Consider the following 270005-nt stretch of genomic DNA (forward strand, 5'->3'; position numbering starts at 1 on the left):
TCAACTCCACTTTTAGGGGAGGTGTCCACAGGGGGGCAGCTACGTCCAAAGCACCAGACAATACAAAAAATGGCGTGCGTACAAAGTACACATGTGAGAAGTGAAACATATTTGTGAAAACCAATTTTTAAATCTCGTTTATATTAATAATTATCCTAATCTGTTCTCTAAACCAATTGATTTTTATCAATATTAGAAATTATTTCTGTTTTACTAATTATTTATATTATTATATTTACTTCATAGCTGTACCGTCTGCTTCATGCGACTCATTCGAATTTTCTCACTCTATCTCAATCAGACTCAATCTCCCTCCCCTCTTCTTGGATAAAAACGTCCTTCATTTTCGTGACACTTTATTCCGTTCCATCCGTAAAAATTTTACCCTCATGCGGGCAAAGAAGTTTCACTTCATAAATGATCCCAAATTCGTTCTCTGCGCCCTCGAGAACCTCGGATACGATACCCATATTGTTGAAATCATCATTTTGTGCGCGACCATCTTGGATTTCGAAAATGATCCCAAAATCGTTCTCTGCACCCTCGATAACCTCGGATACGATACCATATTGCTGAAATCATAATTTTTCGCTGCGGCCATCTTGGATTAAAAAAAAATGCGATATTATTAATTAAACGGTAGATTGTCAATCGACTTTCTTACAATTTAATTTAGTGAGATTGTAATGTCACGGGTACACTACAGTGTGAAGTTAGCAGTGTGAGACATCGAGCGTTCTGATTGGTCAATTTTTTTAATACGCAGTTAGCAAATGGTAATAATAAAAATTTGAGATTTTATTCTGAAATTAATGACGAAAAGTTACTTGACCGGTATAAAGTACCAAGCATGGTTTGTAGGAGTTGTTAAATTATTATGAACTTTGACGTATTATGAATATTGACGTTCAATTAGTAATTTAAAATCCTATTTTAAATAATAATTAGATATTGGAATTGTAGAGTTGCAGAAAAAACAATTAAGTACAAATGTATTTTACAATTATATTAAATTTCAATATATTTCAAACGTATATATTTTTAAATTTATTTATTACATTATTATATATTATTCTTAGTACGTCACCAAATAATACTTCTATGAACATGCTTATTTTGTAGCTATATCAAAGAAGTAGTTTTATAAGGAAATTTGAGAAGTTTCCTTAATTCCTCTAAAATTCAAATTCAAATATTTTAATTCAAAATAGGATGTGACATCACTTATTGAAAGTCAAAAAACTACCACCCATTCCAAAATGAATGCCACAGGCCTGAGAAGAAAGGGCGCAACAAACTCAGCGGGCTTTTTTTTCATCAAAAAATATGTTTACAAAGTATCATTGTACAATTAATCTTATTATTTAATATACCGAGGGCAGTCGCTAAAATAAGTAACCTAGGATAAATTTCACATCGAATCTTAACTTTTGACATTTTTTTTAAATTTTATTTTATTATGAGTCAGCATTAAAAATACATACAACTTCAAATTTTTACACATCTACGATCAACAGTTACTTTTGTATCGCGATTTTATACTATATACTAGTATACTATATATATACTATATACATATATATATATATACATATATATATATATATATATATATATATATATATATATATATATATAGACAGATTAAGAACAAGAGGAGCAAAAAAATAAAAAAAAATATTATAAGACTAGAACTTTGACCAAAAATGTTATCTATGCCAAGTACAAATTTAGGTTTGGAACATCTCAATTCAAGTAAACCCGTCGCTATTAGGTAAATTGAGTGCCTGGTCATTGCGCAATGGTGCATGAAATTGGACGATTCTCTGAACGTAGCGAGATCAGGGCAAACTGGTCAACTAAATTGTCTCTACAGTCAACTATTTTGTATTCAAAGTAAATCGAATCTTCTATTGCTTGGGCAGATATTGTTGATTATAAATTTGAATTATTTACAGGTTAATTTATGTATGACACATATATCCTTGTAGGCCTGGCAAAGGTACGAAAATAATTATGGAATTAACAAAAGAATACGTCTCAATCTCCATTAGTCAAATAATTTGGTTAAATTTATAATTTGTACTTTTATTTCTTCTTTTCTTTTTATTTTTTGGTTTTAGCCATAGTACCTATTAGTTTTATTTTTCAAAAGCAAAAAGAAAGTTTTTTTTAAGTTCACCATGATTTTCAAACATTTTAGAATAACAAATTGTTACTTATGATGTAGAAAATTGTATTGTATATGATGTGGTGTCCTTTAATAAATAAATAAAAATAAATAAATTCGAATAATCTTCAGAATTACAAATAGGTGTTATGATTTTTGACACTTTTTTCGCTTCTACAAATAAGAAAAGTTACGAGCTTCAACTAGATACCAACTAAACTGTCCTTTACCAATAAAGATATCTAAAGTAAAATCTATATATAAAGATATATCAATGGACAAAAGCTACAAAAAAGGTATTATATGAGCCTTGGCTTTTTAGGCGTGTGTCACTCCGCAATTTAAGTACAAAAAAAAAAAAACGATCACAGATAGAATATAGTAGTAGTGCAGAAGTTTTACTCTAATCTTGAAAAAAATATATACTTTAGACAAAAAATTACATCTATTCATTTTGTTTTAAGGTAGATTTCTTACTTGCTTAGTAGTAATGTATTACACACATGGTAGGTAATCGGGACCTGGGTAATTAACTAGTAAAACTAAATCTTTTTCAGGCGCGACACCCCTAATTAGTGAAGAAGTACGCACGAGTAGTTTTGTTTCATCTAATCTACATCTAACGAACAAAAAGCTATTTAAAAAGCACCTTATAAGTGGGCGGCTAAAGTAGATATTTCTTTATAAGGTTTGGGTTAGTGAGACTTCTGTACTTGTACTATATTCTGTGGCTTTATGTCTGTTGAATGAATAATATAAACTATATATTAGTAAATAATGCACCCAGCCTTTTGTTATTATGCTACATATATATCAAATAACAGTTGATTACTTTATCTTGACTTGCTCTAGTAATAGATAGTAAAAAAAAAATTAACGAATCTATCATATATTATCCCGAACTTACGCATGTTATAAGGCCTGTATAACCATTTTATATATATACAAAGTCCTTGTCGACAATTAAATAAGGGAATTGTAATAATTTTAACAAAACTTTTTTAACTTTAGGGAATTTATACGTAACGGATTCATAATTAAAATGTAGATTAGTCCATCTGTGCAGCTGGCGTTTGGATAATGTTGTCGTAAATCGTTTCAACGAAATCATTCTAACAAAAACTTTTACATAGCTGAGCATCAAGGCTCAAATGTTATTTTACAAAGAGGAGTTCTTTTAATTGACGGGGCAATTTATATTAATTTAATAATGATAAGGGCGATGTTTTAATAGTCACAATGTGTGAATGTTTCTAGATTAAGAAATTCATGTATGTTATAGTAACCTTTACCACACAAACGTTTATTAACAATTATTTTGAATAACGTAATACTTTTGTTTTGAACATTTTCTGGGATCCTGTTGTAAAAGCATATACGTCGCCCCACAAAAGACTTACTAACTCGACTTAGCCGAGTAGTAAGCATAATAAGCTTATGTCTGTTGCTGGTATGAACATTATGGTTATGACAGTTTCTAGCAAATTCTCTTATGTGCCTATGAACATACATTTTTGTTTCTTCGTTTATGTGTCCCCCGTCGTCCGATATTTGTTTTGTATGGATATATTTTCTATGAGAGAATTTATTGACGCACGGTTTGACAGTTCTGCTGTAAAACAATTTCATTACAACAACAGGGAGCATATTTTACGAAATAATTCTTGATGTTATGATATATAATTGACAAATTAATAAAAAACATTATTTTATTTATTATATACAGAACAACGTCTGTCGGGTCAGCTAGTAGTCAATAAAGTTTTACAGATTTTTTTTTTATCATTGCTTACAATCAAATTTTTTCTAAAAAAAAAAACAAAATGTGTGTACGTTGTTTATATATCGTTGTTTAATGTATGGTTTGCTTCTCGTAATAACAGTAAAGAAACACGCCCTTAGCGTCTGTTACGACCTACAATGAATATTAACGAGTCTATGTGCCGCTCAAATTTAAATACGAATGCCTTTGCTTATCTTAATTATTATTGTTATGAGCATAATGCATGGACAACCATGGACTCTTAGATTAAGGATTGGTCGTCGCTGCGCTCCAACTAGATACCGCAGGCATAGTCGCAAAGTCGCGGCAACTAATACTACGCCCAATAGTGCGTACTCGAGCCAATCTCGGAGTAATAATACTACAAGAAATAAGAAAGACACTGGGATCACATATCATCAGTAATTATTTTGTATTGAAGTTATACTTCTTTAGGTGCGATTAAAAAAATGATGAGAGTGAATAACACAAAAGCAACAGGGTGAAGTTGGTTCCTAAAATTTTCTGACGTTTGCGACATTCGTTATTTTTTTTTTGGTTTCTTCGTCCATTATTACAATAGGCAAAGAGTTCAAGCCCATACAGCCGTATTCGTTATTTAATAATTAATTGTCAAAGCAATCGTTGCAAGGTCTTTACAAAATTGTTCTTTCTACAAACGTAGAATAGCACAAGGAATAAATAATTTTTCATTTCTCATACTCGGAAAGTAATGTTGTTTTGATCTGATTATTGGGTGGAAAATGCTGCTTCCCTCCATAGGGAGCGAAAAACTCATACAAATTACTTCCCACCTAATGGCCGGAATGAATTTTAAAAATAGAACTGCCGTCAGCTGTGAGGAGTTTTATGTAAAACAACTAATTAAAAAAATGCTGCGGCCATTTGACTAAACAGCCAGTGTGAACTTAGCGCAAAGTTCTTTGAGCGGAATAAGCCGCAACAATTACGCGGTGAGTTCCATTTTTATTTAAAAAGTCGACTTAAATTGTCCTAATTTGACAATTAATTTAAAATAGGTACTACTAATATTATTATATATATTATCAATAAATAGTTAAGATAAACAGCTAGTTTTATTTTCCTCATATTCGAAATGAAAAGTAGCGTGTTTAACACGGGTAAAAGAATCAATTCCTACTCGGACTATAGCCGCCCTTGCTGCGCTCGCGCGTCTAAATACCTCGGGAATTGATTCTTTCGACCCTAGGTTAACAATCTACTATTAAGGATTTTTGCTTTGTTAGGCCAAAGACGTGCGTGCGTTGTGTGCATGCATAAGTATACACACATTTTTTATTAATTTCACTGTAAAATAACACGAAGCGTATGTTATAAAATTTGAAAAATACCATTGAGTGTCAAGATGCCACGCATACAAAATAATAACTATATAGTTGCCGTAATAAAGACGCTATTGTTCATAGGTAGTGCAGTATGTAGTTGGAGTGCAGCGGAGACCAATCCTTAATCTAAGCGTGGACTAATGTTTTCTTCTGGTCAAAATATCAATACGTCTATTTCAAACCGACATCAAAACTCACCTTATCTTGAATTTAATATCAAAAAATACTTTCCAAATACTTTCCAAATACTTTTGATACAATAAGTTATACTGCCTTCTGAAACAATACGTTTGATAATGACGATATTTAGAACAAACTAATTGACTATTGTTAATTATTATGTAACTATTATTATGAAAGATAATTACAGAAAGTCCAATGATGTTGCAATCAAACTCAATTTTCATAATCATGCAAGAATTAAATTAGATATCATCAAAATAATAACGGGTGAAGTATGACAAGAAATAATTTTAAAATCGTGGTCATTTGTGCCGTTTGCGATGATATGTTATTAATAATATGATAATTGTTATTAGGGCCTATTTGAATGAACTTGAATTTACACGGTCTTGGTGCCTGGTGTGGTGCCTGGTCGGTCTTGTCTTCAGCAGATTTTTATTGAAGTGATAACTTCTTATGGGAGGGAAAGCCGCTTCGTAACGTAACGCGTTACGGCGCCAGTATGTCTGGCTTCCCTTTCTCTCACTAATACGGCAAGTTCATTCTCTCTCACTGTTACCAATTAATACTTTTATAATATTAAATAATTATACTATGTACTGAACTGATGGTAATTGATACGCCCTTCTCATTACAAAGCAGTGCCGCTCAGTATTTTCAAAAAACCTAAAAATTCAGCGGCACTATGATTGCGCTCGTCACCTTGAGACATAAGATGGGAAGTCCCATTTGCCCAGTAATTTCACTCGTTACGACGCCCTTCAGACCGAAACACAGTAATGTTTACACATTACTGCTTCACGGAAGAAATAGGCGCCGTTGTGGTACCCATAATCTAGCCGGCATCCTGTGCAAAGGAGCCTCCCATAGACCACCCATTCTAATGTACATTCGTACATTCAGGAATTGTAGCTAAGAATAAAATATATTTTATATTCAATAAAAGATTATATTAAATATATAATATATATAAAATAATAATTCAATACATTTAGGTAGTTAGGTACATTTCTTGTTCCACGAGCTTGGCACGAGCACTAAGTATATTTTTGTGAGTGTGCATATCGCCATAGTTGCCATAATTGTTGTATTTTTTCATTTTTCAACACATTTCATGTTTAATCTACACATACACACACACACATATATATATATATTTCTACCTTATGTATCAACTCATCACGATATCTATCGAACCATAAGGCGAAGAGACATATATATAAGCTAACTCCCAATATTTAATCAATTAAGTTCGCTGAAAACCAATTACTGACACAGTCCTTCACTGTAATACATTCCCCAGAATTAGAATCTAACCTTTGAAGCATTAAACAAAACACTGCACAATAGTGAATGTATGTATTAACGTTTGCCTGTATAAGGTTTGTGCCTTTGATCTAAGCTTAGTCCTAGTCTTAGATAATTTATACCTACGTATACATAAAGGCATAAAAGGCATTTATTTTCTCAAAATTGATTCCTTTAGAATTCTTTTTGATGTCATTTCTCACAACAAATGGCGCTCTGAGAGACAAGAAGCGGCGCAAGAAACTCTCCCAGCATTCTTTTACACAGTAGTAGTTAGTCACTTCTATCGCTATAAAATAATCACAATCTAGTCCCAGGCTGTCCGATCATTTAGATATTCAGCTGTGGAGTAATAGGATTTTTACGACAGACATTTTTTTATAAAACATTTAAATTTATTTATAGATAATGCCAGAACAGTGGTTGGGACTTTATTATAGAAGTGTATACATTTACCCTTAAAGCTATTATGTATCTTATGAAGCCTACGAGAATTAGTTACAAGCAATCCCTTATTTCTAGTGTTATAATAATGAAAATCACTATTAAGAGCAAAAATAAGACGATTTTTGTGAACGTATATTAAATTTTCATAAATGTATTGTCAATGAACAGTCGTAATATTCATTTCTTTAATATTCTATTCATAGAGTCTCTTGCTGTTAGAGAACCGATAAAAACAGGCCAGGAATATTAGCTTAGTGTGCGTGGCAAGCTTTCAAGTCTTACACTCGCGATTTTTATGACACTGTATGCGTGTGTGCGTCAATTGCTCAACATAGAGGTTAGTTCTAAATTAAATTTTTTTGGACGTTTTCACAGCTGTAACAGTTTATCTAGACTCTAGACGTATTACCGATCTAAGGTTTGAGTATACTTGAGCTCAGTAAAATCTACCCGGTGTAATATTTTTAAAAACAATCAAAAATATTGTGAGTTTCTATTGAAGATCGGCAAACATTAATTTATTACTGACTTTTAAAGGCATATTGCCAATCTTTCTACACCTGCAGCCTGTGGGTTGACAACACGCACAGGGTATACAGTGATTTTCGTGTACAATATAATAATGCACTCAGTGTACTGCTGGGGCTGCCGTGGCGTTGTAGTGCCTCAGGGATGTTCGCGGAGGCGTCCATTGATGGTTTCGCAGCCATAATACGAAAAAGATGCGCATCTCAGCTTGCTCGAGTCCGCGGCAGCACCAACACTATACTGAGTGTTTTTACAGATCAGTGGGAGTCCCCTCTTTTACAAAGGTGGATGATGGGTGGATATGGCTTCACACCGATATTAAATAATTTTGATTTAGGTACCTACTAACATTAGTTTTTAAGTAAAACTTTACTAACAGAGTATGGATCTGATCTGAAATAAATGTTTTGTTATTATAATTATTATTAAACAATCCATTAACATTAAACAACGTTGTGTCTATATATATCTATATACATATATCTTTTATGTTACTTTGAGCATTTATTTGATAAGTATTGAGTCGTAATAGTTTCGTAATGGTTTATCTATTTGATGGATATAATAATTAAATATATATTTAATAAACCAGTCAGCAAGATTTATAGTATTTCACGCAACAGTTGTATAAGAATGTCAAAGAGTGGTGTGGGTTCGCCAGCGGATCACATCGCAATGAATTAGGCCACGAGCGATTTTTGAACTACCAATACAACGTCGCATTCAATAATTTAGCTATGACTATTTTAATAGTTAAACTAAAACAAACAAATACTACAAGTTTTTAGCGTTATGGCCACTTAAATGGGCGGGAAATGTATTGTATACATAGTAACTTTTCTCAGGTGAGTGGTTTTATTTTTACTTCAAGAACTGGCAAAGGAACATCCATACAGCCAAAGCGGAAAATGTCATAATTACAGAATATACCTAGCAGCACCTTGGCAAATATAATTATTGAGTCTTATGATTGATCAAATGGTCACTGAATTGGCAATCGCTCGAGATTTCGAGACCCGGTATTCCGATACTAGGAGGCGAGGCTTTAAAGGAAGTGTTGTCGAAGAGCGCTAATACGGCAAATGGGGTTTTTTAGTGGTAAATGCGCAAACTTGAGTCTTCTCTCTTGGGGGTTAAATTGGATAAGGTTCAATTTACCCCATTCCGTGACCTTCCCAAGAGAGGGCTCGATAGAAGGCACAAGTTTTTCACGGCACTGGTCAACGATTTCCCGCGAGAGACCTGCACGGCCCGTGTATACGGCATCACCAGTGCTGTCGTGAATATATGTTGGACACCTCATAACATACATATTGCTATGCAGAAGAAACAGCGTGGGAGATAACACACAGCCTTGGGGCACTCCAGCGTTCACAGGCTTCGGGTTCGGGTAATAACCGTCGACAACGATCTGTATGCTGTGCCAAGTGAGGAAGCTAGAGGTTCACTTACATAAGCCCTCGGGAAGCCCAAGCGATGGAAGTTTTGAGAGGAGCGCCTTGTGCCATATACGATCAAACGCCTTCGCTATATTCAGGCTAACTGCCAGGCATATTCTGTTTACCTTTTAATTTTGATTTAAATAACTTTATTGAGTACTGACAATAGTTTATTTTTTATTCAATAATCAGTTCCTTATAAAACTGTAAGGCTGCGTACGCGCCGCCGAGACGCCGCCGCCGCCGTGGAATTGGTCATCGGCGCTCATATCTATTCGGTCTGAAGTGCGCCGTAGCTAGTGACATTACTGGGCAAATGAGACTTAACATCTTATGTCTCAAGGTGACGAGCGCAGTTCTGGTACTGTTAAGAATTTTTGGTGTTTTTCTAGATAACTGAGCAGCATTGCATTGTAATGGGCAGGGCGTATCAATTATAATCAGCTGAACATCCTGCTCGTCTAGTCCCTTATTTTTGATATATATATTATAATGAAAATCAATATTAAGAGCAAAAACCACCGCTCCTTTCGGGGACGATTAAAAGTGATATCAAGGGCGTCGGTGGCGCATTAGGCCGGGCCTACATTGGAAGCGGAATTCCTCCCAACTAGACAGTCTGGGCGAGTCTGGTCGGGACTGAACAAAGCAAACATTGACGCGCCGTGTCCCCTCCTACACTGGAGCCAGTGCTCGCTCCGGGGAGGGGTAACAAGTCTGAACTGGTCTGACAACAACCAAACAGGTTTGTTTTTCGTCTAGTCCAGACTCCTGTTTTTCTGCTGGCTCTATACAAGACCTGAAGTTGCTCCACTGTCGTAGGTCTACTTCTATGTGAGACAGAATTTAATCAAAAGTTTCGACGGTCATTCTATAATACCTTTTAAATTTATCAGGGTGATTCAGGGTTCATAAAATTTTATTTATGTATTTATCCTAGAAGTGAGGGTTATCACTTTAAAAACATAACAAATTGTTTAGATTTACAAGAGCGACATCTCAAGTCAATTTGCTAATATACAAATATTGGGGTTGAGCAGGTTATCAACTGTAAAGTAGATCCTGTAGATGAAGCCATAACCTGAGAGTTGAACAAAGCATACATGATTTTATAACGATGCGACACTCGAACGGTTAGCTCATATGGTTGGAGCACCAGCGAGGAACGCCGGAGGTCGTGGGTTCGAGTCCCGCATCGTTCATAAAATTTTGTTATTTTTCAAATTTTATTTGTGTATTAATCCTTGAAATGAGCATAACAATTTGATATCACTTTAAAAACAACAAATTGTTATGAAATCAATAAGTTCGCCGTCCATTTTTGAAGAGGTCAAAGGTATGTATAGAAACTCACAAAATTTGCACTTTCCACAATATAGACACCTTTAATCGTCGAGAGTTCACACAGTACTGACTCTGGATTCGGGCTGGTTCATCCGCTCCTGTCTAACTGCAGTGTAGGAGCGCCGAGTCTGGACTGGACTGGTCTGCCCGGGTCGGGTCTGCTGGTCAGACCAACTCCGCTTCCAATGTAGGACCGGCCTTAAGGCCTGGATTCACTTTGATTAGTGATTACTGCAGTGATTAGGAGAAAACAAGTATGGACAGCGACTCATTAGTGCAGGTGATTAGTTGGCTGCGCAGTAACGTGATTTGAAGCGTGTTCTATTTTTTGCGAGTGAAGTGCGAGTAGCCACATCCCGCGCGCCCTCTCTTCTCCCTCTCTCGCAGCGTGCTTGCCACTAAACAAGAGAACAAAGTAATATTCCATCGTATCTTCAGCAGCCAATTCCTTAAAGAGTTGGTAGCTTGCGCCATGAATGGGTCTTCTATCGTCTCTTTCGTCTTGCATGTTGAGCTTCCAAAAGTACTTCGATTTCAGATACCACCGCGTTTAATACTTCTTTAATTACTTCTTGCAATTGCAAGCGCGCTTACATAGACATGGATATGTTCGTCCATACTTGCTGATCGACACCTAACAACTGAATTTACTAAACGGAGCCACTAAACAAGAATTGGACACTACTTGCACTATACTAATCATCCTCAATAACTAATCACTTGCACTCGCACTAATCAAAGTGAATGAAGATCTTTAGACAGAACCGCGGGCATTCATATACGTACCAAGTTGTTGTTACATTTATTCAACGCCTCATAAGTTCGACATCTATTGTGACTCCACTGTTGTGGCAAGAGAGCTTGGGCCGCGGTGATTACGTACCAGCAGATGACCGTATGTATGCTTTTCCACAAAAACGTGAATAAGACTCAATTACCTATGTCAAAATGACACTTAGGTATGTCAAAGATTTTACCACCATTCCGGAAAAGTAGATTTTTATGAGAAGAAGTAGTACGAAACTTATCGCCACTCTTTCTAATCTATATTTACAGTTACAGCATTTTACATTGTTATGTGGCGTTCTATGGGCGCCATTTTACACAATATAAAATTAAAAAAAAAATACTCACTTGATTTCATCAAGAACAATATCTTATAATTTCCTCTTGATGAATAATCTTATTTCGCTTTACTTGGGTATAGCACTAACCCTGACCACATCTTCTTTATATTATGCTACTATAGTAAAATATTCATCCTCCGAAGTTTTAATTGCGAGAAATCTTTAAACTATCATTATAAAAAATATGGTCCTTTTCCTTTTATTTCATTATTTCTCTCTCATCCAGTGTCGACTTTCGCGTCCTCGAGTATGCGCTTTGGGTCTCCAATCAAAAACTCTTTTTGTCCAGCGATTCTAAGACGACACCCGATTAAAATATTTTTAATTTTGAGTTTCAGACGACTAAGGCAACAAAAGTTTTTTACTTTACGCTGTTTGGTTTTCTAAGGCCAGTGTCACCTTCTCTAAAATATTTAAAAGGATCTGTAATTTTTTTTATCTACACCCACGCTTTAAATCCTCTATTAAAGATTCTAAATCAGTTAGCTTATTGCCAACATTAAAACACCCAATGTCCTTATAAATACTCGTAAATCAATTTCATTTATTTCAAAGATTTCATATACATTTAAGTGGTTGAGACTTCCCAGCAAAACTATAACATATTAACATATTCATATATATATTTACATATTTCTACTAAACATTACACCAGCCAAACGAGTGTTGTAATGAAATTCAGTACAACATTATATCATCCGTTTCCATAATAACAATCCTTTGGATGATAATATTATGGCTACTAGGACTGGCTTTTTTAATGTTAGCAGTAAGCTAACTGTTTCAGAATCTTTTACAGATGACTCATATTCTGGGTGTAGATAAAGTCTTGTATGCAACTGTTTATAATTAGGTATTAAAACACTCATGTGATACTATTATCATACTCGGCTTCCTGTGGTAAGCCCATATTTGTGTTTTAATATTACATAACAGTTGCATAAATAACGAAAGATATATCTCTTCCACAGTTGTGTTTTGCATCATGAGGGTACTTCAGCTGTAGTTCTTGAAGTTTGTAGACTTTATCGTTAGACATGTCAACTACCAAAAGGTCAAAATAATATAACAAATAATAATTTATATATTTATTATTTACAAACCTAATCACATTTTCTTGCTTATCTAAATTAAGCTATATTTAAACAGTAAACATTTGAGATTTCCTAAAGTAAATGAACTAATTATATCGTTATACATTTACTATTTTTTTTTAATTATCACAAAATCTTCATCAAACCTAGAATTAATTACATCAAATCTCATTTCACTTTGTTTTTACACTACATTTCTGGTAACATTTTTTTTTAATTGTCGTTTCTGTTTTACGTACATACCATGTCCTTAAAATTCAAAAAGTACACGTCATTATACAGACTTCAAAGAAGTTAACATAAATTGTAATTGTAGAAACATTCTACAAATTTTAAACTACGAAATAATAAGAAATCCTCAATTGAAACCATCCCAAAATAGTATGAAAAGTGAATTTTGATTTCAAATAAATTGAATGAATATGACGATTTAACGTTGAATCTTTCGTGTTTTTGAAATTGTATTAGGTGTTACCGCGCGTGATTCATATTTTATAGTTCAGAGTGAACTGATTCGATCCACAAGTCGCGGAACCAGTTCTTCGGCTCTTGAAGACGCAAGCACAATTCATTCCGTATCAAACCTCCACGCACGGTTTACTATTTATTGTAGGTACATATTGTATTCAGTAATTTTGTCATAGTTATAATATATACATATTTAAAGTTCAAATCTTTTATTTATGTTCAAGTACTGAACATTAGGTAAGTAATGTGTAAAGACAATTCAGCAAACCAATTATATTGGAAGCGTTCACAGGGTCAACTTTTAATCACGATACTTTTATTTCCCATCTGCTTAGTGAGATACTAAGCTATCTAATTTCATAATCTAACTATATTCATACGTCATTTTTTAGTTAAAAAGTTGAGTATGCCACACTGAGTAGATGTGGCAATTAGAAGAGTGATCTCGAATCTAAAAACGATAAAGGGAGACTTTTTTATATAAAGTTTAAAATGTATAATAGTTCCGGGTCCTTACACAACCATAAGTGACAAGTACGTGATTAAAAAAAATTAAGAATGATGGATTATTTTCAGTCGACTACAACTAATGTAGATTTATTCACTAAAGAAATATTGTACACTAGCTGACCCGACAGACGTTGTTCTGTACATAATAAATAAAATACTGTTCTTCATGAATTTGTCAATAATATTTCATGACATCAAAAATTATTTCGTAAAATATGCTCCCTGTTGTTATAATTAAATCGTTTCACAGCGGCACTGTCAAACCGTGCGTCAATAAATTCTCTCATAGAAAATATGCCCATACAAAACAAATAATAGTAATAAAATTTATCCCATTTCTCAAGATGTACTAAACTGCACTCCATGAAGTAAACCCCATTAAAATCCGTTCATTAGTTTAGGAGTTCACTGGAAAAAACATCAGGACACTGGATTTATTAAGATGTAATATGATGATAGCTCTTATGCTACTATTGAGGGTTTCTTACTCATTGTACCGAGGCCCTATGGAATGTGATATATATTTACATTATAACATTTACAGGCCCTATAGGCACTACTCTAAAACTACTTAAACTGATCGAAGGCACGTTTTATTATATTTTAAAAATCCATTTTTAAAAATTACATCACCTAATATTAGACTTTCTTTACATTAAATACTAAAACACGTTCTCCTTTATTATTTCCACGGACTAGTAAAAACATAAGGACTCCGTGTCACCTTACATAACAGTGTAGCACCAAAATAAGCCGATTAACGTGTCAATACATAGCCCCACACACACACTTACACTTCTACAGGCCGATAGGCGACCAGTATGAGAATTGTCATCGTCTGTGACAGATCAGTTTGCGTCACAATATTTTTTTTTTTTAAAATGCCGTCGTGCGTCTTGAAAAAGTGTAAAAACAATAACATAGAAGTATTTGTGGATATATGATTATTTAAGGGAGAAAAAATTGTGTAACTGGTATACACACACTAGCATAAAGGTGCTTCACTTGCTAATATCACGGCGCGGAGTTTTTACTAGTCCGAGATTATTTCATGGTTTGTATGCGAAGAAATTCATTTAAAAAAATTGTCAAATAAACGCAAATATAATAGGTTCTTTGAAATGCTAATAAAAGTTTATTTAGAAAAAATAGTGTCAAAGTTACTAAGGTAATATTATCAAAAATTGTTTTATGCTGTATGTACATGATTGCACCCAAAAAGAAAATTAGCATTGACAATCGCATAATAACCTGAACACTGAACCTGGAATTGAGCTTAAATAATGAGATATATTTATGTATATAATACCCAAGGTTTTTTCGACCAATATCTACTACATCAGCGATTCCCATTTGCCTAGTTGCGACCCGATACCATAAAAAAAAAATATCGAGTCGGAACGCGTTTTATAATATTATCTACTATGATCGACGCATAGTAAGTATTCGTATGGTATATAAATAACGAAATAAAAAGCAGTGAGCTCACCGCTTTTTACTATTTATAACCTTTTTGCAATTAATAATTGTGTATTATTTTACCTAATGGAACCAGCTTGGGTTTAAAAGTATTATGTGGGCCACGGAGCACAGTGAAAATTACCGGGCAATATTATTAAAATAACTATACTTTGAAAACTTCTATTAAGTTGCGCTTTTAAAATAATATTTTAACGGATTCAATCACAGCTTATACATCGTTCATCAAATATTTTATTTATCTTCTGTTTTAGATTAAGGATTGGTCTCCACTGCGCTCCAGCTGGATACCGCACTACCTAAGAACTTTAGTTTTTTTATTACGGCAACTATTAGATGCTTGTGTGCGTGGCATCTTTCAAATTTAGTAACATACGCTTCGTGTTATTTTACGCTGAAATTAATAAAATACAAAATACTTACTGATGATATGTGATCGCAGTGTCTTTCTTATTTCTTGTAGCATTATTTTTACAAATTTTAACTACACAACCCGGTATTTTACTTTCAATTATTAGCAAAGTTTATCAGAACATGTGGCACATCTACGTCACACATTTTTCGAGACTGGCTCGAGTACGCCTGCGGTATCTAGTTGGAGCGCAGCAGAGACCAATCCGTAATCTTCTCTATTATCGATGACATTGGTACTTTAAGCTGAATTTTATGAAATTTTATTTATTTCAACTAATAATCAAATTTTACGCACTATAATTATAATATAACTATATAGTCAGAATTTACCCTGAATAAAAAATATAACATTGCAATAATAATGTAAATAATACGTTGCTTTATGGTAAATTGGATTTTCTAGTAATATTAATTATAAAACATCTGGCAATAAAAGTGGAAATATGGAAAGTTTACATTTATTACAATATCAATAGTGTCAGTAACATTTACCTGTTTCAGTAGTATTTCATATATAAACTATATCTTGTGATGTTTAAGCCGATTGGTGTGCTTGCCAAACCTTACGGGCGTTTTCACCGGGACACCATGGTGGCGTAACCAGTTGACGCTACCAACAAAATGAATACAGCTCTATAGATTTACACACCTGGTGTCCGTTTGGTTACGCAACCAATTTGGTGGCGCCACCAGCTCGGACGCGTCATGACTCTGCAATCGGTATGGTGTCCCGGCTTACATGCAGGGGCATGCATTGGTTTTCTAGAAGGAAGGCACTGTAGATATAACTGTACAGACAGTATTGGGTTTTGAGGTCAAATATTGAAGTTGTTTGTGTTTCGCATATAGTTTCCAGACCATTTGGTGAATCTTGTACTTTAGTTTTTTTTTTTAATAAAAAAAATGGACTACACGAGCAGGACGTTCAGCTGATTGATACGCGGTGTCCACTACAATGCAGTGCCGCTCAGGATTCGTGAAAAACCCAAAAATTCTGAACGGCACTACAATTGCGCTCGTCACCTGGAGACATAAGATGTTTAGTCTCATTTGCCCAGTAATTTCACTAGCTACGGCGCCCTTCAGACCAAATCACAGTAATGTTTACACATTACTGCTTCACAGCAGAAAAAGGCGCCGTTGTGGTATCCATAATCTAGCCGGCATCCTGTGCAAAGGAGCCTCCCACTGTTGAGTTTAATGAGTTACTATTGAATACAATACTGTTGTTATTAATTGAAGAAATCGAACCAAAATTATCAAAACCATTAAAAGAATATCGGAACCAAATTGAACTAAACAACTTTAACACTAGTCCTATATTAATTTAGGTTCTAACGAGGTAGGCACTGCCTTATAGCCTATAAGGTATAAAAGCCCCTGCTTGCATGTAGGTAGGTATATCCTTTGATTTTTCCTTGGAATGCGCGAATGCTTTTTTTCCTCCATGCTAATATAGGTATTTTAGCAACATTTTAGCATTCGTAAATATTGTTGAATTATAAAATGTAACATTTAAAAAAGTAACAGTTTTAACGCTCACATATAGGAATAATTTGACAAGCACATCAACAATAATTATTTAAAAGTTATTTCAGGTTTTCATCACACATTGCCGTAACTATTGACATGTTTTGCGTCGTTATATATGTCACAATTCATAGATTTAACTTTAAAAAGTCGTAAGAACGGTAAAAGTAAAAAATATGTGATTTTAATGTTCCAAAGCTTGATAGTTTTAAGAGTTATATCGACATTTGGTATGTAATCACCACACATCACATTGTTAACATCATCACCATCACCGTACACCGCTCAGTACTCCGGCGCCACCCGCGCCATGCGGAGCGGACTGCGGAATGGAGAGCGGTGGGCGTCCTGCTACTTGAGCCTCTTGAAGCCCGCTCCGTCATGACCCAGCTTCAACTCCTCGTACAACGTGGGCTCCACTTCCCTGGCTGGAACTGCTGTGCTGTTCTGTGTCTCCATCCTCCACGCTTGGCTGTTTGACACGCTGCCGTTGCCATTGCTATTATTAGCTGATCCATTTGGAATGTTGCCCTATTACATCAGAATACATTACATAGTCGTTCTTGTCAAATTCAAATTCAAATATTTATATTCAAAATATTACAGGATATCACTTATTCAAAGTCAAAAACTACCACCCATTCGAAAATGTATGCCTGAGAAGAAGGGGCGCAAGAAACTCAATGGGCTTCTTTTTTTTTATAAAAAATATGGTTGCAATGTTAGAATGGTACAATAAAACTTATTATTTAATAGCCTGAGGGCGGTCGCTCCACTTCCAATCTGTGGTATCATTAAGAAAGTCATTTGTGTTGTAGTAACTTTTACCACACAAATGTATTTTAAGCAATTCTTTTGAATTTCGTAATACATTTGTTTTGAACATTTTCTGGGATCTTGTTGTAAAAGCATATACATCGCCCCACAAAAGACTTACCAACTGTCATGTCTTTTAGATCGGCTTTGGAAAAAGTCGTTGATATTTGGGTTACTCTGTTACAAGTAAGACTATTGAGAGTTTAATGAATTATACAATTTTAATAATAAAAAGAGTAAGTATGATAAAAAAAATAATGGTTTTCTTACGTTCACGATAGTGTCAGTGGTCTGCTCTCTCAGATAACTGGGGTTTTCAAACGCGACTCCACCTTGAGCCTTCAGTCGAAGATTCTGTTACAGTCATTGTTGAATATAAATATAATTAAAGGATTTAATGATTTACATGAGATTTATATGAAACACTTTATAAATAATTCGGGCTATAACTAATTTATTTACTAAAATATACAGTCTTTTATATGTGATTGATATTCCGTTTGTCGTCAATTTCTGTTGATGGCAAGCGACAACGAGGAAGAAGAGTAGAAACGCACAGCCCCAGTAAATATATTTAAAACAGTAAATTTTGTCATTCTGTCCTGATGATTTGACGGACTGATGGCCCTTGGCACAGTCATATCCTCTAATGGCGACCACGAACCGAAAGACGCAGTGTTGGTAGGCCCCCACAAGATGGACCATCAATCTGGTCAAGATGGCCGGTATATGTTGGGTGAGGGTAGCGCAGGACCGATCGTCGTGGGAGGCCTTTGTCCAGCAGTGGACGTCTTCCGGCTGATGATGATGATGTCGTGAAATTTTGTCATTTGTCTTATGCTTAAGTGACAAATACTAGTCCTCTGTGATAGAACGGCGCCATTTTGGGCACGCGCAGCGGCCTGTCAATTTGTATTATTCTACGTTTATTAATAGATTGCTCATAATTATGATGACTTGAGTGAATTTATAAGAAAGCTATTGAAACAAGCTATAGCTTGGATCATTTCGCATGGTCTTATAAGACCATGCGAAATGATCCATCTTATAAACCAAATGATGGTCAGAACTTGGTCAGGGCGTAGCGTGCCGTACGGCACTTCCGATATTGGTGTATCTGAAAAATCTAGTGACATATGGAACTTCCTGATTTCGGAAGGTTCACACCATCCTTTTAACATCATTTCAATGGTGCAGTGTACTGCTCGGAACACTCTTCGGTGGTTTAATCATCATTGAAGAAACTGACGCTTTTAATATAAATAGTGTTGAATGACTTCGTAAATATGTACAGCGATTGTCGACGTGTTGAGAAAGTTTATTGAATTAGGCGTTCTTTTACGGAATCCATTATTATCCAAATGTTATGAGATTTTTTTAAATGTTTATTTTATTTGTCTTTCAACAATTCGAGTCTCGTTTCAGATTTCGGCGAGGCAAATATCAGCGGAATTAACACTCAACGAAAACTCATACGGTGTTAATACAAAAAAATAATTTAAACATGGCTTAGACACGTGTTTTGCTAGACAGTGACCTAACTATAACAACTTCAGTGACCTATCAATAAAGACGTCTAAAATGGAGTATATCTATCATAAAATAGTGTTTAGATTGTGTTAAACTAAAACGTCGTTAAGCACAACATAAACTGAAGAGTTTTAGAACAATTAAATGTAACGCAATTTTTGTCAGCTAGCTGTCATTTATGTGTCATCATATTATACCTTATCTAAATTTTCTATATGTATATGATCTATCTGTTAGACTCACATTAGACAAGCTTCGACTTGTGTTTAATATAAGCAATGTCTAAAGATTGTTGAACGCGAAATAACAGAAAGAAATTGATTTATAATTGAACTTTTTTTTAAACAATTGTTCAACACATGTTTAAATTTTTTGTGCAAACACAGTTAATGTTTGGATAAACTCAGAATACCTATGTATATATGCATGCTGAGATGGTTTGGCCATGTCGGGAGAATGAATGAATAACGATTGACGAAGAAAGTGTATAAGGCCAGTGTGAATGAAAGTGTTGGAAGGGGTAGACCTAGGCGGACGTTTCGAGATCAAATCTGGGACGTCTTGAAAAAAGGCCAGGTCAAGAGTACCCTAAACCGAAGGGCATGTATGAAAGGAATAATGAAAGTGGACGAAGCGAAACAAGTATGTAAGGATCGTAGCAAGTGGAAAGAAGTGGTCTCTGCCTACCCCTACGGGAAAGAGGCGTGATTATATGTATGTATGTACGTATGTTTGGATAATAGTTTGGTTCAGGCGTATAATTTATGATTACAACAGAGGTGCATTGATAAGTGTACTATTGTATTGGTCACTTTCAAGAGTGTATCACAAGAAAACAAAAGCCGCAGTTTCGTCCGAAACGAAAGAACGGCGAACTTCAAATTAAATCCTATTACCTAAGTACTTCGGATCCGAATAGTGTGGACGGATTTCGTTTCGGAACCACAGACATAACCATAAAAAGTGAAGTTGTAGTTACGACCTTATTAATCTCAAACAACGAAAAAGTAAATGTCAAGTGAATTTGGGAAGAAGGTAAACGAAAGACAAAATGTCTAATCACGAATTTCGTATCGATATTCGGATCCGAAACACTTTCGTAATACCAAAATGTACAATCCGTCAACCGAAACTTCGTATTTCTTATTATTATTATTTTATTTTGGAAATAGAGCTCCAGGGCTAATCCTTCTACGTATCAAGATATGTAAGTGCATTTCTCACCTTGCGATGTCTATAATATAGTCCAGCAGCCAATAAGATTGCAGCGACCAGGATGCAGGCGACAGCGACGCCGACGGCTGATGCTGAACCAGATCCGCTGACTGGAGCCGCCGCAGCTCCCGTCTCTTGTCCCGCCGTTGTAAACAATATTGGCTGACTAAGTGATGAAGTTCCTGGACAGACAATCATTTACTGTATATTTTTTTAATGAAAACCAGGGACGAGACGAGCAGGACCTTCAGACGATGGTAATTGATACGCCATGTCCATTGCAATGCAATGCCGCTCAGGATTCTTGAAAAACCCAAAAATTCTGAGCGGCACTACAATTTTGCTGGTCACCTAGAGACATAAGATGTTAAGTCTCATTTGCCCAGTAATTTCACTAGCTACGGCGCCTTTAAGACCGAAACAGTAATATTTACACATTACTGCTTCACGGCAGAAATAGGCGCCGTTGTGGTACCCATAATGTAGCCAGCATCCTGTGCAAAGGAGAATCCTGGTGAAAAATATGCAAAGAAATATGTTTCAATTAACTAACAAAGGTCTTATTGAATCGATAAAGATTGGAAAGGTCTAAACAATATCAGATTGGTAAAGAGCTATTATTGACATGTATGTGGGACATGAAGTGCCAACGGCGCGCTCCGGCTTCAGTTCAACCATGCCTGTACACTGTTCGAGAAGTTGACTGAAGGTGAATGAAGTGGAGCAACTTTGACTCGGTCTACAAGCCGAAAGCTTTTGTATATCGCCCGAACAGTGTAACCCGTTTTACAACAGTTACAGCATTAGGCATCTGCGCACGCTCAATTGTGTATCGGCGCGGGAGTCCCTAGCTCTGGAGCGGGTAAAGGCCGGGTAAAAGTCTTACCTGGCATCTTTTTTTTTGCAATCATTAGTTATTGCGCGTTTTCCTATTAAGTTCAGGTCCAGAATTATCTATTCTCAATATATACAATACATATGAACAGTAGTTGCCCAACTTACCGACGTCATTAGCAGCCTTGACAACACATTCGTATCTGACGTCATCTTGAAGCCCGGTGAGCACCACGCTCGTCTCACTGGTGTCTAGCTTCTCTGGAACCTTCGCGCCATACGCCCGCCAAAATACGCGGTAAAGGTATACTGTTTGAGGGTTCTTCATCGGAGCATCCCAACTAAATGTGAAAATTAATTTAAATTATAATACTGACTCGATATACTGTCCTGACTCATGCTCGAGCTTGACTTGGATAATGGCAATCGCTATCTACACATAAATATATGAAATTTTGAGGTTATATAATATGTTCTGTTATGCGACAAATCTAAGGTATCAATTTTGTCTTAAGATAATTAGCGCGCCCTCTAATCAGTGCAAATAAAAATCTAATTAGTGACCCATTCAGGTACCCACAAGATTTCACAGCCTCCACAGGACGACAATCATCCCATCAGCCTATCCACGCATCTCCATATGGAGACATTGCGTTTAGCGAGCGCCTGACGAACTGGGCGGATGACGATACATTGACGTTTTCGCTTACAGCTTCTATCGCTGCGATGATATCGCCAAAGCAATCTTTTCTAAGAGTATATAAAAATACGCGGCATATATACGAAGAAGAGTATATACGAAATATCACCTGCTCGGAGGTGGCGCCTCAGAAATATTTATCACTGAACTATCAATTAGGAGTATCTCAAGATAAAGTTCCGCAAAGTCTGATAGACTGGCGTTCAGACGACGACTTGCAGATGTAGGTAAAGTAAAGTAGGCAAAGGTACAAATTGTGAGGGTTCTTTATCGGAGCGTCCCAACTAAGTGTGAAAGGCAAAAAGGGATAGTCGAATAATAAACACGATAACAATCAAATACAAAAAAATATTTACATTAGAATTCTGTATTTACGTTATTAGTATCAATTTCTTATCCTTTAAAAGTAACAATTGGTTAGAGTGAGAGAGGAGGAGGCTGCCTATTGCTGCCGTATGCGTGAGAGAAAGGGAAGCGAGACAGACTGGCAACGTAACGCGTTACTTTACGAAGCGGTTTACCCTCCCATATGAAGTTATGACTTCAAAAAGGAACGTCTAACTGTTGCGAAAATGTTGTTAAAGAGTTATATATTACCTGAGTAAAACAGCATGCGGTGTTGGTGCTACATGAGCTTTCAAGTTACGAGGTGGTCCGGGGAGCTTCGCCCCCGAGTCCCGGAAGCAGGCGAGCGCACGTCTGGCGTGTTGGAGCGCGCATGTCTTGGAGACGGGTCCACCACGACACAGCTCCAAACAATTTCGGGGAACCCCCCATGAAGCACAACAGCCACGGTGATCTAGAACATTCAAATTTTCGGACTACTACTAATAATGAAAAAAATATAGTATTATGTAACGGAACCAGAAAACGTCACACCAGACTCATACTTCTTTTTTTTTAAATCGTCCATTATAGGCAGGCTAAAGTCGTTTGAACATACTGCCTAGCCAGACTCATATTAGTGACAATAATATTTTTTTTGTTTCTTGGTCCATTTTTAGAACAGGCAAAGGTTTCGAGCCCATACAGCAATGTTTTCGGCTTTCGTTTTGTTCTTTTTCTTGTAACGTCGTCGCAATATGTCAAGGCCGATATTTTTTTAAGGCCGAAACCTGTCTGTCTGTCATTAAAATATAATATATCCAAGACGTAACATATCACAATATCTACTAGATGTCGCCTTTTATGTGAGTGTGCAACTTTTGAAGTTGGAAGACAGGAAAGAATGAAAGCCATAATAATATACATTACAGAAATTAAATTTGTTAAAAAAAATTTATGAATGATGCGGGCCTCGAACCCGAACCTTTCGCGTTCACGTTAACAAACATCCAGGTAGAAGTAATAAGTAACATAATTGATAATCTTTAATATATAATCGCACAGCTGAGACATGAAAGCAGTACCTGATCCATCAGCAGCGCATTTCATGAGTTTCTCGAAGTCGTCCATACACTCGGGGCGATCCATTATGTTGTCCATATCAAGGTGGAAGCTGCACGCGTCAATACACGATGATGATACGTTCATCTGTGTAACAAATATAATCACGAATGAGCGGATGGACATACATGACCCATGAACCAAGATCATCAGACATGTGGGACCGACATATATAAACCCTTTAGCGAACTTATTTGAAATGTTAGTGGCCATATTTCATCATCATTTTTACTTGGCGAGCAAGTAATAGCTTCAACAATCTGTCAAGTAGTGATAATAATTTAGATCTCTTCTATTCAAGCGTAGACTCTGTAAGACGTGCCTTAGCCAACAAATTCTTTACTAATAAACCTACATCTTCTTAAGTTGTTACATTAACTTTAACTTTAATGATAATGTAAATTTTAATTTTCGAATTGTATATGCTCACGTTGTCAGTTAAATTTTTCTACTCTAGCACTAATTGTGGAAACCTATAATTGGCTCTCTGTAATTATTTTAAGTATCGTTTAAGTTTTTAAAGCTGTTGGTTTTCCAAATAAATAAAATAAAAATAAAATAAAATAAATAAAATCATCATCAACCGGAAGACGTCCACTGCTGGACAAAAACCTCCCCCAAAGATTTCCACGATGATAGGTCCTGCGCTGCCCTCATCCAACGTATTCCGGCGATCTTGACCAGATCGTAGGTCTATCTTGGGGCCTAACAACACTACGTCTTCTGGTACTTGGTTGCCATTCGAGGACCTTCCGTCGAACTATGTGCCCTGCCCACTGCTACTTCAGTTTCGCAATCATTTGGGCTATGCTGGTGACTTTGGTTCTCCTCCAGATCTCCTGATTTCTGATTCAATCTCGCAGGGAAACTCCGAGCATAGCCCTCCCTATTGCCCTCTGAGCGGCCATGAGCTTTCTCATAAGGCCACATAGTTAGCGACCACGTCTGCGTACTGTAAGTAATCACTGGCAACACACACTGGTTGAAAACCTTCGTCTTAAGTCACTGTGGTATTTGGGACGAGAAGATTTTACGGAGCTTCCCGAACGCGGCCCATCCGAGTTGGATTCGATGAGTGACCTCTTTCGCTAAATTCGACCTGCCTAACTGTATTGTTTGTCCGAGGTAGACGTACTCGTCGACAATTTCGAGAGTACATTTCCCAATTGTTATGCCATATTTACATCTTACTTATTTCTAGGCTTAGAAAGACTAGGATGGGAAGTACGATAGGCAACGCAAGTTACTATAAATTTTGTTATATAAAAATAACTTGTTAGAAAACTACTACCAATTGAATTGTGCCCAAGATTTTATCACCAATTGAGTTAGCAAATCTCAAATTTAATTAACAACAATCACAATACGCTGAAGCCGTTGACTTAAAACTTATCAAATTATCAAACATAATTGGATGGAAAACTTTCTTAACACAGCCGATTTGTGCAGCTTATTCAGAACAATACTTTAAGGTTTCATTGTACGAAACGGCTTGTTATTTACTTTGATACCTACTTTTGTTATCACTTCTTCAAAGTCCGAAAGTATAAAGAACTTCTTTGTTTAACTTTGCAGCAACATTTTCACATTGCGATGTAATCTCAAATATACCGTGGAATATTTGGAAGAATCATTTAAGAAAAATAAATCAAACACTCAATAGTTAATTTATAAAATATTGCTTCTTTTATATATATTATATATTTACTAGCTGTCCCAGCAAACGTTGTATTGCCGATATTAAAATCGCAATACAAAAGTAACTGTTGATCGTAGATGGGTGAAAATTTGAAGTTGTATGAATTTTTTAATGCTGACTCATAATCAAACAAATTTAAAAAAAATGTCAAAAAAATTAAAAAAAAATCCCTTTACATTCTCAGACCTACCCAATATGCACTCAAAACTTCATGAGAATCGGTCAAGCCGTTTCGGAGGAGTTCAATGTTTAACACCATGACACGAGAATTTTATATATTAGATATTTGTTTATTCTTAAAACTCTTTCATCTTTACGTCTCTTTCACATAAACCTACTGTCTGTATGTGCGTTGTTTATTTTAGAATCCAAGCAATAACAACTTCGTACCTACTCCTCTAGGATGCATTTACTAAACTTAAGTAGGTATCTAGACTTTCCTTAATATTTGTACCTAGTTCATCTGTTTGTAAATGGAATTCTAGTGTATATAAATTCCTTAATTAGTTTAAATTAAAAAAAAATCTTAATATTATTACCATAATTATTCACATCTATTTGTCCAAATATATATTTTCTCTGTCTTTTTCTTTTATAATATTACATTACCTAAAGCTAGTTTTAAAATCGCTATTATTGTTGTATTTGCATAGTTATTAATTTATGCTTAACATGCTGAGTACACACCCTCGCGGAGTTGCAGCCTATCTTGTATTTAGCTGATAGCTTTTTTTGTTTATTATGTATTTGTTGTAATTCTGTTGTACCTATTAAATAAATGGTTGTGGTTTATGTTGTGTAATAGGTATTATAAGTATGTAATAACTTGAACATGGTTTTTTTATAGAATAATATTTTTTTAGAAACGTAAGTTATTAAAATAACTTTCAATTAATGTATTTTATTGTTTTTCACTTCATTATACATGTTGAGTTAGCCTGTAAGTGCTCCGTGCGAGCGCTCTTCCAACTGAGCCAACTGTTCGAGTGACATATCGATGATAAAATCTTTGTATGCTTTATTCTACTCTCAGGTTGTGGCTTCATCTACAGTTGACAACCTGCGCAACCCCAATATTTGCATATTAGGAAATTGACTTGAGATGTCGCTCTTGTAAATCTAAACAATTTGTTATGTTTTTAAAGTGATAACCCTCACTTCTGGGATGAATTGCACAAATTAAATTTGAAAACATAATTTTATGATTGAGTTTTTATTTTCAAATTTTATTTGTGTAATTTAACCCAGAAGTGAGTGTTATTAAAATTTATTATTACTTATTAATTTAAAACATTATAAATGGCTTAAGAGTGTGCTTTAGAATAAGGATTATAAGGTATGCAACGTTGTTTTCCTAAACTAGTTGTATCTAGTTGGGATGGGTTTTTTATCGATAAGAAATTGAAGAGAATCGCAATGATAATATTTATGTGTCCTTCTATCGCCTATATATATATATAAGAGATTTCCACGTATATAGTCACTCATCACGATATCTCTGGAACCATTATAGCTAAAGACTTGAAATTTGGTAGGAATATTCCGTTCACCGAGTAGAGGTCAGCTGAGAACGGATTTTTACGAAATTCCACCCGCATTTTTTTTATTATAAACAGAACAACGTCTGTCGGGTCAGCTTGTAGGTATATATATGAAGACGAACTTATGAAATGCTGTTCGGTTAAGTAGTCAAATAGATATTTCGACATTAGGACTAACTGGTACATACTAATGGATGTATTCCCGCTTATGTGTTGTAATACCTTTAGTATCATTATTAATGAGTCTGTTGTAGAACATGTATCTTGTATGTGCCTAATCTAATAATCCTCTCTCATTGAACAACAAGACAATATTGAAGATGTTTATTAAATCAATTCCTATTAGGAGTATTTTGAAATGATTTGCATACTTATCGCAATTGAAGTTCCTAATTTATCTTTTGAATTCAATTTTGGACACAGTTTCAAGTGTTTTCCAATACCGTTCTGTAAATCTTTCTGTAAATGATATATGATCATTACGTGGAAGCGTACCAAGAATACTGGCAGCATTACCGCGTTGGATAGCAAGGCTGATCCGTTGACCGAAATAGCTGCCAGCGCTTGGGTTTCCAGTAGCCTTATTGAGGCGCGAAGATAGTATTTTGAACATTCTCCGCGCCTCTGGGCCCCACGGGCCAAGTGTCTCGACCCCAAACGGCACAAAGATGTATGACTCACTGAGACCAACATATTTGCGACGCTTGCTGTCTTCGGCAGTCGAAGCAGCAGCCCCAGCACCAACTGATATATGCTTTTGTAGTTCAATTTTAGTTTATTTAGGCACAATTCATTTTACCTGCGCACAGCACTCGGTGACGTTGTGGTGAGGAGTGCTGGACCGTAGTCTCACACTCACGGGTCGTAGAGTCTTGCCAAATGCGTTTTCGGCGTGGCAGAAATAGTCTCCCTCATCGGCCTCAGATATCTTCTTTATTGTTAGACGCATTGTGTATTTCGTTTGATCCTGTCGAAAAAAAAAATCAATTTTAAAACTAGGTTGCATCATATTAGGTAAGAGGTTTAAGTCAAATTTAACGTTAACAGTTACGCTGTAAAGACAGCCTATGTTAAAGAACATAGACTGCGGAATGTGTTGCACCATCGTATTCGTTGGCATAGTTAAAGTTAAAAAGTGAAATATCAAGTTAATATCGAAAATTTATTTGAGACTTTTGACAGGTCGCTATTTAGTTATTTATTTATTTATTTATTTTCATGTAATCTACAGCGTCACAATTTATATACAATATAATTACATTATTAAGTATAAAAATAAGGCCAAAAACTGATTACAGTATATAGGTATTAAACAAAAGAAGTAACATTTTATGATTTAAAGAAGCCAGAATAAGCTAACAAAATATTTACAATTACTATAATAAGCTACTTAGAAAATAAGCTTTACAAAATAAGGTTACAGGAGTGTGTGTGCGTGTATGTAAGGTTGTGTGTAGTGTATTTGAGGGTGTATGTAGTATGTGTGTGTGTTTGTGTGTGTTTGGATAATCATTGCAGTCGATGTATATTTCTTATTTCTTTTTTTAGCTGTACTTTGGACAAGCAAAACATATCTAAATTAAAATAAGCTTTATTGCAGGTTAGCTTTTGGTACAGCCAGAAAGTGCGTGTGAGGAGTTCTAAATGATGGGACGTTCAATGAAAAACTCGCTAATAAGGAGGGACAATCAATTTTACCATTTAGGATTGCTTGCAATAGCAGCATATCGTTTAGCTTTCTTCGATTCTCTAAAGTGTCAATTTCGTAGTGCTTACAAGCTTCTTCATAGCATGAAAAGTTTTTAAATTGCTTGAACGCTAGATACTTTAGGAATTGCTTTTGTATGGATTCAATCCTTTGTTTGTGTATGATGTAGTAAGGTGACCAGATGTTACTTGCATACTCAAATGCACTGCGAACATAACTGAAGTACAGATTTTTTATGCACTCTATGTTGCTGAAATTACTAGTTGCGCGTTTGATGAATCCCAGCTGTTTATATGCTTTATCTGCTACGATATTAACCTGGTCGTTCATAGAAAGCTTAGTATCAATTTTGACTCCCAAGTCTCTAACTGAGCTCACTTTAGATATTGATCCGCCGTTTATCTTGTAATCGAAAAGTATTGGTTTTACTTTACGTGTCAATGTTATGTAGTGGCATTTTTTAACGTTAACGACAATCCTATTATTACTATAATATTCAGACAAAGCATTCAGGTCTGTTTGCAATTTGTAACAGTCATCAATATCACGTATTTTGAGGAAGATTTTTTTGTCGTCTGCAAACATTAAATGTTGGCTGTGAGTAAAGCAAATTCCTATATCGAATAAATAGGCATTATACAAAAGCGGGCCAAGGATAGAGCCTTGTGGCACACCTGATGGTATTGACACGAAGTCGCTTCTGGCGCTACCCGTCACAACAGCCTGCATACGATTTGTGATATATGAGGTGAACCATCTGTGCAGATTCCCACAAATTCCGAGTGCATTTAACTTCTGTAGTGATATTATGTGATCCACACGGTCAAATGCTTTTTCAAAGTCTGTGTAGATCACATCTACCTGATACCTCTCATCCATGCACTTTAAAACGTAATCGGTGAATACCGCCAAGATAGTCACGGTGGAACGATCCTTCATAAAACCATGTTGTTCGAAGGGGATAGACCTAGCAATTGTTGGGGTAATCCGCTTGCAGATAACCGTCTCAAATAGTTTGCTTATCCCATTGAGGATTGATATTGGCCGGTAGTTCTCAATTTTAGTTTTTGATCCACTTTTATGAATGGGAACTATTAAAGCTTCTTTCCATTTATCTGGGAAGGCGCAGAAAACGTTAAGGGACAGATTAAAGATTATGGAAAGGGGCTTAGCCAAGGAAGAAGCACATTTATGTAGAAAAATTGAGGGAATGCCATCACTACCGGCTCCCTTATTTGTATCCAACGACTTTAGCAATTTGAGAGTTTCATCTTCTCGAATAATAATATTGCATATCAGTTCGTTGTGTGTAATGTTTGTGAAACTTGGCGCATCGTTTGAATTTGCTGGTTTTACGAATACGCTTTCAAAGTATTTACTAAAGCTATTGCATACTGTTATTTCATCGGAATATGTAGATTGTCCCAACGTGAGTTTTACAGGATACCCATTGTTTTTGTTTTTGAGTGATTTTATGTAGGAGTAAACGACTTTAGGATCTTTACGAATATAATCTTGCATGCGCTCTGTATAATCTGTAAAGCACTTCTTTTGAATATTTTTTTGCCTTGACCTGAGTATCACAAATTCATCATAGTCGCGAGGATTGTTAGTTTCCTTCCAATTTCTATGTTTTTTAAGCTTTTCCTTTACTATGTGAATCAGAGATTTAGAGTACCATACAGGGAATTTAGATTTGGACTTAACTTTAACTGGGATGTAGTTGTCTATAGATTCTTTTAAGCAAGCGTAAAAAATATCGGTAATGTCGTTAATTGAATCCGCTGATAGATTTTCGTCCCACTTAATTGAGGACAAAGTTTCATTTATTTTAGTGTAATCACCTTTAAAAAAATTTGGGCCTTTAGTAGGTTTACGCTGTGTATTACAAATTAGCAAGTTAGACAGATCGAATTCAAGGCATGGATGGTATTTATCTTCAGAGACAAGAGGCAAGGAGCTGTGGTTGACTTCAAAATCGATGTTACTAAACAAGAGGTCCAACGTATTTTGTTTGCAATTACAAATTGTATTCTGCTGTTTCAGGCCTGCCAAATTGCATATGTCGTGGAAATTCAGAAATGCATTTTGTAGTTCTACTGAACCTCTGCTCTGAATAGCTGGCCCGGACTCTCACCATGTAATGTTAGGCAGATTAAAATCACCAGTAAGGAGTATGTAGTCATTAGGATATAGATAAATTATTTCAGCAAGACGGGTTGAGATGGAATTGATGCGAGCAGGTAAGAGGTTGTCTGGTGGCGCATAAATTAAGCCAATGTGGACATTGCGTCTTCCTTGAATGTGAAGAGTTTCTGCTGGTATGGTCGCCCATACAGACTCGACGCCAGGGCAAACCCAATCTTGTTGATGTAAGATTTGCAAATTCTTAGAAGCACATAATAATACTCCACCACCTTGATGTCTTTTTGGAGGTTTCAGGATTTCGATCATGACGCAAGATATCGTATCTACTATCGCAAATTTCACGGTCATAGATACTACTAGTTAACCAAGACTCTGTGATAAGGATTAAACTAAAATTGAGGTTTTGAATATTAAGACGTACTTCTTCAGTTTTAGTACGTAAGCCACGCACATTCTGATATAATACACTTAAAGGATTAACGCCTGTGAGTTTAGAGAATGTACCAATATATCATAATAATAAAAAATTATAGGGATATGATGATTATTTAATGAGTAATGTGCGTGGTTTTGATTTATGAATGTTCCTAAGATGGTAATGTAATGTCTGGCGGTTATGTTAAGCTTGTGCGATGATAGTTGTTGTTGAAAGTGTAGTGAAACATGTTGTGTTTTCGTGTTTGTGTTTAATTTGGATGTAGCATGAGACATTTTGTAGAAGATCACTTTAACTTGATCAGATCGTTTTCCGTTCGTATGCTCAATGCCGGTGATTCTTCGTTTTTTCGTAAAAAAATGTTGCAGTTCCTAACCCAAACAAACTTGAATGCTTCTTTTTGTGCGAAACTTTTAGTTTTTTTAAGAAGCTGTTTGTTTTCTGGTGTTAGGTGCTCGTTCACGAAAAATTTTTTCTCCAGTCCACTGAACCCTATATCTTTTGTGCAAATACCCTTTTTTTCTTTTTAAACCCGACAGTATTTTATCTTTATACATTCGATCCCTCATTTTCACAACAATGGGCTTAGGCCTTCCTGCTGTGGGTCTCTGGGGTTGGATACGGTGCGCAAATTCGATGTCATCTGGCTTGAGTTCGACGCCGGTATACTCCGCTACTTTCAGCACTAGATCAGTGGGCGATTCGCTAGTCATCTGGGGCAGTCCTACGATTTCTAGATTATTAATTCTACCCTGTTGCTGTTGCCTACCGAACTGAGAGCGTAAGTCGGAAAGCTGATCCTCAGAAAAGGTGACACGAGCTTGCAACGTGCATAAATTGCTTTTTAGCTGGTCATTTTCTGACTGTAGATGATTTTGTGCAACCTGAAGTTGGGAGAGCTCTGAAGACAAAGAAACTATTTCATTTTTTAGTTCAGTAAAGACTGTCGATTTCAATTCTTCAACAATTTCATCCTTAATTGTTTTCAACTTAGCGTCTAAGATACTTTCGAAACGACCAATTAACATAGAATTGGCGGCTTTAACATTAACAGTAGCTTTAACTGGCGAAGATTGGACGGTTTTGGTTAACAGTTAAAGTTATGACGTCATCTAAAAATGGTCAAATTGTGCAAAACATTTTTTGCTTAACCGGTACCTTAAAATGTTTGCTATTGCTAAAGTTAGTTGTACGTCACTCGAACGGTTAGCTCAGTTGGTTAGAGCACTGGCACAAAACGCCAGAGGTCGTGGGTTTAAATTCCCGCATCCAGCCCCAGCCTAAGACTTCGGGTAGCTGACATTAAGCGCAATTAAAAGCATTTTGAAGACAGGAAAATAGATGTCTTTGCAACGAAAATCAACAATCAAACGGATTTGACAGTATAGTGGAGGATTTTGAATAACGAGCAGACCTGAGGAGGCCTATTTTTGTTTCGGAAGTGCCACAAACGAGCGTACGTATACCTACCGGTCACTTCATGGTATGTAATAAAACGGCCCATAGTCTCTTGTAGCACGAGAGGAATCACAAAAGCGTAGCCGACCTTACGAACGTATGAATGACAAATGGAGTAAGAAAGTGACAAGATGGTGTCCCAGGGAAGAGAAAAGGAAAAGTGGTAGACCCCAGAAAATGGGAGGACGATATCAGGGAAGTGGCAGGAGTAACTTGGAACAGAGTGGCTCAAGAAAGATACGAATGGAAACGTTTTGAGGAGGCCTTTGCCGATTGGCAAATAGATCCACAAAAAATAAAATAAAATACAAATACTAGAATAAGTTATTTTGTTTCTAATGTTTTATGTTTGTTTTAGAGTATTGTTAGTTATCTTTGTTAGTTAAGATCTGAATAAAGGCTTTATTATTATTATTATTATGAATGAGAAAACCAAAAAAACATCGGTACGTGACGGATGAGGATCCAACCAGGGGCTCAGATGTGAGAGTAAACACTTCTATTATCCTATAGCGTCACCGACTTATTTGTAAAACACTGCTAATATTTCTGGATATTATAAGGTGGATTCTGCGTCAACTTTTAGCGGTGGGAGCCTCCCAGGATGCCGACTAGATTATGGGAACTACAACAGCGTCTATTTCTGCCGTCAAGCAGTAATGTGTAAACATTATTGTTCGGTCTGAAGAGAGACCCAAAAATGAGCCTTAACATCTTATGTCTCAAGGTTACGAGCGCAATTGTATTGCCGCTCAGAATTTTTGGGTTTTCAAGAATTCTGAGCAGGCACTGCATTGTAATGGGCAGAGCGTATCAACTACCATCAACGGAACGTCCTGCTCGTTCCGTCCCCTATTTTCATATCCTTCTTTGAAGTCAGTTAAAATGAGATGAAAAATAGAAATAGATAACTTCAAAATGGCTGAATGTCAAAACCCGCGAAAGCAATTATTCGTGTCTAAATATTAACGTTTTTCATTGCTGTCACTTGTTTTGCTTCTATAATTAATATTGCCGAGATTCGATTACTCGCTGCTATAATTTATTCATGATGTTAATATACTTAATTATTAGCCATTTGCGGAATATTTTTAGCGCAGGAAACGATTTTATGAAGTTTGAACTAAAATATTAATTATGATGTACAAATGTTGAATATATATTTGAAATATTTTTAAAATGATAACCCTCACTTGAAGGATTAATACACAAATAAAATTTGAAAACAATTTTTTTTATGAACGAACGGTCTCGAACCCACGACATCTGGCGTCCCGTGCCAGTGCTCTGCCAACTGAGCTAACCGTAACAAAACATACAAGATTTTATGACGATACGCCACTCGAACGGTTAGCTCAGTTATATTTGAAAGTTGTAGAGCGAACAAACTTTCAGCATGCCAGACAGTTGTAGATCACAGTGATAGTAAGCAATACTTTCTAACAGAAATACATTATATTGTTATTGTATATAAAGTAAAGAGTCACTTTTAAACTTCGACTGCTATATCTATACATTGCCGCATTTACTCCAGTTGCTTAAAATATTCTTGGTCAATAAGCAGTAATGTATGCATTTATGCAGTTCAGGTTTGCTTTTTTGACAGTGACAGTCAACACGACTAAGGAGAAAAGTTAGCTTACATTACCTTTAAGCACACTTTTGCCGTTCGACTATCAGACTGCGAATAATATGTCCTCATATGTGTATAGAAAGAAGGCTAAAAGTGGTGAACAGTACAAGGTGCATGGTTACTGATATCTTTGATAGAAATATTCTGTACCTCTGTGTCTGGTACTAGCTGTATGCTGTAGTTGGGTCCATCAATGACAGGTGTCCTGCCGTTAGGGTCTCTCCAGAACGCTATGGTGGGTTTTGGAAGCGCTTCCACTCGGCATTCCAGGATAACAGAGTCGCCAGCAGCTGCCATGGTGATTCCTGATGCTTGGATTGATGGGACATCTGTTTTGAATGGTATGATTAATGGCTTCTTTTTCTTTTTAATTTACACCAGTAAGTCAAAACGTTAGAGTAATTTTCGTGCATCACTTTACATACATTGTATAAAATATAATGTAAAATGTTGTAACTATAAATATAGATTAGTGGAGAGATATTCTCAAAGCTTTCTAACGGCCGTTCCCAATATACTATCTACAGATAGAGATAAATTACTACCTTCTACTGTCAGTAATTAGCTGTCACTAATATGAAGCTGTCCCAATATACCCGATAAGTCATTCTTATCGTCTATATTTGGACGCATGTATTGCAATTTCCATACAAACTTCTATCGCTGGTAAGCTATACGTCGTCCCATTGACAGACAGCGGGTACGGATAAGGTGAGTTACCGTCGATAAGTTTATTTGGATAGAAAAGTCAACGATAGTTACGATTTTTATCTCAAGTAAGAGATAGACTGAATATTGGGAACGGCCGTTAGTGTTCCAAGTAATGTTATATCTATTTTGAGCAAACTTTTCATATAAATGTAAACGAAGTTTTGGGAGTGTTCAGTCATTACTTATTAGGATTTCTGGCATTTATTCCACCATAATACTGTCACTAGTAGACCGTATCCAACGTCAAACACAAAAGCTAACGTCAACCAAAAAAGCCAACGTCAAACACAACACGAAATTTAATGACCGTTTATTTATACAATTTGTTATGTTTTTAAAGTGATAACCCTCACTTCTTAATACACAATTAAAATTTGAAAACAATTTTATGAACGATGCGGGACTCAAACACGCGACCTCTCGCGTTCCCGCTTTTCCAACTGAGGTAACCTTTCGAGTGACGTATCCGCATGGCTCATAAAATTTTGTTTTCAAATTGTATTTGTGTTTATTTATATTTAAGACACACCAAGATCTTTTAAAATAAAATACAGTATTATGGTCATCTTGACACATAAGATGTAAAGTTTCAGTGGCTTATACTACTACTCGGTTGGGTCGAGTTAGTAAGTCTTTTGTTGGGCGATGTATATGCTTCTACAATATGATCCCAGAAAATGTACAAAACAAATGTGTTACGAAATTTAAAAGAATTGTTAAAAAACGTTTGTGTGGGAAAGGTTATTATAGCATAAACGATTTTCTTAATGACACCACGGACTGGGAATAAAGCGAACACCCTCAGGCTCTTTAATTATAAATGTTTATTGTACGATATTACATTGTAATCCATATTTTATATCAAAAAAAAAAGCCCGCTGAGTTTCTTGCGCCCATTCTTCTCAGGTCTGAGGCAGTCTCTTTTGAATGGGTGGTAGATTTTGACGTTCAATAAGTGATTTTAAATCCTATGTTGAATAAAAATATTTGAATTTGAATTTGAATTTATAGCTTACGTGATATGTTGATCTTGCGTGACGCCTGCATGGGCGTCCCGTAGCCGTTGTCACCGTAGCATGATATTTGGTCCATGTCCCGCGTCACGTTGTGTATCACCGTAACCATATGCCGGGTCACGTCCTGTCGCACTAAACGACCTGTCAACATATTTTGATAAATTAAAAACTATCTATATTTTGATACTACTTATTTTAAACGTGAAAAAAGGAAGTCAATTTTATCTGAAAATGCTTAAAACTTACTTATTTATAATAACTGATTGAACTTAAAGTATTGCCACAGAATATGAATAAGTAAGTAATGTTTTAATTTGACATTATTCATAATGGTCCGCTTACTTAAAACAGCTGCTACAGAGTGTTATTTCACATTCTGACTTAGGTCAATAGAAGAAGGCAGAGTGAGAATTAGCAATGCTTTAAGTTAGCAGACTATTATGAATAAGGGGGTTAATTAAGACATTCGGCATATAATTAACATTTATTTATTTATTTATAGGACAACCAGTAGTTGTTACATTCTAATACGCTTAAAATATATCAAATATTAACAAATAATGAGTTGAATGTACAACAAATTAAGGTGTCACAACATGCACAGTCTTTGCTTCCGTGACACCAAGAAAACAATTATATAAAATAAAACAAAAATTATAAAATCAAGATACGAATTTGAAAAGAAGGAAAAAAAAAGAAGAAGAAGAATATTGATCATATTTTGGCGCCTAACAATCTCGTAATATTTATTTCAACATTCAACATTAGATACGCGAATGAAGCCCTATCATTAGGACAGGAAAAACCTATGCGTATTAACTAGGATGTTAACTGGGTACTATCGCCTAAACAAGCACCTAAGTGTGGTCAGAATCAAAAACAATAAATCTTGTAGATTTTGTCTTGAGGCTGATGAAACGCCTCTTCATCTCATCTGACTCCACCATTATTGGTGACTACAACCTGCTCCCAGGTGTTGTTTGTATTACTCGCGTCAAGAAGATACAGCAGTTCTTAAAGGCGGCAGGGCTTGACCACGAGCTATAAGTATGACTGGCGAACACAATAGTTCAAAATTGGACGTGGTGTTACTAGGACTCACCAGGACTAGTCAAATAGCCACAATTGATACGCCCTGCCCATTACAATGCAGTGCCGGTCAAGATTATTGAAAAACCCAAAAAATTCTGAACAGCACTACAACTCATTTGCCCAGTAATTTCACTAGCTACGGTTCCCTTCAGATCAAAACACAGTAATGTTATGTTAATATTTTTGATTCACGGCAGAAATAGGCGCCGATGTGGTACCTACCCATAATCTAGCCGGCATCCGGTGCAAAGGAGCCTCCCCATGTCACCTTCATTTATATGAAGCAATCTGGACCTTAGAAAAAAAAGCAAACCGGAGTGACACAGACAATGATGACAGAAGAAGAAAACAGACGAGAACCTCTGTGACGTAAAATTGCTGCTTGCTTCTTCTTTTAAGAAGTCTTAAGACCGGTGGCCCTGCAGTGATTCATATGGAGTTGTGAGGGCGCACAGGCTACGGTTATCATCAGGCCATCTCTTATTAAAATAAAACCACACTCACCCGAAATATACAACGATATGGTTGGTGTTGGGGTCCCCATCGCGATGCAAAGGATAGTCATGCTGGAGCCTTCCACTACCAGGTTCACAGGGTTGATTGTCGGCGGCTGTTTCATAATAACACATAATATTTATATTTTATTAAAAATAATGCTAAGTGAGTTTGTTGCGCTGTTTCTTCTCTGTCAGAGCGTTATTTGAGTCAGTCGTTGAAAGTATGGATAAAAGTTGATATTTCTGAGAGATAAACTTTTCAATGTAGAGATTGTAATAGTTCTGAGGTGTTAAATTCATCAGGGGCAAATAGAACACCACAATTACTGCCTAACCTATAGAAATCAAAATAGGACGGATCCAAAGTGATATAGCTGCAATCAATATGTCGCCTGAAAGGTGACTTATGGCCGTTTTCAATAACCTATCTATCCTTAGATTAACCTACTAGAGGTACACAAATTTATCCTTTTACGCTTACTTACATTTCAATAATCTGTCTTTTTATTTCAATAAATGTGTAACACTCGCGTTAATTATAGAAAATACTAGAAAGAGAGAAAGTTCGCACATTTCCTTAAATAACCAATTATTCTAAAATGTACTTGCATTTGTCAATTAAGATTTTTTTATGAAAGAGTAGGTTCCATTACATTCTCTTGCAGCATCCGAGGAATCACAAGAGCGTTGCCGGCCTCTTAAAAAAGTGTACGCTTTTTTAAGGTACCTATGTCGTACGAGTATCGTCTTGGAATAACCGCACAAGAAAATTCATTCCACAGCTTGGTTGAACGTGAAAGAAAGTTCAATTAATTTATTAATTAATTAAGTACCGTTAATACTTTCCTGAACATCCTAATGGTGTCAATTAATTACTCCGTAGCGATAACGTTCGTATCGTTCCGTAGTGGCATAATGAGCTACGAAGTTCAAATGAAATAATTGCTCAGCGGAGCGTGTCAGCGGTTTTAAGATATTAACTTGAATGTTATAATTAATGAGTTATTACTCGCAGTGTTAATTCATACTGGTGCTATAAAAGAGTTAAATGAATAAGGCGAGTTATATTTAATGAAATATATGAGCTTAAGAATTGCTTGGGGGAGGTACTTTATCTATTGTGCTGCCGTGTTAGAACGTTTTCTGGCATTTTCAATTAGCATTTCACAAATTTAAAGTACAGTCATATTTGAAAATAAACAAGGCGGAATTTAGACGGTAAATATTATAAAGTTTGTGTTCCGCATGTAGTTCTTGGTTTATACGTACCGGTGTTTGCGGTTCATATCTAGTTTCTTGTTTATACCAATTTATGTACCGATGTTTGCTAGTTTCTTGTTTATACCAATGTATATACCGATGTTTGCAGTTCATCTCTAGTTTTTTTGTTAATACCAATTTACGTACCGATGTTTGCGGTTCATATCTAGTTTTTTTGTTAATACCAATTTACGTACCGGTGTTTGCGGTTCATATCTAGTTTCTTGTTTATACCAATTTATGTACCGATGTTTGCGGTTCATATCTAGTTTCTTGTTTATACCAATTTATGTACCGATGTTTGCAGTTCATATCTAGTTTTTTTGTTAATACCAATTTATGTACCGATATTTGCGGTTCATATCTAGTTTTTTGTTAATACCAATTTATGTACCGATATTTGCGGTTCATATCTAGTTTTTTTGTTAATACCAATTTACGTACCGGTGTTTGCGGTTCATATCTAGTTTTTTGTTAATACCAATTTACGTACCAATGTTTGCGGTTCATATCTAGTTTCTTGTTAATACCAATTTACGTGCCGATGTTTGCGGTTCATATCTAGTTTCTTGTTTATACCAATTCATGTACCAATGTTTGCGGGTCATATCTAGTTTTTTTGTTCATACCAATTTACGTGCCGATGTTTGCGGTTCATATCTAGTTTTTTTGTTTATACCAATTTACGTACCGATGTTTGCGGTTCATATCTAGTTTATTGTTAATACCAATTTACGTACCAATCTTTGCAGGTCATATCTAGTTTTTTTGTTTATACCAATTTATGTACCGATGTTTGCGGTTCATATCTAGTTTCTTGTTTAAACCAATTCATGAACCAATGATTGCGGTTCATATCTAGTGTGTATTTGAGATAAGTGACGAACCGAGCAACGATTATCTGGTTGTAAGTGATACGCAAGGCCCGTTACACTGCAGTGCGGCTAAGAAATATTGATTGAACATAATACCTCATGGTAGAAAAAGAAGGCGCTAATAATGCAATTAAGCAACGGTATTATTGTGGTAGAGTGGCTGTTTTAATTAACAATAAGCACATTCTGACCTGATAATACAAAAACTTATGTTTTAGACTTTTGCTATTGACGATGTAAATGATAAGCGATTTTAACATACCCAATGGGCTATTGGCACATTTGATTTCTATTTAAAACAATCGGCCAAGTGAGCGTCGACTAGCACGTTTAGGGATCCTCGTACAACAATAAAGCGATATAATTAGGACATTATCCCCTTCATCTGGATGTGTGGCGTCCCTTTACAGTGCGGTTTTCAAGGAACTTTCTTCCACGTTCAACCAAGATGTGGAATGAATTTCCACATCTTGGTTGTACGTGGAAGTAAGAAAATTTTTGAGATTTTCACCAATAATAGTTTGCTGATGATACTTATTTTTAAAGTGACGTGCAGATATTGATGACGAGGTAAACAATGCACTCTCAAAGATATTGCGTTGGTTTGAGACGAATAATCTGCACTTAAACAGTAAAAAAAACTAAGTGTTTACGGTTCATTACACCAAACACAGCGTAGGTACAAACCAACGTATAAACGGAAATTGGAACTTGTGGACACTATAATCTTATGCCTATTATGTCTATTAATAAACTTACTTCAACAAATGCTGGGTAAGCTGGGTCGGTCCACGCTAGCAGGGTTTCTGATGGTAGGGAGTCCCCTGCGGCGGCATGCGCTATCACCCAAACAACGTATTGGGTGTTAGGAGTCAACTTCTCCAGAGTATGACCAGGTACTGATGTCGTTATCTTCGTCAGGTTGCCTTGTCCTTGGATTGGCGATTTGTAGAATAATCTATGGAGTAATATTATTATATTGATTTCAAATTGCTGTCTTATCAAAAGTAATCTCCTTTTTTTTATTTTTTTTTAAGGAACATAAAGTATAATATAGTAAAATAGCACCTATAAACTTCTTGGGTTTGTGTGTCCGTACGTTCTATATTGCAACATACCAAAAAAATAATTAATACCATAAAAAATAAACTAAATAACCAAATATAAGCAACAGAAAGAAAATCCCTAACCATGACGTATTATTAAAATGAATTCAATTCTTGTTTGCAAACGAATTTTTGATTCGATCTCGCAGGGAAACTCCGAGCATAGCACTTATAAAAATATAAATAAAATAGTTATTGATTGATTAATTCGGCCATTTCCCGTCATATCACATACACACATTTTTTACGAGGTCAATATTAAATAGCTAATAATATGATTTTATGTTGTACTATCGATAGATACAACACTACATTCTCTGACGAAAACCATAGTGCTCTGAGAAATAAAATACTGTTAATGCTATATATACAGGATGGCGCTACAAATAATCATACAAAATATTTAAAACAGAAAATTAATAAATCTCCCAAAATAAAACAATTTTCAATTAAATCATTTCGGAGCAACCTGTAAGAAATCTAGTAGCCGCGCCCCAACGTAGGCACATCTACTTCGTGCCGTCATGCCACTGCGTTGGGTTGATTTTGTTTCTTAAATCTATAAATATCCGGACGACCGAGCCTTGCTCGGATTTTTAAGAATGTACAAAACTTGAACAAACAAAAAACTAATAGGACATCTGGATTCGAACCGGGGTCTTCTGCTTCCGGATCACCCAATCTCCCATCTGAGCTATAATAATCTTGTATATAGTGGCGAAATTTACCTTTGTATTCTAATGTTATTGTAGCTGTTTCTCATTCAAACATGGATAAAACCATTTTTTTTAAATTGAAACCTAGCTAGATCGATTTATCACCCCCGAAATCCCCTGCATACTTAATTTTATGAAAATCGTTGGAGCCGTTTCCGAGATTCAGATTATATATATATATATATACAAGAATTGCTCGTTTAAAGATATAAGATTTGTTTGCTTGAAAATTTCAAAATTAAATTATTTACTTTAAAATTTAGAATTATTTTTTTAATGACTAAAGTGAGATAGCTCTATCCATGTGTTCCAACGACGTTCTATACATAGAACGTCGTTGGTGTGTTTTTTTTTTTTTTTTAATTAAATTTTATTGAGAATTGTAGAGTTATTTGTAAAATATAAAGATATATAGAGCTAATAACTAAACTATTCATACAATTACGAGTGCCGTCAGTTTGCACTAGACACACGTCTCTACTCCAAGTCCCGCTGAGTCACACCAATTATTATGAAACTTCGATAATCTGTCGCGCTCTATGCAACTATAATAAACAATTTAACAGTACTAAACTTTTAAATAACAGTTAAGCCTTTTTTTATGATAATAAGAGACGAGACGAGTAGGACGTTCAGCTGATGGTAATTGGTATGCCCTGCCCATAGCAATACAGTGCCGCTCAGGATTCTTGAAAAACCCAAAAATCAGAATTTTCCGCTCAAAAGCGGCTCTACAACTGTACTAGTCACCTTGAGAGATAAGATGTTGAATCTCATTTGCCCAGTTATTTCACTAGCTACGGCGCACTTCAGACCAAAACACAATAATGCTTACATATTACTACCTTACGGCAGAAATAGGCACCGTTGTGGTACCCATAATCTAGCCAGCATCTTGTGCAAAGGAGCCTCCCACTGGTTTATCAGTAATTAATAAACATCTAAAGGAAAGTTTAAATTAAAAGTAATTCACAAACACACACAAATACCACATCCTATTATAAATATTTTAAATCCATTATTAGAAGTAAGTTCTACAATAATATAATTATAACCCAACTTACATTCTGCGGATTTTGTGATGTATTAAATAAATAATTTGAATAATTTGTTAACTTACGTATAAGTTATCTTTTCGTCTGGCTGTGAGAACAGCGGTGGTTGCCAGCTGAGTGACAACCAGGTCGCCGAATGAGACGCGACTGAAAGAGAGTGCGGCGGTGACGGAATACCAGATACCTCTTTGTTCTCTATATCTGTTGGAAAAATGCAAAAACTTAGTAATATTCATCAAGACATGTAAAAAAAATAAGTTAGACGACGTAAAGTTAGGTGGTCGTCACTATAAATGACTGAATCTACCATATGTTCAGACAAAGTAGAGCTCGTGAGAGGAACATACAAGAAACTCAACGGCCACTCTGTTAAAATATATCAATGAGTATATAACAAAAGCGGTAATTGATTTACAAATTAATTTATTCGCTGTCCAAAGAATTAAATCAAATTTTGCTTCGAATGCTTTCTTTCACCGCAGTTTGAAACTATACAATAACCAAATGTCTCACTTGGATCCATTTACAACTGATATAAGAATCTTTAAAAAATCATTAATTAACGATTTGTTTAAAACAATGTTTCATTTTTTCTCTTTATTGTTTTCTTTTTGTATTTGCGTTGTGTTATTGTTAATTTAAGTCTTTATTTATAAAGTATTAGAAACAGATTTTTTTTGTACATGGCTGTATGCAGCTAAAATAAAAATAAAAAAAATTAAATTATTTTGTAAGTTAGGTGCAGTACCTAACTTACAAAATTGCAATAAAATATGAATCATGTTCAAGGCTAAAAGCCGATTTAAGTATCATTTAATTAAAAAAAAAGTTTAAAAGTTATAAAAATAAACTGTTTAAATATAAATAATAGTATATTGGATGTATCGACCTGGTAAGCATTTAATTCATTGTTCATGTAAGGATAGTTCGTGAACATGATGACAGCGACAACCTGAGAGTTGAACAAGACATATACAAGATTTATCTATGATGCGTCACTCAAACGGTTCGCTTAGCGGAAGATCATTCATAAATCTTGTTTTCAAAATTAATTTGTGTACTTAATCCCAGAAGTGAGGGTCACTATAAAAAAAGTGTGTGTACTGATGTATGCACGCAAGAAGTTATACTTCTTTGGCCTATCGAAGCAATAATCCTTAAAATTATTTATTGCTCCTGCTATTCTACGTTTGTAGAAAGAACAATATTGTAAAAATATTGCAAAAATAGCTTAAATAACGAATACGGCTGTATGGGCTTGAACCCTTTGCCATTCGTTATAATGAACGAAGAAACCAAAAATAAATAACGAATGTCGCAAAAGTCAGAAAATTTTAGGAACCACCTTTAATGTCTTGTTACTTTTGTGTGTACAGTGATGCGCGCGCATCTTAAAATTTCACTCTCATCATTTTTTCATAACGCGCCTATAGAAGTATAACTTCAATAACAAATTGTTTATGATTGTCGAGGTTATTAAGCATACCTTCAGTAATATTGAGAAGTAGCATGCTGGACGGAAGTGACGTGCCGTGGTCGTTAGCTGCGAGTACGAACACGTGGTATGTGCTGTTCACTTCTAGATCTTCGATGCGGGCCATAGTCTGGGTCACGTTCATTTTCTAAACAAGATTAATAACAATATTAATGAATAGTTTTTGAAGTGAAACTTCTTTATCGACGTATGAGACAAATTTTATAGCGAATCGACACGATTTTCGGTTACGCGTCAGGTTGTTTCTGATTTAAGTGTCACAGTACTGACTGACAACGTCGAGAGGACCTACGAAAAATAAGACAGCATGTATGAAACTTTAACCAATAAGTGGGCTAACTCTATCATAAAAAAACTCAAGAACTAGACTGAACGAAATCGAATCTAATATATTCCCGTTACCGTTTGAGCGTTACCTCAATGTTCTGCCGTGAAGCAGTAATGTGTAAGCATTATTGTGTTTCAGTCTGAAGGGCGCCGTAGCTAGTTTAAATACTGGGCAAATGAGACTTAACATCTTACGTCTCAAGGTGACGAGCGCATTTGTAGTACCGCTTAGAATATTTTGGGATTTTTAAGAATCCTGAACATTATAATGGACAGGGTGTATCCTAATATATCCTGAATATTATAATAAAATATATAATCCTGAATATTAAATTACCAGGAGCAAAACGTCCTGCTCGTCTCGTCATATATTGTCATAAATGTCTCAAAATGAACTCAATCTTTATATAAGCTATATGTACAATCTATACACAATAGGATTTGAAGTTTCAGATAAAAGTCTGTCTGGCACTACGGCAGTTCCAATCCGTAACATTTAATACTGCACTGAAGCTTATTGTCCGTCGAGAAATAGATCAACCACAGACCGCTGATTAAACTAGAGACGTATTGGTTCTTTCAAGGTTTTTGTTATATTTTTAAAATTATTTTGGATTTTTTTGTTATAAATGGACATGACCTAATAACTGTTTGCAAATCCGTATAATTATTTAGTAGCTTTCATAAAGGATTGGTCTCCGCTACGCTCAACTAGATACCGCACTACCTAAAAACCATAGTTTTTTATAACGGCATCTATTAGATGCTTGTGTGTGGCATCTTGAGTCACAATGGCGTCCTTCAAATTTGTTAACATACGCTTCGTGTTAATTTACATTGAAATTAATAAAATACAAAATAGTTACTGATGATATGCGATCCCAGTGTCTTTCTTATTTCTTGTGGTCCGAAACAGAACATATGGCACGTCAACGTCACACATTGTTCAAAACTGGCTCGAGTATCTAATTATGCAAATATTACAGAGTTTAGAGCAAGTATGGCATAGACTATAGATACTATTTAAAGATTTATTTTTATTTTTGTTCAATAGATACTATTAAGTAACAAAGTTTTTATATATTTTTTAATTTAACCTTTTATATATTTATATAAATACATGCTATTTAGTATTAAAACTATAAGGTGTACATACCTTTGAGTTAAGTTTAAAATATTATAATATAAGAGAAATTGATAATATATTTTTAATATAATAGTATAAATAATATATCGTAGTGAGAATAATTTGTAACTACGATCGAAAAATAATAAAAATTACCAAATAATTAAAAAGAAAATTTCATATTAGAAATTATATTTTTTCGTAAGCTGGTTCATATTTATACTTGCTGAGCCAACAAACCGATTTAGTTGTATAAATATAAATGATTTTTAATCTAACTCTGTCAAAAATTAACCAAAAGTTACATTTTATTTAAACACTCCCCAATCCGGCCCTGGCTTTGGATTACTTCCTAAGCGTGTATGAAAAGATTGATTAAATTGGAGTTTCAAAAGAAGTTTCCTTTGTATAGTGAAGAAATAAACTTGTTTTTGTTTACAATACAAAACTTTTGTCCGCTCCTGTAGCTATGTACGTTGCTTTACTCTAATAATGAACACGAAAGAGGATACAAGGAACGTGTAATGTGGATGGGAATCATATATATGTCTGGCCATAAATACTGTTACAATTATTGAAAATAAACAAAATATTAGGTTTGAATTTGGAATCTGTGATTATTATATGAATGTTCATTGAGTTTTCTCATTATGACGCCAATAAGGCCCGCAAAGAGGATGTAATACTACGTAATAATAGGTGGGACTGCCTATGTAAAAATTTAGTTTAGTATGAAACGTGCAGTCATTTGACATAAGTTTGAAATAGTAGTAATAACAGTATCACGATTGGCCAGGAAGTATAATCCGACTAAGTTTGTTTAAGAAGAGGAGGAGATTTTGTTCAAGAGAGAGAGAGCGATTGACACTGATTGAGGAAGAGTAATTCTTACTCTCGGGCTTCCCTACTAGCCTTGTATCGTGCAGGTTTTTATTAAATCCAAGATGTCCGCCGCGCAAATAAATGATTTCAACAATATGGATATCGAATCCGATATTCTCGAGGGTGCAGAGAACGAAATTGGGATCACTTATGAAATCCAAGATGGCAGCCTCGCAAATTTAAGATTTCAACAATATGGATATCGAATTCGAGGTTCTCGAGGGTGCTGAGAACGAATTTGGGATCATTTTTAAAATTCAAAATCGCCACCGTGCAAATTTATGTTATCAACAATATGGATATCGAATCCGAGGTTTTCGAGGGTGTAGAGAACGAATTTGGGATCATTTTTAAAATTCAAAATGGCCACCGTGCAAATGTATGTTATCAACAATATGGATATCGAATCCGAGGTTTTCGAGGGTGTAGAGAACGAATTTGGGATAATTTTTTAAATCCGAGATGGCCACCACGCAATTTTTGATTTCAACAATATGAATATCGAATCCGAGGTTCTCGAGGGTGCAGAGAACGAATTTGGGATCATTTTTTAAATCCAGTGTCTATGTGCCAATCCAAAGTATCACGAAAATGTGGGACTTTTTATCCAAGAAGATGGAGATTGAGAGCGATAGAGATAGAGTGAGAAAGGGCGAACGTAACATGAAGCACATGGCACCGTTAGGAAATATAACAACTTCGCACAGGTTCAGCGTGTGGATGCGAAAAAGTTGAACATCTTCACTCCTAGCGTTGTATCGTGCTGGTTTAGCGCGTGGACAAAAAAAATTTTGGATTAGAGAACAGATTAGGATAATTGATATAAACGAGATTTAAAAATTAATTTTCTAAAGAAGTTTCACTTCTGACATGTGTACTTTGTACGCACGCAATTTCTTAGAGCTTGCTCCAAGCAAGGCAGATATAACGAAGAGCAAAAAAAATAGCAAAGGATGAAGTGTTCTTTATATCACAGCTATCTTATAACCTATAACCTGGCCTTAAATTATGGTCAGTAAGTTCAGGAGGTGCCTATTGCCATTTCATATCGAATAAAAGTATGAAAAATGCAGTTGACGCATAGTGTTAAGTCTGTACTAAGCAGTATATTAAAATAATTCACAATCGCTATAAATAAAATTTCGAGACATTTTATTTTCATAATTTTAAGCCACCACTTATTTATTACTGTAATTTGAGAAGGATGAACTCAAGTTTTCACTGGATTGTATATTATATTAAATTAGCTGACCCAGCAAACGTTGTATTGCTATAATATAAAGTAAAAAAAAAAATTTGGGGTGTAAAAAGTAGATGCAACCCGAAAGCAAAACATTCTCAGACCTACCAAATTTAGCGTACTACAATAATTATTGTACGTATTAATCCATTGTCATCTTGCAACACTATAGCGGATTTGTGGATAGAAAAGAATAATATTAAAGTCGCGATACAAAAATAGGGGTTGATCGTAGAGGGTTGAAAATATAGGATTGTATGTATTTTTTAATGCTGTATCACAGAAAAATAAAAACAAAAAATTAGGGGTTATGTTATGTGAAATGCTTAATGTTAAGGGTGGCTCTTAACATTTAGGGGGATGAAAAATAGATAGCAGCTGATTCTCAAACCTACTGAATAAGTTTATAAAATTTTGTAAAAATCAGTAAAGCCGTTTCGGAGGAGTAAGGTAACTAACATTGTGACACGAGAATTTTATATCTATACTAATATTATAAAGCTGCAGTGTTTGTTTGTTTGTTTGAACGCGCTAATCTCTGCTACTACTGGTCCGATTTGAATGATTCTTTCAGTGTTGGGTAGTCCATTTATCGAGGAAGGCTATAGGCTATGTTTTTTTTTCAAAATTAGGGATCCGTAATAAAATTGCTATTTTGTAACACAAGGTGTAAAATCAAAAACCTATTTTTGCGTGCGCTGCAAAAACTATTGACAATAGAACAAAATGATGTACAGGCTATAATATAGGCAATATTTTATTACTTATAAAACTATCGCGTGAATTATACTTTATATGGCAAAACAACGTTTGCCGGGTCAGCTAGTATAAGATAAAAATAAGTAGACTTTATTCCCGAGCCCTCGAAGCTCTCAAGTAATCTAGAAAATGTAATCTGCAGTTTCATACTGTTTGCTATAATTATGTAGGTAATTTAATTTATACGGTTATATCCTTTACTTACCGTCCCCAAGTTATTCACGGCCAGTAATGAACTTAAGTAATAAATGTATGCTTAATTACTTCAATGCAATCCCGGTAGGTACAAACATTAATATGATGAATATGGATGTTTGTTGCCGAGTCATGGATGTTTTCTATATATTTATGTATGGTTAAGTAAATATATTGTATTAAATATATTATTATCTTGTACACATAGTACATGCTTCCCCTAGTTTGGTGCAAGATAATTGGTGTATTAGTGTGTCAATATTTATTTATTTGTCCAGTAATTAACTTAAAAGGCGTACTCCCAAACTCATGGGGAGTTCTTATCCATCAGATACCCAAAAAAAGGCGACAGCTCCCACCTCACTAGATACAGAGGTATTGCTTTAACCTTTATGTTCTTAAAAATGACCGAGAACCGCACGGCCCCACAGGTCAAAAAGAGAGCAAAAAAAAAAAGAATGCTAGGAGAGTTGCTTCTTCTCTCTCAGAGCGCCATTTGTTTCCGAAGCGGTAGTAATATCCAGTATATTAGATATAACATCAAAAATTATTCTAAAGAAATCAATTTTGAGAAAATAAATGCTTTTTATGCCTTTATGTACTTTTATTACTTTATTAAATAATGTGTGTCAATATTATTATTATTGTAAATGCATTTTCAATAATAAAAACTGTGTTTTTTATAATTGTAGTGTTCTATTCCGTATAAACTTTATCTATGTCAAATCTCATACTTATAAGATATTTTAATATATCAGTACTTAAATGCATACTGCTGAAAAGGGCACTGCAGGCTTAGTCAAATTCCTATTTATAATCGCTTTAGAAAACTAAGAAATTGAATGAAACTGCAGATACCTCATTGCAGTACTAATTACAGGCAACATTCATATTTTATAAGATGTCCACAAGCCATAAATCAGATAGTCGTAAATCAGATACAGAGTCACCAAACGCGTTAAGAGATACATTGACGATGCGTTGGATGAGTGCTTGTTCTCTTGAGTGCTAAATACCTAAATACTACAATCTCCATTCATTTTGTCTTCGTGTATTATATCTATATATTTTTTTTTATGTCATGTAATACTGCTTGTTTTCCTAAAAAAATAAAATAAATAAAATAAAATACTTCAAGTCACAAGTACTTTCAGTACGTCACTGTCACACATATCAAAGCTGCATATTTACAATCACACGCACACATAGCACCGCGCGCCAAGATGACTTGAAGTATCTGTACGTAGCTTTAACGTGATCAGAACTATCGAATTGTCAAATCGTAGCGAATAAAAACACATTATCAATAACAGTAACATTATCAATAGTAACAGGGGAGTAAGAGACGAATCAGGAAGCCATGCAACCCGAATAGCACCCAGCGCTGCACTGCGTCCAGGGCAGACAGTGTGAAATGTGCTTTCAGGGAAGGGTCAACGGCAGTAGGTCAAGAGGACGCTCCCCTATTTGCTGAACAGACCAGATCAAAGCCCTAACCAATACTCCCCTCAACACATGTGCCAGAGAAGCAACAGCCAGGGATAACTGGCGTAGAATCGTTCTTCGTTCGACGTGACAACGACTGCTCTGTCAAGAGTAATCCGACGAAGAAAAATCAATAATAGTAAGAGAACAGCAATGAAACGATTGTTACTTGATGATATGTTTTGTCGTTGATCTTAATTTGTGTTATTTCACTTACGTTATCCAACAGCAGAGTGTTGTAGTAGAACGGTTGAGAATTGTTGTCCACTCTCTGCCAATGCACGATGTATGACGTAGCGTTGGCGCCATCTTGCGGCGCCGACCAATCAAGGAACAGCTTGTCGTGGTTTACGACGGCGTGAAGCTCACGGGGAGGCCCCGGAAGAAGATCTGTCCCTGTTTACGCATGTCTTTACTTAAAACAAACTTTTTTTCAAATATATCAACTTCTTCTACGATTCATTTTAGTTAATCAAATATCACGTTAAAATTAGTATTTAGGTATCATTTAGCATACAAATAACTGGTTAAAACCGTTTAAATAAAAGATGGAAGCTTTGATATGGAGTTTACTGGCACTCGAAAGATCAAAAATAATTTGATTGACGTACCTAAGCATTACCAAAATTTGTCCACCAATATCTGCAGGGTGAGACAGAGACACAAACGTACTTGGATGGACTATTAAATAAACAGTCGGGTCAAATATGTAGCTTACCAGTGGGAGGCTCCTTTGCATAGGGTGCCGAATTGATTATGGGAACCACAACGGTGCCTATTTCTGCCGTGAAGCAGTAATTGTGTAAACATTACTGTGTTTTGGTCTGAAGGGCGCCGTAGCTATTACTTATACTACTACTATATAATTACTGGGCAAATGAGACTTAACATCTTATGTCTCAAGGTGACTAAGAATTTTTGGGCTTTTCAAGAATCTTGAGCGGCACGGCATTGTAATGGGCAGGGCGTATCAATTACCATGAGCTAAATGTCCTGCTTGTCTTGTATTTTCATTTAAAAAAAACTTATTAAAAAATTAAATTCAAGATCATACTAAGCCGGTACTCACCTTCTTCAAAGCACTGTACAATGTTACCGATGTAGGAGACACAAGAGCTGATACTACCGCGGTATGCGCCGGCGCAGACTCCACTACAGGACGCTGGGACTCCGCGACGTGTGCAGCATGACTCGTGGTTACGACCTGCGATCAATTAAAACTTTATAATCCCGCTTGTAACCCAAGTCACTGACATAGCCCAAATGATTCCGAAATTGAAGTGGCAGTGTGCAGGGCACATAGCTCGACGGACAGATGGTCGTTGGGGCGGTAAGTTCCTTGAATGGCGACCACGTACCGGAAGACTTAGTGTTAGTAGGCCCCCCCACAAGATGGACCGACGATCTGGTCAAGTTGGATGTGGGCAGCGCAGGACCAATCGTCGTGGCGATATTTGGGGGAGGCCTTTGTCCAACAGTGGACGTCTTCCGGCTGAAATGATGATGATAATGATGATGAACTCCGTTTGACGTGAACCTTCGGTATCTATCTATTGAAACGATATAGTTTTTTCTATTTCAGTCACACGTAGTAGCTTTTATAAACTTAACAGTAGTCAGTATTTCTATAATTACTGCTATTGCTTAATTATTCTGGAGATTACACTACGCTACGCTAAGCTAAACGTCTGATGACGCATCATCCATATATCACCCCCATTTGAAATTTTTGAACTTTGGCATTTTATGGGCTGCAAAGAAGTCTGGTAGATGGAAACATAACTGGAGAGTTGACAAAACACTCCAAAATTATGGTCCTATCATATCCAAAAATTTTGGTACATATTAAATTTGTCTTTGTTACTGATTAAAACAATAAATAAAATACATTAAGTTTATGAGCTAGTAAAAACTACAGCTATTCCTTACTAGCAAATAGTAGGTTAGCCTTTCTTTACAGAAGGTAAAGAATTCAACAACAGGAAACATATGGGGCCATCTAATATTATGCAGCATCATTTGTCCTTACAACCCCAGCATATGTATTTTGTACATTTTCTGGTATCCTGTTCTAATAGCTGATTTGTGGCAGAAATAGGTTTAGTGTGAGCTACTGCCTTAGTAGAACAATGCATAAGCAATAAGTGATATTGTTCAAAATAGAAATGCCTTGAAAGAGACCAAACGTTCATCAAGATCATAGAAATTATTTACAAACCTCCAGCACCACATCGCAGTAGCTTGTGAAACTCCTGTGCACAAAGCGGGGCGAGCGTCCTCAAGTCGGACATCTTGGCATCGTAGGAACAGAGCGGCATGCAAACACTGGCAACTTGCACACGTTCACAGCATGACGTCACGTTGTACGCATTTGATACTTCCACTTCCTCCTCAATTGCCTTAATGAGATATAAGCATTATTACTATCCCAACAATAATGTAGCGGAAAGATAAATTTCAAAGATTTTAATTGAAGTTATCTACATTCGTGATGTATGATCAAAACTCGACCTCAATAGTCAATCGTCTTCTACAATACATAATTCTCAAATAGAAATTTAATGAATTTAAAAATGGGAACCAAAGAAAGATTGAAGATGTTGAGCTCGCTGATAATACAATCAAGGTTTAAATAAGTGCCAATCCTGACAGCTTTTTTAAAAGAATCATATCACTGGAACGGGTATCTCCAAGATCTAGTATTTCAGATGTCCATAAGAAGCAGTTCATTCACTTAGCTCAAAGGGAGTCTATCTCTTCAATTTTATTCATTTTAAAATTACTACAATTTACCTGGCTCTGAGTTCTGAAGATCAGTCTTGGTGAAGGGTTTCCAACACCATGTTCGTTAACGGCTTCCACGTAAATCTCATAATCAGTGTTCGATTCTAAATCTTCTAAGATGTAAGGAGATTGGACCTGAAATATATTAAGACTGTAGTACTCGTACTAGTGTATCGGTTTATTGTCATGTGATTTTGTAAACATAATAATTGCTGAGTGCCTTGCCAATTCTTCTCAACTAAAGCAAATTTACGAATCACGATGTAATTAAATACGGAATTAACCATTTCAAAGTATTGTAGAAGAAGATTATTTTAATTTGACTTTAAATTAGGGTGTTTGGGAGCTCTGTGTAAGTAATGGCTATTTCTTGTAACTTTCTCTGATAAATATGTTTTCTTTTTTCGCCATTATACCTTACAACTGCGATGGAGGGAATATTTAAGAGAGTATACAGCTTTTATAACATTTATCAATGCAATAAACTTAAATTTAGATTTGTGGAAATCAGGATTTATATCAGTTATGAATCGCTTCTTAATCTGCATTTGAATATGGCAATCTTAATATCTTAATTGATTACTGCCACAAACAAAAAAAAGCGCTTTACTCTCACAGTAACATAAATACCAATCTTAAAGTACCAATTCATCGTCCCATGGATCGTTTGAAAGATAAAATCACTGCAACAAACCATACATTGGTTATTGAAATGCTGCAAGAAGGAAGAAGAATGAAATAACAATCTTGGATCACCAAGGTATTATAGCAAAATATACAATAAATCTTATATTATATAAAATTTGCGGTGTTTGTTACCAAACTCCTCCGAAACGGAGTTGTTTGAAATTTGTGTGTACATCGGGTATGTCTGAGAATCGGCCAACATCTATTCTTCATACCCCTAAATGATAAGGGTCACCCACCCCTTACTATTTTTTTTGACAATTTTTTTATTTTTATTTTATTATAATTCAGCATTAAAAAATACACACAACTTCAAACTTTTACCCGTCTACGATCAATACCTATTTTTGTATCGCTATTTTAATGTTATTCTATTCCATTCCTCAATGAAATAATGTAAGACAAAACTTTGACTTAGCCAGAGTGTCATGACTTCCACTTTATCATATTGGAACTTACCTACTTACCAATAACATAGAAAACTTATTACATTTGACCTAAAACATCCTGGGCAAGTGCTGATCTAATACTTCCATAGCTTAAGCATTATTCGTGTGGAATGTATAAGCCTTGTAAAGGGTGTCCAGCGGGAATTTTTCAACTTTAAATAAACGTTACTCATTTGTTAGCGGGGTTAGGGCTGCGGAGGGGGTGACGTTAGAAGCGACGTTTCTGCGGATTTGTCAGTCGCCATGAGTCATTGGTCGGGCGCGCACCGCGCGTATGCGGTGGAACAATATTTGTTGAACGGCAATTCGCCTATTCGAGCGCGTCGTGCTTTTTGTTTGCATTACAACATTCGGCGATTAAGCGATGGTCCGAGTACGCAGCTTATCAGAACGTGGGTGCAAAGATTTCGAGAAGAAGGGACAATGATCAATAGGCCGCCACCAGGACCGTCTACGTCGGCAGCAACACCAGAACGAGTGGCACAGGTGCGTCAAGAAATTCTTAGAAATCCAAGGAAATCAGTAAGAAAGATTGCCGCCTCTACAGGCATTAAGAAGTCAACTGTGCATACGATTTTGAAAAAAAAACTAAAGCTTCATCCCTATAAAATGCAAATTGTCCAAAAATTGAATGAGAACGATTATGTTTCAAGAGAAAGGTACGCCAGAACGGCTTTGCAACGATTTCGAACCCCCAGAACACTTGGAAACATATTGTTCAGCGATGAGGCACATTTTCACATCGGGGGTTACGTAAACAAGCAAAATATGCGTTACTGGAATCCCAACAACCCAAGAGAACGTCATCAGAAAAGTTTGCACTGCCCGAAAACCACAGTATGGTGCGCCATCTCAGCTCAAGGAATAATCGGACCGTATTTTTTTAATCAGGGGGAAACTGTGGATACCTCTGTATACTGCCGCATGATTGATGAGTTTTTAGTGCCGCAATTGCAAGTTTTTCCAGGACGCAACAATAGGACACATTTCCAGCAAGATGGGGCAACCCCGCACACTTCCAGGGTGTCCATGTCGAAGTTAAGGGACATTTTCCCTGGAAAATTAATAAGCAAGTACGGAGACATAGCCTGGCCACCACGATCGCCTGACTTGACGCTCTGTGATTTTTTCTTGTGGGGATACCTCAAGTCCAAAGTTTACTGTAATAATCCCCGCACCATATCTGCCCTACAAGAAAATATCCGGCGTGAAATTGATGCAATCCCCCAAGCACTGTGTTCGCGCGTATTCGCCAATATGAGGGTTCGCTTACAAGAGTGTGTTACGCGAAATGGACGTCACTTGGAGGACATTATTTTTAAAAAATAAAATCCGCAGAAACGTGCTTTGTTTTAAAAATATAATAAATATTTTGAGTTTAATAATATGTTTTTTATTTAAGTTTAAAAAACAAAATTTTCCGCTGGACACCCTTTATAACTTCTCGGCAATCAGATATCACTCATCTCATAAGGTTCAATAAATATTTCATCGACAAAAGTCTTATTTTTAAAAATTTCATATCAAATTATATGAATCACATAATGCGGAATATTATTTACTAATCAAAAATTTAAGAAATAGCAAATAATTGATGACCCTCATTTAAAGTAGGACCTAGAATAATGCCCCGGGGGACACCAAAAGAAATCGGGAGGATTTCTTATAATAATGACACGGGAGTGGGTCAGGGATTGGAAATAATACTCCGCTTATAGGAACGAGTGTTTATTTGCGTTCACTTTTTCTGAACTTGCGCTTCGCCGGTCTGCCGCTGTCCCTCTTGTGGGCGGCGGTACCTTCAACGCGTCACACCGCACCGAACACTAAGTCTCTTCTATCTTCTTCTTCTAAGAACACTTCCACTTTTCACTGGTCTTTGCCGTATCGGAACAGTGCCTCCTGTGTCGATCTTGTGTTTCACCAAACCAGTTCTTCCGATATCCCCGTCGTTCTTTGAGAAAATCCCGGAGTAGCGTAGCAGGAAATTTCTCGCTTTTATTAACTGTAGCTTGGTAAGATTGTCCTTACAGCCATCCAGAAGTTTCTGTATGTTCACATCCTGGTTTGCAGCTTCGGTCTTCCTCCCTTCTTCACACTTTCTTAACCAAGCTATCTCCTCAAAAGCTCCGATCACTGTTCCCTTCCTAATGATTTGCTTGTCCTCATGAGGATTAAACACGGGAACCATCGCAATCTGGGAGTTACCCACAACAGTCCTGGCTGGGATCCATGTCGTGTTCGATATCTCTCTTTCTATTATAGCGCATTTACAAGGTCTTCCTCTGTCATCCCTTGGCAGGACTACCGGGACTAGGGTCTGCGATCTCGGATTTAAAGTAGTGTCTCTTAAGCACAACACTTTCCCAACAGTTCCGCCTTGTATTGGAATTTCTTCACCTCCATGCTTCAATACACCATGTTTCATGTCAATGGTACACTGATGATTTCGAAGAAAATCCAACCCAATGATGCAGTCATCTGTGATATCCGCGATTACCACTTTTTGCCAGTACAACGTATCCCCGATTTTCATGGCCACGACCTTCTCTCCCTGGACTGGTATGCGCTGGCCGGTAGCTGTTGTGAGTGTTAAGTTTACATTTTCTCGCATATGTCGTCTTCCGATGCTCTCTAGTCTTCTTTGGCTAACGACTGTACGTGAGGCTCCCGTATCCAAAGTGAAACGGCAAGATTTTCCATTTATCATTCCTTCTATAACTAAAGTGTTTCCGTCACATGTCTGCTTAACGAAGATCCTTGGGGCTTTGCTTCTACCGGCCAGCGCCCACCCCACTGCCCTGGCCTTTTCTAGTTTTCCTGCTGCTTCAGCGGTGATGTTGAGACCGCCACATCCTTCCTACGTTGCGTTATGCTCTCACGCCTGGGGCAAGTGCTCTAATGTGTCCTCGCTCCCCACAACCATAGCATACTGGGTTATATGCTTGCCTTCGGCTGGAATCTGCTGGTACAATTTTGCGGAGTCTCAACGCCCGAGAATCGTGGCGAACCGCTTCCACTTCCAACGCATGTGCCACCGCTTTCTTCAAGCTGGTATGATGACTCAATCGTACAGCTGCTCTAACTTCGGCGTCCCGTATTCCATCGATGAAAACTTGGAGCAACATTTCTTCTATTGCAGCTGGCGACGACTGATATGCTTTACGCACTAGTTTCTCGGCTTCCACGGACCACTGCTGTAGAGTTTCGCTGGCCCTTTGACTGCGGTCCTTAAGTTGCGCCCGGTACACATGTTCGAGGTGTTTATCACTATAGCGTGCCTCCAACGCGTCAATTAGGTCTGTGTAGGTCACTTCCTCCTTCCCAGCGCCGAGTGCTTCCAATACGGAGAGTGCTTCGTCACGGAGCGCTAGTGTGAGGGCAGAGTGCGCTTCTTGGTCACTCCAACCGCAGGCTCTTCTGACCGTCTCCAATTGTAGCTTAAAGGCAGCCCAGGAAGACTTGCCGTCGTAGGGAGGTACTTTTAAATTTCTGCTCGACGTGGTTCCGCAGGAAACTCCTGTGTTGGCTGAAGGACACACGACCCTTTCACTGAGCTGATTAATGGTAACTTCCATCTCTCCCATCTTCCGTTGAAAGTTCTCTTCAACTTTGTCCATCTTCTTTTCCACAGCAATACGGGTGGAGTTTTCTGCACAACGGATAAAATGTCTTTGGAGAGGCCTTCATGCAGGCCTCGCAGCTGCTCCTCCTGTCGGCGTGCTTGTTCCTCCTGTTGGCGCGCTTGCTCCTCTTTCAAGCCCCGCAACTGCTCCTCTTGTCGGCGCGCTTGCTCCTCCTGTCAGCGCGCTTGTTCCTCTTGCAAGGCCCGCAGCTGCTCCTCCTGTCGGCGCGCTTGTTCTTGCATCATGGCAGCCATCTGCTTCATGAGGGCGCTGATGTCTACGGCAGGAGCCTGCGGTGCTGACACGGTCGCACTTTGTCCAGAGCCGGATGTTTCTGACTCGTCCTCTGCCGCTGCAGCTGCACCCGCTCGCGTGGTCACTCCCTTCTCGTTCCTGGGCACTAATGGCATCTTTCCAATCCCACTTCTGACACCAATTGACACGGGAGTGGGTCAGGGATTGGAAATAATTCTCCGCTTATAGGAACGAGTCTTTATTTGCGTTCACTTTTTCTGAACTTGCGCTTCGCCGGTCTGCCGCTGTTCCTCTTGTGGGCGGCGGTACCTTCAAAGCGTCACACCGTACCGAACACTAAGTCTCTTCTATCTTCTTCTTCTTGGAACACTTCCACTTTTCACTGCTTCTTCTTTTCTTCTGCTTATTCTTCTTTATACTTTCGAGTCAGAACTAGAACTGCCGTAGGCCACGCTTAGTACGGCTTATATACCCCCGGATCCGTTCTATTTTCAAAATGATTCTCCCATTCCATCTTTAAATTTAAATTGTACTAGAAAATTCTTTTAACTATTTTTATCCTGCTTACACATTTTCCATCCCATTTTTTCTGTTCGATTTGATCCTGAAATTACTAGAAATTTCCTTTAACTTTACAAAACCCTTTACACTGGTAGGTGTATCGAACCCGGGTCTACAGCGTCTAAAGAAAACACTTTTCCGCTGAGCTACGAGTATTGCTGACGGAGCTGTTGAAATTAACAATGTCTTGAAGTTTGACAACTCGCGTCATATACTTCGAAGGGTTGCTACGCAACAATAATTTCGTTCAAGTTGTTGCCTGGTGATTTCTCACATAGACACAAATAACATTGAATATTTCTTACCTTATCTATAGCCCTATAGTCATCTTCATTAGCAAGAGGCTTGTAATGCAGATTATAATACTGGACCGTATCTGGCAGAGTGACTGGTGCTGCCCAGTGGACCACTGTATAGTCCGTATCGATATTGGTGAGGTGAAGTCGAGTCGGAGGGCCAGGGAGAACACCATAGCCTTGCAGCAGACAGTTGGTATAACCAGACATAAAGCGTAGACATCTGGAAAAATTACAGAAATAAGAAAAAGTTCCAAATAAATAAAATTTTCATCATAACTTTTTTTGAAGTGAAAACTTACAATAAAAAAAATTATACATATTTAGCTGGCATCATTTTCCCCTTCTACTCTTGCCTGAAGGACCTTTCCACTGGGTAACTCTTATGGTCCACCTTCTATCAGCCATTCTCGCTACATGTCCAGCCCATTGCCATTTCCGCTTTTGGGCGAAGGTCAAAGCGTTTGTAGCTTTGGTGATGCCTCTTATCACTACAATTCTGTGTATAAAATTTCAAAACGATGCGATGGTTAAGGACCTTAGGAGATTTGTGTTTTGAAGAAACGAAGATACACTTACTCGTTAAGTGAGACTTATTACATCGTTCTTAGGGCCATAAACCGAACTATAACACACGCGTGCATTAAAATATTTCACACTAGTGCATATTTTAACTATCCCTACAAAGTTAGGTTAGTACCTAACTGCAAATTAAGTAAGAGTGAACAGAGCATTTTCAATTTAATTGGGTAATACAGTTTTTTTTGTAACAACAAAGAGGTATTATGCCGCTGAAAATCCATTTACATTTTTAGAATAAATAAATGTGTCCATAATTAAGACGTAAAAATATTATTATCAAATTTTTATAATTCACAATAAAAACCAATGGGAGGCTCCTTTACACAGGATGCCGGCTAGTTATAAGTACCACAACGGCACCTATTTCTTACGTGAAGCAGTAATATGTAAACGTTACTATGTTTCGGCCTGAAGGGAGCCGTAGCAAGTGAATTTACTGGGCAAATGAGACTTAACATCTTATGTATCAAGGTGACGTTGCACTTGTGGTGCCACTTAGACTTTTAGTGTTTTTCAAGAATCCTGAGTGGCACTGCATTGTAGTGGGCAGGGCTTATAAATTACCATTAGCTTAACGTCCTGCTCGTCTCGTCCCTTATTTTCATTAAAAAAATGAGCAACTTAGCTCACTTGTATCCTTTACTACTATATTGTATCAATGTGAGTATTTATTATATTATTGTTATAGCTATTAAATGTTAGAACTCACTTAAAATGATTGAAGTCCAGCGAAGTAATGTTTCCACTGCAAAGTGGAAGGCACGACTCCGGTAATCCTCTGGAGCGACAGCAAGGGGTGTGGTCCATACCGTTAGCTAGACAACCGAAAGTGACGCCAGCCCAGGGCGCGCAAATCATCAGATCTGTCACCTGCAACTGGTGGTTACAATACGTTCTCTAGGTGATGAGTGCGTTAGTCACAAAGTGCATACGTGAAGGTGAAACACAAACACAAAATGAATATTATATGATGATTTTTGTCGTATACACAAAATGAAGTTTTAACATATACCCTTGTTTCAAATTTTACAATAAATCACAGCCTATGATCAGACCATATCTGAGAATAAAGAGGCCCTGGTATAAATTTTAATACCTGCTCACTCGTAGAGTATCTAAACCATACTTAATTTCCATAGCAAGCATACCTAAGAAAATCTCATTTTTTAATATTGTCTCTCAGAGAAGATTTTGTATTTTTGTATAATTTTTTGGTTGATCAACAGGAAAGATTTTTTTTGCAGGTTTTAATAAAAGGTTCTTACCGATTTTTAATTAAAAATGCATTCTTTTTATTTGTTTTTCCAAACAGTGTTTTTTTAAACTACTCTCATGGGATTTTTACACCATTTTTCTAGGCATCTTTGGGTCACAAGAATTACGCCATATGAAAACTGTTTTGATATTCAAAGATTTTTTCTCTACCAAGTAAAGGGCTAAGATAAGATTAGTATTATCTTTACCAACTTTACATGTAGGTTCTAAAAAAATAATAAGAAATAAATGGGTTTCTTGCACAGTTTCTTTAATGAAGGGGTGGTAGTTTAATCGACTTCAAAAAGATTTCGAATGCCTCGTCGCGAATTATGTCGGTCTCAGTCTTAGATCTTTGTGCTGTTTGGTCACAAGACATGGCTCGTGGGTCTCAGAGGCGCGGAGAACCAATAAAGTACTATATACTTCCCTCATACTATTAAAAAACTTAGCGCTGGGAGCTATTTCTGCCAACGGATCAGCCTTGCTATCCAACGCTGTGATAGTTTTTACTTCATTCTTTTCATAGACATTGTTTTGCTCTAAATAACATAAAAAATCTCTCACTGAATAATTTTTGACTTAATAAATGTCTGATTCCCAGAGATTTCGAATCTCCATTTGCCATCGTCCAAACAAACTTCCGTGGTCGCGTTTAGGTAAATTTTTATGTATGCAAAATCAATTCATGCAGGCTCTTGTTATTGTCTCCTTTTAAGAACATCCATGATCTGATCCTCTACGTAATCGTTGGCCACCATTTCCATATGAATTATCTCCATAAATTGGCGCATTTATAGTCAAATCACCCCACAAACAAAATAAAAGACAAGAGATACTTAATTATTTTACATCATACCTATGGACGATGCGCGATTCGAACCTATATTTCCGGTGATAACGCCTCCAGCTCTCTTAAGCCTAAAGGTGTTACGGCTACGCTAAAGAACCGATAGCGCAACCTTCACAAAAATGTTTTGTTCAACTTAGGAATTTCATCTGATATGTCGCACTTTCAATTCTAAATATTTTTTTGTTTTTGTAGTCGATTATGGGGATGTCGAAATCTATTTTTAAGTGTGAAGACGGCTTAATGACTGTATTCACTAAGTTCTTTAAGACTCACTACACTACTACTACGAGTGTCACCGATCCTTAGAACGAGCTGCCTCTAACAACTGAATAACTCTGCAATGGATCAAAGGACACAACGGTTCGTTGGGAACCATGCAGCGGATGAACTTGCAAGGCGGGGGTCGGAAACGCAAGTGGCTGGCCCAGGCCCAGTCCTGCTGCTACCCTTCAGCCAAATGCGGTCATGGATACGCTCTCTCACCAACAACCTACACAGAACCCGATGGACAAATGTCTCAGGCTGTTGACAGTCGAACGAGGCGATTCCTGCACTATCGCCCAAACTGACACGTCCACTTATTATCCTAAACAGACACGACATCCGAATTATGATCGGCACCCTAACGGGTTACACATCACTGAACAAGCACCTATTTACAATCGGCGTTTCGGACAGTCCCAGATGCAGGGGCTGTCTAACCGAAGATGAAACGGTCACTCATGTAATCCTGGAATGTGCTGGGGTAGCCAATCAACGGGCATAACCTTAGTAAATACAAGGTCGCTCCAGGAAGACTGCGAACACCCCAGGAGTGTTCAGAACTTCTCGAAGGAGCTGGGCTGGTTGGAATGACTGGCCAACACTGCACGCAAAATGGACCCAACTAAGCGGTCTAATTGCGGAAACAGGAGCCCTTTACCAATACCAATAACAAGACTCACTACAAAAAGGAAGCCTAATGGTTAATTACAAAAGTCAATTAGCAGTTACATACCTGGTGTCTATATTCGGCTGTAGTCCACCAGCAAAACATAGATCATAAATATACAAGAAATTTTTCAATTAAACAAAAATACGAGAGAATCCAATATAACTAATGGAGACTACAAGGCAAATTTAACAACAAAATTAATTCGTCGCGAGCTGGAAAATATGAAAAGGCATTTTACATTCGCCTGTCCATACCAGAGCCTTATTGTGATAAAAATAAAAATGAACAAGAACAATGCCATTGTTGGCGGGAATATTTTGAAACGAATTTTGCAGATTAAAAATATTTATTTCATATTTCATCCATCATATTAATAGTCAGACAAAGTTTTTGTTTTAATGTAACTTTTCCGGATCATGGATAAATCAATACGGCAGGTCTATGAAGCAAAATTACAAATTCAACTACGCTTCAACTTCAGACCTTGGCAATAATTGGCGATGCATTATTGCTTCAACGAGTACGCACTATCAATCCCCGACTTAAGGAATACTCGTCTTTTGTCTTTTAATAAGTGATCGCTGAAACCAATGTTCATCGACAACAGAGAATGGATTAGATTAGATTCAGCCTAGAATACTCCAGATGTCTCTGGGGTATTCTCAAAAGACTTAAGTATACATATTTATAATAATATACATCATTATCTCACAAAACAGTCTTCGAGGCAGAGTGTATGGTCATCAGAATGACTGCCCAAGCAATCGTCTCACGGAAAATCGGAAGGTCCCAATCTCATTCTTTCTGATAGCGGATCGGTCTTTTAATGCCTTTTTATCGATTGAAAAAAATGTTTTTTTTTTGTTTTATTATTACGTTATGATCTGAGACGTTTTAAAAATAGGTGTAATATGCTCTTGTAAAAATTGTAAAGTCACTTTGACTTACTGTAAACTTTATTCACGAATAAAATTTGAAAAACAAAATTTTATGAACGATGCGGGACTCGAACCCACGACCTCCGGCGTTCCGTACCGGTACCCTAACCAACTGAGCCAACTGTTCAAGTAACGTATCGTTATAAAACTTTATTCAATTAAGGCTTAAACAAAGCGCTTTTGAATTTTCACTATAAATATCTTATTTAGATTACTCAATCTACCATGTGTTCGTAAAAAGTAGAGCTGGTGAGATGTGGTTCAGCTTGTAAGGTGCTACATCCAATATATGTATCCTGTTCAATGTAAAAAGCTTTTTAAATATCAAATATTTCATAAAAAGTAATAAAGAATTATTATGAAAATAAGGGACGAGACGAGCAGGACGCTCAGCTGATGGTAATTGATGCGCCCCACCCAGTACAGTGCAGTGCCGCTCAGGATTCTTGAAAAACCCAAAAATTCTGAGCGGCACTACAATTGCGCTCGTCACTTTGAGACATAAGATGTTAAGTCTCATTTGCCCAGCAATTTCACTAGCTACGGCGCCCTTCAGACCGAAACACAGTAATGTCTACACATTACTGCTTCACGGCAGAAATAGGAGCCGTTGTGGTACCCATAATCTAGCCGGCTTCCTGCGCAAAGGAGCCTCCCACTGGTAATATATTGGATGCATCTATAGACCTTGAATTCATTGCTTGTGTAAAGATGCTTTGTGAACGATGATTGATCGTGATTATTGTAATAATAAGAAATCGTATCAAACAAATACAATAATGTATCAATTATAACAGGTAAATAATAAAAATTATAAAAAGAATTAAACATGGAAAAGCCACAATATATAATATATACACACAATACTATGTAAACATTAAGAACATTATAACCACAACCAGTGCTAACTGTGAATAAAATATTATTTAATGTTAGTCACAAACAATTACACCATAAACAAAATATATTTTTAAAAATGATTTTAAAATAGTAGATTTCTGATCTGGTTCGAGGGCTGATAGTAATTTCGAGAATAAAATGGTTTTGTGGACGAGTTATAAACTCTGCTTTTCATTTCGATTGCGAGGAAATAAAACAGTAGTATAATATAGACATTTTTAACAATTTTAGCAAATTTGAAGAAATTAATAAACGCACGAAAAACAAGAGGTGTTTCCCGCCGCTTTTTTTTAAATCTTACGACATTGATATTAGGCTTGGGCTCCAGACCTATATAGCCTACTATTAAATTAATTTGTAATATATATATTTAATTAATTAAATAACCTACTGTATTTTAAAAAGAACGAATACGAATACGTATTCTTAGGAAATTAAGGTTGTACAATCAGGTTATTAAGTTTGATAGTAACAGTAGGAATTACATCTTGAAATTTTTTTGCCGTTTCAAAATCAACCTTACTGACATCGAGTAAGAAATAAATTAGTTAAAAATTATTTTGTTTAAGGAGACTTAAGAGAAGAACTCGAAATTTGAGTTTCGTTAAGAGTTAGAACTCGAAATGTGATATTCAATGTTTTATGTAATAAGCTCAAAAGCTCAATAAAAACGTTTGATTAACGGTTAATATTCGCTATCATTGGAATGCCACATTTATTGTAAAATCAAAAATCGTTGTGTAAAGTGTTATTTTTTCCGTTAAACTAAAAACTTAATATCCATTGAAGAGCACATATTTTTATATATCTTTCTAAATCATAATATCAAGAGTATAAAGAACACTATATTATGAGATTTTAAGGTTAAAGTTCTATGGGAAGACTTGAAAAATAAAGCCAATAGGGACTCTTGCTCTTACTGAAATCTGGGAGTGCCTTAAATAACTTTCTTGTGTGTACTATATATTTATATATTACACTTTGAACGTTTTGTTTTATGATGTAACGAGAAAAGTCAATACACCAAAGAATAACACAGACTTCTATAGCATTTTCAACAATTTTATAGTTTTAAATACGACAGCTAAATATAAAATATAACATATACCGTAATCTAGTGTAAGCCCAACAAATCGTTTCATTTCTTTTAAATTAAAATAATATTCTCCAATGTGTGTATCATTTAAATAACTTTTAATTTGTACTATTTGAATAACTTTTAATAGAAGTGGTAGAATAATATACCTACATTTAATAATTTAATTACTAGTGAATAATATTTAACCTATCATAAAATTTACACATTAAAGATAAAATAACAGTTGCAGATTGTAATTTATGTTACACACACTTGTATACCAAATACCCAACAACATTTAAATGTAAAATGATAATGATAAGCACCACAGATTACACATACCTAATGTTTCAAATGTTTCGCTTACCCCAATTTCATAGGTCTTAGTTGGATCGCAGAGCTTGTCTATGCATCCGTAGTGATCAATCCCTGATGATATACAGCATCCTCTTACATCAGGAAGCTTCGGGGCCTTCGCTACAGCCGTCGACTTCATCTTTCCAGGAGTTAGTGTTAATGACCTAATAAACAATAGTTAGGATTAGACTATATTAGAGTAAAAACTATAAAACTCTATAAGTGAAATAGAAATCAAGAAGTTGTGTCTATTACTCATGAACATCCTCGTATCGCATAACGTTTTAAAAATTCAATTCAACTAGTAAATCGGTTGCAAGCGTTGCGCAAAGGTGTACTTAGATTAGGTATCTTTTTATGAAAATAAGGGACGAGACGAGCAGGACGTTCAGCTCAGATGGTAATTGATACGCCCTACCCATAACAATGCAGTGCTACTCAGGATTCTTGAAAAAACCAAAAATTCTGTGTGGCAATACAATTGGGCTCGTCACCTTGAGACATAAGATGTTAAGTCTCATTTGCCCAGTAATTTCACTAGTTCCCGCGCCCTTGAGACCGAAACACAGTAATGTTTACACATAACTGCTTCACGGCAGAAATAGGCGCCGTTGTGGTACCCATAATCTAGCCGGCTTCCTGTGCAAAGAAGCCTCCCACTGGTATATCTATTGAGAAAATTAAATTATTAATCATGTTTCGTCCATTCTTATTATCTGGATGATATAAACAAAATAAGACCATAAAAAAGGGAACAAAGTCAGCTATTTTTGAAAGCCTTTAGGAAAAAGCAAGAAAATCAGCAAAATCCTTGAGAGGTATTCGAATCACTTACCTTAAACTATAACTAGGCAGACTAGATCCGTGAATATTGAACGACGTGACAGTAATCTCATACATTGTAAACGGAAGCAGATCATTTAACACCAAGAAGGTTTTATTCACTGGAACTCTGTACGTGACAGGCGCCATCTTTGCGCCCGATGAGTTTTTCATGGAACTTTCGGCGGGTTCTATCAGGTGTGCGTCGAAGGAGCGAAGCGTAGTTACGTTGACGATATACTCTGTGACTGTGTCCGAGTTCTCTACAGGTGGACTCCATGTTATGTTGAGCTGTTTCTCGCTAAGAGGTTCTACTTCAACATCTTCTGGTGGACTTGGTAGTAGTTCTGTTTGGATTAAAATTTCAAGTTTTAGTTAATAATGAGCATTTATTTTATATCATGGCTTGGAAGGCAGATGTCTGTCTCGTCATTCATCTGAGTACAACAATAGCCCTATTAAACATATCATTAAGTTTCAAAAAAAACTACAAAATGTTTGGTATAACAAAGAATAGTAAGATTAAGACTTCTTAATAGAAGTAATCACTTACTCTCAAAGTCCACAAAACCTCAAAGAATTTACGCTTCAAACTATACGAGTTTACATATAACGTTCTGATTTATACACAAACATAATATATTCATTAAATATATAAATGATTTGAGTTTTCTTTATTGATAATTCCGCCAACATTTGTCGTTAAACAATTCGACACGTGTTTCGCCTCTACACGAGGCATCCTCAGGACGTGTTGTCTCGCCAAAATCTAGCACGAGACTCAAGAAAACTCAAATCATTTATATAATTATGGATTTCCGCAAAGTAACGCCTACTTCAATAAATATTCATTAAATATTAAAGAATGACTTAAAAAACAACGAGCAGTGTTTTCAAAGTCAAAGAATAAACTTTATTCAATAAGACTTAAACTAAACGCCTTCGAATCGTCATTTTAAATATTTCCTTGAAATGCCTGAATATATATTCGGAAAAAGTAGAGCTCGTGAGAAAAACATACAAGAAACTTTACGGTCACACTTTTAAATCAAATAGAGTATTTTACAAAAGCTGTAATATACATAACAAGATAGTTTGTAAGGTGCTGCATCCAATACATTTTCTTTTATGAAAAAAGTAGGACAAAAGAGCGTACGGGTCACCTGGTGTTAAGTGATCACCGCCGCCATCATTCTCTTGCAACACCAGAGGAATCACACGAGCGTTGCGGGCCTTTAAGGAAGGTGTACGCGCTTTTTTTGAAGGTACCCATGTCGTATCGTCCCGGAAACACCGTGCAAGGAAGTTCATTCCACAGCTTTGTAGTCGAGGAAGAAAACTCCACGTACGTGTTCAAAGTTAAAAGTGTTTTAACTATCAAATGTTTCATAAAAAGAAAAATTATAAACTGTTTTAACATAAATTATTGCATATTGGATGCATTTATAGAGCTTGAATTCATTGTTTGTGTAAGGATGCTTCGTGAACATGATGGTCGTGATTACTGTTATAATTAGTAATTGCAGCCAACAAATAGAATGTTTTGTAAAATAACACCTCTAGTTGATTTCGCGCACTTCTGCCGAATGGCATCACAAACTTTTTTATGGACTTAACATGTTTAACTGTAAAATAAATTAGAACGTTTAGTGAAAGAAACTGTTTGGAAAATACCAATCATATTCAGATTTAAAAGATGTATTTTTAATTTAGAATTATTTTTAATTCTGATTTGAAAATGTTTTTTGATTTATTTGATTAAAAACCACATTAATGTCGAAATCATGTAATCTGATGTGGTATTTAAGTAACTACAGGTTTGTATAACATGACACGATTATTGAGAAGAAACGGGCAAGAGGGAAGGTTTAAGACCATATACGTCTAGATAGAACCTCTTACTTCTAGACAACCGATGAAAACAGGCCAAGTTTATTACTATAGTATATATACTGCGTGACAAGTTACGTCTTACACTCGTTATTTGTATGTCACTTTGTGTTAGTGTGCGTGCATTGCTCAAAATAGGTTAACCGGCAACCTTTATTTTTTTTTCGACGTTTTCACAGCTGTAACTGTAGATCGTAGCATCTAGACTGATCTAAGTGGGAAGATATTATTTCTTTCATTCTTACCAATTCCTTCGACAATGCAAGCTAAAGTCTTCTCCATGTACGCTGAGCAGGAGTAATGGGTTTTGATGTTATCTGTAACTGGAGTGAACTCTCCCCGACACACATCCTGGCAAATATCTGGCACATGTTCTTGTACACAACATGGCACGTGGTTTCTGCCATCTGCCATACATCTGAGAAAAATTTTTTTTTAATTAATTGTTGGTGCTGTGGCTGCTGCTTTGACTGCAGAAGACAGCAAACGTCGCAAATATATCGGTGTCAGTGATGTTTGTGCCGTTTGGTGTCGAGACACTTGGCTCGTGGGGCCCAGAGGCGCGGAGAATGTACAAAGTACTATCTTCTCGCCTCAATAGGACTACTTGAAACCCAAGCACTAGCAGCTATTTCGGTGAACGGATCAGCCTAGGTATCCACCGCGGAAATGCTGCCAGTATTCTTAATATGCTTCCCCGTAATGATAGTTTTAATTTATGGAATCATAGTATTGTAAATATAGAAATTGAAAGTTTTGTTTGAATAAAGATTGTTGAGTGAATATCTCAATGTCATCAATATGTCATACATAAAGTTTTTGTAGCTTTCTGTTTTAAATAAGCTTAGCATAAACACAACAATAGATTATTGTCTAATTGATTATTGTTACCTGACATTTGAAAATATTTTATAATAGCTTAGAATATTAACACTATGTATGTTCTTTGTTTGACGTAGGTATAATTTAATGATATTCAGAAAGGCCAGAGATTCACTCGATTGTATGAAACGTGCAGTCATTGATAGGTTGACAGATGACGACTATAATCTTGTATAAAACGGAGATAGCCAAAATCCACTACGTTTTAAGCAACTGTTCGCGTTCAAACTCAGCCGGATTACACTTCGTCGTCATATTATAATTACTCTTTCAAATTTATGTCAAATCTCCCTGCACTTTTCATACTAAACTAAATTTCAATTTTTAATTAGGCAGTGCCGCCTAAGTAATAGTATTTATTTACATCCTCTTTGATTCAAACTTATTATACTACCATACTTTGGGTTGCTTTGAAACATATTGTATTAGTAAAATTAATAATTGTGCTTGATATTGGAAAATTAAAATAAAATACAAACAAACGAGACTTAACATTTTATCTCGCAAAATGACGAGCGCAGTAGTGCCGCTAAGAATTTTTGAATTTTTCAAGAATCCTTACGGCACTGCATTGTAATCGGCAGGTCGTTTCAATTACCATCAGTTGAACGTCCTGCTCTTCTGGTCACTTATTGTCATTAAAAAAACCCAGGCTACAATAATAATTAAGTATCGCTTACAAAACGATACAGCCTACTGACAAAAAGACAGACAGGCAGACAGTGTCGTGCTACTTATAATAATACTGTAATAATAAACTAGGGACGTAAAGTAATATCATATTTCTATATCGGTGGGTATTAATATGATAATAACAATAATAATATAATATTGACACACTTTCTACACAAATTATCTTGCCTCAAGTTAAGCATATATAGCCTGTGTCATAACACAGGCTATATAACACAGGGTTACAAGACAATGATATATTTAATACAATATACTTACTTTAACATACATAAATTCATATAAGCATACATAAATACATTTAAACATCCATGACTCGGAAACAAACATCCATATTCATCATATAAATGCTTGCACCTACCGGGATTCGAACCCGGGACCTCTAGCTTAGTAGGTAGGATCGCTAACCACTTGGCTATACAGGTCGTCAAATCAATGATAAAAATACTGTTATTAACAATACTCACTTGACAATTGCTGGGAAGTCAGGCTGACATGATTCTGGTTCCTGGCCAGTTCCTTCCAGAATTGTCTGGATGCTGCAGAAGCCAAGACATCCCTTGGTGACGTTAGCACTTATACAGCAGTCGGTATAGTTATGAGACAAAGCTAGGGTTGACAGGGTTGGGTTATTTGCTGAATACGAGTCCGTTGTGTTTTGAGATTCTGGAGGTGTTAACCCTCGAGATATCACTAAAAAAGAAACAATAATTAAGAAAAAGTTATTAATGGCGAAATAAATAAAAAATGATGAAATTGACTGGAGCGTAATTTCGCCAATGCTTAGCAAAAAAAATTATCCATAAGCTAACCTAATATAGATAACACCATACTAATAAATAATATGGGAATTATTATTATATTATTATTATTAGCTTTGATAATGGAAAACACAAAAGTAGTATTGCACGTGAGCGATAATTAAAGGATGATTCGTTTTTATGAAACGAGAGGAATCGTTTTGTCCTCAAAGAAATCCTAAAGCCAATTTAAAAAAGTCATAGTGGACACGCACCTCCTCTTTATATGCGGAATGTAAACTAAGGGCTATTTGCATATTGCGTAGTGTGAACAAGCCAGGAAAAGGAGAAAAGGAAAACCGTAAAAAGCAAAGGCATTGTAAACAAGATCACCATGACGATCGGTCCTGCGCTGCCTTCATCCAATCTACTCCGGCAATCTTGACCAGATCGTCGGACCATCTTGTTATGGGGATAGGGGGGCCTACCAACAATACGCCTTCCGGTAGGTGGTCGCCATTCGAGGAATTTAGTGCCCCAACGGCCATCTGTCCGCTGAGCTGTATGCCCTGCCCACTGCCACTTGACTTTGGTTCTCCTACGGATCTCCTCATTTCTGATTCGATCTCGCAGGAAAACTCCGAGCATCCGCATCGAGTGAGCTTCCTCATCAGGCCCATAGTTAGCGACCACGTCTGAGGTCCGTGTGTCATCACTGGCAACACACATTGGATAAAAACCTTCGTCTTCAGACACTGTGGTATTTTGGACGATAAGATTTTTACGAGAGGATTTGCGGAAGGCCTTTGTCCAGCAGTGGATGATGATGTTTTTTAATAAAACATAAGTATAAGATTGCACTTTTAATGACAAGGCAGTTGGCCAATCTGCAGATACGTGGACAAAAGGTAGACCTGGATTAAAAACGAAATTTGGTAGGCCGGAAAAACGGCTTCCACATGATATCATCACAGTCATTGGTAATGGAAACAGCGGTGATTAGGGATATATCGAAGGGCATATAAGAGTATTGCACTCCAAAAAAATCCTTCGCTGTTATTTTTTTTATTTCAAAATGTTATAATCAACTGTAACGAGTTGCTGTAAAAATAGTATATAATTTAGCAATATTTCTAAAGTAATAATTTCTTATTTCCAAGACTGTCGTGGTGATGAGGAGGCTTGGAAAGAGAGCATTTTATGGAGTGCACATGATCGTACTTCCTAAATACGATATAAAATATTTTAATAGTCTTAAATATTTCATGAGATGTTCATACATAAGACAGTTACTCCAAACAATAACTTTCAGCAGTAAAACGTGCATAAAGTTTTGCTCACGTGCAATGCATAAACGCATAAAACTTTAATTCGGGATATAAAGTTTGTCTGTAGATTGAACAAAGAGCTAATGACGTGAGTAAAGTATATAACTACATCTATATACACTGGCCTTCAAAAGTAAGTATCACACTTTTAAAATTGGGATAACGTTTTAAGTTCACAAGATATACTTTCGAAATAAAAAGGACTCCAAAGAGAATTTAATTTTGTACATAAAAACTTTATAGTCGGTAACCTTCTTTTAAGAATTGGCTGAAAAAAAACTTCAAAAATAAAACAATTCCTTTTTCAAAGTGGACGTTTCCGAATTACAATTTTACCATTCACATTTTCCTTTTTGTTTTAAATTTTTTTCAAGATCGATGGGTCTTGTTTTTAAAATTTATGCTAAAAAGCACATAACATTTATTTATCATGCCTGTTTCAGTTGAAGAATGTGCTAGGATCATGGCTTTTCTGAAACTAGGCATCAGTATGCGTCGCACTGCAAGAATGGTGGGTGTGACGGTACGAACGGTCCAGAAGGTAAAGCGAAGGTACGAAGAGACTGGACACCATCTGAGGAGACCTTGTAATGGCAGACCCAGGTGTACCAGTGCCCGAGAAAATCGTTATATTATTTCCACTGTGTTAAGAAACCGCCACCAAAATGCAGTTGAAGTCCAGCAACAGCTACTTCAGACCCGGAGGGACTACATTAGTGACAGTACAATGAGAAGAAGACTTGCCGAAGCAAATTTGAAACCCCGAAGACCAGCGAGTGGCCCAAAACTTGAGAGACAGCATCGAGTAGCGAGACTGCGATACGCCCGTGATCACATGCAGTGGGATGAAGAAGAATGGTCAAGAATTTTGTTTGCAGATGAGTCTCGATTCTCCCTTTACACTTCTGATGGAAAGCGAAGTGTTTACAGGCGACCTGGTGAGCGATACCTTCAAGCCTGCATCTCAGAAAGAGTCCAATACGGTGGAGGCAATGTACATGTATGGGCTGGCATATCTTCAGAAGGTCGCACAGAGCTAGTAGCCATAGAAAATGGCACCCTCACTGGGCAAAGATATGCTCAAGATATTTTCAATGAGTATGCAGGGCCGTATTTAGCAAATATCGGTGATGGATCGATGCTGATGCATGATAATGCCCGGCAACACACGGCTCATATCGTACAAGAGTATATTCAGCCGGTCAGCATAAGGTCGGTATCAGCGTGATGGCTTGGCCATCAAGAAGTCCTGATCTCAACCCGATTGAACACGCCTGGGATGAGCTTGGGAGGCTAGTCAGAAATCGCAGACCACCACCTACTCAGGGCACTAAAGCAGGCCCTGGTAGAAGAATGGGAGAATATTCCCCAACATCGGCTCCGAAACCTAGTGTTAAACCGGCAACTATGCCAAACCGGCTCGAAGCTGTAATCAGAGCTCGAGGAGGCAATACCAGTTATTAAAAATTAAATAACATGTAATATATTTAGTTGAATTTTTTTACACTAAACTAAAAATGTCTATTTTCATTGTTTTATCTTTTTTAAGTTAAAAATGTTACTAATGTATGATTTTAGTTTCTAAGAATTAAAGCCTATAAAATTCGCAACAAAACGTTTTTAATCTTAAATCTCTACCTTCTATAGTTAAGAAAAAAAAATAATTCGAAAAGTGTGATACTTACTTTTGCAGGCCAGTGTATATCATGAAAATGGTATTTGTTTGAGGCTCAATCACGCCTAAACCACTGATTGTATCGACATGAAACTACCACCATTCGATGCGAAAATCCGAGATGGTTTATGGCTACTTGTTTTTTTATTGTATTTGTAATAAGATGAATAAAATTCATTTTATTTCCTTTTAAAATTGCAGACGGGAACGGTCAGGTATAATAATATATATCTACAGTTCACATTTTTTTATTATTATTATTTGATATAACATGGTTTGAAAACTGTCGATGTCCCCTGACGGCTGATTTCAAGTGAAAATATAGAATCATGTTGCATCTCTCAAAAAAACTAATAGGACATCTGGAATCGAACCGGGGTCTTCTGCTTTCCGGTTCACCCAAGGTCCCATCTGAGCTATTACAGTTTTGTATGTAGTGGCGAAATTTACCTTTGTATTCTAATGTTATTATTAGTAGCTGTTTCTTAATAAAACACAGACAACACTGCATTTTTCATATTAAATTTTATGAAAATCGTTGGAAAAGATACATGTATAATAAAGCTAGAAACAAAGATCAAACTCACCAGCTAATCTATGGAAGCTCCTTACTGGTGGTTCAGTGTTTAGCTCACAAACGTATAGGCCAGAGTCCGTAGGTTTTGCTGACTTAATAACTAGAGCCCAGACATCTCCACCCTTGGTTATACCCGGACCTTGTAGAGGTTCATCCGCTGAATTAAATAAATAAATAAATAAGATTATCAGATTTTTAATTACAACAACAAACCGATATAATAATAAGAAAACACATATCGAGTATTGCTGTCATCTCTGGTCTGGCGCACCCCAGTATCAGCTAGATCCATTTGACCGCGTACAACGCAGAGCAGCTCGAATAGTCGCCAGTAGACATCGCTTCATTGTGTCTACTACCGCATTTATAACGGGGAGTGTTTCGAAGAGCTGTTTCACCTGATTCCTGCCGACGAATTATACCTTCGCACGACACGCCACAAGTTAGGATATCATCCCCACCATTTGGATGGGTGGCGGTCCTCCACTGAGCGGTTTTCAAGAAGCTTTCTTCCACGTACTACAAAGCTGTGGAATGAACTTCCTTGTGCGATGTTTCCAGGACGATACGTCATGGGTACCTTTAAAAAGAAGCGCGTACACCGGCAACGCTCCTGTGATTCCTCTGGTAATACAAGAGAATGTGGGCGGCGGTGATCAGCTAACACCAGGTTACCCGTACGTTCGTTTGTCCTTCTTTTCAAAAATCAACTTATTGTAAACATACATTAAGACCAAAGGAAGTAGGCTCAGCTTAATTTGCTGCTTGAAATAATATTTCCATGCAGCGCTGGTTTTCAGCCATCCCCATCTCCCTAAGGTGGGATACATAGTAAAGAGAGGGCAAAAATAACTATTACAATGCAGATAAAGAAATTGAAACCTTTTTATTAAAAATGTATCAACCTTTGTATTTATGAGTGTATTTGTGAGCGTGAATGTGTGTGTGTGTTGTATATGAGTGTGTGACAATGTCTCAGTTTTAATGTAATATATTTCAAATTCAAATTCAAAACAGGATGTGACATCACTTATTGAAAGTCAAAAACTACCACCCATTCCAAAATGAATGCGAAATGTGCGTGTCTCTTTCGCACATTTTGTCGTCGATTTATTTTGTTTAAGCAATTTGTTTTAACCACTGAAATGTAATTATTTAGCAGAACTATTAAAAAGTCAAGACAGCTAACATATTCAAATTCAAATATTTTTATTCGAAATAGGATGTGACATCACTTATTGAAAGTCAAAAACTACCACCCATTCCAAAATGAATCCCTCAGACCTGAGAAGAACGGGTGCAACAAACTAAGCGGGCCTTTTTTCATCGAAAAAATATGTTTACAAAGTAATATTGTACAATTAAACTTATTATTTAATAGCCTGAGGGCGGTCACTCCATTCCCAATCTGTGGTATCATTAAGAAAGTCATTTATGTTATAGTAACCACACAAACGTTTTTTAACAATTCTTTTGAATAACGAGTTGCAAACGGTATGGTTTAATTATGAAAAATATTTATAGTATATTATATAGTATAGTTAGACTAAGAACACATCAATATGTTGCACATTTATTTGTAATAAAATATTAGAATACCGACTTAAAACAAGCTTGTGCTAAAAACATTGTAAAACAGAAAAAAAAATCCACTGGATCTGGTGTTGGTGATGCCAAAGCAAACATTAGACACAGAGTAGGGAGGGATACTATAGTAATTTTCATACGATGCACTCGGGTTTTCATTGGTAATATATTTTTTTTTAAGTATTATGCCATGGAGTAGTAGTTATAGAAACCTGTAGACCATATCGTTGACTATAACGTACCCGTGTCAATGTCACTGAAATCAGGCCGTAAAATTGTAAGAAATGAAGCCGAATGACAATCTACCGTTTTATTATAATATCACAGCTTTGACAATATAACTGCGACATATACATATTAATAAGACTTTTTATCTACACCCATGCTTTAAATCCTCTATTAAAGATTCTAAAACAGTTAGCTTATTGCCAACATTAAAACACCCAATGTCTAGCAATAGGACTAGCTTTTTTAATGTTAGCAGTAAGCTAACTCTTTCAGAATCTTTTATAGAGGATTCATATTATGGGTGTAGATAAAGTCTTGTATGCAACTATTGACAATTAGGAATTAAAATACTCATGTGATACTATTATCACTGTAAGAGTAAGGGGTATTAACCTACATTTGTTTTAATACCCCTTATTACACAACAGTTGCATAAATAACTATAACAATATAGTAAATGACGGACAGAATTATAATAGGAAAAGAGGAGAGCCGACAGCGCACAAAACACCTGAAGGCAAGGAGTCACGTCTCATATACGGAACCTTAATTTACTAGCCTTGACCTATCACACTATTAAATTCATATGATCAAAAAACTTACAATCATCATGTAGAATTTTTACTCTCTCATCTCGTGTAACCCTGACGGCACCAGCTGTGAGCAGCTGTGAGTCTCTGGCTCGCCTCCAGAGCACTGGTTTGCCTCTGGCTCCCAGTACTACGCAGGTTAGAAGAGCATCCTCGCCACTCCTAACAGCCACGGTTCCTGCAGGTGCGCGCATCCACGTCTCTTTGGGTGCCCCATCAGGACTTGAACTGGCTGATTCTTTGGTATCTGTGCAAAACAATTTAAGGGTCTGAGTCAAAACCGGCATCTTGAATGCATCATCTTAGGGTGAAGTTGACCAAATATTATATTTCTAGAGATCTATTCGATGCAGAGTCATCGCGAAAAAAAAAAGCAATTTTAGGTTTTTTTATATTGTACCGTTACGTGTCAGATTTGGAAATCTATAGACCGTACTAAGTCTTTGCTCAGACTTTACTTACGTAACACTTAGCCGAGTTTGATAAAAATCCGAACTTGACCTTTGCATTGGGCTGTCTTAGCTTAATCTCAGCATAATTTCAGCTGTCAAATGACTATAAAACGAAATCAAAGATTATACTTATAATATATTACTTAGCTTGAACTCAGCTAAGTTTTACGTGAGTTAAGTCTGAGCAAAGTCTAAGTACACTGTACAGATCTCAGCCTCATACATTTGAACAATAATATACTCGCAGTTTTATTGCACGCTTTATTACGAACGGCTAGTCAATAATTATACAAAAACGTACGCCTCGCGTTTTATTTATACCTCTAAGTTTCTCTAAGGATTATCCTCGAATAATGTTGCATGTTTAAGAAATAATAATTAACAGCCATGAGATTTTAAATAATCAAGATTAAATGACCAGTTTAATAAAAAAGCTACGCGGATAAAGCCGCGCTGTAGCTTGTGTACACATAAAAGTATCTTACGAAAACAACCCAATTCTATCTTAAAAATGAATACAGATATAGGAATACATTTTGCTGGTTAAATATTATTTGAATCGTTAAGCCCGAAAATATTATAAGATTAGTACGAATACCAACCTGAGCCATCTTTTATAAGGTCATCTGTACCCTTCGTGGCACCAATGCGAATATAAATTCGAATATTGTGGTGTGGTGCGACTGTTAACGATCGATGAATATGATGTGATTTTTTTATATTATGTGATTATTTTTTTTGGAACTTTAAAGGGTTTTTGCAACTGCTATTTGTGGTAGTAATATTATGATAAACATCCAAATGGACTTCTTTTGATGCTATTTATAGGATTATATAGTATAGGTATTTTAAAATCACGTACCTACGTCACTTTCATTCTTAAGCTTAGACTAGCAGCTTGTTAATTTCACTGATGCTGTAAAGCGATCCCTTACTAGGACGTGTCTAGCCAATTTATTCAATAGTTGACTAGTAACTAATAGGTGGCAAGACAACGTACACTTGAATGATTATCTATGATAAGAATAATTAAAAAGCCATAAATTTAAAGATTCAGATCTAGAAGTAAAGGTCTCTTCTTATTCCTATGCTCATGTCCTTGATGCATAAGAATTGATATTTAAACATTATTGGTACAATACTTATTCATTTATGTACAATATTAACACTTATTTTAAATTATCTTCTTCTTCTACCACCACTTAGTAAAATTTTATATAAAATAAAAATATTCAAAATATTCATAGAATTCTAGTAGATCATTAAGATTCAAAGTGATTTAGTAAACTCTTTTATCATGGGTGCCTTGTTATTTATATCTTTAATTTTTAGAAATCGTTGTAGAAAAATACAGAACTTTTTTAAAACGCTATAACAAAGACCACACCGTGAGGTCATTTGGATTCAATGCGCCACAATGCCCCCGGCCCCGGTGCGAGATAAAGAAATCAACTCAAATTGCTCAACCGTCTCCCCACATCTTCTTACAATGAATCAATCTCTATGATAACAGCTACAAGCCCTTTATCTCCACGATCAAGCAGTATTACACTCTATTGTAAAGTTACAGAGGTGAGTTTTCTTCGCTTGATTGACAGTGAATTTAATTCTGAGGTCGAATTTTGGTTGATTTTATTGTATTTCTGGTGTTTTGTATCGTGATAGTTGATTCTATTAGAAACCCTTATATGTATTGACTTACTCACTTTACACATTGAATAAAAATTAGTCATCACTCATCAAGATTATGCTCTTCAGCATAAACGATATATTTTTAGGTATATTGTCCTATCCTCCATATGATATTATGTAAATGTGTGTACCTATGTATGTCCCTTGTGGACTCCGAACACGACGACCGTATTTGTTGCAATATTTGAAGAATCTTCTATGATGTGATGACTTTGATAATCCCTTGGCGCCTATACCACTATGCTAGGGGCTTCGGGTTTGAATGGCAGTAGGAACCTATATGATTTTGTATGATATAAATATTTGTATCCATGTCTAGAATGTCTATATAATATGTGTGTTTAAGTATGTATATTGTAATAAATATATCATTGGGAACTTTAACTTTTTATTCACATCTGGCATATAGGCTATGCTAGATGTATTTCATAATTATGATTACGGTAAAGTATACGTCCAAAAAAACGATGTAATTGAAAAACTATGTATGTTTTTCTTTGAATATCGCAAACATTTAAAATAGAATTGAAAGAAACTTTTTTAACATGAGAGATAATGCAGCTGCCCAGGACTCTGGTTAACCCAATTAATATTGGGTTCATAATCTTAAGCCCAGTAATTGCACTAGCTATTCAAGTGCCATTGAAGGCGGAACAAATAATGCCTTTATCCTACTGATTTGTGTCTGGAATCAATAAAAAGAGTTTGATATTAACCATGCTTACGGCCAAAACAGTGAACTTCGAATTGTCAAGAAATAAAAGTCCTGGAAGTAGCATTAGCTTCTGTTTTCAAATTGAACGTAATTCCATAAAAACGTTCCCCACAATCATGTCGAAATTGAGTTAAGAACACAAAACTAGTCACGTGATTCATATTACCGGACTGACAAAAAATTGCAGTCATACTGTCACTCTATAAATGACATCATGGATTAGTAGCCCAACCCACATGTATGGAATACACTAATATTTATTAAACTTTAAACACTAATTCCTTAAAATGTGTTGTTTGTGGCTTGGAACGTTTTTCAGGAAATGAGACAATGTTAGCACTAGAGATTACTTCCTGACGCTTTTCGCATTTTTGTTCCTTTGCCCTGTTTGCCCAGTGTTAAGGCAACATATGACTTAATAATTATTTGTCTCTTCTATAGGAACTTTAAATTCAGTTTCACAGGTAAAAATTCCATAACAATCATTTTATTCGCGACCTATTTCAGACAGCGGTTTCAATGCAAGACCTTCGCAGTGATTTAGTTCACGCCCCGACCTTATTCTTTGATATCACGTCTCAAAATGCATCGTACAATGCATACTGGGACAATAGACAGCAAACTCTGGCTGAATCTTCATTATTGTGACACACGGCTCTGAACGAATGAAATCCATTAGATTATTTTGTTACAACAAAAATTATCATATATTTTGAAATTCATTCACGTTGTAGACTTATCTGTTATGGCGCGGACTGACTAGAATTGTAAATGCTACAACCAACCCTACAATATTTGTATTGAACAAATGGGCATTTATTTTACTGATATTCTTTTGTTTATTCAAAATTAACATATTAGATTGAAAACTTGTTTGGTATAAGTTTTAGAAAGGTACTAATTCTATTAAATACTTTATAAAAAGAATGTTGCTGCAGCATAAAAAGAATGTTGATATAATATGCTCGCCCGCAGGTTTGCACGAAGCACAAATAATGTTAAAGCGTTATTATTCAAAGCATTCTGCCAGTCTTTTTACTCAAGCGGCTTGTGGGTGTCATATTCGCGCGGGGCTTATAGCGTTCTACGTGTCACATATATAATAATGCGTTAAGGAGGCTGTTAGGGCTGCCGTGGCGTTGTAGCGCTTCTGGAATGTTTGCTGAGGCATGTGTGGACGGTTTCCATGCCATAATGCGCAAAAAAGCGGTCTCCATGTTGCAGCGTCTACGTGTAAGCAGTAACAGCATCCTAAAGATGATTGCTGCCAGAGCTAACTGTTCCTTCCAGAAACACTGGATACAGTTAGCTCTAGGTTTATAAATATATTTCACTTATAATACTAACGTAGTTCATAATAAATATTGTTGCTAATACATTTACTAATATTTATGGAGATGTTTATTTTTTGCGGAGCAACTTCTAAATTTTTTATTGGATATTTCAAATTATATATAAATATTCTATTGGGTTCTAAATTTTACTTTAAGTCCTTCTTTGTGCACTGTATTTTTTGCGTCGGAATATTTTCATTGCGTTATGTTATAATCGGCTCTCTAAGAAACCAATTTTTGTGGATATTGAGGTATGACCGCGCCTTAAATATTTTTTTAATCAGGAATTAAATTATCAATACTTCGCTTATCGATTCTACCGTTTATAATATAGCATGAGATAGTAATTTACAAGCCACGCTAACTATCTTCATTTCAAAATCCGATATACCTACCCGTGATACTCTTAAAATGCTGAATAGATTGCTGTTTATCAAAATATTTTTTTTTGTAGTTTAAACGTGGCACTATTCTTAGATTAAGGTTTGTTTTAAATTTTTCACGACGAAATTCTTATTCATATTTTTTTAATGTTGCACTTGTATTTATAAAAATTGCAAATTACTCATACTAATATTTCTATAAGAGCGTAAACTTCAAATTCTGAATACATATTGAGTATTTCTCTATTTCCTTCCAATCAGACGTTTTTTAATTTGGTCGAAGTCTTCTGTAGGCTTGACATTAATTTTATCCAATGACTAATAATCATCACAAGAAATACAGGTAACAATACCAGCAAAATTAAAAAAAAAAACAGTTAAGAAAATAGGAGAATACATACTATACTCTTTCTTAAAATTTCGATGCCGATAATTATAAAGACAACTTAGTTTTGTAGGAGAATTCAGGGAAATATGAAACGTCAATTTGGCTAAGTTTTTGTAGCTATAATTGGATTGAGAGGCAGTTATCCCTGTTATACTCTACGGGGAGATAAAAGATAAGGGCAGCTTATATGTGAATACGCAACGGCAATGGTTTTTTTATCAACACCTTCTAAATTTCATAACAGGCAGACTATTCAAAATATATAACTAACTATATTTAGTCAAGCATGTAGTTGTATTGTCTACTTGGCCGTGTGTATCCCCGTGAATATGCCACTTTGTAACAGGAGACCTTTTGAATACGTCGCATTTTTATTTTCACAAAGTATTTCAAATAAACTTGTTAGGCTGTAAAAATGACACCTGAAATTATTCCGTTTTAAAATAAATTTTAAATTTTCGAGGAAAATTCCACGGTATTTGTAGCACGCTTTTATCGAAAATAAATGAAATTTTACTAATGTTTAAAACGATATTATTTTTTACTGAACGGCGGGCCGTGTTTTTTCGCCTCGTAGATATATCATGTACATTTTTCAGATTGCCAAATCTGATAAGCGAATTTTGTTTGGAGTTACTCTCAACTTAAGGGCCGGCAACGCATCTCCCGATCCCTGGTGTTGGAGTGGTAAATGGGCGGCAATTTATGAGTATGATAATAAAAAAATTGCATTGGTTTTAAATTTTTCTGGTATCCTTAATTTGTTTTGTAAAATAAAACTAGTTTTAGTTTATGTGGGCGTCATTCAACAGTAAACAGCTCATAGTATTATTGTAAATGCTATTCACATATTTACTCAGGTTAAGCTACTCCCCACCATTTTATTTCTAAGTGTGATCAATGCACTAGATTTAAAAGGAAGAGATTGTGTGATGAATAGTGGCTTTTAGTGTTATCTACATTAGTTTACTTTTCTTTTAAATAAAATTTTCTTAAATTTTTGCAGTGAAGCGAAACTTCGCAAGCGCGCTGTGAAAAAAATCCAAAATAGGCTAACAAACTTTTTCGTGTGTATTGAATTAGACTGAGCCATCACACCTGAGTCGAATAAGGAAGACGTTTCTACCTTTGTTGTGTTGAGTAAGACACACGCCGTTTATTAATTTTTTTATTTTTTGATGCTGGTTATGAAAAACAAAAGAAACACCATTTGGCCAATTGTTCAGCAAATCTATTTAAACTTAAAAAAATTAATATACTTAACATTTAACTTCAATGATTGTTTATTTAATGATGTTTTTCGGAATGTTATGAGCTGATCAAGTTTTTTAAGTCTCAATATTTTGTATTTAAATAAAATTAATTAAGGTCAATAATTAAAGAAGTGGCACTTCATATAATGATATTTTGAATAAGCAGTGAAAAAACATTTGATTGGACATCGAGAAAAAATTGTGGGCACAAATTCCACAAATAAATATTTTTTAGATATAGAAATAGAAATAGAAACACTTTATTAACAGTAAAACACACACCTTCAATTTACAGTATAAATCTTAAAGTAATAAAAAATAAAAATCAAATGTAACAAAAATTATTAAAATATAAACTAAAACAAAATATTAAATAACTCTGCGGTGCGTGAATATGGCTTCTTTTAAATATGGAGTGATATTCTGCCTGGGCGGTATATTTCAACAGAATCGAGCGCACGCATTTTGCACTCGTTGGATGGAACATTTTGTTTTGTATAGTAATCTTGGCCCATACACCACGTCACAGTAATTGAGCTTTGATAGTACAAGTGTTTCACATAATCTAAGTCGAAGTTCTGTACTTAAATATTTTCGAATATAATATATTACTTTAAGTCTATAAATACAATTTGCTATTACTTGTCTTATATATTTTTCAAAGCGCATGTTTTCGTCAATTATAAGACTTAAGTTACGCGCCTCGTGGACCCGCTCAATGTCCGTGTTGTTGCTCGATTTTCATGTTTAAGGAATCTCCATTCCATGCCCGAGGTTTCTATTTCTTGTTTTCTTTACTTTTACAAATAATAAGTACATTATGCACGAAAATTTATTGAAGTAGGCGTTACTTTGCGGAAATCCATAATTATACAAATGATTTAAGTTTTCTTTAGTGTTAATTCCGCCAATATTTGTTTTTAAACAATTCGACACGCGTTTCGACTTAAAGTCTCGTGCCAGATTTTCGTGTCGAATTGTTTAAAAACAAATATTGGCGGAATTAACACTAAAGAAAACTTAAATCTTTTGTAACATTATGCACGGCCAGAATCAGGTAAATTTGGAGGAAAATAGCAGTTATTTGGAGGGTATTATGCTGAATTTGTTTCATAAAATTTGTGTTTTCTGCTTCACTAGAAACCTAAATACAATGCACAAGAAACCCATTAGTAAAATAACCTGTAACAACCTTAAAAACCCTTTTTTTAGGAAGGTGCGTTATAACGCCGTTATCACGTACAAGCGTTTGTATGAAAATATGAGGGGTTTGCCGCTCTTAGGACTCAATGGAAAACAAATAATTCAATATATATATTCTACATATATAAAAGATATGTTATTTTATACCAGTGGTATTCTTCTCTGCACAAGATGCCTGCTAGGTGGCAATCACAGCGGTGACTTTTGTAATGGGCAGGCAGGCCTTATCACCAAAAACACAAAGTGATTTTTTTTATGAAAATAAGGGAGGAGACGAGCAGGACGCTCAGCTGATGGTTATTGGTACGCCCTGTCCATTGCAATGCAGTGCCACTCAAAATTATTTAAAAACCCAAACATTCTGAGCGGCACTGCAACTGCGCTCGTTACCTTGAGACATAAGATGTCAAATCTCATTTGCCCAGTAATTTCACTAGCTACGGCGCCCTTCAGACTGAAACACAGTAATGCTTACACATTACTGCTTCACAGCAGAAATAGGCGCCGTTGTGGTGCCCATAATCTAGCCGGCATCCTGTGCAAACGAGTCTCCCACTGGTTATCCGCTCCTCGTCAATCTTTCTCAGAAAATAAATTTACATTAATGGATAATAAAATTATATTAATCCTAATATAATTTGGATCACGGATACCCGTGAGTAATCTTAACCCTTTCTGACTAAATTTCAGCAAGCTAATGCGTACCGCCAGTGGGTCAGTAAATCGGATTGAAGTGCTTTTATATTTCTGTAGGAGGCAAACCTTTTAAATATATGTTTTCGTTTATGATTGAAGAACATCCCTCCTACTCTGAAATAAGTTAATGTTTTATGAAGTACGTTGGCCGTTTTCCGAGTTACAATAATGTTCAGCGGTTTTATGAATATTAATAATTTAAGCCGGATGTGTTCGCGAATGAAAGTTGAGATTAAATTATCTGTGGCTGGTAGTTAAAATTTAATATTTTATGCATTTATTTTCAGGCACCTGTAGATAGTTTTTATTGTTTTTGTAATACGTTTTCACTTAAATATTATTGGACCTGTTTTTGTATGAAAAATTTTTTTTTTATTATGACTCCAACGCTCTCAAGGCAAAGTTTGTTATTGTTAAGTCAACCGCTCTGGAGGTGAATAGAATAGAATTAAAATTTATCAATAACAAACATTCTACCTTCGCACGACACGCCACAAGTTAGGATATCATCCCCACCATCTGGATGTGTGGCGGTCCTCCACAGTGCGGTTTTCAAGGAGCTCTCTTCCACGTACTACAAAGCTGTGGAATGAGCTTCCTTGTGCGGTGTTTCCGGGACGATACGATATGGGTACCTTCGAAACAAGCGCGTACACCTTCCTTAAAGGCCGGCAACGCTCTTGTGATTCCTCTGGTGTGGCAAGAGAATGTGGGCGGCGGTGATCACCTAACACCAGGTGACCCGTACGCTCGTTTGTCCTGCTATTCCATAAAAAAAAAAAACTAAAACCACACAATTTAACTAGTCTTGCCATAAATACTGAAACAGAAAAAAAACTTTTTATTGCAAATAACATTTAATACATTTACAGTGAAATATAAAACAATTTAAAATATAAAAAGCTTATTCGAAGTGTTCTCCATTGGCTGCAATACAGTCCTTTAAACGTTGAGGCCAGTTATCAATACAAGCACGCACTCTTTCCATGGGATAATTATTCACTGCCAATCATATCGATTGTTTTGGGACTCCAAATTATCATGGCGTTAAGATCAAAGCCGTACTCTCTAAAACTGACCATAGATCATAATGCAGCGGATTAAGATCGAGACTAGACGACTGTCAGTCTTCAGCTCTGATGTCCAAAACGTTTCCAACTAAGACTACGTAGACCAAGCTTTATGACCCGGCACCAAGTCTTGCTGGAAGGACCATTGGTTATTGAACATGGTGTTGTTAAAGGGCTTGACTACCTTCTTAAGAATGGTATCTTGATACACTTGTGCCGATGTTTTCATACTTTTTCATACCTTTTACACAAAAGTATGGCTCAGTCACTCCTTCATAGCTAATACCCCACTAAAGCACCACTTAAGTCGGATGGTGCCCACGTTGTCGACTTATTGGGAAGCTTCCTTAGAGCATTGAGCATTAATACGGTCATGTTGTTTGTTAAAATTTTACTCAATTGTAAAAAAAATGTCAGCTGGAAACAAAATTTATCTGTGACTTCCATTTGCGTACCGCTTCAGTAGTTGTTTCGATTTTAATACCCTATTCTTTTTTAAATTATCAGTTAGGAAAGGACCAGTAGGTCTCTTATAGGCTGCAAGTCCTAGGCCATCTTTTAAAATACGTGACGTGATTCTAGGTGCATTCTATCTTCATCTCCCGAGATTTTTTTTTGCTTTCGGACAGGATTTCTTTGAATTCCTTCGCTTACTGCTTTGACCACCTTTTTCGTACGAACACTACGTGGACGGCCAGATCTTTTTTTGTCACAAACCGAGGAGGTCTCATTGTAACTATTAATAGCCATATATACACAAACATTTTACTAATATCAAGCGTATGGAGAGTTTTAAAATTTAATCTGGCTTTATACCTACTTTGTGTAATGCAATCACAGAGATTCGGTTCTCTTTATTACCCTACTCCATTTTATCATCGCAAAATATTGTAAATTGTATTGGCGCTAAAATGAGAAAACTCAATGAACAATCATAAAAAAATTACAGATTCCAAATTCAAATGTAATATTTTGTTTATTTTTAATTATAACAGAAATTATGGCCAGACTAAATATATTCAGACCTACAAAAGAGCACAAAAATACGTTTTATAAAATTTATTTATTTTAAAATATATAAACTTCCAAAATGCAAAGTTCAGACACTCAGATGACTCAAGTAATAACTATTTCATGTTAATTAATCGCCGACATGCACACACTTGACATTATAGTCTAGGAGACAAATGCCTAACTATATATTATCTCATATATTGTAACACAAACAATTTGTTGTTACTTAAATTAAATAATGTCATTGCTGTTCTATAATTTTCTGTATTTTGAGAATTATTGAAACACGATTTGGAATGGAATAATATATAAGGATAGATATTAATTATATATTGGTGTTGTGAGTAATATTGGAGTCTATTATATAGCTATAAATTTATTATATTCTTACCTTTATAATATATGCTGCTTACAACTGGATAAGCAGTGGATATATTTATTTTCCATAACAATGAATTAACTATTTTATATCTTTAAACGTGCAATTCTTGTATATGCATAATCTGAATCTCGGAAACAGCTCCAACGATTTTCATAAAATTTAGTATGCAGGGGATTTCGGGGGCGATAAATCGATCTAGCTAGATTTCTACCAAAAAAATGTAGTTTTATCCGTGCCTAAATGAGTGTTTCTCATAACAATAACATTAGACGCTAAAATAACATTAGAATACAAAGGTAATTTTCGCTACTATATACAAGACAATAATAGCTCAGATGGGACATTGGGTAACCTGGAATGCAGAAGACCCCGGCTCAAATCCAGATGTCCTGTTAGTTATTTTGTTCAAGTGTAGTACATTCTTAAAAATCGAGCAAGACTGGGTCATCGGGATACTTATTATTAAAACGAGAATGAGATGTTCTTGATTGATTGTTATAATTTAAAAATAAAAATATACTTAAACACAAAACAACTGTGGCATAAAATATCAGAAGATATATAAGGACCTTACCACAATATCTCCTAAATATTAACTGTTATAAATTGTCATATTAAAACATAAATGATGTAGGTTTATTTTCGACGGTACGAAATAATTTGGGATCGTGCCACGTACTCGCTATTCATATCAAAACATCTCTTTCTTAATAACTTTCATTCCTCTTAGGTGTTCTAGGTTAAGGCTTGTTATCCATTTTTAATTATTTCATAGCACAAAATATAATTTTATGTTAGTTGCAGCCTAGCGAAACTCTCTAAGAAAAAAGCGGTTCACGCGATTGTGTGAACGCGCAGTCATTGATACATTGAAATAATATGACGCCTATGATCTTGTAAAAAATGGAGATAGCCGAAATCTACTACGTTTTATGCAACTTTTGGCTTTCAAACTAAGCCGGATTTTACTTCGTCGCTAATCGCCTTCCTTCAATTTTTACTTAGGCAGTCCCATCTCTTATTACGTAGTTACATCCTCTTTGGTTAGTGGTTTGAAAATATATCATTACACTTTTACTGTCCAAAAGTCAAAAGATCTCCAAAAGGAGTAAGCCCATGTTTTTATAAGAGACTACCCCGTCGAGTAATTAATAAAAACTTCATTTTATATTAAACCCATGTTTTTTTTTGACCTAAGACTTGACATATAATGGAAAATTCAAAACGTTCAAAATAATAAATTGTAAATAGTTAAATCATAAAAAAATAAAGAAGAGAATGAGAAGTTATTTCAATTCTAGCACACAGGTATTTTGTATGGGATCCAATTCAATCTCCATTTTTTTTTGTTTACTTATAACTTTTACTTAGTTTATTTATAATTCGTTTGTAAGCATACAAAAGCACACTTTTATTGAAAATACAGTACAATTAAAAAACATAATTTAAATTGTAGATATTATTACTTGAAAGTATGTATTTGTTAATAATAATAACCTGTTTGTGGTCACATTATAAGTTTTAAAGTAGGTTTATGATTTATAATTAAATAAAGTTATTTCAGTGTAGTATTACAATTAAATTACATTATACTTTAATTAATTATAAATATCATAAAAAAAATAAACTGTAAGAAAAGTCTGCTGGAAAATTATTGTTATCATAGTCATAAGTTCTAAAAAGCTGTTATGATTCCCGCGAAAGCTCACAAACAACTGGATGTCACCTTTATATCAAATTGTCCCATTTAATTATCCCAGTTAATTAATCGTAGCAAGCATCTCATAAATGAGTTTTCAACTCACGTACAAATCTAAACAGCTAAAATATGAATATTATTTTGTGTATGAATAAATTTAATGTGTTTTGTTAACGTATAACAATGTTTGTATATTTACTAATTTGATGATATTCTGGGCATAATTATTATTAATTTGATATTCAACTCTTGATTGAAAAGCTGTTACTGTAATTTCATTCTTTCGTGACCGATTTTCTATTTCAATATTATATATGTCGCGATAATGATTTACTTAATGTTTAGATTTTTTTTTAATATAAAATTCATTACCAATTTTTATTAATGGAATTAGATTCAACTTTTTTTATGACAATAAGTATGAAAATAGGACGAGACGAGCAGGACGTTCATCTGATGTTTATAATACGCCCTGCCCATTACAATGTAGTGCCGCTCACTGTTCATGATTCTTAAAAATCCTGAAAATTCTGATCGACACCACAATTGCGCTCGTCTCCTCAATGTCTCAAGACATAAGATGCTAATTCTCGTTTGCCCAGTAATTTCACAATAATGCTTACACATTACTACTTCACAGTAGAAATAAGGGCCGTTGTGGTACCCATAATCTAGCTGTCATACTGTGCAAAGGAGCCTCCCACTGGTCAATGTCTCTCTTTTTATTTAAAAAATGTCTATGTTATAATATTTATGTGCCTACTCGCTTTATATTTCTACTCTTAACTACTTTAACCCACGTGAAATCCTGTTAGTCATGTCCGGAAAACGAGGTGATTCTGTAGTTACAAAATATTCATCGTAGAAAAAAACTACAACGGTGAGAAGTAATTTAGAATACAATTTCCCGAAGGTAAGATTACATTATTATGTCTTCTATTAACACGATCAATAAGGAATTATTTACAAGATGTGAAACTAAACACTTTATGATTTACGATAAGACATGCTACACCTTAGAAATGGGGTCATATTGCCACCAAGCTATATAATTTATCTGAAGAGAAAACATTGTAAGTACTACTAAGTTTCATACGCCTACTCTTCTCGGCTCAGATGTTTCAAATGTATGGATGGACTCCAACCAATAGTGATTAATTGAAATAATCAATCATAAAAAAATATATATTCAAAGTTCGTTCAAATTAATTGAACAAACTTTGAGCATAGTTGTATTTTCTGCGTTATTTAAATAGCCGCTTACTTGTTGTGACAAAATTCATTTAGCAACCATCGATTTCCTTTGACAATCCATTATTATTGAGTTTGGTTTTACAAAAGTCAGGTACACAAATATTTTATTCATTCTTTGCCTGTATAGGCAATGCAAGCACCATTAAAAAAAAGTGTGTGTACGTATGTATGCTCGCAAGAAGTTATACTTCTTTGGCCTAATGCAAAAATCCTTAAAATTTTCTTCCTCGTGCTACGTTTGTAGAAAAAACAATATTGTAAAAATCTTGCAAAGATGGCTTTGTCAATAATTAATTGAATTTTAACGATTACGGCTTTATGGGCTTTAATACTTTGCATGTCCTAATAATGGACAAAAAAACAAAAATTACGAATGTCGCAAACGTCGCACGAATGTCTCTCATAATTTTTTCATGTCGTGCCTAAAGAAATATAACTTTAGTAACCGCAGCGTGGAGAACACACAAAAGCCCGGTAAAATTTTCGCCAGTCATAATCGACTTCAAGCTCCCGGCCTACAAGAGAGAGGTTCTAGTGAAGTGACACATCGAGTCGTCGAGCAAGTTTATGTGTTAAATAATGCTCACTAAATTACAACCAGCGCTCGTACTAGACGTGCAATGTCAACATTATTATATTATTAAATTGTAGCAAAATTCCTTGGTGAATTGTTTGTTTGTACTTACCATAGCTGTTAGCTTATATCACTGTTATACGGTTTGGATATTACTTTATGATTAAATTACCACAGAAGTTTTAAGGTGCCATACATGCCTACTGATCGTTTGGCCACTGTTAATGAAATCGAACAATTATGTGCCGTTACTATGAGTATTATATTTTAGAATTACAACGCAATTTTTGTTTTATCTACAATGAAAACATATATGGACATATCATTCGTAGTCTGATAGAGATTGGTGTGGTGATTGGTCGTCGCTGCTCTCCAACTAGACCACGCAGGCCTAGTCGCAAAGTACGGCAACTTAGACTCGTACTCGAGGAGCCAGTCTCGAAAAACGTATGACGTCAACGTGCCACATGTTTTGTTAATTTTTGCTAATAACTGAAACTAATTCAAAAGACACTGGGATCACATATTATCAGTAAGTATTTTGTATTGTATTAATTTCAATGTAATATAACTCGAAGTGTCAATAAGTTACATAATTTGAAAGATGCCATTGAGCGTCAAGATACCATGCAAGCATCTTTACAAATAGCCAATACACACTGCAATATAAAGTTGGCGTAATAAAAGCTTCGTTCGAAAATTTATTCCTCACACTTGTGATGAACAGGTACAAGAAACTGAGAAGGCTTCTTTCTTTAATAAAGTTTCATTCGATAAAATTCATTATTAAAAAGTCTGAGGGCCGTCCCTCCATTCCCAATCTGTGATATCATTACGAAAGTCATTTATTTTATATGAAATGAAATGAAATATATCTTTATTGCACACCACAAAATAATTAAACATAACAATAATCGAGACTACAAAAAGCAATAGGCGGCCTTATCGCTTAAGAGCGATTTCTACCAGGCAACCTGTAATGAATTTGTTTTAGTTGAAAAGATAACAGAAGGTGGTGTTATCGATATGCATATAATTTAAACATACAGTAAATAATTCCAAGAAAAGAACTAGTAATGAATTTGTCACAGTAATAAATAATAATTATGAAGCATTATTTTTAAAGATTGGAGAGTTTTAGCCTTTCTGATTTCAGAGGGAAGAGAATTCCATAGGTTAACAGCTTGCACAGCAAATGAATTGTTGAAGAAGTTATAGTTATATTTACAACAGAAACCTTTTTTCAACTATTATTTTTAATGTCGTAACACATTTGTTTTGAACATTTCTTGGATCATGTTATAAAAAATTGTAGGTACAGCGCCCATTAGAATACTTTTATTACGTTCTTGAACTCACTTCCAAGGTAGTAATTTACCTGTAAAAGTACCTAAATAGTCCAGTACTTTTACCCTTTAGGACTCGATTGTATTTATAGAGGGAGGGACGCATACTTTAGTATAATAAAAAAAATACCGACGAATTGAGAACGTCCTCCTTTTTTGAAGTCGGTTCATAAGTAAAACTAGTTATTACAGAACAACCTTATAATTACATCTTACAACATTGCTTTAAAATTAACTATCCTCATAATGAGAGCTTTAATCACTTTATCTGTTCTAACATCTAACATTCTGTCCCGGGTTCGAATCCCGGTAGGTGCAAGCATTTATATGATGAATATGGATGTTTGTTTCCGAGTCATGGATGTTTAAATGTATTTATGTATGTTTATATAAATATATGTATGTTTAAGTAAGTATATTGTATTAAATATATCTTTGTCTTGCAACCCATAACACAGGCTATATATGCTTAACTTGGGGCAAGATAATTTGTGTAAAAAGTGTGTCAATATTATTATATTATTATTATAACATAAGTAGACAAAAATGCTTTGTCATAAAGTCAGATAATTTTAAAATTACCAAGCAACGGAATCTATAAATTTTATTCTCGGATTTAAGGTCTGTTCAGATACTTCCATGAATATTTGAAGCATGCAAACATTGAAACTATAGATTATACAGAGGCGGATGGATTTTATGAAAGCATTAATGAAAACGGGAGCGTAATTTACATGCGGGGAGATGTAACAAATTAATGGATTACAACCTGGATCAGAATTTATACCTTCGTATCGTCGCCATCTTGTTTATTTTATGCGGGGGATTTAGTCTGCACCAATTTAATTTTGTTTTTAACACACTAAATTATCTAACCTCCAACTAAACATAAACCATCAACTATAGATATTAGACAACGTAATTTTAAATACTATATACATATTTAAACATATATGCATCACACATTGACATAAAGTAAACAACTAGACTCGCAATCACGCTCAAAAATTTTCTGAATCAAAACTCTTCCTACGTGTCTTTTAGGCAGAGTTTTACTTCAGTTGTGTTACGACCGCGCTTTGAATATAACGACACGCAATGACAAATAGTTCTGTCAAAAACAGTTCAAATAACAGCATGTCCAATCTTAAAAAGGGTGGAGTGTTTTATTTCAGGTAAGTGCTCCTTTAAATTAACAAAATTATGTAAGCTACCTTGACTTTTTAATAGTTCTGCTAAATAATTACATTTCAATGGTTAAAACGAATTGCTTAAACAAAATAAATCGACGACGAAATGTGCGAAAGAGACTCGCTCCATAATCAATGAGCGTATACAATAAACTTTGAACATTACTACAACGGAATAAGGTGTTCATTTTATTGAATGTTTTAATGTTATCTGTTATGTGTTATATACAGCGCCGCTCTGATATTTTTGACGACCTTTTATTAGGCGATTAGAAGTGTAGTTGATTATTACGCCAATAGTAGGCAATACACATATGTCACTCAAATACACCTATGACAAAAAATACTAATTTTAATAAGGTGGGAGAGAAAATATGCGACACGGCTGGAGCAGGTTGATAAAAAGGAGAGGGAATCTTGACCAATGAACTCTGCGTATTGTGAAAAACTTTAGGGGAGACCTTTACCAAAGAATCCTATTATATAATATTATAAATGTGAAAGTTTGTATGTCTGGATGTATGTTTGTACTTCTTTAACGCAAAAACTACTGAATGGATTTTGACGAAACTTTACAATAATATAGCTTACACACCAGAATAACACATAAGCTATTATTTATAAATCTATCGCGTGATTTAAACTTTATATGGCAAAACAACGTTTGCCGGGTCAGCTAGTAAACTAATAATAACGGTCGCTAGTGCTACGCAATTAAGCAGCTAAAAATGTTAAAAATTATAGTCAATAACAAAGCGTTATTTTGTTTCTAAATTACGTAGGAACAATTCAATGTGTAACAAATTCAATCAACTCAAAGTAACAAATGTGTAATACGAAACTAACGAGCTATTTCACTTGGTCGGGTTATATTTTAGCGATGTTAAGCGCTGTCGTCTAATGTTTAGTGGCACTGGAACGCGCCTGACTCCTGGAACGTAAGCATTTGGGGCGATATTTTATTTATTTATTTATTTTCATGTAATCTACAACGTCACAATTTATATACAATATAATTACATTATTAAGTATAAAAATAATTAATAATTTAATGAATGAATTTATTTTTTAATAGAAATATGCGACGGTACGATATATTAGTCTAAAGTATATTATCCAAATGATTTTAGTTTTCTTTAGTGTTAATTCCGCCAATATTCGTCTTTAAACAATTCGGCACGTGTTTCGCCTATACACGAGGTATCCTCAGGGCGTGTTGTCTCGCCATGAGTCTCGTGCCAGATTTTGGCGGAATTAACACCAAAGAAAACTCAAATCATTTGGATAACTATGGATTTCCGCAAAGTAACGCCTACTTCAATAAATTTTCTAAAGTATATTGTATTATTCTATTGTTATGGGGCAGTGCAGCCGATATTAATACCATCTTTGTGCTGCAGAAGAGGGCTATTCGCGCTATTTATAACCTAGGTCCTAAGAATGATCAAGACAAAAGTTTAAAGGATTAACCTTAAATTTAGTATTGGTTTCCGCTGCGCTCCAAATGATACCGTATTACCTAAGAACAACTTATATACGCGCGCGTTATTTTATATTGAAATTAATAAAATACAAAATACTTATGATATACGATCCAAGTGTCTTTCTTATTTCTAGTCGTATTATTTGTACAAAAAGTTTTACTAAGCAGCCCGGCATTTTAATTTCAATTATAAGCAAAGTTTAACAGAACATGTGGCACGTCAACGTCACACGTTGTTTGAGACTGGCTCGAGTACGCCCACTTGGGCGTGGTATTAGTTGCCGCAGTTTGCTGTGGTCTCTAGTTGAAGCGCAGCGGATACCAATCCTTAATTTAAGGGATAAATATCTCAATATAATCTTGATAATGTTCTGTATGTTCATAAGCACATGAAGGAATTTGCTAGAAACTGTGACAATCATAATGTTAACACAAGGAACAAACATAAACCTTCCACCTTCAACTCGGTTAACTCAAGTTAATAAGTCTTTTCAAAGTCGAAGTCAAAGTCAAAGTTTTTATTTGCATGAACATGTTAGATTGATGTTACATAAATATTATTAAGTACATGTTTGCCACATTTATGACATGCAAATTTTATAAAATACAGAAGAAGATAAAAGACGAATTGAGAACGTCCTCCTTTTTTGAAGTCGGTTAATAAGTAAAACTAGTTATTACAGAACAACCTTATAATTACATCTTACAACATTGCTTTAAAATTAACTATCCTCATAATGAGAGCTTTAATCACTTTATCTGTTCTAACATCTAACATTCTGTCCCGGGTTCGAATCCCGGTAGGTGCAAGCATTTATATGATGAATATGGATGTTTGTTTCCGAGTCATGGATGTTTAAATGTATTTATGTATGTTTATATAAATATATGTATGTTTAAGTAAGTATATTGTATTAAATATATCTTTGTCTTGCAACCCATAACACAGGCTATATATGCTTAACTTGGGGCAAGATAATTTGTGTAAAAAGTGTGTCAATATTATTATATTATTATTATAACATAAGTAGACAAAAATGCTTTGTCATAAAGTCAGATAATTTTAAAATTACCAAGCAACGGAATCTATAAATTTTATTCTCGGATTTAAGGTCTGTTCAGATACTTCCATGAATATTTGAAGCATGCAAACATTGAAACTATAGATTATACAGAGGCGGATGGATTTTATGAAAGCATTAATGAAAACGGGAGCGTAATTTACATGCGGGGAGATGTAACAAATTAATGGATTACAACCTGGATCAGAATTTATACCTTCGTATCGTCGCCATCTTGTTTATTTTATGCGGGGGATTTAGTCTGCACCAATTTAATTTTGTTTTTAACACACTAAATTATCTAACCTCCAACTAAACATAAACCATCAACTATAGATATTAGACAACGTAATTTTAAATACTATATACATATTTAAACATATATGCATCACACATTGACATAAAGTAAACAACTAGACTCGCAATCACGCTCAAAAATTTTCTGAATCAAAACTCTTCCTACGTGTCTTTTAGGCAGAGTTTTACTTCAGTTGTGTTACGACCGCGCTTTGAATATAACGACACGCAATGACAAATAGTTCTGTCAAAAACAGTTCAAATAACAGCATGTCCAATCTTAAAAAGGGTGGAGTGTTTTATTTCAGGTAAGTGCTCCTTTAAATTAACAAAATTATGTAAGCTACCTTGACTTTTTAATAGTTCTGCTAAATAATTACATTTCAATGGTTAAAACGAATTGCTTAAACAAAATAAATCGACGACACAACGTTTGCCGGGTCAGCTAGTAAACTAATAATAACGGTCGCTAGTGCTACGCAATTAAGCAGCTAAAAATGTTAAAAATTATAGTCAATAACAAAGCGTTATTTTGTTTCTAAATTACGTAGGAACAATTCAATGTGTAACAAATTCAATCAACTCAAAGTAACAAATGTGTAATACGAAACTAACGAGCTATTTCACTTGGTCGGGTTATATTTTAGCGATGTTAAGCGCTGTCGTCTAATGTTTAGTGGCACTGGAACGCGCCTGACTCCTGGAACGTAAGCATTTGGGGCGATATTTTATTTATTTATTTATTTTCATGTAATCTACAACGTCACAATTTATATACAATATAATTACATTATTAAGTATAAAAATAATTAATAATTTAATGAATGAATTTATTTTTTAATAGAAATATGCGACGGTACGATATATTAGTCTAAAGTATATTATCCAAATGATTTTAGTTTTCTTTAGTGTTAATTCCGCCAATATTCGTCTTTAAACAATTCGGCACGTGTTTCGCCTATACACGAGGTATCCTCAGGGCGTGTTGTCTCGCCATGAGTCTCGTGCCAGATTTTGGCGGAATTAACACCAAAGAAAACTCAAATCATTTGGATAACTATGGATTTCCGCAAAGTAACGCCTACTTCAATAAATTTTCTAAAGTATATTGTATTATTCTATTGTTATGGGGCAGTGCAGCCGATATTAATACCATCTTTGTGCTGCAGAAGAGGGCTATTCGCGCTATTTATAACCTAGGTCCTAAGAATGATCAAGACAAAAGTTTAAAGGATTAACCTTAAATTTAGTATTGGTTTCCGCTGCGCTCCAAATGATACCGTATTACCTAAGAACAACTTATATACGCGCGCGTTATTTTATATTGAAATTAATAAAATACAAAATACTTATGATATACGATCCAAGTGTCTTTCTTATTTCTAGTCGTATTATTTGTACAAAAAGTTTTACTAAGCAGCCCGGCATTTTAATTTCAATTATAAGCAAAGTTTAACAGAACATGTGGCACGTCAACGTCACACGTTGTTTGAGACTGGCTCGAGTACGCCCACTTGGGCGTGGTATTAGTTGCCGCAGTTTGCTGTGGTCTCTAGTTGAAGCGCAGCGGATACCAATCCTTAATTTAAGGGATAAATATCTCAATATAATCTTGATAATGTTCTGTATGTTCATAAGCACATGAAGGAATTTGCTAGAAACTGTGACAATCATAATGTTAACACAAGGAACAAACATAAACCTTCCACCTTCAACTCGGTTAACTCAAGTTAATAAGTCTTTTCAAAGTCGAAGTCAAAGTCAAAGTTTTTATTTGCATGAACATGTTAGATTGATGTTACATAAATATTATTAAGTACATGTTTGCCACATTTATGACATGCAAATTTTATAAAATACATTTCTAAATCCTTAGTTACAATAATATAAATTTAACAAAAGATTAGTAGCAGTATTATATAGTATATAGTCAAGTTTTTAGTTGAATAATTCGTCTAATGAATATAAGCAGTTTTACTAAGGTATATTTTCAATTTAGATGAGAAATTCCTATTTGACGATACCTCTCTTATTATTTTTGGGATGTGATTATAGATTTTTATGCACATACACAAACAGTTACTCTGAAATAATGTAGTTCTACAGCAAGGTACTTGTAGTTTGGTGGGGTCCCTGGATGGAAAAATAGAAGTGTTTTCATGTTTAGTGAATTCGCTAATTTTTTTCGAACAAACATACAACACTCAAATATGTATAATTCAACAATTGTAAATAAGTTATATTTTTTAAATACGGGTCTGCAGCTTTCAAGGGGTCCTTTTCCCGCTGCAGCCCTCAAACATTTTATTGGGCGATGTATATCCATTGACAACATAATGCCAGAAAATGTAGAAAACAAATGTTTTATGAAATCCTAATGAAACTTTTAAATTGTTTGTGTTAAACATTGACCAATTAAATTTGTTAGTGTGCGTTAGCTAGTAGTTCAGTCTTAGACTAAGGATTGGTCTCCCCTGCGCTCCAACTCGATACCGCACTACCTAAGAACAAAAGCTTTTTTATTATGGCAACTATTAAATGCTCGTGTGCCGCCGATTTTTTCCTTATTTATGTATTTATTTATCCCGACACGACATTTTGAAAGCATCTTCACATATTGCTTTTTTGTAATAACTTTTTATACCAGTCGGAGGCTCCTTTGCACAGGATGCCGGCTAGACTATGGGTACCACAACTACGTCTATTTCTGCCGTAAAGCTGTAATGTTTAAGCATTACTGTGTTTCAGTCTGAAGGGCGCCGTAGCTAGTGAAATTACTGGGCAAATGAGACTTAACATCCACATAGGAGGACATCCTCAAGGTAACGAGCGCAATTGTAGTGCCGCTCAGAATTTTTGGGTATTTTTAAGAATCTGTGGCATTGCATTGTTATCGGTAAGGCGTATCAATTACAATCAGCTTAACATCCTGCTCGTCTCGTCGCTTACTGTCATATTTATTATACGTATATATTACGACACACGTCAAACATAAATGATTTTCTTAATGATACCACAGGCAGTGAATTTTGCAAACACCCTCAGGCTATTTAACAAAAAAAGAACGCAGAAGTTCTTGCGCCCGTTTTTCTCAGGTTTTAGGCGCACCATTTCAAATCGGTGGTAATTTTTGACGTTCAATAAGTGATCTTAAAAATCTTATTTTGAATAAAAATATTTGAATTTGAAAGGTTGCGTTACATATCCAGGGCAATTTCATCAAATCAAGCGTTGGTATATAAATCTAAGTGTATCTCGTATACAAATATTAAATAATTCGAATTTTTATATTTCATTTCATAACAAGCTAACTTTAAACAGTTTAACTCCACAGTAATGATTGCGTGTTTTTTCAAATGTATCGATTCAAGTTTGTAGACTCTTTCACATGCAGTTCGAGTTGCACTACCTGCAGGCTAATTAGAGCTCGAATATAAGCTAACCAACCTTCTCTTATGTAAGGGGCTCTTTATTAGCGTTCCGTAGCCAAATGGCAAAAAATGTCTGTCTGCCTGTCCGTGTAAAACATGACAGTTGATACTGTTGAAACTTGGTAAGTAGATGTATTCTGTGAACCGCATTAAAATTTACACAAAAATAGAAAAAAAAAAACAATTAATTTTGGCGTTTCCCGTACTAAGAAATAAAACTCAAAAAAATTTATTCATCAAACCCTTACATACGTCTGGGGTATCTATGGATAGGTCAAAAATGATATTGAGGTTCCTAATATATTCTTTTTCAAAACTGAATAGTTTGCGCGAGAGACACTAACCAAAGTGGTAAAATGTGTGAACCCCCTATAACTTTTTAAATAAGAGAATGATAAAACTAAACGAAATATCTGATGTACATTATACCATGCAAACATCCACCGATAATTGGTTTCAATGAGATCTACTTAGTAGCTTTTTTAATACGTATAAATGATGAGAGCTCATTTGCACTGTATAATTTTGAGCAAAGATTTTTTGCCTTTTTCATTTAAATAATTTAATATGATTTTCCTCTTTATAAAACATCTATATTATGTTACTTGCTGCTACGGAACCCTTCATGGACGAGGTCGATTCGCACTTGGCCGCTTTTTTTCATATGTTGCAGTTAGGTTTAAAAAATATAACTCCTATTGTTGTACAATAAGCCACGTCTAGATCACTGAAGATTTTTTAATCTATATCTAGAGTTATTTCTTTTATCTTATATAAATATGACATAGTTCGTTTATAATAATGTTTATAGGTAAGTATCTACTATAGACTTACAGTATACTAACATATAAATGAATTAACAGCCCGATAAAGATTGACTAATTAAATTGGTTAGTGTGCGTTAGCTAGTAGTTCAGTCTTAGATTAAGGATTGGTCTCCGCTGCGCTCCAACTCGATATCGCACTACCTAAGAACAAAAGCTTTTTTATTATGGCAACTATTAGATGCTCGTGTGCCGCCGATATTTTTCTTTATTTATGTATTTATTTATCCCGACACGACATTTTGAATGCACATACACATATTGCTTTTTTGTAATACCTCTTTATACCAGTGGGAGGCTACTTTGCACAGGATGCCGGCTAGATTATGGGTACCACAACCGCGCCTCTTTCTGCTGTGAAGCAGTAATGTGTAAACATTATTGTGTTTCGGTCTGAAGAGCGCCGTAGCTAGTGAAATTACTGAGCAAATGAGACTTAACATCTCATGTCTCATGGAGACGAAACGAATTTTTGGGCTTTTCAGGAACCCTGAGCGGCACTGCATGGTAATGGGCAGGTCGTATCAATTACCATCAGCTGAACGTCCTGTTTGTCTCGTCCCTTATTGTCATAAAGAAAATACTCTTTTAAATATTATTAAAATTTTATATGTCAAACTGCAAATACAAAAAAAAAACTATAATTTCCGTTAATAATTGCAAATAATTTATAATTACAATGTCTACAGATGAAAGCTGCAGGAATTAAAATGTTGCAGTAATAATTATGGTGAATGTTTCACATTAATAAAATTCATAGAATTTTTTTTGAAGAAAGTCAATAATACCGTTAGTCAAAAATTTTTTATACAATTTCATATTATGTATGTTTGGTAGATCTGAGAATCGGTCCTAATCTATTTATTGTTTCACAAATTTTTTTTTGCAATTTTTCTTATTAATTTATATGACAACGTTTGCCGGCTCAGCTAATGTCTATCTATAATTAAACTAGCCGTTCCCGCCCGCTTTGCTGGGCGAATTTTAAAAGGAAGGAATGTTGGAACTCGAAAATAAGTAGCCATAAACCATCTAGGATAAATTTCAAATCGAATGGTGGTAGTTTCATGTCGATACGATCAGTGGTTTAGGCGTGTAAGAGCCTCAAACAAAGACAATTTTCATTATATATATAACTAGCTGACCCGGCAAACGTTGTTTTGCCATATAAAGTATAATTCACGCGATAGTTTTATAAGTAATAAAATATTGCCTATATTATAGCCTGTACATCATTTTATTCTACTGTCAATAGTTTTTGCAGCGCACGCAAAAATAGGTTTTCGATTTTACACCTTGTGTTACAAAATAGCAATTTTATTACGGATCCCTAATTTTGAAAAAAAAAAAAACAAAGCCTATAGCCTTCCTCGATAAATGGACTACCCAACATTGAAAGAATCATTCAAATCGGACCAGTAGTACCAGAGATTAGCGCGTTCAAACAAACAAACACTGCAGCTTTATAATATTATATATAGTATAGATTTAGGTATATGACAATACAACGTTTTCCGGGTCAGCTAGTATCTAAATATAATTAAATAGAACGACCTTATTTCTGAGTAAGGAGGAAAATTCCTTTCCCGATCATATTAGAGCCTCCCGATTCTATTGAATTTCTCGCTAATGTCATATTGACAAGTAATCACCACAAATTGATACGAAAATAACTCGTGAATTCAATTAAAAAGCGTACTTCCAATGTACTATCTTATCGACAATTGACGCGTGCGGGAGAGAAAAACATCCATAACGTAGATACAGCTAGATTGTTATTGTAACCGATTTTCATTGACATGTCGTAAAAAGTCAGCCAAGATAGGCGTTAGTTCCTTAGTATTTTTAACCGACTTCAAAAAAAGGAGGTTATCAATTCAATCGGAATTTATTTTTTATGTATGTACACCGATGACGCACACACTGAGATTTACGTAATTTTACTTTGGTTCGATGCAGAATAGATGCCATTTGGTCCCATTAAATTTTTACATAGTTTGGCCCAGTAGTTTTCATTTTATGAAAATTTTTGTTTAGCTCGATGATAAATTGTTTCTTGTGTACGGCTTTGGTAGGAATTTTCATTCAGGTTGATTATTTATTATATTTATTAACTGACACAAAAAAAAAACCAAAAAATTTATTAAAATATATTAAAAAAAAATTTAATACACCTTTCTTTGCCTTAAATATGAATAAAATACTATTATTTGTATGTGCTACATATTGATAGCTTTGAAGTCGTAAAGGTGTATTAGATTAAATTTTTAGTTAATTGATACGTTTCAGTGTATGAAGTCGTTTTTTTTAACCTAGGTTTTTTTTAAGGATACTGAACTCTTAGATTAAGGATTGGTCTCCGCTTCGCTCCAACATATCCTGATCGAAAATCGTAAGACAGTCACTGAGATTATGAATGAAGGGTGATTTACCTGAGAGATAAACTTTTGAATGTTAAATAATTGTAATAGTTCTTAAGTGTTAAACTTTTTGTGTAATATAAATTGTCAATTTGTGTACGATAGCGCAATAAATGAATATTGTTTCTAACCACATAAATACTAATACTTTTACACTGATAAATAAAGCAATTCGTGCGAAATTATTCCCTAACCGTTCCAAAATATTCAAAAATGCACAACGTTTTATGTTCAAGTTTTCACTTCTGCCGGCACTCCTGAAGTGTCGTTATTTTTTTTTCGGTCCCAAAGGAGTTGTACCTCATTGTCTGTATATTATATTGAACGATCGTCAAATTTCTTCAAACAAAGATATCACTTCTATATCGTATAATCTATACATACATATAAACAAAATTGGAGTGTCTGTTTGTAATATTGAAATTACCGTTTTTTACTACATTTATACACGGACTAGTAAAAAAATAAGGACTCCGTGTCATCTTACATAACAGTGTAGCACCAAAACAAGCCGATTAACGTGTAAATACATAGCCCCACGCACACACTTACACTACTACAGGCCGACAGGCGGCCATTATGAGAATTATCATCGTCTGTGACAGATCAGTTTGCGTCTCAATAAAATATTTTAAAAATGCCGTCGTGCGTTGTGAAAAAGTGTAAAAACGATACTATATAAGTATATATGCCAAATAATTTTTTTTTTTTTTTTTACAATTTTTGTTTGTCTGTTTGTTTCGGCTAATCTATGAAATGGCTGTACCGATTTTGACGAAATTTTTATTGCCAGGTAGCTGATGTAATAAGGAGTAACTTAGGCTACGTTTATTTTAGATAACATATTTTAGTGGTGAAAAATAAATTAATGTTTATATAGCAAAACAACGTTTGCCGGGTCAGCTAGTACTTCTATAAATATGAATTTTTACTTCCTGGAGTCTGTGCTGCAAGTAGATTCAAATGTATCGATTTATTTATTTATTTATTGATTATTTAAAAAGATTCAAATCCAATCTTTCTGTTTGAAGCCTATAATTAATGATATAAAACGACCCCAATCCACTACAAATTAAAGGCACGAAAACTACGAAGTAACTTGCGGATGTCGACCGTACATTCGACGAGATCCATTAACTTTATTTGCGGACGTTACCAAATGGCTAGATACGAGTGATTTATTGTAACAGATTCCCTCTTGTGTTTATTTCATTGATTTTATTAACTGTTTCTTGGTCGTAGCTACTTACCTATATATATTTGGGGGGAATTTGTTGTTATTTTGTGTATCGTAAATAATTGTATTGGCATGTTTTTGATTAATAGCGTTTGTTGAAAGAAGCATAATATAAGAAAAGAAAGAAAGAATATAAAATGTGTCAATAGTGCATTAGGTAGGACCGTTGACTACCAATAAGTTTTTGGTTTTCGAATTTATAAGTACATTTATTCAACGTTTAATGAGGTCGGCAACGCTCCTGTGATTCCTCTGGTGTTGATTTTGGGCCGCAGTGATCAGATACCATCAGGTGACCAGTGTGCTCGTTTGTCCTCCTATTCCTCTTGGCACATTCTTCCGTGCACATAAGAGCACATAATAGTCTTTAGTTTATACATAAAATGGCAATCTGGTCGGACGAATGGATGGCTGGTCCATGCCATCATCAATTCTGATTATTCATAACTATTGCATAGTAATTTAATCAATTTCCACAAAATTTTCCTGCGTGGAGTTTCCAGGATGAAACGATATGGGTTCTGTCAAAAAACTTCTGCAAGAGAAAGTGAAATTGGCGTTTGCATCACAATCACACTCAAAATTTGTTTGAAGCGTCTGTTAGGCAGAGTTTTCGTAAAGTTTCGACCACGCTTTGAATACAAAGCCACGCAATGAGAGTGTTTAGTGAAAAACTTTTTTTTTATTAAAGCATGAGACGAGAGGAGCAGGAAGTTCAGCTGATGGTAATTGATACGCCCATTACAACGCAGTGCCGCTAAGGATTCTTGAAAAACCCAAAAATTCTAAGTGGCACTACAATTGCGCTCGTCGCCTTGAGACACAAGATAAGTCTCATTTGCCCAGTAATTTCACTAGCTACGGCGTCCTTCAGACCGAAACACAATTATGCTTATATATTAAATTAAATAGGCGCTGTTGTGGAACCCATAATCTAGCCGGAATCGTGTGCAAACTGCAAAGGAGCATCCCACTGGTCCTGTCCAAAACTGTTCAATTAACAGCATATCCAAACTTAAAAAGGATGAAGTGTCGTATTTCGGGTAAGTGCCCCTTTAAATTAACAATATTATGTTACTAACTTTACTTTTTTAATTATTCTTCCAAATAATTTATATTTAAATTGCTTAAACAAAATGCATCACAGACGAGATGTCACGGACGTCTCTTTCGCATATCGTCCGTATCTTACCGATATTTTCTTTAACGGCCGTTTTCAATAACCTATCTATCCTTAATTTAACTTACTAGAGGTAGACAAATCTATCCTTTTACACTAACTTACATTTCAATAACCTATTGACAGACAGCATTGGACTATAACTATGGATTTTTTTTTTATGAAAATAAGGGACGAGACGAGCAGGACGTCCAGCTTATGGTAGTTGATACGCCCTGCCCATTACAATTCAGTGCCGCTCAGGATTCCTGAAAAACCCCAAAAATTCTAAGCGGCACTACAACTGCGCTTGTCACCTTGAGACATAAGATTTTAAGTCTCATTTGCCCAGTAATTTCACTAGCTACGGCGCCCTTTAGACCGAAACACAGTAATGCTTACATATTACTGCTTCACGGTAGAAAAAGGCGCCGTTGTGGTACCCATAATCTAGCCGGCATCCTGTGCAAAGGAGCCTCCCACTGGTAAATATAGGATAGATAAGATAGGACAGATAAGATCTTGTCATTAAACGGTGACACCAATATATCCGTAACTAGAGATACGTTATTGAAAACGGCCGTAAATCATCAAGCCTATGCTCCGGCTATTATGCTATTATAAAAAAAAAAACAACCGCCTTCAAAAACACTATACCAAAACAATAGATATAATGTGGACTAAAAGTATAAAAATAATTGCGTATTTTTATACAATCTAATTAATTAATCTTATTTTAGTTACGATTATTGTTATTTTTGAAATCGGTGTTCGTCCGCCGCGCCCCGCTCTCGCCTCCTCACGACTCAAGCACATCTCACCTATAACTATGTATGTAGTTACAAACCTATCTTGGATGACATTTATACGTCTAGATTGACTGTGACCGTTGTGAAAAAGGTTGTAAATTGAGGCTAACTGTTAGCCTCTATTTTGAGCAATGCACGCACCCTAACACAAGACGTAGCTTGTCACGCGCACTAAAGTAATAAACCTGGCCTGTTTTCATCAGTTGTCTAGCAGCAAGAGTCTCTATCTAGACGTATAAATTATCTAAGCTTAATAATAAGCTTATTTTAAGCTTAAGCAATTCTCGGTATTTCAGATATTTCGAAAATATTTTCTCTATTGATAAGTAATGATAAGATTCCATCCAATTAATATCTTTGTAGAGATCATTTTATTATTCAACCCGCAAACCTCAGAGATTATTGCCGGCAATTGTGTTTCAATGAGAATATTCTATTGATGTTATAAAGTAATGAATGAATAATTGCCTTAAATCTTCAGGAGAACAGATTCCTGATCATAAAATATGATGAAATTTAGTTGTTTATTCAAACAAAACAAATCTCATAACTATATTTACAATACTATCATTATTATTAGTTATGTCCGCGTTATACGGGGGATGGAAATCGCGCAATATTAAAACGCTACACTGTATATAGAAGAAAAAAAAATCTAGAAAAAAGTATTTTATAGTAATAAAACCTTAAACTTTAGGTTTAATATCAAGCTCAGCGAAGAGCTTGGAAATAATTATCAAATATGGAAATAATAGGTAACAGCGATAATGCACTGAGATATTATATTAAAATATAAACCCACTACTTTTGGTTCAAATTTTTCTTTACTTTCGTTTTCTGTTCAAATTACCGGTTCCATCAGGCAAGTATTTAAAAATCTATGAACGCAGTTCAAATTCTTTTAAAAATTAAATAAAATAAAAATTGATTGAAAAATCTAAAAAACACGTTTCGGTTGTAAAGATAATGTTTAAAGATAAAGATAAAATTTAAAATTGACATCAATTCATGAACGATGAAAAAATTATATAAAATTAACGTAAATCTGATTTTGCAAATTGAAAAATGGAATAATTTTATCAAATTAATATATTGTCATTGGTCCTCGATAAACTTACGAAGCTTAAACGCAATCTGGTCATTTAAAGTGGGTCAAAATCGCGCTCAAATGAGTCGGTTACAAACAAACATACATACAGGTGAAGCTAATAAAAAGCGTGTAAAAAAGTCTTCTTTCAGAATAATGCTACACCTACAATCTTTCCAGGATGTTGTAGCCGTGGGACACCCTGTATAATTATCACAAAGTCAAGTTGATCTTACCTTCTGATTGGGCTAATGCTGACGACAGCGCCAACAAAGTAACGCCCAGTGACAACGCCTTCATCTGTGAACAATAATAAAAATTGTAAAGAATTATTATATACCTTAGATCAAGGATTGGTCTCCGCTGCGCTCCAACTAGATACCGTAGGCGTAATCGCATAGTACAGCAACTAATACTACGCCAAAGTAGGCGTACTCGAACCAGCCTCGAGCAATGTGTGACGTTGACATGTTCTGTTAAACTTTGCTTATAATTGAAATTAAAATGTAGTAATTAGTTAAACTTTGTAAAAATATCACTACAAGAAATAAGAAAGACACTGGCATCACACATCATCAGTAAGTATTTTGTATTTTATTAATTTCAATGTAAAATAACACGAAGCGTATGTTAGAAAATTTGAAAGATGCCATTGAGTGTCAAGATGCCACGCACACAAGCATCTAATAGTTGCCGTAATGAAAAAACTTTTGTTGTTAGGTAGTGCGGTATCTAGTTTGAGTGCAGCGGAGAGTAATCTATAATCTATGTGTGTATATGTTCTTAAATATGACATCGTTGGATCGTAATACGCTATTTTCTAAACCGTCACAAAACAAGCTCGGTTTCGTTCAGTATTGCGTCCTCTGATAAATGTATTTCTTTTTTGCCATTTTCATTCAAGTTACGTCATAGAGCGACTGAGAACTCTTGTTTGTAGTGCGAATTAAATACTCTGAAATAAAACTGGGTCAGTAATTCACCGCAAAGTTATCATGAAGTAACGTACATTAATGATATATTTTTTAATACTAGGCATTGAGTGACGCTTTCTTTACAAAGAATTGTAACTTTAACGGAGAGTGTGTTTTTTTTTAAGATTAGGAGATCAAACAGGCATACGGTGGTAAGTGCTCGTTTTGTAGTAATCTCAGGAGTCACAGGAGAATTGTCGGACTTTTAATTCGGTGGAAGCGTCTTTTATGGAAGACGAGGACAACCGAACGTACAGATCTCCTGCTATTAATTGATCATCCACCGCCCATACGCTCTTGCAACGACAAAGGAATCACAGGCGCGTTGCCGGCTGTACAAAGGTGTACACTGCGCAGGGTAGAAAATTTATTGAGGACCGTACTGTGAATGAACGCTACATATCCAAATGGTTCCTGTTGGTTGGTGGTCATCATCCATCTCAACTTCTTTGGGAGGCAGGCGTAAGGATGATAAGATTCATCATCTTATTTTCTAAGTCAACAAGTAATTTGTAACTGGAAGAGTGGGCACTAAATATATAAGCTGTACGGTTATTTTGATACATGATGAAGATCATAAGATTCAGAACCTTGCCCTCTTATCTTCTAAGAAAACAAGTAACTTGTAAGAGTATTCAAAAACTGTGGAGTTAATAATAAAATGATGTTGATGAGGATTTTTTTTTATGAAAGTAAGGGACGAGACGAGCAGGACGTTCGGATGGTCTGGTTCTGATGGTCATTGATACGCCTTGCCGATTACAATGCAGTGCCGCTCAGGATTCTTGATAAGCCCCAAAAATTCTGAACGGCACTTCAAAATACAAAAGCCGGGAAAAACCCATATAATCTGGTGTTCAAAAGATCGTGGGTGGTGGTAATCACTAAACAGGTATCCGGATTACCTCGTAAGGCTTCTTCGCATGTAGTTTATCCGATCTTGAATTTTTTTCTCAGCCTCAAAAGTACTCATTGTAGAAGATTTCACTTTAAAAATAATAAAAATAATATAACATATAATATGATAGCATAGAATGTATACTATATCTTAAACCACCACTCGTTTACTTGTGGGAGGCTCCTTTGCACAGGATGCCGGCTAGATTATGGGTACCACAACGGCGCCTATTTCTGCCGTGAAGCAGTAATGTGTAAGCATTACTGTGTTTCGCTCTGAAGGGCGCCGTAGCTAGTGAAATTACTGGGCAAATGAGACTTAACATCTTATGTCTCAAGGTGACGAGCGCAGTTGTCAAGTAATCAACCAAGTCTCATTTGCCCAGTAATTTCACTAGCTACGCCGCCCTTCAGACCGAAACACAGTAATGCTTAACACATTACTGCTTCACGGCAGAAATAGGCGCCGTTATGGTACCCATAACCTAGCCGGCATCCTGTGCAAAAGAGCCTCCCACTGGATGAAAAGATTTAGAATCGTATCATCTTATATTTAAAGGCATCAAGTAACTTGTAACCGCAAGAGGATTAAAAAAACTGTATAGTGATTAATTACATGATGATCCTGATAAGATTTAGAATCTATAATCCTATTTTCTAAGGCAACAAGTAACTTGCAACTGCAAAAGTATTAAAACCTGTAAAATTGTTAATTACATGAACTCGAACACTGATAAGCGGCTTAAACGAGCTGATTTTAATTTCAACGTAAAAGTTTTTCAATTTTGTAGTCCTCGATCATAACGGTAAGAAGAGTTTGCTATTAAGGTAACTAAGTTTATATTTTATTTATTATCCTCATTGTTTTTGTATAAATCGACATTAAAAGTGAAAACATAATTAGAAATTTGCAAACATCAAATCTTTGACTTAAATCAGTGCTTGGTCGAAATCAGGAAAAATGCAATAATATATTGTTTTAGTGATGATAAAGATAGTCTTGGAAAAAACAGTGTATGTAAAAAAACATACCGACGAATTGAGAACTTCCTCCTTTTTTGAAGTCGGTTAACAATGTTATAAGTTGCTCCATAGGCAGACAAATGTATTCTGAGATCGGCCTTGTATGATAAATGTAAATCTTTGAAAGTCAAAAAACTACCACCCATTCCAAAATGAATGCCTCAGACCTGAGAAGAATGGGCGCAACAAACTCGGCGGGCTTTTTTTTTCATCAAATAAATATGTTTACAAAGTAATATTGTACAATTAAACTTATTATTTAATAGCCTGGGGGCGGTCACTCCATTCCCAAGCTGTGGTATCATTAAGAAAGTCATTTATGTTATAGTAATCTTTACCACACAAACGTTTTTCAACAATTCTTTTGAATAACGTAATACTTTTGTTTTGAACATTTTCTGGGATCTTGTTGTAAAAGCATATTATACATCGCCCCACAAAAGACTTACTAACTCGACTTAGCCGAGTAGTAGGCATCATCAGTTTATGTCTGTTCCTGGTGTTAACATTATGGTTATGACAGTTTCTGGCGAATTCACGTATGTGCCTATGAACATACATTACATTATCAAGAATATATTGAGAAGCAACAGTCAAGATGTTAATTTTTTTGAATTTTGCTCTCAATGATTCTTTAGGACCCAGGTTATAAATAGCGAGAATAACCCTCTTCTGCAGCACAAATATTGTATTAATATCGGCAGCGTTGCCCCATAGCAATATACCATAGGACATAATACTATGGAAATAACTAAAGTATCACTCAGAAGAGAAACAAATCTCTAATTAAAATTGAATTTACGTAATAGAAAACCTTTAATAATCTGCAGTTAGTTCAATGTTTTACTGAATAAAAAATCGGCAAAAGAAAACCTATCAGCGAATATTATATTCTGTGAAGCTTTATTTTTAATAAGAATGGGAGTTTTCACCAGTGGGAGGCTCCTTTGCACAGGATGCCGGCAAGATTATGGGTACCACAACGACGGCGCCTATTTTGCCGTGAAGCAGTAATGTGTAAGCTTTACTGTGTTTTGCGCAAATGAGCATCTTATGTGTCAAAGTGACCACCGCAATTGTAGTGCCACTCAGAATTTTTGCAATTTTCAAAAGTCCCGAGCGGCACTGCATTGTAATGGCTAGGCTGAAGCAATTACCATCAGCTGAAAGTCCTGTTCGTCTCGTTCTTACTGTCATAAAAAATCTAATATAAATATTTTGGTTGCTTGGGATTTGAATATTTCTAAATATCGGAAGAAGAATTTCTCCATTTGGAATCAGAAATAGCAACATTTTGTAAATCTGAAACAATGTTAACATTTACTGAATATAAAATCTGAAATATAATAAAATATGTGATTCGTTTGATGAAGTAATAAGCAAGTTTTATTTACGGCACAAGAGAAACTATCAAAGTTAAATAAACAGGAACAATAAAAGGGGACCCGTGTACCATGTAAATTTAGATTTAACTTTCAAATATAACTCCTGATATTTACTTTAACTGGCTCCCGTATTACGGGGTAAGTGGTAGAGCTCAGCTATCGCGAACAGTCAAATTGCTTTTAAACTCCGTTTATGCATTTGGAAATTACTATCCGAAATAATGTTTTAACTGACTTAATTGTTCAACTCCTCAATCACTTTACATATTATATTATATTGTAAATGAAATGATTTGTAAATGGAAGGAAATGTTATGAATAATATAAAAGAGTGGCAATGAGTTTCTTGCTACTTCTTCTCATTAGCTCAACCCTTTACGAAATAGCGGTAGATTCGATAAGAAAAAATATTTTTTGACATTCATAAGTGTCATTTCCGTGACCTACATGAATACAGTGATTTTGATTTGATTTGATTTGAATAACTTGTCTTGGAGTAGTTTTGAAACTGATGTTATAATTATACATATATAATAATATTTATAGGGTTAGTTTGATTGCAGCCGCTTTGTTACTATTTAGGGGGCGTCCAAAAATTACGTGAGTGTAATATATGGTGGTGAGGAGGTTGAGCCGAATCTCACCCAATTTCACGTGGGGTAGAATGGATATCGGCAAATATGATGTAATTTTTTTCCCGCAAGAAACAGTGTTTAATTGTGAGGAATGTGGGTAAAATTTAAAAAAAGAATAGATGTCTTAATTATAAAAAATAGTCTTAGATAAAAGTATAACGTAGCGCTACTCGAACTATGGTGTATTTGTGGCGGAGAGTGTTCTGAAGAGCTGTATAACCAGATTCCTGTCACCAATTTCAAAGTATCAAGTTAAAAATATCAAAATTAATTTAGGTTATGGATTGAAATTAATGTATTTCAAAGTGAAACATTATATCTACCACAACTTTTAAGCACTTGAGCTTTTATGGCAATAAAATGGTTGCTACTCTTTTAAATCAATAATTACTGCCTCATCATTTATGAAAATAGTTTAAATACAACACACACTGTGAGTAAATAAAGGTATTTTTACTAATTATGAAGACAAATAGATGGGGCTATATGGGCTAACTATGGGCCTTATGAAAAAACTCATGGTTGCTCAGAGGGCAATGGAGAGGGCTATGCTCGGAGTTGTGAGATTGAATCAGAAATGAGGAGATCCGTACGTGAACCAAATTCACCGACAAGCCCAAAAGATTGCGAAACTGAAGGGCAGTGGGCAGGGCACATAGTTCGACGGACAGATGGCCGTTGGGGCAGTAAAGTCCTTGAATGGTGACCACGTACCGGAAGACGCAGTGATGGTAGGATGGACCGACGATCTGGTCAAGATCGCCGGAATACGTTGGATGATGGCAGCGCAGAACCGATCGTCGTGGAAATCTTTAGGGGGTGGCCTTTGTCCAGCAGTGGACGTCTTCCGGCTGATGATGATGATGATAATGATAAAGATGACTTAATTTAATAACAAAAGGAGGATTCTTGACGCAACCATCATCCAGCCATAATAACAGCCCATTCACAAACATGACGTATTGACGAACCCTACTACGCACCTACAAGCAATGACATATTGGGGATTTTCTCTCCTGTTCTTAGAATCTATCCTTAATGTCTAACTCCTGTTGTGCAATTTATCGTTAAAGCATTACGAAGGCCCTATATTAACAATTTTCGGCCAACTTGAAAAAAGAGGTGGTTAACTAATATTATTAGTTTGTTATTTAATATCTTCGACGTAAATTTTTTCTGTTAATTTTTCCGCAATTTTTCGAATCTTTGACCCCATAACGTTAATCCTACTTAAAATAGATCTTATATAGAAAAAAATCAAATTTGACCTTATTTTCAAAATCATAGGAAATAAATAGTCTAGGTATGCCACAGCAGCGTCGGTTATTACCATCAAGGAGTACAGTAAGATTTACCGTGTTTTGGTGTAAGGGACACCAGATGTCTCAAAGTGTGATAAAAAAACTGTTGTACATTTTTACGTTGAAATTGCAGCATTTATTCATCTTATTTAACTTGAGTATATACCACAAAGGCGCCCGTGTTTTAATTATTCACGAAAAGCTTAGAGCGAAGTAAACGTAATAAAAGAATAAGCTTTGAGCTACTTATCTTGATGATGGTCTAGCGAATAGAAAAATAAAGACAACATCAATAGATATACAGCATAATAGAAAATGTGATCGAATCATTTGCTAGTGTAACCGATTTGGATTATATAACCAAGTTGAAAACAGTCAGACATTAGCTCCTTAGTATTTCGAATATGAAACCACTAGCACTCATTAACAAATCAAAATTGGCCACACATTATATTTTCTTCTGCTTCTTGAAATAGCATATATCACTGAATTGCACTTGCAGGAAATGAAAGGCCGACAATGCTCCCGTGATTCCTCTGGTGTTGCAAGAGAGTTTGGTCGTCGGTGATCACTTAGCATCCCGCAACCAGGAAGATAGCGGTAAGACGGCGATAGCAAGAACTGTGATGGACAAACTTAAGAACATATGGAAGAACAGAAACGTAACAATTACCGCACGGCTTCTCTGCGCAAAATGTATTCAAAGACTCTCATGTTTCTGCTAAACGCCATAACATTCCAGCACTCAACAGTCGGCGTAGATATTTAGACACCATATTCTTATATAAATTAATAATAAGATGGTGATAGCAAGAACTGCGATGGACAAACTGAAGAAAATATGGAAGAACAGAGACATAACAAAAACTACGAAAATCCAGCTTATCCAAATACTTGTTTTTCCCATATTTTTGTATGCTGCAAAGACGTGGATTTTGCGACTAGTGAAGAAAAAGAAAATTTATGCTCTGGAGATGTGTGTTGCTGGAGGAGAATGCTGGGAGTTTCATGGACCGAGTTTTGCACCATCGTCTCCATTCTCCAATAACTAGGCATAAAAAAACATCTTTCGGTGTTAGTACAGAGTCGCATACTTAAGTACTTCATACACGTCTCCCGGCGCGAGTGTGAGTCCATCGAGCGCCTTGTCTTTTAGGGCAAAGTGGAGCGCACCAGAGGGCGAGGAAGGTCACCCATTCGATAGACCGACCATTAAGTCTACTGTGGGCGGTCCATTGAATGAGTGTACCAGGCTGTCGGCCAGCAGCGAAAAGTGGCGAATTCTCGTGAGGTGAATCACATCTGCCCCAAAAGATGTCACTTCGTGATGACCACGATCGCTTTGCCAAGATTGTCACGAAGAAGAAAAACCGAGAAGAGTAATTGTCCTTCTGCCTTATAGAACTACTTTTAAACGATTTGTTGTTTTATGGACGAGGAGGTCAAACTAGCGTGATCTGATGTGAAGTGATCACCACAATCCACATTCTCTTGCAACACCAGAGGAAAAACAGGAGCGTTACTAGCCTTCCAGAAAGGTGTACGCGCTTATTTTTTGGTACCCATGTCGTATCGTTCTGGAATCACCGTACAAGGATGCTTATTCCACAGCTTGGTTGTACGTGGAAGAAAGTTCCTTGAAAACCGCACTAAGACTAGCACTGAAGCATTTGAAAATGATAAAAAGTAAAAAAAAAAATAGTAGGATTAAACCTTTTAGAAAAGGAAGAGAATATAACAAAAATGAAAGGAAAAATAAATTACGGGCGATCTGAGGTCGGGAAGTGTTAAAAGTTTTAAGGAAAAAAACAGTTTATCCAGCAAAACTGCAAGTCCTATGGAAAACAATCAAATGGCAAAGTTGTAGGTAATAACATGATCTACAACTTTTGTTTCCACACTTTTGTCACATAACCTCGGGGAGCATCATATGCGGTAGAAGTCACACAATTTCTAAGCTATGTATATAGATGTTACGATACAAAATCTTTTGTTTCTAGTTTAAATATCTTCTATGACATTACCCAATTTGCATATATGGAGCATATTTGGAAGTAAATCTTGATATATCTCCGTAGTTGGACTTTATCAACATCTCCACGATAGTGGCTTGCGACAAAAGTTGAGATTTATTGATGTCGTAATATGAACATCATTCTGTGGTAAATATATTTGCTACTTACCTCTTTATATGTTACATTATTAAGGTTTTTTACTTTGTTGAAGCTTTTGGAAACTGAGCATAGATTTTTAAATAAGAAGATAATAGAAATAAAAACACTCAATGCATTCAAAAACTATTTCTTAAAAGAACCTAGAATTAATACACACATTTTAAGATTTTCTCATCAAGACCTTACCAACGATATATTATGGGGGTCTGTATCTATTGTGGTTACTGAAGAATACAATTTCCAACGCCGTCTTAATACGCTTTAAATAAACTCATTTGCAAAAAAAAACAGGCAGATTTAATTTATTCCGTCCCTAGAGAAAATACAATACCAAAAGAGGTTTCAATCATTTGAAAATATTACTGTTATTAAAAACTGTATTATACAAAAAAAAAATATTCCAAATTCAAACTTAAGACATAGTCGGACTTAAAAAAAATTTGCAGTTGGCCGGGAATCGTTGATATTTTGTATTAACTCTAAGCCATTTTTAGATAATTACTGTCAGATTGCCCTATTTTCTGTCCTATTTGATATTTTTTTTTCTTGATACTTAGCGGTCTCTAAAATGCTTGATAGAAACATAACGGTGAGCACAATAATAGCGCTACTTGAGGCTAAATGTCAGTGGTTCGACTGTACAAAGGACTTGAAAACGATATTAAGAGACTGGTTCCGACAGTAGAAGGCCTGGTCTGGAAAAAAAACCATGCACAGAAGCTCGAGATGACCGCTTCCTAGTGTACCAGCCAATGAGAAATGGCAAATCTTTTTGTGTCGAGCTCAGAAAGACTCTAGAAGAAGTGAGGGGTGTGCAAACCAGCTTATGGACTATCAGGAGGAGTTATTTAAAGCGGATATGTACCTAACTTCTTATTAAGATTTTTGTTCTTATTTTGATTTTGTCACACACACACACAAACGAGCGTACGGGTCATCTGATGTTAAGTGATCACCGCCGCCCACATTCTCTTGCAACACCAGAGGAATCACAAGAGCGTTGTCGGCCTTTTAGAAAAGTTTCACCTATAGAAAAAATTCCATGGGCTCGAGGCTTGTGGCGGTGACGTGGAGCGGGTCGTTCCCTTCCTTAAAAATGATAGAAGGAGGCGATGGCTGGTCTATGCGTCATGCTCGTGAACGGGTGCTGCTTGTGGTGGCTGGATGAACCTGTCACTGGGAAATCTGCTTTATGTTTTTATTTACTTTATTGTTTTAAATTTATGTTATTATATTTTTTTTATATAATAGCTAATAAAATGCTCGTGTTATGCTTTTATTTTATTTAAGGTATGTGTGGATTGTACTGTACTTTAAGTAATTGCTCGATAACTATAACTATGTTTTTACTTATTAATTTACATTTTTTTGACTTTCTCATGTAAGAAATTTAGTCATTGACGTTTGTGTATTTTGTTGCATCACTTTGCCAATATTGTAATTGAAATGATTTGTCAATTTAATTGAAAATAAGAACCTGTAATACGATTCTGTTTTGAAAAGAGCAATCTTAGAATTTCTTGCTCGTTCTTCTCCAAGGAAATCTGCATTCCAAACGAGCTGTATGAAAAAATTACATATTTCAGGTGAAATGCAATTTACCTTTGAAATAAAATATTTTTGATTTGATTTATAATAATATAATATTTTATTAGCAGCTAAAAACTTAGAACAAAATATAATAAAACTTAAAATTAAAAATATGAAACATAAACATTATAAAATAAAAGTAGATCAAACATCAGCCGCAAATATGCACAAGCTCGGCATATGCTGACACACATATTATGTATTACCAGCGCCGATCTTCCGCTTGAGCTATTCTGTGACCTTGTAGCTGTCTCAATACTTAAATACGATATGATTTATATATTCTTTTACATTAACACAAATAAAATTTGTAAAACATAATTTTATGAACGATGCGGGATTCGAACCCACGACCTCCGGCGTTCCGTGCCGGTGCTCTAACCAACTGAGCTAACCTTTAGTCTAGTAAGTTAAAAGTCTGCCAAAGAGCATTGTAAAAAAAAATAATCTTGGGCCAAATTATTCTTTTTTTTTCATTAAAATCTTTCAAGGTTCAAGGTTTTCCAAGTAAAGTTGCGAGATGTAAAGTTAAATACATACCTTAATTGAAGGGCTCGTTAGCTTGCTGGGTGCATGCGAATCTGTAACAATAGGAATAGAATTAGACTAATTAGTTTATTTTTCTGTTTCTGAAGCTTAACCGACGACAAACCTATGACTAAAGACTTTACCGTTCGCCAGTCTATCAGCAGAAAATTGTAGTTTTCCAATTACAGCACTAAAGTGCATAATGCAGCACAATGCTCAACGATGATTGGTAATATTATTTATTGTTGTAAAAAAATTAAAACTTTAGTTCGTCGTAGTTTTTTGGAAATAATAAAAGTTAGATCAGACTGTGTCACAAAAATAAATTTACGGTACAAACATTGACTATTTTTACATAAGATGTTAAGTCTCATTTGCCCGGTAATTTCAGTAGCTACGGCGCCCTTCAGACCGAAACACAATAATGCTTACACATTACTGCTTCACTACAGAAAGAGGCGCCGTAGTGGTTCCCATAATATAGCCGGCATGCTATATAAAGGAGCCTCCTACTGGTACATAAGGGGATGTCACTTGATGCCATCTCTTAAAGTAACGTTAAGGTGTAGAAGATTTTATTCAAATGAAATCATCGTAGCAATTAAGAAAGCAATTTCAGTATAAGATAGTCTCATAAATAATGTCAATGATATATTAAGTTCTTTGTTACAAGTAAGTAAACTTCAATTAAAGATTTACCATTTTAAAAACTTACTTTTATATCTAGATACAAAAATATAATAACCATTGCTATAGAGTCCGAGTGTAAATTACGGTTAGGTAGCTAATAGAAATAAATCGGTAGCCACAACCCTTGCCATACCCAGGGGACCGCAAACTATTTGAGGATAGATGTGCACTGGAGAATTGGACGAGCCAAGCTTACCGGTGTGTGGATAAATTGTTTCTTTGTTTCGCGATTCACCGGTGAATTATGGTACTGGCTATTAATCTGAGGTTTCCTTTATGTAATTTATCTTTGTTAAGCTGCAACTTTGCAGGCTTAGATGTATATTTTTTATGGTATTTCCAATTAGATTTCTATATTATTTGTTCAAAAACAGAAAGCTCGGTTTGTCTGTATGTTCTTCCTATACTTCGCGTCATCGTTATCAACTTATCAGCAGCCACTGCTGGAAAAGACCTCGCCCAAAGATCTCCACGCCAATCGACCCTGGATTCAGTTGTAGGTTGGATGTTGTTGGTACTTCGGGTGATATCATCCGTTTTTTCCATCAATTATAATTTTAATATAACGTTATAATACTTGTTATTTTTTAAACAAACTGTCGACTCGAGCCAAGGTGCTCATTTTCTTCAAGCTTGTCATGATGAATGGAATATTGTTCCATTAAGTTAACTCTACGTTCACCCATCATGTGCTCATCCAAATATTCGAATTCAAATATTTTTATTCAAAATATTCTTTAAAATCACATATTAAACGTCAAACTACCACTGATTCGATATAGTGTGACTCAGAACTGAGAAAAACGGACGCAAAAAACTCAGCGCGCTTTTTTTCATGATATATGGTTACAAAGTCATATCGTACAATAAACATTTATAATTAAAGAGCCTGAGGATGTTCGTTCCATTAACATTCTGTGGTATCATTAAGAAAATCATTTATGTTGTTTTAACCTTAACCACACATATGTTTTTTACGAATTCTTTTAAATTTCGTAACGTAATAGAAAACGAATACATCCCTCACTTCAGAAACCAATTGTAGAGTCATACTGTCGTATGATAATTGCTTTATAATCTCAACAAGCAATGGTATTAATGCTGTTATTAATTCACAAGAGATCACAGAGTCCCGAGATGACTTTGACACAAAAGATCCATTGTGTAGATGAAGGCTTGTCTCCAAGCTGCTCGTCAGAGATGAGATTTGATTGTTACACAATTCTACGAGAGTTGTATTCAAACGCTGATTACAACGCCGTTTATGACGTTAATACATGCATGCGTCAAAATGCCTTTATCACGTACGAGCGATTCAAGTATGAAAAATATTTGACTTGTACGAGATGTATCATAGAATTTCTAATTGAGTCGGGGTTATATTACCTATTGTTTCGAGAAAGACTCGTTTAGAGAAATTGCAGAATTGCATCAGTTAAATTTAATGACAAACTCTTAACAAAATGGGCACGAAACTTGAAAATTAATTTATATTTCTTGAGTTACCTGGCTGGACTTAAAAGAATGAGCTAAAGTATTCTCTTAACGTGTTCAGGAAGTTAACTAACAAGTAACAGATAGTTAACAATGTCTCCGTGTAGTGAAAAACTTACACGAGATATATCATAGGACTTCTCGACAGAAACTTTACAATAGCTATTGTTGTAAGCTTCCACCTCAGAGTTGGCAGAGCTGATTGTGAAATTGTAGCAACTAATTTAATGTAGCATATTTTAAGGCTTCTAGTAAAGGATAATGTATCTTCTATTCTATGTAAGCAAATATAGCGAATAGTTGGTGAAGCTAAAGTAAAATCTTCTCGTCCCAAATACCAGCGTGTCTGAAAACTAAAGTTTTTAACCAGTGATGACATACGGAACGCAGACGTGGTCGCTAACTATGGACTTTATGGGGAACAGTCGCTCAGAAGGCAATGGAGAAGGCTATGCTCGGAGCTTACCTCGGAGCTCGGATCAAATCAGAAATTAGGAGTACCGTAAGAGAACCAAAGACATCGACATAGCCCAGATGGTTGCAAAACTGAAATGGCAGTGGGCAGGGCCCATAGCTCAACGGCGACATGGCCATTGGGGCAGTAAAGATGGCGATCTTTGAGGGAGGCCTTTAATTAGCAGGGGACGTCTTCCTATTGAAATTATGATGATCCACGATAATTCAGTAGCCTACGTTTCACGTGGTCAATTGATTTGAGCTCATTCTGGAGTCTGGTGCACTCCAGGTCAGAGGAAAGAGCAATACTCAATAATATTTAATTTATTTCAACACCACGAGTACAATCATGTTTTACAGATATAGAAATGTATAATACAATAATAATAAACGATCTTAAAATCCTAAGCTTTATTATTATTTGTCAAATAGGGCCAAAACTCGCCCATAAGGTGTGTATTGTACCCTTTACTGTAGTTGTATATGGGCGTAGTTTCTGAAAAACGTTCAAATCCACAAACATCACATTTTAAGGAATTCGTGTTTAAAGTTTAATAAGTATTAGTGTATTCCATACATGTGCGTTGGGCTACTAAGTCATGACCTCATTCAAAGAGTGAGACAGTAGGGCTGCCATTTTTTGTCAGTCCGTTAATTTGAATCAAGTGAACAGTTTTGTGTTCTTAACTCAATTTCGACATAATTGTGGCTTGGAACGTTTTTCTGGAATTATGTCCATATGTGAACACGAAAAGTTCCAAAGTTCACACACAAAAATATTCAGAGCATATTCATTTTAATATGTTAGCACACATTTCTTGAGAGTGATAATTATTTGATGCATCTCCACAGAATACGACCCAATTAATTCTGAGTTTAAGTAGCTTAAGCGTTACAAATATGCTGTTCATGTTTTAAGCAACGAAAAGACAAAATTCGTTCATAATTCTCCTATTTTAAACCCCGGCGTAAAGCGGGTGTTTTATAATTTTATCTTTTTAACCGACTTCAAAAAAGGAGGAGGTTCTCAATTTGTCGGTATTTTTTTTTATGTTTGTTACCTCAAAACTTTCGACTGTGTGAACCGATTTTGATAATTCTTTTTTTAATTGAAAGCTGGTGCTTCCCGAATGGTCACATTGTAATTTGGTCCAGATCTGACAGTGGAATCCATCAGAAAACCATAAAAGTCTTAAATTTTGCTATACATACGTATACCAAAGTGGATAATAAATTTACGAATAACTCAATATCGCGCCAACCGATTTCGATGATTCTTTTTTTATTAGAAAGCATATACTTCAAAGATAGTTTGGTTAGGTTCTGATAACGGAATCTATAACAAAGTAACGGAACACTGTCTGTAATCAAATTGCAAAGTACTTACGTTCATTGCTGCATTGCAATTTTTTGTATATTTACACATATCTAGACAAACTGTTAGTTAGTGTACTTCGAATTCACTAAAAATCATAAAATAAAAAAAAAATAACAAATAAACAACCACCTTCAAAAACACTATTCCAAAACAATAGATATAATGTGCACTAAATAGTATAAAAATAATTGCGTATTTTTATACAATCTAAATTATTAATCTTATTCTAGTTACAATTATTGTAATTTTTGGAGTCGCACACAAAACTGTCATAACCATAATATTAACACCAGGAACAAATATAAACTTATAATGCCTACTACTCAGCTAAGTCGAGTTAGTAAGTCTTTTGTGGGTAAGTATTGTAAGTAGGTAGTAGCAGATAATGTTAAAAACAAATGTATTACGAAATTCGAAATAATTGTTAAAGAACTTTTTGTGGTAAAGAGTAACATAAATGATTTTCTTAATGATACCACTGATTGGGAATACAGTGACCGCCCACAGGCTATTAAATAATGCATTTTATTGTACAATTTTACATTGTCACCATATTTTTATACAAAAAAAAGAAGCCCGCTTAGTTTGCTGTGCCCGTTGTTCTCAGGTCTGAGGCATACCTTTTGGAATTGGTGGTAGTTTTTGACTTTCAATAAGCGATTTTATATCCTATTTTGAATAAAAATTTGAATTTTTAAGAGACCATGTGGAACTTACAGTCAAATGGAATCGCCGGAGCCAAGCCATCCACTCAGCAATGCAGACGATAATAATCTTTAGTCATGAAGTACCAAACATACAAGGAGTATAATATGTAACTAATGACAAGCTTAATTTATTCTACTAAAAAGATCTATGCTATAATATACTATAAAAGTTATATATAACACGATTCGCCACACTAAAATGGCATTGCTTGCGACTTGAACGATGGCTAGTCCATGCGTCAACCCGTGAACGGGTGCTGCTTGTGGTTGACCTATTTATAGATAATCAATCATTGTATTTGTTGGATGGGATTACTAATTGTGACAGTAATCTCGGCCATCATGTTCACGAAACATCCTAACACAAACAATGAATTCAAGCTGTAAAGGTTGATGCATCGAATATCCGATAATTTACAATTTTTACAATTAATTGTATTACTTTTTATGGAATATATTTTGATATTAAAAACGCTTTTAACTTTGAACACGTTTCAAATATACCAAACTTATTTGTTTTGTATATTACAGCCAATGTAAAATATTCCATTGATTGAAAAGAGTGACCGTTGAGTTTCTTGTATGTTCTTCCTTTTCCGAACGTATGGTATATTCAGTAATTTAAAAGAAATATTTGCTATAGTGATTCAAAAGCGCTTAGTATAAGCCTAATTGAATAAAGTTTACACGAATTTGACTTTGACCATAGAGCTATGTAATATGATTTCTATTCGGCACACCACAGAAGTGATTAATCACGTTTTGTTCCATTTTATCTGAAACAGTTTTCATTTCGGGGCGATTGTATTTTATCTGTACCTAGAGCACACAATTCCATCAAACTGCACATCCGTAATAAATGTTGCGATCAGTGTCCCTTGCACGTCAATTGTGAGTGATTGATTCCCAATTGTTCGCTCTATGAGATTTAGCAGGACTGTTGAATAGAATCTATATTGCATGTGAATATTATAACTATTTGCTCTGTGCAATCAATAGGTATGAGTAATGCCTCCATTATTATTTATTTCATTGTTTAGTCTTTGATTGTTTTCAAAGTGAGAATTTTTAGGTTTTTGGTGAATTTCACCATTCCCGACTTGTGGTCACACCAGTTTGTCACACCAGAATACGAGTATTTTTTTTCCTCGTCGTCACACCAAGGTTTTTACTACAGCCTGTTGGTAAGTTCTATAATTAGTGATGAGTCAATTTCTATTAACATGGCATTCTTAATAGTGTAGATAACGAATTTCACTATGTTATCCATATTTTTTTAGATTCACATCATCACTATGAGTTATCTATATTTTTTTAGATTTAGATAGATCTTGGTCTATGGAGCCTAGCAAGGAATTTGTTTAAAGGGGAGGGGGGGGGGGGTGGCAGGCGTAGACAAACCAAGAATATATTTAATGTTAATACGAATCTAGATTCAACCATTCGTACAGTCTTATGAAATTCGTCGCAATACAATGCCGCTCAGGATTCTTGAAAACCCAAAAATTCTGAGCGGCACTACAACTGCGCTCGCCACTTTGAGACATGAGATGTTAAGTTTTGCCCAGTAATTTCACTAGCTACGGCGCCCTTCAGACCGAAACACAGCAACCTAATATTTACACATCACTGCTTCACTGCAGAAATAGGCACCGTTCTTGTACCCATTATCTAGCCGGCATCCAGTGCAAACGAGCCTCCCACTGGTATTAATTATAAAATTGAATACCCACACTATAGATTTGGAAATTAACATCGCAAGGTTAGACAGCATACCCTTTGCGTATTTCTCGCAAGATTTCATTCGGGTCATAGTATGCACACTTGCACAAGCTGAATAAGGTGGAGAAATTTATATTCATAGAAATTCATTCATGCATTCATATCCAGAAGCTAGGAAATATGATCATGTGTGAATAAATGTGGACTATGGACTCCATTACATTGCTCTCTGTTCCATTATTTTAGTAAAAGTCTGTTCAACGAATACGTTCTTCGAGTAAAGCTTGGCGTATTAGTCGCAAATTTTCTGAACAGCATTAATACTAAAGAAGTAAAGGATACCTACTCACACTTGATTTGGTATTTAAGGATATTAATTGCTATCTGACAACCTGGTTGGTCTAATGGTGAAGGTACAGTTGCGGGTTCGATTCTCATTGGGATTTTTTCCACTTATTGATGTTTTCTTATAGATTATATTTCATGTAATAATAATATTTATAAATAAATTCAATCGGAAATATAATGGGAAATTTAAAAAGAACCAGCCAAGGTCATGTCGACATGGTCATGGCCACACGAAGTGCAATTTGCATTTAACACCGGCTTCAAGAAAGAGGATAATTTCAGGATATGTGTATTGTTTTTAAGTGATTTCGCAGACTTCCGTTCAAATTAGAGTTAAGACTTGCACTCAACAGTCACTCTCGATCATGCGTATGGCGAATCAACAGCTTCTAAAACACATGTTGAAGTGATTTTGAGAAATTTACTACTATTTATGTTTAATATGATTTCCGCAGAATACTACTTAATTCTATTTAGTTTTAGTTCCTTCTAACCCTAAAAGACTCAATCATCGTCGTATATAAATAATGTAATAAATATGATTCACCATCATCCCCAAAAGATGTCCACGACGATTGCTCCTGCGCTGCTCTCATCCAACGTATCCCTATTTAAGGGAATAAATATATTATTATCATGCACATGATTACTTACTACAAAATGGACCCCATCTGCTCAGTTACTAACTTCCCCTAACGCAATTTTAGTTTGTTAAATCACACACCGTGTTAAGCCACTTTAAATCCGGAGCATTACGTAAAAACCTTTCATTCATAATACATACGGTGGGTAGATGAGGTCTAAGCCTTTGATCACAAAGTGAGCACATTCCAGAACCACTCCAGTACCAAACGGGCCCACTTTGACTCGTACAAGGAAACTCAATTTAGTCGATTCGCATTTTATCGCTTCTTTTGCCATAATTCTTTTAACGCCGCGTGCATTTCGTAAGTGGTTTTTTGTGGGTCTGTTTGAAATACTAATGACATCGATAATTGGATGGAATCTGTGTTTCATAGCAATAAGGGCTATTGGGTGCGGTTACAAATTTTGCTTGTAAATATATTTTGTGTCGTTGGTTTTCTTTCATAGATATTTAAACTATATGTAAACTCTGTTATGATTATTCTTGTTAGTGCTTTTATGAGCGCATTTAAAATATATTTATGAGCTACTTAAAGAATTATTATATTATAGTAACAGTGTTGGTATGCCCCCCACAAGATGGACCGACGATCTGGTCAAGATCGCCGGAATACGTTGGATGAGGGCAGCGCAGGACCGATCGTCATGGAAAGATTTGTGGGAGGACTTTGTCCAGCAGTGGACGTCTTCCGGCCAATGATGATGATGAGTATGATGACTAGGCAACGAACTTATATTTACAAAAGTAAGTGCCCCAAGTTACTGAAGCACGTTTAAATCTCGAAGCACTTGATTTACAAATAAAAATTCATTCGATAGCGCATTACTGAGGAATTACAATTCACCTGGGATGATCCCACATAATCAACAGAGCCAGAGACTCTTTGAGCTTAAGATTATTTAAAAATATATAAAAAGAAAGAAAGAAAGAAATATATTTATTTGCAACAAACACAATATTTAGAAAAAACAGCTATACAAAACAAATTACAAATTTAGGCTGTGTTGCATCATATTAGCTGTTCTAGTTAAGTTTTAAGACAAATTTAACGTTAACAGTAACGCTGACTTTAACACGGAATATGTTTTACCGTCGTAGTCCTTGGCATAGTTAAAGTGAAATATCAAGTCAATATCGTATATATATTTGAAACTTGTGACAAGTCGCTATTTAGCTATTTTACATTAACCATAGCTTTAACCGGCGAAGATTGGACGGTTACGATGAACAGTAAAAGTTATGACGTCATCTGAAAATTGACAAATGGTGCAACATATTTTCGCTTAACCAGTACTTTAAAATCTTTGTTATTGCTAAAGTTGCAAGCCAGTGTTAGAATTCAGATTTAATGTCATTCCTCAAATCAATAAGGCCTAGTTTCCAAATCCATATAGCAAAGAAAACGCTTATCTGTCACAAAAAAAATCCAATACGTCATTCCCAGCCTTGCGAAATTCTCTAAGAAAAAGCCATTCACTCGATTGATAGATTGACAGATGACGGCTATCATCTTGTAAAGAAACGGACATAGCCGAAATACACTACGTTTTATACATCTGTTTGCTTTCAAACTTAGCCGGATTATACTTCGTCGCCTAATTATTTGCCCCTTATTAATGAAATGAAATGAAAATGAAAATGAATTTATTTCGGAAGAAAAACTGACACATTCACACAAAAAAGTTAAAGAGAACAAAATATATGCTTAATCTAATACTTAACTTACTTAACTTAATACAAAAGAAACAAAAGCAAAACTTGATGTGGCAGTGGTCTTCCAAAACTGGAGTCCACTCAGTTATAGTTGTGTCCATACACTATGAGCACAACACTGATTTTCAGTGACCCCATTGTGTGAAGTTTGGAGCTGAACTGACATATTTTTAAAAGTAAAATATAATTAATTGTGGCACTAAAATAATAAGTATGAGAAAAAAGAAAAATATGATTAACAAAAAAAAGTACGTAGTATTTACATCCTCTTTGGTCATTTCGTAGCTGGATTGTTAAAAGAGTTTCCTCCAATAATTCTTACCGGATTTTTAATTCACACCAAGAAAAGCTTCGTAAAAACGGCTCCAAATTTTTGAAAATTAAAAATCTCAACAAATGTTTGTAGACGGGGGTGGTAACTTAAACCATTCACAATTTTATTACACAATTAACCCTCATAAATAAAACGCGTCCAAAGTTTTAACAACCCTTAAATTTTATTTAGAGGCCATTCTAAGCTCGTTTAATAACGACAAGTAGGCGGGAAAATAGCCGAAAACAATTGAGTTGGAACATATATTTCTCGGATCTGAAGACAAATGCAGTTGGCTTCCTTCCAGATGCTTTTAATTTTATATCAAGTACAGATATTAGTGGTAATTGTTTGAATTGCATGTTATAATCTGCAGAATTAATAGAGTCAAATCGATGTGCTTATGATTTTAAGCTAATTTTGCAGTTTCCCTATCACTAACCTAAGAATAATATAACTATATGCGAGTAAGTATTTACACGGATGATTTTGGCGGTATAAAAGTTTAAACAGAGAATAACAATTGTCAGAGCAGGGATGTCACTTGTCAGGTGGCAAGTGACATCTAGGTACAAGGCGAATAAAAATAATCAAGCTGTCAAAATTTTAACATTTCACTCTATTATCCTACAAAGTTTAATTGTTATGGCATTTTTTTTATGACAGTAAGGGACGAGACGAGCAGGACGTTCAGCTGATGGTAATTGATACGCCCTGTCCATAACAATGTAGTGCTGGACGGGATTCTTAAAAACCCAATAATTCTGAGCTGCACTACAATTGTGCTCGTCACCTTGAGACATAAGATGTTAAGTCTCATTTGCCCAGTAATTTCACTAGCCCTTCAGACCGAAATACAGTAATGCCTACTACTGCTTCACGGCATAAATAGGCGCCGTTGTTGTACCCATAATCTAGCCGGCATCCTGTGCAAAGGAGCCTCCCACTGGTATTTCATGTCACGTTAAAAGAAACAATAGAACATGGAGTTTTGTCGGAATATTAATCGGTGCGCTCTTTTTTCATCATTCACTTTGAAACCATAGGATAATAATACCGAGATAGCATTACAAGTACGTTTGAAAAACGGAAAATAAATTATCTAAGGCATAAATTTCAGGAGTACAAATAACCCCGTATAGTTATCCTCATGTAACATCGTATTTGGTCGAATCCGCCCTTAGTCAATGATATTATAGTAGTAGAATTTTATTCCTATTATAAGATCTCAAAAAAAAAATTTCTCTTATACCGCACCGCATAAACACAAAATTATCTCAAAATAAACTTTTAAAAAATCCAACCTAAAATTATTAATGAGATTGTATCAACTTAGGAATCCTATGGTTACGAGGAGTCGGAACCACGGGGCTTCCTAGCGATTTATTAATAAAATTGTGAATTGAGACAGAATTGTTAATGTTTTTGTTTATATGGTTTCTATGCTCGCTAACATTAATTCATCTTTTAAAGAATTAACACCAAAATTTCGCCATTATGTGGCGTAGTAAATCGCTTAAGTGTAGCAGGAAGCAAGTTGCCTAATCGCGGTCAGCTGAAATACTACAGCTATTCTATAATATAATATACTTAAAAACGTTTGAATTTTTTTTTTCAAATTTTTTCAAGGCGTTTCACATACCGTCAGGCAACATCTTGCTCATTTTAAAATAGTAACGAAATAGTAGCAGTAGTAAAATGAAAATAGTAGTTAATTAAAAAAAACATTATCGGATTCAAAGTAAACCGAATAAATTGAACTAAAAATGTTGAACCCACTAAAAGCTTACAGTCATAGAGCTCAGACTTCAATACGAAAATCCCTCATTGTTTCCGCCATCCTCTTGATTACGGACGTCCATTCTCCCCCCCAGCCATTGTGAGAATCCTTTTATACAGCTATTGGGATAAGAATTCATCGCCTTTTGTTTTCACGTTTCAAAGCCGGCCATCTTTTTTCCATCAGCGACAATTCCTGTTGTGCCGTTTGAAATTCAAATTTCGAATAGTGATTCGCGCGCATTTTTATTTTTTTACCATCGCAGTTTTAGTAGTTGCGAAGTATTTGCTATATTTCATTTTTAATTTGAGTTTTATGAAAGAAGCATTGTTGTTAACGTAATATCGCTTTCGGACTTGTTGGTGTGAAATGATGGACTAGTGCTTTCAGTGTGTGTATTACCTTTATACACATATGCATACTGTATATACATTGAATATAGTATTATGTAATTTATTACAGATAACATTACACAATAAAGAGGCTAATAATAGCAGTCAGAGTTATCATGAATTAATACCCGAACATCCAAGATAGTAGCTTTATTAAAAACAAAACTTGAAATTTTAGAGGAATACTAGCTGACCCAGCAAACGTTGTATTGCCGATATTGAAATCGCGATACAAAAGTAACTGTTGATCGTAGATGGGTGAAAATTTGAAGTTGTATGTATTTTTTAATGCTGACTCATAATCAAACAAATTTAAAAAAAAAAATGTAAAAAAAAAATAAAAAAAAAATCGTGTGGACCACCCTTAACATTTAGGGGCATGAAAAATAGATGTTGGCCGATTCTCAGACCTACTCAACATTGTGACACGAGAATTTTATATATAAGATGAAGAAATGCTACAGAACAGAATATAATTTTAAATCTTTAAATATATAAGAGATTTCCACCTATGTATTGACTCATCACGATATCTCTGGAACCATAAGGCGTAGAGACTTGAAATTTGGTAGGAATACTCCTTTCGTCGAGTAGAGGTCAGCTAAGAACAGATTTTATGGCAGCCACCTACATCTAAGCCACCTTTATTTAATAGCAAATATAATTAATATGTAATAATATTATTCACCGATTTGTACTTTGTTATTTTTTACCGAAAATAACGATATACGTCAGTCTCTAACGAATGTATAAACAATATCGTGAAGGAATTAAAACTCTTAAAAAATGTCACTAATTAGGAAAACCTTGGTCGGTTGGATATGTGCCTTTATTTCATTCGTCGTATTCGAAATGAAATAGCAGTTCTAGGACTCTATTTGTTATAAATAAATCAAATGACAATTATTTTATCGACTATACATAAGTGTTCACTATCTCATTAATATAATTAAAAATTTGGGTTTTCTGATACCTACATGGAATCAGAATAATAAAAATAAATAAAAAATATAACATTGACATACTTTTTTACACAAATTATCTTGCCCCAAGTTAAGCATATATGCCTGCATAGCCTGTGATATGGGTTACAAGACAATGATATATTTAATACAATATACTTACTCAAACATACATAAATACATTTAAACATCCATGACTCGGAAACAAACATCCATATATATCATATAAATGCTTGCACCTACCGGGATTCGAACCCGGGACCTCTAGCTTAATAGTAGGTAGGATCGCTAACCACTCGGCTATACAGGACGTCAGAAAACTTATTACTTTACATAATATATTGTAACTAAAATGATTTGCGAGTGAGTGATTGTCACAATGAGTTTCTTGCCACTTCTTCTTATTAAAGCTCAACCCTCATAGGGGGTCGATATAAAAATTAAAGTCATTTCCTTGATCTGTATGAATAGTGTTTTTAATTTGATTACTCTAAAGCATAGATTCTCAACGTGGGCGATAACGCCCCCTTGTGGGCATTTGAGACTTTCGGGAGGGCAGAAGAAGACCCAGAGCAAATTAGGGGGCATTGAGATGGCGCAGATAGGGCGTGGGTAGATTAAAAAATATAGTCTAAAAAGACAAAAAAATACACGAAAAAAGTCGGCGGTGAGCAAAATAAGGTTGAGAAACTATACTCTAAAGGATTGAGCTTTTGATTACTGTTAGTAAAAATATAATATTAATAATTATAAATTATGTTAACATATGGTTGCCAAATTGTAAGTAGAGGTATTTATTAGCTACTGTACTCAATAACTTTTGTATTAATTTACATTTACGTTTTTGGCTTACTCTTGTAAGGCATTGACTATTTGACGTTTGAGTATGTTTGTTGCATCACTTTACATATTATATTATACTAGCTGACCCGACAGACGTTGTTCTGTAGATAATAAAAAAAAATACTGTTTTATAGGAACTTGCCAATAATATTTCAAACATTTACAACATCAAGAATTATTTCATAAAAAATGTTCCCTGTTGTTAGAATGAAATTGTTTCACAGTGGAACTGTCAAACCGTGCGTCACTAAATTCTCTCATAGAAAATATGTCCATACAAAACAAATATTGAAAATTAAAATAATTATGCGTCTCAAATCGAAATAAAAAATATCCTATATCTCAAGTTGGACTAAACTGCACTCCATGAAGTAATTAATCCCCATTAAAATCCGTTCATTAGTTTAGGAGTCCATCGCGGACAAACAACGTGTCACGTAATTTATATATATTAAGATTTTAATTGAAATGATTTGTAAATCGAAGAAAATGTTAATCTTGATAAAAAAGAGTGACAATGAGTTTCTTGCTACTTCTTCTCATTAGCTCAACCCTTTACGAAGTAGCGGTAGATTCAATAAGAAACATATTATTTTTCATTCATAAGTGTAATTTCCGTGACCTACATGAGTTATAGTAAAGTGATTTTAATTTGATTTGATTTATAACCCTATCTGCGAGTTGGACTCTATTTGATATACAAACAAAGGCAAGATTATACTTATTGAGCTATTCTCAATAAATGGTAATCGTTGATTGGTTGCAGCTATTGTTGTCGGCATTAGAAGCAAGGTTGCGCCGTAAAGGGCAGCCCTTACGCATCAGTATTCAAGTCCGCGAGGTCGACCACATTGCAGTAACCGATACCCTAGACCTATAAATGTATAGATGGAGCTAGGTATATAATTGGTTTGATAGCTTTGAACTCATGTAAATCCTATAATATATAAATTTACCAGTGGGAGGCTCCTGTGCAGGATACCAGCTAGATTATGCGTACCACAACCGCGCCTATATCTACGTTAAGCAGTAATGTGTAAGCATTACTGTGTCTGAAGGGCGCCGTAGCTAGTGAAATTACTGGGCAAATGAGACTTGACAACTTAAGTCTCTAGGTGACGAGCGCAGTTGTAGTGCCGCTCAGAATTTTTGGGTTATGCAATAATCCTGAGCGGCACTGCATTGTAATGGGCAGGGCGTATCAATTACTATTAGCTGAACGTCCTGCTCGTCTCGTCCTTTATTTTCATAAAAAAACGCAGTTGCATGAATCATAATCACGAAGTAGTTGAGAAACTCTTGTTGAATTAACAATTGTTGACATAAATATTGCATTAGATAATTAACGTTGGGGTTTTAATCCACTTTTACTCCCTTAGTTTTTTTTTTTATGGAATAGGAGGACAAATGAGCGTACCTGTTGTTAAGTGATCACCGCCGCCCACAATCTCTTGCAACACCAGAGGAATCACAGGAGCGTTGCCGGCCTTTAAGGAAGGTGTACGCGCTTTTTTTGAAGGTACCCATGTCGTTTCGTCCCGGAAACACCGCACAAGGAAGTACATATCACAGCTTTGTAGTACTTGGAGAATAGCTCCTTGAAAACCGCACTGTGGAGGACCGCATCCAGATGGTGGGGATGATATCCTAACTTGTGGCGTGTCGTGCGAAGGTGGAATTTGGCGGCAGGAATCAGGTTAAACAGCTCTTCAGAACACTCCCCGTGATAAATGCGGTAGGAGACACACAATGAAGCCGTTCACAGAGCACTGGGTCCCCGACAATTTAAGCTGCTCTGCGTTGCACGCGGTCAAATGGATCGAGCTGATACTGAGGTGCGCCAGACCAGAGATGACAGCAATACTCTATGTGTGGCCGGATCTGCGCTTTGTACAGCGCTTGAAGTATTGCCGTGCTCTATTAATCACGCCCAGTTTCTTTGAAGCCAATTTAGCTTTGCCCTCAAGATGGCCACAAAATTGGCAATCGCTCGAGATTTCGAGACCCAGTATTCCGATACTAGACCAGGCTTTAAGGGAAGTGTTGTCGAAGAGCGGTGATACGACAAATGGTTTTTTTTAGTGGTAAACGTGCAAACTTGAGTCTTCTGGGGGTTAAATTGGACAAGGTTCAATTTACCCCATTCCACGACCTTCTCAAGACAGGACTCGATAGAAGATACCAGTGTGGCCCGTGTATACGGCATCACCAGTGCTGTCGTCTGCATAGCAATGAATGTTGTAGGTGTCCAACATATCATTGATATGCAGAAGAAACAGCGTAGGAGATAGCATCTTAGTTTCTATCCCCTATTAAAGGCAATAGAGAGGATGTGGTTTAAGTGCAGTAAAACTCCACCTGAGTGAGGAAGATAATATTAGGTACACTCATTTTTCACCTATTCACAAGAACTAAAAATACATGCACAATAAATCCACGGTGTCAAGTTCTATAGAGCCACAAAAAACACTTATAAAAAGATGCTTATTTCAACACTTGTTAATATTGTTATAGTATGTTAATAGTTTCATTATCTCTATGGTTTCTTTCAATAATCACAATCATCAGTGATCACAATTAAACCTCAAATAGGCCAGTTACGTTATGCTGACATATAAATCGACTTTATCCAATTCATGCGTTCATCGTTTGATGATCGATATAAAAAAGTACGAACCTAATTAGCTCTATCTGATTATTTTAAAGTCTACTACATTTATGTATAATGTTCCATTAGATTTTTATCTATTAAAATAACTGAATTTATAATGTATTTTAAGAGGAGTTTCACTGTCCATTTATACAGGGGCCCAGTAAACTCGGTCACTGCTCATAATATATTGTACGCGCATTTGAATCATTATATGATCGGAAATATATTGTTTCGACAAATGTGTTTGCTTTTTTTATGAAAATAAAGGACGAAACGATGAAGATGTTCAACTGATGGTAACTGATACGCCCTGCCAATTACAATGCGATGCTGCTCAAGATTCTTGAAAATCCCAAAAATTTTTAGCGGCACTACAATTGCGCTCGTCGCCTTGAGACATAAGATCTTAAGTCTCATTTGCCCAGTAATTTCAATAGCTACGTCGCCTTTCAAACCGAAACACAGCAATGTTTACACATTAGTAATGTAGCAGTAGCTACACGGCAGAAATAGGCGCCGTTCTGGTACCTATAATCTAATCGGCATCCTGTCTAAAGGAGCCCCCCACATTCAATTCAATGTATTTGTGGTATTTTGTCCATCTCATGCTTAAATTTAAAAAAAAAATCCCAACAAATTTTATTTGGGAAGAAATAACTTGCAGCAAATCTCCATAGAAAGGAGCGTAATTGGAGTTCGGAGACGAGACAAAGTTAAGTTAGAAAACATTAAGAGTCAGACAAAATTCAAAAACGCACACAAGCTCTGTCAAAAGCAAAAGAAAAGAAATGGACTGGACACATTCTGAGGGAACAGAAAGAGAAATGGACAAAAACCGTTACAGAATGGTATCCAAGAGACGGGAAACGAAGGAAAGGTAGACAGATTAGAAGGTGGGAGGACGATTTTAAAAGAATAGCAGGACCGGACTGGATGAGAGTAGCCACAGACCGAATAAGGTGGAAGTCTTTAGAGTAGGCCTTTGTCGAGAGACAAATTACTAGTTAGGCTAATTTAAGTTTTATTTATAAGAAAAATTTAGTGACTAGTAATAATAAAGGCTATTTTATTTTAATTTTATTTATTAACTTGCAACGCTCAGTTGAAAAATTTCTTTCCCCTTCGACTGTAATCGGTCCGAGTGTACTCACGTAGTTTAAACTCCACTTTAGTTTATGATTGTTAGTATTAGTCGATATTCTATGTTATCATGTCTGAAAAAACTTATATGGCATTTTGACCTAGTAGTAATTGACCCTGACCCGAACTATACCGAGTTTTGATCTCGGTAAGTAAAACATTTGTCTGGTGAGTACAAGTTATATTTTCCGAGTCGTGGATGTTTATATAAATAGTATTTATGTACATATATCGACAAGTAAGCCTGCTATTATATATAATTATAATGATAAAAATGCATTTCAACCGGTATGAATATGCTGACTTTATTTTTGAAGATTTAACTAAAGTAATCATTTAATTTAAATTTCGACAATCGGTATATCGGCGCAAACACTGCAACACACCTATTACAAAAACGAGAATAATTCAGTTTAACAATTTTAGTTAGTAGTACATAAATCATCATTCGATTACATTGTGATATGAAATTATTGGTAAAAAAACATTAATCGAAAACACGTGCACGTGCGCTGAGCCCTATAAATACGGCCATACTGTCGACACTCGAGGCATTCATGCTCGTGCTGTCGTACGGCTCTCTGGGACGTTGTAACGGTTCCCAGGGATTATACAAAAGTGATCAAATACTCAAGCAGTTTTCTTTTGATGATCCAATTATGAGTGATCACGTCACACATGCTGACACATTTAAAAGCAATACCGAGATTCCTTCTCCATCAGGTATAATAATAATAATAATAAGCCATTTATTCCATAACCCATAATATACAATCAAATGTTAGTAATTTAAAGTTCTTAAAATCTAGTGTTAATTTTATTTAAAGTGACCTGTTTAATTATTTATTCTATATAATTTTGGTTATGGACCCCATTTTGGGTATAGGCCTCCCCCAACTTTTTCCATTTTTCCCTATCCTTGGCCTGATCGATCCAGTTTCTCCCCACCGACTGCACGATGTCATCTTCCCATCTCTGCTTTGGTCTACCAGTGCATCTTTTATCTGGTGGTCCTTTCCATTTGGTTGTCTCTATTGTCCACCTTCTGTCTGTGAAGCGTGCAATGTGGCCAGCCCATTGCCACTTCAATGTTAGCGCGTGTCTTAGTGCATCGGTAAGCTTGATTTTCTTTCTAATGTCTTCACTACGTACTTTTTGTAGTTTTCTGATCCGCAATATGCTTCTCTCGATTGCTTTTTGTGTCTTTTCTATTTTTTGTTCTATTTCTTACCCTCCATCAGGTATACTAAATCATAATTAAATTGTTTCTACTTCCCTCGCGCTATCGCCTCGACTCCCAAAAATAATAAGAGAGGTATCATCAAATAGGAATTTCTGATCTTAATTGAAAATATACCTTAGTTAAAACTGCTTATATTCATAAGACGAATATTTTCAACTAAAAACTTGACTATATACTATATAATACTGCTACTAATATTTTGTTAAATTGATATTATTGTTACTAATGATTTAGAAATGTATTTTATAAAATTTGCACGTCATAAATGTGGCAAACATGTACTGTATAATATTTATGTAACATCAATCTAACATGTTTATGCAAATAAAAACTCTGACTTTGACTTTTACTTCAGTAGCAGCACGAATTTGCAATACGCTTATATCATCACCTTGCACAAACGACAAATTTAGATTATTCAAAAAACTAGATTTTATGTAATATCAACCAATCTTGAATCTGCATTTATTTTTCAATATTATGTAAAACTTAATAAAGGTTTATAACATATAATTTGAACATAAATTAAGTTTGTTAAATAAATAATAATTGTATAAACAACTACCAAGCTAAAAATATACATAAGTCATTCCACAGATGTTTTGAATACACAGAGCACAAAAACGTCTCAAAGATCAGTTAGAGAAATATCAATAGCAGGAATGATTAACTTAATAATCCCAGTCACCTTTTTTAGAATTGATATTAAATATGGAAATCAGTATTATGAACTCAAATTGGTAGTGGGTGCGTCTGTCGATGCTAAATAAAAATACCTTGCTACCTGTGAAAAATACTTATTTATTTATAGTTTTACAATCATTATGAGTCGTAGGTTACATTTTTTTTTATGGAATAGGAGGACAAACGAGCGTACGGGTCACCTGTAGTTAAGTGATCACCGCCGCCCACAATCTCTTGCAACACCAGAGGAATCACAGGAGCGTTGCCGGCCTTTACCTACAACAAATTACATGTTCTAGTTTCTGAAGAATGGCATACCTAAAGGAGCAGTTCAAATCAAATGAAGTCAAAAATACTTTCTTCATGTAGGTCAAGTAAATGAATGACAAAAGTTATACTTTTCAGCATTTACCACCACTCTGGAAAAGGTTGAGCTTTAAAGAGAAGAAGCGGCAAGAAACTCCTCTTCTCTACTCAAACAAGAATTTCCTCTCTTTTAGATCAATATGAACAGCTTCATCGTTTTACAAGCTATTTTAATAATATATTATGTAAAGTAATGCAACATAAATACTCAGAGAGACAATAACTATACTTAGGTCACGGACTAGTAAAAAAATAAGGACTCCGTGTCACCTTACATAACAGTGTAGCACCTAAACAAGCCGATTAACGTGTCAATACATAGTCCCATGCACACACTTACACTACTACGGGCCGATAGGCGGCAATTATGAGAATTGTCATAGTCTGTGACAGATTAGTTTGCGTCTCATTAAAATATTTTAAAAATGTCGTCGTGCGTTGTGAGAAAGTGTAAAAACGATACTTTATAAGTATTTGTGGTCATATGTGATTATTTAAGGGTAAAAAAATTGTGTAACTAGTATCCCCCGTAACCGCACACACACTAGCATAACGGTGCTTCACTTGCTAACATCACGGCGCGGAGTTCTGCTTTTTTTACTCGTCCGTGACTTAGGTATATAAAGGCTATTTACACCAATTCGGTACATTTAGTAATTACTAACAAGATAGGTATGGGTATAAAGGTATAGGTATTGAATAGGCTCCGTAACTACTGAATTGACTCGAACAAATAATACACAAATAAATAAAACACTTTTTAAAGGATTAAAACGCGTGTTAATTTAACTTTGTTATTACATTCGATTTTAACTGAAAAGTAATTTTTTTATTATTATTTTAGTTATCCCGACGTTACCCGAAAAACCACCTCCGAGGCAATAAATGGCGCTTAACTTCAAAATACTACCATGACAAATACTATCTTGACTCATTTCATATGCAGCCCCCTGAAAGCGAGATCTGGAAAGCTCTTGAACCGTCGGGTTGACTAAAATAATAATAAAAACGTAACATTTACGCAAAAATCTAATATAAGAACATAGTTTAAAATAACACGCGTTCTAATCCTTTAAAAAGTGTTTATTTAAGTGTATTAATGGTTCAAATCGGTTCAGTAGTTACAGAGCCTATTCAATACAAACAAACAAACGAACAATCAAATCTTTCCTATTAATAATATTAGTATAGATTAATTAAAATCGAAACAGTATCTGTATTTGTTGATCAATTTAGCCAACACCAGCAAAAGATAAAAAACTCGAGCTTTCGTTTTTTATTTCGAATTGTATTTGAAATAAATGACCAGATACCAGCCCAGGATATTATTTACGACTTCGCTCGTTAAATTCTTAACAAACAAAGCAATTAAAGTTGTATTTCGATGGGCAATTAATTTTATTGTCAATTTGTGTCTTTCCGACTTGATTTTCATTCATTATTCATTATCTTTGTTTCGTATTGAAAAATAAAAACGTTATTAATGGTTCGAATTTGATGTGGCTGTTGTTTATTAAGTGTTACATTTGAACGACTGCAAATAATAAAGTTTATCGTATGTTCGCGGACTTTTTTGCTTACATATTAACCTTTTGTACTTTTTATCCAAGACGAACGATCATATCTGGTCACCAGATGTTAAGCTCCTGGAAATACTGCTATTTTTTATAGTTATTAAGATAATGTAAGATGTTTATTAGTTATTTAGTTATATTTAAAAAAATCTAATTTCGGATACCGGTTGTATTATAGACTGTTTAAGCAAATAAAGATAAATTGGTTTATTGAAACAGAAAACGTTAACCAAGACTGACTGGAGAAAACCAACCAGATAATCGCCTTTAATTTCATTCAATAAAATTCCTGGGGGTGGTCGCTCCATTCCCAAGTTTGGTATCATTTATAAGTCGTCGATGTTACCTTTACCACACAAACGCTTTTCAGCAACCTTTCTGAATTTCACAACACACATATTATTGAAAAAACATGTGCTTGGATACTACTTATAAGCCCAATACTTCACCCAACAAAAGACTTACTGTGTGTACAAGATAGTGCAACATAAACAGGTGTGATTTCAAACATTATACATACAATAAGGCACCTCCTCCACAAGCGAATATATCGCAAAAAGTTCGCGCTTCTATCGTCTGGGAAATCTCCACAAGCTGATGATAACTCCTCGACGGCCCTCACTGCGGATTTGTTGCATCACAATGACTCTCTATAGAATACCCTCGCTACGAGACTTCAACGAGTGTGTAAAACGACAGACACGCCCCATATTACGTAGATGTTTTGCTTACTTTCGGCCATTCGTCTAATCGCCGCGTTAATATGTATGTGTCTGCGTGGAAGCACGTCCTATCAGAGTGTATAGAAATACGTGATGCAATGAAGACATCACTTGTGAAAGTGGCGCTTTATTTTGACAGCTGCTTAGTGAAGTAAATAAAAAATAGTAAAAGAGAGTGAAGTAAATTAAAACTGTAACTGTCTGCTTAAAGGAGATTTTATTCTTAAGAAAGAACGTTAAAAATTGAATAAATTAATAGATCAATAACCGTGAGAATTAACATTTGGGACCGTTATAAATAGGATTCAAATGTCTCCTTTGAGGAAAATATGTATTATGACTTCGACCAAGTTGACTGAACCTTAACTGACTGAATATTTGATGTAAACAATTATGACCTTAGTCGCGACGAACTAGTTTTGACGTAAGAGATGCCGATATTTTTCATCGTTATCCAGATTCGATGTTTTTTGTGAGTAAAAGAATTAATATTCTTGAAAAACGCAAAATTACGGGCAGCATCGTAATTGCGCTTGTCACTTTGAGAAAAAATATATTTAGTTTCACTAGCTGTTAATAGCAATTTTGCATGCCAGAAATGGCCGATAAAATTGATACATTAACACTATTTACACCCATTGTTACATGTTTTCTAGCAAAATATAGGATTTATTTATTTATTTAGCCCAGTTGATATGAATTTCATTGGCTATTGTTAAGTTCAAATCAAAATACAAATTATATCAAGTGCTTGATTACTACTGATTGATGGCAGAAAAGGGCATCCGAATCGCTAGAACAATGGTTTTTATTTCGGATATTTTAAAGAAAAAACAGTTTTTGTATATGGATTAGAGTAAAATAATAAATGCCTGAAAAACACCCCCTTGAAATAATAGTAAGTCATGCCTGGACACACGGATCTTAAGCTTAGATCGTTTAGCCGTTAATAATAAACTATAAAAAACTTCATTGATTCATATGAAAAATATTTATTGTGTAGTCAATATCTTTTCATGCTCGCTCTTTACATGTCTAAGCCAAACTTAAATTTTTGTAACTTTATATATACAATTAAAATTCTCAAATGTAATAATTTGTCATTTATAGATAATTGTATTTTTGTCTTGTCATTGTATTTTTCTATACCTAACCACACGTTAAGTTATGGTTTCAAATAACATAAAATTGTTTGCATAGTTTTTCGTCATAATAATTAAATTAATATTTCACACTGATATAAAACTATAGTTATTTAATAAGTAAACATAACTGTAAAATTAAAAATACCCTCAAATTACTTTACTCGCTCCTAGACTAGCCATACAATTAAGAGTCAGAGACCCAAAGTCATTGCAATATATTAGCCAAACCAGATATAAAACATAAATTATATCAATAAAAATGTTATCGCCTTAATTCTGCGTTGAAAATTTTATTAAAAATGTTTTCGGGATACTTATATATTATATGAATGTATGTGAAATAGATAACGTTTTGTAAAATTATATAAATTATACTTAGTGATTAAAAATTTACGCAGAATTTAATATCCTAATTCCTCTCAAATGTCAAATGCATGACGACAAAAAAAGAGTTTTTTAAGCATATTTTTTTCCTGTGTCTGCTCTATGACATACAGGTGTAATCCTTACGTCGTGTGACCATTAGATACCTTTCGAAATCGGCATGTGAACCCGCGCCTTAGTGCGATTTTGGCGTGCGCTCTGTGCGTATTATTTTACGTCTATTAATAGATTGATTATAATTAGGATAATTTGAGTGAATGGATAAGAAAGCTATTGAAACAGCTATAAGACCATGCAAAATCAACCATCTTATAAACCAAATGAGAGTCAGTACTTGGTCAGGGCGTAGTGTGCCGTACGTCACTTCCGATTTTGGTCTATCTAAAAAATCTAGTGACATATTGCACTTCCGGATATCTGTTTTTGTTTAATATCAAAATTTTTGATTACTTCTCGTTTGATTTTAAAAAAAATCATTTTACTTATTATATACTTAACGTTACTTTTAGTTACTGTAGAATCGTCTGGTCATACTGAACGATTACTCCCTGTATAATATATTTTATTGGCGTGATGGTCACTCGAGTTCAGTGCTTTTTCTTCATACCAAAATTGATTTGAAGAAGATTTTCACTATAAATAAATATCTTGACAACAATAAGGGAGACCCTAGGATTTTCTTCAGAAAACCATTCTTCGTAGCCTACGACGAAAGGAGCTGATTCATTTTGCTTTTCTTTGCAGAAAAGAAAAGTCTCAAGAAATTCTTCTTTCAGCAGGGCAAATTATGGATTATATTGATTTAAAAATGAATTTAAGTAGGTATAATATAACATATACTTAAGTTAATCTTGTATATAAACACGCACGAATTACGTATAAAACATACTGTTGGAGTTATTATTTAACACCAATTTGGCTATTTATTGTCTTGAAATCATTTCATAGTTCTGATTTCCTTAGGGATCCTATTAAAAAGGCCATTATGGCATAAAAGGCATTTAATTTCTCAAAATTGATTACTTTACATTTCTTTTTGATGTCATTTCTAATATACTAGACACTACTACCGCTTCGGAAACCAAATGGCGCTCTGAGAGAGAAGAAACGGCGCAAGAAACTCTGCCAGCACTGTTTTTTTCTACTTTTTTATGCTGTCATTGCTATTGCTATATAATAATCATAATCTAGTCCCAGGCTGTCGGATCACTTAGATATTCAGCTGTGGAGAATAAGGATTAATTAATAAAACATTTAAACTTATTTATAGATAATGCCTCAAGAGTGGCTGGGACTTTATTATAAAAGTGTATACATACCCTTAAAACTATTATGTATCTTATGAAGCCTACTAGAATTACACAGGATGCCGGATTTACGATTTGTTAAAACCTCTGATTGATTTATTGGTGTAAGTGTACTTATCAATGAGGTTACACAGGAAGGACCAACATCAAGCAATCAGTAATTAATATGAACATATTATTAATCATCTAACCGTACATTACTAATATAGGTATTATGACGTAGAGGAACCTTATTTATTCAAGGTATTTCCCGGAAATGGAAAACCCCGTAATGAAACTTTTATACGCAATGTCTGTCAGTCGTTGTTTTTACAGAATACCTTTTGAAAACCTTTTAATTAAAAACTAGGTTCGACAAAAAGCGCATTCGTCCACCCAAGGTTTTGAACACGGCATTTCCTGCCATATAACGTTTAACGATTTGAGTTTTTATGTGTTCATTGATTATTTCGAGTTATTATTTAATTAATTAATCTAAATTTATTGATGTAGGCGTTACTTTGCGGAAATCCATAATTATACAAATGATTTGAGTTTTCTTTAGTGTTAATTCCACCAATATTTGTCTTTAAACAATTCGACACTACGACGACTACATGAGGCATCCTCAGGACGTGTTGTCTCGCCAAAATCTGGCACGAGACTCAAAGAATTGTTTTAAGACAAATATTAGCGGAATTAACACTAAAGAAAACTCAAATCATTTGTATAATTAATTAATCGTTTACCTTGTATATAATAGTTGTTATATTTAAGTTGACAGGTGTAATAAGAGGTACAAGAGACTCAAACCGAGAGAGAACTAAATACCGCACTACCTAAGAACAATACAATATATATAAGAACAACAATTTTTATTACGGCAACTATTAGATGCTCGTGTGCGTGGCATTTTGACACTCAATGGTATCTTTCAAATTTTGTAACATATACACGCTTCCTGTTATTTTACATTGAAATTAATAAAATTCAAAATACTTATGATATGTGATTGTCAGTGTCTTTCTTAATTCTTGTAGTATTCGTTTTCAAGTTTTTAGTTTTGCTACGCAACCCGGCATTTTAGTTTCAATTATTAGCAATGGCAGGATATCCAGGTAATATTGATTTGTGTGAAGTAAATCGGAAGACAATAAACTCCGGAATATTTTAAGCCATGTGGAATGTAGAAATAATCGGTGATACGTAGGTATAAGAATATTATCCCCACGGTAAGTAAAATAAGAAGGACTCCGTGTCACCTTACATAACAGTGAGGCACCAAAAAACGCCGGTAAACGTGTAAATACATAGCCACACGCATACACTTACACTAATACAAGCCGATCGGCCGCCATTATGAGATTTGCCATCGTCTGTGACAGATTAGTTTGCGTCTTAATAAAATATTTTAAAAATGCCGTCGTGCGTTGTGAAAAAGTGTAAAAACGATACTATATAAGTATTTGTAGCCATATATGATTATTAAAGGGATAAAAAATTGTGTAACTAGTATCCCCCGTAACCGCACACACATTAGCATAACGGTGCTTCACTTGCTAATATCACGGCGCGGAGTCCCTCTTTCGTTATACGTGAAACTAGATTATCCATATTATAATAATTATATATATATATATCTTTGGAATATATTTTAAAAAAATGTTTACGCTATGTGCATTAAAAATGTTTTCGGTACCTTAGTAGTACTTTTTGACCAACTATTCAAGCTTAATAATTTATTTGAACTTAAGGACAGGCGCTTACAACTAGATGTAATGATGCTTTTTGATATATGTCATCATAAATACGAATATATCGCACTTACAAATAAGATAATGTACAAAGTTCCTACGAGTTCTACTTAGCTATCGCAGAGCTCATCAACTTTTTGCCACTAGATTATGTCGTATAAACGCAGGTAAATGTTGCCATATTGATATTCTGTGCACGTCAGTTGGAATGTTTAAAAATCAAATTGCAAAAACATTAAAATCATAACTAATACCTTTTATGTTAAATTTTTACCTTGTAATGTAATCTTATATAATATAAAATTCTCGTGTCACAATGTGAGTTACCTTACTCCTCCGAAACGGCTTTACTGATTTTTACCAAATTTAATATGCATATTCAGTAGGTCTGAGAATCGACTACTATCTATTTTTTCCCCCTTAATGTTGTGTGTCCACCCCAAATTCAGCATCGAAAAATACATACAAATTTAAATTTTCGCCCTTCTACGATCTACAATAAGTTTTGTATCTCGTTTTTTATATTATTCTGTTCCATGCACCAAACCGACATAGGGTTGCAAGATGGCAATCGAATACAATAATTGTAGTACGATATATTTGGTAGGTCTGAGAATCGGTTCTATCAAAATTTTAATAATTGATTTTTTTAAATATGTTACATGGCAATACGACATTTGCTGGGTCAACTAGTGCAATATAATTGTTTGAATGACTATCTCAATTTGTGTAACTAATCTGTGGTTAACGGTGCTAGTGGCATATTTGGTATTACCTTGTAATGTATTTTACTTAGCAAGATCTGATATATCGCTTTTTAACCTCAATACAAAAAAAATATGCTAAAAATTTATTATGTGTAAAGCAGTGGATCAGATATCTTAATTTTATATCCTGAATATACCGTCATTATAAGTAAAAAAAATTGAATGCAATATAAATTTATGATATAACTACTGAGGGTGCTTTAAGGCGGGTAATATAAAAATGAACATAAAAACTTTGGATTTTCCATTTCAAACGCTTCAATTAATTACATGCAAGATATTTTTGACCTAACGTGTTACTAATGTTTATTAATAGCAGAAAATGATGTAATATAATATTAAAAAAGCTTTAACCATAAAGCGCAATCCGTACCATGCGATGAATCCAAAGGCGAGTTTCGGTTTTCTTCCACATTTATACGGGGAGTATCTCGCCTATATATACCATTGGGAGGCTCCTTTGCACAGGATGCCGGTTAGATTATGGGTACTACGACGGCGCCTATTTGTGCCGTGAAGCAGTAATGTGTAAGCATAATTGTGTTTCGGGCTGTAGCTAGTGAAATTACTGGGCAAATGGGACTTAACATCTAATGTTTCAAGGTCTATGTTCGATAATGTTTCAAGAATCCTGCATTGCAATGGACAGAGCGTATCAATTACCATCAGCTGAATTTTATGCTCGTCTCGTTCCTTATTTCCATAAAATAAATTAAAAATCCCGGAAAGCTTTCTATTCTGTCCTGTCGCCAAATTCAACAACGCACCACATACGAAAAAAGATAATTCAATATTTGCTATCGGAATGAATTGCGTTGCTCTTTCCAAAGAACTTTCCACGTACGTATTTTTATAATTTATAGCCTATGTGTTATTCTGGTGTGTAATCTATATTGTTGTAAAGTTTCATCAAAATCCATTCAGTAGTTTTTGCGTTAAAGAAGTACAGACATACATCCAGACATACAAACTTTCACATTTTTAATATTAGTAGGAAGTAGGATAGGAGGACTAGCTGTTACTCGCGACTTCGTCCGCAATTCAAATATAATAATATGTAGCTTAAGACAGTCACAAATAACGTGGCTTTCTATTAGTAACAGAAATTTCAAAATCGGTTCAGTAGATCCAGAGATTACCATCTACAACCTCACAGACTATATAAAGAGGGTGATTTATAATATTAGTATAGATAATATGTATTTGAAGACTCGCTTTAAAAGAAGTCAATGTTTGGGCATTTCTTATTTCCGAGAGTAGGTTGTAACGTATCTGAGCTCCCTCAAAGGAAATTGTCTTTTTTCCTTAGTTAGTTCTAAGTATTGGCAGCTCAATATGACTGGGTGTTCGGATTACAATTCTCCAAATGAAATAAAATCTCCTTTTTTTAAGACGGGTGCGCTGGTGTGAATTTTTCTGTTTAAAATCTTATAAATTAGTAACAGGTCGTGTACATAGGCTGCACTAAAAGTATCGGGACTGGAATATTTCCACTGTTCCTGTCATATTAAAATCTTTTTAATTGACAACTCCTTGGTTTTGAAAATCGAATACCATTTATATATTTAAAAAAAGATTCTCGGTCTTGTCACAAGGTCTTGTCAAACTTGTTTAGTCGTTGGGAAAATGGAATTGACTCGAGAAAATTCTAGAGCGATGATTTATTATAACTTTCGAAGTGGTTTAACACAAAAACAGTGTGTTGACAGGATGATTTCTGCATTTGGTGATGAAGCCCCATCCAAAACCACTATTTATTGCTGGTTTGCTGAATTTCAACGTGGACGTGTCAAGGTCAGTGATGATCCCCGTCAAGGTCGTCCTGCAGTCACCAAAGAAAACGTTGATGCTGTGCGTAAGCTGATTGAGGAAGATCGACTTGTGACATACCTACCGCGAAATTCAAGCAACTTTAGACATTGGCATGAGTCAAATACAAATAATCTTGCATGAACAATTAGGTGTAAAAAAGTTGATTTCCCGATGGATACCGCATTTGCTCTGTGAAGAGCAAAAAGCGGCTCGCGTTACTTGGTGCGTCAGAACTCTCGAAACATTCCACGCAGGATCCTCAAATGCTGTATACAACATCGTATCAGGTGACGAATCCTGGATATACGCGTACAAACCCGAACCAAAAAACCAGTCACGAGTTTGGGTGTTCGAAAATGAGTTAAAGCCAACAAAAATTGTTAGTTCACGGAGTGTTGCAAAAAAAATGGTGGCCACGATTGTCTCCAAAACCGGCCATGTTGCGACTATTCCTCTTAAGGGACAAAGAACGGTTAATGCAGAATGGTATGCTAGCATTTGTTTGCCACCGGTCGTTTCTGAACTCCGTAAAGAGAACTGCAACCGCCGCATCATCCTCCATCACGACAATGCGAGTTCTCACACCGCGCATAGAAGAAAAGAGTTTTTAGAGCAAAAAAACATAGAATTATTAGACCATCCGCCGTACAGCCCCGACCTAAGCCCTAATGATTTCTATACTTACCCTAAAATAAACAATAAATTGCGTGGTCAGAGATTTTCATCACCTGAAGAAACTGTGGACGCCTACAAAACGGCCATTTTGGAGACCCCAACTTCCGAAAGGAATGGTTGCTTCAATGATTGGTTCCATCATAGGGAAAAATGTGTCAAATTTCGCAGGAATACTTCGAAAAGCAATAAATACATTTTTAAATAGTAATGTTGTGTCACTTCCTTGACACGTGTCCAATTGTCGTAATTTATGAAGTTATACTTCTTTAGGCCCGTTATGAAAAAAATAATGATGATAAGTGAAATTTTAAGATGCGCGCGCATCACTTACACAAAATTAACAGGGTGAAGTTGGTTCCTAAAATTTTCTGACGTTTGCGGCGTTCGTTATTTTTTTTTGGTTTCTACGTCCATAATAATCCAATCCAATAATTAGTCCAGTAATAATATAACATTAAAATTGTAATTTTGCGACTGTGTGATGCCAAAATAAAATAAAATAAAATTATTTGGATAGGTAAAGGGTTCAAGCCCGTACAGCCGAATTCGTTATTAATTAATTAATTGTTACAGCCATTGTTGCAAGATTTTTACAATATTGTTCTTTCTACAAACGTATTAATACGAGGAATAAATAATTTTATGGATTTTTGCTTTGTTGGGCCAAAGAAATATAACTTCATGCGTACATACATAAGAAAACATACACTTTTCTTGTTTCCCTGTAGATTTGTAACCCCAATAATTGAGTATATGGAAATTCACTTGACTAGCGCTTCACATAAAAAAAAAATTGTTCGATTGCGCATCGTCAATGATATAAGTTTCATAATTTGTGGCACAATTCATTGCCCTGAAAAATCCTAATTTACAAAGATACTTAACCTTAACCGGTGTTAGTACAAAAAATAATTTAAACAGGGCTTAGACAGGTGTTTAGTTTAACAGTGACCCAACTATAACAACGTGAGTGACCTAACAATAACGACGTCTAAAAATGAAGTTTATCTTTTTCTATTACAAAAATGTGTTTAACTAAAACGTTGTTAAGCACGACTTCCTTACGTTCCGTTACATGCACCTTAGACATGCTTCGACTACTGTTCAAATTTAAGCAATGTCTAAAGATTGTTGAACGCTAAAAGAAAAACATAGATTTGTAATAGAACTTCTTTAAAACAATAATTCAACAGGTGTTTTAATACTGCAGTAAAAGAAATTGCAATGAAGCCAAATGGGACTCGAACCCGCAACACCTGTTTTTCCGACTAACTTCTAACTAACTCATATTTTTCTTAAATCTTCTCTATTCATTCATCATTATAAATCACATCAAAGACAGAGACTTAAAATACATTTTACTTCCTAAAACTTCGTAAAAAAAAGGTGTTTTATGTAAGAAACTCTCTCATTACATAATATGAAAGGCATAAAAGACATTTATTTTCTCAAAATAGATTCCTTTAGAATTCCTTTTGATGTCAATTCTAATATACTAGATAACACTACAGCTTCGGAAACGAATGGAGCTCTTAGAGAGAAGAAGCGGCGCAAGAAACTCTCTCAGCATTCTTTTTTTGCGCTCATTTTAATAAAAATATATTATTTTGTACTGTCATTGCTATTGCTTGCTAAAAAATTATCATAATCTAGTCCCAGGCTGTCCGATCTTCGATATTCAGCTGTGGAGTAGTAGGACAGAGCCATTTTTTAATAAAACATTATTTGTTTATAGAGGATGCCAGAACAGTGGCTGGGAATTTATTATAAATGTGTATCTAATGTTTATATGTATGTCATGGGTTAAAATAATTATTTAATAATTATGTAAGAGAAACTAATCAGTACTGGTCAAAATTAAAACAATAATATAAAAAAGAAAAGATATTAAAGAAAGACATGCAATGTAAGAACTATCAAGTAATTATTATAAATTTGCAAAATAAATACACACTGTATAGCAAAGTATCTAATTAAACAACAATTAGGGGCACAAAAAGTGCATCGGTAAAAACTGTTTCCGTGATGTTTTCAATGCCAACTTTAACCACGTAGTTTTTAATGAAGAGTTAATGATGTATTACGTTATAGCTTGTACGTGTTCCTGGGGAAATACCTTGTACGGTATTGTAAATGGTCTTATTGAAGTCACAGGTATAAAAAAAACGCTCGCGAATAGGAATTTATTAGTTAGTAATTCGTTTTTCATGCGCACATTAAATATAAAAAGAATAAGTACAAAACGAGTAGGAAGTTTGTGTATATGTTAAATATTCTCGTGAATTTGCAGTGATTTTGTGTAATATAGTTATAGGTATTGTTTAGATTTTCAAGAGCGATATTTCAATTCAATTTCCTAAGAGGGAAATATTGGGGTTGAGCAGGTTATCAACTGTAAAGTAGATCCTGTAGATGAAGCCACAACCTGAGAGTTGAACAAAGCATACAAGATTTTATGACGATACGTCACTCGAACGATTAGCTCAGTTGGCAGAGCACTGGCACCAAACGCCAGAGGTCGTGGGTTCGAGTCCCGCATCGTTCACAAAATTTAGTTTTCAAATTTTATTTGTGTATTAATCCTAGAAGTTTGGGTTATCACTTTAAAAACATAACAAATAGTAAAAGGTATCGTAAAGTTTTTATTAGAAAGACAGTGAATTTTACGATGTGTGTACGGAAATAAACTAATGACTAGTAATAATCTACTAAATCTTTTCAACAGATTCCCAATATTAATCAATTTATAATTTAGATCTCATTATCTATTTTCTTCTCAAGAATAAAATTCATATTCTTAATTAATAGTTATTTATGCAACTGTTGTGTAATAAGGGGTATTAAAACACGAATGTGGGTTTATCATACGAGGCGAAGAAGAATGATAATAGTATCACATGAGTGCTATTACCTAATTATCAACTGCTGTGTACAAGACTTTATTTACACCCATAATATGAATCCTCTATAAAAGATTCTGAAACAGTTAGATAACTGCTAACATTAAAAAAGCCAGTCCTAGTAACCATAATATCATCCAAAGGAGTGTTATTATGAAAACGAGTGTTGTAATGTTGTACTGAATTTCATTACAACACTCGTTTGGATGATGTAATGGTTATTAGGACATTGGGTGTTTTAATGTTGGCAATAAGCTAATTGTTTTATAATTATAATCTTTAATAGAGAATTTAAAGCATTGGTGTAGATAAAATCATTTTAAGCATTCCAATTCGTGCTGTCTACTTTTTCAAGAAGATTAAAACTGTATTCGCAACTTGCAATGCATTTGTATTTAAACAACAACATGGTCATATAAAGGCTTCCCCTAAAGATCTCCATGACGATCCCTGCGCTACCCTCATCCAACCTATTCCAGCTATCTTGACCAGATCGTCTATCCATATTGTGAGGTGCCTACCAACAATGCATCTTCCAGTACTTGGTCGCCATTCGAGAACTTTACTGCCCCAACGGCTATCTATACAACAAGCTAGTTACAATTACAGCATTTAAGATATATATAAAAACTGTTTTAATGGGGAAAGGTTACTATAATATTAAGGAATATGTTGAGGATAAAGAAGTTTGAAGTACGGTACGATGCATATCGCGAGTCTCTTACGTAATTAAGTTTTTGACGCTTTTGCGCACTTGTGAACATTTTATGACTATTTACAGATGCTTTTTGCAAGTTTACGTAAATATTTTTTTTTTCTTTTCATTTTCACAGCGTAAGGGGTTTTAAGTGCCCATTAAAGTTTAATACAAAATGAAGGTGCCACAACATTACTTCACAAAGTAGTCAAGTTTCTAGTTCAATACCGCACTTACAATTGCGCGATAATTTACTGTAAGGCTAAAGGATGCGTTCTACAAGGTTCACAAGTCATTTGTATGCTAATTCTGATTTCAAATAAAACGGCATTACTTACGTAGCAGACCCTAATTTGAATTCATTATGTTGTTCGAGCTAGCATGGGATTATTGCAATAATATAATTTAAAATAAAATTTTAATCAATTTTAATAATTATATGTTATAATTTTTTAATCCAATTTAGACTGCTTGGTTTCAAATACGTAAATCAAGTGTATAGCTATAGGCATTCTATAGTAACTTTTTAATTTCTTTATAGCCAAATTCAAATATTTTAAAAAACCACTACTACAGATCCGCAATAGGGTTGCAAGATGGCAATCGAATATAATAATTATTGTAGTACGATATATTTGGTAGGTCTGAGAATCGGTCGTCAGGTGTACGCGCTTTTCTTGAAGGTACCCATGTCGTATCGTCCCGGAAACACCGCACAAGGAAGCTCATTCCACAGCTTCGTGGTACGAGGAAGAAAGCTCCTTGAAAACCGCACTGTGGAGGACGGCCACACATCCAGATGGTGGGGATGATATCGTAACTTGTGGCGTGTCGTGCGAAGGTGAAATTCGGCGGCAGGAATCAGGTTGAACAGCTCTTCGGAACACTCCCCGTGATAAATGCGGTAGAAGACACACAATGAAGCGACGTCTCTACGCAACGCCAAGTGATCCAGCCGTTCACAGAGTACTGGGTCCCCGACAATTCGAGCTGCTCTGCGTTGCACGCGGCAGCTAGCTTCGTATAGATTTTTGTACAACCCACAGAGACCTTGTGGTCTTTTTGTGCTAAATTATGTGAATACTTGCCCTAATTAGTATGTGTATTAACGAATGCCAAGCAAACAATGCGGTACAGAGAACAATACTGCAGATGTACCATAATTAGGCATAAAATCCTTGAAGCGTCATTATGTTATGCTTTTGGTTTTATCTGTGACTTGGCACTTACTTTAAATGCATAACTAATTTAATACTACAAGGCTGTATCCAAAAGCATAAAAATATAGAACTTAAAAAATACAGAATATTATTCTGGAATTAAAATTACTGGGTAGTTTTTAAGAGAGAGATTGGTGGAGGCCTTGCTATCAGATTACCTCAAGTTTTTTATAATCGCCCTTTCCTGTAATAATGTGTGTGTTTAAATTATGTATGTACTTCATTTGTTTATACCATATAAATATTTGTAAGCTTCATAATAATCAGATGCTGTATCTGCCTTAAAAGATAATGCATTTAGAAAATTACTGTAGATTAAATATTGTAATTATCACTGGTGGAATGTCAAAAGAAAAGTAGCACATTGATGCATTCGTACTAACTCTACAGAATTTACTATTCAAGAAGTGCTTTGGTGACTTCGGGTGTACATATACCCCCTTATTCATAATAGTCTGCTTACTTAAAGCATTGCTAATTCGCACTCTGTCTTCTTCTATTGACCTAAGACAGAATGAGAAAAAACACTTCTTAGCGGAGGTTTAAAGTTTGCGGACCATTATGAATAAGGGTTAAGTCTATTGTTACTTGTTTTATAAATTGGATTAATTTGAATTTGTAGATGGAACAGAATAATATAAAAATCGTGAAACAAAAATAGGTGTTGATTGTAGATAGGTGCAAATTTGAAGATGTACATATTTTTCTATAATAAAATAAATTAAAAAATGGTCAAAAAAATAAAAAAATATATTTAGAGGTGGGCTACCCTTATCATATAGGGGTATGAAAATAGATGTTGACCGATTCTCAGACCTACCCGATGTGCACAGGATATTTCATTAAAATCGGCTCACCCGTTTCGGAGGAGTTTAGTGACAAACACCGCGTCACGAGTTTTATATATTAGAATATTTAACTGGAGAGAAAGTTACTCAAATGTATACATCTACGGATCCCAGAGTAGGTAAGAATAATACAATTTCATATACCACGATCCAGACATACTTTACTGGGTTTTTCCACCAACAGCGATGTATATATATGCTTTTACAACAAGATCCCAGAAAATTTTCAAAACAAAAGCATTATGTTATTTAAAAGAATTGTTTATAAATGTTTGTGTGTAAAGGTTACTATAACATAAATAACTTTCTTAATGATATCACAGATTGGGAATGGAGCGACCGCCCTCGGGCTATTAAATAATAAGTTTAATTGTACAATATTACTTTGTATACATATTTCTTAATGAAAAAAAAGCCCGCTGAGTTGGTTGCGCCCATTTTTCTCAGGCATGAGGCATTCATTTTGGAATGGGTGGTGGTTTTTTTTGACTTACATTAAGTGATATCACATCCTATTTTGAATAAAAATATTTGAATTTGAACAGTAACCCATTCATATATGCTTTGTTAATGAACTATTTTTGGTATACTTCCAAAGAGGCCTCCATGTTTCTTGCGAGACAGAAAGAAATACTTGCACAGCTCATTTTTTGTATCTTACCAGGTGAATTGAAGTAGAGATATTGTTATCTATTTGAAGAGTCATTGATGATAATTATATTACCAAGTCTTATACTTTTTAGGAAGCAACATTACCAATATTATTACAATAGGTTTCCTTTGGTAGCCAAATCAATGCAATAGTTTTAACTTCTTATGCTGCGCCCGAATTTATAAGGAACTTAGTTCCTATTCAACTTACATCAAAATTTTGTAAATTTTCACGAGAGTTAAAAAAAATCTTAAAATATTGAAACAAATCTTATGACTATATTTACAATACTATGGTTATATTAAATTAAAACTATCATTGTACACTACCCTGGTAGTGTACCAAGAATACTGGCAGCATTTCCGCGATGGATACCTTGGCTGATCCTCTGGCCGAAATAGCTGCCAGCGTTTGGGTTTCCAGTAGCACTAGTAAAAATTCAATAAAATTTCTTAAATAAAGGTGTGTACTTACAATATTTTGGTGAACTTTGGTGAGTTTCTGTAACAAAGAAAATATATTTTGTTTAAATATTTGCAACATTTTCTTATGTGCTTACATATTTTTGCTTATTTACAATAGAGACTGACACATTTGTGACGATGTTGTCATTGGCAGTCGAAACAGCTGCAATGAAATAGCTTGGACAATAGTGTCAGAACATTATGGATAGACATTAACAAAAATAAAATATAAATAATAAATAACATTGTCAGTCACTACCAACCACTGTATGTCAGTCTTGATGTATGCCTTGGTAATGCTGGTTAGAGGATATAAAGCCAACTTGTACATACATATTTTCAAAGTAAATAGAAAATCTTATATGTGGTGTAGTATATCAATATATACATACATACAAGTCATACAATCAGGTATGAAGTATAAAAATAGTTAAAAAAAACTAAAAAGCACGCTTTATATAAAATTCAACTAAAAATAGAAAATAAATTTAAATTGAAAATAGTGGGTTTCTTCTACACCCCACGCTTTTTTTTACAATAAAATATATTTTTTTAACACTATTTTCAATTTAAATTTATTTTTTAGTTTTTAGTGCTTTTTAGTTTTATTTTTAACTATTATTTATTTTTAATTTTTTAGTCAAATTAGTGTAATGTCATCGGTCCTCGATAAATCTACAAAGTTTGAACGAAATCTAGCCGTTTAAAGTGGGTCAAAATCGCGCCCAAAGAAGTCGGTTACAAACATACAAACATACAGGTGAAGCTAATATAAAGCGTATAATAAAAGGAGGAGATACAGGCTGCGGCAATGCGGTGAGACCAAAGCTTAAAATTTTGTCAGCATTGGCCTAGAGACCTCAACCTTATATTGAGAGAGGAGGCAAATCTATATCGATATAAAGCAAGAGCTGATGTACTTGATGGACGGATGCGGACATATCCCTAGTCAGCCCAGAACCGTTCTGTGTCATACATAGACCACTAATGCACAAATTAAGTATCCACTTATGATAGTACATCTTGTACCCAGAAGATAATATACAACTCACTCCCAAAGAATATGGAACTTTCTGGAATACTGGTCTAAGTTGTTACATTCGAAGAGCCGCCATAATTGACAAATAATATCTCGACAAAAATGTCCGCAATGTAGACAAAAGTCTACATTGTGGCATAGCAGTGAGAGGCTCCTTTGCACAGGGTGCCGGCTAGATTATGGGAACTTATTATTATATAATTGAGTCAGCATTACTGTGTTTCCGTCCGAAGGGCGCCGTAGCTAGTCAAACGCAATTGTGGTGCAACTCAGAATTTTTAGATTTTTCAAGAATCCTGAGCGGCACTGCGTTGTTTGGGCAGGGCGTTTCAATTACAATCAGCTGAACGTCCTGCTAGTCTCGTCCTTTATTGTCAAAAAAGAATACGTACAACTTCAGTGGCAATTACACTAAATATAATCATAAATGTATATACACTCCCTTTAAAAGTATCCCAATAAAAGTATTTCTAGTAATCAGTTTGCATTTGTTACCACCATGCAAAGAATGTGTTTTAAATAAAATGCAAACAAGAAAATATAGGTGTAAATAGAGCTGCATAAAACTTAAACTCTTCGTTGTAATATTTGTAAAGAAGGTGGAAGAAGCGTTGTTGTCTGGGTTATTGCTTTTCAACTTTTATGAATAGAGTTACCACGGTGTTGCTAGGGCTGTCAACCGATATAGAAAATATTTCTGCGAAGCGCGTCAAGCCTTCTCGTTTGAGAAGGGTTGTTGAGATTCTCCCTTTGAAGTGTTTGTGACGTTATGTTAAATATTTTGACATCAGACAGAGAGTTGTTATAATATTTGAATATTTCAAAAAGGTTTTATGACAATATCATTCATGATGTGTAAAAATATCATTATAAATAGGGATGTGTCTATAAATCCTAGTTGAATCATTTTATATCCCATACTATGTAGTAATTAAGTATTTTTAAGTAACAAGTAAAGCAATGTTTGAGAATGAAAACAATTAATCACTTTCTCATATACGAACAAACTTTTTTACACGTAACCATTTTGTGAGCTGTTTGGCTCATTTCAAGGTCCAAATATAGGAACCTTTAAAAAACGCAACGCCCCCTTTAGGTGTTGGAAGAGAGTATGGGCGACAGTGATCACTTACTATTCAGGTGACCTGTTCCCTCATTTGTCTTTCTCTTCCAAAAAAAAAAAAATAAGAATACCTTAGTGATGTACCATAATAATTATGATCTATCATTATAGTCACTTCAGTTTTTTCATTAAAAAATGACTGTCATGTCAATAAATGTAGATGTCAATAATCAATTGCGTAAAACGTTCCGTTAGTGCAAGATGACCTATTTTTTAATAAATCATAATAATTTATTTCTTTTGACTACCATATCTTAGCGCCTCAATAATTTTTGTATAAACATCTAAACTTATGTTTATACTTAATATAAACTTGTACTTGTACGATGCTTCCTTAATTTTTAAATTATGTGGGTCCTTTCTCTCCTTTATGAATATAGTAAAAGAATCGTGAGGTAACCTCTCCTTAATACCTAAGATAGTTTATCTGTTACGTACTTTTTTTAATAATTTTATGATTCACACAAAAAAAAGAAAAAAGATTAATCAGAAATATTCAATACCTACTCTTGCCTTAACACTGAATAAAGAAGAAAAAAATTCCATTGCATTTCGCTATATTATGCTTTTACAGTGTGTTATTTTAATAATTAATTAATCCTAAGCTTATTCGAAGTGGTCTCCTTTGGCTGCGTTAAAATCTATGAAAACATATTTAATAATTAAGATTATTTAAGCGTGGCAACCCTGGATACAGCGACGTTAAAAGCAAACAGTAAAGTTAAACCAAACACAGTATATTTGTTGTCAGTAGGTCACGGTTATTACTTGTCATTTAGCGTTCCTGTGTATTTACAAAGTTGACGGAACCAAGGTTTATGTTTCATAAAACATTAAGGGCCTTTAGAGATACTGACTTAATTATTATTATTAATCATTTAACAGATGTTAGGGCTGCAACGCACATGATGCTGAATAGGTTCCACAGGGCCATCTTTTTTTGCCACCATCACTGTCTTTGATTCGGTTGAAAGCGTAGACTTACAATATACTATCGTATAGATCATAGTTTCTCAACCTTATTTTGCTCACCGCCAACTTTGAGAATATGTTTTTTTCTAGAGTATTTTCGTGTATTTTTTGCCTTTTTAGACTATATTTTTTAATCTACCCACGCCCCATCTGCGCCATCTCAATGCTCCCTAATTTTCTCTGGGTCTTCTACTCCCCCCGAAAGTCTCAAGTCCACAAGGGGGCGTTTTCGCCCACGTTGTAAACATATGGACTATAGACAAACAAAGTGTGCGCGAGTTAAGAATATCTCTAATGGAGATACAGCAAGATAGAAAACGAAAGCGAATATGTTAAATGTAACCAATTTTCAATGACAAGTCGTAAACAGTCAGCCACGCTTGGAATAAGCTCCTTAGTATTTTGATTATTAAACTAGCTTTACCAGTGGGAGGCTCCTTTGTACCGGATGCCGGCAAGATTATGGGTACCACAATGGCGCCTATTTCTGCCGAGAAGCAGATCCTATGCAAAAGAGCCTCCCACTGATGTCACGAGACTTCTCAAATTTGTCACTATAAAGAGTTGCTTAAAAACCCATTCAAAATAGACTTAATACATTTTTTTCCTACAACCTTTTGAATTTAATGGTCATACTAACCTCAACTAAATAATATTATGAATGCGAAGGTGTGTGTGTTGTTAGTTACGCTTTGACGACTAAACTGCTCAACTGTTCATTATGAAATCTTGCACACACTTTGCCAAGGTCACAGAAAACTATACAGAGTAAATTAAATTCAGAGTTTAGTGTCCGAGTGAGCGATAAATAAACTTTAGATCGGCTCCACATATAAGGATCAATGGTTAAAGAAAGTTAAGGAACAAAGAAGAAAGGAGAATTTTATCAGGTTATTTATATTAAATCGTATTTAATTAATATAATAATTATTTGTTTAAATTTATAAAGATACGTCCGTTATTTATAATAAACTTAATTGAATATTAATTAGTATGATGCAATGACGAGATATCACCCTGTAGGTTTTAAGTCCAGTGTCCAAAATACTAAGTAAATACTAACCGTGATCATTACACATGTGATATTAAACCTCTGTAGTTCTATTACTACTTATTTAATTGTCTATGGCATTCTTCAAACCATAGACTCAGAATATACCAACGTACAGGCCAACTGATAGCCTTATTTTGATTTGTCAATGTGTGCTTGGATGTGAATGGAAGAGAGGACAAACGAACGTACGGGTCACCTGGTGTTAAGTGATCACCGCCGCCCACATTCTCTTGCAATACCAGAGGAATCACAGGAGCGTTCCGGCCGTTTAGAAAAATGTATGCGGTTTTTTTCTATAACAATTTCCTTTAATTCTATAATATTCGATGATTAACTTTTGATTTTTGATTAATATTTAATTCTTTCATTACAAAACGGCAATTACATTCTTTAACATATAATATATATAGTCATATTACGACGTATATATCCGAGTGGTTAGCGACCCTACCTACTAAGCTAGAGGTCCCGGGTTCGAATCCCGGTAGGTGCAAACATGTATATGTTTGAATATGGATGTTTGTTTCCGAGTCATGGATGTTTATATGTATTTATCTATGTTTAAGTAAGTTTATCGTATTAAATCTATCGTTTTCTTGCAACCCATAGCAAATGTAATGCCTAATTTGGGGCGAGATAGTTTGTGTAAAAGTGTGTCAATAAAAAAAAACTAGATATTTTCTTCTGAATTCTAAAAATATGAAAATAAGGTTCTAGTGCAATAAAATAAAGTAGGTTTGGAATTTGACTTTGAGTTTCTATAGTTATGGTATGTATTGACAAAGGTCTTTGGCCGTCATCCAATGCTGTCGCGATGCAACAGCTATGCTTGTGGTCAAATATATTGGCAGGTGCTAACAACCTTCCGGATACCAAAACACAAAGCTAAAAGACTAGATGTGACAAACTATATTATAAAGAAACGTCTTTTAAAACCGTAGTGTGGAGAAATACAATATATCCAGATGGTGAAGATAACATTTAAGTTCAATAACGAGACCTCTACGCAACCCAACGAAATAAAATAATACCATTCATAACCTGTATAGCCGAGTGGTTAGCGATCCTACCTACTAAGCTAGAGGTCCCGGGTTCGAATCCCGGTAGGTGCAAGCATTTATATGATGAATATAGATGTTTGTTTCCGATTCACGGATGTTTAAATGTATTTATGTATGTTTATATGAATATATGTATGTTTAAGTAAGTATATTGTATTAAATATATCATTGTCTTGTAACCCATAACACAGGCTATATATGCTTAACTTGGGGCAAGATAATTTGTGTAAAAAAGTGTGTCAATATTATTATTATTCACAGATAGAGATGCTCGGTGTAAGCTCTGCTATATTTCATACCGCGCACCATTGTTTGCGGATCCACCTACACAGGTCATTATTGAATTCAGTCTTCAACATGACAATTAACTAACACCAAACCAATGGTGTAAATAACGGTACAAGCGAATAAAAAGCCATGCCACGTGATCGTTTCCATATGATTTAAGCACACGCTAATGTTAAGCTTAACTTAAAAGCATTAGTTGAAATTAATGATACAACTTTACCCTTACTACAATCGGCCGCGGAGTACTGCCGATTGTAATGCAACATGCGAAAGATGGGCGAGAAAATTTTAAGCGATGTTTTTGTATGAAAATAAGGGACGAGACGACAGACGCAGGACGTTCAGCTAATGGTAATTGGTACGCCCTGCCCATTACAGTGCCGCTCAAGATTATTGAAAAACCCAAAAATTCAGAGCGGTACCCAGTAATTTACTAAGCTACGGTGCCATTTTGACCGAGTCACAGTAATGCTTACACATTACTGCTTCACGGCAGAAATAGGCGCCACTTTAAAATATGTTGTCTAGAAATGAATCATCTAGTACTTTAACTCTTTGTTTGGCAAGCATCCAATGCTGCCGGCAGTCGACGCCTACAGTCGTGATCAACATCGACAGGTGGTAATCTCTTCCGACACGACTATCTGCCACTTAAATGTACTTCCGTTGTTTCTTTGTTTGGTATGTCTGAAACACTATTGACTGACCTTACTGAATTTAAAATCTTAATTGATACAACATTAGTACGATCAACGAATTTGGTTTTTTTTAATGAACATAAGGGTCAAGACGAGCAGGACGTTCAGCTGATGGTAATTGATACGCCTTGCCCATTACAATGCAGTGCCACTCAAGATTCTTGAAAAACCCCGAAAATTCTGAAAGGCACTACAACTGCGCTCGTCACCTTGAGACATAAGATGTTAAGTCTCATTTGCCCAGTAATTTCACTAGCTACGGCGCCCTTCAGACCGAAACACAGTAATGTTTATACATTACTGCTTCGTCGCAGAAAAAGGCCCCGTTGTGGTACCCATAATCTAACCGGCATCCTGTGCAAAGGAGCCTCCCACTGGTAAATGAGTGGTGGTTTAAAATATGCATAGCATATATTCTATACTATCATAATATGTTATATTATTTTTAAAGTGAAATCTTCTACAATGAGTACTTTTGAGGCTGAGAAAAAAAATTCAAGATCGGATAAACTACATGCGAAGAAGACTTACGAGGTAATCCGGATACCTGTTAAGTGATTACCACTACCCACGATCTTTTGAACACCAGATTAGATGGGTTTTACCCGGCTTTTATATTTTGGAAAATCTCAGTGCCAATAAATTTTGAATTAATAAATCTAATTCTAGTTGCGATTATTGTTATTTTTGGAATCGGTCGAAAATCATCGAAATCGGTTGGCGCGATATTGAGTTATTAGTTTTATTCTAGTTGTATTCTCATGGTTGCCATTGTCAGATCTGGACCAAATTGCAATGGAACCACACGGAATGCACCAGCTTATAAATAACAAAGAATTCTCAAAATTGGTTCACTCAGTCTAAAGCTCTGAGGTGATAAACATAAAAAACATACCGACGAATTGAGAACCTCATGCTTTTTTGAAGTCGGTCAAAACTAAAGTTCCTTCCCTCCGTCTGTATATTATATGGTTAGATCTTTAGAACTACGCAACGGATTTTGATGCATTTTTTTTGTCAGATAGAGTGATTCACGAGGAATGTTTATATGTATAATACATGCATATTAGAGTAAAAATACACTGATAATTTTAGAGATTTCTAATGTGAATTCGTAAATAAACACATTTTTGTGCGCTTATATTGCAAACGCTAGCTGAACCCTACGAGATAGATCAAAATAATGTACTACAGTACTGTACACCTTATAAAGGTCTACAAAAAAGTAAGCGATGATATATGTCTACCTCTTAGGAATAACCCACCATAACCATTTTTTATCCTTTACTTTTTACGTGAAATAATGGCTTATTTACATAGCAATTTTAAGCAATACAGCATTAATCTTTATCCAATTAAGTATTTTAACTACATTATGCATTTAATATATATCAATAGGGTCTTTACAGAATGTCATTTAAATTAATATTATTGAAGATATTACAGATTTGAAATGTAGGGAGGTTTGCGGCGGTACCGGCCGGGAGTTAATGGGCGCGTGCCCTTTAAATACCTCAAATGAAAACATGTTTGTATTGTCTAAAGGCAAAAAGCTGTGAACGTTGTATATAAAAACATTCTGTGGTATATTTATTAGCATTGCATTATAAAAACACATACAAACAAACCCGCAACACAGAACTAGGCAATGATTATAAGTGCATTAGAATCAACCTTGACATTAAAGATAATCGTGGCACAACGGAAGTGAATATAAAAACAAAATGGCCGCCACAATATATCGTTATTGTGAAATCAATTTTAGCTTGTTATTCATTCAAGATTATTTGAACAAGCACTATTGATCTGTTGGCATTATATATTTTATCTCCAACACCTTTTGGCCTTATATCCTGTGCATCTACTTTTTATTCAATCGTTATATCTGGAAGGCAGAATAATATTATATCGTAGGCTCAGAACCAAAGACTTCTATGAATACTACTAGACTACTATACGTTTCGATGCAATATATTAATAGTCTAAAATTTTTAGTTTCAACAGTAATTAATGAACATAAGAACTTTTTAGTGTCATTTATATTCTACAGAGTGTTTGTTTTACAATATTTTATATAAGATCTTATTTTATTTGAATTATCATATGAAATTAATCAAATGGTTAATTTAAATTGAGCTATCATACCTAAATAGCTGTAGATTCAGATATTTATATTTAATAAGCTGAAAATCTTTCTGCCGACAACCAAACGTCAACGTCATTCAAGATCCCGTGGAATATTTTTTGATAGTTCAAACTTTAATACAGTTAGCTGGAATTTCCTAAACAACGAAACAGTAAGTTTTACTTCTTGTTTGTTATAAAAGTAATAAAAAAACTCGATAGTAAAACATATTTAACAGAAATTCTGTACGTAGTCAATGGATCGCTTCAGCTATAAAATATTTTATTTCATGTACATGAGATTGCCAATTTGGGATCCATCTAGCCAGTAAGAAAATAGTATCATAGTTAAGTTGGAGCCATTCTTTATTCAGTTTAAATGCTGTTATATTGGCAGAAGGTTAAATTGGTGTCATTATGAATACTTAATTTTAAAATGACATTGTAGAAAAAGTGAATTCAATGACCCATTCTGGAAAAATTCAAGCGTTGGAAATTATTAAAAGGTCAGGTCAAGAGTACCCTAAATCGGAGACATGTTTGAAAGGAATAATGAAAGTGGACGAAGCGAAACAAGTATGTAAGGATCGTAGCAAGTGGAAAGAAGTGGTCTCTGCCTACCCCTACGGGAAAGAGGCGTGATATTATGTATGTATGTATGGAAATTATTTTCAACTATTGGCAGCATGCAAGTCTAGAGCAACAGCTTATGATATAGGTATATTTTAAACTTCCTGCTAAGAAAATTGAAAATTTTCGAAAATTCAGGAAATTATTGAGTCGTCTATCTAGTTTTCATCAGATCTCGACATTCTAAGGTCCTAGGAATATTCTACGTCTGTATGTATGTATGTGTGTGTGTGTGTGTAATTGATGTATGTTAACAACTTATAACTTTTTTGAACGGCTTGATCGATTTCATCGTGGTTGGCGCCATTCAATAGGGATTGACCAAACTTAGATTTTGAATACAATTCAGACCGATTCAGACTGATAGGTTTTAAGTACCCAATCTCAAAAAAACTACGAACACTTTTATTTTTTTATTGAGGTTTTTGGAATACCTTTTTAACTGCTTTCCTGCCGATCGATTCAAAAAACTAAAACAGGTCTTAATATCAAAAAACCACGTCGACGGCCACCAAGCAGGTCAAAATCGGTTGAATCGTTTGTGAGTTATCGTGAAGAAAAAAAAATCGACAAAAGTGTTTTTTCAGAATTACTTTGAAATTCTGAGTTCGATCAATTGAAATTGAAAGTTTCTTTATATGGCTGAAAAACTGCATCAAAATCGGTTCATTCATTCATAAGTCATTGCCGTTTGAAAATTCATTAAATAGTGTTTTATTAAACTTTAACCAGACTTTTGTTATCTTTTTTCCGTAAACTTATTTCCTATTATTGTGTGTTTCAAATGTTAAGGTGTGTACAGGCTGGTGAAACGAAATATGATATGTATCATTCTACCTTTCATTGCATGTTCGCTGCAACCGTCTACACGTCATAGTACGCTCATAACGCGCATTTACTACGAACCTTCGCGTACGTCTGTTTCTGCTATTCCGCCGCCAACGCGCCACATTGTGTTCGTTCGAAAAACCGACAAATTACGGGTCGCTCCGCGGGTGGCTTGTAATTCTCGTAGCGGGCGCGTGAAATGCACATTTCGCACGCACAAGGTGTCCAAACTATGCGAATTTTTTAAAAAGTGTGTATCTTTTCATGACACATTGCAGCGATGTGTTCGGCGAATTCTTTTATTGGATAATACATTTCAAGTTACGTTTCACCAGTCTGTACGCACCATTAATATTCATTTAAAATCTCAATATGTACTTACTATGCACTGCTACCGTAAGACTTCCTCCCTCTAAATGACCACGAATATTTCAGCAGAGATATCAACACGTATATTTTTGAAATGGCACTCGGAATAAACGTCTTCCACTCCTAATTTATTCTTCATTCTCGTTTTCTTACATGAAATTCTACTTACTTTACTGACCCTCTTATAATAAAATAAGGGACGAGACGAGCAGGACGTTCAGCTGATGGTAATTGATACGACCTGCCCATTACAATGCAGTGCCGCTCAGGATTATTGAAAAACCCAAAAATTCTGAGCGGCACTACAACTGCGCTCGTCACCTTGAGACATAAGTTGTCAAGTCTCATTTGCCCAGTAATTTCACTAGCTACGGCGCCCTTCAGACCGAAACGCAGTAATGCTTACACATTACTGCTTCACGGCAGAAATAGACGCCGTTGTGGTATGTTCCACTGCATTTTTTCCTACAAATATGGATACTTAGATTAAGGATAAGTCTCCGCTGCGCTCCAACTAGATACTGCAGACGTAGTCGCAAAGTGCGGCAACTAATACTACGCCTACGTTGGCGTACCTCGAGTACCAGTCTTCAATAACGTGTGACGTTGACGTGCCACATGTTCTGTTAAACTTTGCTAATAATTGAAACTAAAATGCCGGGTTGCATAGTAAAACTTTGTAAAAATAATCTTACAAAAAATAAGAAAGACACTGGGATCACATAATATCGTCATTTAATATTTTGAATTTTAATTTCAATGTAAAATAACACGAAGATGTTACAAAATTTGATAAAAGCCATTGAGTGTCAAGATGCCACGCACACAAGCATCTAATAGTTGCCGTTATCAAAAAGCTAATGTAGTGCGGTATCTAGTTGGAACGCAGCAGTGACCAATCCTTAATCTGAATATGGATACTTGATAATATAACGATGAGATCCGAACAAAATCAACTACTTATTGGACAACGATAGTTAGGTCATTATTAAAAACATCCAAGTATTCATGTACGGACGAAGTATAAAATTCAATTGTATATTTAAATCCCAAAAGTGAGAGATTTAACTTAAAAATAACAAACTGTTAAGTATAATGTTGACAATCCAATATTATACGATCTATTTTTTTATTAATTTAATTTATTTTTTTCATTAAAATTAACACAGCATAAAAGAGCTGCTGAAAAATCTTTTTTTTATGACAATAAGGGACGAAACGACATTCATCTGGTGGTAATTGATACGCCGCTAAGAATTCTTGAAAGACCCAAAAATTCTGAGCGGCACTACAATTGCGCTCGTCACCTTGAAACGTTAAGATGTTAAGTCTCATTTGCCCAGTAATTTCGCTAGCTACGGCGCCCTTCAGACCGAAACACAATAATGATTACACATTACCGCTGCACCAAATACCAATTTTTTGGCAAAGGAGCCTTCCACTGGTAAAATACTTAACTTATTTCTAAAGTAAATCATATTGGGTAATATAATATCGTAAAGTCGCAATCACGCTCAATAGTTACAATATCACTATAAGATCCAAAAATAAATTTAAATAAATCAAAATCAAACATTTGATACAAAAATATAATTCCACATAAAAATTTAAAGCGATAGAATATGCTACGTTACCCGACACTTACGAGTTTTGTCCGTGACACTCAATTTCAAGCACAGTTTCGGATTTATTCCCTCACTTCATACGATTTTATACGCTTTTAAGTCCATTCGAGCGAAAGATTTACAGCCCGAACATATAGGTTCCTTAATTAACAAGCATTCTATCGAGTATTTTCTGTATTCGAAGGTTTCTTTGCATTGCCAACAATCGTTTGTCGATCAAAGATTATCCTCGTTTCAAAAGGAGTTCTGTTGTTAATTTCTGAATATAATAATAATACTTAAAAAGTCTATCCTTTTGAATAGCCAGGTTTATCTTTAAATGTACATTGGACATATGCAGTACCGGATTAAGCAAGCTTCGTCTATATTCGAGTGTCTGACGTGGATCGTCTTAGTAGGAAAAGTAGTAACGTTTCACGTGATTGTGATATAATGGGAGAAAAGCTTCTAGGAGAACTTCTCACCCGCGGTATATATTCGCGGGTGACAATGACCTACTCATCTCACGTAGTGAGTATACGGTTTTTTTCCCACCTGGATGAAAAACTCGCTATTAGTCCCTGGTACGAAGGACAAAAGTTGTCTTGCTGGGAGAGAATCAGCCAGTTTTGTCCGTCGTACCACGGTCTAGACAGCTTTTCATCGAGGTGGGAAAAAAAGTTAATTCAAACATCCTAATAAGATTCTCCAATTGCTATGAGACATTTTGAGTGCCCAATTCTGGCACGAGACTCATTTCGTCTCGTTCCAGAATTTGGTGATTCAATATCTCCTGAGGATGCCTTGTGTAGAGGCCAAATATGGGTCGAATTTATTTAAGACTAATCTTAGCTCTTTTTTATGTAAATAAGGGACGCGACAAGCAAGATGTTCAGCTGATGGTAATTGATACGCCCTGCCCATTACAATGGAGTGCCACTCAAGATTATTAAAAAACCCTAAAATTCTGAGCGGCACTACAACTGCACTCGTCACCTTGAGACATAAGATGTCAAGTCTCATTTGCCCAGTAATTTGCTAGCTACGAAGCTCTTCAGACCGAAACGCACTGCCACTTTACACTCAAGAAGGCTCACAACAATTGGATAATTATGGATTTCTGCAAAATAATACCTAATGCAATAAATTTTTTTAATAAGTTTCACGAAAAAATAACGCTCAGGCAGAGATGAGTGGGTTTAAATATGCGGGGCCCCCGCGTGGGGCCTCCGTTGTTAATCCGGCACTGGACTTACGTATTTTTGTACAGTTATATACAAGTATGACATTTACTGTGTTATTACAAAACCGTTAAACATGACGTGTTGAAAAATTGTTTAAAAAAAGTTCTGTAATAAATTTTCTTTTCAGATTTATTTGAGTAAATAATCCCAGAAGTGAGGGTTATCACTTTAAAACATAACAAATTGTTTAGATTTGCAAGAGCGACATCTCAAGTCAATTTCCTTATATGCAGGTTATCAACTGTAAAGTAGATTCTGTAGATGAAGCCACAACCTGAGAGTTGAACAAAGCATACAAGATTTTATCAACGATACGTTATCAATCGAACGGCTGACTCAGTTGGAAAGAGCGCTCGCACGGAACGCGAGAGGTCGCGGGTTCGAGTCCGGCATCATTCATAAAATTTTGATTTCAGTTTTATTTGTGTACAGTTCTATTACAAATGTGTGTCTTTCTGTTGTTTAGCGTTCAACAATCTTTAGACAATACTTAAACACAAGTCTTTAAACACGAGTCGATGCTTGTCTAAGGTGTGTCTAACGGACAGATCACATTCATAATATGTAAAATGATGGCAGATAGATGACAGCTGACAAAAATTGCACTCCGTTCCTATAATTGTTCCTGAACACTTCTGTTTATGTTGTGCTTTACGAAAGTTTTAGTTAAACACAAGCTAAACGCTGTATTGTTATAGAAAATGATAAATTACATTTAAGACGCGCTTTACAAAGCGCATGTCCGGCCACATACGAAGTATTGCTGTCATCTCTGGTCTGGCGCACCCCAGTATCAGCTCTGTCTATTTGAGTGCGTGCAACGCAGAGCACTTTGACTTGTCGGGGACCCAGTGCCCAGTTTCATTGTGTGCTTTCTACTGCGTTTATCACGGGGAGTGTTCCGAATAGATGTTTCACCTGATTCCTGCCGCTAAATTCCACCTTCGCACGACACGCCACAAATTAGGATATCATCTCCACCATCTGGATGTGTGGCGGTCTTCCACAGTGCGGTTTACTGCAAAGCTGTGGAATGAGCTTCCATTTGCAGTGTTTCCGGGACAATACGACATGGGTACCTTAAAAAAAAGCGCGTAAACCTTCCTTAAAGGCCAACACTCCTGTTATTCCTCTGGTATTGCAAGGGAATCTGGGTGGCGGTGATAACTTAACATCAGGTGACACGTACGCTCTTTTGTCCTCCTTTTAGATAAAAAAAGACGTGGTTATTGTTAGGTCACTGACGTTGTTATAGTTAGGTGACTGTCTAGCAAAACATGAGTCTAAGCCATGTTTATAAATTTTTTTCAATAACACCGTTTATGTATAAGCATGTTAGTTATTCGGAAAACGGTTCAAAGCGTCTAAAAGAGATTTACACTTCAGGAAAAATCATGTTATGCATTTAGAAGGGTAGTAAGTAACATAAAACGGTCCAACTTATAATACCCGTTATTGAAAACATTTTATTTAATATATTTTGTTTTGAATTTTTCGTTCCGCAATGCAGCCCACTTCAATCATATTTATTACGTTCGAAATTATTGTGTAGCTTTCATATTTATATTGAGTTAACATGAACTTTGATGCAAAAAGGCCTGGTTAGCCGTTAGGTGCTGTGTTATGGAAGTTTAAAGCTGAAAGTGAGTTAACGAACAATAACTAATTGAGTTTTGAGGATTTTCAGCAGCGGAAAACATTAACAACCTTACAAAACTTGATATAAAGTTATTTTTTATGATAATAAGGCACGAGACGAGCAGGACGTTCTGCTGATGGTAATTGATACGCCCTGCCCATTACAATGCAGTGCCGCTCAGATTCTTGAAAAACCCAACAATTCTGAGCGGCATTACAATTGCGCTCGTCACCTTAATACATAAGATGTTTAAGTCTCATTTGCCCAGTAATTTCACTAGCTACGGCGCCCTTCAGACCGTTGTGGTATCCATAATCTAGCCGGTTTCCTGTGCAAAGGAGCCTCCCACTGGTAAATAGTTATACCTGAGAATTAACCAGGAATATGCAAAATGTTGACTATATCACTGACAAGACTGTCAATACAATCATAATTTTGAAGTTTTCTGAATGTCAGGCAGCCTTTCAAATAAACGTTATACGTCCGAATAAACCAATTATGAGCAAAACGTCTATTGGCAAATATTTTGCATATTTTTTTGGTTGGTTTATACTCAGGTAAAAATTTATACCAAGTTTATTTGTAAGGCCGTAAATGTCGAGTCACCGACACGCTAATATGAATTGTATATCATTACTTATGATATAATTTGCTGTACAAAAAAAGTTCTTTTTAAAGACCACCGCCGCCCACATTCTCTTGCAACACCAGAGGAATCACAAGAGCGTTGCCGGCCTTTAAGGAAGGTGTATGCGCTTTTTTGAAGGTACCCATGTCGTATCGTCCCGGAAACACCGCACAAGGAAGTTTATTTCACAGCTTTGTAGTACGAGGAATAAAGCTCCTTGAAAACCGCACTGTGGAGGACCGCCATACATCCAGATGGTGGGGTTGATATCCTAATTTGTGGCGTGTCGTGCGAAGGTGGAATTCGGCGGCAGGAATCAGGTGAAACAGCTCCTCGGAACACTCCCCGTGATAAATGCGGTAGACACACAATGAAGCGACGTCTCTACGCAACGCCAAGTGATCCAGCCGTTCACAGAGCACTGGGTCCCCGACAATTCGAGCTGCTCTGCGTTGCATTTATATATATTTATAAGTATTTTTGCGTTTTGAGAGCATTTAGCAGCTTACAACAGTGAGAATTTGTATGTATGTATGTTTAACGAAATATCGAGACAGTTAGCTCAATTGAAATGAAACTTTACATGCATGACTACTCCGACAAACATTGTTACGTTAGTGCCGGATAGGTGGCGCTGGTGGCAGTGCTTTTATTATTTTGTTTTTTAGGTAAAGCGAAACGCAACGGGCACCAGTTGGTAATTTATGAAATAGTTTAAAATTGGAAGAGCTTTTTAACTATTTTAAAATAAAAATAGCCTATAATTGTTACCATACTAAAGTATGTCAATGCCTTCATCTTTGTTTTGATACAAATCATTTTTGTAGGCTCGTATGCATAACATATTCAATGTTTACTATTCAAAATAAAAAAAATATCAAATTCTGAACAATTTTTAGTTATAAATTTAAAAATTTGTAAATATAAATGGTTCCTAATAAAAAAACTAATAAATAACGTTATGTGTACTTCATAATAACTTCACTGGAGATCACTTGATCGTCGCTGATTCGAGCCGGTCTTCGTTGTATGCGGTCAAATGGAAGAATATTTCCTCTATTAACCCAACTTAAACTATAGACTATTTTATTGAATAAGATTACGTTTCTATTCAATGTAAGAAATAAAGGTAAGCAATAATTAATCGCGCTTCAGTGTGGTCGGCATCAAAAATGAAAAAACTTGCAGATTTTGCCTTGAGGCTGACGAAAAGCCTCTTCATCTACTCTGCGATTGCAGCTCACTAATGCATAAGCGTAACACAATCTTTGTCAACTACACTTTGCCACCAGATGGTGTTTGTAACACTCGCGACAAGAAGATACTTTTGTTTGTAAAAGCTGCAGGGTTTGACGAGGAGCTATATATATATGTATACGCGCGCTGTTAGTCTAAACCGGCTGCACATGCCTCGGGCATCGAATGCGTTCGGTAAAACAACAACAGCTTAAATAGTACCTAGATTGATTAATAAACTGCCACGTGACTTGACCGACTCGTTGACTGGGACAAATTTAAAACAGAATTAAAAAAAAACTTTTTAAGACTTGACTGACCACCGATCAACTTATCGTGCTTAACTATTATTAGCTATACAGTTTCTAACGATTGTGAACTATTTTTTCTTTTATTAATTTAACTCTGTTTGTGTAGACTTAATTTAGCAATTGTGTAAAACCTCAGTGGTTTTTATTGCTTTGAAACCGCAAAGTAAAATTTGTTTTTTATTAATAAATATATATATAAAAAAATATAATATAAGTGGCGAACACAATAGTTCAATTTTGGACGCTGTGTTACTAGGAATCATTAGGACTCGATAAATAGCCACACTCTTCAAATAATAATTATAATAAGCAATATTCATTCATATTCTTTAATATTGCATAACGATGAAGAACTCTACGTAAATAATTATCTTGTGCAAGAACCAAAACGATAGTTATGACAATCACAATAATAAAGAGATAATAGCGAAACCTTAACAAAACATAATTGAACAAAGATTTTTGCACATCTCATAAGCGAAGCGTTGATTATCGAACCGGTATATTTTTTTTTATTAAGTATATATAGGAACACATTGTAGACATTCTCAATTAATATGAGTGTTCCATGCACATTGCAAGTTGGTAAGAGCGGTCGGACGGAACCCAAGAGAAGTGGGTTCGAGTTCCGAATAGTTCATAAATTTTGTATAATATTAATATTCAATTATAAGAAGGGTTTATAAATAATATAATGTTAGAAAACCTATCGCCGTATCGTCAATTTTTTATTGAAAAATCATATCCAAAGCCTGAGAGTTGAACAAAGTATACAAGATTTTATGACGATACGTCAATCCAACGGTTAGCTCAGTTGGGAGAGCACTGGCTCGGAACGCCAGAGGTCGGGGGTTCGAGCCCCGCATCGTTCATAAATAAAAAATTGTTTTTAAAATTTTATTTGCATATCCAAAGACCACGTTTTTTGATTGAGTTGCAATAAACTTACACTTTTTATATATTAACATTAACGTATAGATAACCCATAATATAATACCACTAGGCTATATTATAGTCTAGTGGTTAGTGAGCCTGCCTACTGAGCTAGAGGCCCCGGGTTTGAATCCGGTTAAGTGCAAACATTTATATAATGAATATGCATGATTGTGTTAAATATATCGTTGTCTTCTACCCATAGTATCTACAGACGATGCCTATTTTGGGGCAAGATAATTTGTGTAAATGTGTGTCAATTAAAAAAAAAATACACATATATATTTGTAGGTCTGAAAATCGGTCGTAGTCTTTTTTTAATACCCCATAAATTTTGCTATTTTTTTACTACTTTATATGGCAATACAACGATTGCCGGCTCGGCTAGTTATCAAATATTATTTTTGATAAAGAAATGTAGTTTTACAGTGAATTCATGGCTGATTGCTATATTTTTTCATGTTTTCCATTTAAGAAATAAGCAGAACGTCTCATATAGGCTGCAAGTCCTAAGTCTTCTTTTAAAAAACGCGACAGATAGATAGATATTCTAGATGCTATCTTCATGTCCCGAGATAAAATCTTTTGCTTTTGGACAGGATCTCTTTGACCTTTTTCGAACGAACTCTACGTGGACGGTCAGACCTTTTTTTGTCGCAAAGAGAGGAGTTCTATGATGTAAATTGCATATGGCTCCAAACCTACTTTGTGTAATGCAATCACAGCGATTCGGTTCTCTTTATCATCCCACTCCATTTTAATATCGCAACATATTGTAGAATTTATTGGCGCCAAATTGAGAAAACTAAATGAACAATCATATAAAAATGACAGGTTCCAAATTCAAATGTAAACGTTTGTTTATTTTTAATTGTAACAGTATTTATGGCCAGACTAAGTATATATTAACATTAACATTAACAAAATTTATTGAAGTAGGCGTTACTTTGCGGAAATCCATAATAATACAAATGATTTAAGTTTTCTTTAGTGTTAATTCCGCCAATATTTGTTTTTAAACAATTCGACACGTGTTTCGCCTTAACACGAGGCATCCTCAGGACGTGTTGTCTCCCCAAAATCTGGCACGAGAGACAACGTCTCGTTGTCAACAACAATGTCTATGTCGTGTAGAGGCGAAACACGTGTCGAATTGTTTAAAAACAAATATTGGCAGAATTAACACTAAAGTAAACTTAAATCATTTGTATCAACATTAGCATCAATCGCAACTTCGGTAATAAGCTGTTAACTGCAATAAAAATCAATATTTCAAGCATGGAGACCGGATTTAAAGTATCAAACTGGCTAAGCTTCGGAAATGTAAACGGTTCACTGAACACACTACACGAAGCGTACATATTTCCTTCCTCAAACTTATATTTGAACGTTCGCGATCCAGCGTTCGTTATTTTGTAATGCTTATTCTATTTTCAAAATGGAATTTGTCATTTTTAAAATCAATAACTCTGATTAGTATATTCTATAATTCTTTGATTTTTATTAGTATATTCCTTGATTTTCAAAAAATTTAGTACAGAGACAAACTAGAACTCGAAAAAGGACATCGATCTTTTATTGTCTACACCGTAGATAAAACCATGATGCTTTGTACTAAGGCACTTGATAAGAAATAATTTATAAACATTTCTTCGAGTATTTTTGTAACTTTGACCTACATGGGTTTGAAATAGGAGATTAAAAAAAAATTCTTTAAATTAAGTATATACTCGTAGTAGTATTGAAGAATCAGTTTTTTTCCTGTAAAATGTTTTTTTAGTAGGAATGTTACTGTATGTAAAAACATAATCTAACACAAAATACGACACCATTATATTTTTTAAATAATATTCGTTAAAACACATAACAATAACGATAAAAACACAAAACTTAAAACGCGGTCCAATTTGACAGGAGACTAATCGACACTAAATTGTTTCAAAACAGTGTCATGTCTTAATCTATTCCATTTCTTTCTCACACCTAGATTTTTATGTTAGGATAGTTATCTCACTCTCACACAGGGTTCATTTATTACGCTAGAATACTCTAAATTTATGAAACAAACACTTTTTTTAAAGCGTATATTAGTTTTCGTTTCGTTTTGTATCATTATGAAAAACAATAAAATACTTAACGGCAGGAACAAACCTAAACTTGTTATGCCTACTAGTCGGCTAATGTATATGCTTTTACAACAAGATCCCAGAAAATGTTCAAAACAAAAGTGTTACGATATTCAAAAGAATTGTTAAAAAACGTTTACAAGAACATAATTGGCTTTCTTAATGATTTCACAGATTGGGAATGGAGCGACCACCCTCAGGCTATTTCATTTTTTTTTATATGAGAGGGGGCAAACGCGCAAGAGGCTCACGGGATGGGGAGAGGTGAGGTAACCGCCCATGGACATCCGCAACAACAGGTGTGTCAAGAAATGCGTTGCCGGCCTTTAAGGTTTAAGGTCTGTTCGGGAAGACCGCTGCCGGTAGTTGATTCCAAAAAGTGGCTGTGCGAGGCAAGAAATTTCGAACAAAACGCGCGGTTGTGGAATGCCAGATGTCTACGTGCTGCGGATGGTACTTTGCACGTAATGTCCGATGGTGGAATTCGGCCGCTGGAATCAACCCGAACAGCTCCTCTGAGCACTCCCCGTGATAAATGCGGTAGAAGATGCAGAGAGAACCCACATCTCTACGCAATGCTAGAGAATCAAGCCGATCGGAGATGACTTGATCGTCGATGATTCGAGCCGCTCTTCGTTGTATGCGGTCAAATGGAAGAAGCTGGTACTGGGGAGCACCCGCCCAGAGATGAGAACAGTACTCCATGTGAGGCCGAATTTGCGCCTTATAAAGTTGCAGGCGGTGGCTTTTAGTGAAGTACTGTCTCGCCTTACTGAGTACACCAAGCTTTTTAGAGGCCAGTTTGGCCTTCTCTTCCAAGTGACCACGGTACTGAACGTCGCTGGATACATCGACGCCAAGTATGCCAATACAGGCTGTGGCAGTTACAATATTACTATATAAACATATTTTTTGATGAAAAAAAGCCCGCAGAGTTTGTTGCGTCCATTCTTCTTAGGTCTGAGGCATTCTTTTTGGAATGGATGGTAGTTTTTGACTTTCAATAAGTGATGTCAAATCTTATTTTGAATAAAAATATTTGAATTTGAATTTTATGTTTTAAATAAAACACTTTTAAAGGATTAAAACGCGTGCTATTGTAACGGTTTTACATTAGATGTTTGCGTAAAAGTTACATACACCATCTGTGTAAAATACAGCAAATACCACCTCCGAGGAAATAAATGGCGCTAAACTTCATAATGACAACTATGACAAATTCTATCTTTGACTCACTTCATCTGCAGTCCCCCTGAAAACGAGATCTGGAAAGGTCTTGAAACGTCGGGTTAACTAAAATAAAAATGTAACTTTTACGCAAACATCTAATTTAAAACCGTTACAATTACACGCGTTTTAATCCTTTAAAAGTGTTTTATTTAAATGTGTAACACTCGCGATAATCAAAGAAAATACTTTAATGTTTTATCAATTCAAAACAAATGTAATACAATTTGTATGTCAGCGCAGTGCAGATCAATTTAAATTTAAGCCAAGGTGTAAAGCAATAACAAAGGCGGTGGAAACAGCTTCAATGCTTGAATAATCTACAACTCAACGATTTACGATCCGACTCTAAACTTCCGGGCTTAGATATTAAATGTTAGAACTGGAAGGAATTCAAATGCTTTAACCGATATTCAGTTTAAAGATCATTTATTCTCATTAAAAACTTACATGAGAACAATATTTATAAATAATAATCTATGAATCGTCCTTATGATAAACATATATAAAAAAACAGGTATAAAACTAAATATAAGTGTGTGCTAGAAAAAGTAAGTATCATCTATAATACATTTCGCTAAACGAAGCTTGAATAAATTAAAAGTGCCTGCATCTTTGATATCCGAAGATAGTCCATTGTACAGTTTAGTACCTTCATATGTAATTGTTTTCAGTCCATAATTGGTCCTTGGCTTTGGTAGTATATATATTTGGAGATAGAATCAATTTGACTAACCCATGTTCTATACACATATAAGGATACTAGCTGACCCAGCAAACGTTGTATTGCCATATAAAGTAATAAAAAAATTCAATGATTAAAATTTTTAGGGTATAAAATAGATGACAAGCAATTCTCATACCTACCAAATATATCTTAGATAAAATTTATCGTACTACAATAATCTTTATATTCGATTGCCATATTGCAACTCTATTGCGTGTCTGTGGATGGATTAGAATAATATTAAAATCGCGATACAAAAGTAAGTGTTGATCGTAGATGGGTGAAAATTTGAAGTTGTTTGTATTTTTTAATGTTGAGTCATAATTAAACAAATTAAAATAAAATGTTAAAATAATAAAAAAAAATTGGGGTGGACCTTAACATTTAGGGGGATGAAAAATAGATGTTGTCCGATTCTCCACCCTAGCCGATATGCTCGCTAAGACTCACGAAAATCGGTCGAGCCGTTTCGGAGGAGTACAATTATGTACACCGTGACACGAGAATTTTCTATACTATTAGATATCATTCGCAGTCCGACACCGGAACGGCAAAAGTGTGCTTAAAGACAACGTAAGCACATTTTTCGCCTTAGTCATGTGTCAACTGTCACTCTTCGAATCAAATCTGAACTGAATTAGCTATTTATGCAACTGTTGAGTAATAAGTTTTTTTTTTTATAAAATATCACTAAAGTGTATTATCGTCCAAAGGCTTACTAGTAAATAGCCTGAGGAAGGTCATTCGATTCTCAATCTGTAATATCATTAAGAAAGTCATTTATGTTCTAAAAATATGACCGATACTTAGTGCTACAAAAAGAACATTGAAGTTTGGATTTGATCGATCACTGGATCACAATAAATGAAAAATAAAAATAAAAATCTTAAAACAACTAAGTCATAAACAAAATATTTATACAAACTTTTACAAAAAACATACATCTTCATACAAAAACCACTTCATCATAGATTTTACTATGCTTCTAGTACTACAATGCAGGCAAAATATACGCGTATTTATTAAAATCATGAAAGCTGTTTGTTATACAACCCGGTTTTCCACCAACAAAGCCTAAATATGTAAACATAATAAGCGTCTTTGTACTCAAAAGAAATTGTTTCGTGAGCAATTTCCCGAAAAAAAGAATAAATTACATGAACGTTGAAATATGCAGCGTCATCGCGCTGTTAGAGCAACAAAGGTTCTACCGAAATCTAGGGAAATTGTTCCCGAAAATACGGAACAAACGAAAGGTGTAATTACAAGACGGGTTAATTAAATGGGTTTATTGAACCGTTTTCAAATATATGGAGCAATTGGCAAGATCAAACGACAATAATTATTTGTTAAGCGAGGCATTGTGACTCTAAACCAATTAAAGGAAACTAAAAGACTAGTTTTTTTATGAAAATTCGGGACGAGACGAGCAGGACGTTCAAATCATAGTAATTGATACGCCCTGCCCATTACAATGCAACGTTCAGGACTTTTGAAAAACCCAAAAATTCTGAGCGGCACTACAATTGCGCTGCTCACTTAGAGACATCAATTGTTTAGTCTCATTTGCCCAGTAATTGCAATAGGTTCCTTTCAGACCAAAACACGGTAATGTTTACACATTACTGCTTCTTGGCAGAAATACACTAGCCGGCATCCTGTGCCTATGAGTCTCCCACTGGTAAAATATATATGGTATTTACAGAAATAATAAATATATTAGATTTTCCTCATAATAGCCACGAGATCTCGTTCAAGATTTCGCCGAGTCATCATATTCTGAGGATGCCTGGTATAGAGGCGTAACAATTGTCAAATTGATTTATGCAGAGTTTTACGTTATAGATTAACCCGTTCGAGGGTGAGTCGTTAGTGACTTCCAAAATGGCCGTCATGTAAATTAGTACAAATTGTTGTTTCTTTTACAAAAGTAGTTGCATCTTTTACAATTTTCTGGTCTGGGATTCGAACCGAGTCAAATGTAAAAAAAACACCCCTACTATGATATGTAGATATGAGAAAGCAGCCAATTAAGTAGATTTTTTTTTGGAAATTAATTAATTAAATGCTCAAAATGAGATCCCTCTTGTCTTACGCAAATCGCCAATCTTCTAATGAGTCCGTTGCCTTTTGATTTTCTTATCATTTTATGGCGAATACTCGATATGAATGGCACATTTCTGTTTGTAACTCGCCCACGTTCTCGTATGGTTTTTAACCAAAAAAAAAAACTATGCTTTAAATAATTTTAATTATGATGGGTACTTATTTACGAATAAATAATGCTATCTATAGAATGATAATATCTCTACTTTTCGGACGTCGTCGTCGGCAATAAATAGCTTTCTTGAAATTTGATTCAAACATTAACGTTGCTCCTTTCTTTTAAAATACAATGTTACTGAAGAAGAGTTATTAGTTTTTGGCCATTCTTTCGATTGGCATCATAAAAGTAGGGGTGATTTTTTTTACAGTCCCAGACGAGGCAAGTAATTTTTAGCAAACCTTTCAATGGAGAATTACTAACTTTTAAAAATAACAAACTCTTGTTTCAGTAAAATACCCTATCTACGATATTTGAGGTACTTTCCCTTCATGTCCCATAACTTTGGGACGCCCTGTGATCTTCATAATAAATTGCTAGAAACTGTGAAAATCACAATGCTTACACTAGAGACAAACATAAACTTGATATGCCTACTACTTGGTTAAGTGGAGTTAATAAGTCTTTTGTAGGGCGATGTTTATAATTTTACAGATCCCAGAAAATGTACAAAACAAATGTTTTACAAAATTGAAAAGAATGATTAAACGACTGTGCCGTAAAGGTTACTAAACAGAGAGTAGCAATGGATACTTAGATATCTATATCTATATATATAAAAGAGAATGTATGTTTGTATTTTCCCTAATAACTCCTAAACTATTCGACCGATCTCAATGAAATCTTTTGTAATAGATTCGTTGAAGCTCAAGGAAGGCTTACAATAATTAATTTATATGGCAAAACAACGTTTGCCAGGTCAGCTAGATAACTATAACATAAATATCTTAATCTATCAATCTTAATGATAGTTTGGGAACGGTGCAACCACCATCATGGTGTAACTAATAAATTTTATTGTACGTTATTACATTGTAATAATATTAAAAAAAAAAGCCAACTCAGTTTATCTCGCCCGTTATTCTTAATTCTGGTGCATACTTACTACATACAACAGAACGTTGAATTCTCCAAAACTTATTTTACAGTAGGAATTAAAGATCAAAAACCCTTAACGGCTCGTTAACAAGTTTCAAACAAATGGCTGTAATCATCACCAATTAAAACTGCTCGCTTGTCTTCAGTAGACTCTTGGGCTAAATTAATTTTACACCTCGTGTAATTCCCTTCATTTTATCTCACCTTGTCTAAATAATATTAAGTATAGACTTAGGTTGGATTGCATCATACTTATCTGTTATAGTTAAGGTCTAAGTCAAATTAACGTGTCAATTTCAAAATATCTTTATTAACAATTTTAATAAATATTTAAATAAGTGTTAAGTTTTTGCATGCGTTTAATTTAATCTGGAAAGAGGACACACACAGATTTGGACACACCCCATAAGAAAATAAAATAAATAATTTCATTTCGTTTCATTTAAAAGTAAATTAAGTTATGTACTCAACCAGTGTAGGTAGATCCTAGTAGTACAAAATCGTGATTTATTTATAATATTTTACCAGTAGGAGGCTCCTTTGCACAGGATGCCGGCTAGATTATGGGCACCACAACGGCGCCTATTTCTGCCGTGAAGCAGTAATGTGTAAGCATTACTGTGTTTCGGTCTGAAGGGCGCCTCAGCTAGTCAAATTACTGGGCAAATGAGACTTAATCACTGAAATTCGTATGCTATGTTACTATTGACTTTACCCAGTGATTAGCTTACTCGATAGTTTACTTGAATGTGGTGAAAGAGGCCCTTAACATCTTACGTCTCAAGGTGACGAGCGCAATTGTAGTGCCACTGAGAACTTTTGGGTTTTTCAAGAACCCTGAGCGGCACTGCATTGTAATGGGCAGGGCGTATCAATTACCATCAGCTGAACGTGCTGCTCGTCTCGTCCCTTATTTTCATAAAAAATTTAAGGTATTTTTTTATGGTTACTTAGGCCTAATAAAAATATATATAACAAAATAATTTCAGTGCAGAGTAGACAGTTAAGTATAATAATTATAATTATTATTAATTCAGCAAGGCTTTGTCCATGTAAGCCTTCGACACAGCATTACATTTTATATCAAACGCTGACTTTAACATATTGTGTTGACTGCGTTAGACTGCAGAATGTGTTGCACCATCGTATTCCTTGGCATAGTTAAAGTTATAAAGTGAAATATCAAGTGAAAATTGAATATTTATTTGATACCTTTCACAGGTCGCCATGTAGCTATTTAGCATTAACAATATAATACATTATTTAGCTTCAATCGGAAGATTGGATGGTTAAGGGTAACAGTTAAAGTTATGACGTCTTCTAAATATTGTTAAATGGTACAACACATTTTTTCTTAACTACTTTATACTGTTTAAAATGTTTATTATTGCTTATGTTAGTTGATGCAACCCAGTCTTAATATTACTAAGGGGCTGTTTCACAATGTCCAAGTAAAGCTACGAATAGGCTACTTGCTACTTATCTACCAAATAAAGACATCATTTGCGTTTCACAATGTACAAACAGTGTTATGTACTAGGTAAGCGCCATTTAAATTATATGATATCATAGTTATCTGATGAATCACCGGACAGAGTGACAAACATTTGACAAAATAATGTCAATTTCAATAATGGTAGGGGAGCCCAAGAGATTTACTCGAGCATCGTGGGCACCTATTGGATTGTGAGGGTTAGGGGTAAAAGAGTAAAAAAAATAATATGATGTATACCCTGTCACTGGTGGAGTATTTACAACAATGTAAAAAAAACGTACGAAGTGGTAGAAAATGGGAAAAAATATTAGGAAAACAGTGGACCCTATAGGCCACCCCAGCAACCCCTGCACACCGCTAATTCCATACCTAAACGCTTCAAATTGTACTAATGACGTTATTTTGTTCTCTTCTAGTTCAAAGAGTTAGATTTTCTTTGTTTTTGAGCTCTTCGAGCTCAAAAGTCTGAAAAAAGTTAAATAAAACCCTATTGAATAAATTTTTGAACCGAAATTACCTTTCAATGAATATGCCGATTTTCAGTTGAACGGTAAAAGCCTTTAAAAACTATTCCAAAATAAACACGTTTTGAAATTTTTATTCGTAGTTGTTTTGAGATTCTTCAAAATCTACCGAAATTGTATTCAAAATCTAAATTGGTTAAGCCCTTTCAAGAAGCGCCAACCGCGATGAGATTGGTCGAGCCGTTCGAAAGTTGTAAGAGGTTTTCATATATCCATTCACACACACATACATACAGGCATACGGACACAATCGCGGGAATAGTCAGGGAAACTTACTAAGACCTTAAAACGTCGAGATCTGATGAAAACTATATTTTCGAAAAACGGGGGAAAACCTATAATTTCCCGATTTTTGAAAATGTGCAAGCGGGACGTTAAAAATCTTTAATAGCGCATCATTAAATCAATATATTAAATGAACCCTATTGATTTCCCTAAGTAACACTCAAATTGTTAGATTATTGAAATGCCCACTTTACTGCATATAATTATCCAAATGATTTGAGTTTTCTTTAGTGTTAATTCCACCAATATTTGTCTTTAAACAATTCGACACGTATTTCACCTCTACACGAGGTATCCTCAGGACATGTTGAGTCGCCAAATCTGGCACGAGACTGAATCAAATGAGCCAGAAACCGCTCTTTTATACCCTCGTCCCATGATATGACGCGCTGTGATTGGTCGTTTGTTGTGACGTATTACCCCCGGAAGAGATACGTAACAATGGTGAAGGGACTAAATTTTTTTGTTCATTCAACAATGTAAACATGTCAGTTTTGTGTTTTATTATTTCTAATTTTTCTAACACATTCAAGCGAAATCCTTTTTCACATGTATGTAAAATATTAAAATTATTATTGTTTCCGGTTGACTGGCCGGTGTCAATTAAATGTTTCGCGAAGTGTGATTTTTCGGGATGATTATTCTTAAATGCGGCAATATGTTCCTTTAATCTAATTTCTAAATTTCAACCCGTTTGGCCTATATATACCCCGTTACAAGTGTCACAACAAGTTTATAAACGTCGGATTTTTCGGAATTATTTAATCGATATTTGCCATTGTTTTAAGAATTGTTTAAAGACAAATATTTGCGGAATTAACACTAAAGAAAACTCAAATCATTTGGATAATCATGGGTTTCCGCTAAGTAACGCCTACTTCAATAAATTTGCATATAATTAAATTACCATACCTCAATCTAACCCGCTCGAGTTGTTCTAACGATCTAAATGTAAACTACCGTCACAAAAACACGACATGACAGGAAAGCATTCGTTGTATGCATAAGTACAAGATAATCACGATATTCGAAGGAAAAGCAAAAAATCTTGACAATATTTTGGAATTATTTTTGAATCGAATTTCAAGCAGACAGAACTGCATTCAAAGCTTATATATAAGCAACACTGAAGCTCGTTATTGTAGAGATAAGCAGGAAATAAGTGTACAATTACATTCAAATTAAGCTTCCCCTTGTCAAATACAAATCACCAAAGTCATTTCGAAATTCCTTCACAGTATGAGGTCGTTAACAAGCGAAGGAATTAGACACTCAGTACTTTTAATTACTACAAAGAATTCGACTCATATTTCAATACTTTTTAACTGTGAATAAAATTGCTTTTGGGTATTTGACATTTTAAGGGTGTCCGTGCTATCAAGATTAGAATTGTGAAATAGTTCAATTCCTGGGCAATGTTATTGAACATTAATTATGTATTTAATTGAGGTTGAGAGTTGAGAATTAGATATAACAAAATTTACTACCCATTCGTACTCGCTCTCTCGCTCTGAGCTCGGACTTGGACGGGTTCGAGGTCGCATTGTTGATAAATTTGATAAAAAAAAATTGTATAATTAATCCCAGAAGTGAGGGTTATCATTTTATGGTACGGCTATTTCAACTTAATGATGATACGGTCATTGGACCAGTAGTTGAGTCATTGTGATTGCTAAGCCGAAACACCGCGAGGTCGAGGGATTTAATATTTTGAATATATAACTTTTAATATTTTACATGTCTGCCAATGAAATGTATTTTTTTAAGAATACCTTTTTTGAGTATTACAGAATGTCTATTAATTTGAGCATGCAATCAATCACTCGGTAATTCAAAATTAGTAAATATGGTTTTCTCTTTCAACATCAATTTTGATATCAACGTGTTACAAAATATTATGACTGTGCATTGTCAGTACATTTATGAAAATTTAATATACGTTCACAAAAATTGTCACCTTTTTGCTCTAAATAATAATTTTCATTATTATAACACTAGAAATAAGGGATTGCTTGTAACTAATTCTAGTAGGCTTCATAAGATACATAATAGCTTTAAGGGTAAATGTATAACGGTAATATCTATGTGGTCGGGGAACCTGGGACTAGATTATGATTATTTCTTAGCAACAACAATGACGGTACAATATTGTAAATTTTATTAATAAAGAATTCTGGGAGAGTTTCTTGCGCTATTTCTTCTCTCTCTGAGCGCCATTTGTTTGCAAAGCGCTAGTAGTGTTTAAAGTGACATCAAAAAGCCGTGCCCATTACAATGTTGTGCCGCTCAGGATTCTTGAAAAGCCTAAAAATCTGAGCAGTACTACAATTGCTTACAAATATTTCACTAACATCAAATCTATAAGACCCTCGTAAACTTCAGTGACTTTTTAATACTTTTTACACGCTTTTTATTAGCCTCACCCGTATGTATGTTTGTTTGTAACCGACTCATTTAGGCGCGATTTTGATCCACTTTAAACGGCCAGATTTCGTTCAAACTTCGTAGATTTATCGAGGACTGATGACATTACATTAATTTGATAAAATTATTCCATTTTTCTATAATTTTATCAATTTAAATAATTTTCGTCTATATGGCAGGAATTAATGTCAATTTCAACCATTATCTTTAACCAATTTATCTAATATTAGGAAATTTTCGAATACCAAAGAGATTAATTATTAATTTAACAATGCAAGTTTAAAAAAAAACTAAAAAAAACACGCTTTTATAAGTAAACCAAACTAAAAGTTCTATATAAAGAGTGCTTTATAGTTTTTTTTAACTACTATATATAATATTAAACTGTCACTAACCTATTCATTCATCTCTCTTTTAATTCAGCTCCGAACTATTTATAAACATCGTCTCTCGTAATTACAACTTTCTTATATCAAAAGTTCATAAAAAAATTCTTTACAGCGGAAAATGACTTTTACTTTACATTTTAACTTCAACCCTTCTATGAGTTACAAATGTTTACAGAAAGTTTACGAGGCGTTGGTTATTTGATGAGATCTTGTATAAGTATTTAAATATTATTTTTATTAATACTCAAATGTATAAATAATACAGGAATAAGTAAAATATTTTATTGTAGGTCATTCTACTTGTGATGTTTTTGCATGCCTTAAATACTGAATTATTTGAATCTGTAAAGATGCGTACAGACTGGTGAAACGTAGCATGAAATGTATTTATTTATTTATATATAGTCCACAGCTCTTAAATTTATTTATAATATACATAAAAATATGATCTGACAGCCAAAAGTGGATTAACATTTTAAAGGCCTGATTTTAAGCAATCAACACAGTAAAACACCATTATTGTATTCGGGCAGATGCTAGTCAGGATATATATGTACATACAAAAATATATATGTGTATGTATATACGGTTTAATGTGATAAAAACACAGGATTTAAACTATCTATAATAAAATCCATAATTATCCAAATGATTTGAGTTTTCTTTAGTGTTTATTCCGAATTAGATATAATTAAACACAAAAATAACATGCTTACATTGTTGAAAGAACAAACAAATTTGGTCCCTTCACCATTGTTACGTATCTTTTCCGGGGGTAATACGTCACAAAAGCCGACCAATCACAGCGCGTCATTTCATGGGATGAGGGTATAAAACAGCAGTTTCCGGCTCATTTGATTCCTTGGCTGCGTTGGTATGCATGAGCATTCACCACCTCCCTCCCGTCGTTATCCCGGAGGGTAGCCCATTCCCTTGCTTGGGCGCAAAAAAAAAAAACTCATTTGATTCAGTCTCGTGCCACATTTTGGCGATTCAACACGTCCTGAGGATGCCTCGTGTAGAGGCGAAACACGTGTCGAATTGTTTAAAGACAAATATCGGCGGAATTAACACTAAAGAAAACTCAAATCATTTGGATAGTAAACAACCTAAAATATATGAAACAAAAATCATGTATTGTACAGCGTATTACCAAACCATATAAAATTCGTAAAATTTCTCGTGACTCGGATTCAAGCAATGTGTAACCCGACGAACCTAATTGTACGTCAATCCTACGCGACGGTTTGGGTCTCGGCAAAAAGAATATTAAATTTATCTTGAGTCCATCACCTGTCTTCAAATACAGATTTTCCTTTCGCTACAATTGTTTGAAGTTAGAAGCAAATATTGCTTTTGAATTATATATTATGTTCCATTAACGATGTTAGCCGTTTAAGCCTTTATTATGTGATAATTGGGAGAAAACTCTTTTCTTTTCATTATTTTTGCATACAAATATACATGCAGAGAATTTGCATGAGAATTTATTTTAAAAAATTCTAAAATTATCATTTTTGAAGACCTACACATAAATACCACACACGTATGGGTTTAATTAAAAAAAAAATTGAGTTTCATTTCTAAGTATGGGGAACCCCCAAAAAATTTTTTTTTCTATTTTTGTGTGAAAATCTTAATGCGGCTTACAGAATACATCTACTTACCAAGTTTCAACAGTATAATTCTTATAGATTTGGAAAAAAGTGTCTGACAGACAGACAGACATGACGAATCTACAAGGGTTCCGATTTTTGTCATTTGCTACGGAACCCTCAAAATATCGAAAAGAGATATTTTGAACAGCAGGCTTATTATTGTGTAACAATCATTAACAGATGTTCAAATAATTTATACCAACAGTTTAAGTCCACAATATATTGTTGACTTATTCTAAGCTGTTTTGCTGTTGGTTACTTTCAAATTGGGCAATCCATAATGTATCTAGATCAAAATTTTACCCATTCTTCTAATGTTTTTCGAATATATTCTACATTCTGACATTCCATAAATAATCTACCTTACCGGTGGGAGGCTCCTTTGCACAGGATGCCGGCTAGATTATGGGTACCACAACGGCGCTTTTTTCTAAAATGAAGCAGTAATGTGTAAGCATTCCTGTGTTTCGGACTGAAGGGCACTGTCGCTAGTTAAATTACTGGGCAGATGAGACTTGACATCTTATGTCTCGAGGGGACGAGCGCAGTTGTAGTGCCGCTCAGAATTTTTGGGTTTATCAATAATCTTGAGCGGCGCTGCATTGTAATGAGCAGGGCGTATCAATTATTATCAGCTGACTTTCCTAATCGTCTCGTCCATTATTTTCATTTAAAAAAATCTATGAAAGTGATAAATAAGTTGTAAGTTTAACGTAATTTCATGTTCTAACTGTCAGTACGATCTTAAGCGTCCTTGTAATAAAATCGAGACATAATGTAAGACTTTTGCTGCAAAAGCACTTCAGTCAACAAGCTTAATTTTTTTTAATAACTTACCCTGTGGGAGGCTTGTTTGCAGAGAATGTCGGCTGGCCTTTTTCTGCAGTCACGCAGTAATATGAAAGCATTATTATTACAGTGGTTTTGAAACTTAATACCGTAACGTTCACAACATATAGTAAAACCACGTCGTATAAGAACAAAGCCGAAATATGGAACATGCGACAAATTACACCATAATAAGATTCTACTTCTCTATTCTCTTCTATTCTCTTCTATCTATACATTGCCGCGTTTACTCAAATTTAAAAAAAATGTTTTTTAATAAATAGATAACCCTCACTTCTGGAATTATTAAACAAATAAATTGTTGAACAAAACATATAAGTTTTTATAAGCGATACTTCACTCGAACGGTTGCTTCAGTTGGAAAGAGCGCTCGCACGGAACGTGAGAAGTCGCGGGTTCGAGTCTCGCATCGTTATTAATAAGATTTTGTTTTCAGTTTTATTTGGATAATTAATCCTAATTAACCCTAACTTCTGGTTATTACTTTAAAAACATAAAAAATTGTTTAGATTACCAAGAACGACATCTCAAGACAATTTCCTAATATGCAAATATTGGGGTTGAGCAGGTTATCAACTGTTAAGTAGATCCTGTAGATGAAGCCACAACCTGAGAGTTGAAAAAAACAAACAAGATTTTATAAGCGATACGGCACTCGAACGTTTGGCTCAGTTGGAAAGAGCGTTCGGACGGAATGCGAGAGGTCGCAGATTCGAGTCCCGCATCGTTGATAAATTTTTGTTTTCAGTTTTATTTACTCAGTTATTTAAAATATTCTTGGTTAATAATCAGCAATGTAAAACATTTATTCAGTTTATAATCTTAAGAAAATAGAGTGTTTACTGCGTATATAAAATGTGATATATTATATTATTTTTAACCGACTGTAAAAAGAAGGAGGTTATCAATTCGATCGGTATTTATTTTTTATGTATGTACACCGATTACTCTGAGATTTATGATCCGATTTACGCATTTTTTTAGTTCGATGCAGAATAGATGCCATTTGGTTCCATAAAAATTTTACATAGTTTGGGCCAGTACTTATCATGTTATGAAATTTTTCGTTTACCTCGATGATATACATTACATGTTTTTTGTGTACGGCTTTTTTACGAGTTTTCATTCAAGTTGATTATATATTATAATTATTAACTAACACTAAAATATAAAAAAACTACGTTTAAAAAAACCGACTTCAAAAACTGAAAAGTATCAAATAACTAAAAATTTAATTTAGTACACCTTACCTTTAATATTAATAAAATACTGTTATTTGTATGTGCTACATATTGATACCTACACTCGCCACGCGTGACTTTGAGCGGGATAGCTTCGTCTAGAACAAAACAACCCTTGGGTTGTTTTGTTCGTGTCTGTCCGCTTGCGGACAGACACGCGTTGCCAGACAACCTTAATAATTACAGTAAGTAAGCTCTTTATAATATTAAGTTTTATTTTGTATAGGGCTTGGCACCTACTTAGAACCTAACCGAAATAGGTAGCACATATAAATAATAGCATTTTAATAATATTAAAGGTAAAGGTGTATTAAATTAAATATTTAGTTATTTGATACTTTTCAGTTTTTGAAGGCGGTTTTTTTAAACGTAGTTTTTTTTAGTGTATAATATGTTCTACGAAATCAAACATCATAAAAGTAGTATTGAAGAATCAGTGTTTACCTGTGAAATGTTTCTTTAGCTGGTTAGTTGCCATATGTAACAACACAATCTAACACAGAACACGACACCAATATTTTTTTATTAATATCGCTTAAAACACAAAACAATAACGATAAAACACTAAAATTAAATCGCGTTTCCATTTGACAGGAGACTAATAGTATTTTACCAGTGGGAGGCTCCTTTGCACAGGATGCCGGCTAGATTATGGGTACCACAACGGCGCCTATTTCTGCCGTGAAGCAGTAATGTGTAAGTATTACTGTGTTTCGGTCTGAAGGGCGCCGTAGCTAGTGAAATTACTGGGCACATGAGACTTAACATCTTATGTCTCAAAGTGACGAGCGCAGTTGTAGTGCCTTTCAGAATTTTCGGGGTTTTTCAAGAATCTTGAGCGGCACTGCAATGTAATGGGCAGGGCGTATCAATTACCATCAGCTGAACGTCCTGCTCGTCTTGTCCCTTATTTTCATAAAAAAAAAATAGACACTAGATTGTTTCAAAACGGTTTCATGGTCTTCCGTCTCTTTTTCACACCTAGGTTTATATGTAAGGATGTATCTCACTTTCACACAGGGTTCGTCTGTTACGGTAGTATACTAAGTTTATGGCTTATATTGTCTTGAAGCACACTTAGCGTTCCTCTATCAGACTGCGAACGATGTGTCCTTATATGTGTATAGAACATCATTTATCATATGTCTCTAAGTAATCAGCGTATTAAGGTGTATGCAACACTTTACAACAGTTAGTTCAAATATATATTTTTTATCTTTATTGATTATATCTTAAATAGTTTTTTCTTCTACTGCCGAAGACAGCAAACGTTGCAAATATGTCGATCTCAGTGAGTGCACTCACATCTTTGTGCCGTTTGGTGTCGACACACTTGGCCCGTGGGGCCCACGAAATATAAAATTGCTTACGAAGTGTTGTTGCAATACGTTATGTTATTGTCACTCTTTATCTATATATATAAAAATGAATTGCTGTTCGTTAGTCTCGCTAAAACTACAGAACGGCTGGACCGATTTGGCAAATTTAGTCCAGAGAAGGTTTTAAAGTTGAATAAATAGGAAAATGCTGCTAAATTAAATAAATTTGATGTGTCCTTACATAATTTCTATGAGAAAATTTATTGACGCACGGTTTGACAGTTCTGCTGTGAAACAATTTCATTACGACAGCAGGGTGCAAATTTTTTTTGTTGTTATGATATATTATTGACAAATTCATATAAAAACATTATTTTATTTATTATATACAGAACAACGTCTGTCGGGTCAGCTAGTGGTAAAAAAATATATTTCTATTTCTATTTCATACTCTTTCGCAACACAAGAGGAATGTAAAGATCGTTGCCGATTTTATAAAACGTCTAATAATCGCACATGTGAATTCAAAAGTCAAAACAAATGAAATCATACATAAAGCATCGATTAAGTAAATAGGCGACGAAAAACCGCTTCTAGACGATAAATGAATATTGTATTTAACCACATTTTGCGGGTACTTTTATATTGATAAATTAAGCAATTCGTGCGAAATATTAAAAATACGCAACGTTAATGAGTGCAGCCCTTATTTTTTTTCTTAAGTGTCTTTAAAGCGATGAAAATACTTAGTTTCTGAATTATACCAGGATTGTCCAATTTCGTAACCGTCCAACGGCATCTATATTTAGTTAATCGACCGTGTCCCCATTTACATACAGACGGATAAGACAACCGATTTGTGAATATTTAACTAACCCACATTTGCTCGCATTGTTTGTGCATGCTTATGTAATTATAATATATGTTTTCCGTATTAGATAATAATATCTATTCTTATAATAAAACAACTGTAGTGCGGAATCTGTACATTGTATAAATAAATAAGGAAGAACGGGGGTGATTCAATGATTGGGCAACAATGGGTATCCACAAAAGTCGTAAACGCTTATATGACCTTTATTATGAGAAACATTACAATAATAATAATAATAATAATAATATTGACACACTTTTTACACAAATTATCTTGCCCCAAGTTAAGCATATATAGCCTGTGTTATGGGTTACAAGACAATGATATATTTGACTCGGAAACAAACATCCATATTCATCATATAAATGCTTGCACCTACCGGGATTCGAACCCGGGACCTCTAGCTTAGTAGGTAGGATCGCTAACCACTCGTCTATACAGGTCGTCAAAAACATTACAATACTCGTAATAGTGAAGAATTTAAAATATATTTAAAAAACAAATACTCCAAGCTCTTTAAAGTAGATTGTCATGAAGCGAAAACACGTTTCATTGCAGATAAATTAAAAACAGTAATAATAAGATTATTAGAATACAAATTAATGATTTTTATTTATTTTTGTCCATTCCGAATTAAATGTGTGAATTTTCATGGAGCTTTCACAGACAGAAATAATGTATTGTTTCCAAAAAAAAACGGAAACCAGAAAAAGTTAGTCATTTTAAGACATCTGAAAAATTTAATACTTTAGTTCGAACTATGTAGCTATATTCAGTAACAATGTTACTAAAAAAAAATTGCATACAATTCACATCTCTCTCTGGACCCAATGCAGTATTCCATGCAACAATAGATAATTGGAACGAAGTTCGTTACGGCAGGCTTGGAGGGGATAGAGATTTTGCTGCGCAACCGAACTGAAAAAAATGTGATAGTAAAACCGTAAGAAAAAATCCGTGGAAAAAAGTGCGTGGAAAAGTGCGTGGTATAAAACCGTTAAATGAGACGTGCGCAGGCGCGACAGTCGCATACACAAGCGAGTAGTGTATATATTATCAATATTATTATATTAATATATGATAACGATTATAGCAATATTAGAACAATTTTTTTTGCAATTTGTGTCGATTCTACATTAGCCGAAGGAACTTCGTTCCTACCTGGTGTCCCACGACAACAAAATTTTTATTTTATATAAAGATGTCTCTCGACATCTCTGAATATTTAAGGTGATTCACGACGTGAAAAGCGAAGAAACTATTTCATAATATTATTTAATACGTAAGTATCCATCACTATACTCTGTGATAATATTACTAATTAGATACTGCCTTCTGTCAGAAACATATTTATAGAAGATTCGATTCATTTGACCTTTTTCTGTCCGATTCCTTAATATTATTTTGCCTGCTACACACTTCGGTACCGTGTTATAATATTATATCAAAAATCGACTTAAGAGTTAGCGCTTTTTTAACCGACTTCAAAAAAGGAGGAGGTTCCTAATTCGTCGATATGTTTTTTTAGTTTATTACCTTAGAACACGGGAAGCACCAGCTTTCAAATAAAAAAAGAATTATCAATATCGGTTCACCCAGTCGAAAGTTCTGAGGTAACAAACATAAAAAACACACCGACAAATTGAGAACCTCATCCTCTTTTGAAGTCGGTTAAATAGGCGACAATTATAACACTTAATACAGACGTAGTATTTTAAAGAAATACTTCTTTGCTTGACTTTGGGAGTATGCTGGTAAATGCGTGACTAGAGCGTTCTTTCTTTACGCGAACGTTGAATTCTTAAATTATTTTTTAATTTTTTTATAAAATAAATATTTTGTTTTACTTCAGCCGTGTGTTTTTTTTTGCTGCTTAAAGCGACCACACCGACAACGTCGCGGGCAGGAGCTAGTGGGCTACAATCCCAATTACATCGTACCCCTCCCTAACTCCAGCCTTAAATATCGAAGGTCTCGTATGTTTTACACTGGCACCAAAACCTTACAAACATTAACAGAACTTTGGATGTCATCTGTGACTTGACATAAGCGTTTGATTGTGTTCACCGTTAGGTTTTTATTAAACCAATTAATACGGTGTTCGAGGAATATTGCTAAAAGTATGAAATTATATATATCTTATATTTCTGAATTTATATATTTACAAAATAAAATCCAATTCGTAAATAAACATCGTAAGCAATCCTCTTGTTCCCCAGTCTCAATGGGCGTACCTCAAGGATGAATACTATAATATATAATATCTTTCCTGTTTCTAGTATTTTTTGTACACAATCTGCCATTTTTTATTTATAATAGTATTTTCCTGTTAAATCAAACGTTAGCAACAGAAATGTGATGAAATAAATAATGAGCTTCTAAGTGTCTTGTAAAACTTGTAATAATGCCTAATTCCATTTAAGGATAACTTAATGTTGACATTTTATCCTTTAAGATCACGGCACCCAACATTTCGCCGATATTGTTTCTCAGTGCATCTGTATTTTGAGATAATCCTCTCAGAAAAAATTTAATACCACTATGATGTGGATTGTATCCGAGACCTCAAACACAGCTACTGCTACGTCAGCAAGATAGCTTAAGGATTAATTTAGATAAACGTGTGATACTGATGTTACTAGACAACTAAGAAGGAAATAACGAAGGAGATAGAAAGAAAGAAGAAAGAAAAGAAATTACTAGAATTGAAAATATAATCTATGTGGACGATGTCACGGGTAGCATCTAGTCAGAGATAAATACAATAACAGTGCTGAAGTAGGAACTTGGCACGACAGCAGCAAATAATTATTATGTATTAAATGTCCACAAGCATGCTATGCATTGTTATTCCTAATTACAATATTTATATTTATGTGTTTGTATTGTGCAATAAAGTAGATGGTGTTGATTTGAACCAATCAACTGTTATCGTCGCTTTTGTTGATATTTACGAAAATATTTTTACATGGGCATCAGTGATGACCATATGCGACGGTTTTTTTAAATTTGGGGATAAATTTCAAGGGAGTGACAATACAATTGTAATATTTATATTTGCAAATTTATTTATTAAGGTTATAATCAATTTTTTAATTTTCTTCTAAGATATATATTAGAAAAGTAGTCTCTTATATATATCGAAGCAAATCAATTTCAAACTAACTTAAATAAAATAGAAATACTAAATTTGGAACTTTGAAAATTTTTTAGAACTCTAAATAAACTTGGTATAAAGTTATATCTGAGATTAAACCAAGAATATGCAAAATGTTGACTATTGATATACACATATGACCTTGACAACACTCAAAATAACGCTGAAGTTTTTCGAATGACATTCGGAAGCAGCCTTGTAAATAAACACGGTAAACCAAATAAACCAATCATAAGCAAAATGTCTATTTGGAAACATTTAACATATTCTTGATTCATTCTCAGGCATAACTTTATACCAAGTTTATTTGTAAGGCCGCAAGAGTTTACTTTTTTTTATGGGAAAAGGAAGACAAATACGTACGGGTCACCTTGTGTTAAATGATCACTACCGCCCACATTCTCTTGCAACACCAGAGGAGTCACAGAAACGTTGCCGGCCTTTAAGGAAGGTGTGTGCGCTTTTTTTGAAGGAACCCATGTCGTATCGGAAACACCGTACATGGAAGCACATTCCACAGCTTTGTAGTACGTGGAAGACCGCTCCTTGTAAACCGCACTGTGGAAGACCGCCACACATCCAGATGGTGGGGATGATATCCTAATTTGTGGCGTGGCTTCTTGTGATATTGATTTGATAAACAATACGTGCCTTTAGTATGTAGGACATATTATCTACACGCGTTATTGCGTCTAATATATAACAAATTGTATTTTAATAACATTTGAACAATCGATATCCTCCGCTCGAGCAACTAGTTCACAGAATATATGAATATAAATGCTATAACAATACCGTGATATACGAGCTATTGAACACGGCATTACACGCGCGCTTAATTAGGATTTCCTGTCTGACAGAACATGCAAGTTGTTACGTAATCTACAAGATGCTCTTGACACGTAATAGAAGTGCTACAGCTGTTGATATCATAGACTTAGAATATACTTCACCAGTGGAATTTACCAGTGGGAGGCTCCTTTGCACAAGCAGTAATAATAATAATATTGACACACTTTCTACACAAATTATCTTGGCCCAAGTTAAGCATATTATATAGCCTGTGTTATGGGTTACAAGACAACGATATATTTATTACAATATACTTACTTAAACATACATAAATACATTTAAACATCCATGACTCGGAAACAAACATCCATATTCTTTATATAAATGCTTGCATCTACCGGGATTCGAACACGGGACCTCTAGCTAAGTAGGTAGGATCGCTAACCACTTGGCTATACAGGTCGTAATGTGCAAGCATTATTGTGTTTCGGTCTGAAGGGCGCTAGAATTTAACAGAGTCAGAATTTTTGGGGCTTCAAGAATCCTGAGCAGCACTGCATTGTAATTTGCAATGCGTATCGATTACCAACAGCTGAACGTCCTGCTCGTCTCGTCCCTTATTATCATAAAAAAAAACAAATTGAAACAACAATTGGTAAACGTCATGAAACTACATCAGTTCGAAAAGGCACAGTAGAAATATTATGTCTACTATGGAAAAGGGGCTTTGACATAGGGAGAAGAACCGATAAGAAACTCCCAGCCCATCTTTTAAATTATATAACAAACCAAGCCTTTTTAATATGATATTGTACAATTTTAGCTGGCCTGCACTGTAGTAGTCAAGAATCATACATCATTATCCTCTATTTAATCTACTATACTATACAGTTCAACTGAAGCCACAACCTGAGAGTTGAACAAAGCAAACAGAATTTTATAACAAGGCGGTACTAGAACGGTAAGCTCAGTTGGTTAGAGCACCGGCACGGAACGCCGGAGGTCGTGGGTTCGAATCCCGCATCTTTCATAAAATTTTGTTTTTCAAATTTTATTTGTGTATTAATCCTAGAAGTAAGGGTTATCACTTTAAAAACATAACATATTGTTTAGATTTACAAGAGCGACATCTCAAGTCAATTTCCTAATATGCAAATATTGGGGTTGAGCAGGTTATCAACTGTAAAGTGGATCCTGTAGATGAAGCCACAACCTGCGAGTTGAACAAAGCAAACAGAATTTTATAAGGAGGGGGTACTCGAACGGTTAGCTCAGTTGGTTAGAGCACCGGCACGGAACGCCGGACGTCGTGGGTTCGAATCCCGCACCGTTCATAAAATTTTGTTTTGTTTCTATAGTAACTATTTTTGTCATAAAAGATTTAATATAGTTCTTGAATTTGAGCTCAGTAAGCGTTAGTAATATGCGTCAGCTTTCAAGCAAACTCCGATAAAATGTTCCCGTGAGTTTCCGTTAATCTAAGAAATTTTCGTTTAATTATGCTGGATCAGGTACAGCAGTAAGCGTGGTATTAACACTTAGAGCCTTCTCGATGGACACAAATTACAATTTGGGGGATTATTTCTAATTACTCTAAATACCTGCAGCTTGACATTTTCAGATGGGAATTATATGATTCTATTCAATATACATACCATAGATTAAGGCGACACTAAATGCCGGCGACCTTGAGCGATATGAGTTCACGGCTCCTATGTAACAAAGCCAATATTTTCGAAATTCTTGCGTCGAAAATTTAACATTTTAACAGGCGCAAACAGTTTAATTGCTTATAATCCTCATTATTGATTACTAATCTTAATAAATGTACCAACACAAAAAAGTAAAAGCTATAAGAACAACTTTTATGAGAGCAGTATACTAAACAAATGCATCATGCCGAGAAAAAACTTGTTTAATTGTAAACAAAACTGGTAATTCATAATAGCTCTGGAGTGTTAAGTTTAACTAACAGCAAGCATTAGCAACCTCCAAGTAAGACTTAAGGGTATGTGTAACAGGATAAAGTAGTGTTCATAGCTCCAAATGCTATATTTTCACCTCAAAACTTGTCTAAAAACACCTTGTTTGCGTGTTTTCTGCTTACTCTTCGCCTTAAGGATTGGTCTCGGCTCTAATTAGATACAGCACTACCTAAGAACAATATCTTTATTATTACGGCAACTATTAAATGCTTGTGTGCTCCACACTTGATACTCAATGGCATCAAATTTTATAACATACGCTTTGTGTTATTTTACAATGAAATTAATAAAATACAAAATACTTACTGATGATAATATGTGATCCCAGTGTCTTTTTTATTTCTTGTACCTAGTATTAATTTTACAAAGTCTTACTACGCAACCCGGCATTATAGTTTCAATTATTTGCAAAGATTAACAGACCGTCAGCGTCATACATAGTTCGACACTGGCTCGACCACGCCCACTTGGGCGTAGTATCAGTTACCGCACTTTGCGGCAACGCCTGCGGTATCTAGTTGGAGCGCTGCGGAGACCAATTCTCAATCTAAGTCTTAGCCTCAGTACTCTTTGAAAAGAACAAATTTAGCAAAAACATGATTTAGCTGCCTGAATTATTGAGTTTAGACATTGGCTTGAGACAACAAACCGTAGCTACTTTAGTTCTTATTTAAATAGGTAGGTTCTCAATCATAATATAGTCAAAACTTATCGGAATACCGAAAACGCGAGCTAAAAAATGGACACGTAACATTTGGCAAACACACAAGTACACTACAATTGAATCCAATAAATGTTATAAATTAGTTAAGTACTTCCTACATTATTCAATTTGTAGATAATCTAATAAAATGCTGTAAAGAGGTTAACGTAAAATGAGATTATGCCCACACAAGTAAGTAGATACGCCTTCTTGATTCTAAACATAATATAAGAAAATAGTAAACAGACTGTTAGTTGTCTATACATTATAAAAAATGAAGATAAAATAATATATGGGTCTTTAATATTATTCTTGTACGGTGTCTAAAGAAAGCCAGCGTGAGGAGGCGAGAAGCAAGAGCGGGTCGCGGCGGAAGGACACCGACTCCAAAAATTACAATAATCGTAACTAGAATTAGATTTATTAATTAGATTGTATAAAATAACGCAATTATTTTTATACATTTTAGTTCATATTATTATATCTATTGTTTTGGATAGTGTTTTTGAAGTCGGTTGTTCTTTTGTTGTTAATTTTTTATTTTATTTTTTGTTTTTTATAGTGAATTTAAAGTAACTAAACAATAATCGGACCACACCAGCACCTGCTTTCAAATAAAAAAAAGAATTATCAAAATCAAGTCGAAAGTCTTGAGGTTAGAAAGATAAAAAAAATACCGACAAATTGAGAACCTCTTCCTTTTTTAGGGCGGTTAAGAATTCCCAACTTTCTAATCCTGACTAGACACCATTTTGGTTCTTTAATGCTCATAGTGTTACTAGTTATATAAGATTTTTGTAAACTTTTTGAACCAAATAACCCTATTAATTATTATTATTATCATTAATATTAATAAAGCAAACAAAAGCCAACAGTTTTTTGAATTTATGTCTGCCTGTCTGCTTGTTTATACTTTTATATCGCAAAAACTAAACTACGGCATGGAATTGTTTCGATGAAGTATTGCTAGAAGTCTTACAAAAATGTAAGCACCATTTTAGGGCAGGAAAGTGTCCTATTTACATTTAGTTCGTAACTGTAAAATAATTCAAATATAGATTCTTAATTCTGAATTTGAAGCGTACGAGGTCATGAGCAAAAGCTAGTTAAAAATTTGCAAATGAAGGAGCTTTTTAGCTTAATCGAACATTGAATTCTACTCGTATAGAGCGTGAATACCTCCTAACATCATAACAATATCAATAGCCTCAAACCCAACGGATAATCTTCTGAATGTAAATTGTGTGCCGAAATATAAGTCGCATATAAGAAGCAATATATAATAACGATTGAAAAGATAGTTTTATCAACTATAATTATGAATTATTCTGTTGAATAATAATTGTATGTTAACGGAGCTCTTTAGCCACTTTCATCTCTAATGTTTGTTAGATGAAAATCGTAAATCTCCCAAAGTTCTTTACCGATAATTTTGAAATTTTGACACAAAATTGTTAACATATTAATTACTATTTTGCTTACTATTAAAATATATTATATAATATGTTTATAAGTTAGCGTTCACTCCAAATGTGTTCAAAAAATTAGTATGAAAATTGGCATGAATATATTATGTTTGTAGCAGTTTCCCACCAGGTTGCGCTGCAGCGTACATACATACAATACAATTATTATAATACAATTTGTTCGCCCAATTTAACCGACCCAGAGATCTGCTGCACAAATACCAAACAGGCATCTTACAAATTAAGCAAAAGCCATACAACACCCCGAAAAATAGTTTTAAGGCTCGCGTCCACTACACTCGCCGAACATAGTCGCCTCCTATATATTTCTATGAAACTGCGTCCATCCAAACAAGTCCAGCAACGCGACAGGCCGCGGCGCGCCGATTTGAATCGACCGCGCGAATCACTCAACAGGCAAATTTCTTCGGCAATGATCATTCACATTATCACGATGACCAGCCTTGGATTAATATATGGTAATCCGATGGAATAGGCCTCCTAAATCTTGTAGTTTCTTTACACAGTCCAAGTAAGTCTAGTCTAAGTCTAGTAATATGTACGCATATAACTGCTGTAGTCGACGCCAGCCTTTATAAAACTGCTACTGATCCGGATAATGTATTCTAGTAAGTAATGTGAGGGTGGAATAATCTCCTGTCATGATGTAAATCTCGGTCGGAATCAAGATTAGGAGGGTTGATCGGTCATCAAAGAGAAGCCACTTGAATTGAGGTTACGTAACTTAGCCTGCGAGTAGGCTTAACGTGACGATACTTAACGTATATGGGTTACATACTGTACTTTTATATTTTACAATGTATGTTAATGAAATAACATTTTAACCGATGCATCTATATAAATATATATATTAAATATTCTTGATAATACTATGAATGTATGTTCAAAGGTACATTAGCGAATTTTCTAGAAACAGTGATAATCATGATGTGAACACGAGAGAGAAACATAAACTAGCTATTTCTAATACTCGATTAAGTCGAGTTAACTGGTCTTTTGTTCAGCAATGTATAATTATTTACATGATCCCAGAAGAACGACAAAACAAATGTGTTACGAAATGCATAAAATAATCACTAAATGACTTTCTGATAACACACCGATTTTTGAAAAAGATTTCCCAAATGGTGCGAGGTGACGCACGGACAAGTTATCGCATACCTCCATCATATTTTGGAGAAGATAATGACCCTTCATCCCTCAGAAATGAGGAGATCCGTAGGAGAACCAAAGTCACCGACAAAGTTCAAATGATTGCGAAACTGACATGGTAGTGGGCAGGGCACATAGTTCGACAGACAGATAGCCGGTGGGGCAGAAAAGTCTTCGAATGGCGACCACTTTCTGGAAGATGCAGAGTTGGGAGGCCTCCCACAAGATGGAATGAAGATCTGGTCAAGATCGCCGTAATACGTTAAATGAGGGCCGCACAGGATAGATCGTCGTGGAGAACTTTGGGGGAGGTCTTTGTCCAGCAGTGGACGTATTCTGGCCTGAAGATGATGATGATGATGAATGAGCCTTAGCTACAGATATACGACTTCACGTAATATAATAAAAAAAGTTTATAATTTATTCCATTCTGAAGTATTCGCATACAAAACTAAGGCCCATTTGTCATAAATAGTTATAATTTTTACAAAACAAACTGTATTTGCTAGAATATAAAACATTTATCAAATGCTTACTTAAACAAATCAAAATGAACGAGGAAATCAATCATTATATAAATATAATGACTACTACTTCTCAAAACAATCTAGATGAATCGACTTTGCCGTTTTTCATTTGTATAAGTTGTTGTTTGTGTGTCCCAAGTCATGAACTTACGATTGCACCATATTACCTGTAAAGATATAATAAAATGAATGTGAATACTTTCAACTATTATTTATCTGTCATCAATAAAATCAATATCTATAACAGACTTGGATAAATGCGTCAGGATAAATACCCGAAGAAGGAATACCATAAGAAAAATAATAACGAACTGTGATTGTTCCCAAATAACATATCGAAGTTCGAGTTAAAGTGATAGGAAACGTAAATGATTAAATTAAGGTACAATTTTTTAGAAGAAATTCATACAATGGAGGATATACTGGAGGAAAACTAAGCGAAAAATACGATTCAAAAACAAAACAGATAAACGAAGATTCCTGTATTCTAATAAGCTTTTCAATGCTTAAAAACAATTAAATATAAATCAAATATTTTGTATGATTGGCATGTTATAATTTATTGAACCAATTCTTAATACAAATCTTGATTTTCAATAAATTTACACTTACTAATATTATAACTTCCTGTGTGCTATCCCTGTTACCTGTCAGTTTCGAAGAATATTGTATTTTATAAACGTATTTGCAGTTTAAATGAAGTCAGTTTATTTAGATTTTGTACTAAAAAAATTACAATATGTATGTGAAAAAAAAATAAAAAATTTTATTAAGCATTTTAGTAAATAGTATTTGAAGGACTTCCCTTTTAAGTTCGCAAAACCTGTGTTAGAGAAGACTGCTTTTTCCAACGGCTAAGAATGCTTACACATTTAACAAAAACATAAATTATACTTAAATAAACCAATCTATGTATGTGAATGAATATTTTAAGGATCAGGTGGAATGAAACATATTTTAATTTAATTCAGATCACTTAGATCCAGATATTATGTCAAATATATAAAAGTAAATACATAAAATAGATTACAACAAAACAAAAAATCATCAAAGATCACATCGCAATTCTTATAACTTGTACCACACAAAAGGAGAAAAAACGAAGCCATTCATTCCAATTTGTCCTCAGAGAATTTGTGTCCTGTTGAGTCCTCATGGTTTGATTTATTAAAGAAGCTCAGGGAAATAGAAATATTCTATTCATCTTAATGATCAATTAGTAAATCAAATTGATCATTGCGGCAGTGGGGAATAAAAATATCCCTCAAACTTCTTAAGTTTGACTGAAACGCATTGTTTAATAACCTTGATTACTACTTCATAAATCAATGGTAGAGCATAGGGTTCCCTATGTAGTATGTATTTCCTATCGCATCATTAAAGAAAATTCGAAATTGAATTTCTTAATTGCAAGTAGATTATAAGGAAATTCTTTAACATGGCTCCCGTCAAGTTTTTTGTGGTTCCGGTCCACATTTACCTAACTTGGCGATAGAAAATTATGAAACGACAGTGAAAGAGTATGTAGGTGAGTGAAAGAAAAGAAAGAGTGAGATCGTTTTTTGGCTTTCGTCCAAAGTAAGTTCAAGAGGTGAAAGAAAAAATGGGCAGGACTATTTGTTAAAAGGTTGGGACTGTACTGAACGACAAACAGGGAAAATTGGAAAGAGTTAGGGGAAGCCTACGCTAAAAGGTGACTACGTGCAGTTAAACTGTGACTTAATATTGCATTTTGTACAATTACTTTAGCTTTTTTAATATTATTGAATAATGTAATGTAGTATAATAAACGGCTTTGTTATTATTAAAGATATAATATTATGACTTTACATATTTAAAAAAAATACTGGCTATATATATAATGATTCCGTACCGTTGTACTAAATATAAGTAAATAAAGTCTATTATTTAAAGTAGATATGCTTTGTATTTCACGCAACATTATTTGGACAAATATTTTAATAGTTAAGACGATGACCAACCGAGTGCGCGATACTATGGTGCGGTCCGGCGGCGACGATCTACTGAATAAATTGAATTTTAATCAGAGTTAGGGACAATATACAAGCTACATAATTGTCACACTAGATGTAGGGATAATAATATATATATTTGTTGCTTTAAAGAGTCCACGCAGACTACTTCGTGGGCAGCAGCTAGTTTGTAACAAAAGCAGTTTAATATTATAAATAGGTACTCACAACTCTGTGTCAAAATTTCAGATGTATTGTTGGATGACAGAAAGACGTACTTAATCGAAATCTAAATAATATTGTTACGAATTGTATCGATACAGATTGTATTGAGACAGCTACTAGAAATTAGCAGTAAGATGAACATCTTAATCTTCATAATTTTCATCAATCATCTTTTTTCTTTCGGTAATGACTTTAAAAATAAAATATATGAAGTGAGTAATGTAATTTTTGCTGAGATGGTTTGGACATGTCGAGAGAATGAATGAAGAACGATTGACGAAGAAAGAGAATAAGGCCAGTGTGAATGAAAGTGGTGGAAGGGGTAGACCTAGGCGAACGTTTCAAGATTAAATCAGGGACGTCTTGAAAAAAGGCCAGGGCAAGAGTGCCTAAACCGAAGAGAATGTATGAAAGGAATAATGAAAGTGGACGAAGCGAAACAGGTATGTAAGGATCGTAGCAAGTGGAAAGAAGTGGTCTCTACCTTCCCCTACGGGAAAGAGGCGTGATTTTATATATGTATGTATGTATCTAATGTAATTTTCGCCAAGTGTGAAAGTTTTAGTATTAGTTACTTCAATATTCACAATACCCGTGGGTTTTACTTTCAATTCAAAAGCGTATCGGTTCGTACAACGATACTAGTTCACTCGCGTCGACCTCTGTTTCACAAGTTATGTGAAGCGTAAATACGTTTTCTACTCAATCTGTCCCATTTCACTGACCCCACAACCCACTGGCAAGCCGGAATCGTAAATTAAGCAATTGTAAATTACATCATTTATTTTACGACACTTTGCCGAACAACGTCGATATTTCGTAGCAAATATATTATTCTTTATTTACACGAATTTTGTAAATCTTAAGAAATTACGTTAATCGGAGCAGAAAACCACCGTTAGACATTGTGATCAACTTATTTTGGCATTTCCAGTTTGATGCAATATAAAACTTGGTAAGAATAATATGTGAATAAATTTCAACGGCACTACAAAGAAACACAGATCACAAATGTAAAGTCGTGAAGTATGAATACGTTTTGATCTATCTTCTTATATATAAAATTCTCGTGTCACAATGTTCGTTCCCGTACTCCTCCGAAACGGCTTGACCGATTCTCATGAAATTTTGTGAGCATATTAAGTAGGTCTGAGAATCCGCCAACATTGTTTTTCATACCCCTAAGTAATAAGGGTTGTTGACCCTTAAATTTTTTTTTATTTTTGGACGAAATTTTTTGTTTTTATTTTTTTATAATGCGGCATTAAAAAATACATACAACTTCAAATTTTCACCCATCTACAATCAACAGTTACTTTTGTATCGCGATTTTAATATCGGCAATACAACATTTGCTGGGTCAGCTAGTATTATATATAAATTACGTGACACGTTTGTCCGCGATGGACTCCTAAACTAATGAACGGATTTTAATGGGGATTACTTCATGGAGTACAGTTTGGTCCAACTTGAGAGATAGGATAGTTTTTATTTCGATTTGGGACCCATAATTATTTTTATTTTCAACATTTGTTTTGTATGGTATTGACAGTTCTGCTGTGAAACAATTTCATTATAAGAACAGGGAGCATTTTTAAAGAAATAATTCTTGATGTTTTGAAATATTATTGGCGCATTCCTATTAAACAGTATCTTTTTTATTATCTACAGAACAACGTCTGTCGGGTTAGCTAGTTATATTATAGATTGTAATTTTCAACAGTAGTCGAAGCTTAGATTAAAACTCTACAGGCAAATTAAAACAAATGTGCAGGTTTTCGAATAAAACTCAAACAATTAGAAAAACACAAGAATAATATTGAAAAAGTTTAACAAATACCGCGTCGATCATGCATAAATTATACTTTAAAACAAGATAAAAAATATATTTTTTACACATACCAGCCACAGCCAATCGTTCGAGACCCGCATCGTTCAACAATTTTGTTTTCAAATTCAATTTGCATATATATTAATGAACTTGAACAGAAGAACCTGCATAAGAAGTGGTATGAGTGTAATAAATCAGGCAAATATATTAATATTGTAGGAGATATATACAAGTTTAAAAATAATACTGAATTCAAGATGAAAGAAAAAACTGTACGTAGAATACAATAGGTTAGGTTAGGTTAAGAGCTCCTTCACAGGTATTCGTATTCAATTTTAGAAGAAAATATCAGCCATTTTTTTAATGAAAATAAGGAACGAGACGAGCAGGACTTTCAGCTGATGGTAATTGATACGCCCTACCCATTACAATGAAGTACCGCTCAGGATTCTTGAAAAACCCATAATTCTGAGCGGTACTATAATTGCGCTCGTCACCTTGAGACATAAGATGTTAAGGCTCATTTGCCCAGTAATTTTACTAGCTACGACACCCTTCAGACCGAAACACGGTAATGTTTACACATTACTGCTTCACGGCAGAAATAGGCGCCGTTGTGGTACCCATAATCTAGCCGGCTTCTTGTGCAAAGGAGCCTCCCTAGACAATATACTAGTACACTGAGCAAAAATTTAAGAAATATATTAAAACCTCTTTGACAAAGAATGCAGATTATACAGAAGATAAAAATGCATAGTTCTTGGCCGGCACGGGATATTTTACGCCTCAAAGATGCAGTAGGTTTGGAGAAAACGCTGTACTATGAAGGGGCAAAGAACACAAAAGAGCCTACAAAGAACGCGGTGGCCGAGGGATCATCCCACATTTGTAGCCCACACAATTAAAATACGTTTTAAACAGGGTATATTAGATAGTTAAATCTTATCCTCCTTATTCACAATGGTCCGCTAACTTAAAACAGCCTCTAAGGAGTGTTTTTTCTCATTCTGACTTAGGTCAATAGAAGAAGACAGAGTGACAATTAGCAATGCTTTAAGTTAGCAGACTATTATGAATGGGGTATATGTACACCCGAAGTCACCATTATGACTATTATGAATAAGAATATGAATATATCTTTAAATGAGCAATACTTGTATATATATAATCTCGGAAACGGCTCCAACGATTTTAATGAAATTTATTTAGTATACAGGTAGTTTCAGGGGCGAGAAATCGATCTAGCTAGGTTTCAATTTAAAAAAAATGTAGTTTTATCCGTGTTTGAATGGCTACAATAACATTAGAATACAAAGGTAAATGTCACCACTACATACAAGACTATAATAGCTCAGATGGACATTGGGTGACCCGGAAAGCAGAAGACCCCGGTTCAAATCCAGATGTCCTATTAGTTTTATTTTGTTCAAGTTTTGTACATTCTTAAAAATCTGAGCAAGGCTCGTACGTTCAAATATTGTTTTATTAATCACACAATTTTAAGCATATTGAAAAATTATTTTCTGCTATTGAGTTGAGTTTTTTACGTTATCGGATATTTTTCTTTCTATCTAAATATAAATGTAAAAAAAAAGCCTTTTATAAATACAAAATTACATAATAAAGTTAAACTAAATTTTAAAATTAAAACAAACTTATAATTATTGTTAGTAAACTTAACTTATGCCTAATATTATAAGAACTTAAAAAGAGAGTACTTTTATGTTAGTATTTTTTTTCCTATTTCTTAATAATTAATGTTTAATTAGTAGTATGGGCCCCTCTTTGGGTGAAGGCCTCCTCAAATATAAATATAACGGAATATTATTCCTATTTACTTTAAAATAGTTACGTTGGCCTTGGTTGGCATTATCCAGAAAAATCAATACAATAAAAAAAAAATCAGACGAAATCGTGTTTGTAGCCGAACTGACAAATAATTATTCTCAATTGACTTTGCATCATTATAGAACGAACTGTCTTTTTTTATGGAATAGGAGGACAAACGAGCGTACGGGTCACCTGTTGTTAAGTGATCATCGCCGCCCACAATCTCTTGCAACACCAGAGGAATCACAGGAGCGCTGCCGGCCTTTAATTCCTTAAACGCGTGTACGCGCTTTTTTTGAAGGTACCCATATCGTATCGTCCCGGAAACACCGCACAAGGAAGTTCATTCCACACAGCTTTGTAGTACGTGGAAGAAAGCTCCTTGAAAACCGCACTGTGGAGGACAGCCACACATCCAGGTGGTAGGGATGATATGCAAACTTGTTTTTGTTACTTTTTGTCTTCACAAAAAGTAACTTAAAACTACAATTAATTTTATTCAGATGAATTTTACAAACACTGTCGGCCTTGCTATAAGCAGTGTGATTAATGTGAGATAGAGCTAATCTTAATCTCAAATAATGACATGTCTAGAAGCTCGCTGAGTGAAAAGCCTTGAGAACATCGTATACCCAATAAGTAGCATTATAAACATAATTGTTAAACAATAAAGGCCACTGATATTGATCGGTTGTAACAAATGATAATAATCTCTAATATATAAAATTCTCGTGTCATGGTGTTAAGCTTTGAACTCCTCCGAAACGGTTTGACCGATTCTCATGAAATTTTGAGTGCATATTAGGGTAGGTCTGAGAATCGGACAACATCTATTTTGCATCCCCCTAAATGTTAAAGGTGGTCCACACGATTTTTTTTTTAATTTTTTTGTCATTTTTTTTTTAAATTTGTCAGCAGTCAGCATTAAAAAATACATACAACTTCAAAATTTTTACCCATCTACGATCAACAGTTACTTTTGTATCGCGATTTTAATATCGGCAATACAACGTTTGCTGGGTCAGCTAGTCTCTGTATAAATATGTACATATATATCTCTTTACCCGATGCTGAAGATTCTGTCGTCCGTAATTTCATAATTTTTGATCTATATGAATAATAATAACTATACACTCAAAGTCCGGCAAACTTTATGAAAATAGGCACTATTGAATCGTCGTTATAATTTTTTACATTAAAATTAGTCAATCTTGTTAAATTCAATTAAATTTTAAAGCTTATTTTCCAATATAAGGGACGAGACGAGCATAACATTCAGCTGATGGTAATTGATACGCCCTGCCCATAACAATGCAGTGTCGCTCAAGATGATTGAAAAACCCAAAAATTCTGAGCGGCACTACGACTGCGCTCGTCTCCATGAGACATAGGATATTGTGTCATTTGCTCAGTAATTTCACTAGCTACGGCGCCCTTCAGACGGAAACACAGTAATGCTTACATGACTTTTTCACGGCAGAAATAGGCGCCGTCGTGGTACCCATAATCTAGCCGGCATCCGGTGCTAAGGAGCCTCACACTGGTAACTACAGATAGTATATATAATAGCTACAGATATGCCCATCCAAAAAGTGTCTAACTATATATATTTATTTTTTAATTATTTATTTATCGCGTGCACTAGTCATGAGCATGCCAGTGACGCTAACCCATAAGATTATCCCCTATAAAAACTGTCCAACGCGGCTAAAGAAGTTTTCACTTCAAAAATGTTAATTGTAACAATTATTATATTTTTTTATCGAATTCCAATTAGTCGCGTTACAGGCACGAATAATTGTGAATATTTCTGCACAAAACGGTGAATAATAACTGACGCGTACCAAATTATACATTAATGATGTATTTTGGTTGACACTATGAGAGAAATGTTTATAAATGGGTAATGATGAAATTGAACAAATAAATATTTAAAATTATTAATAAAGATGACATATTGTGAAGTTGCTATTAATGTTTTTAATCTGTATTGTAATAAAGAATTCATTTAATTAATCTTCCACACGGGATTTTCCAAGACGAAACGATATACCTTATCTTATAACTTTCTAAAAGGCTGGCAACGCTCCTGTAATTCCTCTGGTGTTGCTAGAGAATGTACGCGACAGTCATCACTTGTACGTGGCCCGTAAGCTAGTTTCCCTTTCTCTTCATGCTTTGGTTTTATAGATATCAGGACATGCGTGTGTTAGATTATTAAGCTTATCAAGTTTTTATGTAATTATTAAAAAAATCATAAAGTACTAAATAACACTGAATAAAACCTAATAAAAGTAAATAATTAAAAGTAAAGAGCTATTCAGGCGTCTAACCGATTTAACAGGTGACACAAGATCTGGTACGTACCTCTGTCAAGTTTGGCCATACAAAGAGGTAACGTTGCCAGCTTCATGGGCACCTTACCTGCCGATAGCGTTCTTAATGATATTGACACGGGAGTGGGTCAGGGATTGGAAATAATACTCCGCTTATAGGAACGAGTCTTTATTTGCGTTCACTTTTTCTGAACTTGCACTTCGCCGGTCTGCCGCTGTTCCTCTTGTGGGCGGCAGTACCTTAAACGCGTCACATTACACCGAACACTAGGTCTCTTCTACCTTCTTCTTCTTGGAACACTTCCACTTTTCACTACTTCTTCTCTTCTTCTTCTTCTTCTCTTCTTCTTCTTCTTTACACTTTCGAGTCAGAACTAGAACTGCCGTAGGCCATGCTTAGTACGGCTTATATACCCCGGGATCCGTAATTTTTTCAAAATGATTCTCCCATTCCATCTTTAAATTTAAATTGTACTAGAAAATTCTTTTAACTATTTTTATCCTGCTTACACATTTTCCATCCCTTTTTTTCGGTTCGATTTGATCCTGAACTTACTAGAAATTTGCTTTAACTTTACAAAACCCTTTACACTGGTAGGTGTATCGAACCCGGGTCTACAGCGTTTAAAGTAAACACTTTTCCACTGAGCTACGAGTATTGCTGACGGAGCTGTTAAAATTAACAATGTCTTGAAGTCTGACAACTCTCGTCATATACTTCGAAGGGTTGCTACGCAACAATATTTTCTATTTGTAATTAATTAATTTTGTTAGATTATTTAGGTTTTATTTTATTATGTTTTATATAAATAGCGTTATTAATTATTAAGTCATCAGAAATAGATCTGTCACTTAAATACCTGCATAAATAAAAATAATAAATTAAAAAAAAACAAAAGTAAAAAGAGTTATGTTTTGACATCTTAAAACTAAAAAGTAGCTCATTTGTATTTTTAAAGTCAATACAGCCACTAGGATTGTTCCTGATTGGCTGTTCGAGCTAGGATTGCCAACCTAAGTATACAAAGTTCGTTGGTGCAGCGCAGTGGTGCTTGTGTGACTACATTTGGATTTTATTTATCATCAAAACAATGCTTTTATGATTGTGTTATATTTTATTATAAACTTCCAAATGAAATTAAAATATTACCTATTAAAAAATTTATATGTGTCGTAAAAAATAAATTAACATCTAAGGCCTATTATAATGTGAAAGATTATTTGAATGATAAAGATAGTTGGAATTAATGTTCTAAATTTTGTTAATGAATATTGAATGCGTTTGTAACTTTTGTACTTCATCCTGACTTGCATTGAATAACTTGTAAAATTTAACAGTGAATAAAGATTTTTTTGACTTTGACTTTGACTTTTAACTTTTAATTATTTACATTAGATTCTATTCAGTGTTATTTAGTACTTTGTGATTATCAAATAATAACATAAAAGCTTAATAATCTAATACGTGCATGTAGGTCTATCGAATGGTGATTGTGCGAGAACTCAAAGATGACGTTGTCATAAGGTGGATGTCACACCCGCACTATCATGCACGCCAATTAGGAAACTGTCTGTTTACTGTCTACAAACAGGAAATTATGAGGACACCGAAAAATTATTATCATCTTGATGTGGTAACAAGCGCTACCAACGTCATGAGCTGGCATAAGATATCCCAATTAATAATTACATTTATTTATCTAACTCAATACTGTGTTAGTAGTGTTATATTTATACTTATAATTATCACTGATTAGAAATAACTAATAGCATACTCAGATCTTGATTCGTGTAAGTTAGGAAAATTTATTGAATTAGGCGTTACTTTGCGGAAATCCATAATTATAAAAATGATTTCAGTTTTCTTTAGTGTTAATTCCGCCAATATTTGTTTTTTAAAATAATTCGACACGTGTTTCGCCTCTACACGAGGCATCCTCAGGACGTGTTGTCTCGCCAAAATCTGGCACGAGACTCATTTTGGCTAAAGAAAACTTAAATCTTTTGTATAATCGTGTAAGTTAGTTGGCACTACTGCAGTGCCAACTAACAGTTGGTAGCATCATCACGGTAGACGGTCGTGCCCTATATAAGCCAGAGCACTAAGTTCAAGTACGCACATAGATAGCACGCTGATAGCAAATAGCCAGGTTTTCCCAGTTTCCTGGATTTCCCCCCACAAACCTTATGTATTAGTTTTAAGCATAATAAAGTTTTATCCCTCAACACGAAGATAGGGTTGTTGAAATGAGTTTTCTGAGACCTACAATTTTGTATATATTTTATTATCAAATATAGAAATTTTAAATTTAGTAATAAGTACGCATTACTTATTGTAAATTGTAAGGGCTCACTATTCCCTAATAGTCTTTTAATTTTAAATAATAAGTGTATAGTTATTGTAATTCTAAGTGGAAACTTTAAAATACAGATGTAATAGTTTTATTATGTGCGTTTAAATTGCAAACCCTTTCTACACTATTGCGAGATATCTTTAGAGTATTTGGTAGATTTTTCCGATGTCACACGCGCACATAACATTAACACTCACACACATAGGTAATAGTTAGTAATTAAGTTTCATTATTATATATTTATTTTTGTATATCATTTTCATTATTATATACTCGTATATGTGCTTTGGGGGTCCGATGACTTGTAGCATAGGTATTCATTACCTATTTCAAGCACCTTATGTCGCTCATAGGGCAATCGAGAGGGCTATGGTCGGAGTTTCCCTGCGAGATCAAATAAGAAATGAGAAGATCTGTAGGAGAACCAAAGTTACGAACATAGTCCAAATGATTGCAAAACTGAAGTGGCAGTAGGCAGAGCACATAGTTCGACGGACAGATGGCCGTTGGGGCAGTAAAGTCCTCAAATGGCGACCACGTACCGGAAGACGCAGTGTCGGTAGGCCCCCTATAAGATGGACCGCCGCTCTGGTCAAGATCGCCGGAATACGTTGGGTGAGAGCAGCGCAGGACCGGTCGTCTATTTGTCCAGCAGTGGACGTCTTTTGGCTGATGATGATGATGATTTCAAGCACCGGCCTCTCAAAATTCAAATCATATTTAGATCTTATATAATTAATATACGTCTAAATAGACTGTGACAGATACCACACAAAGTGACACACAAATCGCGAGTGTAATACGTAGCTTGTCACGCACACTATTGTAATAAACCTGGCCTGTTTTCATTGGTTGTCTAGTAGCAAGAGGCTCTATCTTAAATTATCTTAGGTCTAAATATATTGATATAAATAAACAGTGTATCATGTAATTGTGAGAGAAAATAAATATGATTTGAATAGTTAATTGAATTTTCCAGAGGTTTACATATATAGGAAGCTTCCATTGGTAAGCATATTTCTGCCTTGAAGCAGTAATGTGTAAGCAGTACTGCGTTTCGGTCTAAAGGACGCTGGCCGTAGCTAGTGAAATCACTGGGCAAATGAGACTTGACAACTTATGTCTCGAGGTGACGATCGTAGTTGTAGTGCCGCTCAGAATTTTTTGGGTTTTTCAATGTTCCTGAGCGTCACTGCATTGTTATGGGCAGGGCGTATCAATTACCATCAGCTGAACGTCCTGCCTGTCTCGTGCTCTATTTTCAAAAGCACAGATTTCAAGATAAAGTTACAGTTTAAATGGCGCCGTTGCAGGTGAAACTACTGCGCTAATGAAACTTAATATATTGCGTTTTTCAAGACTCCTAAGTGACACGACATTATAATGGGCAGGGCGTGTAATTACTTGCTTGCTTGCTATTAGGTTCACGTCATGGTTGTTTTGTCGTAACGAAGAATGTTACGTAAGACAGACGACGTCCGTTATCACCGATTGAATTGGTCTCTATATCCATTTTAAAGATCATACAGTAAGTTTAATGAGAGTATATAAGCTAACCCTAACTTTTTATATTATACTTCTAAAGGCACATTTGGGAAAAAATTATAAAGTGAATTAACAACAGTCATGCGAGCAGCGACACGATTTTACAACACCGTGAAGTTAATAGTATGACTCTCCTCATGTAGTTATAATATGTAGTGATATCTATATTCACAATATTAATTAAGCAAGATACTGTAAGAAAAGGAAAAACAGGTTTATATTATAACAAAGAAGTCAAAGTACTAAGGAGGTTTAAAATAGTTTTAACTCTTTCTTTTGCTATGGCCACATTGTCGCGTTAAGGCGAAGATTTACGTTTTTAATAAGTAATTAACATATCGTTTATACGTAAAAGTTCTAATTAATTCTTCAATGCCAGACTTTTTATAATGGAATGGATCTCCTTTATAATGAACGCTCTCCACACTATACTTGAAGTACAGTCATCCTTACAGCCTCATTGTTCCCTTACTGATTTAACCAGTGGGAGGCTCCTTCGCACAGGAAGCCTGCTAGATTATGGGTACCACAACGGCGCCTATTTCTGCTGTGTAAACATTTCTGTATTTCGGTCTGAAGGGCGCCGTAGCAAGTGAAATTACTGGGCAAATGAGACTTAAAATCTTATGTCTCAAGGTGACGAGCGCAATTGTAGTGCCGCTCAGATTTTTTGGGTTTTTCAAGAATACTGAGCGGCACTGCATCGTAATGGGTAGGGCGTATCAATTACCATCAACTGAACGTCCTGCTCGTCTCGTCCCTTATTTTCATAAAAAAAACTGATCCCACCCCCTAAAGAAAAATTAAACGCGCCTATTTTTACCCCCAATCTAATAATTAATTTCCCTGCCAAATTAAGACTCCTGGACTTTACCCCCCAAAAAACACCAACCATATTTAAACATGGACTTCGAGAAAACGGTTTAAAAATAAATCCAACCGTCAACTCAACAGAGCTCGAATACAAAAGATTCTATTGCATTCAAAATTATAGTTTTTCAAAAGAAATATTTAAATACCTCTCTTAATACTTCCATTTATTATGATAGCTTTATTAATTATTTCTTTGTGCACCTGAGACCAAATAAAAAGTGTATGTTAGGTGACGTAATAGCGACCATGACCTGCTCGTCAATGTGAACAGTCGACAAGATGAACCTTATTGGAATGAAATAGAGCTCCAATTTGATCGTATTTGGATTTTCATTTGTGTTTATCTATTTTGTAAGGTCATTTTGAATTTGACGTATATTTTAAAGTACTAAATATCACTTTCGTACTACATGATATGACAGTAATCATTAATGTCATGTCATTAACAACAATAATTCCTGTCATTCACGAAGCATCGTGACACAACCAATGAACTCAAGCTCTAAGGGTTTATTCATTCAATATACGATAGTTAATATTTATGCAGTTTAAACAATATGTTATGTTTTTTTTAAAGTGATAACCCTCACTTCTAGTATTAATACACAAATAAAATTTGAAAAACAAAACTTTATGAACGATGCGGGATTCGAACCCACGACCAACTGAGCTAACCGTTCGAGTACCGCCTCGTTGTAAAATTCTGTTTGCTTTGTTCAACTCTCAGGTTGTGGCTTCATCTACAGGATCTACTTTACAGTTGATAACCTGCTCAACCCCTATATTTGCATATTAGGAAATTGGTTTGAGATGTCGCTCTTGTAAATCTAAACAATATGTTATGTTATTTTTCGCCGCCGGAGGTCGTGGGTTCGAATCTCGCATCGTTCATAAAGTTTTGTTTTTCAAATTTTATTTGTGTATTATGCAGTTTAGTTTTTATAACATTTTATGAAATATTTGATATTACAAAACGCTTTTTTCATATTTGAATACGTTTCTATATTGATTATTATTTTACGAGCTTATTTGTGGTGTATTTAAATACTTATTGATTTAAAATAGTTACCCTTGAATTTCTTGTTTGTTCTTCTCACGAGGCCTACTTTTTGGTAGATTGAGTAATTTTACTCTTATTTTAATTGAACGCGCTAAGTTTAAGATAATTTGAATAAAGTTTTTTTGTCTTTGACTACATATAAATAATACACTTATTAATATCACAATTTGCCATTTTCTACCACTTCGGAAAAATTTAGCTTTAGCTTGACAAGAAGTGGCAAGAAACTTGTTGCATCTCTTAAATCAACATTAACAGGTTTTTAATCATTTCACAAATATTATATCTATACAAGTGATGCAAGAAAATATTTAAGTTTCAACTTAATTGATTAAATAAAAAATCATACAAAACCTCATTAGTGTGAGTAGTCTACTCGTACAAATTAAATTTAAAAACAAAATTTATGAACGGTGCTGCTCTCAAATCCGCGACCTCTCGCATTCCGTGAGAGCACTCTATCACTGAGCCAAACAAATCAAATCAAAATCAGTTTATTCAAGTAGATCACGGAAATGACCCTTATGAATGTCAAAAAAAATAAAATATTTTTCTTATTGAATCTACCGCTACTTCGTAAAGGGTTGAGCTAATGAGAAGAAGTAGCAAGAAACTCATTGCCACTCTTTTATATTCGAGTAACGTATCGTGACCACGAGTGAGCAGGTTATCAACTGTAAAGTACTCATTCTTCTAATCCTCTTTTATTTGTTATTCATACAGCCACGATGAGTTATATAAGTACATACTTTATTAAGTCTTTGAAAAATTCTGTACTCTATGATTAGGCCACACATTATAACACAGACTTAATGTCAATTTAAAAAAAAAAGAGTGTATGTACTTATGTACACGCGTTAGAAGTTATACTTCTTTGGCGTATGGAAAAATAAATCAAATTTTAACAAATAGTTAAGTTCAAAGATAGTATAAACACTCAGCATTTAAGGTTCATCTAAACAAGTATAGATTTTTTCTTTATTTATACATAAAATTTGTTATTATACCAGAAATAAAACAAAACGAAAAAAACATATTTTTTAGATAATAATGTACCTAATAATTTTTAATTAACGATGTAAACAATAAATACATACCGACAATTAACCTCAAATCTATAAATGCACTCAAAACAGTTTATTCAAAACAGTTTTATCACTAATATTCAATATATATATAGATATACTAATAAATTATTAGTAAATACTATCACCGTCGTATATGAAATTGATTTAATAAAAACACCAAAATATTTTTTTTCACACTGTTTAACTGTACTGTCACGAAACACTTGTTCTAAATATAAATATACTAGGATATACAACTTGAACATAGTTATCGATTTTCATGCCACCTAGAACTAACTTCACGATGTAGAATTCGGGTGTCGGTGTGCGCGCGCATCGTAAAAATTCACTCTCATAATTTTTCTCCATCGCGCCAAAAGAAGTATAACTTCAAAAACTTGTTAATATAATTGGCCAATATGCTGCTAGATATATATTGTAATTTTAAATTTTCCCCAGTTGGCTGTACGGGTGTACCTTTGAAAACTTGTGGTATTTGTTTGTTTATTACATTAAATTACCAAGTTGTAGAAAAAATATTTTATGCGACACGTTGTATTACTGGGGCAAAAAACGCTCGTGACGTCTTTGCGGCGCAACACGCCACACGCGTTTTTGGACCCTCTTTATACAACATACATAATAGCTTAAAGGGTAAATGTATACACTTTTATAATAAAGTCCCAGCCACTGTTCAGGCATTATCTATAAATAATTTTAATTGTTTTATAAAAAAAGGCTATGTTGTAAATACTGTGCAATATTGTATATTTTTATTGAAAAGAGTGCAAAAAAACAATGCTGGGAGTGTTTCTTGTGCCGCTTCTTCTATCTCAGAGCACCATTTGTATCCGAAGCGGTAGAAGTATCTAATATATTAAAAATGACAACAGTCATTTCTATCGCTATAAAATAATCACAATCTAGTCCCAGGCTGTCCGATCATTTAGATATTCAGCAGTGGAGTAATAGGATTTACGACAGAGCCATTTTTTGTAAAACATTTAAATTTATTTATAGATAATGCATGAACAGTGGCTGGGACTTTATTATAGAAGTTAAAGCCCACCCTTACTAGCCCTTAGCCCTTACCCTTAAAGCTATTATGTATCTTATGAAGCCTACTAGAATTAGTTACAAGCAATCCCTTATTTCTAATGAAAATCACTATTAAGAGCAAAAAGGTGACGATTTTTGTGAACGTATATTAAATTTTCATACTAAACAATAAAACATGGATTTTTCTGTCTAAGTAACCTTAATCTCTGAAAGCCTAAATATTGATTCAAGAATCACCCCCGATCTTAAGTTGTAAAAAGCAATTAATATCACTTAATGTCAGTCACTGTTAAATCTCCCCTAAAAATTCGGTCGGAAAGCAGAAGTTGCGAGGGGATGCTTCAGGCGCTCGCAAACAAAATGACGACAACAACAAGTGACTAATCAATAAAGTTATTGTTTTGACACTTCGAAATAGTCTTACAAAGTGAGCTCAAGTTTTGTGCAAAACTTAGTCAGTTTCTGTTTAAACTGGGGCAATAAATTGATGCTCCTGAACCCTAAAGTTATACTAAATGTTGGTTTAAAAGAGTGGCAATGAGTTTCTTCTTCTCATTAAATCTCAACTTGGTATAAAGTTATAAACAAAGAAAATGCAAAATGTTTACAAATAGATATTTTGCATATGATTGGCTAATTAGGACTTATAAAGTTGCAAGGCTGCTTGATAATCGGAAAACTTCAGAAATTGTATTGACAGTGTTGTCACCGATAGAGTCAAGTATAATATGTTTCGTTTAGTCTAAGGTATAATTTAATACCATGTTTATTCGTAAGGCTAATACATTTTATTTTATTGGTTAAAATCAAATGTATTTATCCAAGCAGGGTTCTACTATTATGTTTAACTTCCATCGTTAAGGTTCTTATGAGATAAAATGACAAGAAACTCAACAGTAGTACTCAAATAACAATTAATTTAATATAATATACAAGAAGCGACGGCCGAGACATCCGCAACACCAGGACTCAACAGATTCGCCGTCCGCCTTTAAGTTGGGCATATGCTGCAGCCGGTAGTAATTTCACAAAGTGGCTTTTTTATGACAATAACTAATAAGGGACGACACGAGCAGGACGTTCAGCTGATGTTAATTGATACGTCCTGCCCATTACAATGCAGTGCCGCTGAGGATTATTAGGATTCTTGAAAAACCCAACAGTTCTAAGCGGCACTACAATTATACTCGTCACCTTGAGACATAGAATGTTAAGTATCATTTGCCCAGTAATTTCACTAACTACGGTGCCCTTTAGACCGAAACACAGCAATGCTTACACATTATGGCAGAAAAAGGCGCCGTTGTGGTACCCAAAATCTAGCTGGTATCCTGTGCAAATTGTTCTTGCCTCCCATTGGCAGTGCGAGGCAAGAAGTTCCTACTTTACCACGTGAAACGGGCCATTGTAGAAAGCCAGGTGAATGATGCCACATGAAGAGGGTGGAATTTCGTATTGTGAATAGTCCGGTGGTGGAATTCAGATGCTGGTATTATTAATTATGTTTACATAAAGAAAAGATCAAAACAATGTGTTATTAATAATATGAGTATGCATTACTTTGCTTCATAAGTCTTTTGACAAAACCATTCTCACTATTATGGTAGCCCAAGAGGCAAAATTTTTTTACTCGAGCGTCATGGGCACCTATAGGATTGTGAAGGTTAGATGCTAAAAAAAAGGAAAGTTTAAACGATGTGCACTCTTTCACTAATGGGGGTAGCGCGAACAATTTGGCGGAAATGTGAAAAAAAACTGTCACAAAGAAATACTCAAGCGCTTCACATATTAATAGTGTATGAACCCCACATGTTTCATTTAATGGAAAAAATTGCAGACAGATCTTTACTTAATTTTCAAAATGCTATAACACGACTAAGAGAGCTTCTTATTACGGGTTGTTCACGCCTGTCAAAGTCACTTATACTTACTTAGATACTCTGTGGTAATCATAAGTATTGTAATGTAAAATGTTGTTACTCTCTGTTATATATTCGTAACTCACACTTAAGTTTCATGAGGATGGCTTAAATTGTTTAGTAGATTGTTTCTTGTATACAAAAATAATCTACTGTCGAGATTAAGCTATCCAGTTCAATTAAAATAGTTGTTATAATTAATTAATTGATCTCATTATGTTCACCACGAGTCACGGGTTTATATGAAGATATAGCTAATATTATAGACACGAATATCGTCAAAAACGCGCTTCCTTTCTCGAGTCAAAGTAAAGGTCGAACAATCTCATTTCAAGTACATACTTAGGACCGTCAAACACTTTTCAATGATCATATTGTGTGTGACTTATTTAGGAGAAGGCATTAGGTATTGTAAGCTTTTTTGGAAGACAATGTAAGGATTAATTATATTATTATAACATTATGTTAACATTTTTTTGTGTGTGAATATTGTGTTTAGTTCGGGAGCACTTCTATAATACGCCTTCATTAGCCTTAGTTTAAATTAGTTTTATCACAAAAACACGTACCTGCAGAACCGAGTAGTGGGATCTTGTACTATTATGTAACGGAATCATTGTACATGATTTTCGACCCCTTCAAATCGTCGGATTTATTTGAATGTTAGCACATTTTCAAGTGTCCAATGTTTCTTACCAGGTTATGTCCGATCAGTAGTGTTTGTGTCTTTGTGCCAAACAAGGCGTGTAGGTAAATAATACATACACATATCAAAAAGTCCATTATTCGCCGGCGCTAGGAAATTATTATTGTTTTATAACTAAAAAATAAAAATAAATAGTAGTTCAAAAAATCCTATATAATAAAAACCAACTAAATTTGGAATAGTGTGACTACAAAAAAAAAAATATTTTCTTTTAGAAAAGCGTGGCAGCTTATTAAAACACGCTTCCTAGTTTTCTTATAAACATTATATTCTTTATTTAAATCTGACGTTGACGGATTTTGATATCAAACGTACGTTTATTACACGCTTTACCTCGGCAATGCTCTTGTCATTCTACTGGTGTTGTAAGAGAATATAAGCTGCGGTTGATATATATCTAGTATATATATATACTAGCTGACCCGACAGACGTTGTTCTGTACATAATAAGTAAATTATTATTTTTTATCAATTTGTCAATAATATTTCAAAACATCAAGAATTATTTCGTAAAATATGCTCCGGCCTGTTGTTATAATGAAATTGTTTCACAGCAGAACTGTCAAACCGTGCGTCAATAAATTCTCTCAAAGAAAATATGTCCATACAAAACAAATATTGAAAATAAAAATAATTATGAGTCCCAAATCGAAATAAAAACTATCCTATCTCTCAAGTTGGAGCAAACTGCACTCCATGAAGTAATTCCCATTTAAATCCGTTCATTAGTTTAGGAGTCCATTGAGGACAAACATTGTGACACGAGATTCATATATATTAAGAATATATGAAAATCGGCCAACATCTATTTTTTATAGCCCAAATTTTTTTTTATTAATTTGTTTGGCACTACAACGTTTGCTGGGTAGCTAGTATATATATAGAAGAGATTTCCAACTATATGTATATTAACTCATCACAATATCTCTGTAACCATAAGTCGTAAAGACTTAAAATTTGGTAGAAACATTCCTTTCGCCGAGTAGAAGTCAGCTTAGGATTTTACGAAATTCCACCCGCTAGAGTTTTTTTATTACGTACAGAACAACGTTTGTCGGGTCAGCTAGTATTCATTATATGAGATTTCCTCCTATGTAATGACTCATCAATATCTCCTTAACCATAAGGGGTAAAGACTTGAAATTTGGTAGGAATACTCCTTTCGCCGAGTAGATGTTCAGGGATTTTTACGATATTCCGCCCGCAATGTTTTTTTTAAATAATGAACAGAATAACGCTTGTCGGGTCAGGTAATATTAGTTTTTTTTTATGATAATACGGGACGAGACGAGCAGGACGTTCAGCTGATGGTAATTGATACGCCCCATTACAATGCAGTGCCGCTCAGGATTCATGAAAAGCCCCAAAATTCTGAGCGGCACTACAATAGCGCTCGTCACCTTGAGACATAAGATGTTAAGTCTCATTTGCCCAGTAATTTCACTAGCTACGGCGCCCTTCAGACCGAAACACAGTAATGTTTTTCATTTTACTGCTTCACGGCAGAAATAGGCGCCGTTGTTGTACCCATAATCTAGCCGGCATCCTGTGCAAAGGAGCGTCCCACTGGCATAATATTAGTATCGATCGATAAGAAGGCCTTGAATGACCACGTAGAAATTATACAGTATGAAAGATAATTTATAATTGATGCAAGGAGCTCGTGAAAGTGTAACGCTTCCTTAGCTATACGTAATGTTGGCTAATTTCCTATTCTATTAGCGGTTCGTCTACGAAGTGGCTCGGCGTGGGGATTCGCCTACATTTTTTATTGAAGTTATACTTCTTTTGGCTCGTTATGAAAAAATGATGAGAATTAAATCTTAAGATGCGCGCGCATCACTGTAGCATAAAAGTAACAAGGTGAAGTTGGTTCCAAAAAAAAAAATCTGACGTTTGCGACATTCCTTATTTTTTTTTGGTTTCTTCGTCCGTTACAAGGACAGGCAAAGGGTTCTAGCCCATACAGCCGTATTCGTTATTTAATAATTAATTGTCAAAGCCGTCTTTGTAAGATTTTTACAATATTGTTCTTTCCACAAACTTACAATAACAGGAGGAATAAATAGTTTTAAGGATTTTTGTTAAGTACACCATAGAAGTATTACTTCTTGCGTGCACACACACACACACACACTTTTTTTCCTGATGCCTCAATATTCCTTCATCATGAGACGTAGACTTGGTGTCAACACAAATGTGTTGTTCTTTTTTAAGTTATTCTTTTCTGAGGTATATGATTTCCATCCGACTTTCTTACTAGATCAGTATGGTAGCATTTCGATGGAATCTTTTAAATTTTTATTTGAAGTTTAAGTATAATTTAATTAATTAATAAACATATTGTATTATCAATGACATTATGTATAGAATGTCATTGTGTATACAAATACATACAAACCGTAATGTATTAATAATACACGAGAGACAAAAATCAACGAAATTTTTACCAGTGGCTTCTTTGCACCGGTACCACAACGGCGCATTTTTTTCGGTGAAGCAGTGATGTGTAAGTATTATTGTATTTCGGTCTGAATGACGCCATAGCTAGTGAAATTACTGGGCAAATGAGACTTAACATCTATTATGTCTCAAGGTGACAAACCACCAGGTTTATCCAATGGAAGTCTGTGGCCTTTGCGACAAGCAGACAAAACGGTCAACGAAGCTGTTCCTGTAATATCAAAACAAACCTCAAACTCATCTACAAATAGAAATCAACACGACACACAACTAGTCACATACTTACACAGACACATACATTTACACATAATTACAAAACACACATACATATTATATTACCGCACTCACCGGCGAGTGCGAAGTTTTTTCATACCTAGAGTCCATTATAACATCTTGACTGTTGCTTCTCAATATATTCTTGATAATGTATGTACATAGGCACATAAGTGAATTTGATAGAAACTGTCATAACCATAATGTTAATACCAGGAACAGACATAAACTTATAATGCTTACTACTCGGCTAAGTCGAGTAAGTAAGTCTTGTGGGGCGATGTATATGCTTTTACAACAAGATCCCAGAAAATGTTAAAAACTAAGGTATTACGATATTCAAAAGTATTGTTAAAAACCGTTTGTGTGGTAAAGGTTACTATAATATAAACGAATTTCTTAATGATAATAAAGATTGGAAATGCTCAGGCTAATATATAATCACTTTAATTGTACGTTATTAATATGTAACCATGTAACCATTTTTATGAAAAAAAAGCCCGCTGAGTTTGTTGCGCCCGATATTCTCAGGTTTGCGGCCATTTTTTTTGAATGGGTGACAGTTTTTGACTTTCAATAAGTGATTTTATATCCTATTTTGAATATAAATATTTGATTTTGAATTGGACTGACAGATATATAAGTCGTTAGTTATCTTCTCTCCATTTAGCCTAGTGAGCAGGCGGTCCGAGGTTCGAGTCTCCTTCCGAGACGCCCAGCGCCTGTGAGCTACATTTTCGGCCTCCAAGGCCCCCGCCCGGCTTATTTCCTCCTCGACAAAAAAAAAAAAAAAAAACAAAGAGAAACAAACCTAAAGTAAATGAATAAATGATAGTGAACGACTGTATCGCTTACTGTTCGACGATTTCAATGTCACGCGGTTCTAGTTTCTATAAGTTTTTGTCTACGACTGTCCAAGGTCTCTGGAGCAAAAACAAGAGGAGCTTGATTTGAAATAAAAAATATGATTAAGTCTACAGTAGTGGATTAACATTATTATAGTTACAGACAAAGAATTACTAATCTCAAAGTATCACGAGTGTGCTTCTGATAAAATAGATACTTCTTTTATGACAATAAGGGACGAGACGAGCAGGACGTTCAGCTAATGGTAATTGATACGTCCTGCCCATTACAATACAGTGCTGCTCAGGATTTTTTGAAATAACCAAAAATTCTGAGCAGAACTACAACTGCGCTTGACCTTGACACATAAGATCTTAAGTCTCATTTGCTCAGTAATTTCACTAGCTACGGCACCCTTCAGATCGAAACACAGTAATTCTTACACTTTACTGCTTCACGGCAGAAATAGGCGCCGTTGAAATAAAAATACTACATTGGATATGAAAAATTATGACGAAATAGAAGCATTTTTTTATAAGCTTATCGGATCCCACTGCTGGGCAAAATCCTCCCCTGCTTTCCTCCACTTAACATGTCCAGATCCAGCCAGGTTTTACGATGGGCATCCAGATCTTCACGCCATGGATTTCGGGGTCTGCCTCGACGTCTTTGCCCGTCCTGAGGCACTGAATACATGACGAACTGTGCCCATCGGTCTGTGTGCATCCGACATATATGCCCAGCCCATTTCCACTTTAGCCTGGCAGTTTTTTCTCCCACATCAGAAATGCCACTAACTCCTATTTCAAAGTTATGTCAAACGACTGCACGTTTCATACTAAACTATAAATTTTAATTATAACTTAAACAATCCGTGCGTACTTCTTACGTAGTATTTACATCTTCTTTGGATAAAAAATGAACTAAAGATTATTGAAACACAGATAACTATGAAACACTTAAACACAGCAATACAATGATCTGTTTTATTTACACAGAGAACAATGACTAATTAGTCAATGAAGAACACAAGTATAAATATACTTAAAGACAATATAAAAGTAACAGTATTATTATAAACATTTCACAATGCTTCAATGGACAATTGATTTGTCTTTGAGTGTAAACAATATTTTATATCATTATACTTTGCTTGTTCGTATCATTATTAATGTACATACATACATATAATCACGCCTCTTTCCCGTAGGGGTAGGCAGAGACCACTTCTTTCCACTTGCTACGATCCTTACATACTTGTTTCGCTTCGTCCACTTTTATTATTCCTTTCATACATGCTCTTCGGTTTAGGGTTCTCTTGACCTGGCCTTTTTCCAAGACGTCCCTGATTTGATCTTGAAACGTCCGCCTAGGTCTTCCCCTTCTAACACTTTCATTCACACTGGCCTTATACACTTTCTTCGTCAATCGTTCTTCATTCATTCTCTCGACATGTCCATCTCCAACCATCTCAGCATGCCTCTCTCAATTTTTGTCACAACATCTTCTTTCAGACCACAACGTTTACTTATCTCACTATTTCTTATCCTGTCACTAATTTTAACTCCTATCATACTTCTCTACGCTCTCATCTCAACTGCATTTATTCTGCTTTCATGTTTCTTCTGCCATACCCAACTTTCACTTCCGTACATGAGTGTTGGAACCAACACCCCCTCATGCACAGCCAAACGAGCCTTATTAGAGACCTTCTGCCTGTTCATAAAGGAGTGAAAAGCTCCATTCACCATGTTTCCTGCATTCACTCTTCTTTCAATATCACTCTCATATTAATGTACGTACGTCAATATACATGCATCAAATGTGTTATTTGTTTGACTTATGTTTATGGTGGTGTTATACAAAAAAAAAATAAAAAAACAAACGATTAAAAAAAACTATTCCAAACCAATTGATATAATATACTAAAAATTATAAAAATATTTGCATACTTTTATACAATATTATTAATCTTGACCTCTCTCTCTCTAACTATTTTACAATTCTACACGGGAAGCGCCAACTTTCATACAAAAAAAGAATCATCAACTATTCACCCAGTCGAAAGTTGAACAGGTAACAAACATAAAAAAAATACAGTCGAATTGAGAACCGTCTCTTTTTTTGAAGTCGGTTAAAAATATTACAACGTTCTATATGGGTCAAAAAGAAAGAAAAAAATAATTTTTCAAAAATTTGGTGGTGATAAGCCTCTATCTGCCCGTTTGGATAATGTTGAGGCATTTAGGTAATTTTCACTAAGCCCATTTTAGGCCTATATCGAGAGATCGACAAAAATGAAATATAGAATAACTTAGTTAATAAATACGATAATTTACTGTTTACAAACATGAACTTGAACTAAATTAATAATAAATGAAGTGAGCTTTAATTAAATTACAATCACTTAAGCTGGTATTCAAGTTATTATTAATCATTTGAAACAGGTTTGCCAACAACAGGTTTATCAATAGTTAATATGGACAGCCATACTCATTTGATAATCTCTGATTAATCCAGAAAAAAGCCTTAGAGGTATCCTTATGCTTCTTCTATTAAGAATATATTTACTTATTTATTTATTTACTATATACAGACACTTTATCGCATAATATTTGGTTCCTACACTAGACATAGCCTGTCCAAAAACAAAAATTCAACTCTGTATGTGTTGTGTGTGTATGTGTGAGTGAGTATCTGATTAATCAAGTAACAAGTATTAACATTATGTGAATGCTAACCTATCACTTTAAGAATATCTTCCATGAAATTGGAGAACTATTTTAAATAAATCTATTTTTTCTAAAAAAAACTACATTTTTTGTTCAAAATAATCAATTATATCCCTCGATCGTTTGTTGTTCAGAAAGACGTTTCCGCCGAAGAATTATTGCAAACTCTATGAAAATGGACATAAAATAAAAAACATTTTGTAGAAGACTACTCTACTATTTTCATATTAGTGTTTGATCGATCAGCCTAAGAATTAAAACAGTTTATCCAGGAAGCGCTTTGTAATAGAGCCATATTTTCCTGTTACATAGTTTTGAAAAAGAGACCTTCAGCAGTATAAAATAGAAGAAAAATTTTAATTACTGAGGACAAAAGAACATACTTACTGAGATGGTCAATGAACTACTAGGATTAATTACACAAATTAAATTTCTAACCAAAATTTGTGAAAAATGCGGGACTCGAATCCGTGGTCCCATCCGAGGGCTCTATCCAACTGAGTCAAACGTTCGAATACGCGTGAGTCTTAAATTTTGGCATATCTTGTTAGCTCGAAAAAGCGACATCTCCAGTCAATTTCCTAATATGCAATTATTGGGGCTAAGCAGGTTATCAACTGTAAAGTAGATCCTGCAGATGAACCACAACCTATTAATAAAGAGTATAGTAATAATAATATGTTGCTATTATAAGACTAAAATTTACTAAAAAAACCGATTCAAAGCAATTGATTTGAATGGTTGGTTCTTATCGACATTGATGTTCCCGGGTCTATAATGAATAATAAAACCATGTCAGCAAGCAAGTCTATAAAGAATTTTTATATCAATCCAAATGAGCACAACACGTGTATGACATTAATAATGATGCGACTAATATCGACTTTGTATAGACAGTAGATCAAGGTGCATTGCATAGGTGTGTTATTTTAATCGCATTTAATGCATTTCTAGGCTTTCGTTTCAATCTGTCTGTAACTTAAGACTACCATCGAGATCGTATTGTATGTTCCCGTTCTTTGGCAGGCTTCTTTGAATGATACAACGAATAAAAATTATTTATTGGACTTAACATATTATAAAATAAATATGCAATTTGTATGTACGAAATAACAGTTATGGTAGCACAATTAGGCGATATCTTCCAGGTAACCAATTAGTGTGGGAGATTTGTTTGTAACTTGAGATAAGGCAATAAATCAACATCATATAGGACTTAACAAATACAGACATAATAAGATAAAGTATATAATATTTATATATCTAATAGATATACTACACATTTTTACTAGACGACTTGTTCTAAGAAATAGATTTTTATTAAGTACAAGGGACACATCAAAGGTAAAACAAAATTGTTGTTTTAATTTTAATCCGAGCATTTTCATATTTATTCCTTTTAAGCCTTCTCTGGACTTCCACAAATGAGTCATGGCCAAAATTTGCCAAATCAGCCCAGCCGTTCTCAAATTTTAGAGAGACTAACGAACAGCAATTATTTTATATATATATAGATTTAAATACATTGATCGTCTTTCAACAGGATGCCAAGTGAGTACCAGCGCCTTATTCTGTAGTGAATGTCAGTCTTACTGTCAATAATTGTAATTTAGTCGATCGGGTTGACATTTAAGGCGAAGGGTAAGCAGAAAACACGCAAACAATGCATTTTAGACAAGTTTGTTAGTGAAATTACACCATTTGGAGCTATGAACACTATTTTATCATACAACACATACCCTTAAGGCTTATTTGTAGGTTTCTAATGTTTGCTGTTGGTTATAAGTTAACACTCCAGGGCTATTTTCAACTACAACTTTTCAATGCAGTTAAAGAATTTTTTTTTTTCGGCATGACGCATTTGTTTAGTACTATTCTCAGAAAAGGTTTTTATATAGCTTGTACTTTTTTGTGTAGGTACATTTATTCAGATTAGTAATCAATTATGAGAATTGTAGGCATATAAACTGTTAAAATATTACGATTTCCACTTAAGAATTTTGAAAATGTTGGCTTTGTTACATAGATCGCGGGCCGGCAGCCGTGAACTCATATCGCTCAAGGTCGCTGGCATTTAGTGTCGCGTTAAGTACAAGGAACACATCAAAGGTAAAACAAAATTGTTGTTTTAATTTTAATCCGAGCATTTTCATATTTATTCCTTTCAAACATTCTCTGGACTTCTACAAATGAGTCACGACCAAAATTAGGCAAACCGGACAAGCCGTTCTCGAGTTTTAGCGAGACTAACGAACAGCAATTCATTTATATATATAGATTTAAATACATTGATCGTCTTTCAACAGGATGCCAAGTTAGTACCAGCGTCTTATTCTGTAGTGAAAGTCAGTGTTACTTAGTGTAATTTAGTGGATCGGTTTGACATTTAAGATTAAAAAAGAAGCATAATGTAGGCTAACCTGTGGCTGTGTTAACAGGCTATATTATTTATCAATAAAAGGCATAAAAGGCATTTATTTTCTCAAAATTGATTCCTTTAGAATTCTTTTTGATGTCATTTCTAATATACTAGATACAACTACCGCTTCGGAAACAAATGGCGCTCTGAGAGAGAAGAAGCGGCGCAAGAAACTCTTCCAGCATTCTTTTTTTGCGCCCTTTTCAATAAAAATATACAATATTATACAGTCCTTTCTATCGCTATAAAATAATCACAATTTAGTCCCAGGCTGTCCGATCATTTAGATATTCAGCAGTGGAGTAATAGGATTTACGACAGAGCCATGTTTTTATAAAACATTTAAATTTATTTATAGATAATGCCTGAACAGTGGCTGGGACTTTATTGTAGAAGTGTATACATTTACCCTTAATATTAAGAACATTAGTTTTGTATATTCTACTGAAATAAATACTTCATAGTTAAACAAACATTTAACTATTACAAAAACCATCTGACAAAACATATGATATAACATATGACGACCCCCTATAGCCCAGTGGTTGGTGAGGTCCCGGTTTCGAATCCCGGTAGATGCATACAATTTATATGATGAATATGAATGTTTGTTTCCAAGTCATGGATGTTTATTTGTATTTATGTATGTTTAAGTAAGTATATTGTATTAAATATATCGTTGTCTTGTACCCATAGTACAAGCTATGCCTAGTTTGGGGCAAGATAATTTGTGTAAAAATGTGTCAATATTTATTATTATTATAATTGGACGTAGTTCCTGAACACATATGAATGTAAAAGATTTTACCACCACTGCGGTAAAGTTGAGCTTTAATGAGAAGAAGTGGCAAGAAATTCATGTATGTATACTGGTGAATCAAACTTACTCAAAGGTTTTAATTTTCTTGTGTAAGTTACAAAAAAAAGCAATTAATCTTTGAAAAAATGTGTGTATCATTTCATCTGATACACACCCTGTATAAGTTATGTGCAATTTCGTGATAACCGCTTGAGAAGTTACGACATGAAAACGTAACAAACAAAATAATCGCATTTATAAAATTTATTAGAATTGTTATAAAATATTACATAAAATACTAATTATATCGTTTCTAGAAGTGTATAATACTTACAATTTTATTCTTTTTTAACTTCTTTAAATAATTGTCTTGCAGATCGCAAATTGTCGCAAACTTTAATATTGTAATCATACCGCCGCCTCTCGAGCTATAATTGTATATTCTAGAAGTGTATAATACTTACAATTTTATTCTTTTTTAACTTCTTTAAATAATTGTCTTGCAGATCGCAAATTGTCGCAAACTTTAATATTGTAATCATACCGCCGCCTCTCGAGCTATAATTGTTTTACATTTTTTCTCGCGCCTTGTTACCTTTTGCTTTGTAAAATTCATATTATATTTTTATATTGCAGCGGACACCTAAATATTACATTTGCGGAAACAATGATGTACAATTTTATTCATTTAACACATTTCCTTCTAATGTAAAAGCATGTTAACAGACTGACTTGACGTACCGAGATCCGAACTGAACCGATATGAATAACTATTGGATGTATGTCTGTAGATAATAAGAAAAGATTTGATCTACATCTGCTTAAAATTGATTTTCACAGCATAATCCCTAAATTCTTAAATTTGAACAATGGTTCTTAGATTAAGGTCTCCGCTGCGCTCCAACCACATACCGCACTACCTAAGTATAAATATTTTTTATTACGGTAACTATTAGATACTTGTGTGCGCAAGCACTCTTTTAGTTTCAATTATTAGCAAAATTTAACAGAACATGTGGCACTTTCGAGACTGGCTCTAGTACGCCCACTTGGGAGTAGGAATAGTTGCCACACTTTGCGACTACTACGGTATCTAGTTGGAGCGCAGTGGAGACCAATCCTTAAACTATGCAATGGTTTAATAATTTCATAGTGTCGAATTTCTTGTGACTGTTTAAAATGTATATTTAGACTACTTAGAATAAATATTATTTGATTGGTTTATAATGATTTAAGTATATGACTTATACTTATTAGCCACTACTTTGTTACTTTGTTTGAACGTACTTTACCTTGATTTATCACACGGGTACCTATATCCAAGTAATAAATCAGGGTAAAGTGTAAGTAATCCTGTTTATATAATATAATAACTACATTCATGAGGAATAGTTATTATGATGAATAAGTTTTACCATACCATTGGTAGACCATAAGGTAGGTACACCTAGGTCTTAAGAAGATGCCGAAATGCCGGATCCCGGAAAAATGAAAATGATCACTTAAAATCAGCTGACTACGCGTCACTTGCTTGTCCTCTTCATCGATAAAAATATAATTTTACGATGTATTTACTTGTTAAATTAATACACGGGACCTCAATACATAAGATACAATATAAATTATATAAAAAAAATATACGCATATAATAACGCGGCAATTTTTCAAAGTGAAAAAAAAAATCCGCGCCAGAAGATATTAAATAGTTTCCACCAATCTGTGTGAATTAATTGTTATAAGAATCAGAATACCGATATACCTTCAGCAATCTAATAACAATAGAAAGAAATTAATTTTATTTGAGAAAATAAAATACAATAATAATTTATAATAACCTCACAAAAAGTAAAACATGTAAAATGGAAACATAACAAATAAACAGTAGTTTTACTTTTGATCACCATAATGAAATACCGGTGTATACAAACATCAAAATATATTAATATCTGTAAAACAAACCGTAGCATGAAGGTTTAGTAATGAAAACTCTATTCAACACAACCTCGCTGGGAATTTAATTAAAAACCCGACAGAGTTAAAATAAAAAACAATCAAACCTCTTTAGTCGCTGCAATTAAATCCTTGCACTGTACACAGATAAAATAAAAAATAAAACACGAACAGACTGGAAATTACGAATTTCGAACACACGCGACGTTTCCGCTGTGGCAAGCGTGCACGCTCTAGCGTCAACGCCGAACGACTAAAGTATGAAGTATCAACAGATTTTCCTCTTCGAGGCTTAAATAAAAACAATATATTATATTATAATATGTACTGTATATCATTTATTTAATTATTCAATAAACGTTGAGGTCTAGGCCACAAAGAAAATGTTTAAAATCAAGCCTTTTTATTAGTTGTTTCATTTAAATTCGCGTATATTTTACGGCACGGAATAATGAAAACTTTGAAGTATTCATTTTAATTTATATAGTATTTTTGACTGTTTAATTATAAGTGTTTGTATATTATTTCGAATATTGTAATATTCGAATTAATATAATCCAATTATAGAGATTATTATAATATAGAGTTATATTTTTTGACCTTCATTAATATAATATAATGATTTTCCTTAAATGTTGCAGTTTCTTTATTTTTATGGAAGATGGCCGTTGGTAGAATTAATTTTACTGATTGGAGAACAGGTAGTGGCTAAGATTATCGGTGGGATTTGATATTTTAAATATTTATCCTTAAATTTAAGATTTTTTAGTGTTATTTTGCTTGAGATTTTTTTTAGCGATATTTATAAAGATTCAATTTGAAGTCACATGAGCCCTTATATAATAGGTAAGTACACAAATAAAATTAGAATAACAAAATTTTATGAACGATGCGGGATTCGAACCTACGACCTCCGGCGTTCCGTGCCGGTGCTCTAACCAACTAAGCTTACCGTTCGAGTACAGCCTCGTTATAAAATTCTGTTTGCTTTGTTCAACTCTCAGGTTATGGCTTCATCTACAGGATCTACTTTACAGTTGATAACCTGCTCAACCCCAATATTTGCATATTAGGAAATTGACTTGAGATGTCGCTCTTGTTAATCTAAACAATATGTTACGTTTTTAAAGTGATAACCCTCACTTCTAGTATTAATACACAAATAAAATTTTAAAACAAAATTTTATGAACGATGCGGGATTCGAACCCAGGCCACGCCACGGAACGCCGGAGGTCGTGGGTTCGAATCCCGCATCGTTGGTAGTGCCATATGAAACTCAAATGGAAATAATTTTTAAGCAAATAGGCTTTTACTAAGTGCTATTGAATACACATTTTAATTATCTGATTTCACGATGTTTTCGGAAATGTAGAGCTGTGGATAAATATATAATGCATTTATGGTGACCCCATAGCCTAGTTGTAAGTTACCTTGGATTCTAAGGTACGAATATGAATTTTTATTTACGATACATGAATGTTTTTATACTATAACGGCCTTACAAATAAAATTGGCATAAAGTTACAACTAATCATAAACCAAGAATATGTAAAATGTTTACAAATAGACATTTTGCTTACGATTGGTTTATTCGGACGTATAACGTTTCCCGCGTTTATTTGCAAGGCTGCTTGTCATTCGTAAAACTTCAGAATTATCATTGTATTGACAGTGTTGTCAACGATATTGTAAGAATTTTGCATATTCTTTGTTTATGCTTAGTTATAACTTTATACCAAGTTTATTTGTAAGGCCGTAGGTGTTTAAGTATGCTTATTGTATTTAATATATCGTTGCCTAGGACTAATAATATATACAGGCAATGCCTAGTTTGGGGTTAAATTATGTATATATATATATCAATAAACTTTTTTTTTTCATGAAAATAAGAGACGAGACGATCAGGATGTTCAGCTGATGCTAATTGATACGTCCTGCCCATTACAATGCACTGCCGCTCAGGATTCTTGAAAAACCCCAAAAATTCTGAACGGCACTACAACTGCGCCCGTCACCTTGAGACATAAGATGTTAAGTCTCATTTGCCCAGTAATTTCACTAGCTACGGCGCCCTTCGGACCGAAACACAGTAATGCTTAGACATTACTGCTTCACGGCAGAAATAGACGCCGTTGTGGTACCCATAATCTAGCCGGCATACTGTGCAGAGGAGCCTCCCACTGGTAAACTTAAAAAGCTTAGAGAGTTTATATGTCTAGATAGAGCCTCTAACTGTTAGGAAACGCATGACAACCAGGTTTACATGGAGCACACTAAAAGGTTTGCACATCTAGCTAATTGGATTTTTTGAATAATGTTCTATTTTTTGAAACGTTGCAACCGCCTTTGTAAAAAAAAACAATTGGCGGGAAGTCATTTGTCATTTGTTTTTTTTGCAAACATCAAAGATCTACGTATGCAATGAAAATGGAATTAAGTCGAAAATATTTTAGAGCGATGATTTTTTATGATTTTAAAAGTTCTCTCTCTCCGCGAAACTGTGCCGCTCGTCTTCAAAATGCTTTTGGGAGAGAAGCACCTTGCTTGAGCACCGTGAGGCTATGGTTTTTTGAATTTGAGAGAGGTCGGGTTTCTTTAGATGATGAATTTCGTGAAGGGTGGCCTTCAACTGCCGTCAACGAAAATAATGTGGCTACTGTTAAGCGGCTAATTGAGGAAAATCCGCGGATTACCTATGAGCCAATTCGAGGACTATTGGGGATTGGTATGAGGTAAATTAAGAAAATTTAACACGAAGAATTGAACGTTCGGAAATTTTGTTGTCGTTGGATCCCTCATAAACTGACTGACTGATTTTATATAAATACGCAATTATTTTCGCCGTGTTCACAGCTGTCACAGTCTATCTATATGTATAAATTATCGAAGCTATAAAATATATTGAATTTATTGTTTTCAAGCTGACCCGACAGACGCTGTTCTGTCAATAGAACGAAACAAAAACGTATATCTGAATTATTTTATAATTAAATAATAAAATATAATAAAATTCTCGTGTCATGGTGTTAAACTTTGAACTCCTCCGAAACGGCTTGACCGATTCTCTTGAAATTTTGAGTGCATAATGGGTAGGTCCGAGAATCGGACAACATCTTTTTTTATCCCCCTAAATGTTAAGGGTGGTCCACACGAACTTTTTTTTTTATATTTTTATTTTTTTTTAATTTGTTTGATTATGAGACAGCATTAAAAAATACAAACAACTTCATTTTAATATCGTCAATAAAACTTTTGCTGGGTCAGCTAATATGTATATAATAGCTTTTACATTACCGCTTTATAAATGCCAATTTTGTAAAGAATTATAATGTATATAGTATACTAGCTGACCCGGCAAACGTTGTTTTGCCATATAAAGTATAATTCACGCGATAGTTTTATAAGTAATAAAATATTGCCTATATTATAGCCTGTACATCATTTTGTTCTATTGTCAATAGTTTTTGCAGCGCACGCAAAAATAGGTTTTCGATTTTACACCTTGTGTTACAAAATAGCAATTTTATTACGGATCCCTAATTTTGAAAAAAAAAACATAGCCTAAACATAGAAAATAAGAATCATTCAAATCGGACCAGTAGTACCAGAGATTAGCGCGTTCAAAGAAACAAACAAACAAACACTGCAGCTTTATAATATTAGTATAGATTATCCTTAAGTGATAGATACAGTATGTCATCGCGGACTTTTCTATAGATCTATATAAGATACACAATTCCTCCATTCAATATTTTGTTTTAATATCTCAAAGGCAGCGTTTTCGTTGAAAGCTTCCAGACGTCCATATATATAATTATATATATAAAAACTTAACAAATCATATACTCAAATCTTCCTCGAGAATGAAAATCGGTGCAGTAGTTTTTGAGTTTATCACGAATAGACAGACAGACAGACGCGGTGAAGGACTTTAATTACAATATGTAGTGATGTAAGGATCGTTCGTTAGCATGTCTGTCGTAATTACTGTCAGTTGATGATTATTATTCGTTTTAATATAGTCGGGGTCGCCTTGCGGAACGCAACACCACAGTTGGTGTTGCCATAAGACATATTAATTATATTTTATTTATTCCGTACAAGCTGACCCAGCAAACGTTGTATTGCCATATAAAGTAATTAGAAAATATCGTTAGTTAGCTAAAATTCAGTTTATTTTTTGCCTCCTGAGAGAGTTAGAAAGATATAAAAATGGTAATTAGTTATTCATTTTAAACTATTATTTCATTTTGATTTCTGAACGACAGGGGACACCTCAAAAGAAAAACAAAATTTTTTTGTTTTTATTTAATTCCGAGCATTTTCATATTATAATAATTCACCTTTTAAACCTTCTCTGGACTTCCACAAATAATTCAAGACCAAAATTAGCAAAATCGACCCAGCCGTTAGGAGGAGTCCACTAAAATACACTATATGGACGGAATTGAGATTTTTTTTTAAATGATAATAAGGGACGAGACGAGCAGGACGTTCAGCTGATAGTAATTGATACGCCCTGCCCATTACAATGCAGTGCCGCTCAGGGTTCTTGAAAAACTCAAAAATTCTGAGCGGCACCACAATTGCGCTCGTCACCTTGAGACATAAGATGTTAAGTCTCATTTGCCCAGTAATTTCACTAGCTACGGCGCCCTTCAGACCGAAACACAGTAATGCTTACACATTACTGCTTCACGGCAAAAATAGGCGCCGTTGTGGTACTCATAATCTAGCCGGCATCCGGTGCAAAGGAGCCTCCCACTGGTAAGGTAAGAATCTAAACCAATCTCAAATACACTGGAACACACAAAAATATCATCAAAATCGGTCTAGCCGTTTTGGAGGTAGTTCAATTGTAAATGTAAACCATTCTTGAATCCACCCAAAGACACACATCAATCTCAAATTCACTGGAACACACAAAAATCTCATCAAAATCGGTCCAGCCGTTCAGGAGGTAGTTCAATTGTGAATCTAAATCATTCTCGAATCCACCTGAAGACACACAGAAAGTTTCAATAAAATCGGTCGGACCGGAGCCGTCTAGGAGGAGTTCAGTGACATACACACGCACACAAGAATTATATATATAAAGATTATAATTTAGAGATCAGAGATTAACATTTGTTTTGTACCGCCAATAAACCTGAAGCAGCACTCATCAAAGATATTTCCATAATTTTATTAAATGCCTCGGTCACATATTGACTCCTGATGTTAGAGACGATGGCGACATAGGTAGAGAGCGAAGTGTGTAATCAGTGATAAAAATAAATCTTAATATATATAAATTACGTGACACGTTGTTTGTCCGCGATGGACTCCTATACAAATGAACGGATTTTAATGGGGATTACTTCATGGAGTGCAGTTTGGTCCAACTTGAGAGATAGGATAGTTTTTATTTAGATTTGGGACCCATAATTATTTTTATTTTCAATATTTGTTTTGTATGGACATATTTTCTATGAGAGAATTTAGTGACGCACGGTTTGACAGTTCCGCTGTGAAACAATTTCATTATAACAAAAGGGGGGCATTTTTTATGAAATAATTCTTGATGTTTTGAAATATTATTGGCAAATTCCTATAAAACAGTATTTTTTTTATTATCTACGGAATATGGGTCAGCTAGTATATTATAAATAAAATGAAAAGTCTTTTACTTCTTGCCAGTTACAATACAAAGTTACAATACAGCTGTTATTATACAAAATAATATTATATTACAATTAAACTAAACAAATGAAATTAAAAAAAACTTAATTTAACGTTTTTTACATTTCAATTATTATGTATAAGTATTAAGTTTTTTTTTATGGAATAGTCACCTGTTGATAATTGATCACCGCTGCCCACAATCTCTTGCAACACCAGAGGAATCACAGGAGCGTTGTCGGCCTTTAAGGAAGGTGTACGCGATTTTTTTTTGTATTTCAATGCAATATGTTAAGTGAGCAAGAACCCCTCTTCAGGCGAAGGCCTCCTCCAGATATTTACCAGTGGAAGGCTCCTTTGCACAGGATGCCGGCTAGATTATGGGTACCACAACGGCGCCTATTTCGGCCATGAAGCAGTATTTAATATATAAGCATTACTGTGTTTCGTGCTGTAAGGGCGCCGTAGCTAGTGAAATTGGGCAAATGAGACTTAATATCTTATGTCTCAAGGTGACGAGCGCAATTGTAGTGTCGCTCAGAATTTTTGGATTTTTCACTAACTTTGAGCGGTACTGCATTGTAATGGGCAGGGCGTATCATTTACCAGAACGTCCTACTCGTCTCGTCCCTTATTTTCATAAAAAAAATATATATGTTTCTGTTGGTTGCCACTGTCACCCAGTGACAGACCCCCTGACCTGCTCTATGCGTGATGTCGTGTACCCATCTTGTTTGAGATCTACCTCTTTTTCTGTAGGCGGCTGGGCCTGGCCGTAGTAATGATTATAACAGAAAAACCACATTTCGTACCCCAATCACTAAAACAGGCTTTGCTCAGTCACAATATGAATGTAATTCGTCATACGCTTATAACAATTTCAATAAATTTAATAAAAATGTAAGTAAAATAAATAAATACTCAAAACAAAATCTTTTAAATCATGGCTAGTAGTATGAAAATACGACGATACAGAAAACGTTCTTAAAATTAAAACTTAAGCATCAATTACTAACACTTATTTAATCTTGTGCACACACACGCCCACATACACACACACGCACACACATATACCTCTTTTTAGTGAGTTTGCTAATTATGTTTAATAATACCTTTCGGAAGGACCTAGCCTCTGCAACTCAGGGTATCCTACCGCAGAGGGTAGGGCACAAAACATTCTGTACCATATATTATTAGTCTTGAATATATGATTATTATTATTATTATAGTGTAGTCCGGATAGTCCACCTACCATCAGTCATATTAATTTCTGGGCATGGCTAAGAGCATCAGTAGGTAACGTCTGTCTTCTCACGGATAACTTTGTGTGGTATTTTCTGTAGTATTTTAAATTCTCTTCATGCTCCTCTCAATACATACTTCTTTTACTTGATTTCGTTTGTTGTTTTTGTTTTGCACGCTATATTATACTTTTAATAATAAAGTTCAGACCCGCTGGTGTCCAAACAATTTTAAAAGTTTTATTCAAAAATTACTCAACATTAAGTCTGTACTCAGCTGCAGATTATCTAAACGATGAGGCACTTTGGGATTGTCTTAAGAAATTAGTATGTAATATACTTGTAAAATTATTTAAAATCGTAGAAAATAATTCTGTTAGAGTTTTTGCACCGTTCCTCCATTATCAGAGCGCCATTGGTTTTTGAAGCAAGGCTAGTGATTGAGATTAAAAAACATTCTCAGGGACACAATTTTGGAAAAATACATTTTAAACTCGAATTTCACTCGTTCCTGAGTAAACTGGTATTGATGGATAGAGAGACGGACAGATTCTGATCTTACATTAAGAAAACTTAATAATGAGTACAATCCGTTCGATGACGTCACATTGTCGCTTTGTTACGGTGTGCAAAACAAGCATCATATTATTATTATTAATAAATAAACAACGATTTATTTTTTCAGTATTCTAGATTGGAGATATGGAGGGCACAGCCATATTGGCTTCGAAGAAGAAATATTTATTTCATACCTTAGTTACCATAAGCCTCTTGTATCCATATATCGATAGTGTAAGCTCTGAGTCGGAATAAATATACGTAATGTACGAATAAAATGTAAAATAATTATCACCGCTCTTCGACAACACTTCCCTTAAAGCCTCGCCTAGTATCGGAATACTGGGTCTCGAAATCTCGAGCGAATGCCAATTTCGTGGGCATCTGGAGGGCAAAGCCAAATTGGCTGCAAAGAAACTGGGCGTCCTAAATAGAGCACGGCAATACTTCAATCCGGCCCACATTCTAACGCTCTACAAAGCGCAGGTGCGGCCCCATATGGAGTATTGCTCTCATCTCTGGTCTGGCGCACCCCAGTGTCATCTCGACCCATTTGACCGCATGCAACGCAGAGCAGCTCGAATTGTCGGGGACCCAGTGCTCTGTGAACCGCTGCATCACTTGGCGTTGCGTAGAGGCGTCGCTTCATTGTGTACCTTCTACCGCTTTTATGATATTCCGAAGGGCTGTTTCACCTGGTTGATTGACGATTAAAAAACGTTTGTGTGGTAAAGGTTACTATAACATAAATGACTTTCTTAATGATACCACAGATTGGGAATGGAGCGACCGCCCTCAGGCTATTAAATAATAAGTTTAATTGTACAATGTTACTTTGTTAATGTTACTTTAATTGTAAAACATATTTCTGATGAAAATAAAACACCGCTGAGTTTGTTGCGCCCATTCCAGCCCAGGCAGCCCAGGCCTGAGGCATTCATTTTGGAATGGGTGGTAGTTTTTTGACTTTCAATAAGTGATTTCACATCCTATTTTGGATAAAAATATTTGAATTTGAATTTGAATTTGATTCCTGCCGCCGAATTCCACCTTCGCACGACACGCCACAAATTAGGATATCATCCGCACCATCTAGATGAGTTGCGGTCCTCCACAGTGCGGTTTTCAAGGAGCTTTCTTCCACGTACTAAAAAAAAAGATTGATGTAAAGATGTTGTGATGTGATGCTGATTATTATTACTATAATGATGAAATATCAATGAAAATCTGGGTTAGGTAAAAAAAGTATATATTAATTTTTCTAGCAGTAGTATTTAGCGACATATATTATAGCGACACAGAACAACACAGACTACAGAACTACTAATAGCAAAAGTCAAAACTTTTTTTTTTTGAGAGGATTAAAATGCATTTACGTATTGAAGACCCTGAAACGGGGCACATATGTCGGGCTCGGTTGTTAACACCCCCTACCGATTAAAAACCTCCTCTGTGCTGATAGCCCTGAAGCCTTTTACAGCGAAGCCGGGCGGGGGCCTTGGAGGCCGTAAATGTTTTCGGAAGGAGACTCGAACCTCGGATCGCCTGCTCACTAGGCTGGATGGAGAGAAGATCACTAACGATCTAATATATCTGTTAGTCCAGTGGACTCTAGGTTTGAAGAGACTTTGCACTCGCCAGCGAGTGCGGTGATATATGTATGTAAATATGTGTGAGTGTATGTAAGTGTGTGAAAAGTCAAAACGAAAATATCACGGCATGTTCCTAATGGTAATGAAACTGCAAACCGTACTGAAACAACAGGGCGAGCGCGAGGGGGTGAAAGGGGAACGGGAGGGGTCTTCACGTTCCAGCGAGGTCCAGTGATTATGTGGCCGTGAACTAAAAGAATAACATTTTAACAACGATTTCGTTTTAAATTTGATAAATAACACAAATGTATCATCAAAGCTCCAAGTTTTTAAAAACAACGGGAAAATACTACTGAAAAACATTTTTTTTTTTTCAGTTTTAGAAATATAAATTTATAGCATTATATTATATTCCAGCCACTGTTCAGGCATTATCTATAAATAAATTTAAATGTTTTATAAAACAATGACTCTGTCGTAAATCCTATTACTCCACTGCTGAATATCTAAATGATCAGACAGCCTGGGACTAGATTGTGATTATTTTATAGCGATAGAAATTACTGTACAATATTGGATATTTTTGTTGAAAAGAGCGCAAAAAAAGAATGCTGGGAGAGTTTCTTGCGCCGCTTTTTCTCTCTCACAACGCCATTTGTTTCCGATACGGTAGTTATTGGAAGTGACATGAAAAAGAATTCTAAAGGAATCAATTTTGATTAAATAAATGCCTTTTATGCCTTTTTATAACTACACTATATGAGGACAGGAATTCTTTTGTTAATTATTCATTTTTGTAGATATTTTAAGATGTAGAAGCAACCACGATCAACCTGGCAATAAAAATATTTTGTAAGCGATATTGTTAATGTCAATAAACTCATCTCGAGATATCTTGTTCTGTCTCGGCAAGAATCCAGTATTTTAACAAAGATAAATACGACTAATCGCATATAGTCTGTGGTCAATTAAATGGATGTTTATCAATATTTTTAGTCAATGGTATAAAATTATCTTGAATAATTTATACGCATAAACAGAGCCTCTTGCTGTTAGCCAAGGCATGACAATAGGCCAGGTTTATTACTTTAGTGTGCATGACAGATACGTCGTACACTAGCGATACGTTAGTCGCTTTGTTTTAGAGTGCGTGCGTGGTTGAAAATAGAGGCTAAAAGTTCGCCGCTAGGTTTTTCGAGCTCTATATATTATCTAAGAAAATTATATTGAGAGTTTTAAACAAACTTTCATATAGGAATGACTTGTTTCATTGCTCACAGAATGATTTCAAATAAATGGCAGTTTTTGTATGTTCTATTAGCATTAATTAACTTGTAAAGTAGGTACAAATTGTTCATAGTAATTCTAAGATTTATTTTTATATAAAATAATTTAAATACTTAAATTTTAGTCGAGACTTTATCGCAATAGGTGACTCTGTAAAGATATCATTGGTTAACTAAATCTAATCTTTATATATATAATTCTTGTGTGCGTGTGTATGTCACTGAACTCCTCCTAGACGGCTGGACCGATTCTAATGAAACTTTCTGTGTGTATTCAGGTGGATTCGAGAATGGTTTAGATTCACAATTGAACTACCTCCTAAACGGCTGGACCGATTTTGATGATTTTTTTGTGTGTTCCAGTGAATTTGAGATTGGTGTGTGTCTTCAGGTGGATTCGAAAATGGTTTAGATTCACAATTAAACTACCTCCTAAACGGCTGATTTTGATGACTTTTTTGTTTGTTTCAGTGAATTTTTATATTGGTATATAAACCAGATTGGTTTAGATTCTCAATTCCGCCCATGTAATATAATTCTCCTGCTCATGTGTATGTTAGTGAACTGTTCCTAACGGCTGGACCGATTTTTTTATATATATTATGCGTTATTTATGCGTTATTTATATATTTCAGGCGTTGTGTTTTATAAAAAAATGGCTCTGTCGTAAATCCTATTACTCCACTGCTGAATATCTAAATGATCGGACAGCCTGGGACTAGATTGTGGTTATTTTATAGCGATAGAAATGACTGTACAATATTGTATATTTTTATTGAAAAGAGCCCAAAAAAAGAATGCTGGGAGAGTTTCTTGCGCCGCTTCTTCTCTCTTAGAGCGCCATTTGTTTCCGAAGCGGTAGTAGTATCTAGTAGTTATTAGAAATGACATCAAAAAGAATTCTAAAGGAATCAATTTTGAGAAAATAAATGCCTTTTATGCAATGATGGTAATTGATACGTCAGGATTCATGAAAAACCCAAAAATTCTGAGCGGCACTACAATTGCGCTCGTCACCTTGAGACATAAGATGTTAAGTCTCATTTGCCCAGCTAATAATTTCACTAGCTACGGCGCCTTTCAGACAGAAACACAGTAATGCTTATACATTAATTAGTGCTTCACGGCAGAAATAGGCGCTGTTGTAGTACCCATAATCTAGCCGGCATCATGTGCAAAAGAGCCTCCCACTGGTAAGTTAGTAAACACCATAATACCGTCAAAACATCTTTATACAGTTACTGTTTAGGTATCGCATTAAAAAGCGAAGTTATGAATATAATGATTTCACCTTGACCTTAAAACAATGCATAAAAGGTCATAATTGTACGACTGCTAAGTGAATCCATGACAATAATATATGAAATCGGTTTAGCCTCATTATCAAGGTGACTGACGTGTGAATAAAACGTTTGTCACTAACATTATACAAAAAAAGTGTGTGTGTGTGCGCACCCAAGAAATTATTCTTCTTTAGCGTAATCTAACAAATAAACAGAAATTCTTAAAAAAATATTATTCCCCGTGCTATATTAAGTTCAAAGAAAAAATTGTTTTTAACAAAAATACAACCGACTTCAAAAACACTAAAATAATTGCGTATTCTTAAACAATAATCTTAACTAGAATTAGATTAATTAATTAGATTGTCTAACCACTACTACTAAATTGGTAACGAACATAAAAAACAAAACATACCAACGAATTGAGAACCTCCTCCTTTTTTTGAAGTCGGTTAAAAACAATATTGTTATTTTTTTTTTATTTTTTATTTATTTACTAATAATCCAACAGCTTTATATACCATTACAATAGACTTACAAATAATTTTATAAATATGCCAATTTAGGATTAAGAATAATAGTTACAAAACTTTAATAGGTATACATCTGTTATTTAATGCTAATATTATTACATACGTTAATAATAATATTATTTAAGAGGTGTGTGTGTGTGTGTGTGTGTGTGTGTGTATAGTGTAGGTGAGTGAGTGTGTAAGTGATTGAGTGTTTTCGTGTTTATGTTATACAATTTTATTTTCGTGTGTTGTATTGAGATTTCGTGTAAAAAGCGTTGGTTAGACGTCGCAAAAATGTCAGTACCTGCGTAATCAGTATTATATAAGTATGTTATACGTTTTAAAATATTGTTCTGGGCAAAATTTGTAGTTTGGGGGACGTGAAACAAGGAAGTGTGACGGGTTCTGTAGTCCGGTACGCTTAGATATATTGATATATAAATATTAGATATATAGATTATAAAGAAGGTATTAAATACAATCAATGAAAATATTATTATAACGCTTAATTAAATTAAATAACGCGTAACTAAATATCATTAAATTATTTTAATGCAACTAGAGAGAGATTATTTTTATTATTTTAAAACTTGTCTATAAATTGGAATGTATTTAATTCTCGTCTATTGATTATGGTTTTATACGCGTTACAAGAGCTGCTGTTAGCTGAAGTATGATTTTCGTACAAATGTTCTAGTTGACCAGCTAACGTCAGGGTGTTGAATGTGCGTGACGTTGGGCGCGCGAATCGTATAATTCACTCTGATAATTTTTCCCTAACGCGCCACAAGAAGTATACATATTCAATAATATATTTTAAATGGCCTTCAGACTGGTGGTAATACTATTCCAAGCGAAAAATGTAACTTTTGTTATGTTTTCGAAAAAACGCCCGTATCGCCTATGAAATAGCCGCCTGCTCTTGATAAAAGTTTTTTTTTTTAATTTATAAAGCGTATACAGTTTTGTTAATAAATCCTCTGGTCTTGAATATCATAGTAATAAAGAATCTCTCATGTCATGTAGTTGCGTAGCATGTGTACGTCCAATCCTATTGAAGCCATGTCACGGAATTGTATCTATATTATTTATTTATGGTGTATGTGGATGATGCAGCTACTGTACTCAATAACTTTTGTATTAATTTACATTTACTGTTTTGACTTACTCGTGTAAGACATTGACTATTTGACGTTTGAGTGTGTTTGTTGCATCATTTTACATATTATATTGTGGTTGAAATGATTTGTAAATCGATGTAAATGTAAATCTTGATATAAAAGAGTGGCAATGAGTTTCTTGCTATTTCTTCTCATTAGCTCAACCCTTTATGAAGTAGCGGTAGATTCAATGCGAAAAATTTTTTTTTTTTACATTCATAAGTGTCATTTCCGTGACCTACGTGAATAAACTGATTTTGATTTGATTTGATTTATCCATTGGCCTTTTTAACAAAAAAATATAAACAACAAATTTGAAATATATGGCCCAACCTGTATATTATAAAACTACCTTCCATCTATCTAGGGGATCGATAAAGTTCGCTTCCTCTTTGAATCCTCCAGTGCTTTTTTTTTCTCTTACAACACCAGAGGAAACACAAGAGACCTTAAAGGCCGGTAACTTTAAGGAAGGTGTACGCGCTTTTTTTGAAGGTGCCCATGTCGTATCGTCCCGGAAACACCGCACAAGGAAGCTCATTCCACAGCTTTGTAGTACGTGGGAGAAATCTCCTTGAAAACCGCATTGTGGAGGACCGCCACACATCCAGATGGTGGGGATGATATCCTAACTTGTGGCGTGTCGTGCGAAGGTGGAATTCGGTGGCAGGAATCAGGTTAAACAGCTCTTCGGAACACTCCCCGTGATAAATAGTTTGAATATGTTGCTATGCTGCTATGAATATTTTATGATTTAGTTGATAGGGTGCTAGGATCATTTATTGGAATTATTTAATTAATTAAATAAATTATTTATTGCCATACAGAACATTACAAAAATAAAATGCATAATTAGGCGATGAAACAAAGGCAAAAGGAGAAGGCTCAGCTTCACCTGACATTCAATCACCTGTGGGAGGCTCTTTTGCACAGGAAGCCGGCTAGATTATGGGTACCAACGGCGCCTATTTCTGCCTTGAAGCAGTAATGTGTAAACATTACTGTGTTTCGGTCTGAAGGTCGCCGTAGCTAGTGAAATTACTGGGCTAATGAGACTTAATATCTTATGTCTCAATGTGACGAGTGCAATTGTAGTGCCGGTCAGAATTTTTGAGTTTTTCAAGAATCCTGAGCGGCACTGCATTGTAATGTGTAGGGCCATTACAATGCAGTGCATAACCATCAGCTGAATAATGTAATAAATGAATAACCATCGTCCTTTATTATCATAAAAAAAAACATATTGAAACAACACTTGGTAAACGGCATGAAGCACCTGTGCCTTTTCGAACATTAGTTCGAAATGGCACAGAAGAAATATTATGTCTACTGTGGTAAAGGGGCTTTGATATGGGGAGAAGAACTGATAAGAAAATCCTAGCCCATCTTTTAAATCATATAACAAACCAAGTCTTTTTAATATGATATTGTACAATTTTAGCTGGCCTGCGCTGCTCATCAAAAGCCATCAGCTGAACGTCCTCCTCGTCGCGTCCCTTATTTTCATAAAAAAAAATGGGATCACGGATTTATGTTTTCATGCAGCGCTGTTGTTCAGCCATCCCCTCCTCCCTAAGGTGTTAAGTGGGAGTAGATGTGTTATGGCTCCCCGATTACTTACTATCTACTACTTACTTACTTAACCTACGTCAGTTATCTTTTTATGGAATGTAATATGTAATAAAAAGTGTTGTTATCACCCTTGCATGTGTGTGAGTGTATATAATGTACGTGCGTTCATATCCTCCGATCAAGTTGTTTTTTAACATTTATGATGGAAGTTACAAAGTTGTGTGTTTATCATCACCATCACTAATTATGAGAAAAGAATTAAAAGATCGTTACAGGCAGTTTAGAGGAGGACTTTTTGTTAGTATTGAGCTCGGAACGATGAAATAAGAAGTTTCCCATTTATATATTTTTTATATCTAATATATAAAATTCTCATGTCGCGGTGCTTGTAGTTAAACTCCTTCGAAACGGCTTGACCAATTCTCATGAAATTTTGAGTGCATATTGGGTAGATCTGGGAATCGGAAAACATCTATTTTTCATTCCCCTAAATGTTAAGGGTGGCCCACGCCGAATTTTTATTTTTTATTATTTTGACATTTTTTTAAATTTGTTTGATTATGAGTCAGCATTAAAAAATACATACAACTTTAAATTTTCACCTATCTACGATCAACAGTTACTTTTGTATCGCGATTTTAATATCGGCAATACAACGTTTGCTGGGTCAGCTAGTATATATATATAATAATATAATCACGAGATAGGACCAGAAAATACAACCGCCTATGAACATCTGCAATACCAGATGAGTTGTCGGTATACTTTTATCTCGAAGGTCCTACATATCGGTTGGAAAATATTGCAACCGGTTGTTGATACCACAAAATGGCGGAATGGGACAAAATGTCTCTTGGAAAATGCACAGTTGTGATGATACAGGTGGATTTCCGTTTGATAAATTCCTTTGTTTCCCATTGGTACCCATAATCTAGCCGGCTGCCTGTGCAAAAGAGCCTCCCCAGGTGATTGAATGTCAGGTGAAGCTGAGCCTTCTCCTTTTGCCTTTGTTTCATCGCCTAATTATGCATTTTATTTTTGTTATGTTCTGTATGGCAATAAATAATTTATTTAATTATTTAAATAATTCCAATAAATGATCCTAGCACCCTATCAACTAAATCATAAAATATTCATAGCAGCATAGCAACATATTCAAACTATTTATCACGGGGAGTGTTCCGAAGAGCTGTTTAACCTGATTCCTGCCACCGAATCCCACCTTCGCACGACACGCCACAAGTTAGGATATCATCCCCACCATCTGGATGTGTGGCGGTCCTCCACAATGCGGTTTTTAAGGAGATTTCTTCCACGTACTATAAAGCTGTGGAATGAGCTTCCTTGTGCGGTGTTTCCGGGACGATACGACATGGGCACCTTCAAAAAAAGCGCGTACACCTTCCTTAAAGTTACCGGCCTTTAAGGTCTCTTGTGTTTCCTCTGGTGTTGTAAGAGAAAAAAAAAGCACTGGAGGATTCAAAGAGGAAGCGAACTTTATCGATCCCCTAGATAGATGGAAGGTAGTTTTATAATATACAGGTTGGGCCATATATTTCAAATTTCATTTCATTTCCATTTTAAAAGAATACCATCTTATGTTATACAGATTGTCCTTGATGATTCCATAACGATAACATACTATTGTAAGTTATTTCGTAACTTCAAACCGACCATCGCTCAGGAATCTTAATGAGCTAATGCATTATGCGTGATAATTAATATCATAGAATATGTTTAAGGCTATTTAGATACGCAATATATCCTGTCTATTATGTCTTAGATTACCCATTCCAGAGTATCTTTGAATATTATATAAGCATACAGTTATATTACCAAATAAGGTAATAAAAAAAATTTCAATTATTAAAATTTCTTTGGTATAAAAAATAGATGACGACCGATTCTACGACCTACCAAATATATCGTTAAATTTATCGTACTACAATTATTCTATTCTATTGCCATCTTGCAACCCTATTGCGGATCTGTTGTCCGGAACGGATTAATATAAAAATTGCGATACAAAATAGGTGTTGATCGTAGACGGTTAAAAAATTGAAGTTGCATGTATTTTTTATGCTAAATCATAATAAAAAAATATTTGTCAAAAAAGTTTAAAAAAAATATTACGGGTATTCCCTTATCATTTAGGGATATGAAAAATAAATTTTGGCCGATTCTCAGACCTACCCGATATGCTCACACAATTTCATACAAATCGATTTAGCCCTTTCGGAGGAGCTTGGTAACAAACACCCTGACACGAGAATTGTATACATAGGATCTAATTTATTTTCTCGGCAAAATTGGATCACAAAAAATTTAAGTTTAAATTCAAATATTTGTACTAATTTCAATAGGATAGAATTTATTCCAAATGGGATATGAAATCACTTATTGAACTTTAAAAACTACTCAAAACTCATTCGGAAATTTATGCCTCAGACCTGAGAAGAACGGGTGGAAGAAACTCAGCGGGCTTCTTATTATTATAAAATTTCGTTATAATCAAATAGACTGACGGCGGTCGCTACATTTACACATCTTTTACCAATTCTTTTGAATTTTGTAACATATTTGCTTTGTACATTTCTGGGATCAAGTTGTAAATACCTAAACATCGCCCCACAAAAGACTTACTAACTCGACTTAGCCGAGTAGAAGGTATAACAAGTTTATGTTTGATCCTGGTCAACGTTATATTCTTAGTCTGGCCATAAATACAGTTACAATTAAAAACAAACAAAATATTACATTTGAATTTGGAATCTGTCATCTTTATATTTAGATTGTTCATTGAGAATTCTCATTTTGGCGCCAATACATTGTACATTATTTTGCGATATTAAAATGGAGGCTCTAAACACCATGATAATTTGGAGTCCCTAAAACAATCCGTACGATTGGCAGTGAAGAATTTTCCCATGGAAAGAGTGCGTGTTTGTATTGATAACTGGCCTCGACGTTTAAAGGACTGTATTGCAGCCAATGGAGGCCATTTTGAATATGCTTTTCATATTTTAAATTGTTTTATATTTATGTATTAAACTAACATACTGTAAAAGTAATAATTATTTGCAATATATTTTTTTTCTGTATTTATGGCAAGACTAGGTCTAGGTATGTCGCAGTTTCTAGATAACTTGATTATGTGTTATTTATATTGTTTTGTTTCATACAACATACAAACATCAAGGACGAGTAAATAAAGAAGGATTCACACCTTACATAATAGTGAGGCACGAAAACAAGCCGGTAATTGTGTAAATATATAGCCCCACGCATACACTTACACTAATACAAGCCAATCGGCCGCCATTATGAGATTTGCTATATTCTGCGACAGATCAGTTTGCGTCGCAATAAAATATTTTAAAACTGCCGGCGTGCGTTGTGAAAACGTGTTGAAACATACTATAAAAGTATTCGTGGATATATGATTATTAAAGGGAGAAATAATTGTGTGTATGCTATACCCCGTAACCGCACACACACTAGCATAAAGGTGCTTCACTTGCTAATATCACGGCGCGCAGTCCTTCTTTTTTTACTAGTCCGTGACAAACATAAGATATGTTTCGATCTAAATTTAAATGAAAAGTATAATCTTTATAATATATAAAAATGGAATGCTGTTCGTTAGTCTCGCTAAAACTCGAGAACGGATGAACCGATTTGGCTAATTTTGGTCTTGAATTATTTGTGGAAGTCCAGGGAAGGTTTCAAAGGTGAATAAATATGAAAGTGTTCGGAATTAAATAAAAACAACAATTTTGTTTTTCCTTTGATGTATCCCCCGCCGATATTTGTTTTGTATGGACATATTTTCTATGAGAGAATTTATTGACGCACGGTTTGACAGTTTTGCTGTAAAACAATTTCATTACAACAACAGGGAGCATATTTTACGAAATAATTCTTGATGTTATGAAATATTATCGACAAATTCATAAAAAACAGTATTTGTATTTATTATGTACAGAACAACGTCTGTCGGGTCAACTAGTCATATTATACAAATAGGCGTTTTGAAGTCAATTATATAAGAAGTAAAACAGTTGTACTTTATGTCGTAAGAAATTAAGTGAAATCGATAATCGTTACGGCGCTTGAACAACTAAAACGAGTGGAAATGTCGCGGTAGGTTAGTATATTGGGTATTTCATATAGCTCCCGGAAATTCAGAAAAATTTCGTTCGAAGGTTTATTGTAATTTGTTGATATTTTCCTCGGAGGTGGCATTAGTTGCAAACAGGCTTTGTTAATTTTTTTTAAAGAAACATTTACAGCTTCTTGGTTTGCTATAACTAAATATGTCATAATGATAAAATAAAATATTACGATTTTTTTCCAGATAACGATGACTATTTATTGAATAAACATTTATTTTCATTAAATACAAAAATTTACGAATTTATTTCAAATCGTGACTACTGAATTCGTTTAATCAGTGACTTCGACTATTAAGTTATATTCGATATTGCCTCTAAGGACGGTATTAATGTGACAAGGCGACGCGTCGCCACGGCATGCGTCGCCACGCCAGAAATCGGTTTTACGTGCGGCTATAGATGTTTCACATCAAAAAATATTGAAGTAGGCGTTACTTTGCGGAAATCTATAATTATACAAATGATTTAAGTTATCTTTAGTGTTAATCCGCCAATATTTGTTTTTAAACAATTCGACACGAGTTTCGCCTCTACACGAGGCATCCTCAGGACGTGTTGTCTCCCCAAAATCTGGACCGAGACTGACATGATGGCATGAGTCATTTGTATAATTCAGTACTAAACTTAACAATTTTTAAAGCAATTTATTCCTCTAAACATATATTCATGATTATTATTAGGTAATTAAGTGCGTAGTTACATGCTTGCCATAATTAATCCCAGGCATATTAGTAATCGCCAGATTATCAACCTTTCCTGCGACTAAAACATCTCACGTCGCGGTTCGTTGCAGGTGATTGTCGACCTTAACAATCTACAAATACGGATCGAAGGTGACAATTAGCGCCCGCGTCACCTTCGTTGTGTTGTGTTTGACAAGTGTTATATCACCGAATAAGTTATGTAGATAAACTTCACATTGAATAATAATGTCACTTACTTCGTAAATCGTCACAATTTCACTTAACACCGCATAAATTAACATCTTAAATATAAAATTCTCGTGTCCCGGTGTTTGATACTAAACTCCTCCGAAACGTCTAAGCAAATTTGTTTGAAAATTTGTGTGTGTATCGGATAGGTCTGAGAATCGGCCATTTTTATTTTTATTCTATAATGATTCAGCATACAACTTCAAAAATACATACAACTTTCTATTTTCACCCGTCTACGATCAACACTTATTTTTGTATTGCGATTTCAATATTATTCTATTCCATCCACAGATACTCAATCGAGGTACAAGATGGCAATATAATGATAATTGTAGAACGATAAATTTTATGTAGGTACGTTAAATTTGGTAGGTCTGAAAATCGGTCGTCATCTTCTTTTTTATACCTCAACAAACTTAATTATTGATTTTTTTTTATTAATTAATATTTAATATAACCTAGGCCCTAAAGAGTCATTAAGAGAAAGATGTAAAGCAATAAACTGTTGCCTCTCCATAAATTTTTGATAATTTTATGTATTAACATACTTTGCACTGTGCTTCTCCGGGGCTAATATGAGGTGACTAAAGGCCGGAACGCATTACAGCGGCGCCGCGCTGCGCGTCGCTTCACGTCGCTTGACGGTACGTATCGCAATACAACTGCAGTAAGCGGCAGCTCGCATCATCTCTATAGCTGTCCGCGTGCGAGCAACATTACAAGATGAGCGCTAGTGACGAGGATTTGGTCATTATTTCTTTGTTGTGTGCAGAAGAAGAACCTATTAATGAAAGAGAAAAAAAATGAGATATCAAAATCAAATAAACTTTATTAGATTAAGCTTAAGCTAAGCGCTTTTGAATAGCCGCTATAAATATTTCTTTTAAATTACCGAATCTACCATAATGTTTCGGAAAAATTAGAGATTTTGAAAAAGAACATACAAAAAACACAACGGCCACGATTTTCAATCAATAGAGTACTTTACAACGGCCTTAATATACAAAATAAATTAGTTTGTAAGGGTATGCATCCAATATAAATCAAATTATTAATTTATTAAATTTAACAATAAAATCAATAATTAAATTATTTTTATTTAGTTATTAAAATAAATTAAATTATAGAACAAAATCCTACAAACTTACCAATTAACAGTATGTATATTGAAGCGACGCGCTGCTTACTGTGTCGCACTGAGCGTCGCTGCACTGCGCGTCAAAATATTCTCTCGAAGGCAACTCTGCCGCGACGCGCAGCAACGCAAAGTGCAGCGACGCTCTGGTGCGACATGCTCCATACAAAATGGTTGAAATAATATTTTGACGCTTAGTTCCGCGCAGTACAGCGCCGCGCAGCGCCGCGCTAATGCGTTCCGGCCTTTAAGGCAACACTAAATGCCAGCGACCTTGAGCGATATGACTTCACGGCTGCCGGCCCGCCATCTATGTAACAAAGCCAATATTTTCAAAATTATTGCGTGGAAAACAGTTTATATGCTTACAATCCTCGTTATTCACTACTAATCTGAATAAATAAACCTACATAAAAATTTACAAGCTATAAGAATAACTTTTCTAAGAGAAGTACTAAAAATAATGCGTCACGCCATGCCAAAAAACTTGTTTAACTTCAAAGAAATGTGGTAGTTCAAAAAGGCTCGGCAGTGTTAACTATAACCAACAGCAAGCATTAGCAACCTACAAATAAGACTTAAGGATATGTGTAACAGGATTAAGTAGTGTTCATAGCTCGAAATGCTATACTTTCACCACAAAACTTGTTTAAAAACAGCATGTTTGCGTGTTTTCTGCTTACTCTTCGCCTTAAGCTTTTAGAAGTTGGAGATTCACGCTGTCTTGAGTCTTATGACCTCAGCACGGACGGCCCAGGCTCATCCGGGTTAATTACCAAACTCGCACAAAATAGTGGCGTGAAAAGTGTCAAAGACCGCCCATCCTCCAGTCTCTCCACCAGAATATGTTAGCGGTCCTTGTGGCGTAAGTGGCGTAGATCATACGACATATACATCAGATGACCCGTACGCTCGTTACATATAAAAATCTCTTATTGCCTCAACCACGACTTTCGTTTATAGACAAATCAGATAGTTCAAAGACAGTCTGGTCACGTCCCTGTTATGTCACAACTACTAAACACCGAGCACCTTGTTACGTAGCGAGTATCAGAAACTGAGATTTTTATATTCTTATTCAAAATAGGATTTAAAAAGTTTACTGACACAAACTGCGGGACTCGAAACCGACATATATTTTCATAGTATTATGTCCTATGGTATATTGTTATGGGGCAGTGCGGCCGATATTAATACTATCTTTGTGCTGCAGAAGAGGGCTATTCGCGCGATTTATAACCTAGGTCCTAAAGAATCATTAAGAGAAAAATTTAAAGAAATAAACATTTTGACTGTTGCTTCTCAATACATTTTCGATAATGTTTTGTATGTTCATAAGCACATTGAGGAATTTTCTAGAAACTGTGACATTCATAATGTTAACACGAGGAACAAATATAAACTTGTTATGCCTACTACTCGGTTGGGTCGAGTTAGTAAGTCTTTTGTTGGACGATGTATATGCTTCTACAATATGATCCCCGAAAATGTACAAAACAAATGTGTTATGAAATTTAAAAGAATTGTTAAAAAACGTTTGTGTGGGAAAGGTTATTATAGCATAAACGATTTTCTTAATGACACCACGGACTGGGAATAAAGCGAACACCCTCAGGCTCTTTAATTATAAATGTTTATTGTACGATATTACATTGTAATCCATATTTTATATTAAAAAAAAAGCCCGCTGAGTTTCTTGCGCCCATTCTTCTCAGGTCTGAGGCAGTCTCTTTTGAATGGTTGGTAGATTTTGACGTTCAATAAGTGATTTTAAATCCTATTTTGAATAAAAATTTTTGAATTTGAATTTGACATCTCTCGCGTTCTGTGCGAGCGGTCTTTCCAACTGAGCCAACTGTTCGAGTGACATATTGTTGATAAAGTCTTGTATGCTTACTATCATCTAGCTTAGTATCCCTTACTGAACGTCAAAAGGGACCACCCATTTTTAACCGACTTAAAAAAAGGAGGAGGTTCTCAATTCGCCGGTATGTTTTTTTTTCTTAACGTTTGTTACCACAAAACTTTCGACTGGGTGAACCGATTTTGATAATTCTTTTTTTATTTGAAAGCTGATGCTTCCCGTGTGGTCCCAATGTAATTAAGTCAGAGCTGACAATGGCATCCATGAGAAAACCACAAATGTCTTAAATTTGCTATACATACATATAGCAAAGTGGATGATAATTTTACAAATAACTCAATATCGCGCTCAATACCGATTTCGATGATTCTTTTTTTATTGGAAAGGATATAATTCAAAGATAGTTTGGTGAGAGTTTGGTTAGGTTCTGAATACCGATTCCATGACAAAGAAACGGAACTCTTCAATTCTTAGGAGCAAATTACGATACTCTGTCGAATCTTTTTGTAATCTGTCGATCGAATCGAACTGTCTGTAATCGAATTGCAAAGCGTATACGTTCATTGCTGCATTGAAATTTTTTGTATATCTACACATATTAAGATAAATTTTTCGACTTCAAAAACACCATACCAAATCAATAGATATAATATGCACTAAAAAGTATAAAAATAATTCCGTATTTTTATACAATCTAATTAATTAATCTAATTCTAGTTACGATTATTGTAATTTTTGGAGACGGTGTCATCCACGATAGGTTTGTAACTACATACATAGGTAAGATGTGCTTGAGTTGTGAGGAGGCGAGAGCGGGTCGCGGGGGAAGGACACCGATTCCAAAAATAACAATAATCATAACTAGAATTAGATTAATTAATTAGATTGTATAAAAATACGCAATTATTTTTAAACTTTTTGAAACATATTATATCTATTGTTTTGGAATAGTGTTTTTGAAGGCGGTTGTTTTTTCGTTAAAATATTTTTATTACTCCTTTTTTTATATAGAAACTGATCGATTTATATCCACAATGTAAAATTAACGCAATACAATAGTGAAATAGAGTAGCGACCTAGGAGTTAATCTATTTCTAAGGAGTTTTATATGTTACAAAATAGGTTTATTTACTAACGTACATAATAACGTGCTAAAGGTTATAAGAGATATTTAATATTACGTAATTACAACTAATTACTCGATTATGGATTAGTATGTAAAGTAGTAACATGAACTTAGGTAAATAGATGTGTTAGTACTTATGTTCGTACCGTATTTAACCTAACATATAACAAGTTTAAGTAATGTGAAGCAATCACTTTCATTGCTCCAGTTAACTTCATAGTTGAATCAGCTGTTATCCATAGCATAGAAATGATGAGACAATACTCATCTTTTAGCAATTTTAGGGTTTACCAGTGGGGGGCTCCTTTCACACAGGCACAAGATGCCGGCTAGATTATGGGTACCACAACGGGGCCTTCTGACTCGAAGCAGTAATCAGTAAGCGTTACTATGTTTAAGGGCGCCGTAGCTAGTGAAATTACTGGGCAAATGAGGCTTAACATCTTATGTCTCAAGATGACGTGCGCATTTCTAGTGCCACTCAGAATTTTCAAGAATCCTGGCACTGCATTGTAATGGGAAGGGCGTATCAATTACCGTCAGCTGAACGTTCTGCTCATCTCGCAAGAATTGGACATCTGTTTGATAACTGAGCATAATCTAAATCAGCCCGTTTTATGTGAGCAACAGTGGAATAAAGTTATTTGATCAAGTGCACGTAAATATTCCACCTCTATTTGTTTTTTAATTATTATCTTATAATTTTTGAAGTTATACTTCTTATGAAAAAATGATGAGAGTGAAATTTTAAGATGCGCGCGCATCACTGTAACACAAAAGAAACAGGTTGAAGTTGGTTATAAGAATATGTCTTTTAAACATTGCCAATTAACAATTATTGACATTTGACACATTTCTGACAAATTACATTGATTGTTTTTTTTTGTTTTCTTCGTCCATTATCATGACAGGCAAAGGGTTCAAGCCAATACAGCCGTATTCGTTAATATTCAATAATTTAGTTCTACGTTTGCAGAAAGAACAATATTGTAAAAATCGTCGTTTTTAAGGATTTGTTTTGTTACGCCAAAAAGTATAACTTCTTGCGTGATATACACACACTTTTTTAATTTATTAAAACTTAAGGGCCTTACTAATGAAATTGGCATAAAGTTATACCTGATTATAAACCAAGAATATTCAAAATGTTTACAAATACACATTTTGCTTACGATTGGTTTATTCAGACGTTTATCGTTTCCCGCGTTATTTACAAGGCTGCTTGACATTAGGAAAACTACAGAATTATCATTGTATTTTAGAATATTAACACTAATATTCTAAGCATTGTATTGACAGTATTGTCAACGATATTATCAACATTTTGCATATTCTTTGTTTATTTTTTGTTCGTTATCTTTTGTTTTGTATTAATTTACATACACTTTTTTGACTTCCTCGTGTACGGCATCGACTATTTAATTTGTTGCATCACTTAACGAAGTTAGTGGTAAATTCAATAAGAATAAAAATTGACATTCATTAGTCATCAATCATAGTGAAACATAGTTTGTGTAAATAGCAGCCTCAGTCAATTGGATAGTAGATGACATCTCATGATGATATGCTTACGTTGACTACGCTTGCCTTAAAATTAACAGTATTGTTGACAGTGACAGGTGGACAGGGTGCAAAAGTCTATAAAAGGCGATGTCTACCCAGCGTCGGATACTCCATAGGGAATGCCGCTTGAGCTTCTCTCTACCCAAGAGATGGTCGCCTTTGATGAAGGCTTAGAAGGCTCTTGCCCATAGCCAACCTCAGGTGGTGATTCGTGAGTAGGCACTCAGGAATTACGTGAGTCTCACATAACCAACGCAGCCTAAGTCTGCGTTGGTATGTATGAGCATTCACCACCTCGCTCCCGTCGTTATCCCGGACCGTAGCCCTTTCCCTTTGGGCGCAAAAAAAAAGCGTGGTCACACTTCCGCTACAACCATTTTCGGGTTAGGACGATACTCTGCCCAATTTCTGTTCGAATATTAGTCATTGTGTAATTTGAAATTTATTCTAAGATGCTTAGCAAATTGTTCTATTTAATTTTACAGTTAGTTATTTACAATGGTGGTATTAAATTTTTTTTTCTAAAAAAAAACCCTTTTTATCTTATTTCCATCATTTTCAACTAAACGCTTCTTGCGAGGTCTGGTCTATTTTCTCTTTCTCGTAAACTTTGCTTTTGTTGTCGTACGAGTAAATCTCAGAAGAGCGGCAACACATGTTGGGTCAGCGCAGTCAAACAAAAGACTTAAATTTTCTACATTGAAGTCTTCTTTATTAAGCATTTCACAGTTTCTTACACGAATCTTTAAAACATTTCATCGGCTCAGAAAATCACCTATTAAAAAAGTGACAAGTGAATTTCTATTCAATTCTATTTAATAAATACTACACTTCTGATTTAGTTGATGAAAATAACGCATAGACTTTACGCTGCATACAAATATACAGGTCAAGCTAGTAAATGTGTGTTCAACAAAGAAATTAATGTAAATAACGTGTTCAGTTCATATAAATCATAAAATATATATTACATTCCACTTAACAATAAGACCAACTATTATTTATGACGCAAGAGTGTCGGTTACACATAACAGGTGATGATTGAGATGGCACGGCCAGGCACTTGATACAAAAACTCGAGTCACGTGTCTATGTTGTGAGTACACGGTCACTTATAAATACTGAATATTTCCATAATACGGATGAAGTATGAATTATTGTTTATAGTTCATCGTGAAACAAAAACTTTGTTTATACTTGTGTTAATTTCACAATTTTATTCATACTTCCATATATAATTACTGATCTAATAAACATTACTGTTAAGATGAACTAAACAATTCTTATAACTATATTTACCATACTATGACTATATAAAATTAAAACTATCATTACGTGGAAGCGTACCTAGAATAATATAGGCCGACAGTAGAGGGGCGCGGGGGTATTACGACAAAGGGGACTGAGACAGGTGCGGGCGGCGGGGGCGCTTAGTGAATTGAGCGATTACAAAAATTCGCCCACCGCCCGCACCGGTCTCAGTCCCCTTTGTCGTCATACCCCCGCGCCCCTGTACCCCGCAGGCGAGGACTCAGATAAACGGTCGGCCTAGGCTATTTCCGTGTTGGATATTTCCGTGTTGGATAGCTAGGCTGATCCGTTCACCGAAATAGCTGACAGCGCTTCGGTTTCCAGTAGAAGACCCAGAGAAAATGAGGGGGCATTAAGATGGCGCGTGGGTAGATTTAAAAATATAGTCTAAAAAGTCATAAATTCATGTCCTTTGAATGTCAAAAAAAATATTCCTCAATGTATCTAAGCATGCGTTGTAATTGCTCCCATTGAAACATTCTTCTTTTATTCTTCATTTCAAACTCAGAAATAGGATGGGGTCATATTCTTACGACTATAATATAATATCTTACGTTTAAATATAGTGGTGGCAATAGCTGTTTTAAATTCGAGACAGATGGTAAGTAAAATTAAGATGGGGTCTCTAGAAAAAAACATATTCTCAAAGTGGGTGGTGAGCAAAATGAGGTTGAGAAACTATGCTCTAAATAGAGGTTAGTTCTAAACACAATATTTTTCGAAGTATATCTAGACGTACAAATGATCAAAGTCAAACGATTACGTTGTCTTGAAAGTTATTTATTTGACTGATTCTAAAATATAATACAATAGAAAATTATAAATAATATTTTAGACTGAAAACCGACCGTTTTTACTACTCATCGTTTCTATTCTATTCTCTATAGTTTTCTTATTCGCGTCAAATTTCGAATTTACATAAAATGTTATTCTTTAGCTTTACGGCCAACTTTAACACCTTAACCTTATAACAATGAGTTCTTATTTGCGCTATTTCCGTGTTGGATATTTCCGTGTTGGATAGCTAGGCTGATCCGTTCACCGAAATAGCTGACAGCGCTTCGGTTTCCAGTAGAAGACCCAGAGAAAATGAGGGGGCATTAAGATGGCGCGTGGGTAGATTTAAAAATATAGTCTAAAAAGTCATAAATTCATGTCCTTTGAATGTCAAAAAAAATATTCCTCAATGTATCTAAGCATGCGTTGTAATTGCTCCCATTGAAACATTCTTCTTTTATTCTTCATTTCAAACTCAGAAATAGGATGGGGTCATATTCTTACGACTATAATATAATATCTTACGTTTAAATATAGTGGTGGCAATAGCTGTTTTAAATTCGAGACAGATGGTAAGTAAAATTAAGATGGGGTCTCTAGAAAAAAACATATTCTCAAAGTGGGTGGTGAGCAAAATGAGGTTGAGAAACTATGCTCTAAATAGAGGTTAGTTCTAAACACAATATTTTTCGAAGTATATCTAGACGTACAAATGATCAAAGTCAAACGATTACGTTGTCTTGAAAGTTATTTATTTGACTGATTCTAAAATATAATACAATAGAAAATTATAAATAATATTTTAGACTGAAAACCGACCGTTTTTACTACTCATCGTTTCTATTCTATTCTCTATAGTTTTCTTATTCGCGTCAAATTTCGAATTTACATAAAATGTTATTCTTTAGCTTTACGGCCAACTTTAACACCTTAACCTTATAACAATGAGTTCTTATTTGCGGATAAGAGGTCCTTGTAAGATCTTCCCCTACCCGTGAGAAGGAGCGTGTTGGGTTTTATGAAAATTCAAGAATGCTTCCTTATAAACATTTATAACCTACCTATTCGTTCCTCCACAGTGCGGTTTTCGAGGTGCTTTCTTCCACGTACTGCAAAACTGTGGAATGAGTTTCCGGGACGATTCGACATAGGTACCTTCAAAAAAAGCGCGTACACCTTCCTTGAAAGCCTTGGTGTTGCAAGAGAATGTGGGCGGCGATGATCACCTAACACCAGGTCGCTCGTTTGTCCTCAGAACACGAAGACAGAATTTGAAGATACATAAATTATTTCTCGTTTAAATATGAGTAGCGACTATGAAGATGGTATTATTATTATTTCATTACAAAAGAATAAACCCACTGAGTTGTTTGAGTCAGTTCTTCTCATGTCTGAGACGTGTACCTCTTCAGAATTTGTGGTACGTTTTTTCATTTAATAAGTCATTTAAATCCTATTTGCTTAAAATATTTAAGTTTGAGATTGACTACCGTGGACGACAAGTTTGGTATGGAACTCTATCCACGATATTCAGGCATTCTTCTCCAATACCACATCAACGCATATCACATATCGTGAGAATCTATATTCTTCGTTTGACTTCCCCGTAGGGTGCAGGTCTCTGCAGCATAAAGAAAAAAGATGAAAGTTTTGAGAGAAGTGCCTTATGCAAAACATGATTAAAGGCCTTCACTATATCCAGGTCAACTGCCAGGTCTTCTCTCTTGCCTTCGATAGCCGTTGCCCGTCTATGCTAAGTACACCAGAAGATCACCCGCCAACCGACCATGGCGAAAGCCGCACTGTGGGTCGAAGATCAACTAGTGACCCTCTAGGTATACCAAGATCTGGCGGTTAACAAGATAATACCTAAAGGAGAACAATAGAGGCAATATCTCCTTTTATTTGGATCGGATGGTCAAGGGCTGACTTCCATGAGTCAGGTACTAAGCCTTTATAATATGAGTGCTGGAATAAACGTAATAGCAACGACTTCAACTCAGGGGTACACGTTCTAAGCACGATAGTAACAATCCTATGCAGCCCGCTTAACTTCTTTACGTCCGAAGAAAAATGTATGTTCTTAAAATAGATTTAGGTTAAAATCTTATATATATATATACATATCTATCTTATCTAAAAGGCATTACTGTTTCGTGCTGTTATGTTAAGATGAACCTCAACTGTTTTATTATAAATATTATTGAACACAATACAAAGCTCTTTCATGCTTATTAAAGTCGTGAGAATCTCAAGGTCGACATGTAGTATAATTCTGTGATAATGCTCAATTAAAATGCAAAATTAAACCGCTGGTACATACAATATTAAACTTATGACGACACAATAAGGTCTCAATTACAACACCAAGCATCGATACCGATCTAGAAAATATGAATAGTAACAATGAGCGTAACAACTTTGTATTGTATATTGATGGACTATTGTTTTGCAGGATGAGTATCTTTTGAATTTATAAGGAATCCAAACTATAATGTTCAAAGGACGAAAGAAATAGGAGAAAGAAAGTGCCGACAAAAAAAAATCGTAAAAGGCAACACTAAATGCCAGCGACTTTGAGCAATATGAATTCACGACTGCCAATATTTTTGGAACGTCTTCCTTGGAAAACGTAACATTTTAACAGGTGCAAACAATTTATATGCTTACAATCCTCATTATTGATTACTAATCTGAATAACTGTACCTACACAAAAAAGTATAAGCTATAAGAATAACCTTTCAGAGAGTTGTAGTACTAAACAAATGCGTCATGCCGAGAAAAAACTTGTTTAACTGCAAAGAAAAGTGGTAGCTTAGAATAGCCCTGGAGTGTTAACTACAACTGTAACAGCAAGCACTAGCAACCTACAAATAAGACTTAAGGGTATGTGTATCAGGATAAAGTAGTATTCATAGCTCCAAGTGCTATATTTTCACGACAAAACTTGTCTAAAAACACCTTCTTTGCGTGTTTTCCGCTTACCCTTCACCTTAACTACTCCATGATTTTAGGCTTGGGAAATAAGTTACAGAACTAAATAACTATTCGTGTAGTAGGGACTTCCAGCTACTTCAGGAGACGTTATTTTATGGTTTCTTCGACTGCAATTATCAGTATGCCTAGGGGTTATATTTCACTATCGGTGGTTCTACCATTCGCGATACCATGGTATTTGTAAGCTACCAAACTAGACACCATACAAACACCAGAGTCATGACGCGTCGGAAATAATTGCGCCACCAAATTTGTTGGGCAACCAAACGAACACCAGTCTAGTAACTCTCTATAGAGCTGTATCTATTGTTGGAAGCGGCGACTGGTTGCGCCACCGTTGCGCTGGTGCCGCCAGCTATTTAACTTGATAACTGCGGCAGGATTCCTTTGCACCACATGCCACACTTTACGTGTCTCCAGAGTACGGTTTTGCACTTGCTGTCATTAAATCCTTCTAGTGCGCCCACCAATCTAATACTCCTGTAATTCCTCTGGTGTTATGATAACTAAATATCACGTAACCCTCGTATGTTCTCCGCTTCCATAATAAGAAGAACGGTGAAGATGTTCAGGGGCATTAACTTCATATAACTAAAATAAATAACATATTGTACGCTCGTCACCCTGACTCTTTAGATGGAATATTTCCCATTCCTATAATTACACATTAGCCCTTCAAAGCGAAACCTAGCAGAACCCATTGTTGAATATCAAGCTCCAGTTGTGGCTTCTGGTGGTCTTGAATTAAAATACCTTGTTTCATAAAAGGACTGTATTACGTAATTAATATATATAACATGTAAGTTAATATAATGCTAGCGTTAATGCATGTGCGCGCGGGTCAAGTTTTTAAGGCGACTGGTTCCGCCGTCGGCCTCGGTGCGAGCGCCGCTCCGCCACGAACGCAAGCCCCCACTCTCGCCGATGAGACGACAGGAACACCCATGCACTGCTGTTTTTTGGTAGGAATATGTGGCAGACAGCAAAACTGCCCCAGACGAAAAAAGGCTTATACAGATAAGGACAAGCGAGCATACGAGTCACCTGGTGTTAAGTGCCAGGTTAGGTGCCAGTAACCAGGAACATTGTCAGCCTCAAAGAAAAATATACTCGCATTTTCGAAGGAACCTATGTCTTATCGTCCATCGTGGAAACATGCCACTATATGATTGTATAATTATATATACTCCCCGTGGTAACTGCGGTAGAAGACACACAACGACGACGCCAAGTGCCTAGTGCAATTAGCTGTTCACGGAGCACTGGATCCCCAACACTTCGAGCAGCTCTGCGTTGCACGCGGACAAATAGTTCAAGCTGATACTTAGTATATTATTTAACCCAAATACCATTTAAAATCATAATTTTTACTACACAATTAAGAAAATCAATAAGTACTAGACTACTATACTAGACTAAATGCAAATTGTGATGAATAAACTCCAATTTCTCTGCATTAGGAGGCAATACAGGGTTTCATATAAAGATTAGATCAAAGTTAAGCTATTTGCGATCGCTTTACTTCCTTCATGAGACTGCTTGGTGTAATTTTTATTCTATTATTGCAATCCGAACGACTTAAGAACTTCTCGAGGTACCTACACCCAACTCTTTTATTTTTATGACAATAAGGGACGAGACGAGCAGGATGTTCAGCTGATGGTAATTCATGCGCTCTGCCTAATGTGCAATGCAGTGCCGCTGAGAATTCTTGAAATACCCAAAAATTAAAAAATTCTGTAGTGCTACAACTGCGCTCGTCACCTTGAGAAAAAGATGTTAAGTCTCATTTGCCCAGTAATTTTACTAGCTACGGCGCCCTTCAAACCGAAACTCAGTAATGCTTACGCATTACTGCTTTACGGCAGAAATCTAGCCTGTGAAAAGGAGCCTCCCACTGGTGCTGGTCTGTCTCTACTCTTTTTAAACTGGTGATGAACACGAGATGCTGTGGGAGGAGATGGAGGGCTCTTATTTACTCCTATGTGGTCTCATTGCTCAACAGCAATTTAAAGTTTTATTCATATTCAAAGGCTTAGATCTATAGAGCGTACTCACACTTCGCTCAGTCTTTACTTACGTAATACTTAGCTGAGTGAAATAAAACGAGGACTTGACTTTTGCATTGGGCTGTTTTAGCTCAGTATAATTTCAGCTGTCATCAAATAAATAAAATTCTCGTGTCATGGTGTTAAACATTGAACTCCTCCGAAACGGCTTGACCGATTCTCATGAAATTTTGTGTGCATATTTGGTAGGTCTGAGAATCGGACAACATCTATTTTTCATCCCCCTAAATGTTAAGGGTGGTAAATACGTGGAAATCTCGTATATATATATACTAGCTGACCCCACAGACGTTGTTCTGTAGATAAAAAAATTTGCCAATAATATTTCAAAACATCAAGAATTATTTCATAAAAAATGCTCCCTGTTGTTATAATGAAATTGTTTCACAGCGGAACAGTCAAACCGTGCGTCACTTAATTCTCTCATAGAAAATATGTACATACCAAACAAATATTGAAAATAAAAATTATTGTGGGTCCCAAATCGAAATAAAATCTTTCCTATCTCTCAAGTTGGACCAAACTGCACTCCATGAAGTAATCCCCATCAAAATCCGTTCATTAGCTTAGGAGTCCATGGTATATATATATATATATTTTTTGGATGCAGCATCTTACAAACTAATTTGTTATGTATATTACAGCCATTGTAAAATACTCTATTTGATTGAAAAGAGTGGCCGTAGAGTTTCTTGTATGTTCATCTCACGAGCTCATCTTTTTCCGAACGTGTTATGGTAAATTCAGTAATTAATAAGAAATTTTTATAGTGTCTATTCTAAAGCGCTTAGTTTAAGCCTAATATAAAGTTCATTTCACTTTGACTTTGACTATAGACGACCTGCCAGTCCGAAATCAGTGATCACTTTTGGTTTGTCATTACGTGTGTTAGCTAGTGGTTTAATATTCTAAATATTTTGGAAGTAATGCTTCGCGTGGCTGACAGTTTACGACATGTCAATCGAAATCGGATACAGAAACAATAGACTCGCTTTCCTTGCCGTATCTCCTTTAGAGATGTTCTTGAGATGTTTTGTCTATACGTATAATATACTAAGTTCTAATATTATCATCATCATCAGCCGGAAGACGTCCACTACTGGAAAAAGGTCACCTCCAAAGGTATCCACTACGATCGGTCCTGTGCTGCCCTTTTCCAATGTATTCCGGCGATCTTAACCAGATCGTAGTCCATCTTGTGGGGGGCCTACTAACACTGCGTCTTCCGCTACATGGTCGTAAAATACAACTATATAGTTGTAATATACAAATGTATAAATAGTAAGTTGGTTGGTTGGATTTTATTTGAACTTATTTCGTAATTTCGCAAAAAAACACTAAATCCAGAAAATTGGAACAAACAATTGTATCCCGTGTGTAGTTCATGGTTCATATTTATTTATTAACGGTTAACAGCGGCAAATATTGTTATATTTTGCTCCTTAATTAACACCGACAAGCTCATTTAACCAAATAAACATAGTAAATATCACAGCTATTATGTATGTAAATCTTTATGAAATCGACACGGAATTTAGCGTGTTACGTTAGGTCATGGCGTGTTGAGGATAAAATACTTTCGTACCAATCTAGGGTAATTTATACTTCAAATTACGTTTGTTAATTTGGCATTAAGTAGCTGTGAAACTCTGTGAACGGGTCAATAATTTACCCTTGCGTAGGGACGTAGCTTTATAGCGAGTATCCTGCAGACCATATGTCATGGAAAGTGGTACCGAGAAGTAATCTACCAGATTCCTGCCGCAGCTATTTAGCCTCTCAATTCAAATTCAAATATTTATATTCAAAATAGGATTTAAAATCACTTATTGAACGTCAAAATCTACCACCCATTCAAAAGAGACTACCTCAGACCTGAGAAGGATGGGCGCAAGAAACTCAGCGGGCTTTTTTTTTAATATGAAATATGGATTACAATGTAATATCGTACAATAAACATTAATAATTAAAGAGCCTGAGGGTATTCGCTTTATTCCCAGTCCGTGGTGTCATTAAGAAAATCGTTTATGCTATAAAACCTTTCCCACACAAACGTTTTTTAACAATTCTTTTAAATTTCGTAACACATTTGTTTTGTACATTTTCTGGGATCATATTGTAGAAGCATATACATCGCCCAACAAAAGACTTACTAACTCGACCCAACCGAGTAGTAGGCATAACATTTTTATGTTTGTTCCTGTTAACATTATGAATCTCACAGTTTCTAGAAAATTCCTCAATGTGCTTATGAACATACAAAACATTATCGAAAATGTGTTGAGAAACAACAGTCAAAATGTTTATTTCTTTAAATTTTTCTCTTAATGATTCTTTAGTACCTAGGTTATAAATCGCGCGAATAGCCCTCTTCTGCAGCACAAAGATAGTATTAATATCGGCCGCACAGCCCCATAACAATATACCATAGGATATAATACTATGAAAATAACTAAAGTACACTAATCTCGCCGTATCTATGTCAGTTAACCGTCTAATTTTCTTAACCGCATATGCTGCAGAACTAAGCCTATTCGCCAATCCTTCAATATGGGGGCCCCACTGCAAATACACGCTTAAACACTTAAGTCAGGTCCATTAATTTCTTGACACAAAACTTTGCGAATAACTATATTTACAATACTATGGTTACATTAAAATAAAACTATAACTACGGGCAAGTATACTGGGAGCATTTCCGCGTTGGATGGAGGCTGATCCGTTGGCCGAAATAGCTGCCAACGCTTGGGTTTCCAGTAGCCCTATTGAGGCGCATAGATAGTTCTTTGTACATTCTCCGCGCCTCTGGGCCTCACGGGCCAATTGTCTTGACATAAAACACATGTCATCGCGGTGGGTAATACCAATTGGCTCTAAAATAACTGGTATATTAAGAGCGGCAAATGCCCTGCGGATGACTTCATTAATGCTGGCATGACGACTGATACGGCCTGCTTATTTTAGGCAGGATAGTCCGTGACGCTCAAGATGCTTCTTTGTCTGTGCTTTTAACATGCGTTAGAATCTAAATTTTTATGTTAACCATCAATCAATAATTAATCGGCATTTTAATATATCAGTCCCATGAACACATTCACAAGATATAGAAAAAGCTTATCCTTTACAAAGACAGATTGAAATAAAACCTTCCGTAGACCGGTTATTGCCGGGTTGCCAATGTATGATAGCGATTCAATATAAAATTGGCCGAGGTCATGATAACAAAGATCTCATATGGCCCGAGAAACCGTTTAAATTCTACAGGACATTAAAAACCCTCCGACATTCTCCATACTTGCCAGACCTGGTCCCAACCAACTACCATTGTACCGATTTGGAAAAGAAGCTATACTAAATACCATCGCACTGTTGATTGAGGTCTCCATAGTTCTACCACAAAGGAATCTCGCGAGAAATTAATGTACATTTGTACCTGACAAAAAATGTTTTAATATTTCAGTACAGAATTGAATCTATACATAAAAATATCTATAAATACTCTATAAAAGGAGAGTTTTTTTTTAATGAATAAACTCAAATACCACCAGACCATATTAAGTTTTTTTTTAATATCACTTTTACCATATAATTCTCACTACATAAATTGCAAAAATGTCGAAATAGGCAGATATCCAAACAAATGTAATTTTGCAACACTTAACTGTTTAAAAAGAACAAGGCGTCAAACAAAAAATACATTTTGTATGGATTGACATTTTCATGACATCTCGAGTATAGAAAGAATTCAATGAAGTTTTTTGTTAGTTTCACGCCACATGAGTAATAAAATACAACTGACAGTGCACGTCATGTTAGTCAAGTTGACTGGTTGGTGTGTTTGTTTCGAGTGTGCGAGTGATGCCTAGCTTATTATGCCGATATTATCATTAACAATGTCACGACTAAGACGATCAAATTATTCCTGACACAGACGTAATGAAACTGGGATTCGAAACATTGCGAATAAAAGGACTGAAGAAAAAAACCGCGTTAGTATGGATCGACGTCGTGCTATGAATCACAAGAGCAAAGCATAGGAGCCCGTAAAACGGGTCGGCTGGCAATACTTAATCGTCCAGTAAAACCTCAGAGATCAACAACTTATAGATAATTTTCGAAGCACAAGAAGAAATTTATGAAGTACTGATTTGAATCGAGCAGGGTTTCGATACGATTGCAGTACTTATACTGTACTGTAGTACTGCTTGCATACTAGCTTTCGTATTGGGCCGATGGACGTTGTTTGCGAGTATTCTGCGGAGAAACGCAAGAATTGTGCTGCCATTTTCTAGAAAACACTCAAAAATACAATGTTTGTTTCCAAATGACCTCATTTGGGGCAGACATCTAAGGAGGATAAGACGAGGATTTAATCCGACATTCAAGGTATTTATTTATTTACATACTTACACACAAAACAGTAGAAGAATAACATACCTACTATACTTATTCCTATGTATTGTGTATGCTAATTATAAAAAATGTGTTTGTACTACATCGGCAACATGGACAAATAACTTGATCGATGTCAAGAGATCAATGCAGCAATGATAATAGCAATTCTTCAGATCTGCAGCAACTACTTAATGAACATTTTGCATGTCGAGTTAGCCCGCAAATCTTTAATTTCCGATCCGTCTCGCATTCGCCCTGACCATTCAAATCTTAAGGCCAATCCTTGAAAGTTTGTGGTCTGAATCAAGACAATCCATTTCCCATGTTCAATCTATATATATATAAGAGATTTCCAGTCACTCATCACGATATCTCTGGAACCACGAGAGCTAAATTGACTTGAAAAGACTTGAAATTTGGTAGGAATATTCTTTTCACCGTGTAGAGGTCAGCTAAGAACGGATTCCAAAATTCCATCCGCAAGAGTTTTTTTTTTACTATGAACAGAGCAACGTCTGTCGGTCAGCTATTCTTATATACAGTATGAATCTTGATAAAAAAAGTCTCTCTAATTACTCTATAATAAAAACATTTATTTATCTATCATCACCAAAAAGCTTACACATAAGCATGGTTTATACTTAGAAAAGATTTTCACGTTTTATATTCTTAAATCAATAGTGGGCCTAATTATTTCGTTAGTTCCACAGAATTTTCATAATTTACTTTACAAGTGGGAAACGCGCATTCAAACCTAAATCACTAAAAGGTAATAAGCAATTTGCCTTTCAACAACGTTATTTTAATAGTGATAACCCTCACTTCTGGGATTAATTACGCAAATTAAATTTGAAATTTTGGCCGCACCTTCCTACCAGGCGCTGAGACTCACTGGGTCTCTCAATCAACCTATTTCCGCTGCTGCTTACAGACATAGCTCTTATATCGCCAGACAAGGGTTAACGGTTACGATATCTTTGAAATGAAAACATATTAATATAAAAGAGGAGACTATATTATATTAATATCATTTGGGATATTTCTACTTAGTTTTTTGGAATTAGACTACCACGAATATGCGGGGAAAAGTAGGATTCACTGAGTTCTAGCACCCTACCCTCAATTAACAGTATTCTCAAACATCAGACTTATTAAAGGTTTCTCTAACAATAAAAAGTGTAGAAAAATTTATTGATTTATGTACCGTGTGAAATTGTAACTCCTTAAAAGTTTTAATAGCAAAAGTCAACTAGACAACATAGACATAAAACATGTCGCGGTCATATGCTAGATAAAATTCATCAATAAAAAATTCTTACCATTGAAGTGTTTTATGTATTTTTTATAAGATAAATTTTAAGTTTGATATTTATCATATTAAATTACGTGCAGCCATGGTTTAGGATGCATGGCAACTCTCCACATCGAATATTATCTGTAACGCGCATCAAATAAAGCGAGATCGTTATACGTAATTGAGTTTCTTCTTGATTTATAACATCAAGATTGCGTCATCATACTCAAATATTTCCTACAGGAAATGCTCATGAGTAAAAGGGGATTTTCTTTTTGTAAAAACATATTGAAATAACAGTTTGGTCCGTGGTAAATAATACGAAGGGCGTTTAACTATAATTGACAATGCATGTGTTGCCGAAAACTTTTATTAAATCTTATTTAAAAATACACTTGGAATATCGTTTTTCAATACTTAAAATTTCTTTCATAACAAACATTTCATCCAGTCCACCTAAGAAATGATTCTTAGGTGGACTGGTAAAGTACATGAGTACTGCAGGAAATAGGTAGAGATCACTGGGGGCTAGTCCAGGTGAAAATTTAAGATGCACAAGTGTTGCGGAATTAGCATCTCGAATTGCGACCATGGCAACGACGGCTCCGTAAGTGTTTTATTATGACAATAAGGGACGAGACGATCAGGACGTTCAGCTGGCGGTAATTGATACGCACTGTCCATTACAATACAGTGCCGCTCAGGATTCATGAAAAAGCCAAACTGAACGGCACTACAATTTACAAAGATGTTAAGTCTCTTTTTGCCAGTAATTTCACAACCTACGGCGCCCTCACACCAAAACACAATATTACTTACACATTACTGCTTCACGACAGAAAATCCGGCATTCTACACATAGGAGCCCATTGGTAAATGCCCTTAGACCTGGAATTTCCCTATTCTTTTTATGCCCCGGGAAGGCACAGGGCAAAGGCAGGGCGTGGCATTATTTTGATGGAATAATAAAAACTTTTTCTAGTTTGTCTTGACGATTCTCACGAAATTAGTTAATCAAATTTATATTTATTTTCCATATAAGAGCCAGTAACACTAGCTCCATGGTTGAGATTCATTCAAGACCACGCTTCAAGTTTGGTGGATGTTCTACCACGTTTGAATTCGGCGCACCAACGTACAACTGTATTGGTGGAGTATTTGCTAATTAATATAATTATCTTCATTA

General features: G+C 34.9%; 1 protein-coding gene and 1 non-coding gene across 3 annotated transcripts; one reads left to right on the forward strand and one right to left on the reverse strand.

The window, feature by feature from the left end:
• Positions 1–12748: 12748 nt before the first annotated feature.
• LOC126965274 (Ig-like and fibronectin type-III domain-containing protein 2) lies at positions 12749–230554 on the reverse strand. Of its 2 annotated transcripts, none has more exons than XM_050808773.1 (29): positions 230416–230554; positions 154135–154161; positions 117707–117747; positions 107424–107487; positions 76748–76981; positions 74340–74486; positions 70477–70702; positions 68683–68855; positions 66561–66894; positions 65736–65889; positions 60121–60281; positions 58839–59052; positions 52965–53090; positions 52390–52570; positions 51241–51375; positions 50389–50567; positions 44149–44284; positions 42728–42863; positions 40545–40743; positions 37658–37763; positions 36062–36202; positions 34485–34663; positions 27751–27918; positions 23675–23798; positions 22863–23064; positions 21734–21906; positions 20741–20913; positions 18257–18340; positions 12749–17701 (listed from the first exon to the last, which is right to left on the reverse strand). In XM_050808773.1, exons 4-29 carry the CDS (start codon positions 107485–107487, stop codon positions 17522–17524), a joined length of 4329 nt encoding a protein of 1442 aa, XP_050664730.1. In that variant the 5' UTR covers positions 117707–117747; positions 154135–154161; positions 230416–230554; the 3' UTR covers positions 12749–17521. The 2 variants fall into 2 exon arrangements, with proteins under 2 accessions (XP_050664730.1, XP_050664729.1); XM_050808772.1 differs by having other exon boundaries at positions 60121–60287.
• Trnal-caa (transfer RNA leucine (anticodon CAA)) lies at positions 149816–149888 on the forward strand. The gene has a single exon. It is a non-coding gene; the product is annotated as a tRNA-Leu (tRNA).
• Positions 230555–270005: the final 39451 nt, after the last annotated feature.

Source organism: Leptidea sinapis, chromosome 7 (genome assembly GCF_905404315.1).
Source record: "Leptidea sinapis chromosome 7, ilLepSina1.1, whole genome shotgun sequence".
Classification (NCBI taxonomy): Eukaryota; Metazoa; Arthropoda; class Insecta; order Lepidoptera; family Pieridae; genus Leptidea; species Leptidea sinapis.

Bases quoted from the DNA above. Each gene is read 5' to 3' on its own strand.
- LOC126965274 (XM_050808772.1), bottom strand. From the start codon at position 107,487: ATGAAGGCGTTGTCACTGGGCGTTACTTTGTTGGCGCTGTCGTCAGCA. The intron at 59,053-60,120 runs GTGAGTTCTAAC...TAATTTTTCCAG, and splicing joins CTGGACTTCAATCATTTTAA to ATGTCTACGCTTTATGTCTG. The intron at 40,744-42,727 runs GTAAGTTAACAA...ATTACTCCATAG, and splicing joins GACGAAAAGATAACTTATAC to ATTATTCTACAAATCGCCAA.